This window comes from Hyperolius riggenbachi, chromosome 3 (genome assembly GCF_040937935.1).
Source record: "Hyperolius riggenbachi isolate aHypRig1 chromosome 3, aHypRig1.pri, whole genome shotgun sequence".
NCBI classification, from domain to species: Eukaryota; Metazoa; Chordata; class Amphibia; order Anura; family Hyperoliidae; genus Hyperolius; species Hyperolius riggenbachi.
In genome coordinates this window covers 57,160,252-57,428,849 of record NC_090648.1, presented here as the reverse complement: position 1 = coordinate 57,428,849, position 268,598 = coordinate 57,160,252, and the positions used below count along the sequence as shown (strand labels likewise).

Here is a 268,598-nt window from a genome sequence, read left to right as displayed (position 1 = left end):
TGTAATAACTCCAAACCACAACAGCAGAAAAAAGTTTTGAATGCAGGATTAGCATCTTTATCACTTAATACACTCAGACCAGTTGCTGTTGAAATTTGATTTTTATGGTGACCATACCGCTTTAAAAGGAGACTCGTCTTTTGCTAAGAATTGCTCTGTATTTTTAGTTTGGCTCCATGTATTGAAATAACCCAAAGTGATCGAGTTTGGATCCATATATTGAGGACACATATTGTTTCAGATTAATTGATGATTATTTTCTTTATTTGCATACTATGTTGTAACGGAAAGTGGCAGGCAGGAGATATTTCAAAGTTTAACACCAATCAACTGATCGGTCCAGGTGTGGAAAATAAGTAGAAATACAGATGTTTAATAGCTAAGTTTCCTCAGACCTCATGGATCCACACACTTTTGGCAACATTTTTTGTGAATTGCTTTAAAATCAGGGACCAAAATTAGAGGTTAATAGCAAAGCCCCCATATATGCTAGAATCACCAAATTTGCTAGGTAAGTTAGAGAGAGCAGGAGGAAAAAAGGAACAGTAAAGATCAAAAAGACCTTGTAGTTTTTGAGAAAATAAAATTGAAAGTGGAACTAGAAAAAAAATGTTGTTTTTTTAAAATGTGGTAAAATAGCAGAATTTGTAGCCAGTTAAAAGGGATCAATGAACCTGTTTATGGGATGTGGGACTGGGAGCAAAGTGGACTACCCTGAAGACAGTCACACAAACACGAGCTGAAACATACAAACTACAAGATGCAGATGGTATACTTGAAGCATGATTTTTCTAGAAAAAAAAAACTTTTAGAAAATGGAAACTAATGTGATGTACAGAACAAAAAGATTTGTTGCTACTTTACAGCTCAATGATGATATGCCTGCCTGTCAAAAAGCAGACATAAAACAGTTAAAACATTAGGCTGGAATTGGGACCTGAGAATGAGACGGCGATGCTAAATGACAGCTCAGAGCACTAGCTGTAGTCTGGGCAGACAAAGCAGCAGGGTACCGCATTGCTAGCAGGCGTCATCACTGGATGATATCATGAAATAATTCCATTCATAAAGCTGTCTAGAAGGAGTGGAAATATTAGGCCCAAAGATGGAGGACCTGAGTTGCAGTGTGTGTGTGTGTGTGTGTGTGTGTGTGTGTGTGTGTGTGTGTGTGTGTGTGTGTGTGTTCGTGTGGGGGGGGGGCAGCAAGAACAGTTGCAGTGTGGCTCGGTGCCATCTATCACCAGGGGAACTATTATTGTAATTGTTAAAAATATATGTGTATGTCAATTAGTATAAATATCCAGAAATTTTTGTTAAAAAAAATTAAATTCCAACAGTGTGGTGGAGTGATCAAAGGGCTTCTTGGGCAGTGGGTCTTCTGTCCCTGAAGGAAAGCAGTTGCAGGAAAGCACTTTCAGCCAGAGGCATATCAAGGCTGTATAGCTCCCATGGCAAACACTGAGTCTGCGCCCCCCAAGCACTACCGCATCCCCCATGTCCGTCACCTCCGCATCTTGCATCTCCTGGTACTCGATGCCTCCGGTCTCCCGTGCCCCCTCCTGCCGTTTCTCTTTTCTTGCTATCAGACTTTAGATTAGCGGCAAGAAGAGAGACATGGGCAGTGAGTTGGCATGCAGAATTATTCTGGAATGCAACTGAGCTCCTCAGGCAGAAAAACGAAAGGAATGAAAACAGCCTTGTTATGAATATGTTTTGCACTGTACATACACATGTTTATCTCATCATGTCACGTGTCGCCTCAGGTATCCTTTAACCACTTGAGGACCGCAGTGCTAAACCCCTCTAAAGACTGAGGAAAGAAAAACTGAGAACTCATGTTATCCAAGGGGTTAATTCACACTTAATATGTTGTTCGTGTGCAGAAAAAAAAACTGACATTCTGCATGATGACTCCGCACATTTTGCCACTTTTCTCTATCAATTACATCAGCTGCTGTGAAAAAAACGTGCACGTTTTCCTGCATAGACACACTTGGTGTGCAGCAGGGCCGGGCCGAGGCAGAGGCTGGAGAGGCTCCAGCCTCAGGGCGCAGTGTAGGAGGGGGCGCACAATTTATTCAGTTGTCATTCCCAATTGTGTTTGAAGCAGAAAGAAATAGGAAAAGGGGATACATGGCAGTGACTGCAAGTCAGATAACTAGAGATTAAGGTATTGGGGAGGTTGGGGGCCCTAGGGCGCCTCTTAGGCTAGTAGCAATCAGTGTGTGACGGCTGGGGCGGAGGGATGGAGGGGCGCACTTTGGTGTCTCAGCCTTGGGTGCTGAAGGACCTTGTCCCAGCTCTGGTGTGCAGAAAAAGTATGCAGAACAATGCATGCAGAAAACTGAAAGACAAGTGTGTTCCCTGCCTCACCTGCCAAAGCCCAACTGCCATTTTTCCCCTGCACATGTCCAACTTTTCTCTCCTCTTTCCTGCTCATGGGCTCCCCTGGCAGCACCTGAAGGCTTCTTCACAGCAGCACTTTCCACAAACAGTAAATATCAGCATGCATGCACCCATCATCACTAGCCTCACTGGCAGCATAGATATGCAGCTGTTACAGTAAAAGTGTGGAAAAATGCAGGCATTCTATAGAGAACCGGGTATTCTACACTTTGCCTGAATGACCTCAGGCATTCTATATATATATTAAACAAATGTAGGAGCCTTCAGGATACTGAGGACACCGGGAAGAGAAGAGGAAGGCTCTATAGGACCCTGAGCCTTCCCTCTCCTTAGGTAAGTATCTGTTTTTTGTTTTATTTTACACTTCAGATTCACATTAAGTGAAAAAGAAAAGTCTTCCCAGCCTGAACACAAAAACAGATTCAATATGATCTCATAATCAGATTATTTTTACACAGTAAAAACAAAACATGATTTAGATGTGTGCATTGAGGCCCTGTCCACAGTGCTTAGTTGTGTTGCATAATAATTCAGCATGTCAGTTCCCTGCCCATACACACGGATGTTCACTCGGATTCCACGGAATTGAAATCTCCACATTTCAGATCGATATTCTGCATTTTTGATCATAAATTGGAAAACGAAATTCTGATTTTCCGCAACTCAGTCATTTTAGCCCAATCACAGAACTCAGAAGCATCGGACCAATCAGACAATGCAGAATTTGTCCGCAAAAATTGGATTCCCGCGGTAATTTTAGATTTTTTTTTTTTGCATTCTCTGATGCAAAAAAAAAAAATTACAAACACAATATTCCTCAGAAATCGGAAAAATGGAAAATGATAAATTGGAAAAAAAACTTAAACATGGAAAGTCAGAAATTGGAAAAACAGAAATCAAAAGATGGAACATTTGAAATTTGGGAAAAAAGGAAATCAGAAATTGGCATTGGTGGAAAGTAGCATTTCCTCAGAATCAGAAATGGGCATTGCCCACCATCCCTACCCATACAGTTCCATGGGGCTGGTCACAGTACTGCATTGTGACTGATTGCATTATTCTAACTTGCTGCATGCAGGCTTTGTGTTATAGTCTATGGCCAGCCTCCATTGCAGTTCACACTCATTATAATGCATTATTACGTGTGTGTTATACAAATGGCTTCTGTAAACCTAGCCTAAAAGAACAATTTAGCCTAAAATCAACAACACAACAGACATAAAAGACACACTGACAATTCCTTTCCAGAGAAAAAATCTATTCTAACATTGTAAAGATAAGGAAACTAAATAGAAAGATGACTTACGTTTTCATTATACTCATGGTATATTTGGAAAGTTCCAACATGTTTCACATCAGTGGATACATCACAAATCTATATACAGGAAACAACACTTGGTGTATATGTGGCTTAGGTACACTAGATTGTAAGCTCACAAGCGCATTCTTTGAGTGCATGTACAGTGCGCATTTACAGTGCTACAGAAGATTTTGGCAATAAATACAGTACATTATAAGGTTTTTGTTGCCCCAAGTAGAAAACAATATATGGCCCTCCTCCCCCTGCTAGTCATAGGCCCTTCTCCTTTAATAATAGGCAGCCAAAGGTGCCCCCTCCCCAATAAATATCCCTTCAGTATAGGTAGGTAGTCAAAATTGCACCCCCAACAAAGACAGTAACCTCCAGTATACTTAGACAAGGTGTCTCCCCAGTTTATATAGCCACTCCCAGCAGGCCCGGCCCTAGACTTTTTGCCGCCTGAGGAAAGCTTTAAAGAAATCGCTGCCCCCCCCCCCCCAAGCCGTGGGTGTGGGGGGCCACCCGAGCTGGAGGGGATAGCGGGCAGGAAGGGGGTATTGGGCCTAGCGGCGGGGAGGGGGATCGGACACCCCCTCCCTCGCCTGGGTCCCCCATCCTCCTCTCCCCTCCAGCTTTAAAAAGTTACGTTGCTGCAGCTAGCTATTGTAAGAGGCAACGGGCGGGGATAACTCACCTCTTCCTCGTTCCGCGTGCGCTCCACTGACGTCACTTCCTGCTACGCTAGGCCCAATACCCCCTTCCTGCCTGCTATCCCCTCCAGCTCGGCCGCCTCCCCAGAAGTGCCACCTGAGGCAAAAGTTTCACCCCGCCTCATGGGCGGGCCGGCCCTGACTCCCAGTATAGGTAGCCCAAGGTGTCCTTCCACCAATCCTCCCATATAGGGCATTGGTGTCAGTGGGTAAGTGGGTGTATCTAGCTTCTTGGAATCTCCCTATCACCAACACTCACAGATCTGCAGATCAGCCACAATACAAAGAGATGAGAGCAGCACAAAGTAACCACGTGGCACATTTCAAATGCAGGAGATGAGCAATGACCTCACTTCCCCAACTGCAGTGGTCACTGCGACACTCTTTCCTCTGTTTACATTACCACTGATCTGAGGTCTGTGTATGAATGATGGGGAGGCAGCAGCAGCCATACAAGTAACAGACAGGGAAGCCCCGGCAGCACGGGAGGCCCCTGCTGTGGGTGTGGCCCAAAGCGTCTGCTTGGTTTGCCTAAGCCAAGCAGTGCTCCTGTACCTCACCACCCAGATACCAAACAGGGCATCTTTGGCAGCATGGGAGGCCTCTGCTGTGGCACACATAGCGCTTCATCACCACCCTGCTGCTGCACAAATTCCAGGCTGTGGTAATTACTATTCCTCTGAATCGTAGCAACTCGGAAGGAGAAGTAATTTGGGATGCGGTGATTGCCAGATTTCTGTATCACCCTTGCATAATAACATTATGTCTATGGTGGTGCCCAGGTAAGGTGCAGTGCGGGCACCAAAATGACCTTCTTCACCTGCTTTGTTTGAGCACCTGCTTGATTCTCCTGGGCCAAGCAGCGCCCCTGTACCACCACACCCAGGTATACCAGTGAAAAAACAGAAAACTGGAGCTATCACAATTATTCAATCACAAGAATGTACAGGAAGACTGGCACAAGGGTTTGGGCCGCTCTCCCTTCCTCAGATGCTCAGTCTTCTGTCCCAAAACACTTTTGTACGCTCTGTTGATTGAATATATGGGATAAACCAGTTTGGTGAGCCCTGTTTTGGTGTATTTTTTAATAGACAATGCTTTGGCAATCAGTCTAAAGGCCCACTTCATAGAATTACAATGCAAACAATATTTCCAGCAAAGCAAAATACTAAAGAAATTTCAGGTTTTATTGAATTAAACTTAAAACACATTAACACATCAATCAATGAGCAGATAAAATCACATGCATGCAGACTATTGTAACTCCCCCCACCATTAGTCACAAAGACGAAAATAAATCAACTTTAAAATGACATAATTTTCTTAAATGACACACCTCTGTGCACATATAGAAATCATAGATAATCACATTCAATGAATGCAAAGTAACCGATTGTAAGATACATTTACAGATCATAAACTTAACCTCCTGAATGAGATGCCTGACTCTGTGCAGGGCAAGAAAAATGGGCTGAAAGTGGTATAGCCGACATAGTGCCAGGCATGCCGCCCAGGAGCCCTCCTCTACCCTCATTTGCTCTCCTCTGCCCACCCCCATTTACCCTCCACCTTTCCCCCATGTGTCCTCCTGTGTACTATGAGAAGCAGCAGCATGGCTCACCCAATCAACGGCTCCATTGGCAATCACAGACCTCTCCTTTCCTTCACTGCACCTCTAGTGCCGGCTGCAGCAGATTGCAGCTGGAGCTGTTGATTAGGTGAGCCATGCTGCTGCTCTGCATAGTACACCTTGGGGGGGAGTGGAAGGACAAATGTAGGTAGCAGAGGATAAACAGTGGGGCAGAGGAGGATACATGGGAGACAGAAGGGGACAGAAAAGGTTATGAAAAAACATTGGATCACTTTATGCATAGAAATTCACCAGAAGCTGAATGCCAGGGAGGTTAAAGGACCACTATCGCAAAAAAAGTAAGTACACATACTTATTAGAAGTACAATAGCTGTCGCTAACAGTAGGTAATATAAATCTGACAGACCTGACAAGTTTTGAACTATTTCATCTCCTCATGTGGATTCTCACTATCTCCTTTATTCTTTACAAAAGCATTCACTGGAAAGGAGATACGCAAAGATGCTGACCAGCCTCCCTACCTGAGCACCTGCCATCCAGTCAGTGCTTTTGAAAACATAAGATTCCCCTATGAGGAGATGGATCCTCTATCAGATCTGTTAGATTTTTACAAACTACTGCAAGTAACAGTGGCAGGAAAAAAGATTTCTAAGGGTGTTTTACACTTTGAAAAATGCACATTTTATAAATATGCATACACATGGATTTCATTTTTTTATGATAAAGGTCATTTAACAGTAAATTAAACACTGATTAGATGGATATCCTTATAGAATCACTGTCTATTGTGCAAAAAATGTAAACGTATATTTAGAAATCAGTTAGGTTTTAGTGTACTAGCTGATCAAAGTTCACCTCATCTGCAGTTTTATGTAATAAATCACCATAAACATTTACTTTCTGTGTATACTGTGCATGGTCTCTGAAGCTATATAAGCTTCTGAAATGCATATTTAAAAAAGAAACTTTTATAATTAAAAGTAATATTCCCGTGATATTACATCAAAAATGTTCAATGAAATTAGTTCACATGCTCACAACCACTCGCTCATGTATCTTCTGATGTTTTCTCAGAGATGACTGGTGTGAGAAACTTTTGCCACATTTTGAGCAACTAAATGGCTTTTCTCCTGTGTGAGTTCTCTGATGCTCAGTAAGAGTTCCCTCCCATGTGAAGCATTTGTCACATTCTGTACATTTAAATGGTTTTTCTCCTGTGTGAATTCTCTGATGCTGAGTAAGAACTGCCTCCTGTGTGAAGCATTTGTCACATTCTGTACATTTATATGGTTTCTCTCCTGTGTGAATCCGGAGATGAATGTTGAAGTTTTCTTGAGTTCTGAAGGACTTTTCACATTCAGAGCAAGAAAACGGGTTCTCTCCAGTGTGAATCCTCTGGTGAGCTATGAGGCTTAATTTTCTAGTAAAACATTTCTGGCATTCAGAGCAGGAAAATTGCTTCTCTCCTGTATGAATCTTCTGGTGTCGTATAAGGTCTGACATTTGAGTGAAAGATTTGTCACATTCTGAACACAAATAATTCCTCTCTCCTGTATGAATCCTCAGGTGTGCTGTGAGGCTTGATTTCACAGTAAAGCATTTCTGACATTCAGAACAGGAAAAAGGTTTCTCTCCAGTATGAATCCTCTGATGTTTTTTCAAGTTTGATTTCAAATTAAAACATTTCTCACATTCAGGACAAGAAAATGGCTTCTCCCCAGTGTGACTTCTCTGGTGTCTAATAAGATGTGATGGATGAGTAAAGCTTTTCTCACACTCTGAGCAGTGATGCGTCTTGTCTCCTCTGTGACTCATCATGGGCTGCTGGAGATCCACTTTGTTGTCAGATATTTTCAGAATTGAGCAGGAATTCAGCTTTTTATCGCACCTGCAATGAAATAATTATATGTTATTTTTACACATTTTAGGCAAAGTACGAAACGTCTGTTTTTGTTACGTACTTTGTCTCTCTCCTCTCCTGTTATGTCTGCAGCTCTCTTTCTCTTCCTTACTTTAGTTTTTCAGTAGTGCTCTCTAGTCTGTGCCTCTGCTTTGCTTTGTCAGCCTCACCAATGGCTGGTCTCTTCTTTAGTCTCTGGCTCTATTTTCTCACAAAAATCATGCTTATTTCTTGCTGCAGTAGAGCATTGTATCATGACTCTAAACTTATTTTTTGCTGCATCATGGCTTTTCAGGTCCCTCCCCCTCACTAGCCTTGAGGCAGGAAACACACTTGACTGTTTAAGTGCGCGTTTTCTGCACAGAAAAACTGAGAACTCATGTTATCCAATGGGCTAGTTCACACTTAATATGTTGTTCGCGCGCAGAAAAAAAACTGACATTCTGCATGATGACTCCGCACATTTTGTCAGTTTTCTCTATCAATTACATCAGCTGCTATGAAAAAACGTGTGCGTTTTCCTGCATAGAAACACACTTGGTGTGCAGAAAAAGTATGCAGAAAAAACGTGCACAGAAAACTGAAAGACAAGTGTGTTCCATGCCTCAACTGCCAAAAACCAACTGCCAATTTCCCCTGCACACGTCCAACTTTTCTCTCCTCTTTCCTGCTCATGGGCTCCCCCTGGCAGCACCTGAAGGCTCCTTCACAGCAGCACTTTCCACAAACAGTAAATATTAGCATGCATGCACCCATCATCACTAGCCTCACTGACAGCATAGATATGCAGCTGTTACAGTCAAAGTGCAGAAAAAAGCAGGCATTCTATACAGAACCGGGTATTCTACACTTTGTCTGAACGATTTCAGGCATTCTATAGCATGCCTAGGCAAAGTACGTAATGAAACAGACATTTCGTACATTGCCTAATCACTTCAGGCATTCTATAGAATGTCTGATTTTGTACTTTACCTGTAACATATATATATCTATCTATGTATATATATATATATATATATATATATATATATATATATATATATATATATATATACTGTATATATATTACAAACGGAGGAGCGTGCAGGAGACCAAGGACACTGGGAAGAGAAGAGGAAGGCTCTATAGAACCCAGAGCCTTCCCTCTCCTTAGATAAATATCTGTTTTTTGCTTTATTTTACACTTCAGATTCACATTCAAGGGGAACTGAAGTAAGAGGTATACGGAGGCTGCCATATTTTTTTCCTTTTAATCAATACCAGTTGCCTGGCAGCCCTGCTGGTCTATTTCTCTGCAGTAGTATCTGAATAACACCAGAAACAAGCATGCAGCTAGTCTTGTCAGATCTGACAATAACGTCAGAAACACCTGATCAACTGCATGCTTGTTCAGGGGCTAGGGCTAATAGTATTAATAGCAGAGGATCAGCAGGAGGGCCTGGCAACTGGCATTGCTTAGATGGAAATAAATATGGCAGCCTCCATATCCCTCTCACTTCAGTTGTCCTTTAAGTTATAAAGAAAAGTCTTCACAGCCTGAACACAAGAACAGATACAATATGATCTCATAATAGGATGACTTTTACACAGTAAAAACAAAACATTATCTAGATGTGTGCATTGAGGCCCTGTCCACAGTGCTTAGTTGTGTTGCATAATAATTCAGCATGTCAGTTCCCTACCCATACACACGGATGTTCACTCGGATTCTGCGGGACTGAAATCTCCACATTTCCGATTGGTAATCATAATTTTTGATCAGAAATTGGAAAACGGAATTCCGATTTACCGCAACTAAGTCATTTTAGTCCAATCACAGAACTCAGAAGCATCGGACCAATCAGACAATGCAGAATTTGTCCGCAAAAATTGGATTACCGCAGTAATTTTAGATTTTTGAATTTTTTTGCATTCTCTGATGCAAAAAAATTACAAACACAATACTCCTCAAAAATCGGAAAAATGGAAAATGAAAAATCAGAAAAAAAAGGAAATTGAAAAATGGAAAATCGGAAAAAAATAAATAAAAAGACCGAACTTTTGAAATGTGGAAAAAAGGAAATCAGAAATTGGCATTGGTGGAAAGCAGCATTTCCGCAGAATCAGAAATGGGCATTGCCCACCATCCCTACCCATACAGTTCCATGGGGCTGGTCACAGTACTGCATTGTGACTGATTGCATTATTCTAACTTGCTGCATGCAGGCTTTGTGTTATAGTCTATGGCCAGTCTCCATTGCAGTTCACACTCATTATAATACATGATTACGTGTGTGTTATTCAAATGGCTTCTGTAAACCTAGCCGAAAGGTACAATTTAGTCTAAAATCAACAACACAACAGACATAAAAGACACACTGACAATTCCTTTCCAGAGAAAAAAAATCAATTCTGACATTGTAAAGATAAGGAAACTAAATAGAAAGATGACTAACGTTTTCATTATACTCATGGTATATTTGGAAAGTTCCAGCATATTTCACATCAGTGGATACATCACAAATCAATATACAGGAAACAAAGCTTTGTGTATATGTGGCTTAAGGTGCCCATACACTCGTCAGATTAGCAGCAGATAGATCATCAGATGGATTTCTTATCTATCTGATGTGTTTTTAGAACATTTTTTACTAGGATAGAATTCCAATAGATTTCAGTTTGAAATCTATTGAAATCCGATCTGATGGCATTTTTTTGCCATCAGATTTCCATTAGGGCCAATGAAAAATGATAAGCAATTTCATCAGATCGACCTAGATTTTCCACCCTGCCAGTTCAATGGAAATCCATCAAAATCGATCGAAATCGGGCGTGGATTGGTCGATTGGCCAACCGATTTGCAATCGATCAACCGATCGATCGATTTCGATCGATCGGTCAGCCAGAAAATCGGCTGAGTTTATGGGCCCCTTTAGGTTCATTAGATTGTAAGTGTATTCTTTGAGCACATGTACAGTGCACATATACAGTGCTATAAAATATTTTGGCACTAAATAAATAATAATAAAAAAAACAATAATAAATGCTTATGTATACAGCGGGAGAATGGAGGGGACCTAAAGGATGCTGAGGTTCAGATCTGTCTAATAATATGCACTAATGAGTAAGCTGTCAAGGCAGATAGATCTGCATTTTTTGTTTTCACATAGCCTACTCCTGGAGCAGCACCAGTGGCAAGACACGATATTACCTCTTATTCTCTACATCCTTATATTCTCCTGAGAATACATACTATAAGGGAATCCTGATCAAGTGTAGACATTACATGTTGTCAGGAAGGAATTTTTCCATTGTAAGGTTAATTGGTCCAAGCTTGTACAGGTATTTGCCTTCTCCTGGATCAACTGGGATATTTGTACATAGCAAGGGAATGAGCAGCGCTACTTAAAAACAGACTAGTGCCTACCTGCAAAAGAGTGCAAGCCCCACTTGTGGGGTCGAATACACACCGAGCATACACATGACCTGTCTACCACTGGAGGAGGTGGTGCGTTTAAGGTGCGTTTGTAGTTCCTGGGGGGGGCTCAGCGCATCTCTGATTAGAGGCCATTCGGAGGCGGCCTGGTGTTGCGCTGATCCACCTTTTGCGCAACTGGGATATTTATTTATTATTTATTTATTTATTGTATTTATAAAGTGCCAACATATTATGCAGCGCTGTGCAAGAGATATGTGCAAGTTCAGTGATTTTTTTTCTTGATGGACAGATGTCTTTTTTTTCCAACCAAACTAAGTTTGTATGTGCGTACATGCATATAAAATGTTACAGTTTTTCATAAATGAGGTCTATTGAAACAGCAAGTGCGTGCACAACACGTCACACATCTATGGACCTGTTCTATCTAATATCGATTGTGGGTGTCTGGTGTCCTAGAATCCTCCAGAAGCAAGTGAAAGAAAAAGATATAGAGAGAGAGGTCTGGACCTGCTATGTAGTGTAGTGCACAAGTCAATATGAAACAAAGGTATCATAAAAAGTGGGATACTCACAAAATCAGGCTAGAGCCCTCAAACAAACAAGCACTTTCAGGTAAGTCATAAATGACCACCTAAAGATAAATTCCCCACTGGGGTGATATTTCTTAGGGTAAGGAGAAGGCAACAGAAAAGGATAATAAAAGGTTTAAAAACAGTACAAAAAAGGTATTTATCTACTTATTTGACAAGACTGATGCTAATCATTAAATAAAGAGATACATTTATATACTTGACAGAGATTGGGCTTGATTCACTAAGACAAATAGGATGCCTTATGCTACTTAACGCGCCTTATCAGAGATAACGCTCCTTATCAAAGTTAACACACCTTATCAGGGTAGCATAGCCTGCTAATTGGCAATGACGAGAGCTCCAGTCATCCTGCCCTAAGCCCCTGCGGGTTCATAGCACTCTCTATGCTATTCTGATAAGGCATGTTACCTTTGATAAGGACTGTTATCTCTGGTAAGGTGTGTTAACTCGGATAAGGCATGCTATTTGTCTTAGTGAATCAAGCCCACACTATCTTCACTGTTTCAATGATGTCTTCCTTATTTCTAAAGTCAACAAAAAGTGTATGGAGACAAGTCAGTAGAGAGTAGAAGCATCTGTCCCAGCCTTGCAGACTTGTCTGCAGACAAGTCTACTATTGACATTAGTAATCAGGACAAAACCTTTGAAATGGATCATCTAGCGTGCCATGTGCATGAATAAACTTCTATTTCACTGATTGGTGTCTCTCATTTGAGGTACGTTTATCTCTTTTTATTAAATTGTTTTACATTTTTCAACATTCTTATAGAGCGCCTCCTCCCTACCCTAAAGTACCTAATATCAAACTCATAAATATAACTTATATTTCATTTAAAAACACACATTAAAGAAAGAAAAACACCACAACAAAAAGAGAACAAAATGCAATTAGAACCAGATTGCAGCTGAGGAAATCAGAAAGGACATAGTTACCTTGCAGGACGTAGTATTGGACTCCTTATTCCTGTTGTCTCTTTGTGATCTTCCTACCCGAGTGACTGATGTTTGGCCCATCTTATACTCACATCTCCTCCATTCACTAGTATGAGGTGGATTTTGATTGGATAAAAAGGGTTCATTGTTATCAACAAAGGGTTTATTTACAGTAGTGTTAAAGGACAGTTTCTAGACCTCTTTATATCAACCCAACCCCCCCAGACAGGTGATAACTTCATTAGCATTCCACAAAAGAAACTAAAGGCAAATGAATGGAGCTGATCCAAGCTGGAGATTCTTCACTAGCATAACAATAGATGTAATGACAATGCATAGGTCTGTAGAGGATGGGCAGTTTCTCTGTTCTCCACATGTGGATTAATATGTTTAGTACTAAATTCACTGATTTAGAAAACGACTTTCCCCAAAATATTATCTTACTAAGAATCTTACATGAATATGTGTATCTTAAATGGTATCTTTATTTTTATTCACTTTCTAAAATACATATAAAAAACAGTTATTAGTTCTCATACATTCATCTTAGAAGAGAATTGCTGCTGATGGGACACTGGATGGTAAGAACTAGACTGATGTGGATATAACTACAAATGCAAGTGATAATACAATGCATGTTGTATTGCCTGGAATATCCATGCAGCTTTTTTAAGGTAATTCTTGCATTTGAATCAGTTTTTACTCCATAGTACTATATGAAGTGTCATTATAAAGTAGTTAGATGACTTATCAGGCTATTAAACTGCTCTTTTTTTGTTATAATGAATTAAGATTCAAAATAGTAAATCATACAAGTCTTAAAAAAAACTAGATTTAACCGCTGGAACAAGAAAATGTACAGTTTATTCACAGACTTTTTTGGCACTATAGTATAAAATAACATTGATTGTTAAACTCTGCTGCCAGTCTACATGTAACTGTGTGTGCAGAATGTCTGCTGATTTGGGAATTTATTTATTTTTGTATAAAACAGAGACTTGCAACAACTCACAGTAGCATTTAGCATAAACTGAGATGATTAGGCTGAGAAAAAAACCACACTCTGTGGGAAATACCTGAAATCAATTGCATTTCTATGTTGTAGAACCTCACCTACCAATATTTTGTCTCAGACACTCGTGATCAATGTCCCCCCGTGGACTTTTAATGTAATTTGCATTGTTTGTTTGAGGTAGCTCACGTACCTCAAACAAACAATGCAAATTACATTAAAAGTATTTTTGTATAAAACAGAGACTTGCAACAACTCACGGTAGCATTTAGCATAAACTGAGATAAATAGGCTGAGAAGAAAACCACACTCTGTGGGAAATACCTGAAATCAATTGCATTTCTATGTTGTAGAACCTCACGTTCTACAACATAGAAATGCAATTGATTTCAGGTATTTCCCACAGAGTGTGGTTTTCTTCTCAGCCTAATCATCTCAGTTTATGCTAAATGCTACCGTGAGTTGTTGCAAGTCTCTGTTTTATACAAAAATACTTTTAATGTAATTTGCATTGTTTGTTTGAGGTACGTGAGCTACCTCAAACAAACAATGCAAATTACATTAAAAGTCCACGGGGGGACATTGATCACGAGTGTCTGAGACAAAATATTGGTAGGTTTTTAGAAATCCATGTAGAACGGTCTCAGACATCTTAAGAAATCACTAGATAGTGCAGTTTCCTTCTTAAACTGGGGTAAAATAGGAGGAGTTGGGAAGGTTTCTTAGACAGTGGAGTGTGGGAGAGAGATTGTGTTGCTGAGGTAACCAATACATCTGCTGTATTGCATCAATGCCCAGCACTGGAATGGTTAAGCACAGAACAGCTTCACAAGACACCTGGCAGCAGGAAGGAGGAGCAATTCACAAATCATGTCAAGTTTACATTGCTGCACAAGATGTAGAACTGCTATTAACCACTTCTTAATCTGTGGCAATTTAGGGATGGATTTGCACTGTTCTTAACTGTAGTGCTGTTCTAGAAATTCATGCTAAACTGCCACTGTTAAGTAGGATTTAGTAATCTTATTACCATGCAGAACTGTCCCCCTGCTTATTAGCAAAAATCTATTAACCCTTCGTACTTTCGCATGCTAATGTTCAAACAAATGCATTCACAGATTCACTCATCCATGCACAACTGTCATCCCTACAGCTAAGTTAAAAGCCAGGGTTTTAGTTCACAGAAGAATGCATTCTTATGCTTAGTCACCTATACTGCGCAGAAGTACCTAGGTAAACATAGGTGTCCTAACTCTGGCCCTGTAACATGCATAGTGCAGACATGCAAACACATTCATTGCATCAAACCTATCAATGGATTAGGAGCACACATCCTGACGTCCTTTCCTGGGACAGACAGTGCATCTTACCAATCGCACAAGGGAGCTAACGTTATGTGTCCATGTGCACCATGCACATACACCAGCATAAGCTGTGTGCATGCTGACAAAGACATACAGGGGAAGGAGGGAGAGCACTGAATTAGACCCTAGCCACAGGGGTCAGTAACAAGAAAAAAATACATATATCCAGGCACATCGCCTCTAGTTAGGACATTAAATAAATTATTAAGGAAAGGGAGGTGCTGAAGGGGGTGTGGCTAGTAAACAGAAAAAATCTATTAACCCTTCGCACTCTCGCATGCAAATGTTCAAACAAATGCATTCACAGATTAAATCATCCAGGCACAACTGTCATCCCTACAGCTAAGTTAAAAGCCGGTGTTTTAGTTCACAGAAGAATACATTCTTCTGCGCAGTATAGGTGACTAAGCATAAGAATGCATTCTTCTGTGAACTAAAACCCTGGCTTTTAACTTAGCTGTAGGGATGACAGTTGTGCCTGGATGAGTGAATCTGTGAATGCATTTGTTTGAACATTTGCATGCGAGAGTGCGAAGGGTTAATAGATTTTTGCTGTTTACTAGCCACACCCCCTTCAGCACCTCCCTTTCCTTAATAATTTATTTCATGTCCTAACTAGAGGCGATGTGCCTGGATATATGTATTTTTTTTCCCCTGCTGATTAGAACTGTTTAAGAAGAAAAAACTGTCAGTAATGCTTTGATAAATCTGGCCCCACGTACCAAAAGAATACACATCATGGTGTTTACAGGATCTGTAGTACTGAATGATGCACTCATCTGTGATCTGCATCAATAAAATATACAATAGACACTTAAAGTGAGACTCGTCTTTTGTTAAGAATTGCTCTGTATTTTTAGTTTGGCTCCATGTATTGAAATAACTTTTGTTGAAAAACCCAAAGTGGTCGAGTTTGGATCCATATATTGAGGACACTTATTGTTTCAGCTTAATTGATGATTTTTTTTCTTTATTTGCATACTATGTTGTAACGGAAAGTGGCAGGAAGGAAAAATTTCAAAGTTTGACACCAATTAACTGATCGGTCCAGGTGTGGAGAATAAGTAGAAATACAGATGTTTAATAGCTACGTTTCCTCAGACCTCATGGATCCACAAACCTTTGGCAAATTTATTTTGTGAATTGCTTTAAAGTCAGGGACCAAAATTAGTGGTTAATAGCAAAGCCCCCATACATGCTAGAATCAAAAAATTTGCTAGGTAAGTTCGAGAGAACAGTAGGAAAAAAAAGGAAAAGTAAAAAAAAATAAAAAAAGACGTCTTTAGTATTTGAGAAAATAAAATTGAAAGTGGAAAGTTTTTTTTTTTAATGTTGTTGTTTTTTTTTTTTTAAATGTGGTAAAATAGCAGAATTTGTAGCCAGTTAAAAGGGATCAATGAACCTGTTTATGGGATGTGGGACTGGGAGCAAAGTGGACTACCCAGAAGACAGTCACACAAGCACGAGCTGAAACATACAAACTACAAGATGCAGATGCTATACTCGAAGCGTAATTTTCTAGAAAAAAAAACTTTTAGAAAATGGAAACTAATGTGATGTACAGAACAAAAAGATTTGTTGCTACTTTACAGCTTGATGATGATATGCATGCCTGTCAAATACATAAAATAAACATAAATAGACATAAAACAATGAAAACATTAGGCTGGAATTGGGGCCTGAGAATGATACGGCAATGCTAAATGACAGCTCAGAGCACTAGCTGTAGGCTGGGCAGACAAAGCAGCAGGGTACAGCATTGCTAGCAGGTGACATAACTGGATGATATCATGAAATAATTCCATTCATAAAGCTGTCTAGAAGTAGTAGAAAATATTAGGTCCAAGGATGGAGGACCTGAGTTGGAGTGGGGGGAGGGGGGGGGGACAGCAAGAACAGTTGCAGTGTGGCTTTGTGTCAGCTTTTGCCAGGGGAAATATCCTGACATTTTTGTTAAAAATTAAATTCCAACAGATTACTTGTGTGGTGGAGTGATCAAAGGGCTTCTTGGCCAGTGGGTCTTCTGTCCCTGAAGGAAAGCATTTGCAGGAAAGCACTTTCAGCACTGCCTGGCAAGGTGAATGTTTGAGGGATTCCTAGTGGCCTGTCTTAAGCACATTCTCCTTTCTGTGTGGACTAGCTGGGAGAGTGGCAGAAATGGAGGTAGAGGCAGAAGGGGAGTGGTGAGGACCGTGCCCATTTAAACCCAACCCAACCTTGGTGGAGGTATGAGGTGCTTTAATGTGTGCTGCCTATGATTGTTTACAGAACCATGGTAGATAAACTATTGCTGGGAATACGCAATGAGGATTTTTTTGGGGGGCAGATTTACTTTCCAAACGATTTTTTTCCTATTGATTTTCCGATCGTTTTTCTGATCGATTCCAATGCACTTCTATGAGAAAATCGATCAGAAAAATGATCAACATCAGATCAAACCTGTCAAAAATTGGCTATCCAACCATCTATCTGCTGAAAAAACTCATGGGCCTTGATTCACTAACTGGCACTAAGCCAGTTAGGGAGCCTTAATACTGGGTTAGTGAGTCATACTGTGCCTTATCAGAGTTAACCTCCTGAGCGGTATGGACGAGCCGCTGGGCCGATTTCCACCAAATAAAGAGCAGCACACGCAGCCGGCACTTTGCCAGCCGCGTGTGCTGCCTGATCGCCGCCGCTCTGCGGCGATTCGCCGCGAGCAGCGGCGAAAGAGGGCCCCCCTAGCCGCCTGAGCCCTGCGCAGCCGGAACAAAAAGTTCCGGCCAGCGCTAAGGGCTGGATCGGAGGCGGCTGACGTCAGGACGTCGGCTGACGTCCATGACGTCACTCCGCTCGTCGCCATGGCGACGATCTAAGCAAAACAAGGAAGGCCGCTCATTGCGGCCTTCCTTGTTTATTATGGGCGCCGGAGGCGATCGGAAGAACGCCTCCGGAGCGCCCTCTAGTGGGCTTTCATGCAGCCAACTTTCAGTTGGCTGCATGAAATAGTTTTTTTTTAATTAAAAAAAAACCCTCCCGCAGCCTCCCTGGCGATCTCAATAGAACGCCGAGGAGGTTAAGGGGCCTTATAGGTGCCTTATCAGATTTAAGGGGCCTTATCAGAGTTAAGGGGCCTTATCAGAGTAGCATAGCGAGCACTACAAACTTTTGCCTGCTAATTGGCAATGAAAAGAGCTCCACTCATCCTACCCTAAGCCCCTGCGGGTCCAGTACCAATAAAGGACATTATCCCCACACTTTGATTTGCATGGATGTCATGCGACCATGCCTTATTTTTAACATTGTTTTTAATCATGCACATTTGATACAATAGTTTCTTAACAGTGAAGCAGTGATTCATTTTGATTTTGTCAATTAGGATTTCAGAGTGGGAATTCTGATTCTTGAGGTTGTTTGTGCATGTCAAGTGACAGGCAGCCTATTGGGCCAATCAAAGTGCGGGGATAATGTCCTTTAAAGTGATTGGACCCGCAGGGGCTCAGGGTAGGATGAGTTGAGCTCTTGTCAATGCCATTTAGCAGGCATATGTTTGTAGCGCTCGCTATGCTACTCTGATAAGGCCCCTTAGCTCTGATAAGGGAATGGGATCAATGTGTGTGGTACTGTCCATCGGTCATCAGGGGAGGGATTCTGCGTCATTCACCGGGTACCAAGAGGATATGGCACTGGATCATTTCTGAGGACACTGTCATGCGAATAATGAAAGATAAGTATTTATGGTTAATTAAGATTATTAACCACTTCAGCCTTCAGTCATTTTTCACCTTATGCATCCGAGCAATTTTCACCTCCCATTAATTTGCCAATAACTTTATCACTAATTATCAAAATGAATTGATATATATCTTATTTTTTTCCATCACTAATTAGGCTTTCTTTGGGTGGTACATTTTTCTATGAATTATTTTTTCTAAATGCATTTCAATGGGAATATTAAGAAAAAATGAAAAAAAAAACATTATTTCTCAGATTTCGCCCATTATACCTTTAAAATAATACATATCACCATAATTAAAATCCATGTATTTTATTTGCCCATTTGTCCCGGTTATTACACCGTTTAAAATTTGTCCCTATCCCAATGTATGGCACCAATATTGTTTTTGGAAATAAAGGTGTATTTTTTTTCAGTTTTGCGTCCATCACTATTTACAAGCAAATAATTTAAAAAATAATAGTAATATACCCTCTTCTCATGCATATTAAAAAAAAAGTTCAGACCCTTAGATAACTATTTTTTTTATTGTATTTTGTTTTTATTAAAAAAAAATGATTTGTGTTTTTTGGAGTGTGGAGTGTAAACAGTACATTTTAAATATAATAAATTGTATTTATTTAAAAAAATGTATGTAGATGTAGTTTTACTATTTGTCAATTTTTTTGTAAATTTTTTTTTTTTTAGTCCTGTAAGCGAGCGCGCTCACTTACAGGATGTGAAGGGAGGATGGGAAACTTTTTTTCCTTTAGAAAGATTGCGGATTCTGAAATAAGTCTTTCTAATGGGGACTTAGATCAATTAATGGGAACTGTGTCCTCATTCACTGATCTCCGGGCTAACGGGCGGCCGGAGCGTGCAGTAGCATAGTAGCAGCCTTTTGGAAGTAGCAGCTACGTCCAAAAAGCGAAAATGGTTAAAGGACTTTTTTGTGTTTACTTTTTTATTTAATTTTAAGTCTTTGTGGAACTGAGTGTGGGAAATATTTTGGTGATAAAGGAAATCTTGTCAAACATGATAGAACTCACACTGGTGAGCAACCACCTTCATGTGCTGAGTGTGGGAAATGTTTTGTACAGCACATGTTTTGTATAGCATTTCCCACAGCTCATGGATTGGGCCTCTCACCAGTGTGTGATCTCTCATGTGTGACAAGGTCTGATTTCTGGGCAAAACATTTCCCACACTCAGAACATGAATAGGGCTTTTCACCAGTATAAAACTTCTTATGCATGACAAAGTTTGATTTGCTCCCAAATCATTTCCCACTCTCAGAACATGAATTGGGCTTCTCACTAGTGTGAGATCTTTCATGTATTATAAGGTTTTCTTCCTGACCAAAACATTTCTCACACTCAGCACATGCATAGGGCCTCTCACCAGTGTGTGAGGGATAGTTCATACTCTGAACGCAAATTGCGATTGCAAACATGATTGCTATTTAGCATTGCAATTTTGCTGTAATTTGTGTTGTGATTCCCATTCAACAGAATGTGAATCACATCGCAATCATCCCCCAAAGTGCTGCATGCAGCATGTTTTCGATTCATGCAAATCACAAATACTGCAGTGAGAATGATCCCATAGGATGAACCGGCCCTGACCTCTGATATGCAACAAGAATTGATTTCTGTGCAAACCATTTCCCCCACTCAGCACATGAATGTGGCTTCTCACCAGTGTGACGATAAAGACAAAGGAAATACCTAGAGCCCAATATAGTGTAGTATGCAAAACAAGGGGTTGGAAATGAAAAGTATATAATGTATATACTCGCAAACGTGGGTTACCTCCTAGGTAACCACTGTATAGGCAGGTGAGGAGATTAGACCTGTCCTCACCCAGGATTAAAAGTCGCTCTCTGTAGATAAGGAAATAAGGGGCAACACCCCTCCACCAGGGGTGGATATTGATAATGTAAGAGTGAACAGAGGTGCCAGCAGGATAAAAGGTTCTAAAAGGCTTAAAATCCCCCAGGAGGTGCTGGCAATGGGATAGACTTGTGTGACCCTGTCTGTCGGTCATCAGGGCAGGAATTAATGCATCTCTGTTGTTCATTGGGTATCGAGAGGATATGACACTGGATCATTTCTGTAGATACTGTCATATGAATAATGAAAGGAAAGTTATGGTTAATTAAGATAATTAAAGGACATTTTAATGGTTGCCTTTTTATTTCATTTTAAGTCTTTGTGAAAATGTTCAGAGTGTGGGAAATATTTTTGCGATAAAGCAAACCTTGTCAAACATGAGTGAACTCACACTGGTGAGATTAATGTAAGAGTGAACAGAGGTGCCAGCAGGATAAAAGGTTCTAAAAGGCTTAAAATACCTCAGGATCTTAATGAACCATAGCTTTCCTTTCATTATTCATATGACAGTATCTACAGAAATGATCCAGTGTCATATACTCTCGATACCTGATGAACGACAGAGATACATTCATTCCTGCCCGGATGACCGACAGACAGGGTCACACAAGTCTATCCCATTCCCAGCCCTGGACTTGCTATACTAAATATGGCAAACCCCAGAGCAATGACATTCTGAATTCTGCTGCAAAATGTTGTTTTGCTGACATTAAAAACATTTTTTTGTTTTGAAGTATTCAAAATCGATATTCTCAAAAACTACAAGATCTTTTTGAAAAAAAATATTTTTTTCTTCCTCTTGTTCCCGTAATGGTGGTGATTCAAGCATGTATGGGGGCTTTGGTATAAATCACTAAAATCAGAATAACATGATCCGTTACAACACAGTTCTGTGAACAGCCTTATTTTGGAACACAATTAAGTACTGAATTAGCCCTCGGGCAGCAAAATAAAAAAACGAAAACAGCCTTGTTATGAATATGTTTTGCACTGTACATACACATGTTTATCTTATCATGTCACATGTCGCCTCCAGTACCCTTTAAAGTCTGCATGCTAGGCATGCTGGGAGATATTGCCTGTGGTATAAAATGGTGCTTATTAGGATTATACTAACCTATGCAAGAGAGTCAAAATGGAAACAGACTTCCCTACCCATGCAGTATGTGATTGGATTAATGTGGTAAATGCCAGCAGCAAGCCCTTTATAAACTTACATATCAGTCTAGAGCTCAATTGACTAAATTGGATTGGATAATATATGAAATATGTGCTTGGAATCATCTCATACAGTAATCCCACACCTCAATATTAATGCCATAATCAATGACCTCCAAACTAGAGATGTCCCGAACGGTTCGCTGGCGAACTTCCGGTGGTTCGTGTTCGCCATGTAACGTAAACTTTTCCGGAAGTTCGGTTCGCCCCCATAGTGCACCATTAGGGTCAACTTTGACCCTCTACATCACAGTCAGCAGGCACATTGTAGCAAATTAGGCTACACTCTCTCCTGGAGCCACTCCCCCCCTTATACTGTATAAAGCAGGCTCCGCCGGCCATTACACTCACTTGTGTGCCTGCAATAGTGAGAGAAGGGACAGTTGCTGGCAGACTCTCATAGGGAAAGATTGGTTAGGCTGTTGTAGGCTTGTTAGCTTGCTCCTGGCTGATTCTTATTGCTAAAATAACACCCCACAACAGCTCTTTTGAGAGCTAATCTTGTTCTTGTGATCTATTTTTTTTTCTGTGTGTCCCACTGACACTTGTGTTGCATAGACAGCCTTGCTAATTCATACTGTGTGTGCCACTCTTAGGCCCAGCGAATTCAGTGACTACCTGTGTGTGTGACAGCAGGTGCACATTGTAATACCCATCACTGCATATACCTAGTACCTGTTGTGTTTAGTGAACCCACCTCATCACTGCATATACCTACCTTTTGTGTTGAGTGAACCCACCTGATCCCAGCATATACTTAGCTGTTATGTTCAGTGAACCCACCTCATCACTGCATATACCAACTTAGCTGTTGTGTTCAGTGAACCCACCTCATCACTGCATATACCTAAATTTTGTGTTCAGTAAAACCCACCTCATCACAGCATATACCTAGCTGTTGTGTTCAGTGAACACACCTCATCACAGCATATACATAGCTGTTGTGTTTAGTGAACCCACCTCATCACTGCATATACCTAGCTGTTGTGTTCAGTGAACCCACCTCCTCACTGCATATACGTACCTTTTGTGTTCAGTGAACCCACCTCATCACTGCATATACCTACCTTTTGTGTTCAGTGAACCCACCTCATTACTGCATATACCTAGCTGTTGTGTTCAGTGAACCCACCTCATCACAGCATATACCTAGCTGTTGTGTTCAGTGAACCCACCTCATCACTGAATATACCTACCTTTTGTGTTCAGTGAACCCACCTCATCACTGCATATACCTACCTTTTGTGTTCAGTGAACCCACCTCATTACTGCATATACCTAGCTGTTGTGATCAGTGAACCCACCCAATTACAGCATATACCTAGCTGTCGTGTTCAGTGAACCCACCTCATCACAGCATATACCTAGCTGTTGTGTTCAGTGAACCCACCTCATCACAGCATATACCTAGCTGTTGTGTTCAGTGAACCCACCTCATCACTGCATATACCTAGCTGTTGTGTTCAGTGAACCCACCTCATCACAGCATATACCTAGCTGTTGTGTTCAGTGAACCCACCTCATCACTGCATATACCTAGCTGTTGTGTTCAGTGCCCGCTCACTTACAGGATGTGAAGGATGTCTTTCTTTAGAAAGAGCACGGATTCTGAAAGTAGTCTTTCTAATGTGGACTTAGATCAATGAATAGGAACTGTGTCCCCATTCATTGATCTCTGGGCTAACGGACGGCGGGAGTGCACAGTAGCATAGTAGCAGCCTTTTGGACGTCGCAGCTACATCCAAAAGGTGAAAATGGTTAAAAGACTTTTTTGTGGTTGCCTTTTTATTTAATTTTAAGTCTTTGTGGAAATGAGAGTGGGAAATATTTTGCTGGTAAAGGAAACCTTGTCAAACATGAGAAAACTCACGCTAGTGAGAAACCACCTTCTTGTGCTGAGTGTAGGAAATGTGTAAGCGAGAAAAGAAAAAAACCACAGAGACACCGGGAGCCTCTATAGTGTATTATCCTTGCAATCTGGTCAAGATATACAAATATTACTACTCACAAGTGTAGGTTGCTTGGAGAGGCAACCACTCAAACACACATGTGGAGAAAGCCCGTCCCCACTCGGTCTTTAGGGTGGATGGTCGCAGCTCCTTTGGAAAAAAGTTTTCTTGCCACAGGTTTGTGGCAAAAAATAACAATCACACAGATGTGGGATGTTAGACTCAGATTAAAAACAGCAGAAGGAGGCGCCCTTTTTGTATGGTTTGCACTTAGGCTTCACGTATAATATATAAGGTATGTTGTAGATCGCCTACCTTAGAAATGGACACTCCACTCAGTAGGATAGACGTAACAGTTTAATGGTGATAAGCACTTAGGACAACGCGTTTCGCGGCATAAACCGCTTCATCAGGTCAAATATAGTGCTGTATGTTAATGGTGGATATCCTGGGCGCCAAAAAACTGTTTTTTGGCGCCCAGGATATCCACCATTAACATACAGCACTATTTTTGACCTGATGAAGCGGTTGATGCCGCGAAAAGCGTTGTCCTAAGTGCTTATCACCATTAAACTGTTACGTCTATCCTACTGAGTGGAGTGTCCATTTCTAAGGTAGGCGATCTACAACATACCTTATATATTATACGTGAAGCCTAAGTGCAAACCATACAAAAAGGGCGCCTCCTTCTGCTGCTTTTAATCTGAGTGTAGGAAATGTTTGTACAGCATTTCCCACACTCAGCTCATGGATAGGACCTCTCACCAGTGTGTGATCTCTCATGTGTGACAAGGTCCGATTTCTGTACAAAATATTTCCCACACTCAGAACATGGAGAGGGCTTTTCACCAGTATGGTATTTCTTATGCATGACAAGGTTTGATTTGCTCCCAATACATTTCCCACATTCAGAACATGAATAGGGCTTCACACCAGTGTGAGATCTCTCCTGTATGACAAGGTTTTGTTTATGACCAAAACATTACCCACACTCAGTGCATGAATAGGGCTTCTCACCAGTGTGTGACTTTTCATCTGTGACAAGAACTGCTTTCTGTGCAAATAATTTCCCCCACTCAGCACATGAATAGTGATTCTCACCAGTGTGAGAGGGCTAGTTCACACTCTGAATGCAAATTGAAACAAAGCATTTCCCACACTCAGATCATGGATAGGTCCTGTAAACAGTGTGTGATCGCTCATGTGCGACAAGGTCTGATTTCTGGGTAAAACATTCCCCACACTCAGAACATGAATAGGGCTTTTTACCAGTGTTAGACTTCTTATGCATGACAAGGTTTGATTTGCCCCCAAGACATTTCCCACTCTCAGAACATGATTTGGGCCTCTCACTAGTGTGAAATCTTTCATGTATTATAAGGTTTTGTTTCTGACCAAAACATTTCGAACACTCAACACATGTATAGGGCCTCTCACCAGTGTGTGGGGCTAGTTCACACTGTGAACCCAAATCGCAATTGCAAACATGATTGCTATTTTGCATTGCAATTTTGCTGTAATTTGTGTTGTGATTCCCATTCAACAGAATGTGAATCTCATCGCAATGATCCCCCAGAGCGCTGCATGCAGCATGTTTTCAATTCATGCAAATCACAAATACTGCAGTGAGAATGATCCCATAGGGATACATTAGCAACAAGTGTGAACCGGCCCTGACCTCTGATATGCAACAAGAATTGATTTCTGTACAAAACATTTCCCACACTCACCACATGAATAGTGCTTCTCACCAGTGTGAGACTTCTCACGTCTGATCATTAGTGATTTATGCCCAAGAAATTTCCTACACTCAGAACATGAAAAAGGTGTATTCCCAGTGTGAAAGCCACCAAGTGAAACAAGCTCTGATTTGTGAGCAAACCATTTCCCACACTCAGCACAAAAAAGGGCTTCTCAGTAGTGTGAGATCTCTCATGTGTAACAAGTTGGGATTTCTGTGCAAACCATTTCCCCCACTCAGCACATGAATGTGGTTTCTCACCAGTGTGAGTTCACTCATGTTTGACAAGGTTTCCTTTATCGCCAAAATATTTCCCACACCTTGAACATTTTCACAAAGACTTAATACAAAGTAAAAAGGCAACCATTAAAAAGCCCTTTAATGATCTTAATTAACCATAACTTTCTTTTCATTATTCACTTGACAGTATCCACAGAAACGATCCAGTGTCATATCCTCTCGATACCCGATGAACGACGGAGATGCATTAATTCCTGCCTTGATGACTGACAGACAGGGCCACACACGTCCAGGGTCGGACTGGGCCACAGTAGTACAGTTTTTTCCCTCGGCGGGCCCCCCCTCCAGGTCTCTGGTGCCCCCCCCCCTCCTTGTCTGACAGAGCTCCAATTGCTGCCTGTAGCACAAAAATTCTCTTCTTAGTGCTGTAATCACTCATGCTGAGAGCAGTGGCGTAGCTAAGAAGCTGTAGGCCTCGATGCAAATTTTACAATGGGCCCCCCCAGGCACTCTGTACATAACAATTTATACGACGCACCAAAACCTGCCAATGGCAACTACAATGTCAGAGGTGCAAGAAGGGGATGGAAAATAGCTTGTTATAGAAGTGTGTATAGAAGTGATTATTATGAGCAAAGGACCAATAGAGAGGTAATACTGTAGTTGAGGGAGGGCCCTTTGGGGCCCCTTTGGCCCAAGGGCCCCGATGCGGTCGCAACCTCTGCAGTCACAAGCTCTGCAAAGTAGGACATTACTTTATATTGAAGGAGGGGACTCTATGCAAAGTTTTGCTGGGCAGCAGTGTCTCTGAATTACAATGCTGCTAAGATCATGTACATTTGGCCCTGCCCATAATACATCATTACCACGCCCACCTTCCGGGGCATGGTCACGCCCTTTTTTCACCGCAATCATGGGATGCGTGGGCCCCAGGTTGAAATTTCTTTGGTGGGCCCCAAGGGTCCCAGTCCGACCCTGCACACGTCTATCCAATTCCCAGCCCTGGATTTGCAATACTAAGTATGGCAAGCCCCAGAGCAATGACATTCTGAATTCTGCTGCAAAATGAATGTTGTTTTGCTGACTTTAAAAACATTTTTTTGTTTTGAAGTATTCAAATCAATATTCTCAAAAACTACAAGATCTGGCTTACTGCAGCACTTTATACTATCACTGTCTCTGTAATAAATCAATGTATCTTTCCCCTGTCAAACTTGTCGGCCTGTGTCTGGAAGGCTGCCAAGTTCTTCAGTGTTGTGGTTCTGCTATGAACTCCCCCTTCCCGGCCCCTCTCTGCACACTGCCTGTGTATTATTTAGATTAGAGCAGCTTCTCTCTTCTCTCTTATCTTTTACAAGCTGGATAAATTGTCCTCTGAGCTGGCTGGGCTTTCACATGCTGAGGAATTACAGACAAGGGCAAAGCTGTTTGCAGGAAGAAAAGAGCAGCCTGAAACTTCAGTGCATGAGAACAGGGGAAAAAACACACAAATGATCTTTTGAGATTCAAAAGTAATGCTGTATACAGCCTGCTCGTGTATGGAGGTATTTTTCTATGTGTGGACATACTGTACATCAACCTACTTCCTGTTTTGGTGGCCATTTTGTTTGTTTACAAACAAACTTTTTAAAACTGTTTTTAACCACTTTTAATGCGGCGGGGAGCGGCGAAATTGTGACAGAGGGTAATAGGAGATGTCCCCTAACGCACTGGTATGTTTACTTTTGAGCGATTTTAACAATACAGATTCTCTTTAAATATATGTGCATTAATTTGTCTGTAAACCATATTGGAAGTGGTTGATCACAAATATCCTAAGCGCTGTGTGTTTTTTGTGTATACGTTATGTTCAGTGAGCCTACCTCATCACTGCATATAACTACTTAGCTTTTGTGTTCAGTGAACCCACCTCATCAATGCATATACCTACCTTTTGTGCTGAGTGAACCCACCTCATCATAGCATATACCTAGCTGTTGTGTTAAGTGAACCCACCTCATCACTGCATATACCTAGCTGTTGTGCTAAGTGAACCCACCTCATCACTGCATATACCTACCTTTTGTGTTGAGTGAACCCACCTCATCACTTCATATACCTATCTTTTGTGTTTAGTGAACCCACCTCATCACTGCATATACCTAGCTGTTGTGTTCAGTGAACCCACCTCATCACAGCATATACCTAGCTGTTGTGTTCAGTGAACCCACCTCATCACTGCATATACCTAGCTGTTGTGTTCAGTGAACCCACCTCATCACTGCATATACCTACCTTTTGTGTTGAGTGAATCCACCTCATCACAGCATATACCTAGCTGTTATGTTCAGTGAGCCTACCTCATCACTGCATATACCAACTTAGCTGTTGTGTTCAGTGAACCCACCTCATCACTGCATATACCTACCTTTTGTGTTGAGTGAACCCACCTCATCATAGCATATACCTAGCTGTTGTGTTAAGTGAACCCACCTCATCACTGCATATACCTAGCTGTTGTGTTAAGTGAACCCACCTCATCACTGCATATACCTACCTTTTGTGCTGAGTGAACCCACCTCATCACTGCATATACCTAGCTTTTGTGTTCAGTGAACCCACCTCATCACTGCATATACCTAGTTGTTGTGTTCAGTGAACCCACCTCATCACTGCATATACCAACCTTTTGTGTTGAGTGAACCCACCTCATCACTGCATATACCTAGCTGTTGTGTTCAGTGAACCCACCTCATCACAGCATATACCTAGCTGTTGTGTTCAGTGAACCCACCTCATCACAGCATATACCTAGCTGTTGTGTTCAGTGAACCCACCTCATCACTGCATATACCTAGCTGTTGTGTTCAGTGAACCCACCTCATCACTGCATATACCTACCTTTTGTGTTCAGTGAACCCACCTCATCACTGCATATACCTACCTTTTGTGTTGAGTGAATCCACCTCATCACAGCATATACCTTGCTGTTGTGTTCAGTGAACCCACCTCATCAAAGCATATACCTAGCTGTTGTGTTCAATGAACCCACCTCATCACTGCATATACCTACCTTTTGTGTTCAGTGAACACACCTCATCACTGCATATACCTACCTTTTGTGTTGAGTGAATCCACCTCATCACAGCATATACCTAGCTGTTGTGTTCAGTGAACCCACCTCATCAAAGCATATACCTAGCTGTTGTGTTCAGTGAACCCACCTCATCACAGCATATACCTAGCTGTTGTGTTCAGTGAACCCACCTCATCACTGCATGTACCTAGCTGTTGTGTTCAGTGAACCCACCTCATCACTGCATATACCTACCTGTTGTGTTCAGTGAACCCACCTCATCACTGCATATACCTACCTTTTGTGTTCAGTGAGCCCACCTCATCACTGCATATACCTACCTTTTGTGTTCAGTGAACCCACCTCATCACTGCATATACCTACCTTTTGTGTTGAGTGAACCCACCTCATCACTGCATATACCTACCTTTTGTGTTTAGTGAACCCACCTCATCACTGCATATACCTAGCTGTTGTGTTCAGTGAACCCACCTCATCACTGCATATACCTACCTTTTGTGTTGAGTGAACCCACCTCATCACAGCATATACCTAGCTGTTGTGTTCAGTGAACCCACCTCATCACAGCATATACCTAGCTGTTGTGTCCAGTGAACCCACCTTATCACTGCACATACCTAGCTGTTGTGTTCAGTGAACCCACCTCATCACTGCATATACCTACCTTTTGTGTTCAGTGAACTCACCTCATCACTGCATATACCTACCTTTTGTGTTGAGTGAATCCACCTCATCACAGCATATACCTTGCTGTTGTGTTCAGTGAACCCACCTCATCACTGCATATACCTAGCTGTTGTGTTCAGTGAACCCACCTCATCACTGCATATACCTACCTGTTGTGTTCAGTGAACCCACCTCATCACTGCATATACCTACCTTTTGTGTTCAGTGAGCCCACCTCATCACTGCATATACCTACCTTTTGTGTTGAGTGAACCTACCTCATCACTGCATATACCTACCTTTTGTGTTTAGTGAACCCACCTCATCATAGCATATACCTAGCTGTTGTGTTCAGTGAACCCACCTCATCACAGCATATACGTAGCTGTTGTGTTCAGTGAACCCACCTCATCACAGCATATACCTAGCTGTGGTGTCCAGGGAACCCACCTCATCACTGCATATACCTAGCTGTTGTGTTCAGTGAACCCACCTCATCACTGAATATACCTACCTTTTGTGTTCAGTGAACCCACCTCATCACTGCATATACCTACCTTTTGTGTTGAGTGAATCCACCTCATCACAGCATATACCTTGCTGTTGTGTTCAGTGAACACACCTCATCAAAGCATATACCTAGCTGTTGTGTTCAATGAACCCACCTCATCACTGCATATACCTACCTTTTGTGTTCAGTGAACACACCTCATCACTGCATATACCTACCTTTTGTGTTGAGTGAATCCACCTCATCACAGCATATACGTAGCTGTTGTGTTCAGTGAACCCACCTTATCAAAGCATATACCTAGCTGTTGTGTTCAGTGAACCCACCTCATCACAGCATATACCTAGCTGTTGTGTTCAGTGAACCCACCTCATCACTGCATATACCTAGCTGTTGTGTTCAGTGAACCCACCTCATCACTGCATATACCTACCTGTTGTGTTCAGTGAACCCACCTCATCACTGCATATACCTACCTTTTGTGTTCAGTGAGCCCACCTCATCACTGCATATACCTACCTTTTGTGTTCAGTGAACCCACCTCATCACTGCATATACCTACCTTTTGTGTTGAGTGAACCCACCTCATCACTGCATATACCTACCTTTTGTGTTGAGTGAATCCACCTCATCACAGCATATACCTTGCTGTTGTGTTCAGTGAACCCACCTCATCAAAGCATATACCTAGCTGTTGTGTTCAATGAACCCACCTCATCACTGCATATACCTACCTTTTGTGTTCAGTGAACGCACCTCATCACTGCATATACCTAGCTTTTGTGTTGAGTGAATCCACCTCATCACAGCATATACCTAGCTGTTGTGTTCAGTGAACCCACCTCATCAAAGCATATACCTAGCTGTTGTGTTCAGTGAACCCACCTCATCACAGCATATACCTAGCTGTTGTGTTCAGTGAACCCACCTCATCACTGCATATACCTAGCTGTTGTGTTCAGTGAAACCACCTCATCACTGCATATACCTACCTTTTGTGTTCAGTGAGCCCACCTCATCACTGCATATACCTACCTTTTGTGTTCAGTGAACCCACCTCATCACTGCATATACCTACCTTTTGTGTTGAGTGAATCCACCTCATCACAGCATATACCTTGCTGTTGTGTTCAGTGAACCCACCTCATCAAAGCATATACCTAGCTGTTGTGTTCAATGAACCCACCTCATCACTGCATATACCTACCTTTTGTGTTCAGTGAACACACCTCATCACTGCATATACCTACCTTTTGTGTTGAGTGAATCCACCTCATCACAGCATATACCTAGCTGTTGTGTTCAGTGAACCCACCTCATCAAAGCATATACCTAGCTGTTGTGTTCAGTGAACCCACCTCATCACAGCATATACCTAGCTGTTGTGTTCAGTGAACCCACCTCATCACTGCATATACCTAGCTGTTGTGTTCAGTGAACCCACCTCATCACTGCATATACCTACCTGTTGTGTTCAGTGAACCCACCTCATCACTGCATATACCTACCTTTTGTGTTCAGTGAGCCCACCTCATCACTGCATATACCTACCTTTTGTGTTCATTGAACCCACCTCATCACTGCATATACCTACCTTTTGTGTTGAGTGAACCCACCTCATCACTGCATATACCTACCTTTTGTGTTTAGTGAACCCACCTCATCACTGCATATACCTAGCTGTTGTGTTCAGTGAACCCACCTCATCACTGCATATACCTACCTTTTGTGTTGAGTGAACCCACCTCATCACAGCATATACCTAGCTGTTGTGTTCAGTGAACCCACCTCATCACAGCATATACCTAGCTGTTGTGTTCAGTGAACCCACCTTATCACTGCACATACCTAGCTGTTGTGTTCAGTGAACCCACCTCATCACTGCATATACCTACCTTTTGTGTTCAGTGAACTCACCTCATCACTGCATATACCTACCTTTTGTGTTGAGTGAATCCACCTCATCACAGCATATACCTTGCTGTTGTGTTCAGTGAACCCACCTCATCACTGCATATACCTAGCTGTTGTGTTCAGTGAACCCACCTCATCACTGCATATACCTACCTGTTGTGTTCAGTGAACCCACCTCATCACTGCATATACCTACCTTTTGTGTTCAGTGAGCCCACCTCATCACTGCATATACCTACCTTTTGTGTTGAGTGAACCTACCTCATCACTGCATATACCTACCTTTTGTGTTTAGTGAACCCAACTCATCATAGCATATACCTAGCTGTTGTGTTCAGTGAACCCACCTCATCACAGCATATACCTAGCTGTTGTGTTCAGTGAACCCACCTCATCACAGCATATACCTAGCTGTTGTGTCCAGGGAACCCACCTCATCACTGCATATACCTAGCTGTTGTGTTCAGTGAACCCACCTCATCACTGCATATACCTACCTTTTGTGTTCAGTGAACCCACCTCATCACTGCATATACCTACCTTTTGTGTTGAGTGAATCCACCTCATCACAGCATATACCTTGCTGTTGTGTTCAGTGAACACACCTCATCAAAGCATATACCTAGCTGTTGTGTTCAGTGAACCCACCTCATCACAGCATATACCTAGCTGTTGTGTTCAGTGAACCCACCTCATCACTGCATATACCTAGCTGTTGTGTTCAGTGAACCCACCTCATCACTGCATATACCTACCTGTTGTGTTCAGTGAACCCACCTCATCACTGCATATACCTACCTTTTGTGTTCAGTGAGCCCACCTCATCACTGCATATACCTACCTTTTGTGTTCAGTGAACCCACCTCATCACTGCATATACCTACCTTTTGTGTTGAGTGAACCCACCTCATCACTGCATATACCTACCTTTTGTGTTGAGTGAACCCACCTCATCACTGCATATACCTAGCTGTTGTGTTCAGTGAACCCACCTCATCACAGCATATACCTAGCTGTTGTGTTCAGTAAACCCACCTCATCACAGCATATACCTAGCTGTTGTGTCCAGGGAACCCACCTCATCACTGCATATACCTAGCTGTTGTGTTCAGTGAACCCACCTCATCACTGCATATACCTACCTTTTGTGTTCAGTGAACCCACCTCATCACTGCATATACCTACCTTTTGTGTTGAGTGAATCCACCTCATCACAGCATATACCTTGCTGTTGTGTTCAGTGAACCCACCTCATCAAAGCATATACCTAGCTGTTGTGTTCAATGAACCCACCTCATCACTGCATATACCTACCTTTTGTGTTCAGTGAACGCACCTCATCACTGCATATACCTAGCTTTTGTGTTGAGTGAATCCACCTCATCACAGCATATACCTAGCTGTTGTGTTCAGTGAACCCACCTCATCAAAGCATATACCTAGCTGTTGTGTTCAGTGAACCCACCTCATCACAGCATATACCTAGCTGTTGTGTTCAGTGAACCCACCTCATCACTGCATATACCTAGCTGTTGTGTTCAGTGAAACCACCTCATCACTGCATATACCTACCTTTTGTGTTCAGTGAGCCCACCTCATCACTGCATATACCTACCTTTTGTGTTCAGTGAACCCACCTCATCACTGCATATACCTACCTTTTGTGTTGAGTGAATCCACCTCATCACAGCATATACCTTGCTGTTGTGTTCAGTGAACCCACCTCATCAAAGCATATACCTAGCTGTTGTGTTCAATGAACCCACCTCATCACTGCATATACCTACCTTTTTGTGTTCAGTGAACACACCTCATCACTGCATATACCTACCTTTTGTGTTGAGTGAATCCACCTCATCACAGCATATACCTAGCTGTTGTGTTCAGTGAACCCACCTCATCAAAGCATATACCTAGCTGTTGTGTTCAGTGAACCCACCTCATCACAGCATATACCTAGCTGTTGTGTTCAGTGAACCCACCTCATCACTGCATATACCTAGCTGTTGTGTTCAGTGAACCCACCTCATCACTGCATATACCTACCTGTTGTGTTCAGTGAACCCACCTCATCACTGCATATACCTACCTTTTGTGTTCAGTGAGCCCACCTCATCACTGCATATACCTACCTTTTGTGTTCATTGAACCCACCTCATCACTGCATATACCTACCTTTTGTGTTGAGTGAACCCACCTCATCACTGCATATACCTACCTTTTGTGTTTAGTGAACCCACCTCATCACTGCATATACCTAGCTGTTGTGTTCAGTGAACCCACCTCATCACTGCATATACCTACCTTTTGTGTTGAGTGAACCCACCTCATCACAGCATATACCTAGCTGTTGTGTTCAGTGAACCCACCTCATCACAGCATATACCTAGCTGTTGTGTCCAGTGAACCCACCTTATCACTGCACATACCTAGCTGTTGTGTTCAGTGAACCCACCTCATCACTGCATATACCTACCTTTTGTGTTCAGTGAACTCACCTCATCACTGCATATACCTACCTTTTGTGTTGAGTGAATCCACCTCATCACAGCATATACCTTGCTGTTGTGTTCAGTGAACCCACCTCATCACTGCATATACCTAGCTGTTGTGTTCAGTGAACCCACCTCATCACTGCATATACCTACCTGTTGTGTTCAGTGAACCCACCTCATCACTGCATATACCTACCTTTTGTGTTCATTGAGCCCACCTCATCACTGCATATACCTACCTTTTGTGTTGAGTGAACCTACCTCATCACTGCATATACCTACCTTTTGTGTTTAGTGAACCCAACTCATCATAGCATATACCTAGCTGTTGTGTTCAGTGAACCCACCTCATCACAGCATATACCTAGCTGTTGTGTTCAGTGAACCCACCTCATCACAGCATATACCTAGCTGTTGTGTCCAGGGAACCCACCTCATCACTGCATATACCTAGCTGTTGTGTTCAGTGAACCCACCTCATCACTGCATATACCTACCTTTTGTGTTCAGTGAACCCACCTCATCACTGCATATACCTACCTTTTGTGTTGAGTGAATCCACCTCATCACAGCATATACCTTGCTGTTGTGTTCAGTGAACACACCTCATCAAAGCATATACCTAGCTGTTGTGTTCAATGAACCCACCTCATCACTGCATATACCTACCTTTTGTGTTCAGTGAACACACCTCATCACTGCATATACCTACCTTTTGTGTTGAGTGAATCCACCTCATCACAGCATATACGTAGCTGTTGTGTTCAGTGAACCCACCTCATCAAAGCATATACCTAGCTGTTGTGTTCAGTGAACCCACCTCATCACAGCATATACCTAGCTGTTGTGTTCAGTGAACCCACCTCATCACTGCATATACCTAGCTGTTGTGTTCAGTGAACCCACCTCATCACTGCATATACCTACCTGTTGTGTTCAGTGAACCCACCTCATCACTGCATATACCTACCTTTTGTGTTCAGTGAGCCCACCTCATCACTGCATATACCTACCTTTTGTGTTCAGTGAACCCACCTCATCACTGCATATACCTACCTTTTGTGTTGAGTGAACCCACCTCATCACTGCATATACCTACCTTTTGTGTTGAGTGAACCCACCTCATCACTGCATATACCTAGCTGTTGTGTTCAGTGAACCCACCTCATCACAGCATATACCTAGCTGTTGTGTTCAGTAAACCCACCTCATCACAGCATATACCTAGCTGTTTTGTCCAGGGAACCCACCTCATCACTGCATATACCTAGCTGTTGTGTTCAGTGAACCCACCTCATCACTGCATATACCTACCTTTTGTGTTCAGTGAACCCACCTCATCACTGCATATACCTACCTTTTGTGTTGAGTGAATCCACCTCATCACAGCATATACCTTGCTGTTGTGTTCAGTGAACCCACCTCATCAAAGCATATACCTAGCTGTTGTGTTCAATGAACCCACCTCATCACTGCATATACCTACCTTTTGTGTTCAGTGAACACACCTCATCACTGCATATACCTACCTTTTGTGTTGAGTGAATCCACCTCATCACAGCATATACCTAGCTGTTGTGTTCAGTGAACCCACCTCATCAAAGCATATACCTAGCTGTTGTCTTCAGTGAACCCACCTCATCACAGCATATACCTAGCTGTTGTGTTCAGTGAACCCACCTCATCACTGCATATACCTAGCTGTTGTGTTCAGTGAACCCACCTCATCACTGCATATACCTACCTGTTGTGTTCAGTGAACCCACCTCATCACTGCATATACCTACCTTTTGTGTTCAGTGAGCCCACCTCATCACTGCATATACCTACCTTTTGTGTTCAGTGAACCCACCTCATCACTGCATATACCTACCTTTTGTGTTGAGTGAACCCACCTCATCACTGCATATACCTACCTTTTGTGTTTAGTGAACCCACCTCATCACTGCATATACCTAGCTGTTGTGTTCAGTGAACCCACCTCATCACTGCATATACCTACCTTTTGTGTTGAGTGAACCCACCTCATCACAGCATATACCTAGCTGTTGTGTTCAGTGAACCCACCTCATCACAGCATATACCTAGCTGTTGTGTTCAGTGAACCCACCTCATCACAGCATATACCTAGCTGTTGTGTCCAGTGAACCCACCTTATCACTGCATATACCTAGCTGTTGTGTTCAGTGAACCCACCTCATCACTGCATATACCTACCTTTTGTGTTCAGTGAACTCACCTCATCACTGCATATACCTACCTTTTGTGTTGAGTGAATCCACCTCATCACAGCATATACCTTGCTGTTGTGTTCAGTGAACCCACCTCATCACTGCATATACCTAGCTGTTGTGTTCAGTGAACCCACCTCATCACTGCATATACCTACCTGTTGTGTTCAGTGAACCCACCTCATCACTGCATATAACTACCTTTTGTGTTCAGTGAGCCCACCTCATCATTGCATATACCTACCTTTTGTGTTGAGTGAACCTACCTCATCACTGCATATACCTACGTTTTGTGTTTAGTGAACCCACCTCATCATAGCATATACCTAGCTGTTGTGTTCAGTGAACCCACCTCATCACAGCATATACCTAGCTGTTGTGTTCAGTGAACCCACCTCATCACAGCATATACCTAGCTGTTGTGTCCAGGGAACCCACCTCATCACTGCATATACCTAGCTGTTGTGTTCAGTGAACCCACCTCATCACTGCATATACCTACCTTTTGTGTTGAGTGAATCCACCTCATCACAGCATATACCTTGCTGTTGTGTTCCGTGAACACACCTCATCAAAGCATATACCTAGCTGTTGTGTTCAATGAACCCACCTCATCACTGCATATACCTACCTTTTGTGTTCAGTGAACACACCTCATCACTGCATATACCTACCTTTTGTGTTGAGTGAATCCACCTCATCACAGCATATACCTAGCTGTTGTGTTCAGTGAACCCACCTCATCAAAGCATATACCTAGCTGTTGTGTTCAGTGAACCCACCTCATCACTGCATATACCTAGCTGTTGTGTTCAGTGAACGCACCTCATCACTGCATATACCTACCTGTTGTGTTCAGTGAACCCACCTCATCACTGCATATACCTACCTTTTGTGTTCAGTGAGCCCACCTCATCACTGCATATACCTACCTTTTGTGTTCAGTGAACCCACCTCATCACTGCATATACCTACCTTTTGTGTTGAGTGAACCCACCTCATCACTGCATATACCTACCTTTTGTGTTTAGTGAACCCACCTCATCACTGCATATACCTAGCTGTTGTGTTCAGTGAACCCACCTCATCACTGCATATACCTACCTTTTGTGTTGAGTGAACCCACCTCATCACAGCATATACCTAGCTGTTGTATTCAGTGAACCCACCTCATCACAGCATATACCTAGCTGTTGTGTTCAGTGAACCCACCTCATCACAGCATATACCTAGCTGTTGTGTCCAGTGAACCCACCTTATCACTGCATATACCTAGCTGTTGTGTTCAGTGAACCCACCTCATCACTGCATATACCTACCTTTTGTGTTCAGTGAACTCACCTCATCACTGCATATACCTACCTTTTGTGTTGAGTGAATCCACCTCATCACAGCATATACCTTGCTGTTGTGTTCAGTGAACCCACCTCATCACTGCATATACCTAGCTGTTGTGTTCAGTGAACCCACCTCATCACAGCATATACCTAGCTTTTGTGTTCAGTGAACCCACCTCATCACAGTCAGTGGTGCTCACCACCAGGTCGTGATCACGCTTACGCGTGGATTCATGACCATTTTGACGCATTCCGCCTCGGACACGAAAATCCGTGAATAGATTTTCAACCACGAAAATCTACTTCGGCTTCGCGTGAATGCGGACAGAAATCCGCATTCACGCTCGTGAAACCCGGTGCTGAAGTCGTGGTTTGCGGAAATGCGTGAAACTATGCGGAAGTGACACATTGCAGGCCAATCAGAGTGCCCCAGCCAGGCCCTAACAACCAATCACAGGAGGGGAGCTATGCCCTCCCCTCCTGAATATAAAGCGGCGGCCATGATGGAAAAGCTCTGTCCTTGCTAGACTGTGGTGCTGAGAGGATTATCTCCAGGCCATTGTTGTTTGAGCAAGTGCATTTATTGTGTTAAAAACAAAGCGTTTTTTTTGCTAACACTGCTCTTATACTGTACACAGTTAGCTAGTCAGTGAGTGATTGCTGTAGTTAGTTGTAGTCAGTGTAGCGTAGTGGGAGTGTGGGAGTCTAGTGATTTTTTAACTGTGTGTAGTGCTGTGCAGGCAGGTTCAGTGCTGCAGTGTAGTGGGAGTGGGGATTATCTGTGTGTAGAGTGCAGGCAGGCAGGTTAGTGCAGCTGCAGTGTTCACTTGTATATTCCAGTGACAGTTATACACTTGTACTATTTGCAGGCAGCCAGTCACACCGCCGGCGCCGCCACTCTCTGCCAGCGCTGTTCATTCATTCTGTCAGTGACCTTGTGCCGTGCCCAGTGCCCACTGCTCGCTCGCTCGCTGGCATATGAGCATCTCATTACACAGTGTGACATCCTTGTGTGCCCACTGCATCCTTCAGTGACCTAGTTGTATATCCAGTGCCCACTGCTGTGCCCACTGCATCCTTCAGTGACCTTGTACTGTGGCCACTGCATCCTTCAGTGACCTAGTTGTATATCCAGTGGCCACTGCTGTGCCCACTGCATCCTTCAGTGACCTTGTACTGTGGCCACTGCATCCTTCAGTGACCTAGTTGTATATCCAGTGCCCACTACTGTGCCCACTGCATCCTTCAGTGACCTTGTACTGTGCCCACTGCATCCTTCAGTGACCTTGTACTGTGCCCACTGCATCCTTCAGTGACCTTGTACTGTGCCCACTGCATCCTTCAGTGACCTAGTTGTATATCCAGTGCCCACTGCTGTGCCCACTGCATCCTTCAGTGACCTTGTACTGTGGCCACTGCATCCTTCAGTGACCTAGTTGTATATCCAGTGCCCACTGCTGTGCCCACTGCATCCTTCAGTGACCTTGTACTGTGCCCACTGCATCCTTCAGTGACCTTGTACTGTGCCCACTGCATCCTTCAGTGACCTTGTACTGTGGCCACTGCATCCTTCAGTGACCTAGTTGTATATCCAGTGCCCACTGCTGTGCCCACTGCATCCTTCAGTGACCTTGTACTGTGGCCACTGCATCCTTCAGTGACCTTGTACTGTGCCCACTGCATCCTTCAGTGACCTAGTTGTATATCCAGTGCCCACTGCTGTGCCCACTGCATCCTTCAGTGACCTTGTACTGTGCCCACTGCATCCTTCAGTGACCTTGTACTGTGCCCACTGCATCCTTCAGTGACCTTGTACTGTGGCCACTGCATCCTTCAGTGACCTAGTTGTATATCCAGTGCCCACTGCTGTGCCCACTGCATCCTTCAGTGACCTTGTACTGTGGCCACTGCATCCTTCAGTGACCTAGTTGTATATCCAGTGCCCACTGCTGTGCCCACTGCATCCTTCAGTGACCTTGTACTGTGGCCACTGCATCCTTCAGTGACCTTGTACTGTGCCCACTGCATCCTTCAGTGACCTTGTACTGTGCCCACTGCATCCAGTGATTCATTACTAGCAACATGTCTGGCAGGGTTTCGCGGGGTGAGAGGAAAGGGAGTTCAATTGCCTCAGCCACTTCTGGGACTGCTCCACGTCCAGGGAGAGGACGCTCAGCTGTACGTGGTCGTGATGCAGCAGAAAAGGGGGCAGCAAAGCCTGGGCCGAGTCAGCGGACGCCATTGTCCAAATATTTTAAAGTTTCCGGTCCCCGTGTGGTGGTTGAGCAAATGGAACCTGACGTACTCATGGACATCATGACTTCCTCCCAGACCTCTACTGTGAGCACCACTCCAAGCAGTAGCAGCAGCAGCCAACATCCCACGCTTGTTGTGACATCCACCCCAGCACCCACTGGTCAGCAGCCCTCCCAGGATGACAGCGTTCTGTCCCTCAGTCCGGCATCTGGGAACCTGCTGATGCAAGAAGCTCAGGACTTACTGGGGACTGATGTGGCAGAGATTGAGATCGGGCCACAATCACAAGCGTTGTTGAGTTCTGGTGATGAAGAAGAGGGGTCTGTGTCTGGGGATGTAGGGACAGAAGAGGAGGCGGGGGAGTCAGAGGAAGAGCTGGATTATGATGATGCTGCTGATGATGACGACGTTGTGGACCCTAACTATGTGCAGCCTGCTGAGTCCGTGGAAGAATGGTCAGAGCAGGATGACGAGTCACCTCGGCCTAGGCAAGGATATCGCCATATGTCAGGCAGGGGCAGGGGCATCGGCAGCAGTGGGCGTGGAGGAAGTAGACAGGACACTGCTTCAGCCGGCACCACCACCATACAACCCCCGGCAACTACTACCACACATTGCTCCGCTGCACCCTCTGCTAGTGGGGGCCGCAGTAAATTAAAGTCATCAGTGTGGGATTGCTTTGAGGAATGTACTGATGACAAAAGGTATGCGGTGTGCAGTTTATGCAGCAAAAGATTGAGCCGTGGGAAAAGTCTGAGCAAGATGGGTACCTCATCCCTCCAGGGCCACCTGAGAAGCCGCCACTGCCGTGAGTATGCAGACTTTAAGAGGAAGCAGGCACTGCTGGCAGGGGTTCCTGAGAGCAGAAGGCCCACCAGCGCAGCAGCATCCTCCCTCCCTCAGGGTCGTGAATCCCCCACAGCAGCAGCAGTAGTAACACGCAAGCGCTCTTCCACCTCGGCTGCTCAGGACACAGACATTGAGGCTGGCAGCCAGTGTTCGTCTCTCTCCTCTGTCTCCCCTGCATCCCAGCGTCATCAGACCCTGCTGAGCGACACCTTTCAGGGTCTGACCAAGCCTCTGCCTCCAAGCCACAGGCGGATCCGCAAACTAAATGGCTTGCTGGCCCGGGCCATGGCATCACAGCTGCTTCCCTACTCCCTGGTGCAGGAGGGGAGCGCCATGCGGACGCTGCTCCAATTTGGCATCCCCGAGTGGCAAGTCCCCAGTCGCCACTATTTCAGCAGGAGCGCGATCCCAGCACTCCACAAGTTTGCGGTGGAAAACGTGGCCCGTTCCCTGGACTACTCTGTGGGCAAGCGGGTCCACGTGACCATGGACTCGTGGAGTAGCAGATTTGGAACAGGTTGCTACCTGTCCTTTACGGCCCACTGGGTGACACTGATGGAAGGGAGGGAGGACAAGAGCTAATAGCCCAGCTAGTGGTGCCATCACGCGGGATCAGGGGGGATGCAGAAGGGTCCTGTCACGACACTTCCTCAGCACCCGGAAAGCAAGCCCGCCTCGGCAGCAGCAGCGCCAAGCCTCGGCACTGCCAAGCCCTTTTAACCTTCCTGGCGGTAAGCCCGAGCTGAGCTCGGGGTAAGCCGCCGGAAGGCACCGCTCAGGCCCCGCTGGGCCGATTTGCATAATTTTTTTTTTGCTGCACGCAGCTAGCACTTTGCTAGCTGCGTGCAGTGCCCGATCGCCGCCGCTACCCGCCGATCCGCCGCTATCCATCGCGCCGCAGCCGCCCCCCCCCCAGACCCCGTGCGCTGCCTGGCCAATCAGTGCCAAGCAGCTCTATGGGGTGGATCGGAATCCCCTTTGACGTCACGACGTCGATGACGTCGGTGACGTCATCCCGCCCCGTCGCCATGGCGACGGGGGAAGACCTCCGGGAGATCCCGTTCTTTGAACGGGATCTCCGGATCTCCGATCGCCGGCGGCGATCGGAGGGGCTGGGGGGATGCCGCTGAGCAGCGGCTATCATGTAGCGAGACTTTGTCTCGCTACATGAAAAAAAAAAAAAAAATTTTTTTAAAAAGATTTGCTGCCCCCTGGCGATTTTTTTGCAAACCACCAGTAGGGTTAAAATTGGTGACCCTGGGGAAGGAGAGGCTTACGGCCACCAACGTCCTGGCCGCCCTCAGGAAGCAGGAGCGGAGGTGGCTGACCCCCAGAGGCCTGGAAGTGGGGTATGTGGCAGCCGATAACGGGGCCAACCTGGTGGCAGCAGTGCAGCAGGGAAACCTCCAGCACATCCCCTGCTTGGCCCACGTGCTCAATCTTGTGGTGCAGCGCTTCTTGCGCACCTACCAGGGGATGAGCGAGCTGCTGCAGGATGCCCGGGCGGTGGTACGCTTTTTCCGCCTGTCAGCCACTGCCTCTGCACTCTTGTCCACCTTACAGCAGCAGTATGGAAGGCCACAACACCGGCTGATCATCAACATGCCAGTTCGCTGGAATTCGACTCTGGCCATGTTGGAGCGGCTGTGTCAGCACAGGCTGGCTCTTAGGGCCTACATGCTAGACCCAAGTGTCCCCAGCAACCAGCAAGTCCCCATGATTACTGCAACTCAGTGGACACTGATGCAGCAAGTATGCCTGGTGCTGAGTCCCTTCCTGGAGGCAACCAAGATGGTCAGTGAGGAGCGGGCCTCTGTGTGCCAGTGGGTGCCCTTGGTTTGTCTACTGGAGCAGGCAATGGACAATTTAATTGAGCGTGGGGATGAAGCCCTGAGGCAGTTGGAAGAACAGGAGCAGATGGCAGCACAGTCCAGCTCAGAGGAGGGCTCACAGCAGGTAGTGGAAGAGTTGGAGGTCCCTAACCTGAATGAGGAGGAGGAGGAGGAGCAGAGTGCAGCAGGCGTTGTACGTGGATGGCGGTTTGAGGAGGACAACGACATGGCACAGGAAGAGGACAGGCATGCGTTATGGGACAATGGCGAGGACGAGGAAGATCTTGCTGGCAGGGCCCACTTGTTTCCCATGGCTGTGCACATGTTGCGCTGCCTTCGCAGGGACCCCCGGGTGATCCAGATGCGTTCAAGGGAGGACATCTGGATTACCTTGATGCTTGATCCCCGTCTGAAGGGGAAGCTGGGAGACTTAATGACGCCATCCACCACCGAGCAACGCACAAGGGAGTTGAAGGAGGCCCTTGTGCGCAGACTACTGGAAGCATTCCCCCAGCCTTCCACCCCCACTGTAACTGCTCTGCCAAGCCAGCAAGAGGTGCCTGCCATTGCCACTAGCAGCACAACAACAACCACCAGCAGCAGAAGCAGCAACTGGCGCCCCGGAGACCTGAAGAGCCTAAGCAAGAGCCTGTATGCAGTGCAGCAGCCCAGAACAGAGGTGCCCGCCACAGCATCCACCACCAACCAGCACAAGCAACGACTGACCACCATGGTGTCTGACTATATGGGGTCATCCAGCGGGCTCAATGACACCGACAGCCCCGTGGACCCCTTGGAGTACTGGGTCAAGAGACTGGACATCTGGAGCGAGCTTTCCCAGTACGCCCTGGAACTCCTATCCTGCCCTCCTTCCAGTGTCCTCTCAGAGAGATGCTTTAGTGCGGCCGGTGGCGTGGTCACAGAGAAGCGCTCTCGGCTCTCCCACGCCTCTGTGGACAAACTCACCTTCCTGAAAATCAACCAGGCTTGGGTGGAAGGTGAGTTCCTGGCCCCTATTGTCGGACACAGGGGGACATGAAGTGGCTGCTGCATGTGCTGTTGTTAACTATGCCTGCCTTTAAAAAGACATTTACTACTTGCCTAGTGCCTACCTTGGTTAATTTTTTGGTGTTATGGTACTACTACCAGTAAGTTGCCATGGTCCTCCTTCTGAGCTGCTGAACTGACCGCCCGCTTTGTCCTCCTGACTCAGTCGCTACTACACTCTGCGTTCACACTGCCCGGGTCGCCGGGTGCATTTAATTTTTTGGCCAGCACTATGACGCTGTGCTACTACTACTGTGCTGCTGCTGCTGAACTGACCGCCCGCTTTGTCCTCCTGACTCAGTCGCTACTACACTCTGCGTTCACACTGCCCGGGTCGCCGGGTGCATTTAATTTTTTGGCCAGCACTATGACGCTGTGCTACTACTACTGTGCTGCTGCTGCTGAACTGACCGCCCGCTTTGTCCTCCTGACTCAGTCGCTACTACACTCTGCGTTCACACTGCCCGGGTCGCCGGGTGCATTTAATTTTTTGGCCAGCACTATGACGCTGTGCTACTACTACTGTGCTGCTGCTGCTGAACTGACCGCCCGCTTTGTCCTCCTGACTCAGTCGCTACTACACTCTGCGTTCACACTGCCCGGGTCACCGGGTGCATTTCATTTTTTGGCCAGCACTATGACGCTGTGCTGCTACTACTACCACCAGTATGTTGCCGTGGTCCTTCTGTGCTGCTGAACTGACCGCCCGCATAGTCCTTCTCCTGACTCAGGCTTACCACCACTGCCCTCTGCGTTCACACTGCCCGTGTCCACTGACAACTCTGCTGCGATGTCATTGCTAATTGCTGCAAAAAAAACAAAAATTTTTTTACAAAAACCTCTCTGGAGCCTTTTTGCCGTCAGCCACTCATCCTCCTCCAGCGGTACCTTCGCCGCCAAGTGCCATTGGAACTCGCCTTCACCTCTTTGACTGCTTAACGTGTATATCCCTTTTTAAAACCACTTATTACCAATTAATAGCCCCATTTAAAGTGTTGATTTCACTTTAAAATCCATTTTCTCTAGAAAATTTTTTTTTGGGGAATTTTTTATGTTGAAGTTATGTTGCCCCTTATCACCTCGATAATCCATGCTATTTGGGGGACTGTAGCATGTATGGGGGCTTTGTTATTAACGTTAAAAGAAAATCCGCCTACGGGCGTGAATCCGCGCGTGATTACGCCATTCACGGGAAAAAATCCGCGTGGTTGCGTGGACGCGGACGAAAATCCGCATGCGGCGGGGCCGAATGCGGATATTTTTTTTGCAACCACGCGGATTTCCGAATTCGTGGATGAGGCACATCCGAGCATCACTAATCACAGCATATACCTAGCTGTTGTGTTCAGTGAACCCACCTCATCACTGCATATACCTAGCTGTTGTGTTCAGTGAACCCACCTCATCACTATACCTACCCTTTGTGTTCAGAGAACCCACCTCATCACTGCATATACCTACCTTTTGTGTTGAGTGAATCCACCTCATCACAGCATATACCTTGCTGTTGTGTTCAGTGAACCCACCTCATCACTGCATATACCTAGCTGTTGTGTTCAGTGAACCTCATCACTGCATATACCTACCTGTTGTGTTCAGTGAACCCACCTCATCACTGCATATACCTACCCTTTGTGTTCAGTGAACCCACCTCATCACTGCATATACCTACCTTTTGTGTTGAGTGAATCCACCTCATCACAGCATGTACCTTGCTGTTGTGTTCAGTGAACCCACCTCATCACTGCATATACCTAGCTGTTGTGTTCAGTGAACCCACCTCATCACTGCATATACCTAGCTGTTGTGTTCAGTGCACCCACCTACCTACGTGAGTGCACGCAGTGTGATATACCACTCCGTGCATACCTGTTAAATGTGGAGAACTGTGAGAACAAAAGGAAAAAAACATCTTTCAAAAAGACCTTGTAGTTTTTGAGAATATCGATTTTGAATATTTCAAAGTGACATTCTGCAGCATAACTCAGAATGTCATTGCTCTGGGGCTTGCCATACTTAGTATAGCAAGTCCAGGGCTGGGAATCAGAATCAGAATCAGAATCAGAATCACTTTATTCACCAAGTGCGACAGGCACCCGGAATTATTTGTGAACACAAGGCATATTGGCAAGTGCAAACAGTACAAGTAACATTACACATAGTACAATTTATAAGGAAAACATTTCGACATAGCAAAAGACACATAGAGCGGTTGTCGCTTAGTTATGCAGAGATGAACATGAGTGACAGCCTATGGGCATGCATTCGTCCTCTAGTGCCCCGAGGAGCAGAAGGGGATTAGGAGATGGCATTGGAGAGAGATTCTGAGTTGAGGAGAGTGATCGCTTGAGGGAAGAAAGTGTTCCTACGCCTGGTGGTTTTGGTGTAGATGGACCTATAGCGACGTCCCGAGCGAAGAGGACTGAAGAAGTGATTGCCAGGGTGAGAGGGATCGAGTGTGATTCTATTTGCCCTGGACCTCATTCTGGATGTATGGAGAAGGTCTAAGGGTGGCAGGGGCGACCCAATGATCTTCTCAGCCACATTGATGACTCTCTGGAGTTTGAGCCTATCCTTCGCATTTGCCCCCGAGTACCAGACAATGATGGAGGAGCAAAGGACAGATTCGATGGTCGCCGTATAAAAACTGGTCAGTAGCTCCCTGGGCATGCCAAACTTCCTTAGTTGCCTCAGGAAGAACAGTCTCTGCTGGGCCTTCTTTTGGGTAGTAGAGGTGTTTTCGTCCCATCTCAAGTTCTCCGTGATGGTGGTGCCTAGGAACCGCGCGCTATGTACCCTGGTGACTTCGGTGCCATCAATGATTGGGTTGGGTTGTGGAGCGTTCCTTCTGAAGTTCACTATCAGTTCCACCGTTTTTGCAGTGTTTAGTACAAGTTTGTTGTCTGAGCACCATCTGAGAATCCGTTCGATCTCGCTGTGATATTCCAGTTCCGCTTTATCACCCATGAGTCCTACGATGGTGGTGTCATCTGCAAACTTAATGACCTTGACGGTATCCGTGGAGGAGGTGCAGCTGTTTGTATACAGGGAGAAGAGCATCGGAGACAGTACACATCCTTGCGGGGCGCCTGTGTTTGTGGTTCTTACACTGGAGGAGCAGCCTCCGAGTCTCACTAGCTGTGTCCTGTTCGTAAGGAAGTCCTTGATCCAGGTGCAAAGGGTTGGGTCGACACCAAGCTGTTCCAGGTCGTCGTGCAGAATGTTTGGGCAGATGGTGTTGAACGCGGAACTGAAGTCCAGGAGGAGGATCCTTGCGTAGGTCTTTGGTTTATCCAGGTGTTCAGTGATATGTGCAAGGCAGATGTTAATGGCGTCTTCCACAGACCGGTTTGCCCTGTATGCAAATTGTAGAGGATCCAATAGGGTGGCAGTGTGAAGCTTCAGGTGGGAGAGGACCAGTCTCTCGAAGGTCTTCATGATAATCGGGGTTAGGGCGACAGGTCTAAAGTTGTTTAGGTCCGTGACTCCTGGCTTCTTGGGGACCGGGATGATGTCGGCTTTTTTGAGGCAGGAGGGAACTTTGCCCAGCTCCAGGGATCTGTTGAAGATGGAAGTGAGGACCAGGGATAACTGTCCCGCACATGTTTTTAGACAGGATGGGGATATGCCATCTGGGCCTGAGGCCTTCCTAGTGTTTAGCTTCCGGAGGTGCCGCAGCACATCGGTCTCCTGGACTGTTAGCTGTATTGAGGGAGTATGACCAGCGTGTGGAGGAGAGGAGGGGGGTGGATGCCTGGGTGAGGATGTTTGATCCTCCGGGTGGGTGGGCTGGGCCTCGAACCTGCAATAGAATTTGTTGAGATCCTCAGCTAGTGCAGTGCTCGGAAGTATGTGTTGGGAAGGAGGCTTGAAGTTGGTGGCTGCCCTTAGGCCTTTCCAGACCTCCCGGACATTGTTGGACTGGAGATTGCGACTCAGCTTGTTGGAGTAGTCTCTCTTTGCCACCTTCAACTCTCTTTTCAAGATGTTCCTGGCTTCCCTGAAACTCTCCGGTGTTCCAGATTTGTGGGCTTCCTCTTTTTGCCTCCGGAGCCTGCGTAGCCTTCCGTTGAACCAGGGCTTGTTGTTCGGAAAGACCTTGATGGTTGTCGCTGGGATGCATGTCTCCTCGCAGAATCTAATGTAGGAGGTGACATTCTCTGACCATTCCTCCAGGCAGGGAGCTTCCAGGACTGACCAGTCGGTGCTGTCGAAGCAGGCCTGAAGTTGCCCCTTTGCCTCCTCTGTCCACTTCTTCACAGGCTTGACTAGCGGCTTTGTGGTTTCAAGGTGTCTTCTGTAGGTGGGGATCATGTGGATTAGGTAGTGATCAGAGCTGCCCAAGGCAGCTCGGCTAATGGCCTTGTACGCGTCTTTGAGGACTGTGTAGCAGTGGTCCAGGGTGTTCTGGTTCCTGGTGGGGCAGGTGATGTGTTGTTTGTAGCGGGGAAGCTCTTGACGTAGGTTTGCCCTATTGAAATCCCCCAGAATGATGAAGAGGGAGTCTGGGAGGTATGTCTCCCACCTTGAGATGGCATCACTGAGTGTGCCCAGTGCATTACTGGTGTCAGCATCCGGGGGGATGTAGACGCCCGCCAGGACATAGGAGTTGAATTCCCTGGGAGAGTACTGAGGCCTGCAGTTAATCAGTAAGAGTTCTATGTCTGGCGAGCAGCCTTTCTGCAGGATGGTCGTGTTGGAGCACCAGGTGGAGTTGATGTAAAAACAGACACCTCCGCCTTTCTTTTTCCCCGAGAGTGCCTGGTCGCGATCTGCACGAAAGAGGTCAAAGCCCGGAAGATGAAGGGAGTTATCCGGGATGTTGTCGTTCAGCCAAGTCTCTGTGAAGCAGAGTACCGGGGAGTTGCTACTAAGCGTGGGTTTGCTGCCAAGCAGAAGAAGCAGCTCGTCTAGCTTGTTCGGGAGGGAGCGGACGTTCGCTAGCAGAATGGCTGGGATCAATGTGTGTGGTACTGTCCATCGATCATCAGGGCAGGGATTTTCTTTCATTCATCGGGTATCAAAAGGATATGGCACTGGACAGGGGCGAAACTAGAAATCTTCATGCCCCCCTGCAAAAAAAATCTGGCTCCCCCCCCCCTTCCCTAGGGCCTGCTCAGGGACATTTGGGGGACAGGAGGGGTCACAACATAAGAGGAGAGCGTGGCTGCAGATTGGTGGGGAGGGTGGACATTCCCCCCCCCCTCTCTCACCTCGGGCTCTCCTCTCAGCATTCCTCTCCTGCAATCAATCAATAGTGGCAGTGGGCGGTGGCAGGCTGAACACAGAACCTCCATTGCGCAGGAGGTCTCCGATCTTTAATAGCTTCATGCTACTTCCTGTTTACACAGGAAGTAACATGAAGCACTTACTGATGGGAACCTCTGGTGCTAAGGAGGTATGTGTTCTGCCTGCCACCGCCCACTGCCACTAATGATTGATTGCAGGAGGGGAGCGCTGAGAGGAGAGCCCGAGGTGAGGGAGGGGGGGGGGATGTCCCCTCTCCCCACCGATCTACGGCCACGCTCTCCTCTTATGTTTCAACCCCTCCTGCCCCCCAAAAGTCCCTGAGTGGGCCCTAGGAGGGCCCCAGCGCCCCCGCGGGGGCAGAGATCGCATCCCCTATTGTAACGCCTGTGGCACTGGATCATTTCTGAGGATACTGCCATGCGAATAAAGAAATGTAAGTATTTATGGTTAATTAAGATTATTAACCACTTCAGCTTTCAGTCGTTTTTTAACCTTATGCATCCGAGCAATTTTTACCTCCCATTCATTTGCCAATAATTTTATCACTAATTATCACAATTAATTGATCTATATCTTGCTTTTAACATCACTAATTAGGCTTTCTTTGGGTGGTAAATGTTGACTTGGTGGTGGGAGCCGCACAGGCAGCAGGAGCAGGGCAATGCATCAGCAGCAGCAGGTGTAACGTGTGCCAGGAGCATGCCGGACATGGCATGTGGCACATGTCCGTGGCACGTGTACGTGGCACGTAGTGTTGGTGGTACCTCGACTGTAAAAAAATTGCGAACCAGGCTGCTTAGTAATAGTTAATCAAGAGGAGCCAGGAGGTTGTGGTGGTGGTGGTAAAGGGTGGTAAGGCCCTCCCTCTAGTTACAAGAAGGTCTGCACTCCCAGAACAATCAACTAGCACATATGCAACATTTGAGTTGAAGAGAAATCGAGAGCCCAATATGGTGTAGTATGTCAAAATTGATTGGATAAATGAAACAGTGAGATGGTAATACTCACAAACACGGGTTACCACCTAGGTAACCACTCATTAGGCAGGTGAGGAGATTAGACCTGTCCTCACTCAGGATTAAGAAGTCGCTCTCTGTAGATAGGAAGAAAGGGGGTAGATCACCCCTCCACCTGGGGTGGACTCAAATATATTGGTAGGTGAACAGAGGCGCCAGAAGGATAAACGTACATAAAAATTTTTAAAAATTGCTGGGAGGAAGTGGTGGACTCGCCTCCATTAAAGCAGACACCAAGGACTGTAAATATATAGATATACACGTTTATTGAAAATACCCCGAAGATGCAAAGCGTTTCGCGGGCACAGCCCAATTCTTCAGGCAATAAGCAGGGGATAAACAACAGCAATTCAGTTATAGCAAGCAGAGCACCTCTGAGGTTTGTTTATCCCCTGCTTATTGCCTGAAGAAGTGAGCTGTGCCCGTGAAACGCGTTGCATCTTTGGGATATTTTTTTTAATAAATGTGTATATCTATATATTTACAGTCCTTGGTGTCTGCTTTAACAGAGGCGAGTCCACCACTTCCTCCCAGCAATTTTTTTAAACATTTTATGTACTTTTATCCTTCTGGCGCCTCTGTTCACCTACCAATATATGCAACATTTGGGTTGCAACTATAGCACATATGCAATATTTTGGACTTTAAAAGCCCTACACATACTATAAACATAGAAAACGACTCACACACCAGGCTTTATAATGCTCAAAAATTTGTATTGAAAAATTTGTATTCAAGATAAGAAAGTAGTGCAAAATACATCATACAAATTTATACACAACTGAGACAAAGGTATACAGCAAATGCACAATGGTCACTCAGTGACAGAAACCCACAAGCTGCATCTACATAAAGCTATGATCACAATGAGTTATGCAGCATACAAATGGAGAAGCATAAGATCAGACTGCCAAACTGCATCATCGCAGTGGCATCATGACATCACTTTCTGGTTCCAGCGGGCGCTACTCAGAGCTGCCAGCCAGGAGGGGAAAACGAGCCAAACCCTCAATGGCCGCAGCATCTGTGCATTGCGGCCAGGCTGAGAAGAGCAACATAGTCTATAGAAAAAAGAGCAGCATATATCAGTGGGATCCTCAGGGTAACCCTTCCTCAGTTAGCTCGGGTAAAGGCTCCACTGGCTCATCAGATTTTTTTAGGGCCTCGCCCCAAGGGCAAAGGAAGAAAAGGAAAAAGACGAGGAGAGGGAGGAAATGGGCAGATGGTCACGAGGAGCCAGACACAGGGATGAACCTAATTGTGAATTGATCCTCTCGGACACTAAATGACACAGAGAAAAAGGTATTGAGACGGGGTTGAGGGTTTGTTCCCACCCATCAAGGTAGCCGTCTGGAACTTGACTGTGACCTGAACTTTTTTTAGGACCTTACGAATTAAAGCGTTTTTTAATGGACAAGAATCGGCCTCCCGTCCTACCTCTTCTACTACAAGTCCCTTGCCATCTGAGATCAATGTGCCATGCAAAAAGTAAGTGGCTTCCACCCACTACCTCCCATGCAGTTGAGACTTTTATTAATTTGGTCAAACATGATCTCCATCTTGTCGGCCGGCCGAGCCACCAATCTCACACCAATCTTTCAGCTACAGAGCAACAAGCACTCCGATCATTATGTGCAGATCCTGAAGCCGGCCAACAAGGGTGGAGCTACCGTGATCATGGATAGCTATAGGAGAGAGGTGTTATGTCAACTCCATGATACTGATGTTTATCTTAAACTTACAGGCAATCCAACTTCGACCATGAAGAAGGAGGTTGACACTATGATCACTCGGGCTCTCCAGGTTGGCATCATTACACAACAGATCCACGACTTTTTTTTTTTACTCCATTTCCTCTTATCCCACTGTTTTATGTTCTCCCCAAAATTCACAAATCTATGGTTAACCCCCCAGGTAGACCGATAGTGGCAGGCACTGGTTCTATCTTCCAATCACTTGCTATTTGCTATTTTTCTTGACCAGGTGCTCAAGCCCAGGGTCTCTGGGATGTGGTCTTTTTTGCTTGACACCACTGATTTTCTTTCCAAAATTTCCGGCTTTGGTTCTTTCCATACTCCTGTTCTCCTCTGCACTATGGATGTCACCAGCCTCTACACTTCCATTCCCCATTCTGATGGCATCAAAGTGATCCATGATGTACTTACGAATATGTCGCTATCTCCTGAACTCTCCAGTTTCCTTCTGGAGTTGTTAAACATGGTTCTGACCAGAAACTATTTTTGCTTTGAAGATGTGTTTTATCAGCAACAGCGAGGCACAGCTATGGGGAGCAATGTGGCCCCAGCTATGCTAATTTATTTATTAATTATTTTGAGTCAACTTTTGTCTATTCCCATACTATGTACCTCAGTCAGTCTTTGTGGTGGCTGAGGTACATGGATGACATCTTCTTTATCTGGACAGGCTCTGAAACGAGTATAATTTCCTTCAAAGATGACTTGGACCATTGTTTCATGAGCATTACTTTCAGTCTGGAGTACAGTACCACAGAGGTCCATTTCTTGGACGTCTTGGTCCAGATGAGGGAGGGGAATCTGCATACTGCCCCTTATAGGAAACCAACAGATAGAAACACATACTTGTCTGCCAAAAGCTACCACCCCCAGAGACTAAAGAATGGGCACCCCTATGGCATATTCCTTATGACACTCTTAACAGGGCCTTGTAACAAGCAGCTAGCCATGATAGGTCCTCTTTGTTACAGTTCAATCCCAGGAGAGAACAGTCACGCATCCTCATGGTTTTGGCATATTCTCCGCTTTCTTTACAGGCACAAAGAATAGTGAGACAACACTGGCATGTCTTGGGTAGTGACTCTTCCCTTTCTCACATTTTTCTAAAACAACCGATCTGCGTATTCTGACGGTCGAGGAATCTTTGCGACTCATTGGTTCACGCTAGGAGTAAAAGCTCTCCACCCGTCACACAGGGTAATTGGCTTTCCGATTTACCTAAACCGAGAGGAATGTTCCCATGTGGACATTGTGCCCAATGTAGTTATGTGCACCGGGGTGAGTCGTTTCCTCACCCGCGTATGGGAGCATGGATTTCTTTATATGTTAACTTGTTCTACGAAAAATGTGATATACTGCCTTCTATGCCCTTGCGGTCAGCTCTATGTGGGGCAGTCCACAAGGGAGATACGTTCAAGAATCAGTGAGCACCGCAGCAACATTCGCTCCGGTGACACTGACTTGCCTGTTGCAAGACATTTTATGACAGTAGGTCATAATGTCACTCAGTTGAGATATAGGGTGATAGAGGTGGTGCATCCCCCCTACAGGGGAGGAAACGTAGAATTAAAACTTCTCCAGTGTGAGCTATACTGGATGTACAAGCTCAACAGCATTTCACCAAAGGGGATTAATGAAGATGCTGATTTAACCCCCTTCTCTATTGATTTAGTGTTGTGCTCTCTGCTTTATGTATAAATTGGTGGTTTTAACAGTTTTTCTGACCAAGGGATTTTGGTCCTTTTTCCTTTTTATGCTGCTTCACTAATTCCTGGTGTTTTTTATTCTTTTTTATAGTGATTCAACTGGACACTGCAATGAAAATCCCGCCTCCTGGACCCACTGATATATGCTGCTCTTTTTGCTATAGACTATGTTGCTCTTCTCAGCCTGGCCGACGAGCGCCGCAATGCGCAGATGCTGCGGCCATTGAGGGGTTGGCTCGCTTTCCCCTCCTGGCTGGCAGCTCTGAGCAGCTGGAAGTGACGTCATGACGCCGCGGCGTGAGCCGCGTGATGTCATTCACATCATTAGGGCCGGCCCCAATGTCCAGTGCGGGTGTCACTGATTAGAAAAGTGTATTTAAACAATGTTGGAAGCCAGATTGTACTGCAGCAGCCACAGGAAGCCATTCTTACACCATCCTCTGATGAAGGACTATAGGTCCGAAACGGCGCTGTCAGGGTAATGGACATTCCACCACTATTCATTCAGTGATGAACTCTTTGCATACTTTACTGCATTTATGCAGTTTGGCAGTCTGATCTTATGCTTCTCCATTTGTATGCTGCATAACTCATTGTGATCATAGCTTTATGTAGATGCAGCTTGTGGGTTTCTGTCACTGAGTGGCCATTGTGCATTTGCTGTATACCTTTGTCTCAGTTGTGTATAACTTTGTATGATGTATTTTGCACTACTTTCTTAGATTGAATACAAATTTTTCAATACAATTTTTCAATAGTGGCCGCGCAGCATGCGTAATTAACCCCAGTGACAGGAACACACGCTATGCTGCTGCAGTGCAGCACAGCAAGTGCTAGTAACTTTGCACCCACTATGTGCCAATAACCAGTGCCCTACTCATCCCGCCCTTTGCCCCTTCAGGTCTAGTCACTTTAAAGGACGTAATCCCCGCACTTTGATTGGCCTAATAGGCTGCCTGACACTGAAAGCAGTGGTGCTCACCGCCAGGTCGTGATCACGCTTACGCGTGGATTCACTAACATTTTGACGCATTCCGCCTTGGACACGAAAATCCGTGAATAGATTTTCAACCACGAAAATCTACTTCGGCTTCGCGTGAATGCGAACAGAAATCCGCATTCACGCTCGTGAAACCCGGCGCTGAAGTCGTGGTTTGCGGAAATGCGTCAAACTATGCGGAAGTGACACATTGCAGGCCAATCAGAGTGCCCCAGCCAGGCCCTAACAACCAATCACAGGAGGGGAGCTATGCCCTCCCCTCCTGAATATAAAGCGGCGGCCATGATGGAAAAGCTCTGTCCTTGCTAGACTGTGGTGCTGAGAGGATTATCTCCAGGCCATTGTTGTTTGAGCAAGTGCATTTATTGTGTTAAAAACAAAGCGTTTTTTTTGCTAACACTGCTCTTATACTGTACACAGTTAGCTAGTCAGTGAGTGATTGCTGTAGTTAGTTGTAGTCAGTGTAGTGTAGTGGGAGTGTGGGAGTCTAGTGATTATTTAACTGTGTGTAGTGCAGGCAGGTTCAGTGCTGCAGTGTAGTCAGTGTAGTGGGAGTGGGGATTATCTGTGTGTAGTGCAGGCAGGCAGGTTAGTGCAACTGCAGTGTTCACTTGTATATTCCAGTGACAGTTATACACTTGTACTATTTGCAGGCATAAAGTCACACCGCCGGCACCGCCACTCTCTGCCAGCGCTGTTCATTCATTCTGTCAGTGACCTTGTGCCGTGCCCAGTGCCCACTGCTCGCTCGCTGGCATATGAGCATCTCATTACACAGTGTGACATCCTTGTGTGCCCACTGCATCCTTCAGTGACCTAGTTGTATATCCAGTGCCCACTGCTGTGCCCACTGCATCCTTCAGTGACCTTGTACTGTGCCCACTGCATCCTTCAGTGACCTAGTTGTGTATCCAGTGCCCACTGCTGTGCCCACTGCATCCTTCAGTGACCTTGTGCTGTGCCCACTGCATCCTTCAGTGACCTAGTTGTATATCCAGTGCCCACTGCTGTGCCCAAAGCATCCTTCAGTGACCTTGTACTGTGCCCACTGCATCCTTCAGTGACCTAGTTGTATATCCAGTGCCCACTGCTGTGCCCACTGCATCCTTCAGTGACCTTGTACTGTGCCCACTGCATCCTTCAGTGACCTAGGTGTATATCCAGTGCCCACTGCTGTGCCCACTGCATCCTTCAGTGACCTTGTGCTGTGCCCACTGCATCCTTCAGTGACCTTGTACTGTGCCCACTGCATCCTTCAGTGACCTAGTTGTATATCCAGTGCCCACTGCTGTGCCCACTGCATCCTTCAGTGACCTTGTGCTGTGCCCACTGCATCCTTCAGTGACCTAGTTGTATATCCAGTGCCCACTGCTGTGCCCACTGCATCCTTCAGTGACCTTGTACTGTGCCCACTGCATCCTTCAGTGACCTAGTTGTATATCCAGTGCCCACTGCTGTGCCCACTGCATCCTTCAGTGACTTTGTACTGTGTCCACTGCATCCTTCAGTGACCTAGTTGTATATCCAGTGCCCACTGCTGTGCCCACTGCATCCTTCACTGACCTTGTACTGTGCCCACTGCATCCTTCAGTGACCTTGTACTGTGCCCACTGCATCCTTCAGTGACCTAGTTGTATATCCAGTGCCCACTGCTGTGCCCACTGCATCCTTCAGTGACCTTGTACTGTGCCCACTGCATCCTTCAGTGACCTAGTTGTATATCCAGTGCCCACTGCTGTGCCCACTGCATCCTTCAGTGACCTTGTACTGTGCCCACTGCATCCTTCAGTGACCTAGTTGTATATCCAGTGCCCACTGCTGTGCCCACTGCATCCCTCAGTGACCTTGTACTGTGCCCACTGCATCCTTCAGTGCCGTTGTACTGTGCCTGGTGCATCCTTCAGTGACCTTGTACTGTGCCCACTGCATCCAGTGATTCATTACTAGCAACATGTCTGGCAGGGTTTCGCGGGGTGAGAGGAAAGGGAGTTCAATTGCCTCAGCCACTTCTGGGACCGCTTCACGTCCAGGGAGAGGACGCCCAGCTGTACGTGGTCGTGATGCAGCAGAAAGGGGGCAGCAAAGCCTGGGCCGAGTCAGCGGACGCCATTGTCCAAATATTTTAAAGTTTCTGGTCCCCGTGTGGTGGTTGAGCAAATGGAACCTGACGTACTCATGGACATCATGACTTCCTCCCAGACCTCTACTGTGAGCACCACTCCAAGCAGCAGCAGCAGCCAATGTCCCACGCTTGTTGTGACATCCACCCCAGCACCCACTGGTCAGCAGCCCTCCCAGGATGACAGCGTTCTGTCCCTCAGTCCGGCTTCTGGGAACCTGCTGATGCAAGAAGCTCAGGACTTACTGGGGACTGATGTGGCAGAGATTGAGATCGGGCCACAATCACAAGCGTTATTATTATTATTATTATTATTTAGTATTTATATAGCGCCGACATATTACGCAGCGCTGTACAGTATATACATATCTTGTCACTAACTGTCCCTCAAAGGAGCTCACAATCTAATCCCTACCATTGCCATATGTCTATATTATGTAGTGTAAGTACTGTAGTCTAGGGCCAATTTTTTTAGAGGGAGCCAATTAACTTATCTGTATGTTTTTGGAATGTGGGAGGAAACCGGAGTGCCCGGAGGAAACCCACGCAGACACGGAGAGAACATACAAACTCTTTGCAGATAGTGCCCTGGCTGGGATTCGAACCAGGGACCCAGCGCTGCAAGGCGAGAGAGCTAACCACCACGCCACCGTGCTGCCCCGTTGTTGAGTTCTGGTGATGAAGAAGAGGGGTCTGTGTCTGGGGATGTAGGGACAGAAGAGGAGGCGGTGGAGTCAGAGGAAGAGCTGGATTATGAAGATGCTGATGATGATGACGATGTTGTGGACCCTAACTATGTGCAGCCTGCTGAGTCCGTGGAAGAATGGTCAGAGGCAGAGCAGGATGACGAGTCACCTCGGCCTAGGCAAGGATATCGCCATATGTCAGGCAGGGGCAGGGGCATCAGCAGCAGTGGGCGTGGAGGAAGTAGACAGGACACTGCTTCAGCCGGCACCACCACCATGCAACCCCCGGCAACTACTACCACACATTGTTCCGCTGCACCCTCTGCTAGGGGGGGCCGCAGTAAATTAAAGTCACCAGTGTGGGATTGCTTTGAGGAATATACTGATGACAAAAGGTATGCGGTGTGCAGGTTATGCAGCAAAAGATTGAGCCGTGGGAAAAGTCTGAGCAAGATGGGTACCTCATCCCTCCAGGGCCACCTGAGAAGCCGCCACTGCCGCGAGTATGCGGAGTTTAAGAGGAAGCAGGCACTGCTGGCAGGGGTTCCTGAGAGCAGAAGGCCCACCAGCGCAGCAGCATCATCCCTCCCTCAGGGTCGTGAATCCCCCACAGCAGCAGCAGTAGTAGCACGCAAGCGCTCTTCCACCTCGGCTACTCAGGACACAGACATTGAGGCTGGCAGCCAGTGTTCGTCTCTCTCCTCTGTCTCCCCTGCATCCCAGCGTCGTCAGACCCTGCTGAGCGACACCTTTCAGGGTCTGACCAAGCCTCTGCCTCCAAGCCACAGGCGGATCCGCAAACTAAATGGCTTGCTGGCCCGGGCCATGGCATCACAGCTGCTTCCCTACTCCCTGGTGCAGGAGGGGAGCGCCATGCGGACGCTGCTCCAATTTGGCATCCCCGAGTGGCAAGTCCCCAGTCGCCACTATTTCAGCAGGAGCGCGATCCCAGCACTCCACAAGTTTGCGGTGGAAAACGTGGCCCGTTCCCTGGACTACTCTGTGGGCAAGCGGGTCCACGTGATCATGGACTCGTGGAGTAGCAGATTTGGGACAGGTCGCTACCTGTCCTTTACGGCCCACTGGGTGACACTGATGGAAGGGAGGGAGGACAAGAGCGCATCAGCCCAGCTAGTGGTGCCACCACGCGGGATCAGGGGGGATGCAGAAGGGTCCTGTCACGACACTCCCTCTGCACCCGGAAAGCAAGCCCGCCTCGGCAGCAGCAGCGCCAAGCCTCGGCACTGCCAAGCCCTTTTAAAATTGGTGACCCTGGGGAAGGAGAGGCTTACGGCCACCAACGTCCTGGCCGCCCTCAGGAAGCAGGAGCGGAGGTGGCTGACCCCCAGAGGCCTGGAAATGGGGTATGTGGCAGCCGATAACGGGGCCAACCTGGTGGCAGCAGTGCAGCAGGGAAACCTCCAGCACATCCCCTGCTTGGCCCACGTGCTCAATCTTGTGGTGCAGCGCTTCTTGCGCACCTACCAGGGGATGAGCGAGCTGCTGCAGGATGCCCGGGCGGTGGTACGCTTTTTCCGCCTGTCAGCCACTGCCTCTGCACTCTTGTCCACCTTACAGCAGCAGTATGGAAGGCCACAACACCGGATGATCATCGACATGCCAGTTCGCTGGAATTCGACTCTGGCCATGTTGGAGCGGCTGTGTCAGCACAGGCTGGCTCTTAGGGCCTACATGCTAGACCCAAGTGTCCCCAGCAACCAGCAAGTCCCCATGATTACTGCCACTCAGTGGACACTGATGCAGCAAGTATGCCTGGTGCTGAGTCCCTTCCTGGAGGCAACCAAGATGGTCAGTGAGGAGCGGGCCTCTGTGTCCCAGTGGGTGCCCTTGGTTTGTCTACTGGAGCAGGCAATGGACAATTTAATTGAGCGTGGGGATGAAGCCCTGAGGCAGTTGGAAGAACAGGAGCAGATGGCAGCACAGTCCAGCTCAGAGGAGGGCTCACAGCAGGTAGTGGAAGAGTTGGAGGTCCCTAACCTGAATGAGGAGGAGGAGAAGAGTGCAGCAGGCGTTGTACGTGGATGGCGGTTTGAGGAGGACAACGACATGGCACAGGAAGAGGACAGGCATGCGTTATGGGACAATGGCGAGGACGAGGAAGATCTTGCTGGCAGGGCCCACTTGTTTCCCATGGCTGTGCACATGTTGCGCTGCCTTCGCAGGGACCCCCGGGTGATCCAGATGCGTTCAAGGGAGGACATCTGGATTACCTTGATGCTTGATCCCCGTCTGAAGGGGAAGCTGGGAGACTTAATGATGCCATCCACCACCGAGCAACGCACAAGGGAGTTGAAGGAGGCCCTTGTGCGCAGACTACTGGAAGCATTCCCCCAGCCTTCCACCCCCACTGTAACTGCTCTGCCAAGCCAGCAAGAGGTGCCTGCCATTGCCAATAGCAGCACAACAACAACCACCAGCAGCAGCAGCAGCAACTGGCACCCCGGAGACCTGAAGAGCCTAAGCAAGAGCCTGTATGCAGTGCAGCAGCCCAGAACAGAGGTGCCCGCCACAGCATCCACCACCAACCAGCACAAGCAACGACTGACCACCATGGTGTCTGACTATATGGGGTCATCCAGCGGGCTCAATGACACCGACAGCCCCGTGGACCCCTTGGAGTACTGGGTCAAGAGACTGGACATCTGGAGCGAGCTTTCCCAGTACGCCCTGGAACTCCTATCCTGCCCTCCTTCCAGTGTCCTCTCAGAGAGATGCTTTAGTGCGGCCGGTGGCGTGGTCACAGAGAAGCGCTCTCGGCTCTCCCACGCCTCTGTGGACAAACTCACCTTCCTGAAAATCAACCAGGCTTGGGTGGAAGGTGAGTTCCTGGCCCCTATTGTCGGACACAGGGGGACATGAAGTGGCTGCTGCATGTGCTGTTGTTAACTATGCCTGCCTTTATAAAGACAGTTACTACCTGCCTAGTGCCTACCTTGGTTAATTTTTTGGTGTCATGGTACTACTACCAGTAAGTTGCCATGGTCCTCCTTCTGAGCTGCTGAACTGACCGCCTGCTTTGTCCTCCTGACTCAGTCTCTACTACACTCTGCGTTCACACTGCCCGGGTCACTGGGTGCATTTAATTTTTTGGCCAGCACTATGATGCTGTGCTACTACTACTACCACCAGTATGTTGCCATGGTCCTTCTGTGCTGCTGCTGCTGAACTGAACGCCCGCTTTGTCCTCCTCCTGACTCAGTCGCTACCACGGTACCACCAAGGTACTCTGTCTGCGTTATCACTGCCCGGGTCACCGGGTGCATTTAATTTTTTGGCCAGCACTATGACGCTGTGCTGCTACTGCTACTACTACCACCAGTATGTTGGCATGGTCCTTCTGTGCTGCTGCTGCTGAACTGACCGCCCGCATTGTCCTCCTCCTCCTGACTCAGTCGCTTCCCGCTGCTGCACTCTGCGTTCACACTGCCCGGGTCACCGGGTGCATTTAATTTTTTGGCCAGCACTATGACGCTGTGCTGCTACTACTACCACCAGTATGTTGCCATGGTCCTTCTGTGCTGCTGCTGAACTGACCGCCCGCATTGTCCTCCTCCTCCTGACTCAGTCGCTTCCACCAATGTACTCTGTCTGCGTTCACACTGCCCGGGTCACCGGGTGCATTTAATTTTTTGGCCAGCACTATGACGCTGTGCTGCTACTACTACTACCAGTATGTTGCCGTGGTCCTTCTGTGCTGCTGAACTGACCGCCCGCATAGTCCTTCTCCTGACTCAGTCGCTACCACCACTGCACTCTGCGTTCACACTGCCCGTGTCCACTGACAACTCTGCTGCGGTGTCATTGCTAATTGCTGCAAAAAAAAACAAAAAAACAAAAATTACAATAACCTCTCTGGGGCCTTTTTGGCGTCAGCCACTCATCCTCCTCCAGCGGTACCTTCGCCGCCAAGTGCCATTGGAACTCGCCTTCACCTCTTTGACTGCTTAACGTGTATATCCCTTTTTAAAACCACTTATTACCAATTAATAACCCCATTTAAAGTGTTGATTTCACTTTAAAATCCATTTTCTCTAGAAAAAAAAAATTGGGGGGAATTTTTTATGTTGAAGTTATGTTGCCCCTTATCACCTCGATAATCCATGCAATTTGGGGGATTGTAGCATGTATGGGGGCTTTGTTATTAACGTTAAAAGAAAATCCGCCTCCGGGCGGGAATCCACGCGTGATTACGCCATTCACGGCAGAAAATCCGCGTGGTTGCGTGGACGCGGACGAAAATCCGCATGCGGCGGGGCCGAATGCGGATTTTTTTTTGCAACCACGCGGATTGCCGAATTCGTGGATGAGGCACATCCGAGCATCCCTGATGAAATACAAGGAACCAAGGGGGATATAATTACAAACATCATGCTGGGAGGTGTGAGGATATGATTAATTAGTTGTGGGTATGCTTAAAGGCATACCCACAGGCACTGCTCGGAGTCCCTTTAACCAGATTAGACTAAGTAAGTGCTGGTTCTTGATGTTCTAGGAGTCAAAATGTAGAACTGGGAGCATAGTCAATATTTCATGAGCATGTATGATGAGTATGATAACACTATGGTGTTAACTGTTATGGTCATATTTGTATGGTCATAATTATCATCATCATTAATGTCCACTATATGCCAATAACGGCGCCCTACTCATCCCGCCCTTTGCCCTTTCGGGTTCAGTCACTTTAAAGGGTGTGATCCCCACACTTTGATTGGCCCAGTAGGCTGCCTGACACAGAAGGACACAATAATTGGGGGGAAACATCGACAAGACGCTCCTGGAACATGGACGCACCAGGTTTAGTATATTGTTTTTTCCTGGTTTTTGCCCTACACGTGTCTTAAATTCCAGAGCATCTTATACACCAAGAAATACGGTAAGTATTAAGTGCTTTTTGGTTACCTAAACGACTTGTGTTTTAACCACTTCAGCGTTCAGTGTTGTTTCACCTTATGCATCCGAGCAACTTTCACCTCCCATTCATTCAACAATAACTTTATCACTACTTATCACAATGAATTGACCTATATCTTGTTTTTTCCGCCAACAATTAGGCTTTCTTTGGGAAGTACATTTTGCTAAAAATTATTTTTTTCTCAATGCATTTTAACGGGAATATTAAGAAAAAAATGGAAACAAAATAATTATTTCTCAGTTTTTAGTCATTGTAGTTTTAAAATAATGCATGCTACCATAATTAAAACCCACATATTTTTTTTACCCATTTGTCCTGGTTTTTACACCATTTAAATTATGTCCCTCTCACAATGTGTGGCGCCAATATTTTATTTGGAAATAAAGGTGCATTTTTTCAATTTGCATCCGTCACTATATACAAGCTTATAATTTAAAAAAAAATAATAGTAATATACTCTCTTGACATGCATATTAAAAAGTTCAGACCCTTGGGTAACTATTTATGTTTTTTTTATTGTATTTATTTATTTATTTTTTTATTAAAACTTTTTTTTTTTTTTTGGAGTGAGGAGGTACACAGATAATTTTAAATGTAATTGATTGTGTATATATTTAAAAAAAAATGTATGTAGATGTAGTTTTACTATTTGGCCACAAGATGGCCTCAGTATTTTTTTTTTAGTTTTTCATCCTGTAAGCGAGAGCTCTTGCTCACAGGAAGTAAATATTTTTTTAATATTTTTTTGAATGTACTATTTTGATGTAAATGGGTTTTCTCCCAGTGTCAACACCCTAGCTGTGAATGTAAACATGCAATGTAATCTTCTTAAAGGACCACTCTCACGAAACACTTTGTTTTTAAAGGGGCACTATGTCGAAAAATTGTAAAATGTAAAATATGTGCAAACATATACAAATAAGAAGTACATTTTTTTCCAGCGTAAAATAAGCCATAAATTACTTTTCTCCTATGTTGCTGTCACTTACAGTAGGTAATAGAAATCTAACAGAAGTTTTGGACTAGTCCATCTCTTCATGGGGGATTCTCAGCAAGGCTTTTATTCTTTATAAGGTATTCCCTAAAAAGGATTTAAACAATGATCCTGGCCAGCTTCCCCTCTCGCTACACAGTTTTTTGGCAGTTGGACGGAGCAACTGCCATTCACTAAGTGCTTTTGAAAATAAATAAATCCCTGAGAATCCCCTATAAACAGATGGACTAGTCCAAAACCTTTCACTTCTGTCAGATTTCTACTACCTACTGTAAGTGACAGCAACATAGGAGAAAAGTAATTTATGGCTCATTTTACTCTGGAAAAACCATACTTCTTATTTGTATATGTTTGCACATATTTTACATTTTACAATTATTTGCTGTAGTGCCCCTTTAAGTACCCCCACAGTAGTTACTGCATACATGCAGAAGAATCACTGTGTATTTCCTTTTAATTGTTAGTGGATTTTTTAACATCCATTTGAGCCCTGTATGCTGGCTCAGTGCAGACGCTGACGCTGAGCTGACGGACTCTGGGAGCTATCTAAATAAACAAACAGTCTTTTTTTTCCCTCACCATCCATCATATAAATCATTGGGACCACTCATGCTGTTTCTCCCGGGGCTCACACACACATCAAAAGACTCTCGCACTTCCCCCCCTTCCTTTGCAATCACCAAGGCAGCTTTCTGCTGCTGGAGCCTCCCGGAAGTCCAATCGCCACAGTTACGGACTATTTGTTTATTTAGAGAGCTCCCAAAGTCCGTCAGCGATCTCTGCACTAAGCCTTGTATCCCAGCATACAGGGCTCACATGGATGGTAAAAATCCCCACCAACAATTAAAAAGAAATACACAGTGATTCTTCCTTTAACATCACTTGACCCACAGGATGTGTATTATGTTACTATAATATGCAGCTGTGGTACAGTAGATGCTACTGCAAAATCAATTGGATAAAATTGTCCCTTATACCTTTGCTAGGAATTATATATTGCATTATACTATATATATATATATATATATATATATATATATATATATATATATATATATATATATATATATATATATATATATATATATATATATATATATATATACTTTTTCTGTATGCATAAATATGTATGTACAGTTACCACCACAGGGTAGCTGCTATGGATTTTGTGGCCCCACATGGCACATTTGTGGCCCTTCTCCCCGGTGCCAGTCGGAGGTCCCTTCTCCTGTAATAATAGGTAGCCAGTGGTGCCCCCTCCCCAATAGGTAGCCCTTTAGTATAGGTGAGCAGTCAAAGTTGCACCCCCAGCATAGAAGTCACCCCCTGCAAGTAGTTTGTATGTTCTCCCCAGGTCTGCATAGATTTCCTCCAAGCACTCAGGTTTCCTCACACATACAGATACATTTATTGGCTTCCCCCTAAATTGGCCCTAGACTATGATACATGCACTACACGATACATACATAAACATATGACTATGGTAGGCACTAGATTGTGAGCTCCTCTGAGGGACAGTTAGTGACAAGACAATACACTCTGTACAGTGCTGCATAATATGTCAGAACTATATAAATACTTAAATAAATAATTAATTAGTAGCCAAAGCTGACCTTCCACCCATCCCCACCCAACCTCCCTTTCCCCAACACTCAGAGACCTGCAGATCAGCCGTGACCCAAAGTGATGCAGCACACAGTAACCATATGACACACATAAAATGCAGGAAATGAGCAATAACCTCACTTCCTCTGTTCACATTACTGCTGATCTGAGGTCTGTGTATTAATGATGGGGAGGCAGCAGCAGCCCTACAAGTAACAGACAGAGCAGTAATGGCAGCACGGAAGGCCCCTGCTGTGGCATACATGGCACTTTTCCGCCCAAACTTTTGGGCACATGGTGAGCAGAATGACATCTCCCAGTGGCGTTAATTACTATTCCCCCTCCGAGTCATAGCAACTCAGAGGGAGTAGTAATTTGGGGTCTAGCGATCATCGGATAACCGAAATACCCTTGCGCGGACATGGATATAACAATGTTATGTCCATGGCAGTGCCCAGGTCAGGCTGCAGAGCGGGACAGTGCGAGCACCAAAATCACCTTCTTTACCTGCTGTGGGTAGTGATGCTCAAATACCCCTTTTTAAAATTCGAGTTTGGTCGAATTCGAATAGTAAATTATTCGAGGTCAGTCGAATATTCGAGTCGAATAATTTTTACTATTCGATTCGACCTCGGACTTCGAGCTCACTATTCGAGTCGGTATTCGAGCAACTATTCGAGCTGACTATTCGAATTGGCCTTAAATAGCCTTCCAACACTTGTTTTGAGGGTGAATGATGCAAGAAACCTCTTTTTTTCCAAGTAACAACAGCAAGTGATTATGTGGGGATGTTCCTTTAAAAAAAAATGTGGAAAGAGAAGTTGTGTCCTTAATTTTGTTCAGTAGTGTTACTGTATATACTTGTTCTTCTTCTTCTTTATCTTTCTTCTTCTTCTTCTCGATCTTCTTCTTCTATATCTTCTTCTTCTTCTTCTTCTATATCTTCTTCTTCTTCTTCTATATTGTCTTCTTCTTCTTCTTCTTCTTCTTCATCTTCTTCTTCATCTTCTTCTTCTTCTTCTTCTTCTTCTTCTTCTTCTTCTTCTTCTTCTTCTTCTTCATCTTCTTCTTCTTCTTCTTCTTCTTCTTCTTCTTCATCTTCTTCATCTTCTTCATCTTCTTCTTCTTCTTCTTCTTCTTCTTCTTCTTCTTCTTCATCATCATCATCATCTTCTTCATCTTCTTCTTCTTCTTCTTCATCTTCTTCATCTTCTTCATCATCTTCTTCATCTTCTTCTTCTTCTTCTTCATCTTCTTCTTCTTCATCTTCTTCATCTTCTTCTTCTTTTTCATCTTCTTCTTCATCATCTTCTTCATCTTCTTCTTCATCTTCTTCTTCTTCTTCATCTTCATCTTCTCCTTCCTTTTCAATATCGTCTTCTTCTTCTTCACGTATTTCTCTTTTCAATTTTTTTTTTAAAGAAATGCAGCTATTTTTGAGCGTAACAAATAGCTGGTGGGCGCACGCATGTTGGAAGCGCCATTGTATGTGCTCCCTGGCAGTGGAAACACAAAGACAGCAGGAGGTAAATTCAGCAGCAGGAGGAGGAGGATGAGTGTGTGGCAGCAGGCAGTCAATGAGGCAGGCAGCTCGCCGTGACATAATAGCCCTGGTACCTAGCGGTGATACCAGGGCTGTAAATAAACACAACAGGAGGTCCCAGACAGCGGTCGTGCAGCCCACATTGTGTCCAATACACAACTGGGACAACACAGTTTTCAACCCGGGCACCTCAGAAAAATTAAACCTTTTTTTTTTTTTTAATGGTTTGTTTGGTTTTTGGTTTTGCAACCAATATAGCTATTGTTTGACGTAATAGCTGGTGGCAGAGTGGCAGCAGAAGGTAAATCATCTGTGTACCCTGGCAGTGGGAAACACAGACAGACAGCAGCAGCAGCAGCAGGAGGAGGTATGGAGGAGCAGTGTGAGTGTGGCAGCAGGTAGGCAGCGTGACATAATAGCCCTGGTACCTAGCGGTGATACCAGGGCTGTAAATAAACACAACAGGAGGTCCCAGAGAGCGGTCGTGCAGCCCACATTGTGTCCAATACACAACTGGGACAACACAGTTTTCAACCCGGGCACCTCAGAAAAATTAAACCTTTTTTTTTTTTTAATGGTTTGTTTGGTTTTTGGTTTTGCAACCAATATAGCTATTGTTTGACGTAATAGCTGGTGGCAGAGTGGCAGCAGAAGGTAAATCATCTGTGTACCCTGGCAGTGGGAAACACAGACAGACAGCAGCAGCAGGAGGAGGAATGGAGGAGTAGGCGAGCAGCTACTGTTTGACGTAATAGCTGGTGGCAGAGTGGCAGCAGAAGGTAAATCATCTGTGTACCCTGGCAGTGGGAAACACAGACAGACAGAAGCAGCAGCAGCAGGAGGAGGTATGGAGGAGCAGTGTGAGTGTGGCAGCAGGTAGGCAGCGTGACATAATAGCCCTGGTACCTAGCGGTGATACCAGGGCTGTAAATAAACACAACAGGAGGTCCCAGACAGCGGTCGTGCAGCCCACATTGTGTCCAATACACAACTGGGACAACACAGTTTTCAACCCGGGCACCTCAGAAAAATTAAACCTTTTTTTTTTTTTTAATGGTTTGTTTGGTTTTTGATTTTGCAACCAATATAGCTATTGTTTGACGTAATAGCTGGTGGCAGAGTGGCATCAGAAGGTAAATCATCTGTGTACCCTGGCAGTGGGAAACACAGACAGACAGCAGCAGCAGGAGGAGGAATGGAGGAGTAGGCGAGCAGCTACTGTTTGACGTAATAGCTGGTGGCAGAGTGGCAGCAGAAGGTAAATCATCTGTGTACCCTGGCAGTGGGAAACACAGACAGACAGCAGCAGCAGCAGCAGGAGGAGGTATGGAGGAGCAGTGTGAGTGTGGCAGCAGGTAGGCAGCGTGACATAATAGCCCTGGTACCTAGCGGTGATACCAGGGCTGTAAATAAACACAACAGGAGGTCCCAGACAGCGGTCGTGCAGCCCACATTGTGTCCAATACACAACTGGGACAACACAGTTTTCAACCCGGGCACCTCAGAAAAATTAAACCTTTTTTTTTTTTAATGGTTTGTTTGGTTTTTGGTTTTGCAACCAATATAGCTATTGTTTGACGTAATAGCTGGTGGCAGAGTGGCAGCAGAAGAAGGTAATTCTGTGTACGCTGGCAGTGGGAAACACAGACAGACAGCAGAAGGGCAGTACACAGCAGCCCACTGTAGGTGTAAAATGTGTGGCTGCAGGCGACGTAATAGTCAAAGTGAACCAGGCTGGCTTAGTGAGCAGGAGCCAGGAGGTGGTAAAGGGTGGTAAGGCACATTAACGATGGTTCCGGCAGCCAGTTCATGTCCCCCTCTCGCCGACAACAGGGGCCAGGAACTCGCCTTCCACCCACGCCTGGTTCATCTTGAGAAACGTCAGTCTGTCCACAGACTTGTGAGACAGACGTGAGCGTTTCTCGGTGACCACGCCACCAGCTGCACTGAAGCAGCGCTCGGACAGCACGCTGGAAGGGGGGCAGGACAGCACTTCCAGGGCGTACTGCGCCAGCTCGCTCCAGATCTCCATGCGCTTGACCCAATACTCCATGGGATCAACAGGGGCATCGCTGTCAAGCCCGCTGTACGACCCCATGTAGTCAGCCACCATGCGGGTCAGGCGCTGGCTGTGACCGGAGGAGGATGCTGCTGCATGCATCTCCTCTCTAGTCACTGCTGCCGGAGCCTCTACAGTCCTGTAGAGCTCGTGGCTGAGAGACAGCAGGTCTGTGGGGCGCTTGCTGCTGCTGGATGCAGGCACCTGCTGCTGCCTCTGTGCTGGCTGCTGGACAGTGGGGGTGGAAGGCTGGGGGAAGGCTTCCTCCAAGCGCTCAACAAGGGCCTGCTGCAAGCTCCTTATTTGTTGCGCTGGGTCTCCTCCTGCAGGCGGCAGGAACTGGCTCAACTTCCCCTTGAGGCGTGGGTCCAACATCATGCTGATCCAGATGTCCTCCCTCTGCTTCATCTGGATCACCCTGGGGTCCCTGCGCAGGCACCTCAGCATGTGCGCTGCCATTGGGAAGAGGCGGGCCACGTCTGCTGGCACATCGACGTCAGTGCTGTCCTCATCCTCCTCCTCTGCCGCCTCATCCTCTCTCCACCCCCGCACCAACTCAGCTGCGCTGTGCTGATCCCCCTCATCAGCAGCCAGGTCAGGGACCTCCACCAAGTCCTCCTCCTCCTCCCCCTCAGAGGTGGACTGCGCAGCTGGTTGCCGCTCCTGCTGGTCCAAGGCTGCCGCTCCCTGTTCCAGCAAAGCATCGAGGGCCCTGTTCAGCAGAGAAACCAGGGGCACCCACTCGCAGACCATAGCATGGTCCCTGCTCACCATGTTTGTGGCCTGCAGGAAGGGAGCCAGCACTAAGCACACCTACTGCATGTGCCTCCAGTCATCATCGGGGACGATGGACGGGAAGTTGCTGGTCTTGTCCCTTCTCAGAGCTGCGGAAACAGTGGCCAGGGCAAGGTACTGTTTGACAGCGCGCCTCTGTTCAACCAGACGCTCCAACATCGCCAGGGTGGAGTTCCAGCGAGTCGGAACGTCAAGGATCAGCCGATGGCGTGGCAGATCCAGCTCCTTTTGCACGTCTTCCAGGCTCGCACAGGCTGCAGCCGAGCGCCGGAAGTGACGCACAACATTCCTTGCCGTTTCCAGCAGTTCGCCCATCCCCTGGTAGGTGCGCAGGAACTTCTGCACCACCAGGTTCAGCACGTGGGCAAGACAGGGGATGTGGGTCAGGTTTCCCCTGTCTATTGCGGCAACCAGATTGGCCCCATTGTCGGCCACCACCTCTCCGACTCTGAGGCCTCTGGGGGTCAGCCAAATCCTCTCCTGCTCCTGGAGTTTGGCCAACACATGGGTTGCCGTCAGCTTGGTCTTCCCAAGGCTGACCAAGTGCAGCAGCGCTTGGCAGTGGCGGGCCTTCACGCTGCTGCTGAGGCGGGGGGTTTGGCCAGGTGTGCCGGAGGATGGCAGAGGATCGGAGGAACCTGCTGCAGTTCCCCTGACCCTGCGGGGTGGCACCACCCACTGTGTTGCTGCTGCTGCTGTGCCCGCTGCTGCTCTCCCATCCTCACCCCCTTCCACCAAGCTGACCCAGTGGACAGTGAAGGACAGGTAGCGGCCTGTCCCGAAGCGGCTGCTCCAGGAGTCCATGGTGACGTGGACCCTTTCACCAACCGCGTGCTCCAGCCCTCGCTCCACATTGGCCATCACAAAGCGGTGCAGTGCAGGAATGGCCTTGCGGGAGAAAAAGTGTCTGCTGTGGAGCTGCCAGTCTGGGGCTGCGCAAGCAAGCAGCGCACGAATGTCGCTCCCCTCCTGCACGAGCGTGTACGGCAGGAGTTGGGAGCACATGGCCCGTGCCAGCAAGCCGTTCAGCTGCCGCACGCGACGGCTGCTGGGAGGCAGAGCCCTAACCACCCCCTGGAAGGACTCGCTCAAAAGGCTCTGGCGTGGCCTTTTGCTGACACGGGAATCAGCAGACACAGCAGAGGAGGCCACTGAGGACTGGCTGCCAGAACAGGCCTCAGTGTCGGCGGCAGGAGTTGCAGAGGGGGGAGGAGCAGTGCGTTTCCGCACTCCTGCTGGTGCTGCTGGAGGAGCAGGAGGGCGGGTGGCTGCTGTTGCTGCTGCTGCTGCTGAAGGCTGTGCCGTGATGGGTGTGGTGCCACTGCCAGCAGCAGATGCCTTCAGCCTCTGGAACTCCTCATGCTGGTGGAAATGTTTAGCCGCAAGGTGGTTGATGAGCGAGCTGGTGCTGAACTTTAAGGGGTCTGCACCTCTGCTCAACTTCCGCTGACAGTGGTTGCAAGTGGCGTACTTGCTGTACACAGTGGGCATGGTGAAAAACCGCCAGATTGGTGACAGAAACTTCCCCCTACGGCATGGAAGCGCTGCTGCCTGTCTCCCTGTGGTGGTTGGGGGGGGGGGCTTGGGTGCGGCTGGGGGTGGTACTGGCTGATGCTGCTGCTGCTGCTGCTGAGCCTGAGACACCAGCAGGCTGTGGGACGCTGCCAATGCTTGCAATGATGCGCCTCCTTGCAAGGCCCACAAGCGCATCCTCCTCCTCAGAGCTGCTGAGGACGACATCCCCTGGAGGTGGTGGCACCCAGTCTCTGTCTGTCACCGGGTCATCATCATCCTCCCCCTCCTGAAACATGTCCTGCTGGGATGAGGACCCCCCAAACTCCTCTCCTGATGCATGGATGGGCTGCTTGACTGTCGCCACAGTCTTGCTGTCCAATCCCTCATCCCCCAAAGTGCCCATCAGCATCTCCTCCTCAAGATCGCCAACAACAGCAGACAATTTACTCATGATGCCTGGGGTCAAAAGACTGCTGAATGACAGGTCGGCGAGTGACGGTGAACTGGCCTCCTCCCCAGACCCTGCTGGGCGGCTGCTGCGAACAGGGGTGGTGGTGGTGGTGAGGGTGGAGGCCTCGGATGCAGAGCTGATGGCGGGCTGCTCATCCTCCGTCATGAGTTGCACCACAGTGTCTGCATCCTTTTCCTCAATGGGACGTTTCCGACCCGGCTGGAGGAAAATGGGAGCAGGTGCTACACGCTGCTGCTGCTGTGTCTCTGCAGCGTGAGTTGCAGATGCTCCTGCTGGGCGGCGCCCAAGGCGTCCACGGCCAGTGGCTATGGGAGGAATGTTAGCCACTGGCGCTGCTGTTGCTGCTGCGGAACTGTGCATGGTGGCGCGCCCGCGGCCGCGGCTTGCCACAATGCTGCTCCCTCTCCTCCTGATTCCCTTGCTGCCCTTCCCCTTGCCCAAACCGCGCTGGCTGCCACTTCCAGACATCTTAAATGTTTTGGGCGTATAGACAAAAGTTTTGTAAAAGGGCGGGTGAAAAGTGGGGTACTTTAATGGAGTGGGTTGGTTGGTGAGGTGACTGAGTGAGTGTCCCCTAGTACAGTAAGTAAGTAGTAACAGTCAGGAAGTACAACTAGCAGTTACAATAATCAGTAGTAATCACAAGTAAATTTAGTGTGTGTACACTCAGACAGTGAGTGCACGCACGCAGGAGCTAGTAGCCTATGAACACAGTGACTGAGTGTCCTAGACTCCTAGTACAGTAAGAGTAAGTAGTAACAGTAAGTAGAACTAACTAATTACAATAATCAATCAGCGATCAGAAGGAAATGGAGTGTGGGTGTGTGTACACTCAGACAGTGAGTGCACGCACGCAGGAGCTAGTAGCCTATGAACACAGTGACTGAGTGTCCTAGACTCCTAGTACAGTAAGAGTAAGTAGTAACAGTAAGTAGAACTAACTAATTACAATAATCAATCAGCGATCAGAAGGAAATGGAGTGTGGGTGGTGTGTGTACACTCAGACAGTGAGTGACCGCACGCAGGAGCTAGTAGCCTATGGACAGTGACTGAGTGTCCTAGACTCCTAGTACAGTAAGAGTAAGTAGTAACAGTAAGTAGAACTAACTAATTACGATAATCAATCAGCGATCAGAAGGAAATGGAGTGTGGGTGTGTGTACACTCAGACAGTGAGTGCACGCACGCAGGAGCTAGTAGCCTATGGACAGTGACTGAGTGTCCTAGACTCCTAGTACAGTAAGAGTAAGTAGTAACAGTAAGTAGAACTAACTAATTACGATAATCAATCAGCGATCAGAAGGAAATAGAGTGTGTGTTGTGTGTGTACACTCAGACAGTGAGTGCAGTGCGCACACGCAGGAGCTAGTAGCCTATATGAACAGTGACAGTGAGTGTCCCTACGGGTACAGTAAGAGTAAGTAGTAAGTAAGTACAACTAACTAACAATAATCTATCAGTAATCAGAAGGAAATAGAGTGTGTGTACACACAGACAGTGAGTGAGTGCACACACGCAGGAGCTAGCTAGTAGCCTATAAACAGTGACAGTCAGTGAGTGTCCTACTCCTAGTACAGTATAACTACAATACTATTAGTAAAGGACAGCAGAAATACTGGTATAGATGAGAGAAATAAACAGAGGACAGCTGCCCACAGAGGCAAGGCCCCCCTGAGGCCTAAACCTGTAAGCTTGCAGCAGCTGCCTGTCTCTAATGTAACACACAAGCTACTAACTAAAATACAATGTCTATCTAACTAACAACAATATAGGTGTATATGGCAGGTGTAGGTGAGCAAAAACGCTAGGTAAATGATCACAATAGAGCACTTGCTAAGCCAAAGCACAAAGGAGCAACTCTCTCTCTGTACAAGTCTCAGGCAAGCATGGAGAAACGGAACATGGCGGCCGCTATTTATAGGGTAGGGGCTGGCCAGGGTCCCCCTCTGTGATTGGCTGCCGTCAGAGGGCCTGGGAGCCCTCTGATTGGCTCTAAGGACATCAATCTGGGCTATGACGCTATTCGAGCTCGGTACCGAGCTCGAATAGCGCCGGGTTGCTCGAATAGCTCGAATAGTGAATGGGCTATTCGAGTGTACTCGGATAGCCCATTCGAATAGCTCCAGCTATTCGGAGCTCGAATACCGAGCTCGAATAGCTGAAAAAGAGCTCGAATATTCGAGCTACTCGAATATTCGAGCTCTGCTGAGCACCACTGGCTGTGGGTGCGCACCTGCTTGATTCGTCTCGGCCAAGCAGCACTCCTGTATCACCACACCCAGATACACCAGTGAAAAAACAGAAAACTGGGGCTAGCACAATTATTTAATGAAAAGAAAGTACAGGAAGCCTGGCACAAGGTTTTGAGCCACTCTCTCTCCCTCAGATGTTCAGTCTTCTGTCCCAAAACTTTTTTGTATGCTCTGTTGATTAAATAAATGGGATAAACCATATTGGTGAGCCCTGTTTTGGTGTATTTATATAATCGACAATGCTTTGGCAATAAACTACCTCTAAAAGAAAACATCCATGGCAAACCAAAATATATGTAATAATGTATATCACTTCATGAAGTATAAACAAATATCTACGACTTCACACAACACACTGTGGACACAGTTACAAGAACTTCTATCCAGACACTGGGACATCTTAAGCAGGGGCGTAACTAGGAACCTCCAGCATCTATTATCAGTGTCTGTGCAGGCGGCAGGCAGCGGCAGATACACATACCTTCCTGCATTCAACCGTGGATGTTCCTCTCTCTAGTGTCTGAAGCAACTCCCTGTTTATACAGGATGTCGCATCAGACACTAGAGAGAGGAATATCCACGGTGGAATGCAGGAAGGTATGTGTATCTGCCGCTGCCTGCACAGACACTGATTAATGCTGGAGGGGAGCACAGAGGGGAGAGCCCGAGGTGAGGGAGGGGGGGACCATCCCCCCTCCCTGCCGATGTGTGGCCATGGCTTTCCCCTCATGCTGCGACCCCTCCAGCCCCCCAAAATGGCCCTGAGCCCCCCCTCACCTGCAGCCCCTATTGTTACGCCCCTGATCTTAAGGAATAATGGCAATCTTAGACCCTTCCTTACTGAATACCCTAGCCTAACAGCCAAAAGGCCCCGACATTGAAGAACATGCTTTGCACACTTTCTGTAAATCCAATACACTTCATTTCACTTCTCAAATATCACGGTGTGTGTCTCCTATATGATATATTTAACATTTTTTATTGTAACAACCAATGATTTATGCGGCAAAATCATAACGATTAACAAGGTTGCCCAAACTCTTACAATATATACAGTATATATATATATATATATATATATATATGTATCCTATACAATAAAATCCCTGTGTCGCTGCGTCCAGCTGTCCCTGTGTCCCTGTTTTCTGCTACTGCGCATGTGCACAGTAATGGACAGCTGGATGGGACCAGGCGTGTGAGCGAGGTGGGCGGGCGAGTGAGGTGGGCGAGGCGGGTGGGTGTGGGCGGCGGTTTGCGTGCGGCACTCGCACGCATGCACCCTGGCAGCGGCAGAAAAAAGACCTAGAGCCCATTTTTAAATGGGCTTGGGTCTACTAGTATATTTTATTCTTCATTTTTTTACCATGAATTTTGTTACATTAATTTCTGGTGCTACTTTATCTAACATGGGCCTTTATTGTTCCCTTATTCTTAGATATATATATTTTCTAATGTTTTATATATTTATATATATTTATGTTATGAGGAAATGGACACATGATTACATTACCTGTATATAATTCCATGATTGACTTTTGAATTTCTGGGTTTTAGTATATGGTTATTATGTGGTGCAATATGTTATTTAAACCCTAGATGTCATCTTCATTTACTGTGTTTTTTCTGTTTTCAAAACATTTTTCTTAGTGGAAGACATGTTAAACAAACCGTGTTAATGGCGTTGAGTATACAACCGCATTTTGAAAATTATTTTGAAGTACTCTCAGTGTTTAGTCAACAAGTACCCTTGTATGGGGTCTTAATAATGCTTAAAAGGAAAAAGACAGTACAAAATTCCAAACAACTGAAAGTAAAACTACACAGAACAATAACTGTAAAAGTAGCAATACCGATAGGAATTATCTTCAAAGAAGAAAAGGAAACAGTAAGTAATAATGAGGCAATACATAACACAGAGCATCCTAGTCTATCACTGTATTGCCGTGACACTATGTTATTATGTGGTCGTTTCAGCAATTATTGTTTTTATTTTTCTCTATATGTGCCATTTTCTGCATATTTATTAAATTTGATATATTTTTTCATTGTATTTATATAATTTTTGTATCACATTCATATTATTCATATTATTTAACAATGAACACCCTGGGATTGGGCCGGCCTGACAACAAGGCTTGGACTTGCATATATGTAAGATCCTGTGTGTGCATCATTATGTGCGGCAGGGTCTCACAAAGGGTGTGGTCACGCCTTAGTTGCGATTAGCTATCTCCGATGAAGGACGGTGTTACATCCGTGTGAGCTCAGACACGGTTGTCCAGTCTTGGTGTGCGGTTTTGTCCCCATCCCGGAGTGAGTCGATTTTGGTTGACCATCTGTCACTAGTTATTTATGCAGTTTATCTGCCCTGCACAGCAGCCACGTTGCAGCACTATTTGGTCTGCTGTGCAGGCACTTGTGTTATTATACATTGCTATATGGGGTGACCTTACACCCTACGGGTGTCTACTATCTGAGATATAGTGTTTACATTATTTGTTACCTCGGCTGTATTCCCACCTGGTGTGTCTTGTGGTTTTAATTTGGTTTTAGGAGATATATCCCTTAATAAAGATATTTATTTATACTTCATGGTGTGATATATATTTATATTTTGGTTTGCCATGGATGTCTTTTGTTTGAGGTAGTTCAGTGACTATGTACATGGTAATGGACTCTTTTGCATACCTGTTGCTCTATTGTTTGGCTACAATGCTTTGGAAATTAGTATTAAGACCCATTTCTTAGAACAACGATGCAAACAATATTTCCTGATACCTCCATGTCGTCATACTTAATGGGTTAGCTCCGCCCCCCCTGACCCCTATAGGACCCGATACAAGATTATAAATAAGGTCATGACCCTCTGACCCCCATTCTCTTTTTTGTCCTCAGACACTATAGGATCCAACTAGTGACGGCCTTATGGGTATTATGTCTGTATTTATATATATTTATCTTTCCTATATTTCTTTATTATCTCTCTATTACACTTAATGGCTCGTTGAACACCTTACCCGGGTACAGGTTTTTCTGAAACATCTTTTCCTGTACCCATAGTGCTTCTTAGGCTACTAAATGTGCCACATAAGGACACTATAGCCGCTTAGGCTTACAAGGTTAAATACCTCAGAGGTTCGCTGTGGTCCCGTTGGGAGATACTTTTCTTTCCTTTTTCTCTTAAAGGGATACTGTAGGGGGGTCAGGGGAAAATGAGTTGAACTTACCCGGGGCTTCTAACGGTCCCCCGCAGACATCCTGTGTTGGCGCAGCCACTCACCGATGCTCCGGCCCCGCCTCCGGTTCAATTCTGGAATTTCAGACTTTAAAGTCAGAAAACCACTGCGCCTGCGTTGCCGTGTCCTCGATCCCGCTGATGTCATCAAGAGCGCACAGCGCAGGCCCAGTATGGTCTGTGTCTGCGCAGTACACTCCTGGTGACATCAGCGGAAGCGAGGACACGGGCGTGCAGGCGCAGTGGTTTTCTGACTTTAAAGTCAGAAATTCCAGAAGTGAACCGGAGGCGGGGCCGGAGCATCGGTGAGTGGCTGTGCCAACACAGGATGTCTGCGGGGGACCATTAGAAGCCCCGGGTAAGTTCAGCTCATTTTCCCCCGACCCCCCTACAGTATCCCTTTAATTCCTTCCTCCCATATATCGGGCTGTCGGCATGCGGCGAATCTGCTCTGGGGTCCAGAGATGCTGGCGGACGGGCATCCGGCATAGGGACGTTCGGCATGGAGCTGACTTCCGCTCTGACGCAGGTGGCGTCCGGAAGTGCGATCTGCGCATGCGTGACCTCTTCAGCCTTCCTCCGTGGTCGCGGCGGCCATCTTTGATGGGGCAGATGTGCCCTTTTATGGAGGGGGTGGAGCAAAGAGGCAGAGGAGCACGATTTAAGGCGGGCAGGGAACAGTTCTGCGTTCCCTGTCTCGCTGGAAGGACGCACCAGGACTACCCAGTACCCTGGAGGCTTACACTCATGGCGACAAGCATGGAGAGTGTTATAGTGATTGGGGAAGGTAGGCTTGGACTGGTGCGATATATGTGCCTGCATTACTCCCAAAACATGTATGCATGCTTATGTATATGATAAATGGAGGAACTATACTAAACTCTTGTGTCTATGTTCACATTCCCACAGCGAACCAGGAAGCCAAGCGGGCGGATACAAGCGGGCCGTCTGGGTAAGGTTTTTTTTAAGGGGGCATATAAAAAAAAAAGTAAGTAGGCTTAAGACTAAACAATATAAATTATTGTATTATGTCTTACAGCTCACAACAGCAGCGTGACTCAAGACAGAGCAAGTCAAGGTCCAGGTCAAAGACCAGGAAACATAAATCTAAGAAAAAACATTATAAATCTCCAGCAAGATCTAGATCTAGATCAAGGAGAAGGCATTCATCCAAATCCAGCAGGCGAAGCAGGTCAAGAGATCGACACAGATCCAGATCAAGATCGCCTAGGCGCAAACAAATGCCGGAGAATGGTCAGTGCTGGGCATGTCCCAGTCAGGCAATGCCGGGCAAGACGGTGTGCGAGTCATGCTTTTCGCAGCTCACGAAAGGACAAGGAGAAAGATCCGAGGAAATCGAGGATGTAATCAGAAGAGTGGTGAGGGAGGAAGTGCTTGCTAACGCTCCCAGTACATCACAACAGCAAGAGCATGACTCAGACGCACCGGCAGCAGAGGAAATTGATGACATTCCAGGATTGTTTGATTTCAAGCTAACAGCACCCTTTATAACGGTAATAAAGGAGGCCTTGGATTGGTCCGATCCAGTGGAAGATCAAGGACAGAACAAGGAATATTATGCACATCTTAATAGGAAGTCTCCCACATTTCCTTTAATGAACGAAATAAAAAACATATTGTTGGATGAATGGAAGAAAGTGGAAAACAAGGCTTCAATTCAAAATAGATTTTCGAAACTATATCCTTTGAGGGATGAGGAGATACCTTTTCTTCAAAATCCACCAGCAGTGGATGCATCCTTATCCAGGCTAGTAAAGCACGTCACGTTGCCAACCGACAATGCTGTGATTTTTAAAGATGTATTGGAAAGAAAGATAGATAATGAGCTCAGGAAAATGTATCTTTCTGCAGGGGCGAGGGGTAAACCAGCCATAGCCCTTACATCAGTCGCAAAGGCCCTAAGAGTATGGACCTCAAATATCGAGCAAGCAATACTCAATGGGGCGGATAAAGCAGAAGTTATTTCAGCTCTGGAAGATATAAAAGTGACAGCAGATTTCGTAGGCGAGGCCTCAATGGACATTCTGAGAACATCAGCAAGAACTATGTCAAGTTCGGTCACTGCAAAAAGAGCTATGTGGTTAAGACCTTGGAAAGAAGACATCAGCTCTAAGCAGAACTGGATTAAAATTCCCTTTGACGGTACCAATCTGTTTGGACCAGACATGGACAAGGCCATTTCAAGAGTCACAGGGGGAAGATCAGGACTCATCCCCCAGGATAGACCTCAAAGAAGGAACTTTACAAACTATAGACCATCACAATCAAGCAGATACAGAGACGCAAAATCATATCGTCCAGGAAAACAATTCAGAAAGAACTGGAAGAGTTCGCAAGCTTCTTTGGCGAGATCACTAAAGTCCAATACACAATCGACAGGACAACAAAAGCAGTCCTTTTGAAGCTACGTCCACCAAAACGACCACTGTGGGAGCCAGACTTCAAGTCTTCAAGGACGTTTGGGTGGAGAAGATAGAAGAACCATGGGTAACAACCACAATAATAAAGGGCCACAAGTGGCAATTCAAAAAAACAACCGAAAGAAAGGTTCTTAAGGACAAGATTATCAAGCAATTCGGAAAAGAGGAAAGCCTTAAGGGAATATGTACAATCATTAATCACACAGCAAGCAGTAACATTTGTTCCATCGGTAGAGAGAGGCCAAGGAATATACTCGCAACTTTTCCTAGTACAGAAGAAAACAGGAGATTACAGACCGGTGATAGACTTGAAATTCCTGAACAAAGCAATCAGAATACCGAGGTTCAAGATGGAGTCCTTGCAATCCATAATTCTGGCCATATTACCAAACGACTGGCTACTTTCAATAGACCTTCAGGATGCATACTTGCACATACGAATACATCCAAAATTTCAAAGATTTCTCAGGTTCTGCATAGACGACAAACATCTCCAGTTCTGTTCACTGCCCTTCGGGCTTTCTACGGCACCACGTACCTTCACGAAAGTTCTGGTATCAGCAATTGCAAAACTTCGGATACAAGGAATATGAATACACCATTACCTGGACGACATACTGATCTTGGCAGAATCGGAGGAAAAATTGATACTACACAGAGACCAAGTCATCAGTTTCCTAACAGATCTAGGCTGGATAATAAACTGGAAGAAGAGCCAGTTGGAGCCCTCAAGAACTCTGATTTACCTGGGGGCTCATTTCAATACCATCAAGAATACAGTATCATTGCCACAGGAAAAGGTCCTGTATGTTACAAAGATCATGAAGATGCTATTGACTTGTCAGAGAATTCAGTCCAGACAGTGTTTACAAGTCCTGGGAACAATGTCATCGGTAATTCCTATGGTGAAATGGAGCAGGTGGCACATGAGAACATTACAGATGGAATTTCTCAATCAATGGAATCACTGGTCCATGAAGCAGACAATTAAACTATCGATTCAGACCAGACTTTCAATCAGATGGTGGACAATCCAGCAAAACCTACAACAGGGACATTCATTGATGCCATATTTATGGATCACGCTTACTTCAGATGCCAGCCAGATGGGATGGGGAGCACATTGCCAACAATCTTGGGCCCAGGGAGTATGGCATCCATCCCAGAGGAGGCTTGTATCGAATATACTAGAGTTGAGAGCGGCATACAAAGCTACTCAGGCCTTTGCCTCTCTAATCAGGGGGTCGGCAGTTTGTATACAGATGGACAACAGAGCAGCGGTGGCCTATGTCCAGAAGCAGGGAGGTACGAGAAGTGTGGCATTGATGAACGAATTACTCCCACTGATGTCTTGGGCAGGGAAGAATCTGACAGCCATCAGAGCCTCATATATCCCAGGGGAACAGAACATCCAAGCGTATTTGCTCTCCAGAACAAAGATACAGAACAACGAATGGATGTTAAATCGAACAGTCTTCAAACATTTGGTGAGCCGGTGGGGCCTTCCCCAGATAGACCTATTCGCCTCCAACATGAACAACCAGGTACCGAAGTTCTTCTCCAGACACCCGACAAAGGGTTCGGCAGGAGTGGATGCTCTTCTGACACCATGGCAAGCTTCACTAATTTATGCTTTTCCACCAGTGCCACTCCTGTTAAGGTTTCTAAGGAGACTACAGATGGAGGAATTGGAGGCAATAGTAATTGCACCGTTTTGGCCCAAGAGGCCTTGGTTTCCCCTTCTGATGAAGATGTCAATCTCTCCTCCAATCAGATTACCTCTGTTGGAAGACCTGCTATCACAGAAGAGCATAATGCATCAGAACCCACAGATCCTCTCACTAACGGCATGGAGGTTGAAAGGAACATCTTAAAGAATGCTGGATTTTCCGATCCAGTGGTGGAAACCTTATTAAGGGCTAGAAAAATATCTACAAATAAGACGTATCACAGGACGTGGAAAAAGTTTATTGAATTCTCAACACTTAGAGAACTTGATTTCCTAAATCCCTCTATACCTCAAGTTTTAGACTTTATCCAAACAGGAGTGGATTTGGGCTTAAGTGTGAGTACCCTTAGGGTTCAGATCTCGGCAATTTCAGCATTAACAGGAAGACAGTTTGCTTCTGAGAGACTGGTACAGCAATTTTTTCAGGCACTACTAAAAATTAGACCTCCAGTGAAGAAAACCTTGCCTAGCTGGGATCTGCCATTAGTCTTGGAGTATCTTTCCTCATCACCATTTGAGCCTATAGAATCTGCATCAATATGGAATGTCACTTTAAAGGCTATCTTCTTGGTAGCCATCTCATCAGGCAGAAGGGTTTCAGAAATACAAGCGTTAGGTTGTGCAGAACCCTACATCACCTTTTTCCCGGACAGAGTGGTGTTGAGACCAATCGCCGGATTCTTACCGAAGGTGGTGTCAGTTAAACACCTGAACCAGGAGTGGACGTTGCCATGCTTTACAGATAACACAGAGTCAAAGACGGTACATCCGTTAGACATTGCAAGAATTCTAAGACATTACCTAGCAATAACAGACTCATTCAGGAATTCTGAAAATCTGTTTATTTGCCCATCAGGTCCCAGGAAGGGTAGGGGAGTCTCATCAAGGACGATAGCAACATGGATTGTTAGGTTAATCAAAGCTGCTTATAATGCCAGAGGGATGCAGCAACCTTCTTCAACTTCAGCACATTCTACAAGGAGTATGTCCGCATCATGGGCAGCATCTGCTGGAGTGTCGCTGGCATCAATATGCAAGGCAGCAAACTGGTCCACTCCAAACACATTTATTAGACATTATAGAATTGATCCTGCAGTATTAACTTCTGTAAAATTTGGGAAAAGTGTACTTATGGCTAAACATAAATAGTTTTTTTTGCATTGAATTCCCACCCGTCTTGTCTTTTTTTATGCTAGTTATATCCCATTAAGTATGACGACATGGAGGTATCAGGAAAGCCAGAAAATTTGTACTTACCTCTGTAATTTTCCTTTCCTGATACAACTCCATGTCGTCATACGACCCACCCTCTTGTTGCTAGTGTCTGAGTACTAGTGACGAGAATGGGGGTCAGAGGGTCATGACCTTATTTATAATCTTGTATCGGGTCCTATAGGGGTCAGGGGGGGCGGAGCTAACCCATTAAGTATGACGACATGGAGTTGTATCAGGAAAGGAAAATTACAGAGGTAAGTACAAATTTTCTGGCTTTCTAGCACATAAAAAATACTAAAAAGATATTACAGGTTTTATTGAATTAAACTTAAAACACATAAACACATCAATCAATGAGCAGATAAAATCACATACATATAAATGATTTTAACTGTCCCCCCCACCATTAGTCAAGAAGGGATGAAAATATATTGAATTTAAAATGACATTTTCTAAAACTGATTGTCCACACACCTCCACGCAAATATAGAAATACATGGATAATCACGTTCAAGTAATGTAAAACACAGATATATTTACAGATCTTTTATATAAAGATCATTTTCTTAAAGGACCACTATTGCAAAAAGTGGTTAGATTTAAAGTAAATGTTTACACATTCTTATAAGAAATACAATAGCTGTTGCTAACAGTAGGTAATAAAAATCTAACAGATCTGAAAGTTTTTTGATTATTTCATCTCCTCATGTGGAATTCTCAGTATTTCCTTTATTCTTTACAAAAGCAGTCCCTGGAAAGGAGATAAACAAGGATGTTGGTCAGCCTCCCTACATGTTTGTGCACTTTATTAGTAGCTGGACTGAGCACCTGCCATTCAGTTAGTACTTTTGAAAATAAAGAAAAACATAAAAATCCCCTATGAGGAAATGGATAAGTCCAACACCTGTCAAATCTGTTAGATTTTTACAAACTACTGCAAGTAAAAGTGACAGAAAATAAAGGTTTCAATGGCGTTTTACACTTTGACAAATGCACATTATACATACACATGGATTTCAAAGTTTACACTTTTTTTTTCCATAATAATGGACTGTAAATAAAACACTGATTAGATGGATATCCTTATGTTATTATCGTCTATTGTGCAAAACAATGTAGTCAGTTAGGATTTAGAAGTTCACTTCATCTGCAGTTTTGTACTTTCTGTGTATCCATGTTTTCTGAAGCTATCTATATAAGCTTCAAAGATGCACATGTTAATGAAACTTTTATAATGAAAAATCATAATCCTGTGATGCTGCAACAAAAATGTTCATTTAAATTAGTTTACAGGCTGACATCCACTCGCTCATGTATCTTCTGATGTTTTCTCAGAGATGACTGTTGTGAGAAGCTCTTGTCACATTCTGAGCAGCTAAATGGTTTTTCTCCTGTGTGAGTTCTCTGATGCTGAGTAAGATGTCCCTCCCGTGTGAAGCTCTTGTCACATTCTGAGCAGCTAAATGGCTTTTCTCCTGTGTGAGTTCTCTGATGCTGAGTAAGATGTCCCTCCCGTGTGAAGCTCTTGTCACATTCTGTACATTTAAATGGTTTTTCTCCTGTGTGAGTTCTCTGATGCCAAATAAGACTTGACCTTTGTGTGAAGCTCTTGTCACATTCTGTACATTTAAATGGCTTTTCTCCTGTGTGAGTTCTCTGATGGTGAGTAAGACTTGACCTTTGTGTGAAGCATTTGTCACATTCTGTACATCTATATGGCTTCTCTCCTGTGTGAATCCGGAGATGAATGTTGAATATTTTTTGAGTGATGAAGGACTTCTCACATTCAGAGCAAGAAAATGGCTTCTCTCCAGTGTGATTCCTCTGGTGAGCTATGAGGGTTGATTCACTGGTAAAACATTTCCGGCATTCAGAGCAGGAAAAAGGTTTCTCTCCAGTATGAATCCTCTGATGAGCTTCCAGGCTTGATTTCACAGTAAAACATTTCTCACATTCAGGACAAGAAAATGGCTTCTCCCCGGTGTGACTCCTCTGGTGTCTAATAAGATTTGATTGACAAGTGAAGCTTTTCCCACACTCTGAGCAGTGATGCATAGTGTCTCCTCTGTGACTCATCATGTGCTGCTGGAGATCCACTCTGTTGACAGATACTTTTTAGGTGTAGAGCAGGAATTCAGCTTTTCATCACACCTGCAATTAAATAATTATATGTTATCTTTACTATATTATGAGAAGTTCTGACAGTATAGTAAGATATCCTATATAATAAACCCCCTGCGTCTCTGCGTCCTCCTGTGTCTGTGCTTCCAGAACTGACAGTTTGCTGTTTGTAAACCTCATTGCATTGTGGAAAATAATAGCTTTTTCCAACTGCCAAGCAAACAATATCTCACTGTATGCATACTGTATACTGCGGTGGGGCACGGGCAAGTGGGATGCGTTCGGGGGGGGGGGGTTAGCAGCCGTGGCCTAGCACTGCCTGTTCAGTAAGCCAGCACCTATTCAGTAGGAGACCTTAGGCAAGTCTCCCTAACACTGCTACTGCCTATAGAGCGCGTCCTAGTGGCTGCAGCTCTGGCACTTTGAGTCCGCCAGGAGAAAAGCGCGATATAAATGTTATTTGTCTTGTCTTGTCTTTTAATGGGCAGGTCTTTTTACTAGTATATATATATATATATATATATATATATATATATTCTACAAAAGTATACTTTACAGAATAATCGTTTCAGGCATTTGAAATTAGCATGGGACAGCTTATAATGCTGTTTGTTTTTCATTAGATCGTCATTAACGAGAGTTAAACAGAAAAATTGTCATCTCAGAAAAATGCAATTTGAAGAATTTGCTCCAAATAAATAAACATATTGCCCATGACGACATTATATTCAGAAATAACTCATTTTAACATTTGTTAGAAATCACAGCTGCTGCATGAGACATCCCACAATTGCCTCATCACTTAAGGAACCACTATGATGAAAAAAGGAGGCAGTTAAAATCTGACAAAACCGACAGGTTTTGGGATAGTCCATCTCCTCATGGGGGATTCTAAGGGTGTTCTTTGTTTTCAACGGCATTTCCTGAACAGCAGTATAACTGTCAAAATTGTTAGATACCAGCCAGCCTCTCTACTCACATGCACACTATTTTGTCATGTAGACTTGGCAACTGCTGTTCAGGAAATGCACTTGAAACAAAAGTAAATCCTGAGAATCCCCCATGAGGAAATAGACTGGCCCAAAACCTGTTGGGTCTGTCAGGTTTTAACTGCCTACTTTTTTCGTGATAGTGTACATTTGAAGGGGAACTCCACTGAAAATAAAATAAGTGCTTAATTTTTTACAATAATTATGCAAAAATGGTTTAGTCAGTGTTTGCCCATTGTAAAATCTTTCCTCTCCCTGATTTACATTCTGACATTTATCATATGGTGACATTTTTACTGCTGGCAGGTGATTTCAGTGGAAGGAGATGCGGTTTGCGTTTGTTGGCAGTTGGAAACAGCTGTTATTTCCCACAATGCAACAAGGCTCCACACAGAGAGGGGTTTCAACACAATGGGCTTGATTAACAAAAGCGTGCTAACTGTTTGTGCGCATAAAGTTTAGTGCGCATAAAGTTTTGCGCGTGTAATGTTTTATGGACACTACTTCAAAATCAGCTGCTTCACGTGCTAAGTAGAGTGATAAGCATACTTTGCATGTGAAGCAGCTGCTTTTGCATGCGAAGTAGTGTGCGTAAAACTTTACTCGCGCAAACTTTTATGTGTGCTAAAATAGCACGCGAACAGTAACAGCTTTGCCGTGCAAACTACTTAGCACCCTAGTTTGCACATGCAAAGCTTTTAGGCGTGCTAACTGTGTTAGCACCCTTTATTGAATCAAGCCCAATGTCAGCCATACAGAGCCCCCTGATGATCCGTTTGAGAAAAGATAAAGATTTCTCATGGGAAAGGGGGCATCAGCCAATGATTGGGACGAATTTCAATCCTTGGTAGTGGTGCTCGGATAAATCTTTTTGATATCTTGATTGTTCTGGATCTGGATAGCAAAAAATCTGGATAAATCCAGATATCTGGATTCGAACCGTTTGGATATCTGAGTCTATCCAGAAATCCGAACCCATTATCTGCATTGAATCCGGGTATCTGGATTGAAAACCGGAAGTGGCCTTTAAATTGCTTCCAAAACGTCTTTTATCGTAAATGATGCATGAAGCATCATGTTTTTTTTAAAGAAAAATAGCAATTGTTTATGTGGGGAGGTATAATACAAGACAAAAAAAATGGCTGTAAATTAACATCAGGAGGTTCCAGAAAGCGGTCATTGGGCTCGATTCACAAAGCGGTTCTAACCCAGTTAGCACGCCTAAAAGACTTTACGCATGATAACCATTGCACTACACTGGTGAAAAGCCAGTTTAGGCGTGATAAGTTTAGACGTGATAAGTTTAGGCGTGATAAGTTTAGATTGCGCGCAAAGTCCAGCACGCAAAGCATTGCCATTAAACTCTATGTGAAGTGCACCAGACTTTGCTAGCACAAAACTTTTGATCATCTGTGCACTGCGGTGCTAACCCAGTTGGTGCTATAGTTATCACGCCTAAACTTATCATGCCTAAACTTATCACGCCTAAACTTATCACACCTAAACTGAGTTTAGGCGTGATAAAGGGCTCTTCACCAGTGTGCTAACTGTTAGCACCGCTTTGTGAATCAAGCCCATTCAGCCCACATTGTGTCCAATGCACAACTGGGGCATCACAGTTTACAGCCCAGACATCTCAAAAAAAATTATACAATATTTTTTCCAACAAAATACAGCTATTGTAGTGGCGTAATAGCTGGTGGCAGACTGGCAGCAGAATATTTGTTCTGTGTGGACCCTGGCGGTGGGTAGAGATCTCTGTTGTAGAGCTGGTGGTGGCCTGCTTATCCACCATCAGCTCCATCACAGGCTCTGCGTCTTTCTCCTCCAATGTGCGCCGACGACCCTGCTGGAAAATGGCTGCTACACGCTGCTGCACCTCTGCAGTGTGACTCCCCCTAACAGCTGGGCACCCAGTGCGTCCACGGCCAGTGGCTAGCGGTGGAATGGACACTGATGCAGCAAAACTGCCTACGGTGGCGGCAATGCTGCTCCACTTGCCCTTGTTTTTCATGCTGCCCCTCCTATGGCTGCCAGTGCCAGCAGACATAGTACAACTTTATATGTGTCCAAATGAAGTGGGGAACTTATACTTTATTCAAATCAGTAGTAATAGTAGATAGTAGCAGTAGTAGAACTTCAACTAACGGAGTGACAGCAGAGTAGCACACACTGACACACTAACTGTCTGTCTATCTGTCACACTGTAACAGCACTGCAATTAAAGTAAGCTAACTCTCACCTTAGAGAACTTTTCTAATGCCTCCTATTACAAAATTAATCAAGCCAAATCCTTTTTACTAGGATCTCATGTTCCTAAACACATCGCTCAATCCATTAAAGATTGCTATCCGTTCCCCTGGGTCTCAGATTCAATTGCATACCTAGGAATTAAATTAACCAGAACATCAGCAGACCTATACAAAGCAAATTATATACCCCTATTACACAAAATTAAATCAGAACTACAAGACCTATCCTCCCATCATTTATCCTGGGCTGGAAGAATAGCTGCATTTAAAATGCAAACACTGCCTAAAATAACCTACATTTTAGGAGAGTTAATATCCCAATACATCATTCTTTCTTCACAGAAATGAATAAAATAATCGCACAATTTATCTGGCAAGGTAAAAGACACAGAACAGCTGCCAAAACCCTAATAATCAAGGTGTGTTTGTAGTTTCTGGGGGGGCTCAGCGCACCTCTGATTGGAGGCCATTCGGAGGCGGCCTGGTGTTGCGCTGATCCACCTTTTGCGCAATTTTCAATTTTCGAATTTACTTGATTAGCCGCACCCAGGCTATGCATATACATAGGTTAGGATTTAGTTAGTGTTAGGCCCCTCCCATGGAGGATCCACTTCTTCGCAGAGGGAGGGATGAGTACTTAATAGGTTGCATGCAAGCTGTTACAGGAAACTAACATCCTCCTCCAGTGGTAGACAGGTCATGTGTATGCTCGGTGTGTATTATATCCCACAAGTGGGGCTTGCACTCTTTTTGCAGGTAAGCACTTGTCTGTTTTTAAGTAGCACTGTTCATTTCCTTGCTATAAACCCTAATAATACCTAAAAGAAGTGGTGGGATTGGAGTACCTTGTATTTTATCTTTATACCATGCGTTTAACCTTGAAATAGCTAAATATTGGTGGCACACACCCAGAGAAGTCCCACTATGGGTATCAATAGAACGCTCTATTGTTAAATTAGACCTAAGTGATTTCCTACTGGCAAAATTAACACAAGGCCCTGGCAAGAAATCTCCCTTCCCGACCTTAAATGCCACAGTCAACTCTTGGCACTATATTTTTAAACAAAAAGTCCCAGAAGGAACGCATATTCCAAATATTCCATTATCAGTAGCCTCCTTCCTAATAGGATCTCTAAGCCTAAATCAATGGAAACATCCGTCACTCTCCAACTTTGACAACCTCCTCATTGAAGAAAGATTTAAATCTTTTACTCAACTCCAATCTGAATTCCACATTTCAGCCTCTGAATTTTTAACATACAACCAACTAAAACATCTATGGGCTTCTATACAGAATTCTCTCCCCAACATCCCTAAAACTATATTTTAACATCCACTCTTCTCAAAAAAGGCATCTCCCTATGCTACTTGGAAATCCTTAGGTCTTCTGATTACCAACTTAAGAAATATTTACGCTATTGGTCTCATGAATTATCAATTGACATCTCTCTTGAACAACTACAGCATGCCTCTTCCCACATATCTAAATACTCCAGATGTACCACCCACTCGGAAACATTTCAAAAACTTTTACTGCACTGGTATGTCACCCCTCTACGACTAGCAAAATATAAGGAGGACCAATCCCCTGAATGTTGGAGAATATGTGGATCCTTAGGATCACTCCCCCACATTTTTTGGTATTGCAAACACATAAGAAACCTTTGAAGAGAAATCTCTCTATATATTACTTCTCATATCTGGTCCTCATTTACCCTAACCCCCACAGCATTACATATAGGTTTAGACACAATACCTACTCCATACCGTCTAGAAATCTCCCAAATTTTATGTGCTATGCACCATATGATTGTGATTAATTGGAGAACTCCCACTCCACCCTCCCTGGAACAAACTCTTGCTCTAGCAATATCAATATGGAAAAGACCATACATCCACTAATTACTTAATTACATGCTAGTGATATGAGTATATAATACCTCTTGCACAGATTACCATCTCCCTCCATCACTCTTCATCATTAATACAATTGGAAAAAAAATCTTTACCCTCCACTCGCATAGTACTGTGAGTATACCCACCTAAATGCATCCTCATATTCCTCTGCTAAGCAGCTTTCTTTTATAAAGATGTTCTACCTTTCACATGTTGACCATTATAATGTTGAAGTTTTTGTTCTATACCACTGTTTATATACAGTGATAACAACTACAAAAATAATAATAATTAGCCAATTGTAAACATTATTTCAGGTTATTTGTGTTTATATATTTCAATTCTGCTTTGGCACAAATGTATTACTGTTAAAGCTTTTGTCAATAAAAAAATGAATGTTTAAAAAAAAAAGTAAGCTAACTCAATACAAATTAACTATTAACTGGTAGTAGTAGACTAGTTGTAGTAGTGCTAGTAGAACTTCAACTGATGGAGTGACAGGAGCACACACTCAGTGGCGGACATACGGCCGTGCAGGCCGTGCCGCCGCACGAGGGCCCCTGAAGTTCCGCTGCTTCAGGGGCCCATTAAGTATTGCAGGGTTTTTTTTTTAATTTTACCTTTTATTTTAACCTGGGGGGCCCCGACTCCTGTCCTCCCCCCTCACATCGGCCCCCCCCCTCCCCCTCATGCGATGCGGCGGGAGAGCAGAAAATCCAGGAAGTCTCCGCCGGGGCTGCAGCAGACACTAGAGGCTGCTGCCGCTTGGTCTCCCGTGTCTCCAACTTTGTACACTGCTCGCTACTTCCTGGTTTAGTAGCGAGCAGTGTACAAAGTTGGAGACACGGGAGACCAAGCGGCAGCAGCCTCTAGTGTCTGCTGCAGCCCCGGCGGAGACTTCCTGGATTTTCTGCTCTCCCGCCCGCCGCCGCCGTCGCCGCGCATACCGGGAGGGGGGCCCCGAGGTGAGTGAGGGAGGATAGGAGTCGGGCCCCCCACCCGGATAGCTACACACCCATCCACTTGGCTAACTACCCACCCGGATACCCGCACACTCACCCGGCTACCTACCCACCCGGATACCCACACACCCACCCGGCTACCTAACCACCCACCCAGCTACCTACCCGGCTACCTAACCACCCTGCCGGCTACCTACCCACCCGGCTACCTACCCACCCGGATACCCACACACCCACCCGGCTACCTACCCGGCTACCTAACCACCCACCCGGCTACCTACCCACCCGGCTACCTACCTGGCTACCTAACCACCCTGCCGGCTACCTACCCACCCACCCACCCACCCACCCGGCTACCTACCCGGCTACCTAACCACCCTGCCGGCTACCTACCCACCCACCCGGCTACCTACCCACCCGGCTACCTACCCACCCACCCGGCTACCTACCCACCCGGCTACCTACCCACCCGGCTACCTACCCACCTGGCTACCCACCCACCCGGCTACCCAACCACTCACCCGGCTACCTAACCACCCACCCGGCTACCTACCCGGCTACCTAACCACCCACCCGGCTACCTACACACCCACCCGGCTACCTACCCACCCACCAGGCTACCTACCTACCTACCCACCCGGCTACCTACCAACCCACCAGGCTACCTACCTAAAGACCCACCAGGCTACCTACCCACCCACCCAGCTACCTAACCACCCACCTACCCACCCACCAGGCTACCTACCCACCAGGCTACCCACCCACCCGGCTACCCAGCCACCCACCAGGCTACTTACCCACCCGGCTAAGGGCTGCCTACCTACCTACCCACCAGGCTACCTATCCACCCAACCACCCATGGGAGCTGCGTGCTGGATGGAGGCTGGGACAGGAGGTCTGCTGCTGCAGGTGAGTAAATGGTTTTTTTTATTATTTATTTTAGCAGGTGTATGTTCTGGGCAGGTCTGCCACATGATTGCGTGTATGTTCTGGGCAGGTCTGCCACATGATTGCATGTATGTTCTGGGCAGGTCTGCCACATGATTGCATGTGTTTTCTGGGCAAATCTGCCGACATGATTGCACGTATTTTCTGGGCAAATCTGCCGACATGATTGCACGTATTTTCTGGGCATATCTGCCGACATGATTGCACGTATTTTCTGGGCATATCTGCCGACATGATTGCACGTATTTTCTGGGCATATCTGCCGACATGATTGCGCGTATTTTCTGGGCATATCTGCCGACATGATTGCGCGTATTTTCTGGGCATATCTGCCGACATGATTGCGCGTATTTTCTGGGCATATCTGCCGACATGATTGCGCGTATTTTCTGGGCATATCTGCCAACATGATTGCGCGTATTTTCTGGGCATATCTGCCGACATGATTGCGCGTATTTTCTGGGCATATCTGCTCACATTATGTGTATTTTCATGAGAAAACCTGCACAATTATGTGAATTTTCTGGGGAAAGGGTCACCAAAACCTGGGCCCACTGTCTTTGCGTTGCACTTTTTCAAGGGAACCTGAGGTGAGAATAATATTGAGGCTGCCATATTTCTCTCCTTTTAAGCAATACCAGTTGCCTGGTTGCCGTTCTGGTCCTCTGCCTCTTATTCTTTCAACCATAGACCCTGAACAAGCATGCAGCAGGTCAGGGGTTTCTGACAATATTGTCAGAACTGAGAAGATTAAGCTGCATGCTTGTTGCTGGTGTAATTCAGTTTATTACTGCAGCCAAATAGATCAGCAGGGCCGCCAGGCAACTAGTATTGTTTAAAAGGAAATAAATATGGCAGCATCCATATCGCTCTCACCCCGGGATCACTTTAAATTACAGTTAGCTCCGCCCTTATCCGGTCATTGCCACGCCCATTTTTTGCCGCGGCGCTACGCGCCGCAGGTTCTATCCACACCCATTTTTTGCTACGGCGTGCATCGCGTGTCGTAGGTTATAGCCACGCCCACATGGGGGCCCACAATTGATATTTTGCACAGGGGCCCGCTGCTGCCTGTGTCCGCCACTGCACACACTAACTGTCTATCTTTCACACACTGACTGACTAACAGCAGCACTGCAGTGACTATCTGTAGTAAATGAAGCTAACACAGTAGTAGTACTCTCTCTAACAACTAACTATACACAATATAAGACTAGTAGTAATACAGTAATCTAATCCCTAATAACCAACAAGCTATACTGTAGCTAAGGCTGGCAGCAGGCCTTGCCTGTGCACACAGCAGGCCGTAACCTATCCTAGCAGCTGCAGCACTGAGTCTGACTGTCACACTGACTAAAATCAAAATACAAGCTAGCTAACTAAAAAAACAATAAAATACTGGTGTAGTACAGGTGTTTAGGAGCAAAAACTCTAGGTTTAACTCAGTAATACAGCATTTGCTTAGCCAACAACACTGGAGATGTCTCTCAGTGAGCAGTCACAAGCAAGGACGAGATTCTCATCATGGCGCCCGCCTTATATACAGAAGGGGCTGGCCAGGGTTCCCCTCTGTGATTGGTTGCTAGGGCTTCGGCTGGGAGCCCTCTGATTGGCTCAATAACGTCATGAACGTCATCTCCATGGTTACGCTATCCGGATCCGGGTACCCAAACTAGGTATCTGGACTGATTTCCAGATACCTAATACGTATCTGGGTTCACTCGGATAGTTCATTCCAGATTTATCCAGCTATCTGGAATCTGTATCCGAGTTCGGATACCAGAAAACAGTTTGGATATCTGGATGAGCATCACTGATCCTTGGACATAGTTTCTTTTAAGTTAAAGAGAAACATCTTCACAGCCAGAATACAAGAACAGATACAATATCTCCTAATAAGATTACCTTTACACAGTAAAAACGAAAAACTACTTAGATGTGTGCATAAAGAAACAATTTTGCCTTAAGTCAACAACACAACCGATATAAAAGACACATTTATAATTCCTTTCCAGAGAAAAAAAACACAATTCTAACATTGTAAAGATAAAGAAACAAAATACAAAGATTATGACTAAAACTTTCATTATTGTAATAGTATATTTGGAAAGTTACCACATAGCATCAGTGGATGCATCACAAATCTATATACAGGAAAAAATGATACATGTGGCTTGGGTACACTAGTAGAAAAAATGTGACATTTAAAATAAGTATACATGTATATCAGTTACAATTGTATAACCCTTTTGTGTCTTGGAATGTTATTCATTTAATAGCTTGCACTCTGCTATACATTTTATTCTTCATGTTACATCTGCTATTGTAATCACCAGTTCTGTACTTTATACCAGTGTCCATATTTGATGTATATCATTGTCTGTATCATTATGTATCCCTTGTTTGTTTTCCTACTTTGTACAGCGCCACAGAATATGTTGGCGCTTGAAAAATAAATACTCTTATGAAGTTGTTGCTTACTGTAGGGAGTATTATCTGACAGCTGCGAACCTTTTACCAACAGGCATAGGCTTGTTCAAGTCCTCAAGGGGGATTCTCAAGATTTCCTTCATTTTTAAAAGCACTCCCTGCTGTAAACCACAGTGTACATGTGTGACTATGGTGTGCCAAGCAATTAAATTGGGCAGCTCATCTCTGCTTGTTTGCATAGCATGCATATTGGCATAGGAGTGCAAAATCAGTGCTGGGTTGTTATATCGCCAAACTCCAGATTGAGTGCAATGCAGGTATAGCCAATACTGTTATTGATAAAATATAGCTGAGTACTGTTATTGGCTGCCATGTAGGATTACTGGTTGAAAAGCTTGGCTAAAATATTAGTACTAGGCTCACTTATTGCAGGGTTAATGTTAGGGGATAGGGCTGAATGTTACATTGAGGCTTAGTTATAGGAAGGTTAGTGTTTTGAGAGAGGTTAGTAAAAGGTTAGATATGATAGTGTTAAGAGGTATAGGTTAATTTAATATTGGGATGTGTTAGAGGTGATTAAGTGATTTCAATAGTGGCACACAAATTACTGACACTTAGATAATATTACAGTATCATGACTGATATTCAAAATAATGGCAATCAAGGCACCCAAATAAACACACACTTCTTTTAAATATAAGCATAATGCACTCTCCTCAAAACTTTTAGATTGTTATACCTCTCTTTTATAATGTTACATCACCTTATCATGATAGCGCTACATCTGATCATTTACGTGAACATTTGTTCATCTGTAGTAACTTATTTTTTACACTTTATATGATTTCATATACACTCTTTATGGACACTTTTATTTGCAATTAACTTTATAAATAATAAACAAAGTTGACACAAACAGCACCTTTCAGCAAGAAGTTACATCTCTTGATCACAAGCAAAAAATATTTTCTGTATAGCCCAGGCCTAACACTGGCAGCGTCAGTGTTTCCCCTCTAACAGGTTTACTTTTGTACAATATAAAATCAGACATGTGTCATCCAGTTATGAGTCACACATGCAAAAGCCATTTCTGTATAATATCTAACTTATTAACATGATTGATAATTTAAATAAAGAAAAATAACAATACAATCAATATTACAGATCAGGAAATCAGTATGTTTATAGTTACCTGGTAGAAAGTAGTATTGGGTCCCCTTATTCCTGTGATCTCTCTGTGAGCCTTCTGTCTGACTGAGGTCTGACCCATTTTATATTCACTTCTCCTCCATTTACTAACATAAAGTGGTTTGGGATTGGTTAAAAATGTCTTATTGTTAACAACAAAAGGTCTATTTACAGACCTATGAAAGGACAGTTTCAAGACCTCTTTACTGAAACTCACACCCACCCAGCAAGGTGTTAATTTCATTAACATTCCACAGTATAAACAAAAGGCATATTGAAGGAATGATCAAAGCTGGAGATCACTAACATAACAAAAGATGAATACAATGAATAGGTCAGTAGAGGATGGACAGTTTCAGTGCTCTCCCCATGCAGAAAAAAATGTTCAGTACCAGATGAAAGATACTTATCGCTCAATCTTTCAGATCTGATCTGCAGATTACTGTCCATTAAACAAGGTGTGTACGAGAAAGGAAGTAAATGTAATCTTATGCTTGGTAAACACGATACAATTTTTTGTTAGATTTACCTGCCAGAACAATTTTTTTCCAACACTTCTATGGAAATCAATCGGAAAATGGATCGAAATTAAGATCGGACATGTTGGAAAAAAATCAATCTGGCAGGTAAATCTAACCGAAAATTGTGTAATGTGTACCTAGCATCAGAATAGTAAAGAGAAAGCTTTAGAATGATCAGTTTTTCAAACTTTCATACCTATGTGTTAGATTAATTTTGCAAAGGTTTTTATTTGAACGGTGTACCCAGCTGAAGAATAGACTGTGTAGGTATGGCTCTCCTGCTACATGGAGGTGGTAAAATTGGCCTTTGATCTTTCATTTTCCAAAGACTTTTATCTCATGTGTGTACCCAGCTTTTTGCATCTTGAAAAGGAAGATAGTTTTGCAAATGGTTATTCATATTCATCTATTTTTTGCAGTATCTTGTACTGCTTTATAATCATTACCGTAGTGCTAAAGCATCCCACATATCCCTCTTGATGAGTATAGTTTGCACAGAAGACTTTTGGCTTTCTCTGGAGATGACAAGGGCAATTCAACTATTTTTGGTTTATCTCTGTGTATTGCATAGATTAATGTGAAACATTCTAAGTTTGTTGAGGAAAAACTGTTTTCAGGTTATCTCCATATAGTAAAGGCAGGCATTGTTTCAGCTTAATTGCTTTGTTTTTATGTGTTGAAAAAACATTTGCTAATTGCTCTTGTGGCAAGAAGGGAATTTCTGGAGGGTCTGATCATAACAGCTCCTTAAATAGAGTACAGAGTGTATTGCAGCTGAGGCTCCACTGAAGAATATTTTCAGCTTATGGTCAGTTTTAGAAATTCTAAAAAAATGTTAAAATAAAATTTCAAAATGATTTGTGCAGGAGTGAGCTGTGTTTATTGCAAATATCTATTTATTTATTTATATGTTTTTTTTTAGCAAAAGTGGAATTTCCATTTAACTACATGTGCCGTAACACTAGGTATTCATTTTTAGTTGTTATCACAGAACATCCAAAATAATATGAAATATTAACCCATTCGCGTTCCGTCGTTTTCACTTGAGTAATGTTCACCTCCCATTGATTAGCCTATAACTTTATCACTACTTATCACAATGAACTGATCTATATCTTGTTTTTTCCGCCACCAATTAGGCTTTCTTTGGGGGGTACATTTTGCTAAGAGCCACTTTACTGTAAATGCATTTTAACAGGAATAATAAGAAAAAAACAGAAAAAATCATTATTTCTCAGTTTTCAGCCATTATAGTTTTAAAATAATACATGCCTCCATAATTAAAACTCACGTATTGAGCCACAGGACAAAAAAGCGCAGTATCAGAAAGCTTGGGTTAGAGACTTAGGAATAGAAATAACGGATGAAGAATGGAAAGTAATATGGGAAAGTACAGCTAAATGTTCCAATAGCCCATCTTTAACCAAAACTTCCTTAAAATTGCTGTTTCGCACTTATTTAACCCCCTCCAGAATCTTTAAATACAATAAATTTATAGCTAACGCCTGCTTCAGAGGATGTTCAGATCTGGGAAACCTCAAACACATTTGGTGGTCATGCCCTAAGGTACAGGATTTATGGATAAAAATTTTCCAACTTACAACAACATTATGGAATAAATCCTCTACACCTATTCCATTATATGCCTTATTGAATGTTAGACTTTCTAGCCTTTCATACTGGGAGAATGCTCTCTTCATCAGAATTTTAGCTGCAACCAGAATGTGCATAGCACAAGCATGGCTTTCTGATCAATTGTCCTGGGACAAGGTTATTCAAAAAATCAATTATACATGCTTAAACGAATTTCTTATGTTTATGACTAAGGGGGACACTGGCCATTTTTACCATATATGGGATCCGTGGTTATTATCCATATATGGTAAACACCTGAATCCCACACTGTCTTCACATAGCAGATAGATAGACCAACCCAAAGATACTACCAGAAGAGCTAGATATGCACAACCGGATATACCCAATGACTTACACAATATATACGTTCAGAATAACGTAAATATGTTTATTATTAGAACTAAAAGGAAAGCCACCTCCTCCTTCCCATCTTGGGGGAGCCACTTTTATTTACTTTCATTTTACTTTTATTTACCTTTATAAGAATACTCCTACAAGAGAGAGTATCATAAGCTGTCCGCTTGTCTGACTAAGTGATTTCTTGTTCTTATTTCGCTTATATTTGACAGCTTGTAACTGTTTACGGTTATATTGTTATATTCAGAGAATTGTTGTTTTACCCTCATTCATTTATATTATTGTATTGTCAATATTGGTATATATGAATGATTTAATAAAGTCTTTGGAAAGTAAAAAAAACCTCACGTATTGTATTTGCCCATATGTCCCGGTTATTACACCGTTAAAATTATGTCTCTATCACAATGTATGGCAACAATATTTTATTTGGAAATAAAGGTGCATTTTTTCCGTTTTGCATCTATCACTATTTACAAGTTTAAAATAAAAAAAATATATATAAATATTTCATCTTTACATTGATATTTAAAAAGTTTAGACCCTTAGGTAAATATTTACATGTTTTTTTTTTTATTGTAATGTTGTTGTTTTTTTTATTAAACATTTTATTTGGGTATTTTTGTGAGGGTGGGATGTAAACAATAGTGTTATAATGTAAATGTGTCTTAAGTTTTTGTTTTTTTACTTTTAGTTGTAGTTTTACTTTTTGGCCACAAGATGGCGGCCATGAGTTTGTTTACATGACGTCACTCTAAGCGTAACACACGCTTAGAGTGACGCATGGGGGAGGCGACAGCCAGAAAAGGCGCAGCTTCCGAGAGAAGCTGACGCTTTTTCAGCGGGGGAGAGGAATCAGTGATCGGGCACCATAGCCCGATTCACTGATTGCCTGGCTAACGAACCGCGGGCCGGGAGCGCGCGAGCACGCGCGCGATCGGCCGCGGGAGCGTGCGGTAGCGCGCATGGTTCCTGGACGTAGTTTCTACGTCCAGGAACCAAAATAGGTTAAACACTTATACTAACCTTTTTAATATTTTTAAGTTCCCTTGGCCCATCATACCAATTTTTGCCTATGTAGGTATGGGGTCAAAAAGACCCCTAAAGGTGTCTACAATTATTAATTCTCATTCATTCAAGTTCATCTTAGAAAAAGATTCATTGATCACTTGATCATTAGAACCAGATTGACTTGGACACAGCTACAAGATCATGTGCCTTAACACTAGGTATTCATTTTCAGTAGTTATCACAGAATATCCAAAACAAAAAACTCATACTAACCTTCCTAGTATGTTTAAAGAGACTCTGAAGCGAGAATAAATCTCGCTTCAGACCTCATAGTTAGCAGGGGCATGTGTGCACCTGCTAAAACACCGCTATCCCGCGGCTAAACGGGGGTCCGTTCACCCCCAAATCCCCCCTAGCAAAATCCACGACCAACTTGGTCGTGGATTTTGCTCCTCCTAGAGGCAGAGCTAACGGCCGCAGCCCTGCCTCCAGTCGCATCTATCAGACGCGCATCGCCGCCTCTCCCCTGCCCCTCTCAGAGAAGGAAGACTGAGAGGGGCTGGAGAGAGGCGGAGATACGCGTATGATGGACGCGCGTGGGGCAGGGCTGCGGTGGTTAGCCCTGCCCCAATGCGGAAGCACTCCCCCGCTGCACGGAGGGGATTTGGGGGTGAAGGGACCCCCGTTAAGCCGCGGGATAGTGGCGTTTTAGCAGGGGCAAACATGCCCCTGCTATCTATGAGGTCTGAAGCGAGATTTATTCTCGCTTCAGACTCTCTTTAAAGGGAACCTAAACTGAGAGGGATATGGATGTTTCCGTTTAAACAATACCAGTTGCTTGGCAGTCCTCCTGATCTCTTTAACTGCAGTAGTGGTTGAATCACACACTTGAAACAAGCATGCAGCTAATCCAGTCTGACTTCAGTCAGAGCACCTGATCTGCATGCTTGTTGAGGGGCTGTGGCTAAAAGTATTAGAGACACAGGATCAGCAGGAGAGTCAGGCAACTGGTATTATTTTAAAAGGAAAAATCCATATGCTTCTTAGTTTAGGTTCCCTTTAAGTTCCCCTAATCCTACCAAAACTACAGGGCTGGATTTAACATAAGGCACTGTGGGCCTGTGCCTACAAGTGCCTGATGATGGAAAGGATACCTCCCTTACCCTCCCTTACCTCCAGAGTTCTTACCTCCTTCCTTCCCTATGCAGAGTCCTGATGAGAGTGTAAATGAGAGTTTTACTCACCCAGCTTTCTACATTCCACTGATGATGAAATCTCAAGTCCATGCAGGGGTACCTCTAGCTCTTCATAAATATGGGTAGAAGGAAAAAGCACTATTAAGCGTGTATGTAAAAAAAACAAAACACTGTGTGTTCACTTTCTTAGTGCATAGAAAAATGTTAAAGTGCATACTCTGACCAACATCTAATAAAATATCTGACAAATATGTCAAATTATTGAAAACAATATGGCCAGCCCACACTAATAGACCTTTCATACACCACCTACTGCTATCTGCCTGGGTAAGTCCGCTGAACTACACCTACTAGCTGTGAGCAACAGTTCAGAGAGAAGATGTCCTAGGTTGCAATTCTCAGATAATCATTAGAATCTTACTGATAACATCTAGCACAGTTCAAGATGAAGGAGGATAAGATGCTAAATGCCTTAGACTGATGCTTTCATTCCTCAAGCAATTGCCACTGCAGTGAACCCAGCAATATCCACACTAGAGTTGGGCCGAACCTCCGATTTTAGGTTCGCGAACCGGGTTCGCGAACTTTCGCGGAAGGTTCGGTTCGCGTTAAAGTTCGCGAACCGCAATAGACTTCAATGGGGATGCGAACTTTGAAAAAAAAATTAAAAATTATGCTGGCCACAAAAGTGATGTAAAAGATGTTTCAAGGGGTCTAACACCTGGAGGGGGGCATGGCGGAGTGGGATACACGCCAAAAGTCCCCGGGAAAAATCTAGATTTGACGCAAAGCAGCGTTTTAAGGGCAGAAATCATATTGAATGCTAAATGACAGGCCTAAAGTGCTTTAAAACATCTTGCATGTGTATACATCAATCAGGTAGTGTAATTAAGGTACTGCTTCACACTGACACACCAAACTGTTCACTGAACAGAACAGGTATGCAGTGGCAGGTTCACTGAACAGAACAGGTATGCAGTGGCGGGTTCACTGAACAGAACAGGTATGCAGTGGCGGGTTCACTGAACAGAACAGGTATACAGTGGCGGGTTCACTGAACAGAACAGGTATGCAGTGGCGGGTTCACTGAACAGAACAGGTATACAGTGGCGGGTTCACTGAACAGAACAGGTATACAGTGGCGGGTTCACTGAACAGAACAGGTATGCAGTGGCGGGTTCACTGAACAGTACAGGTATGCAGTGGCGGGTTCACTGAACAGAACATGTATACAGTGGCGGGTTCACTGAACAGAACAGGTATACAGTGGCGGGTTCACTGAACAGAACAGGTATGCAGTGGCGGGTTCACTGAACAGAACAGGTATACAGTGGCGGGTTCACTGAACAGAACAGGTATACAGTGGCGGGTTCACTGAACAGAACAGGTATGCAGTGGCGGGTTCACTGAACAGAACAGGTATGCAGTGGCGGGTTCACTGAACAGAACAGGTATACAGTGGCGGGTTCACTGAACAGAACAGGTATACAGTGGCGGGTTCACTGAACAGAACAGGTATGCAGTGGCGGGTTCACTGAACAGTACAGGTATGCAGTGGCGGGTTCACTGAACAGAACAGGTATACAGTGGCGGGTTCACTGAACAGAACAGGTATACAGTGGCGGGTTCACTGAACAGAACAGGTATGCAGTGGCGGGTTCACTGAACAGAACAGGTATACAGTGGCGGGTTCACTGAACAGAACAGGTATACAGTGGCGGGTTCACTGAACAGAACAGGTATGCAGTGGCGGGTTCACTGAACAGAACAGGTATGCAGTGGCGGGTTCACTGAACAGAACAGGTATACAGTGGCGGGTTCACTGAACAGAACAGGTATACAGTGGCGGGTTCACTGAACAGAACAGGTATGCAGTGGCGGGTTCACTGAACAGTACAGGTATGCAGTGGTGGGTTCACAGAACAGGTATGCAGTGGTGGGTTCACAGAACAGGTATGCAGTGGTGGGTTCACAGAACAGGTATGCAGTGGTGGGTTCACAGAACAGGTATGCAGTGGTGGGTTCACTGAACAGGTATGCAGTGGTGGGTTCACAGTACAGGTATGCAGTGGTGGGTTCACAGAACAGGTATGCAGTGGTGGGTTCACAGAACAGGTATGCAGTGGTGGGTTCACAGTACAGGTATGCAGTGGTGGGTTAACAGTACAGGTATGCAGTGGTGGGTTCAGAGAACAGGTATGCAGTGGTGGGTTCACAGAACAGGTATGCAGTGGTGGGTTCACAGAACAGGTATGCAGTGGTGGGTTCACAGTACAGGTATGCAGTGGTGGGTTCACAGAACAGGTATGCAATGGTGGGTTCACAGAACAGGTATGCAGTGGTGGGTTCACAGAACAGGTATGCAGTGGTGGGTTCACAGAACAGGTATGCAGCCAGGGACAAGCTAAGCCTAACTAATCTTTCCCTATGAGAGAGTGTGCAGCAGCTCGCCCTACTCTAACTAATGCAGGCACACGAGTGACCGTAATGGTCTCCGCTGCCTGCCTTTTAGTAGGGGGGGAGTGGCTCCAGGGGCTAGTGTAGCCTAATTGGCTACACTGGGCCTGCTGACTGTGATGTAGAGGGTCAAAGTTGACCCTCCATGGTGCATTATAGGGCGAACCGAACTTCCGCAAACGTTCGCCTGCGGGACGCGAACGCGAACCATGGAAGTTCGCATGGAACCGTTCGCAGGCGAACCGTTCGGCCCAACTCTAATCCACACTTAACAGAGTGTCCAATTCACAACTCAATCGCAGTTGTTAGATCAGTGAGACCTCTTGAGCTTAGGATATGCCAGCATAAAGCGTGTGTGAGAGAAAGCGAAGCATCGTATAGAAACACTGGAGTATGCGACTCAGAGACTAACGAAGCTGACTTTGTATAGCAGAAGTCTCTCACCCATCCGCTGGACAGTCACTTCCTGTCTTGTCTTCAGATACTGTTAAGTTCAACATCCAGGGCTTTAGCTCAGAGCCGCACTCTGTTTGAGGGCTGGGTGGATGACACACAGTGGACTTCTGTATGCAGTTACACGCTAGTGCACGCTGTTGTGGGTGGCATGGACGGCGTTGTGACGTGGTACCCCGAAGGAAACGGCAAGGGGCACCTCTAGTTACCTAATACTTGGGGGCACCTCTAGCTACTTTACACTAAAGGTACTTCTGGCTACTTAATACTTAGGGGCACCTGTTGTTATCTATGACAGGCAAGGGAAGTAAGAGGGAAGTGACAGCTGGGCCAGCCAGCACACTTGCGCTGCAGTTGGGCGAGGGTTTGTAGGTTCATGGAGGGGGAAATCTAAGGTGCCAGGACATCTGTGTCTATAGGCTCCTGTGAGGTAAATCCAGGCCTGCAAAACTATGTAGGTATGGGGTCAAAAAGACCCCTAAAGGTGTCTTGTGAGATCTGACACAAAACTTGCACTCTGCTCTAAAAGATAAGCAACAGCATGATAACCTTTAAAACAAATCTGTTTTACAGCTGATACAAATCCTGCAACAAATCTGCAGTGTGCCTACTTCCTGCTTTCATAAAAGGAGACATAGGGTTAACATCCTGCGTTTACAAATTAGCTGCAAATTAGCTTGTCACGGCAGCCAGCTGACACCGCTGAGAGATCAAATTACAGTTGATTAGTCACAGATGAGTGATAATTAGTCAGGCTAAACTCTCTAAATACATGCAGGGCGCATTTCTCCATGTTTTCCTTCTGTCCTGTGAAACAGTTCATGTCCACTTTAAAATGACATTGTATGGATAGAGATATGGAAGCGGCCATATTTCTTTTTAAACAATACTTGTGTGGTTGTATTTTTGGTTTTCTGCCGTTAATGATTACTGACACAGGAGATCAGGTGTTCTGACTAAAAGTTGAGCAAACTAATCATATGCTGAATGTCTGAAGCCAGAAAGAGCAGCAGAATAGACACGGACATTCCTTAAAGGAGAAAATGGCAGCTTTAATTTGAGGTGTATCTTTTACATACCTGAAAATTCTACAGAAAGAAAAAAACAACAAACTCGCACACAACCATTTACATAATCTAAAAGAAATCAGAACAGGCCACCATGTTCAGTCCAGATGTCCACAAGGCTTTAGTCATTGGTCCTCTGACTACTCTGCAGGTAGAAAGCCCATACATACCACACTACAATGCACTGTGCATTCTGGAACCTGTCTACCATGGCTGGCATGAGGCTCCTGGTGATTTGCACGTCAGTATCACTCCAGCGCTGCGTAATATGTTGGTGCTTTATAAATACAATAAATAAAAATAAATAAATACATATGTGACTGGACCAGATAAGTTAGCCATCACTCCCCAAAGGTATCAGTTAGCCGTAGAGGCCCATGGCCATGTCATCTAACCACAAGGATATTACTTTTCTCTAAGTCTCTGAGAATCTTATGTTTTCCTATTTTGGTGCTTCCAAGACATCACTGACTGATTGCTCACTTACTAATAGCCCCCCCCCCAACAGGCAATAATGTACTGAGATAATCGATACACTTACAGTGCACAGAATCATGTCACCAGGGCCGGCCTTTGACCTGAGCGACCGGTGCGATCGCTCAGGGCGCCGGCTTCCAGGGGACGCTCCTCTCCCCTGGCTGCGTGTTTTAATATCGATGCTGCCGCTGCGGCCCCGGCTGGGTACTCCCGCTCCGCCCCCTGGTGCCGCTGCTGGGGGTGATGTGCGTGCGCCGTGATGGAGGGGGGAGCCGCGGGGAGGGCAGCCCGACCTCTCCCTCCCTTCCTCTCCGGGCCATCCTCTGTGCTCCCCCCTCCGATGCAGACTGCAGCAGAAAGAACTCACCTCCCTGGTTCTGATCGCCGGCGCCTCTCACTTGCCGCTGGTATCTTCTACATTAGTTACTGATGCACACTAAACTTCCTGCTTAACAGGAAGTTTAGTGTGTATCGGTAAACTATGTAGAAGAGAGTAGACCAGCGGCAAGTGAGAGGCGCCGGCGATCGGAACCAGATGTCCACAAGGCTTTAGTCATTGGTCCTCTGACTGCTCTGCAGGTAGAAAGCCCATACATAGCACACTACAATGCACTGTGCATTCTGGAACCTGTCTACCATGGCTGGCATGAGGCTCCTGGTGATTTGCACGTCAGTATCACTCCAGTGCTGCGTAATATGTTGGTGCTTTATAAATACAATAAATAAATAAATAAATATGTGACTGGACCAGATAAGTTAGCCATCACTCCCCAAAGGAATCAGTTAGCCGTAGAGGCCCATGGCCATGTCATCTAACCACAAGGATATTACTTTTCTCTAAGTCTCTGAGAATCTTATGTTTTCCTATTTTGGTGCTTCCAAGGCATCACTGACTGATTGCTCACTTACTAATAGACCCCCAACAGGCAACAATGTACTGAGATAATCAATACAGTTACAGTGCACAGAATCATGTCACTAGCTGCCCATCAGAAGAGCACCCAATTTAATCCCTCCCATTGTCACATTTTACTCTCCCTACCATCATGTTTTGGGATGTGAGAGAAAAACTGTGTTCTGAGAGATAACCAACACAAACATGTGAAGAACATACAGACAATGTATCTAGGCTGGGAAAGGGCTGCAAGGCAAGAACACTAATCACTACACCTCTGTGCTGTGTGCTGCTAAGTGTCTCTCCTAACCGGTGAGCAGTATGCTGCGAACATCTGCTGTTCGCATTTGCGGTGAACAGCGAACATTTAGCGTGTTCGATTCACCCCTATACATTATCATTGACCTAAATTTTGACCCCTTACCTCACAGTGATCAGACACATGGCAGTCAATCAGCTAGCACCCCCTCCTGGACCCCCAAAAAGCAGTTGCGGTGGCCATATTGGATCAGTTCTCTGCTGGCTGGCTACTTGCTGCAGATAGGTAGGGAAAGCATTAGCTAGGCCTGTGTTCTTGTTCCTCACTTGCTGTGAAAGCATCCCAAACAGCCCTGGTGAGGGCTAGTACATCGGTCTCCTGTGTTTTTTGTGCGTGTGACACTTCACAGCCCACTGACACCCAGAGCTGTGTGCACACTACTGCAGTGCTGTTGCCTCATTAAGTTGCAGGCACAGAATCAATCCACTGCATTATTATTTCACTGTATTCTGATAGTAATATTGCATTTCTCTGTCTGTGACACTCCACAGCCCACTGACACCCAGAGCTGTACATAATGTGATTTCTGCCCTTCAGGGATTAAAAACCGACTTTGCGTCAGCTCCGTAATTTTTGGTGGGACTTTTGGCATGGATCCCCCTCCGGCATGCCCCTATTCAGGTGTTAGACCCCTTGAAAAATATTTTTCATCACTTTTGTGGCCAGAAACAGTCTTTGTAGGTTTTAAAATTTGCCTGCCCATTAAAGTCTATGGCAGTTCGCTAGATTTGCCTGTTCATGAACATTTGCGGAAGTTGGCGTTTGCCATTCGCGAACGGAAAATTCTATGTTCGCGATATCTCTACCTGTTCGTAGTTTTATTATTATAATAAATAGACACATATCATTATATTGAGCATTATTATGTTGACTTCATATCAACACTTTATTATCATTATGCAATCATTCTACATAGTGATAAGAGAGTGGAAAGGTAATTATTCATATAAAAAGGAACATATGCATATAGAAGCATAGAAGATAGCTCTCTTGCATTACAGTGCTGAGGTTCCCGGCTCAAACCTGGGGTGGGGCAGTATCTGCATAGGGTTTGTATGTTCTCCATTTGTAGTATGGATTTTTGAACACACTTCCCTCTCACATCCCCAAGAAGGTATAGATAAGTGAACTGTTCCCTCCCCAAGTGAATTGGACATTGAGACATTAGACAGTGGCTATTATAATGATTAGCTTTTGAGGTCCTCTAAGGGGCACTTAGTCCCATGACTATAAACTGTCTAAAAAAACTGCTGAACATGTTAGCACAGCGTAATTACAATGCTTGGTGTGATTTTCCTTCATAAAACAGAAGGAAACTTGCAGTAATTCAGCTATAAGTGAACATTTGTGGTTACCCACAATGCACCACTGCTGCATAAGCAAATTATCTCTTTATGTCCCAGAAGGTTCCTTCTGTTTTAAGAAGGCAAACTACACTTAGCATTGCTTCTTAGTAGTAGTGCTTTTCAGTCTCTTTTAAGCCCCATCTACACGATACAATTCTGCATGTGATTTGATCGGATCAAATTTGATTAATCGATTAAATCCAACATGTCCGATAGGGATTTGATTTGATTCAATCAGTATGGTGGTCGAATATCAATGCAAAACAATGTCAAATCGATCACACTACCAATCAAATCGAATCCTGATCGGTCGGATTTAATCAATCAATCGAATTCGATCTGATCGAAATGTAGAATTGTATTGTGTAGATGGGGCTTTAGACCTCTATACTTTCCTAGTGGTTCGGGTGACCCCGAGCTGCTCGGTTGCTCATAAAATCAATGTAAACATTATTTTTATAAAATAATTTGGAACCCAAATTCAGAACTTAAGGTATTTGCTAGAAAAGGAATATTTATACAACATAAACAAATAGTATGTGACTCAGCCCAGGGGGTACTGACCAAACACTGGCTTTCATAAGAATTCACTTCAAGAGAGAGCTTCACATCATCACATACAAATGCCTGGTTTATTTACATTCACTAAGGATCCATTCAGACACTACAGTCCCCCAGTATGTGATGAATGTCTATTTTACATACACGCTTCCCCTGAGCTTATTTGGAGAAACAACACCTGCAAGTAAACTGATAAAGAAACTCATAAAGGTCCGTACACACGCCGGACTGCTGGCAACGACTGGTCCGTCGTCACCCCCGCTGGGTGGGCGTTCCAGCGACAGTCCGGCGTGTGTACAGTCTGTCTGCAGACTGATACGGCTGTTTCTGAGCGATCCTCCCAGTGGATCGCTCAGAAACAGCCGTATCAGTCTGCCCACAGACTGTACATATGCCGGAATGTCGCTGGAACGCCCACCCAGCAGGAGGTGATGACGGACCCGTCGTTGCCTGCAGTCCGGCGTGTGTACGGACCTTAAGAGCTACAAACTCCTCCTCTTTTCCCCACTGGAAAGCTGTGTCTAATGCCATCATTGATGAGTGAAAATACCAATATTCTTTTTCGCATTAATTTTTGCAAACATTGGGTTAAATTTGTTTTTTTTTTTAGCAAAAAATGCAATCAAAAATAAATTTTGGGGTTTTTTTTTTGCATTTTTTGCAAATTTTTGGGGAAAAATTATTGATTTTTTCATGGTAAAAAATGTGCATTTAAAAAGATCATTTTCTGAACTCTCAGGCTTTTTTGTACGGTTATCTAACTATTTTTTTGTGTTTTTGTGATAAACACAAAAACACAAAAATACTAGATACTTTGGCAAACATTTTCTGGAAATTGAAGATAGAACACTCTGCATTTAATTTATGTATAGCTCATGCAAAGTAACAGGCAGATTTACATTTCTGGAACAGCTAAGCCTTAAGCTACGTACACACATACGACAACGATCGTTCGTGCCGAACAACGAACGATTGTTTAATGAGGATTCATAAAATGGTTGTGAAAAGGTTGATGAAAAGGTGAAAACGATATGATCATTAGCGAACGAATGATATGGAAGTGACGGGGCAATCTACATATTCCAAATGATGTATTCGTTAAGGAAAACGGAAGAAACGTCAATGTTAATGGCCAATAGAAAAAAGGAAGTTGTGTCATCAAACCAACGATCTTTTAAGTAGATTTAAGAAAGTGACGTCAAAGGTATCTTATAAAAGGCTTTCATTCATAATAGCTTCCCAGGTGGACTAGAGAGGGCCAAACATAATGACAAGCATAAAAACCACTTGATGGACACATTTAATGGTTCTGAGGGCCACATTTGGGCGACGGGTCAGACTTTCACATGTATGTGCTATGCACTATAGTTACATCAGTATGCCAATATCAATATACATTACTATTAAATCATTATAAATAATAAATATACATGATTTTAAAAAAAAATTAAAAATAGTGCTGCGCTGCCCCCTGGCGGTTTCTAGTAGACCGCCAGGGAGGTTAATATAGGTGTGCCTTTCCTTCCATTGCACTCCCAAAATGTAACTATACAATTATGCCGCAGCTAAAATATCTATTTCCAGAAAATGGAAGGTTAAAACAACATTGACTATTTCAGAAGTGATCCAAATAATGAATACAAGCTGTGAACACGAAAAAACAATTTTCTCTCTCACAAGGAACAGCCAATACTTTTCTTATAGGAGGGGAACGATGGTTATGATATGTTTAAAATGAGTCTTAAAGCTTAGCCAGATTAGAAAAACTGATAAGTGCTGTTTCTTGATCTTCCTGGAGTCAAAATGAAGAACTGGGTGCATAGTCAATATATCATGAGCATGTATGACGAGTCTGATAACGCTATGGAGGTTACTGTTATAGTTATATTTGTATTTTTTTATTTTACTCATTATAGACACAAATTGTCTGTTATGATAACCTGCACTAACTACAGCTATACAAAAATGTAATGAACTGTTTATTTTTCAAAAGGCATGGAACCAAATTGTAACGCCTTTACATGACCAATGTGTTGTAACTCATGTTTTGTTAGTATGCCAATAAAATATTTTTCACACATATGTACCGTATTTTTCAGCATATAAGACACACTTTTTCTCCCCCAAAATGGTGACAAAAAGTCCCTGCTTCTTATATGCCAAATTCAGGGAAACACCATCCTATGGAACGCCTGCCGATAGGGACCGCCGACCCGCCGCAACATCATGGACTCCCTGTAATGCCCCCCGTGTGTCTCTATCTCTCCGTGTCTCCACTCCCCGTATATAATTAGCAGTGTCAGGAGCGTGTCTCACCTAATCCATGGCTCCCTCTGTGATCGCAGACCTGCACAGCTCCCCTAGTGTTGGCTTCTGCTGATCGCTTTATCAGAAGAAGCCATCGTTAGTGGAGCTGTGAAGGAGAAAAGAAGTCTGTGATCACTGACCGAGGTAATTATATACAGGGGAGCAGAGACACGGGGAAGAGCGGAGATGGGGGGAGGGAGAGTGGAGACACAAGGAGAGTTGGAGACAAATGGGACACACTGGGAACAGAAGGGGTCACTCTGGTACAGAAAGGGACACACTGGGGACAGAATGGGACACATAGGGACAGAAGAAGACACATGAGGACACGTGAGGACACATAGGGGACACTGGAAGACACAATAATTTAGGGAGAACGTCTACAAGATGCACCTGGAACATGGACACATCATATAGTAGCAAACAATATATGGCCCTCCTCCCCCTGCTAGTCAGAGGCCCTTCTCCTTTAATAATAGGCAGCCAAAGGTGCCCCCTCCCCTTCAGTATAGGTAGGTAGTCAAAATTGAACCCCCAGCAAAGACAGTAGCCTCCAGTATACTTAGACAAGGTGTCTCTCAAGTTTATATAGCCACTCCCAGCATAGGTTGTCAGGAATATACTGGGGTGCTTATGATGTAAGGATAATATTTTCATTTGCCTGTCTGACTGCTGTGTACTTCAGATGCGTAGGTATGGGTCATCATCTGGCTTTGGGGGAAGCTGTACTTGTCTGTGTGACAGTGTGGAATACAATTACCCTCAGTTCCTCTGAGAGCAGGGAGCTAATTAGAAGCCCTATTGTCCCATTATACCAATCAGGACATAGTCAGGGAACTTCAAAGACCTACATTTGCATCTAAAGAGGACTTCAGTGAATAATGCTTGGGTAATAAGACAATGGCAGAAGTAAAGTGTGTTGAAGTCCTTGACACTTGAAACATTTACACTTCTGTTGAGGAAGTGAAGAACTGTAGGCTAAGTCAGGAAGAGTAGCTGCACCAAAAGTTGGCATGTGTGTTAAACACTATTTCTACCTGTGGAAATTGAATTATTGGTGGAGGTGCAACCTCCTTATCTTTGATCAGCTAGGAAGTACTGTCAACAATGGGGTTGTCACCTGTAACTTGGACTAGGGAAATCTTTTCATGTATGTGGGCTATTGTACATTTTTCGCAGGTGGATGTTAGATCTCTGGAGATCCAATTATGACGGAGGATGTAATTAAATCTAGCTTCCCCCCGTCCACACAGGCTTACAGCCTCGAGGCGAATATTTCATTATAAAAACCAGGGGACATCTACCTCAAATCAGTTCTCTTCTGACGGTAGTGGCAGCCGGTCTCCTGGCCCAAGCTAGTGAACTCCTGGTCTAACCAGAATTGTGTCCGTCCACCAAAGTTCATGCCTAATTGTACGCTTGAGCAACACTACCGTATGAAATTGTAATTGCATTGTGTGTGGGGGCGTTTGTCATACGTTGGCCTAAGCGCGCAGCTGACCCAACGTACGAACAACGCCAGTGCGAGTAGCGACAGCAGAGTGGCTAACAGTATCGTTCGGAACGACTGTTAGTGGGTCTTTGCTTCACGACAGTGTAAGATTGCAACTGTGTGTGTGTGTGGGTGCGTGGCGTTCCCGTATTTGGCCTAAGCGCAAAGCTGACCCAAATCCGAAAACGCGGAGTGCGCGCTGAGGACTCGACAGCAGAGTGGAAGTGTCTAGCGAACCGCTAGTGGTGGCAGTGAGAGGTGTTCTGAGGGGTTCCAGCCTTGTTTTAGCTTGACTAAGGCTGCTTCCCCTCTCAGTCTGGTCAAACCCGCAGTCGGGAACCGTATACGCAGGCGTGCCGCGGGCCGGTTCCTGACATAGGTAGCCCAAGGTGTCTTTCCACCAACCCCCCAATATAGGGCATTGGTGTCAGTGGGTAAGTGGGTGTATCTAGCTTCCTGAAATCTGCCTATCGCCAACACTTGAAGACCTGCAGATCAGCAAAAAGTAACCATGTGGCACACTTCAAATGCAGGAAATGAGCAATGACCTCACTTCCACAACTGCAGTGGTCACTGTGACAGTCTTTCCTGTTTACATTACCACTGATCTGAGGTCTGTGTATGAATGAAGGGGCAGCAGCCATACAAGTAACAGACAGGGAAGCCCTGGCAGGAGGCAACACGGGAGGCCCCTGCTGTGGGTGTGGCCAAGCAATGCTCCTGTACCTCACCACCCAGATACCACACAGGGCAGCCCTGGCAGCATAGGAGGCCTCTGCTGTGGCATACATGGCGTTTCCCCATCACCAAGTCTTCTCAGAGCACCCTGCTACTGCACAAATTCCAGGCCGTGGTCATTACTATTCCTCTTCTGAGTCGTAGCAACTCGGAGGGAGAAGTAATTTGAGATGCAGTGATTCCCAGATCCCTGTATTACCCTTGCATAATAACATTATGTCTATGGTGGTGCCCAGGTTAGGTGCTGCGCGGGGCAGTGCGGGCACCAAAATGACCTTCTTCACCTGCTGTGGGTGAGCACCTGCTTGATTCTCCTGGGCCAAGCAGTGCCCTTGTACCATCACACCCAGATATACCAGTGAAAAAACAGAAAACTGGAGCTATCACAATTATTCAATCACAAGAATGTACAGGAAGACTGGCACAAGGGTTTGGGCCGCTCTCCCTTCCTCAGATGCTCAGTCTTCTGTCTCAAAACATTTTTGTATGCTCTGTTGATTGAATATATGGGATAAACCAGTTTGGTGAGCCCTGTTTTGGTATTTTTTAATTGCTTTGGCAATCAGTCTAAAGGCCCACTTCATAGAATAACAATGCAAACAATATTTCCAGCAAAGCAAAATACTAAAGAAATTTAAGGTTTTATTGAATTAAACTTGAAACACATTAACACATCAATCAATAAGCAGATAAAGACGAAAAGAAATCAACTTTAAATTGACATCATTTTCTTAAACAACACACCTCTGTGCACATATAGAAATCATAGATAATCACATTCAATGAATGCAAAGTAATCGATTGTAAGATACATTTACAGATCATAAACGTAACCTCCTGGGCGAGATGCCTGACTCTGTGCAGGGCAAGAAAAATGGGCTGAAAGTGGAATACCCGATGCAGTGCCAGACATACAGCCCAGGAGCCCTCCTCTACCCTCGTTTGTCCTCCTCTGCCCACCCGTATTTACCCTCCACCTTCCCCCCGTGTGTCCTCCTATGTACTATGAGAAGCAGCAACATGGCGCACCTAATCAATGGCTACATTGGCAATCACAGACCTCTCCTTTCCTTCACTGCACCTCTAGTGCCGGCTGCAGCAGATTGCAGGTGAAGCTGTTGATTAGGTGAGCCATGCTGCTGCTTTGCATAGTACACCTTGAAGGGGGGGGAGTGGAAGGATAAATGGGGGTTGCAGGAGGATACATGGGAGACAGAAGGGGACACACTGGAGACAGAAGGGGACAGAAGGGATTATGAAAATAAATTGGATCACTTTATACACAGAAGTGCACCAGAAACTGAATTCCAGGGAGGTTAAAGGACCACTATCGCAGCGAAAAAAAAAAAAAAACTTATTAGAAGTACAATAGCTATCGCTAACAGTAGGTATAAATCTGACACGTTTTGAACTATTTTATCTCCTCATGTGGAATTCTCATTATATCTTTTATTCTTTACAAAAGCATTCACTGGAAAGGAGATACGCATAGATGCTGACCAGCCTCCCTTCCTGAGCACCTGCCATCCAGTCAGTGCTTTTGAAAAACATAAGATACCATTATGAGGAGATGGATCCTCTATCAGATCTGTTAGATTCTTACAAACTACTGCAAGTTACAGTGGCAGGAAAAAAGATTTCTAAACGTATTTTACACTTTGAAAAAAATATGCATACACATGGATTTCATTTTTTTTTTTTTTTTTTGATGATAAAGGTCCTTCAACAGTAAATAAAACACTGATTAGATGGATATCCTTATAGAATTACTGTCTATTGCACAAAAATGTAAAAGTATATTAGGAAATCAGTTAGGTTTTAGCAGTGGCGTAGCTACAAACCTCTGGGCCCCGATGCGGAATCTGGATGTGGGCCCCCCCCCCCCCCCACGGCAACAACAGCCCCCCTCCCCCGGCAACACCCGACGCACACACATATCCAAATCCCTATAGCCAGCTATAGGTCCCCCCAGTATAGGTAGCCAGGCATAGGTAAGCCAGTATAGTTGCCCCCGGTATAGGTTAGCCAGGTAGGGTCCTCCAGCATAAGTAGCCAGTATAGTTGCCCCCAGTATAGGTTAGATAGGCAGGCGCTGCCGGTATAGGTTAGATAGATAGGTGCCCCCAGTACAGGTTAGCTAGGTGGGTGCCTCTAATATAGGTAGCCAGAATAGTTGTCCCCAGCATAGGTTAGATAGGTAGGTGCCCCCAGTATAGGTTAGTTAGGTAGGTGCCTCCAATATAGGTAGCCAGTATAGTTGCCACCTGTATAGGCTAGCTAGGTGCCCCGAATACAGGTTAGACAAGTAAGTGCCCCCAGGTTAGATAGGTAGGTGCCCCCCAGTATAGGTTAGATTAGGTAGCTGCCCCCCAGTATAGGTTAGATGAGGTAGGTTCCCCCCAGTATAGGTTAGGTAGCTGCCCCCCTGGATAGATTAGGTAGCTTTCCCCCAGGATAGGTTAGATTAGGTAGCTGCCCCCAGGATAGGTTAGAGTAGGTAGCTGCCCCCCAGGATAGGTTAGAGTAGGTAGCTGCCCCTCAGGATAGATTAGGTAGCTGCCCCCCAGGATAGGTTAGATTAGGTAGCTGCCCCCCAGGATAGGTTAGATTAGGTAGCTGCCCCCCCCCAGATAGGTTAGGTAGGTAGCTGCCCCCCCAGAATAGGTTAGGTAGGTAGCTGCCCCCCAGGATAGATTAGGTAGCTGCCCCCCAGGATAGGTTAGATTAGGTAGCTGCCCCCCCAGGATAGGTAGGTAACTGCCCCCCAGGAGTAGGTAGGTAGGTCCCCCCCCCATAATGAAGGGGGGAGCCGCAGCTGCGGGGAGAGCAGCCCGACCTCTCCCTCCCTTCCTCTCCCCGGGCCCCCCCTTCAAATGCAGAGTGCGCGGCGCACGGAAGCGCTGTAGGCAGAACTCCCCTCCGTCCCTGCGCCACTGGTCTCCTCCCGCTCTGTATAGATGTTGTTACACACTGCTTCCTGTTTAGCCGGAAGCAGTGTGTAACAACATCTATACAGCGAGAGGAGATCAGCGGCGCTTGGAACGCAGGGACGGAGGTGAGTTTCAGCCTACAGCGCTTCCGTGCGCGTCACTCTGCATCTGAAGGGGGGGGGGCCCGGGGAGAGGAAGGGAGGGAGAGGTCAGGCTCCCCCCCTCCCAATAGCGCGCACGGCGCACGGGCCGCACTCAGTCCTGGCCGCACTACAAAAAGACATGGGCCCCCCCGGGCCCCTCCCCCGCCTCTTCAGGAGCCGGGCCCAGTCGCGCATGCGACCGCTGCGACCTCTATTGCTACGCCCCTGGGTTTTAGTGTACTAGCTGATCAAAGTTCACCTCATCTGCAGTTTTTTGTAATAAATCACCAAAAAACATTTACTTTCTGTGTATACTGTACATGGTCTCTGAAGCTATATAAGCTTCTGAAATGCATATTTAAAAGAAACTTTTAATTAAAATTAGTTTACAGGCTCACATCCACTCGCTCATGTATCTTCTGATGACTTCTCAGAGATGACTGGCGTGAGAAGCTCTTGTCACATTCTGAGCAACTAAATGACTTTTCTCCTGTGTGAGTTCTCTGATGCCGAGTAAGATGTACCTTCTGTGTGAAGCATTTGTCACATTCTGTACATTTATATGGTTTTTCTCCTGTGTGAATCCGGATATGAATGTTGAAGATTTTTTGAGTGCTGAAGGACTTCTTACATTCAGAGCAAGAAAACGGCTTCTCTCCGGTGTGAATCCTCTGGTGAGCTATGAGGGTTGATTCACTGGTAAAACATTTCTGGCATTCAGAGCAGGAAAATTGCTTCTCTCCTGTATGGATCTTCTGGTGTTGTATTAGGTCTGACATTTGAGTGAAAGATTTGTCACATTCTGAGCACAAATAATTCCTCTCTCCAGTATGAATCCTCTGGTGTGCTATGAGGTGTACTTTAACAGTAAAACATTTCTCACATTCGGGACAAGAAAATGGCTTCTCTCCTGTATGAATCCTCTGGTGTGCTGTGAGGCTTGATTTCACAGTAAAGCATTTCTGACATTCAGAGCAGGAAAAAGGTCTCTCTCCAGTATGAATCCTCTGATGTTTTTTCAAGTTTGATTTCAAATTAAAACATTTCTCACATTCAGGACAAGAAAATGGCTTCTCCCCGGTGTGTCTCCTCTGGTGTCTAATAAGCTCTGATGGACGAGTGAAGCTTTTCTCACACTCTGAGCAGTGTTGCGGCTTGTCTCCTCTGTGGCTCATCATGGGCTTCTGGAGATCCAGTTTGTTGTCAGATATTTTCAGAGTAGAGCAGGAATTCAGCTTTTTATCGCACCTGCCAGTGCTGGGCCGAAATTACGCATTAGCGTAATTACGCATCGTAATTCACTACAAATGCACCGTAAGCGTTACGTGAAAGGTTACGGTATTACGCGTAATTAATTACGCGTAGACCGTAGGGTTACGTTTTACGCGTAACAAATTACGTGTAAGACAGTAAACTCCCATTGAAATTACACAGTCTGCCGTAATCGCGTAATATTACGCTCCCGTATAATATAAAAAAGCCGCCGACTTTAAGGGTTAATAGCAAAGCCCCCTTAAGTGCTAAGAGCCTCAAATTTGGAGAATATATTAAGGAGATCAGAAGGAATAAGAGGAAAACATTTTTTTTCAAAAAGACCTTATAGTTTTTGAGAAAATCGATGTTAAAATTTCAAAGGAAAAATATATACATTTAAAAACCCGCCGAATTTAACGGTTAATAGCAAAGCCTGCTTAAAATTTAGGAACACCAAATTCACAGGGTATATTAAGGGGATCAGTGGGAATAAGAGGAAAAAAATTTTTTTCAAAAAGACCATATAGTTTTTGAGAAAATCGATTTTTAAGTTTCAAGGGCGAAAATGTCTTTTAAATGCGGAAAATGTCAGTTTTTTTTGCACAGGTAACAATAGTGTTTTATTTTCATAGATTCCCCCAAGTGGGAAGAGTTTTACTTACTTCGTTCTGAGTGTGGGAAATATAAAAAAAAACGACGTGGGGTCCCCCCTTTCCAGACCTCTTTAACCCCTTGTCCCCCATGCAGACTGGGATAGCCAGAATGCGGAGCACCGGCCGCGTGGGGCTCCGCACTCTGACTATACCAGCCCGCATGGTCCATGGATTGGGGGGTCTCAGAAGGGGAGGGGCATCCAAGCTTTCCCCTCCCCCTCCGAGCCCTTGTCCAATCCAAGGACAAGGGGCTCTTCTCCACCTCCGATGGGCAGTGGAGGTGGAGGCCGCGATTTCCTGGGGAGGGGTTCATGGTGGCATCTGGGAGTCCCCTTTAAAAAGGGGTCCCCCAGATGCCCACCCCCCTCCCAGGAGAAATGAGTATAGAGGTACTTGTAGTACCCCTTACCCATTTCCTTTAAGAGTTAAAAGTAAATAAACACACAAACACACAGAAAAAGTATTTTAATTGAACAAAAAACATAACCACGAAAAAAGTCCTTTAATATTCTTAATTAACCATTAATACTTACCTGTCCCTTTAAAAGCCAGTTCCCACGCAATATCCTCGGAAATATACTAATCCGTTACAATGTAACAAAGTTATTACAATGTAACAACTTTGTTACATTGTAACTACGCCGCACCCGACGTCACTCACCGCCGCCGCCGCCTCCGCGTCTGTGCTGCAGGACCCGACAGAGCTCTGAGCTATAGCTCAGAGCTCTCTAAGCATCTTTGTATCTGATTTGAAGGAACCCCATTGGTCTGCTAAGGACCAATGGGGCTCCTTGGAGCCCAAATACAAAGATGCTTTCGAGAGCTCTGAGCTAATATAGCTCAGAGCTCTGTCGGGTGAAGGGACGCTAAGTCCCCGCCGGCTCCGCTGCCCTCCCCGCCTCTCCCACATGTCACCTGACAGGTGTGGGCGGAGTGGACGGCGGGAGCCGGCGGGGACTAGCGTGTATGCGGCGGCCGGCGGGTGAGCGGCGAGTGACGTCGGGTGCGGTGGTGTTACAAAGTAACAAAGTTGTTACATTGTAATAACTTTGTTACATTGTAACTGATTAGTATATTTCCGAGGATATTGCGTGGGAACTGGCTTTTAAAGGGACAGGTAAGTATTAATGGTTAATTAAGAATATTAAAGGACTTTTTTCGTGGTTATGTTTTTTGTTCAATTAAAATACTTTTTCTATGTGTTTGTGTGTTTATTTACTTTTAACTCTTAAAGGAAATGGGTAAGGGGTACTACAAGTACCTCTATACTCATTTCTCCTGGGAGGGGGGTGGGCATCTGGGGGACCCCTTTTTAAAGGGGACTCCCAGATGCCACCATGAACCCCTCCCCAGGAAATCGCGGCCTCCACCTCCACCGCCCATCGGAGGTGGAGAAGAGCCCCTTGTCCTTGGATTGGACAAGGGCTCGGAGGGGGAGGGGAAAGCTTGGCTGCCCCTCCCCTTCCGAGACCCCCCAATCCATGGACCATGCGGGCTGGTATAGTCAGGGTGCGGAGCCCCACGCGGCCGGTGCTCCGCATTCTGGCTATCCCAGTCTGCATGGGGGACAAGGGGTTAAAGAGGTCTGGGAGGGGGGACCCCACGTCGTTTTTTTTTTATATTTCCCACACTCAGAACGAAGTAAGTAAAACTCTTCCCACTTGGGGGAATCTATGAAAATAAAACACTATTGTTACCTGTGCAAAAAAAACTGACATTTTCCGCATTTAAAAGACATTTTCGCCCTTGAAACTTAAAAATCGATTTTCTCAAAAACTATAAGGTCTTTTTGAAAAAAAATGTTTCCTCTTATTCCCACTGATCCCCTTAATATACCCTGTGAATTTGGTGTTCATAAATTTTAAGCAGGCTTTGCTATTAACCGTTAAAGTCGGCGGGTTTTTAAATGTATATATTTTCCTTTGAAACTTTAACATCGATTTTCTCAAAAACTATAAGGTCTTTTTGAAAAAAAATTTTTTCCTCTTATTCCCACTGATCCCCTTAATATACCCTGTGAATTTGATGTTCCTAAATTTTAAGCAGGCTTTGCTATTAACCGTTAAAGTCGGCGGGTTTTTAAATGTATATATTTTTCCTTTGAAACTTTAACATCGATTTTCTCAAAAACTATAAGGTCTTTTTGAAAAAAAATTTTTTCCTCTTATTCCTTCTGATCTCCTTAATATATTCTCCAAATTTGAGGCTCTTAGCACTTAAGGGGGCTTTGCTATTAACCCTTAAAGTCGGCGGCTACCTAACATTGATCCATGCGTCAACTTTTCCGCTTGGCAGCATGACCTTACGCATTAATTGCTAGTAGGATTTTACGCGTAAACCTATAACGTAATAACCTGAATTACGGTATACTTACGCGTAATTGCGTAAGTGCTATGCGTAATTATAGACATGTACCGAAATTGACTGTCTGTGCCGTAAGCGTAATTTCGTAATGCGTAATAGCGTAAAATTACGCGTAATGATCCGTAAGCGTAGCTTTCTCCATTACGACCAGCACTGGCACCTGCAATTAAATAATTACATGTTATTTTTACACTATTATGAGAAGTTCTGACAGTATAATAAGATATATATATATATATATATATATATATATATATATATACATATATATATATATATATATATATATATATATATATATATATATATACACACATATGATACATTCTATAGAATGCCTGACCATTTTAGGTAAAGTACGAAACGTCTGTTTTTGTTACGTACTTTGTCTCTCTCCTCTCCCGTTATGTCTGCAGCTCTCTTTCTCTTCCTTACTTTAGTTTTTCAGTAGTGCTCTCTTGTCTGTGCCTCTGCTTTGCTTTGTCAGCCTCACCAATGGCTGGTCTCTTCTTTAGTCTTTGACAAAAATCATGCTTATTTCTTGCTGCAGTAGAGCATTGTATCATGACTCTAAACTTATTTTTTGCTGCATCATGGCTTTTAAGGCCCCTCCCCCTCACTAGCCTTGAGGCAGGGAACACACTTGACTGTTTTCGTGCGCATTTTCTGCACAGAAAAACTGAGAACTCATGTTAATCAATGGGCTAGTTCACACTTAATATGTTGTTTGCGCGCAGAAAAAAACCTGACATTCTGCATGATGACTCCGCACATTTTGTCAGTTTTCTCTATCAATTACATCAGCTGCTATGAAAAAAACGTGCACGTTTTCCTGCATAGAAACACACTTGGTGTTCAGAAAAACTTGCACAGAAAACTGAAAGACAAGTGTGTTCCCTGCCTCAACTACCAAAACCCAACTGCCATTTTTCTCTTGCACACGTCCAACTTTTCTCTCCTCTTTCCTGCAAATGGGCTACCCCTGGCAGCACCTGAAGGCTCCTTCACAGCAGCACTTTTCACAAACAGTAAATATTAGCATGCATGCACCCATCATCACTAGCCTTACTGACAGCATAGATATGCAGCTGTTACAGTCAAAGTGCGGAAAAAAGCAGGCATTCTATAGAGAACCGGGTATTCTACACTTTGCCTGAATGATTTCAGGCATTCTATAGAATGCCTAGGCAAAGTACGTAATGAAACAGACATTTTGTACATTGCCTAATCGCTTTGGGCATTCTATAGAATGCCTGATCTCGTACTTTGCCTGTAACATAAATATATATATATCCACTTTGTTGACAGATACTTTTTAGGTGTAGAGCAGGAATTCAGCTTTTGTATCACACCTGCAATTAAATAATTATGTTAACTTTACTATATTATGAGACGTTCTGACAGTATAGTAAGATAGAAATCACAGCTATTGCATGAGACATTACACAATTGCCTCATCACTTAAGGATCTACTATCACGAAAAAAGGAGGCAGTTAAAATCGGACAAAACCGACAGGTTTTGGGATAGTCCATCTCCTCATGGGGGATTCTAAGGGTGTTCTTTGTTTTCAACGGCATTTCCTGAACAGCAGTTTAACTGTCAAAATTGTTAGATACCAGCCAGCCTCTCTACTCACATGCACACTATTTTGTCATGTAGACTTTGCAACTTCTGTTCAGGAAATGCTGTTGAAACAAAGTAAATCCTGAGAATCCCCCATGGGGAGATGGACTGACCCAAAACCTGCCGGGTCTGTCAGATTTTAACTGCCTACTTTTTTCGTGATAGTGTACCTTTAAAGGGGAACTCCAGTGAAAATAAAATAAGTGCTTAATTTTTACAATAATTATGGATAAATGGTTTATTCAGTGTTTGCCCATTGTAAAATCTTTCCTCTCCCTGATTTACATTCTGACATTTATCATATGGTGACATTTTTTACTGCTGGCAGGTGATTTCAGTGGAAGGAGATGCTGCTTGCATTTTTGGCAGTTGGAAACGGCTGTTATTTCCCACAATGCAACAAGGCACCCACAAAGAGGGGTTTCAACACAATGGGCTTGATTCACAAAAGCATGCTAACTGTTAGCACGCCAGTGAAAAGCTGCTTATCACGTGCAAAATGCCTCTTCTCTTTTGCACGCGTAATGTTTTATGGGCACTACTTCACGTGCAAAATCAGCTGCTTCACGTGCTAAGTAGCGTGATAAGCATACTTTACACATGAAGCAGCTGATTTTGCATGCAAAGTAGTGCACGTAAAACTTTATGCGCACAAACTTTTATGTGCGCTAAAATAGCACGCGAACAGTAACAGCTTTCCCGTGCAAACTACGTAGCACCCTAGTTTGCACGTGCAAAGCTTTTAGGCGTGCTAACTGTGTTAGCACCCTTTAGTAAATCAAGCCCAATGTCAGCCATACAGAGTCCCCTGATGATCCGTTTGAGAAAAGATAAAGATTTCTCATGGGAAAGGGGGCATCAGCCACTGATTGGGATGAATTTCAATCCTTGGACATGGTTTATTTTAAGTTAAAGAGAAACATCTTCACAGTCAGAATACAAGAACAGATACAATATCTACTAATAAGATAACCATTACACAGTGAAAATGAAAAACTACTTAGATGTGTGCATAAAGGAACAATTTTGCCTTAAAGAGACACTGAAGCGAAAAAAAATTATGATATTATGATTTGTATGTGTAGTACAGCTAAGAAATAAAACATTAAGATCAGATACATCAGTCTAATTGTTTCCAGTACAGGAAGATTTAAGAAACTCCAGTTGTTATCTCTATGCAAAAAAGCTATTAAGCTCTACGACTTTCAAAGTCGTGGAGAGGGCTGTTTTCTGACTTTTATTATCTCAACTGTTAGTTAATTTTTTTACTTTTCCTCTGCAAGAGAAGAGGTCATTAGTTCACAGACTGCTCTGAAAGAATCATTTTGAATGCTGAGTGTTGTGTAATCTGCACATATTAGAGAATGATGCAATGTTAGAAAAAACACTATATACCTGAAAATAAAAACGAGAATATTTTCTTTGCTGCTAATCTTCTAGTAATTATTCATAGTACACAACCAATTCATTATATCATATATTTTTTTCGCTTCAGTGTCTCTTTAAGTCAACAACACAACAGATATAAAAGACACATTTATAATTCCTTTCCAGAGGAAAAAAAAAACAATTCTAACATTGTAAAGATAAAGAAACAAAATACAAAGATTATGACTAAAACTTTCATTATTGTAATAGTATATTTGGAAAGTTACCACATAGCATCAGTGGATGCATCACAAATTTATATACAGGAGAAAAAATGATACATGTGGCTTGGGTACACTAGTAGAAAAAGGTGACATTTAACCTCCCTGGCGTTCTATTTCCCCAGGATTTCCGTTCAAGAAGTGGTTCAATTAATTTCCAATAATTTTCAAACTTTTTTTTTTTTTTGCAATTATTATTTTTTTTTTAATATTGAATTCAATACCGGTTATTGCATTGAATTCAACAACAAAAAAAAGTGTTTACTGCAAGATGTTGATGACGCTGTGTGACCCTGGTGTCATCAACGCCGATCGCCGGGGGACATGTCATCGCTGAGGGAGAAGCAAAATCCGCACAGGGACATGGAAGAAGGCACTGGGGAAGCTATCAGAGGTACGCGACGAGGGATCAGCACGCCAATGGTGAGTATAATACCCAGATGTGTAGCCAGGTGTGTAGGGAGCTACATGTAGCCAGATGTCAGGGTAGCCAGGTGTGTAGGCAGATGTATAGGTAGCCAGGTGTGTAGCCAGGTATAGGGTGCCAGGTATAGGGTGCCAGGTTTAGTGTAGCCAGTTATGGGGTGCCAGGTGTAGTGTAGCCAGTAATGGGGTGCCAAGCTACCCCCCCCAACACCTTCCCTTAAGCTGTGTGCGGCCGGTGGGGACCCCCCTTCTGGGCAGGGAGGGGGGACCCGTCCTTAGTGGGCTGTGGGGTGTCCCCATTCTATGCTGGCTGGTAGTGGCCGGTGGGAACCCCCCTTCTGGTCGGGGGGGGGGGGTGTCCCCGTCCTTTGCAGGCTGTGGGTGGCCGGGCGGGGGGGTGTCCCCTTCCTTTGCAGGCTGTGGGGGGCCTGTGGGGACCCCCCTTCTGGGCGGGGGGGTGTCCCTGTCCTTTGCGGGCTGTGGGTGGCCTTTCCCAACCCCCTCCCATCCCCCATGCAAGCCCCTCCCCCTTCCCCCTGAACCCCTTCCCTCGGTGTGAGTCCTGTTCTACTCACCCAGGTTGTCTCCAGTGTGCGGCGGTGGCAGAATCCGTTCTTCCTCCATCCCCGAAGTCTCATGCTCTGTGTAATTACCGCTACGAGACTTGGTGACGTCGTAGCGGTATCGTCACAGGCCAGGACTTCAGCGTTAGAGAAAGAAGGGTTTCTGCTGGCGCCGCTGGAGACAGCCTGGGTGAGTAGAACAGGATTCACACTGAGGGAAGGAATTCAGGGGGAAGGGGAGGGGCTTGCATGGGGGTTGGGAGGGGGGAGTTAAAGGCCACCCACAGCCTGCAAAAGGACGGGGACACCCCCCTGCCCATAAGGAGGGTCCCCACCGGCCACCCACAGCCTGCAAAGGACGGGGACATCCCCCCCGCACAGAAGGGGGGTCCCCGCCGGCCACTACCAGCCAGCATAAAACGGGGACACCCCTCCCCCCCTTGCTGCACAGAGGGGATCCCCGCCAGCCACTACCAGCCCGCATAGAGCAGACACCCGTCCGCACACAAAGGGGGAATCCTTGCATGCAGCACATTCTCTGCCCCGCCAGCTGCACAGGGATTCCCCAGGGTGGCTGGATGCTTGTTCTGTATGCTGGGGGTAGCACAGATCGCTATCCACAGCATACAGTCAGACATTTAGCCATCCTGTTATCACAGAACATCCAAAATAATATGAAATATTAAACACTCAAACTGACCTTTCTAATATATATATATATATATATATATATATATATATATATATATATATATATATATATATATAAACATATATAATATTAAAGTTCCCTTGACCTACCAAAATGTTGGGGTCCTAAATGTGTCTACAATTATTCATTCTCATTCATTCACGCTGATTTTAGAAAAAGATTCCTGCTCTTGGCACACTTGATCATTAGAATCAGATTGACTTGGACACAGCTACAAGGTCATGTGCCGTAACACTAGGTATTGATTTTCAGTTGTTATCACAGAATATCCAAAACAATATAAAATATTAAGCAACAAAAACACTCATACTACAAAACACCCAGCTCTCTACAAAACACCCAGCTCTCTACATTCTACTGATGAAATCTCCCTCCATGCAGGGGCTCCTCTAGCTACCTAATGCTTGGGGGCACCCAGGGGCGTAGGAATAGGCCCTGCAGCCCCTGCGCCCGCGGGGGGGCCCGGCCCCCCCCTGGGGCCCGCTTGGGGCCGTTTTGTGGGTGCTGGAGGGGTGGCAGCATGAGGGGAAAGCCTTGCCCACAGTCGGCGGGGAGAGGGGTAGTTCCCCCCTCTCCCTCACCTCGGGGCTCTCCCCTCTGTGCTCCCCTCCAGCTCTTTAGTGTGTGGGGCTGTGGGCAGCGGGCAGCGAGCGGCGGGCAGATACATACCTGCTTCCGTGCGTTCCATCGACGACTTCTCCCTCTAGCGGCTGACGTCACTTCCGGAAGTGACGTCAGCCGCTAGAGGGAGAAGTCTCCGATGGAACGCACGGAAGCAGGTATGTATCTGCCCGCCGCTCGCTGCCCGCTGCCCACAGCCCCACACACTAAAGAGCTGGAGGGGAGCACAGAGGGGAGAGCCCCGAGGTGAGGGAGAGGGGGGAACTACCCCTCTCCCCGCCGACTGTGGGCAAGGCTTTCCCCTCATGCTGCCACCCCTCCAGCACCCACAAAACGGCCGCGAGCGGGCCCCGGGGGGGGGGGCCCGCTCAGAAAATCAGTAGGGGGGCCCGGTGGGGCCTACCGTATTTTTCGGACCATAAGACGCTCCGGACCATAAGACGCACCTAGGTTTAGAGGACAAAAACCAGGAAAAAAAATACTAAACCTGTGGCATCCATGGTACAGGGGCATCTTGTGGATATTCTCCCCTCCCCAATTTATGTGTCCCCTTTGTACCTGTAGTGTCTCTTTTTTGACCTCCACTGTCCCTGTGTGGTCCTCTGTCCCCCTGTGTCCTCATCCATGCCCCTTATGTCCTCCAAAGTGCCCCCCTGGTCCTCCAAAGTGCCCTCCGGGTCCTCCAAAGTGCCCCCCGAGTTCTCCAAAGTGCCCCCCTGGGTGATCCAAAGTGCCCCCTGGGTCCTCCAAAGTTCCCCCTGGGTCCTGCAAAGTTCCCCCTGGGTCCTCCAATGTGCCCCCTGGGTCCTCCAACGTGCCCCCTGGGTCCTCCAATGTGCCCCCTGGGTCCTCCAAAGTTCCCCCTGGGTCCTGCAAAGTTCCCCCTGGGTCCTCCAATGTGCCCCCTGGGTCCTCCAACGTGCCCCCTGGGTCCTCCAATGTGCCCCCTGGGTCCTCCAAAGTTCCCCCCTGGGTCCTCCAAAGTTCCCCCCGGGTCCTCCAACGTGCCCCCTGGGTCCTCCAAAGTTCCCCCTGGATCCTCCAAATTGCCCCCCGGGTCCTCCAAAGTGCCCCCCGGGTCCTCCAAAGTGCCCCCCTGGGTGCTCCAAAGTGCCCCTCTGGGTCCTCCAAAGTGCCCCCCTCCTCTAAAATGCCCCGTGTTCTTGTGCACCCTGTACTTTTCTGTCCCCTGTGACAATCTGTCTGCCTAAAGTCTGTGTGTGGCCTGCAGTATGTTAATGCACAGTGTGTGTCCCCCGAGGCTGCCGCGACCCTCCGTACATTGTTTCCGCCCGCCCTCCGTCCTCCTCTGCCCCTCCTCTGCCTCCCTTCCCTGGCTCTCTAATGTGGGGATATGCGGGGAGTGTGAAGGCTGCTGCGGCTTACCGAGTGATTATCGCGCTGAGCATCGGTAAATCCGCCGCGTTAACAGCCGCTGGGTGGTCCGTGCACGTTGCCGTAGCCTCTCTGCCTTCACTTCCGCTTACATCACCAATGCGGAAGTGAAGGCAGAGAGGCTACGGCAACGTGCACGGACCACCCAGCGGCTGTTAACGCGGCGGATTTACCGATGCTCAGCGCGATAATCACTCGGTAAGCCGCAGCAGCCTTCACACTCCCCGCATATCCCCACATTAGAGAGCCAGGGAAGGGAGGCAGAGGAGGGGCAGAGGAGGACGGAGGGCGGGCGGAAACAATGTACGGCGGGTCACGGCAGCCTCGGGGGACACACACTGTGCATTAACATACTGCAGGCCACACTCAGACTTTAGCAGACGGGGCAGCCGCGGTCACTTGATTTTAAAGGTGGGGGGACAACTGGTGCCAACTGGTGCCGGGCAAAAATTGCAGCATTTGGACCATAAGACGCAGTCACTTTTTCCCCCCATGTTTGGGGGAGAAAAAGTGCGTCTTATGGTCCGAAAAATACGGTAGTTACGCCCCTGGGGGCACCTCTAGCTACTTTACACTGATGTTACTTCTGGTTACTTAATACTTAGGGGCATCGGTTGTTATCTATGACAGGCAAGGGAAGTAAGAGGGAAGTGACAGCTGGGCCAGCCAGCACACTTGCGCTGCAGTTGGGCGAGGGTTTGTAGGTTCATAGAGGGGGAAATCTAAGGTGCCAGGAGATCTGTGCCTATAGGCTCCTGTGAGGTAAATCTGGGCCTGCAAAACTATGTAGGTATGGGGTCAAAAAGACCCCTAAAATGTCTGCAGCAGATCCATTAGCGCGCCTGAACTCAAAACTTGCTCTCTGCTCTAGAAGATAAGCAACAGCATAATAACCTTTAATAAGACATGTCTGTGTTACAGCTTATACAAATCCTGCAACAAATCTGCAGTGTGCCTACTTCCTGCTTTCATGAAAGGAGACATAGGGTTAACATCCTGCGTTTACAAATTAGCTGCAAATTAGCTTGTCACGGCAGCCAGCTGACACCACTGAGAGATCAAATTACAGTTGATTAGTCACAGATGAAGCTAAACTCTCTAAATACATGCAGGGCGCATTTCTCCATGTTTTCCTTCTGTCCTGTGAAAGAGTTAATGTCCACTATAAAATGACATTGTATGGATAGAGATATGGAAGCAGCCATATTTCTTTTTAAACAATACTTGTGTGGTTGTATTTTTGGTTTTCTGCCATTAATGATTAATGCCACAGGAGATCAGGTGTTCTGACTAAAAGTTGAACGAACTAAGCATATGCTGAATGTCTGAAGCCAGAAAGAGCAGCAGAATAGACACAGACATTCCTTAAAGGAATTTGAGGTGTATCTTTGACATACTTGAAAATTCTATAGAAAGAAAAAAACAACAAACTCACACACAACCATTCACATAATCTAAAAGAAATCAGAACAGGCCACCATGTTCAGTCCAGATGTCCACAAGGCTTTAGTCATTGGTCCTCTGACTACTCTGCAGGTAGAAAGCCCATACATAGCACACTACAATGCACTGTGCATTCTGGAACCTGTCTACCATTGCCATATGTCTATATTATGTAGTGTAAGTACTGTAGTCTAGGGCCAATTTTTTAGGGGGAGCCAATTAACTTATCCATATGTTTTTGGAATGTAGGAGGAATCCGGAGTGCCCGGAGGAAACCCACGCAGACACGGAGAGAACATACAAACTCTTTGCAGATAGTGCCCTGGCTGGGATTCGAACCAGGGACCCAGCGCTGCAAGGCGAGAGCGCTAACCACTACGCCACCGTGCTGCCCATTGTCACATTTTACTCTTCCTACCATCATGTTTTGGGATGTGAGAGAAAAACTGTGTTCCCAGAGATAGCCAACACAAACATGTGGAGAACATACAGACAATGTATCTAGGCTGGAAAAGTGCTGCAAGGCAAGAACAATAATCACTACACCTCTGTGATGATAAGTGCCTCTCCTAACCGGTGAGCAATATGCTGCGAACTTCCGCTGTTTGTATTTGCGCCGAACAGCGAACATTTATCGTTTTTGATTCCCCCCCCCCCCCCATACATTATTATTGACCTAAATTTTGACCCCTTACCTCACAGTTATCAGACACATGGCAGCCAATCAGCTAGCACCCCCTCCTGGACCCCCAAAAAGCAGTTGCGGTGGCCATATTGGATCAGTTCTCTGCTGGCTGGCTACTTGCTGCAGATAGGTAGGGAAAGCATTAGCTAGGCCTGTGTTCTTGTTCCTCACTTGTTGTGAAAGCATCCAAAACAGCCCTGTTGAGGGCTAGCACATTGGTCTCCTGTGTTTTTTGTGTGTGTGACACTTCACAGCCCAATGAAACCCAGAGCTATGTGCGCACTACTGCTGTGCTGTTGCCTCATTAAGTAGCAGGCACAGAATCACTCCAATGCATTATTATTTCACTGTATTATGATAGTAATATTGTATTTCTCTGTCTGTGACACTCCACAGCCCACTAACACCCAGAGCTGTACATAATGTGATTTCTGCCCTTTAGGGATTAAAAACCGACTTTGCGTCAGCTCCGTAATTTTTGGTGGGACTTTTGGCATGGATCCCCCTCCGGCATGCCCCTATTCAGGTGTTAGACCCCTTGAAAAAACGTTTTCATCACTTTTGTGGCCAGAAACAGTCTTTGTAGGTTTTAAAATTTGCCTGCCCATTAAAGTCTATGGCAGTTCGTTAGATTTGCCTGTTCATGAACATTTACGGAAGTTGGCGTTTACCATTTGCGAACGGAAAATTCTATGTTCGCAACATCTCTACCTGTTCGTAGTTTTATTATTATAATAAATAGACACATATCATTATATTGAGCATTATTATGTTGACTTCACATCAACACTTTATTATTATTATGCAATCATTCTACATAGTGATAAGAGAGTGAAAAGGTAATTATTCATATAAAAAGGAACAATTGCATATAGAAGCATAGTAGATAGCTCTCTTGCATTACAGTGCTGAGGTTCCAGGCTCAAACCTGCGGTGGGGCAGTATCTGCATAGGGTTTGTAGGTTCTTCATTTGTAGTATGGATTTTTGAACACACTTCCCTCTCACATCCCAAGAAGGTATAGATAAGTGAACTGTTCCCTCCCCAAGTGAATTGGACATTGAGATATTAGACAGTGGCTATTACAATGATTAGCTTTTGAGGTCCTCTAAGGGGCACTTAGTCCCATGACTATAAACTGTCTAAAAAACTGCTGAACATGTTAGCACAGCGTAATTACAATGCTTGGTGTGATTTTCCTTCTTAAAACAGAAGGAAACTTGCAATAATTCAGCTATCAGTGAACATTTGTGGTTACCCACAATGCACCACTGCTGCATAAGCAAATTATCTCTTTATGCCCCTGAAGTTTACTTCTGTTTTAAGAAGGCAAACTATACTTAGCATTGCTTTTTAGTAGTAGTGCTTTTCAGTCTCTTTTAAGCCCCATGTACACTATACAATTCTGCATGTGATTTGATCGGATCAAATTTGATTAATCGATTAAATCCAACATGTCCGATCGGGATTTGATTTGATTCAATCAGTATGGTGGTCGAATATCAATGCAAAATAATGTCAAATCGATCACACTACCAATCAAATCGAATCCAGATCGGTCGGATTTAATCAATCAATCGAATTCGATCTGATCGAAATGTAGAATTGTATTGTGTAGATGGGGCTTTAGACCTCTATACTTTCCTAGTGGTTCGGGTGACCCCGAGCTGCTCGGTTGCTCATAAAGTCAATGTAAACATTATTTTTATAAAATAATTTGGAACCCAAATTCAGAACTTAAGGTATTTGCTAGAAAAGGAATATTTATACAACATAAACAAATAGTATGTGACTCAGCCCAGGGGGTACTGACCAAACACTGGCTTTCATAAGAATTCACTCCAAGAGAGAGCTCTACATCATCACATACAAATGCCTGGTTTATTTACATTCACTAAGGATCCATTCAGACACTACAGTTCCCCAGTATGTGATGAATGTCTATTTTACATACACGCTTCCCCTGAGCTTGTTTGGAGAAAGAACACCTGCAAGTAAACTGAATAAAGAAACTCATAAAGGTCCGTACACACGCCGGACTGCTGGCAACGACTGGTCCGTCGTCACCCCCCGCTGGGTGGGCGTTCCAGCGACAGTCCGGCGTGTGTACAGTCTGTCTGCAGACTGATACGGCTGTTTCTGAGCGATCCTCCCAGTGGATCGCTCAGAAACAGCCGTATCAGTCCGCCCACAGACTGTACACACGCCGGACTGTCGCTGGAACGTCCACCCAGCAGGAGGTGACGACGGACCCGTCGTTGCCTGCAGTCCGGCGTGTGTACGGACCTTAAGAGCTACAAACTCCTCCTCCTTTCCCCACTGGAAAGCTGTGTCTAATGCCATCATTGATGAGTGAAAATACCAATATTCTTTTTCGCATTAATTTTTGCAAACATTGGGTTCAATTTGGGTTTTTTTTAGCAAAAATGCAATCAAAAATAAATTTTGGAGTTTTTTTTGCATTTTTTGCAAATTTTTGAGGAAAAAACATATTGATTTTTTCATGGTAAAAAATGTGCATTTAAAAAGATCATTTTCTGAACTCTCAGGCTTTTTTGTACGGTTATCTAACTATTTTTTTGTGTTTTTGTGATAAACACAAAAACACAAAAATACTAGATACTTTGGCAAACATTTTCTGGAAATTGAAAATAGAACACTCTGCATTTAATTTATGTATAGCTCATGCAAAGTAACAGGTAGATTTACATTTCTGGAACAGCTAAGCCTTAAGCTACGTACACACATACGACAACGATCGTTCGTGCCGAACAACGAACGATTGTTTAATGAGGATTCATAAAATGGTTGTGAAAAGGTTGATGAAAAGGTGAAAACGATATGATCATTAGCGAACGAATGATACGGAAGTGACGTGACAATCTACATATTCCAAATGTTGTATTCGTTAAGGAAAGCGGAAGAAACATCAATGTTAATGGCCAATAGAAAAAAGGAAGTTGCGTCATCAAACCAACGATCTTTCAAGTAGATTTAAGAAAGTGACGTCAAAGGTATCTTATAAAAGGCTTTCATTCATAATAGCTTCCCAGGTGGACTAGAGAGGGCCAAACATAATGGCAAGCATAAAAACCACTTGATGGACACATTTAATGGTTCTGAGGGCCACATTTGGGCAACGGGTCAGACTTTCACATGTATGTGCTATACACTATAGTTACATCAGTATGCCAATATCAATATACATTACTATTAAATCATTATAAATAATAAATATACATGATTTAAAAAAAAAAATTAAAAATAGTGCTGCGCTGCCCCCTGGCGGTTTCTAATAGACCGCCAGGGAGGTTAATATAGGTGTGCCTTTCCTTCCATTGCACTCCCAAAATGTAACTATACAATTATGCCGCAGCTAAAATATCTATTTCCAGAAAATGGAAGGTTAAAACAACATTGACTATTTCAGAAGTGATCCAAATAATGAATACAAGCTGTGAACACGAAAAAACAATTTTCTCTCTCACAAGGAACAGCCAATACTTTTCTTATAGGAGGGGAACGATGGTTATGATATGTTTAAAATGAGTCTTAAAGCTTAGCCAGATTAGAAAAACGGATAAGTGCTGTTTCTTGATCTTCCTGGAGTCAAAATGAAGAACTGGGTGCATAGTCAATATATCATGAGCATGTATGATGAGTCTGATAACGCTATGGAGGTTACTGTTATAGTTATATTTGTAATTTTTTATTTTACTCATTATAGACACAAATTGTCTGTTATGATAACCTGCACTAACTACAGCTATACAAAAATGTAATGAACTGTTTATTTTTCAAAAGGCATGGAACCAAATTGTAACGCCTTTACATGACCAATGTGTTGTAACTCATGTTTTGTTAGTATGCCAATAAAATATTTTTCACACACATGTACCGTATTTTTCAGCATATAAGACACACTTTTTCTCCCCCAAAATGGTGACAAAAAGTCCCTGCTTCTTATATGCCAAATTCAGGGAAACACCATCCTATGGAATGCCTGCCGATATGGACCGCCGACCCGCCGCAACATCATGGACTCCCTGTAATGCCCCCCGTGTGTCTCTATCTCTCCGTGTCTCCACTCCCCGTATATGTTACGGCCAGAACCCGAAGTTTGGCCAGAACTAGAAGTGGCCGGCCACTTCGGGTTCTGGCCGGCCAATGCGCGAACTGGCCGCTGCGCTGCGGCCAATGTGAGAAATGAAACAATTCCTGTAAGGTTAATGTGATGTTGTGGCCGCAGCGCAGCGGGCAAAATGTATCACACATCTTTACTTTATTCAATGGCATTAAGCCGCCCGGCTTTTTCCTCTGCCTCTCTCTCCTCCTCCCCCCGCCTCTCTCTCCTCCCCCCCCCCGCCTCTCTCTCTCCTTCTCTTATGGGCACAGCCGGGCGGGGACACGCGTGTCCCTCCGGAGTCGTTCGTCGCGGCAGGGGAATCCTGCCGTTCTTGCAGAGCGGGTGCTGGCAGAAGCAATGTCTGCAGCCTCCCCGCTCTGCTCTCCTGCCGCGAGGAACGACTCTCCTGGACACGCGTGTCCCCGCCCGGCTGCCCATAAGAGAAGGGGAGAGAGAGGCGGGGGGGGGGAGGAGAGAGAGGCAGAGGAAAAAGCCGGGCGGCTTAATGCCATTGAATAAAGTAAAGATGTGTGATACATTTTGCCCGCTGCGCTGCGGCCACAACATCACATTAACCTTACAGGAATTGTTTCATTTCTCACATTGGCCGCAGCGCAGCGGCCAGTTCGCGCATTGGCCGGCCAGAACCCGAAGTGGCCGGCCACTTCTAGTTCTGGCCAAACTTCTGGTTCTGGCCGTAACATATATAATTAGCAGTGTCAGGAGCGTGTCTCACCTAATCCATGGCTCCCTCTGTGATCGCAGACCTTCCCAGCTCCCCTAGTGTTGGCTTCTGCTGATCGCTTTATCAGAAGAAGCCATCGTTAGTGGAGCTGTGAAGGAGAAAAAAAGCCTGTGATCACTGACAGAGGTAATTATATACAGGGGAGCAGAGACACGGGGAAGAGCGGAGATGGGGGGAGGGAGAGTGAAGACACAAGGAGAGTTGGAGACAAATGGGACACACTGGGAACAGAAGGGGTCACTCTGGTACAGAAAGGGACACACTGGGGACAGAATGGGACACATAGGGACAAAAGAAGACACATGAGGACACGGGAGGACACATAGGGGACACAGGAAGACACAATAATTTAGGGAGAACGTCTACAAGATGCACCTGGAACATGGACACATCATATAGTAGCAAACAATATATGGCCCTCCTCCCCCTGCTAGTCAGAGGCCCTTCTCCTTTAATAATAGGCAGCCAAAGGTGCCCCCTCCCCTTCAGTATAGGTAGGTAGTCAAAATTGAACCCCCAGCAAAGACAGTAGCCTCCAGTATACTTAGACAAGGTGTCTCTCAAGTTTATATAGCCACTCCCAGTATAGGTAGCCCAAGGTGTCTTTCCACCAACCCCCCCATATAGGGCATTGGTGTCAGTGGGTAAGTGGGTGTATCTAGCTTCCTGAAATCTGCCTATCGCCAACACTTGAAGACCTGCAGATCAGCACAAAGTAACCATGTGGCACACTTCAAATGCAGGAAATGAGCAATGACCTCACTTCCACAACTGCAGTGGTCACTGTGACAGTCTTTCCTGTTTACATTACCACTGATCTGAGGTCTGTGTATGAGTGAAGGGGAGGCAGCAGCAGCCATACAAGTAACAGACAGGGAAGCCCTGGCAGGAGGCAACACGGGAGGTCCCTGCTGTGGGTGTGGCCAAGCAATGCTCCTGTACCTCACCACCCAGATACCAAACAGGGCAGCCCTGGCAGCATAGGAGGCCTCTGCTGTGGCATACATGGCGTTTCCCCATCACCAAGTCTTCTCAGAGCACACTGCTACTGCACAAATTCCAGGTCGTGGTCATTACTATTCCTCCTCTGAGTCGTAGCAACTCGGAGGGAGAAGTAATTTGAGATGCAGTGATTCCCAGATCCCTGTATTACCCTTGCATAATAACATTATGCCTATGGTGGTGCCCAGGTTAGGTGCTGCGCGGGGCAGTGCGGGCACCAAAATGACCTTCTTCACCTGCTGTGGGTGAGCACCTGCTTGATTCTCCTGGGCCAAGCGGTGCCCTTGTACCACCACACCCAGATATACCAGTGAAAAAACAAAAAACTGGAGCTATCACAATTATTCAATCAAAAGAATGTACAGGACGACTGGCACAAGGGATTGGGCCGCTTTCCCTTCCTCAGATGCTCAGTCTTCTGTCTCAAAACATTTTTGTACGCTCTGTTGATTGAATATATGGGATAAACCAGTTTGGTGAGCCCTGTGTTGGTATTTTTTAATTGCTTTGGCAATCAGTCTAAAGGCCCACTTCATAGAATAACGATGCAAACAATATTTCCAGCAAAGCAAAATACTAAAGAAATTTAAGGTTTTATTGAATTAAACTTGAAACACATTAACACATCAATCAATAAGCAGATAAAGACAAAACGAAATCAACTTTAAATTGACATCATTTTCTTGAACAACACACCTCTGTGCACATATAGAAATCATAGATAATCACGTTCAATGAATGCAAAGTAACCGATTGTAAGATACATTTACAGATCATAAACTTAACCTCCTGGGCGAGATGCTTGACTCTGTGCAGGGCAAGAAAAATGGGCTGAAAGTGGTATACCCGATGCAGTGCCAGACATACAGCCCAGGAGCCCTCCTCTACCCTCGTTTGTCCTCCTCTGCCCACCCGCATTTACCCTCCACCTTCCCCCCGTGTGTCCTCCTATGTACTATGAGAAGCAGCAACATGGCTCACCTAATCAACGGCTACATTGGCAATCACAGACCACTCCTTTCCTTCACTGCACCTCTAGTGCCGGCTGCAGCAGATTGCAGGTGAAGCTGTTGATTAGGTGAGTCAAGTTGCTGCTTTGCATAGTACACCTTGGGGGGGGAGTGGAAGGATAAATGGGGGGTAGCAGAGGATACATGGGAGACAGAAGGGGACACACTGGAGACAGAAGGGGACAGAAGGGATTATGAAAATAAATTGGATCACTTTATGCACAGAAATGCACCAGAAACTGAATGCCAGGGAGGTTAAAGGACCACTATCGCAGCGAAAAAAAAAACTTATTAGAAGTACAATAGCTATCGCTAACAGTAGGTATAAATCTGACAAGTTTTGAACTATTTTATCTCCTCATGTGGAATTCTCATTATCTTTTTTATTCTTTACAAAAGCATTCACTGGAAAGGAGATACGCATAGATGCTGACCAGCCTCCCTACCTGAGCACCTGCCATCCAGTTAGTGCTTTTGAAAAACATAAGATTCCCTTATGAGGAGATGGATCCTCTATCAGATCTGTTAGATTTTTACAAACTACTGCAAGATACAGTGGCAGGAAAAAAGATTTCTAAAGGTATTTTACACTTTGAAAAAAATATGCATACACATGGATTTCTTTTTTTTTTTTTTTTTTTGATGATAAAGGTCCTTTAACAGTAAATAAAACACTGATTAGATGGATATCCTTATAGAATTACTGTCTATTGTGCAAAAATGTAAAAGTATATTAGGAAATCAGTTAGGTTTTAGTGTAGTAGCTGATCAAAGTTCACCTCCTCTGCAGTTTTTTGTAATAAATCACCAAAAAACATTTACTTTCTGTGTATACTGTACATGGTCTCTGAAGCTATATAAGCTTCTGAAATGCATATTTAAAAGAAACTTTTAATTAAAATTAGTTTACAGGCTGACATCCACTCGCTCATGTATCTTCTGATGACTTCTCAGAGATGACTGGCGTGAGAAACTTTTGCCACATTCTGAGCAACTAAATGGCTTTTCTCCTGTGTGAGTTCTCTGATGCCGAGTAAGATGTGCCTTCTGTGTGAAGCATTTGTCACATTCTGTACATTTATATGGTTTTTCTCCTGTGTGAATCCGGATATGAATGTTGAAGATTTTTTGAGTGCTGAAGGACTTCTCACATTCAGAGCAAGAAAACGGCTTCTCTCCGGTGTGAATCCTCTGGTGAGCTATGAGGGTTGATTCACTGGTAAAACATTTCTGGCATTCAGAGCAGGAAAATTGCTTCTCTCCTGTATGGATCTTCTGGTGTTGTATAAGGTCTGACATGTGAGTGAAAGATTTGTCACATTCTGAGCACAAATAATTCCTCTCTCCAGTATGAATCCTCTGGTGTGCTATGAGGTGTGCTTTAACAGTAAAACATTTCTCACATTCGGGACAAGAAAATGGATTCTCTCCTGTATGAATCTTCTGGTGTTGTATAAGGTTTGACATTTGAGTGAAAGATCTGTCACATTCTGAACACAAATAATTCCTCTCTCCTGTATGAGTCCTCTGGTGTACTATGAGGCTTGATTTCACAGTAAAGCATTTCTGACATTCAGAGCAGGAAAAAGGTTTCTCTCCAGTATGAATCCTCTGATGTTTTTTCAAGTTTGATTTCAAATTAAAACATTTTTCACATTCAGGACAAGAAAATGGCTTCTCCCCGGTGTGACTCCTCTGGTGTCTAATAAGCAGTGATGGACGAGTGAAGCTTTTCTCACACTCTGAGCAGTGATGCATTGTGTCTCCTCTGTGGCTCATCATGGGCTGCTGGAGATCCAGTTTGTTGTCAGATATTTTCAGAGTAGAGCAGGAATTCAGCTTTTTATTGCACCTGCAATTAAATAATTACATGTTATCTTTACACTATTATGAGAAGTTCTGACAGTATAGTAAGATATATATATATATATATATATATATATATATATATATATATATATATATATATATATATATATATATATATATATATGATATATTCTATAGAATGCCTGACCATTTTAGGCAAAGTACGAAACGCCTGTTTTTGTTACGTACTTTGTCACTCTCCTCTCCTGTTATGTCTGCAGCTCTCTTTCTCTTCCTTACTTTAGTTTTTCAGTGGTGCTCTCTTGTCTGTGCCTCTGCTTTGCTTTGTCAGCCTCACCAATGGCTGGTCTCTTCTTTAGTCTTTGACAAAAATCATGCTTATTTCTTGCTGCAGTAGAGCATTGTATCATGACTCTAAACTTATTTTTTGCTGCATCATGGCTTTTAAGGCCCCTCCCCCTCACTAGCCTTGAGGCAGGGAACACACTTGACTGTTTTCGTGCGCATTTTCTGCACAGAAAAACTGAGAACTCATGTTAATCAATGGGCTAGTTCACACTTAATATGTTGTTCGCGCGCAGAAAAAAACCTGACATTCTGCATGATGACTCCGCACATTTTGTCAGTTTTCTCTATCAATTACATCAGCTGCTATGAAAAAAACGTGCACGTTTTCCTGCATAGAAACACACTTGGTGTTCAGAAAAACTTGCACAGAAAACTGAAAGACAAGTGTGTTCCCTGCCTCAACTACCAAAACCCAACTGCCATTTTTCTCCTGCACATGTTCAACTTTTCTCTCCTCTTTCCAGCTCATGGGCTCCCCCTGGCAGCACCTGAAGGCTCCTTCACAGCAGCACTTTCCACAAACAGTAAATATCAGCATGCATGCACCCATCATCACTAGCCTCACTGACAGCATAGATATGCAGCTGTTACAGTCAAAGTGCGGAAAAAAGCAGGCATTCTATAGAGAACCGGGTATTCTACAGTTTGCCTGAATGATTTCAGGCATTCTATAGAATGCCTAGGCAAAGTACGTAATGAAACAGACATTTTGTACATTGCCTAATCCCTTTGGGCATTCTATAGAATGCCTGATCTCGTACTTTGCCTGTAACATAAATATATATATATCCACTTTGTTGACAGATACTTTTAGGTGTAGAGCAGGAATTCAGCTTTTGTATCACACCTGCAATTAAATAATTATGTTAACTTTACTATATTATGAGACGTTCTGACAGTATAGTAAGATATCCTATATAATAAACCCCCTGCGTCTCTGCGTCCTCCTGTGTCTGTGATTCCAGAACTGACGGTTTGCTGTTTGTAAACCTCATTGTATTGTGGAAAATAATAGCCTTTTCCAACTGCCAAGCAAACAATATCTCACTGTATGCATACTGTATACTTTGGACAGCGGTTGGGCACGAGCAAGCGGGATGCATTCCGGCGGGGGAGGGGGGGGGGGGGTTGGTTAGCAGCCGTGGCCTAGCACCTGTTTTTTAATGGGCACTTATTTTTACTAGTGTATATATATATATATATATATATATATATATATATATTCTACAAAAGTATACTTCATAGAATAATCATGTCAGGCATTTGAAATTAGCATGGGACAGCTTATAATGCTGTTTGTTTTTCATTAGATTGTCATTAACGAGAGTTGAACAGAAAAATTGTCATCTCAGAAAAATGCAATTTGAAGGATTTGCTCCAAATAAATATTGTTCATGACGACATTATATTCAGAAATAACTCATTTTAACGTTCCTTAGAAATCACAGCTATTGCATGAGACATTCCACAATTGCCTCATCACTTAAGGATCTACTATCATGAAAAAAGGAGGCAGTTAAAATCTGACAAAACCCACAGGTTTTGGGATAGTCCATCTCCTCATGGGGGATTCTAAGGGTGTTCTTTGTTTTCAACGGCATTTCCTGAACAGCAGTTTAACTGTCAAAATTGTTAGATACCAGCCAGCCTCTCTACTCACATGCACACTATTTTGTCATGTAGACTTTGCAACTGCTGTTCCGGAAATGCTGTTGAAACAAAGTAAATCCTGAGAATCCCCCATGGGGAGATGGACTGGCCCAAAACCTGTCGGGTCTGTCAGATTTTAACTGCCTACTTTTTTCGTGATAGTGTACCTTTAAAGGGGAACTCCAGTGAAAATAAAATAAGTGCTTAATTTTTACAATAATTATGGATAAATGGTTTATTCAGTGTTTGCCCATTGTAAAATCTTTCCTCTCCCTGATTTACATTCTGACATTTATCATATGGTGACATTTTTTACTGCTGGCAGGTGATTTCAGTGGAAGGAGATGCTGCTTGCATTTTTGGCAGTTGGAAACGGCTGTTATTTCCCACAATGCAACAAGGCACCCACAGAGAGGGGTTTCAACACAATGGGCTTGATTCACAAAAGCATGCTAACTGTTAGCACGCCAGTGAAAAGCTGCTTATCACGTGCAAAATGCCTCTTCTCTTTTGCACGCGTAATGTTTTATGGGCACTACTTCACGTCCAAAATCAGCTGCTTCACGTGCTAAGTAGCGTGATAAGCATACTTTACACATGAAGCAGCTGATTTTGCATGCAAAGTAGTGCACGTAAAACTTTATGCGCACAAACTTTTATGTGCGCTAAAATAGCACGCGAACAGTAACAGCTTTCCTGTGCAAACTACGTAGCACCCTAGTTTGCACGTGCAAAGCTTTTAGGCGTGCTAACTGTGTTAGCACCCTTTAGTAAATCAAGCCCAATGTCAGCCATACAGAGCCCCCTGATGATCCATTTGAGAAAAGATAAAGATTTCTCATGGGAAAGGGGGCATCAGCCATTGATTGGGATGAATTTCAATCCTTGGACACGGTTTATTTTAAGTTAAAGAGAAACATGTTCACAGTCAGAATAAAAGAACAGATACAATATCTACTGATAAGATAACCATTACACAGTGAAAATGAAAAACTACTTAGATGTGTGCATAAAGGAACAATTTTGCCTTAAGTCAACAACACAACAGATATAAAAGACACATTTATAATTCCTTTCCAGAGGAAAAAAAAACAATTCTAACATTGTAAAGATAAAGAAACAAAATACAAAGATTATGACTAAAACTTTCATTATTGTAATAGTATATTTGGAAAGTTACCACATAGCATCAGTGGATGCATCACAAATTTATATACAGGAGAAAAAATGATACATGTGGCTTGGGTACACTAGTAGAAAAAAGGTGACATTTAACCTCCCTGGCGTTCTATTTCCCCAGGATTTCCGTTCAAGAAGTGGTTCAATTAATTTCCAATAATTGTCAAACTTTTTTTTTTTTTTTTTTGCAATTATTTTTTTTTTTTAATATTGAATTCAATACCGGTTATTGCATGGAATTCAACAACAAAAAAAAGTGTTTACTGCAAGATGTTGATGACGCTGTGTGACCCTGGTGTCATCAACGCCGATCGCCGGGGGACATGTCATCGCTGAGGGAGAAGCAAAATCCGCACAGGGACATGGAAGAAGGCACTGGGGAAGCTATCAGAGGTACGCGACGAGGGATCAGCACGCCAATGGTGAGTATAATACCCAGATGTGTAGCCAGGTGTGTAGGGAGCTACATGTAGCCAGATGTCAGGGTAGCCAGGTGTGTAGGCAGATGTATAGGTAGCCAGGTGTGTAGCCAGGTATAGGGTGCCAGGTATAGGGTGCCAGGTTTAGTGTAGCCAGTTATGGGGTGCCAGGTGTAGTGTAGCCAGTAATGGGGTGCCAAGCTACCCCCCCAACACCTTCCCTTAAGCTGTGTGCGGCCGGTGGGGACCCCCCTTCTGGGCAGGGAGGGGGACCCGTCCTTAGTGGGCTGTGGGGTGTCCCCATTCTATGCTGGCTGGTAGTGGCCGGTGGGGACCCCCCTTCTGGTCGGGGGGGGGGGGGGTGTCCCCGTCCTTTGCAGACTGTGGCTGGCCGGGCGGGGGGGGGTGTCCCCTTCCTTTGCAGGCTGTGGGGGGCCTGTGGGGACCCCCCTTCTGGGCGGGGGGGTGTCCCTGTCCTTTGCGGGCTGTGGGTGGCCTTTCCCTCCCCCCTCCCATCCCCCATGTAAGCCCCTCCCCCTTCCCCCTAAACCCCTTCCCTCGGTGTGAGTCCTGTTCTACTCACCCAGGTTGTCTCCAGTGGCGGCGGTGGCAGAATCCGTTCTTCCTCCATCCCCGAAGTCTCATGCTCTGTGTAATTACCGCTACGAGACTTGGTGACGTCACCGAGCCTCGTAGCGGTAATGTCACAGGCCAGGACTTCAGCGTTAGAGAAAGAAAGGTTTCTGCTGGCACCGCTGGAGACAGCCTGGGTGAGTAGAACAGGATTCACACTGAGGGAAGGAATTCAGGGGGAAGGGGGGGGGGCGTGCATGGGGGTTGGGAGGGGGGAGTTAAAGGCCACCCACAGCCTGCAAAAGGACGGGGACACCCCCCTGCCCAGAAGGAGGGTCCCCACCGGCCACCCACAGCCTGCAAAGGACGGGGACATCCCCCCCGCACAGAAGGGGGGTCCCCGCCGGCCACTACCAGCCAGCATAAAACGGGGACACCCCCCCCCCCCCCTTGCTGCACAGAGGGGATCCCCGCCAGCCACTACCAGCCCGCATAGAGCAGACACCCGTCCGCACACAAAGGGGGAATCCTTGCATGCAGCACATTCTCTGCCCCGCCAGCTGCACAGGGATTCCCCAGGGTGGCTGGATGCTTGTTCTGTATGCTGGGGGTAGCACAGATCGCTATCCACAGCATACAGTCAGACATTTAGCCATCCTGGGGAATCCCTCTGATGAGGGAAAATTGCAGCAGGCGGTGCAGAGAAACAGGAAATCTCCCTGGCGGGATTGACGAGCTCAGCTAGTCCAAAACACTTTCAGCAAGTTTTTGCTGGACGAGCTGAGCTCGTCCAGAACGCTAGGGAGGTTAAAATAAGTATACACGAATATCAGTTACAATTGTATAACCCTTTTGCGTCTTGGAATGTTATTCATTTAATAGCTTGCACTCTGCTATACATTTTATTCTTCATGTTACATCTGCTATTGTAATCATGTTACATCTGCCATTGTAATCACCAGTTATGTACTTTATACCAGTGTCCATATTTGACGTATATCATTGTCTGTATCATTATGTATCCCTTGTTTGTTTTCCTACTCTGTACAGTGCCACAGAATATGTTGGCACTTGAAAAATAAATATTCCTATGAAGTTGTTGCTTACTGTAGGGATTATTATCTGACAGCTGTGAGCCTTTTACCAACAGGCTATAGGCTTGTTCAAGTCCTCAAGGGGGATTCTCAAGATTTCCTTCATTTTTAAAAGCACTCCCTGCTATAAACCTCAGTGTACATGTGTGACTATAGTGTGCCAAGCAATTAAATTGGGCAGCTTATCTCTGCCTGTTTGCATAGCATGCATATTGGCATAGGAGTGTAAAATCAGTGCTGGGTTGTTATATCGCCAAACTCCAGATTGAGTGCAGTGCAGGTATAGCTAATACTGTTATTGATAAAATATAGCTGAGTACTGATATTGGCTGCCATGTAGGATTACTGGTTGAAAAGCTTGGCTAAGAGATTAGTACTAGGCTCACTTATAGCAGGGTTAATGTAAGGGGATGGGGCTGAATGTTACATTGAGGCTTAGTTATAGGAAGGTTAGTGTTTTATGAGAGGTTAGTAAAAGGTTAGATTTAATAGTGTTAAGAGGTACGGGATGACAATAGTGGCACACAAATTACTGACACTTAGATAATATTACAGTATCATGACTGATATTCAGAACAATGGCACTCAAATAAACACACACTTCTTTTAAATATATGCATAATGCACTCTCCTCAAAACTTTTAGATTGTTATACCTCTCTTTTATAATGTTACATCACCTTAGCATGATAGCGCTACATCTGATAATTTACGTGAACATTATGTCATCTGTATTAACTTATTTTTTACCCTTGTGATTTCATATACACTCTTTATGGACAATTTTATTTGCAATTAACTTTATAAATAATAAACAAAGTTGACACAAAAAAACACCTTACAGCAGGAAGTTAAATCTCTTGATCACAAGCAAAAAATATTTTCTGTGTAGCCCAGGCCCAACACTGGCAGCATCAGTGTTTCCCCTCTAACAGGTTTACTTTTGTACAATATAAAATCAGACATGTGTCATCCAGTTATGAGTCACACATGCAAAAGCCATTTCTGTATAATATCTAACTTATTAACATGATTTAAAGAAAGCAAAATAACAATACAATCAATATTACAGATCAGGAAAGCAGTATGTTTATAGTTACCTGGTAGAAAGTAGTATTGGGTCCCCTTATTCCTGTGATCTCTCTGTGAGCCTTCTGCCTGACTGAGGTCTGACCCATTTTATATTCACTTCTCCTCCATTTACTAAAATGAAGTGGTTTTGGATTGGTTGAAAATGTCGTATTGTTAACAATAAAATGTCTATTTACAGACCTATGAAAGGACAGTTTCAAGACCTCTTTACTGAAACTCCCACCCACCCAGCAAGGTGTTAATTTCATTAATATTCCACAGTATAAACAAAAGGCAAATTGAAGGAATGATCTAAGCTGGAGATCACTAACATAACAATAGATGAATACAATGAATAGGTCAGTAGAGGATGGACAGTTTCAGTGCTCTCCCCATGCAGAAAAAAATGTTCAGTACCAGCTGAAAGATACTTATCTCTCAATCTTTCAGATCTGATCTGCAGATTACTGTGCATTAAACAAGGTGTGTACAAGAAAGGAAGTAAATGTAATCTTATGCTTGGTAAACACTGGTTAGAGAGAAAGAGAGCCCATATATACAGCACCACTCATAATTAATTCAAAAAGTATAACAATTTTATTTCAAATACTTCATATAGTATGACATAATGGGGAGTTCAACAATCTTAATCATTAAGATTGTTGAACTCCCCATTATGTCATACTATATGAAGTATTTGAAATAAAATTGTTATACTTTTTGAATTAATTATGAGTGGTGCTGTATATATGGGCTCTCTTTCTCTCTAACCATTGCTCTCTTAGTTGGGCCCTTAGCACACTCTTACCTTTGCCAGTGTATGCGGACATATTGCTTTGATGCTTGGTAAACACGATACAATTTTCTGTTAGATTTACCTGCCAGATCGATTTTTTTTCAATACTTCTATGGAAATCAATCGGAAAATGGATTGAAATTAAGATCGGACGTGTTGGAAAAAAATCAATCTGGCAGGTAAATCTAACAGAAAATTGTGTAATGTGTACTTAGCATCTGATTAGTAAAGATAAATCTTTAGAATGATCGGTCTTCCAAACGTTCAAACCTATGTGCTAGATTAATTTCTCAGATTGTTATCTGAACGGTGTACCCAGCTGAAGAATAGACTGTGTAGGTATGGCTCTCCTGCTACATGGAGGTGGTAAAATTGGCCTTTGATCTTTTATTTTCCAAAGACTTTTATCTCATGTGTGTACCCAGCTTTTTGCATCTTGAAAAGGCAGATAGTTTTGCTATTGGTTATTCAGACTCATCAATATTCTGCAGTATCTTTTACTGCTTTATAATCATTACTGTAGTGCTAAAGCATCCCACATATCCCTCTTAATGAGTATAGTTTGCACAGAAAACTTTTGGCTTTCTTTTGGCTTTCTCTGGAAATGACAAGGGCAATTCAACTTTTGTTGAGGAAAACTGAATATTTTTGGATGGTCTCTGTGTATTACATAGATTAATGTGACACATTCTAAGTTTGTTGAGGAAAAACTGTGTTCAGGTTATCTCCATATAGTAAAGGCAGGTATTGTTTCAGCTTAATATATTTTGTTTTTAGGTGTTGAACAAACATTTGCTAATTGCTTTTGTGGCAAGAAGGAATTTTCTGGAGGGTCTCATCATAACAGCTCCTTAAATAGAGTACAGAGCGTATTGCAGCTGAGGCTCCACTAAAGAATATTTTCAGCTTATGGTCACTGATGGTTCTAAAAAATGTGTTAAAATAAAATTGCAAAATGATTTGTGCAGGAGTGATCTGTATTTATTGCAAATATTTATTTATTTATATGTTTGTTTTTAACAAAAGCGGAATTTCCATTTAATTACATGTGCCTTAACACTAGGCATTCATTGTTAGTTGTTATCACAGAACATCCAAAATAATATGAAATATTAAACACTCAAACTGACCTTTCTAATATATATATATATATATATATATATATATATATATATATATATATATATATATATATATATATATATATATATATATATATATAAACATATATAATATTAAAGTTCCCTTGTCCTACCAAAATGTTGGGGTCCTAAATGTGTCTACAATTATTCATTCTCATTCATTCACGCTGATTTTAGAAAAAGATTCCTGCTCTTGGCACACTTGATCATTAGAATCAGATTGACTTGGACACAGCTACAAGGTCATGTGCCGTAACACTAGGTATTGATTTTCAGTTGTTATCACAGAATATCCAAAACAATATAAAATATTAAGCAACAAAAACACTCATACTACAAAACACCCAGCTCTCTACAAAACACCCAGCTCTCTACATTCTAATGATGAAATCTCCCTCCATGCAGGGGCCTCCATGCAGGGGCTCCTCTAGCTACCTAATGCTTGGGGGCACCTCTAGCTACTTTACACTGATGGTACTTCTGGTTACTTAATACTGAGGGGCACCTGTTGTTATCTATGACAGGCAAGGGAAGTAAGAGGGAAGTGACAGCTGGGCCAGCCAGCACACTTGCGCTGCAGTTGGGCGAGGGTTTGTAGGTTCATAGAGGGGGAAATGTAAGGTGCCAGGAGATCTGTGCCTATAGGCTCCTGTGAGGTAAATCTGGGCCTGCAAAACTATGTAGGTATGGGGTCAAAAAGACCCCTAAAGGTGCCTTGTGAGATCTGACACAAAAATGTCTGCAGCAGATCCATTAGCGCGCCTGAACTCAAAACTTGCTCTCTGCTCTAGAAGATAAGCAACAGCATAATAACCTTTAATAAGACATGTCTGTGTTACAGCTTATACAAATCCTGCAACAAATCTGCAGTGTGCCTACTTCCTGCTTTCATGAAAGGAGACATAGGGTTAACACCCTGCGTTTACAAATTAGCTGCAAATTAGCTTGTCACGGCAGCCAGCTGACACCACTGAGAGATCAAATTACAGTTGATTAGTCACAGATGAAGCTAAACTCTCTAAATACATGCAGGGCGCATTTCTCCATGTTTTCCTTCTGTCCTGTGAAAGAGTTAATGTCCACTATAAAATGACATTGTATGGATAGAGATATGGAAGCAGCCATATTTCTTTTTAAACAATACTTGTGTGGTTGTATTTTTGGTTTTCTGCCATTAATGATTGCTGCCACAGGAGATCAGGTGTTCTGACTAAAAGTTGAACGAACTAAGCATATGCTGAATGTCTGAAGCCAGAAAGAGCAGCAGAATAGACACAGACATTCCTTAACCACTTGCCGACCGCCTACTTCATATTGGCGGCGGCAAAGTGGCAGCCCCAGGACCACGTAACGCAGATTGACGTCAGGTCCTGGGGCACTCTCTGGCCGGGGATCGCGCGCTGGGATGCGCGCGCATCCACCGGCAATAGGCTCCGCCCACCCGCGACGTCAACCCGCCGGCCAATCGGAAGCGCCGGCGGGTTGTTAACCCCGCGATCGCCGCTACAAAGTGTATAATACACTTTGTAATGTATACAAAGTGTATTATACAGGCTGCCTCCTGCCCTGGTGGTCCCAGTGTCCGAGGGACCACCAGGGCAGGCTGCAGCCACCCTAGTCTGCACCCAAACACACTGATCTGCCCCCCCCTGCCCCCTGATCGCCCACAGTACCCCTCAGACCCCCCCCTGCCCACCCCCCAGACCACCATTTGCACACAATCACCCCCCTAATCACCCATCAATCACTCCCTGTCACTATCTGTCAACGCTATTTTTTTTTTTAGTCCCTAAACTGCCCCCTGCTCCCTCCTGATCACCCCCCCACCCCTCAGATTCTCCCCAGACCCCCCCAGACCCTCCCCCCCCCCTGCGTACTGTATGCATCTATCCCCCCTGATTAACTGTCAATCACCTGTCAATCACCTGTCAATCACCTGTCAATCACCCGTCAATCACCCGTCAATCACCCGTCAATCACCCGTCAATCACCCGTCAATCACCCCCTGTTACTGCCACCCATCAATCAGCCCCTAACCTGCCCCTTGCGGGCAATCTGATCACCCACCCACACCAATAGATCGCCCGCAGATCCGACATCAGATCACCTCCCAAATCCATCGTTTACATCTATTCTCTCCTCTAAACACCCACTAATTACCCATCAATCACCCATCAATCACCCCCTATCACCACCTGTCACTGTTACCCATCAGATTAGACCCTTGCGGGCACCCAATCGCCCGCCCACACACTCAGATTGCCCTCAACCCCCCCCCCCTTATCGATTCGCCAGTGCATTATTTACATCCGTTCTTCCCTGTAATAACCCACTGATCACCTGTCAATCACCCCCTGTCACTGCCACCCATCAATCACCCCCTGTCACTGCCACCCATCAATCAGCCCCTAACCTGCCCCTTGCGGGCAATCTGATCACCCACCCACACCAATAGATCGCCCGCAGATCCGACATCAGATCACCTCCCAAATCCATCGTTTACATCTATTCTCTCCTCTAAACACCCACTAATTACCCATCAATCACCCCCTATCACCACCTGTCACTGTTACCCATCAGATTAGACCCTTGCGGGCACCCAATCGCCCGCCCACACACTCAGATTGCCCTCAACCCCCCCCCTTATCGATTCGCCAGTGCATTATTTACATCCGTTCTTCCCTGTAATAACCCACTGATCACCTGTCAATCACCCCCTGTCACTGCCACCCATCAATCACCCCCTGTCACTGCCACCCATCAATCAGCCCCTAACCTGCCCCTTGCGGGCAATCTGATCACCCACCCACACCAATAGATCGCCCGCAGATCCGACATCAGATCACCTCCCAAATCCATCGTTTACATCTATTCTCTCCTCTAAACACCCACTAATTACCCATCAATCACCCCCTATCACCACCTGTCACTGTTACCCATCAGATTAGACCCTAATCTGCCCCTTGCGGGCACCCAATCACCCGCCCACACCTCAGAACGCCCTCAGACCCCAGCCCTGATCACCTCGCTAGTGCATTGCTTGCATCTATTTCCCCCCTCTAATCACACCTTGAGACACCCATAAATCACCTCCTGTCACCCCCTAGCACACCTACCCATCAGATCAGGCCCTAATTTGCCCCGTGTGGGCTCCTGATCACTCGGCCAAACCCTCAGATCCCCCTCAGACCCCCTTCCGATCACCTCCCCAGTGCATTGATTGTATCTATTTTCCCCTCTAACCGCCCCCTGAGACACCCATCAATCACCTCCTGTCACCCCACTAGCACTCCTATCCATCAGATCAGGCCCAATACATCCTGTCATCTAAGAGGCCACCCTGCTTATGACCGTTTCCACAAAATTTGCCCTCTCATAGACCACCTGTCATCAAAATTTGCAGATGCTTATACCCCTGAACAGTCATTTTGAGAAATTTGGTTTCCACACTACTCACAGTTTTGGGCCCGTAAAATGCCAGGGCAGTATAGGAACCCCACAAGTGACCACATTTTAGAAAGAAGACACCCCAAGGTATTCTGTTAGGTGTATGATGAGTTCATAGAAGATTTTATTTTTTGTCAAAAGTTAGCGGAAATTGGATTTTTATTGTTTTTTTCACAAAGTGTCATTTTTCACTAACTTGTGACAAAAAATAAAATCTTCTATGAACTCACCATACCCCTAACGGAATACCTTGGGGTGTCGTCTTTCTAAAATGGGGTCACTTGTGGGGTTCCTATACTGCCCTGGCATTTTAGGGGCCCTAAACCGTGGGGAGTAGTCTAGAAAACAAATGCCTCAAAATGACCTGTGAATAGGACGTTAGGCCCCTTAGCGCACCTAGGCTGCAAAAAAGTGTCACACATGTAGTATCGCCATACTCAGGAGAAGTAGTATAATGTGTTTTGTGGTGTATTTTTACACATACCCATGCTGGGTGGGAGAAATCTCTCTGTAAATGGACAATTGTGTGTAAAAAAAATCAAAAATGTGTCATTTACAGAGATATTTCTCCCACCCAGCATGGTTATATGTAAAAATACACCACAAAACACATTATACTACTTCTTCTGAGTACGGCGATACCACATGTGTGACACTTTTTTGCAGCCTAACTGTGCTAAGGGGCCCAAAGTCCAGTGAGTACCTTTAGGATTTCACAGGTCATTTTGAGACATTTGGGTTTAAGACGACTACTCACGATTTAGGGCCCCTAAAATGCCAGGGCAGTATTGGAACCCCACAAATGACCCCATTCTAGAAAGAAGACACCCCAAGGTATTCCGTTAGGAGTATGGTGAGTTCATAGAAGATTTTATTTTTTTGACACAAGTTAGCGGAAATTGATATGTATTGTTTTTTTTTTTCACAAAGTGTCATTTTCCGCTAACTTGTGACAAAAAAAAAATCTTCTATGAACTCACCATACCCCTAACGGAATACCTTGGGGTGTCTTCATTCTAAAATGGGGTCACTTGTGGGGTTCCTATACTGCCCTGGCATTTTAGGGACCCTAAACCGTGAGGAGTAGTCTAGAATCCAAATGCCTCAAAATGACCTGTGAATAGGACGTTAGGCCCCTTAGCGCACCTAGGTTGCAAAAAAGTGTCACACATGTGGTATCGCCGTACTCAGAAGAAGTAGTATAATGTGTTTTGAGGTGTATTTTTATACATACCCATGCTGGGTGGGAGAAATCTCTCTGTAAATGGACAATTGTGTGTAAAAAAAATCAAATAATTGTCATTTACAGAGATATTTCTCCCACCTAGCATCTGTATGTGTAAAAATACACCCCAAAACACATTATACTACTTCTCCTGAGTACGGCGGTACCACATGTGTGGCACTTTCTTGCACCCTAAGTGCGCTAAGGGGCCCAAAGTCCAATGAGTACCTTTAGGATTTCACAGGTCATTTTGCGACATTTGGTTTCAAGACTACTCCTCACGGTTTAGGGCCCCTAAAATGCCAGGGCAGTATAGGAACCCCACAAATGACCCCATTTTAGAAAGAAGACACCCCAAGGTATTCCGTTAGGAGTATGGTGAGTTCATAGAAGATTTTATTTTTGTCACAAGTTAGCAGAAAATGACACTTTGTGAAAAAAAACAATTAAAATCAATTTCCGCTAACTTGTGACAAAAAAAAAAAATCTTCTATGAACTCACCATCCTCCTAATGGAATACCTTGGGGTGTCTTCTTTCTAAAATGGGGTAATTTGTGGGATTCCTATACTGTCCTGGCATTTTAGGGGCCCTAAACCGTGAGGAGCAGTCTTGAAACGAAATTTCTCAAAATGACCTGTGAAATCCTAAAGGTACTCATTGGACTTTGGGCCCCTTAGCGCAGTTAGGGTGCAAAAAAGTGCCACACATGTGGTATCGCCGTACTCAGGAGAAGTAGTATAATGTGTTTTGGGGTGTATTTTTCCACATACCCATGCTGAGTGGGAGAAATATCTCTATAAATTGACAATTGTGTGTTAAAAAAAGAAAACAATTGTCATTTACGGAGATATTTCTCCCACCCAGCATGGGTATGTGTAAAAATACACCCCAAAACACATTATACTACTTCTCCTGAGTACGGCAATACCACATGTGTGGCACTTTTTTGCAGCCTAACTGCGCTAAGGGGCCCAAAGTCCAATGAGCATCTTTAGGCTTTACAGGGGTGCTTACAATTAGGCACCCCCCAAAATGCCAGGACAGTGAACACACCCCACAAATGACCCCATTTTGGAAAGTAGACACTTCAAGGTATTCAGAGAGTAGCATAGTGAGTCCGTGGCAGATTTCATTTTTTTTTGTCGCAAGTTAGAAGAAATGGAAACTTTTTTTTTTTTTTGTTACAAAGTGTCATTTTCCGCTAACTTGTGACAAAAAATAAAATCTTCTATGAACTCACCATGCCTCTCACTGAATACTTTGGGATGTTTTCTTTCCAAAATGGGGTCATTTGGGGGGGATTTGTACTATCCTGGAATTTTAGCCCCTCATGAAACCTGACAGGTGCGCAGAAAAGTCAGAGATGCTTGAAAATGGGAAAATTCACTTTTGGCCCCATAGTTTGTAAACGCTATAACTTTTACCCAATCCAATAAATATACACTGAATGGGTTTTTTTTTTATCAAAGACATGTAGCAGAATAACTTTCGCGCTCAAATGTATAGGAAATTTTACTTTATTTGAAAAATGTCAGCACAGAAAGTTAAAAAAGTCATTTTTTTGACAAAATTCATGTCTTTTTTGATGAATATAATAAAAACTAAAACTCGCAGCAGCAATCAAATAGCACCGAAAGAAAGCTGTATTAGTGACAAGAAAAGGAGGTAGAATTCATTTAGGTGGTAGGTTGTATGACTGAGCAATAAACCGTGAAAGCTGCAGTGGTCCGAATGGAAAAAAAGGCTCTGGTCCTTAAGGGGTTTTATGACTGCAGTCCTTAAGTGGTTAAAGGAGTAAATGGCAGCTTTAATTTGAGGTGTATCTTTTACATACTTGAAAATTCTATAGAAAGAAAAAAACAACAAACTCACACACAACCATTCACATAATCTAAAAGAAATCAGAACAGGCCACCATGTTCAGTCCAGATGTCCACAAGGTTTTAGTCATTGGTCCTCTGACTACTCTGCAGGTAGAAAGCCCATACATAGCACACTACAATGCACTGTGCATTCTGGAACCTGTCTACCATTGCCATATGTCTATATTATGTAGTGTAAGTACTGTAGTCTAGGGCCAATTTTTTAGGGGGAGCCAATTAACTTATCCATATGTTTTTGGAATGTAGGAGGAAACCGGAGTGCCCGGAGGAAACCCACGCAGACACGGAGAGAACATACAAACTCTTTGCAGATAGTGCCCTGGCTGGGATTCAAACCAGGGACCCAGCGCTGCAAGGCAAGAGCGCTAACCACTACGCCACCGTGCTGCCCATTGTCACATTTTACTCTTCCTACCATCATGTTTTGGGATGTGAGAGAAAAACTGTGTTCCCAGAGATAGCCAACACAAACATGTGGAGAACATACAGACAATGTATCTAGGCTGGAAAAGTGCTGCAAGGCAAGAACAATAATCACTACACCTCTGTGATGATAAGTGCCTCTCCTAACCGGTGAGCAATATGCTGCGAACATCCGCTGTTTGTATTTGCGCCAAACAGCGAACATTTAGCGTTTTTGATTCCCCCCCCCCCCTATACATTATTATTGACCTAAATTTTGACCCCTTACCTCACAGTTATCAGACACATGGCAGCCAATCAGCTAGCACCCCCTCCTGGACCCCCAAAAAGCAGTTGCGGTGGCCATATTGGATCAGTTCTCTGCTGGCTGGCTACTTGCTGCAGATAGGTAGGGAAAGCATTAGCTAGGCCTGTGTTCTTGTTCCTCACTTGTTGTGAAAGCATCCAAAACAGCTGTGTTTTTTTGTGTGTGTGACACTTCACAGCCCAATGAAACCCAGAGCTATGTGTGCACTACTGCTGTGCTGTTGCCTCATTAAGTAGCAGGCACAGAATCACTCCAATGCATTATTATTTCACTGTATTCTGATAGTAATATTGCATTTCTCTGTCTGTGACACTCCACAGCCCACTAACACCCAGAGCTGTACATAATGTGATTTCTGCCCTTTAGGGATTAAAAACCGACTTTGCGTCAGCTCCGTAATTTTTGGTGGGACTTTTGGCATGGATCCCCCTCCGGCATGCCCCTATTCAGGTGTTAGACCCCTTGAAAAAACGTTTTCCTCACTTTTGTGGCCAGAAACAGTCTTTGTAGGTTTTAAAATTTGCCTGCCCATTAAAGTCTATGGCAGTTCGCTAGATTTGCCTGTTCATGAACATTTGCGGAAGTTGGCGTTTACCATTCGCAAACGGAAAATTCTATGTTCGCAACATCTCTACCTGTTTGTAGTTTTATTATTATAATAAATAGACACATATCATTATATTGAGCATTATTATGTTGACTTCACATCAACACTTTATTATTATTATGCAATCATTCTACATAGTGATAAGAGAGTGAAAAGGTAATTATTCATATAAAAAGGAACATATGCATATAGAAGCATAGTAGATAGCTCTCTTGTATTACAGTGCTGAGGTTCCAGGCTCAAACCTGCGGTGGGGCAGTATCTGCATAGGGTTTGTAGGTTCTCCATTTGTAGTATGGATTTTTGAACACACTTCCCTCTCACATCCCAAGAAGGTATAGATAAGTGAACTGTTCCCTCCCCAAGTGAATTGGACATTGAGATATTAGACAGTGGCTATTACAATGATTAGCTTTTGAGTTCCTCTAAAGGTCCGTACACACGCCGGACTTTAGGCAACGACGGGTCCGTCGTTGCCTCCCGCTGGGTGGGCGTGCCAGCGACAGTCCGGCGTGTGTACGCTCTGTCGTCAAACTGATACGGCTGTTTCTGAGCGATCCGCCCGGCGGATCGCTCAGGAACAGCCGTATCAGTCTGACGACAGAGCGTACACACGCCGGACTGTCGCTGGCACGCCCACCCAGCGGGAGGCAACGACGGACCCGTCGTTGCCTAAAGTCCGGCGTGTGTACGGACCTTAAGGGGCACTTAGTCCCATGACTATAAACTGTCTAAAAAACTGCTGAACATGTTAGCACAGTGTAATTACAATGCTTGGTGTGATTTTCCTTCTTAAAACAGAAGGAAACTTGCAATAATTCAGCTATCAGTGAACATTTGTGGTTACCCACAATGCACCACTGCTGCATAAGCAAATTATCTCTTTATGCCCCTGAAGTTTACTTCTGTTTTAAGAAGGCAAACTATACTTAGCATTGCTTTTTAGTAGTAGTGCTTTTCAGTCTCTTTTAAGCCCCATCTACACTATACAATTCTGCATGTGATTTGATCGGATCAAATTTGATTAATCGATTTAATCCAACATGTCCGATCAGGATTTGATTTGATTCAATCAGTATGGTGGTCGAATATCAATGCAAAACAATGTCAAATCGATCACACTACCAATCAAATCGAATCCAGATCGGTTGAATTTAATCAATCAATCGAATTCGATCTGATCGAAATGTAGAATTGTATTGTGTAGATGGGGCTTTAGACCTCTATACTTTCCTAGTGGTTCGGGTGACCCCGAGCTGATCAGTTGCTCATAAAATCAATGTAAACATTATTTTTATAAAATAATTTGGAACCCAAATTCAGAACTTAAGGTATTTGCTAGAAAAGGAATATTTATACAACATAAACAAATAGTATGTGACTCAGCCCAGGGGGTACTGACCAAACACTGGCTTTCATAAGAATTCACTCCAAGAGAGAGCTCTACATCATCACATACAAATGCCTGGTTTATTTACATTCACTAAGGATCCATTCAGACACTACAGTTCCCCAGTATGTGATGAATGTCTATTTTACATACACGCTTCCCCTGAGCTTGTTTGGAGAAACAACACCTGCAAGTACACTGAATAAAGAAACTCATAAAGGTCCGTACACACGCCGGACTGCTGGCAACGACTGGTCCGTCGTCACCCCCCGCTGGGTGGGCGTTCCAGCGACAGTCCGGCGTGTGTACAGTCTGTCTGCAGACTGATACGGCTGTTTCTGAGCGATCCTCCCAGTGGATCGCTCAGAAACAGCCGTATCAGTCCGCCCACAGACTGTACACACGCCGGACTGTCACTGGAACGTCCACCCAGCAGGAGGTGACGACGGACCCGTCGTTGCCTGCAGTCCGGCGTGTGTACGGACCTTAAGAGCTACAAACTCCTACTCCTTTCCCCACTGGAAAGCTGTGTCTAATGCCATCATTGATGAGTGAAAATACCAATATTCTTTTTCGCATTAATTTTTGCAAACATTGGGTTAAATTTGGTTTTTTTTTAGCAAAAATGCAATCAAAAATAAATTTTGGAGTTTTTTTTGCATTTTTTGCAAATTTTTGGGGAAAAAAAATATTGATTTTTTCATGGTAAAAAATGTGCATTTAAAAAGATCATTTTCTGAACTCTCAGGCTTTTTTGTACGGTTATCTAACTATTTTTTTGTGTTTTTGTGATAAACACAAAAACACAAAAATACTAGATACTTTGGCAAACATTTTTCTGGAAATTGAAAATAGAACACTCTGCATTTAATTTATGTATAGCTCATGCAAAGTAACAGGTAGATTTACATTTCTGGAACAGCTAAGCCTTAAGCTACGTACACACATACGACAACGATCGTTCGTGCCGAACAACGAACGATTGTTTAATGAGGATTCATAAAATGGTTGTGAAAAGGTTGATGAAAAGGTGAAAACGATATGATCATTAGCGAACGAATGATACGGAAGTGACGTGACAATCTACATATTCCAAATGATGTATTCGTTAAGGAAAGCGGAAGAAACATCAATGTTAATGGCCAATAGAAAAAAGGAAGTTGCGTCATCAAACCAACGATCTTTCAAGTAGATTTAAGAAAGTGACGTCAAAGGTATCTTATAAAAGGCTTTCATTCATAATAGCTTCCCAGGTGGACTAGAGAGGGCCAAACATAATGGCAAGCATAAAAGCCACTTGATGGACACATTTAATGGTTCTGAGGGCCACATTTGGGCAACGGGTCAGACTTTCACATGTATGTGCTATACACTATAGTTACATCAGTATGCCAATATCAATATACATTACTATTAAATCATTATAAATAATAAATATACATGATTTAAAAAAAAATTTAAAAATAGTGCTGCGCTGCCCCCTGGCGGTTTCTAATAGACCGCCAGGGAGGTTAATATAGGTGTGCCTTTCCTTCCATTGCACTCCCAAAATGTAACTATACAATTATGCCGCAGCTAAAATATCTATTTCCAGAAAATGGAAGGTTAAAACAACATTGACTATTTCAGAAGTGATCCAAATAATGAATACAAGCTGTGAACACGAAAAAACAATTTTCTCTCTCACAAGGAACAGCCAATACTTTTCTTATAGGAGGGGAACGATGGTTATGATATGTTTAAAATGAGTCTTAAAGCTTAGCCAGATTAGAAAAACGGATAAGTGCTGTTTCTTGATCTTCCTGGAGTCAAAATGAAGAACTGGGTGCATAGTCAATATATCATGAGCATGTATGATGATTCTGATAACGCTATGGAGGTTACTGTTATAGTTATATTTGTATTTTTTTATTTTACTCATTATAGACACAAATTGTCTGTTATGATAACCTGCACTAACTACAGCTATACAAAAATGTAATGAACTGTTTTATTTTTCAAAAGGCATGGAACCAAATTGTAACGCCTTTACATGACCAATGTGTTGTAACTCATGTTTTGTTAGTATGCCAATAAAATATTTTTCACACACATGTACCGTATTTTTCAGCATATAAGACACACTTTTTCTCCCCCAAAATGGTGACAAAAAGTCCCTGCTTCTTATATGCCAAATTCAGGGAAACACCATCCTATGGAACGCCTGCTGATAGGGACCGCCGACCCGCCGCAACATCATGGACTCCCTGTAATGCCCCCCGTGTGTCTCTATCTCTCCGTGTCTCCACTCCCCGTATATAATTAGCAGTGTCAGGAGCGTGTCTCACCTAATCCATGGCTCCCTCTGTGATCGCAGACCTGCACAGCTCCCCTAGTGTTGGCTTCTGCTGATCGCTTTATCAGAAGAAGCCATCATTAGTGGAGCTGTGAAGGAGAAAAAAAGCCTGTGATCACTGACAGAGGTAATTATATACAGGGGAGCAGAGACACGGGGAAGAGCGGAGATGGGGGGAGGGAGAGTGAAGACACAAGGAGAGTTGGAGACAAATGGGACACACTGGGAACAGAAGGGGTCACTCTGGTACAGAAAGGGACACACTGGGGACAGAATGGGACACATAGGGACAGAAGAAGACACATGAGGACACGTGAGGACACATAGGGGACACTGGAAGACACAATAATTTAGGGAGAACGTCTACAAGATGCACCTGGAACATGGACACATCATATAGTAGCAAACAATATATGGCCCTCCTCCCCCTGCTAGTCAGAGGCCCTTCTCCTTTAATAATAGGCAGCCAAAGGTGCCCCCTCCCCTTCAGTATAGGTAGGTAGTCAAAATTGAACCCCCAGCAAAGACAGTAGCCTCCAGTATACTTAGACAAGGTGTCTCTCAAGTTTATATAGCCACTCTCAGTATAGGTAGCCCAAGGTGTCTTTCCACCAACCCCCCCATATAGGGCATTGGTGTCAGTGGGTAAGTGGGTGTATCTAGCTTCCTGAAATCTGCCTATCGCCAACACTTGAAGACCTGCAGATCAGCACAAAGTAACCATGTGGCACACTTCAAATGCAGGAAATGAGCAATGACCTCACTTCCACAACTGCAGTGGTCACTGTGACAGTCTTTCCTGTTTACATTACCACTGATCTGAGGTCTGTGTATGAGTGAAGGGGAGGCAGCAGCAGCCATACAAGTAACAGACAGGGAAGCCCTGGAAGGAGGCAACACGGGAGGCCCCTGCTGTGGGTGTGGCCAAGCAATGCTCCTGTACCTCACCACCCAGATACCAAACAGGGCAGCCCTGGCAGCATAGGAGGCCTCTGCTGTGGCATACATGGCGTTTCCCCATCACCAAGTCTTCTCAGAGCACACTGCTACTGCACAAATTCCAGGTCGTGGTCATTACTATTCCTCCTCTGAGTCGTAGCAACTCGGAGGGAGAAGTAATTTGAGATGCAGTGATTCCCAGATCCCTGTATTACCCTTGCATAATAACATTATGCCTATGGTGGTGCCCAGGTTAGGTGCTGCGCGGGGCAGTGCGGGCACCAAAATGACCTTCTTCACCTGCTGTGGGTGAGCACCTGCTTGATTCTCCTGGGCCAAGCGGTGCCCTTGTACCACCGCACCCAGATATACCATTGAAAAAACAGAAAACTGGAGCTATCACAATTATTCAATCAAAAGAATGTACAGGAAGACTGCCAGAAGGGTTTGGGCCACTCTCCCTTCCTCAGATGCTCAGTCTTCTGTCTCAAAACATTTTTGTACGCTCTGTTGATTGAATATATGGGATAAACCAGTTTGGTGAGCCCTGTGTTAGTATTTTTTAATTGCTTTGGCAATCAGTCTAAAGGCCCACTTCATAGAATAACGATGCAAACAATATTTCCAGCAAAGCAAAATACTAAAGAAATTTAAGGTTTTATTGAAATAAACTTGAAACACATTAACACATCAATCAATAAGCAGATAAAGACGAAACGAAATCAACTTTAAATTGACATCATTTTCTTGAACAACACACCTCTGTGCACATATAGAAATCATAGATAATCATGTTCAATGAATGCAAAGTAACCGATTGTAAGATACATTTACAGATCATAAACTTAACCTCCTGGGCGAGATGCTTGACTCTGTGCAGGGCAAGAAAAATGGGCTGAAAGTGGTATACCCGATGCAGTGCCAGGCATACCGTCCAGGAGCCCTCTTCTGCCCTCGTTTGTCCTCCTCTGCCCACCCGCATTTACCCTCCACCTTCCCCCCGTGTGTCCTCCTATGTACTATGAGAAGCAGCAACATGGCTCACCTAATCAACGGCTACATTGGTAATCACAGACCTCTCCTTTCCTTCACTGCACCTCTAGTGCCGGCTGCAGCAGATTGCAGGTGAAGCTGTTGATTAGGTGAGTCAAGTTGCTGCTTTGCATAGTACACCTTGGGGGGGGGAGTGGAAGGATAAATGGGGGGTAGCAGAGGATACATGGGAGACAGAAGGGAACACACTGGAGACAGAAGGGGACAGAAGGGATTATGAAAATAAATTGGATCACTTTATGCACAGAAATGCACCAGAAACTGAATTCCAGGGAGGTTAAAGGACCACTATCGCAGCGAAAAAAAAAAAAAAACTTATTAGAAGTACAATAGCTATCGCTAACAGTAGGTATAAATCTGACAAGTTTTGAACTATTTTATCTCATGTGGAATTCTCATTATCTCATTTATTCTTTACAAAAGCATTCACTGGAAAGGAGATACGCATAGATGCTGACCAGCCTCCCTACCTGAGCACCTGCCATCCAGTTAGTGCTTTTGAAAAACATAAGATACCATTATGAGGAGATGGATCCTCTATCAGATCTGTTAGATTTTTACAAACTACTGCAAGTTACAGTGGCAGGAAAAAAGATTTCTAAAGGTATTTTACACTTTGAAAAAAATATGCATACACATGGATTTCATTTTTTTTTTTGATGATAAAGGTCCTTTAACAGTAAATAAAACACTGATTAGATGGATATCCTTATAGAATTACTGTCTATTGCACAAAAATGTAAAAGTATATTAGGAAATCAGTTAGGTTTTAGTGTAGTAGCTGATCAAAGTTCACCTCCTCTGCAGTTTTTTGTAATAAATCACCAAAAAACATTTACTTTCTGTGTATACTGTACATGGTCTCTGAAGCTATATAAGCTTCTGAAATGCATATTTAAAAGAAACTTTTAATTAAAATTAGTTTACAGGCTGACATCCACTCGCTCATGTATCTTCTGATGACTTCTCAGAGATGACTGGCGTGAGAAACTTTTGCCACATTCTGAGTAGTGTTGGGCGAACAGTGTTCGCCACTGTTCGGGTTCTGCAGAACATCACCCTGTTCGGGTGATGTTTGAGTTCGGCCGAACACCTGACGGTGCTCGGCCAAACCGTTCGGCCATATGGCCGAACTAAGAGCGCATGGCCGAACGTTCCCCGAACGTTCGGCTAGCGCTGTGATTGGCCGAACGGGTCACGTGGTTCGGACCCGAACGCGCTCTGATTGGCCGAACGGTCACGTGGTTCGGGTAAATAAATACCCGAACCACGTCATATCTCCGCCATTTGTCTGTGGGTTTAGCTTTGGGTAGGCAGGCAGGGTAGTTCGCGCTCCAGCCACGCTAGCCAGGGTCCCCCCTGTCATTGTGTCACTGCTGGGAACAGTAGTACACCGCTTGCTCAGCCACACTATATAGCATTCTGTTTACTGCCACTCTGTGTACCTCGCTCAGCCACACTATATAGCATTCTGTTTACTGCCACTCTGTGTCTGCTGGGAATAGTAGTACACCGCTTGCTCAGCCACACTATATAGCATTCTGTTTACTGCCACTCTGTGTACCTCGCTCAGCCACACTATATAGCATTCTGTTTACTGCCACTCTGTGTCTGCTGGGAATAGTGGTACACCGCTCGCTCAGCCACACTATATAGCATTCTGTTCACTGTTCTGTGTCTGCTTGGAATAGTGGTACACCGCTCGCTCAGTCACACTATATAGCATTCTGTTTACTGTTCTGTGTCTGCTGGGAATAGTGGTACACCGCTCGCTCAGCCACACTATATAGCATTCTGTTTACTGTTCTGTGTCTGCTGGGAATAGTGGTACACCGCTCGCTCAGCCACACTATATAGCATTCTGTTCACTGTTCTGTGTCTGCTGGGAATAGTGGTACACCGCTCGCTCAGCCACACTATATAGCATTCTGTTCACTGTTCTGTGTCTGCTGGGAATAGTGGTACACCGCTCGCTCAGCCACACTATATAGCATTCTGTTCACTGTTCTGTGTCTGCTGGGAATAGTGGTACACCGCTCGCTCATCCACACTATATAGCATTCTGTTCACTGTTCTGTGTCTGCTGGGAATAGTGGTACACCGCTCGCTCAGCCACACTATATAGCATTCTGTTCACTGTTCTGTGTCTGCTGGGAATAGTGGTACACCGCTCGCTCAGCCACACTATATAGCATTCTGTTCACTGTTCTGTGTCTGCTGGGAATAGTGGTACACCGCTCGCTCAGCCACACTATATAGCATTCTGTTTACTGTTCTGTGTCTGCTGGGAATAGTGGTACACCGCTCGCTCAGCCACACTATATAGCATTCTGTTTACTGTTCTGTGTCTGCTGGGAATAGTGGTACACCGCTCGCTCAGCCACACTATATAGCATTCTGTTTACTGTTCTGTGTCTGCTGGGAACAGTAGTACACCGCTCGCTCAGCCAGAGTATATAGCATTGTGTTTACTGCCACTCTGTGTACACCGCTCAGCCAGACTATATACCATTGTTTACTGACACTCTGTGTACACCGCTCAGCCAGACTATATACCATTGTTTACTGACACTCTGTGTACACCGCTCAGCCAGACTATATACCATTGTTTACTGCCACTCTGATTCTGCTGGGAACAGTAGTACACCGCTCGCTCAGCCAGACTATATAGCATTGTGTTTACTGCCACTCTGTGTACACCGCTCAGCCAGACTATATACCATTGTTTACTGACACTCTGTGTACACCGCTCAGCCAGACTATATACCATTGTTTACTGAAACTCTGTGTACACCGCTCAGCCAGACTATATAGCATTGTGTTTACTTCCACTCTTTGTCTGCTGGGCCTGGGAACAGTAGTACACCGCTCACCCGCCTCTGTATAGCATTGTGCTCTGTGTCGCTGCTGGGAATAGTGGTACTGTATAGCATTTCTGTGCTGCCACTGTACTGCTGCCAGTCAGCGTGTACTGTAAGGATAAGTGAAATGAGGAAGAAATCCGGTGAAAGAGGAAGGGGCAAGGGAAGAGGTGTTTCCCCTGACGGTTCACGTACAGGCCACAGGGGAGCACCCACTCATGCAAGGCCTGGGTTGTTGTGTCTCACAAAGCGTGGCCTTCTCCTCCTGCGCCTCCTCCTGTTCCATCACGTCTGCTGCTGCTGGGTTAGCGTTGCCGGTCCTTGTTTATGGAACCTCTTATCTTTATTACATTTATGACTGCATGGCGGTACAAAGCATGCTATCCGCACGCTTCTTGCCCTCATGCAAGGCCGGGGTTGTTGTGTCTCACAAAGCGTGGCCTTCTCCTCCTGCGCCTCCTCCTGTTCCATCACGTGTGCTGCTGCTGGGTTAGCGTTACCGGTCCCTTTTCCTGGAACCTCTTATATGTATTACATTTATGACTGCATGCCGACAAAAAGCATGTTACCTGTGCAAAGAAAACAGACATTTCCCGCATTTAAAAGACAGTTTTCCCTTTGAAACTTTAAAATCGATTTTCTCAAAAACTATAAGCTCTTTTTGCTAATTTTTTTTTCCTCTTGTACCCACTCCCAAGGTGCACATACCCTGTAAATTTGGGGTATGTAGCATGTAAGGAGGCTTTACAAACCACAAAAGTTCGAGTCCCCATTGACTTCCATTATGTTCGGAGTTCGGGTCGAACACCCGAACATCGCGGCCATGTTCGGCCTGTTCGGCCCGAACCCGAACATCTAGATGTTCGCCCAACACTAATTCTGAGCAACTAAATGGCTTTTCTCCTGTGTGAGTTCTCTGATGCCGAGTAAGTTGTACCTTCTGTGTGAAGCATTTGTCACATTCTGTACATTTATATGGTTTTTCTCCTGTGTGAATCCGGATATGAATGTTGAAGATTTTTTGAGTTCTGAAAGACTTCTCACATTCAGAGCAAGAAAACGGCTTCTCTCCGGTGTGAATCCTCTGGTGAGCTATGAGGGTTGATTCACTGGTAAAACATTTCTGGCATTCAGAGCAGGAAAATTGCTTCTCTCCTGTATGGATCTTCTGGTGTTGTATAAGGTCTGACATGTGAGTGAAAGATTTGTCACATTCTGAGCACAAATAATTCCTCTCTCCAGTATGAATCCTCTGGTGTGCTATGAGGTGTGCTTTAACAGTAAAACATTTCTCACATTCGGGACAAGAAAATGGATTCTCTCCTGTATGAATCTTCTGGTGTTGTATAAGGTTTGACATTTGAGTGAAAGATCTGTCACATTCTGAACACAAATAATTCCTCTCTCCTGTATGAGTCCTCTGGTGTACTATGAGGCTTGATTTCACAGTAAAGCATTTCTGACATTCAGAGCAGGAAAAAGGTTTCTCTCCAGTATGAATCCTCTGATGTTTTTTCAAGTTTGATTTCAAATTAAAACATTTTTCACATTCAGGACAAGAAAATGGCTTCTCCCCGGTGTGACTCCTCTGGTGTCTAATAAGCAGTGATGGACGAGTGAAGCTTTTCTCACACTCTGAGCAGTGATGCATTGTGTCTCCTCTGTGGCTCATCATGGGCTGCTGGAGATCCAGTTTGTTGTCAGATATTTTCAGAGTAGAGCAGGAATTCAGCTTTTTATTGCACCTGCAATTAAATAATTACATGTTATCTTTACACTATTATGAGAAGTTCTGACAGTATAGTAAGATATATATATATATATATATATATATATATATATATATATATATATATATATATATATATATATATATATATATATATATATATATATATATGATATATTCTATAGAATGCCTGACCATTTTAGGCAAAGTACGAAACGTCTGTTTTTGTTACATACTTTGTCACTCTCCTCTCCTGTTATGTCTGCAGCTCTCTTTCTCTTCCTTACTTTAGTTTTTCAGTGGTGCTCTCTTGTCTGTGCCTCTGCTTTGCTTTGTCAGCCTCACCAATGGCTGGTCTCTTCTTTAGTCTTTGACAAAAATCATGCTTATTTCTTGCTGCAGTAGAGCATTGTATCATGACTCTAAACTTATTTTTTGCTGCATCATGGCTCTCCAGGCTCCTCCCCCTCACTAGCCTTGAGGCAGGAAACACACTTGACTGTTTTTGTGCGCATTTTCTTCACAGAAAAACTTAGAACTCATGTTAATCAATGGGCTAGTTCACACTTAATATGTTGTTTGCACGCAGAAAAAAACCTGACATTCTGCATGATGACTCCGCACATTTTGTCAGTTTTCTCTATCAATTACATCAGCTGCTATGAAAAAAACGTGCATGTTTTCCTGCATAGAAACACACTTGGTGTTCAGAAAAACTTGCACAGAAAACTGAAAGACAAGTGTGTTCCCTGCCTCAACTACCAAAACCCAACTGCCATTTTTCTCCTGCACATGTTCAACTTTTCTCTCCTCTTTCCTGCAAATGGGCTACCCCTGGCAGCACCTGAAGGCTCCTTCACAGCAGCACTTTTCACAAATAGTAAATATCAGCATGCATGCACCCATCATCACTAGCCTCACTGACAGCATAGATATGCAGCTGTTACAGTCAAAGTGCGGAAAAAAGCAGGCATTCTATAGAGAACCAGGTATTCTACACTTTGCCTGAATGATTTCAGGCATTCTATAGAATGCCTAGGCAAAGTACGTAATGAAACAGACATTTTGTACATTGCCTAATCCCTTTGGGCATTCTATAGAATGCCTGATCTCGTACTTTGCCTGTAACATAAATATATATATATCCACTTTGTTGACAGATACTTTTTAGGTGTAGAGCAGGAATTCAGCTTTTGTATCACACCTGCAATTAAATTATTATGTTAACTTTACTATATTATGAGACGTTCTGACAGTATAGTAAGATATCCTATATAATAAAGCCCCTGCGTCTCTGCGTCCTCCTGTGTCTGTGATTCCAGAACTGACGGTTTGCTGTTTGTAAACCTCATTGTATTGTGGAAAATAATAGCCTTTTCCAACTGCCAAGCAAACAATATCTCACTGTATGCATACTGTATACTTTGGACAGCGGTTGGGCACGAGCAAGCGGGATGCATTCCGGCGGGGGAGGGGGGGGGGGGGTTGGTTAGCAGCCGTGGCCTAGCACCTGTTTTTTAATGGGCACTTATTTTTACTAGTGTATATATATATATATATATATATATATATATATATATATATATTCTACAAAAGTATACTTCATCGAATAATCATGTCAGGCATTTGAAATTAGCATGGGACAGCTTATAATGCTGTTTGTTTTTCATTAGATTGTCATTAACGAGAGTTGAACAGAAAAATTGTCATCTCAGAAAAATGCAATTTGAAGGATTTGCTCCAAATAAATAAACATATTGCTCATGATGACATTATATTCAGAAATAACTCATTTTAACGTTCCTTAGAAATCACAGCTATTGCATGAGACATTCCACAATTGCCTCATCACTTAAGGATCTACTATCACGCAAAAAGGGGGCAGTTAAAATCTGAAAAAACCGACAGGTTTTGGGATAGTCCATCTCCTCATGGGGGATTCTAAGGGTGTTCTTTGTTTTCAACGGCATTTCCTGAACAGCAGTTTAACTGTCAAAATTGTTAGATACCAGCCAGCCTCTCTACTCACATGCACACTATTTTGTCATGTAGACTTTTCAACTGCTGTTCAGGAAATGCTGTTGAAACAAAGTAAATCCTGAGAATCCCCCATGGGGAGATGGACTGGCCCAAAACCTGTCGGGTCTGTCAGATTTTAACTGCCTACTTTTTTTCGTGATAGTGTACCTTTAAAGGGGAACTCCAGTGAAAATAAAATAAGTGCTTAATTTTTACAATAATTATGGATAAATGGTTTATTCAGTGTTTGCCCATTGGGCTTGATTCACAAAAGCATGCTAACTGTTAGCACGCCAGTGAAAAGCTGCTTATCACGTGCAAAATGACTCTTCTCTTTTGCACGCGTAATGTTTTACGGGCACTACTTCACGTGCAAAATCAGCTGCTTCACGTGCTAAGTAGCGTGATAAGCATACTTTACACGTGAAGCAGCTGATTTTGCATGCAAAGTAGTGCACGTAAAACTTTATGCGCACAAACTTTTATGTGCGCTAAGATAGCACGCGAACAGTAACAGCTTTCCCGTGCAAACTACGTAGCACCCTAGTTTGCACGTGCAAAGCTTTTAGGCGTGCTAACTGTGTTAGCACCCTTTAGTGAATCAAGCCCAATGTCAGCCATACAGAGCCCCCTGATGATCCGTTTGAGAAAAGATAAAGATTTCTCATGGGAAAGGGGGCATCAGCCACTGATTGGGATGAATTTCAATCCTTGGACATGGTTTATTTTAAGTTAAAGAGAAACATCTTCACAGTCAGAATACAAGAACAGATACAATATCTCCTAATAAGATAACCATTGCACAGTGGAAATGAAAAACTACTTAGATGTGTGCCTAAAGAAACAATTTTGCCTTAAGTCAACAACACAACAGATATAAAAGACACATTTATAATTCCTTTCCAGAGGAAAAAAAAACAATTCTAACATTGTAAAGATAAAGAAACAAAATACAAAGATTATGACTAAAACTTTCATTATTGTAATAGTATATTTGGAAAGTTACCACATAGCATCAGTGGATGCATCACAAATTTATATACAGGAAAAAAAATGATACATGTGGCTTGGGTACACTAGTAGAAAAAAGGTGACATTTAACCTCCCTGGCGTTCTATTTCCCCAGGATTTCCATTCAAGTAGTGGTTCAATTAATTTCCAATAATTTTCAACCTTTTTTTTTTTTTTTTTTTTGCAATTATTTTTTTTTTAATATTGAATTCAATACCGGTTATTGCATTGAATTCAACAACAAAAAAAAGTGTTTACTGCAAGATGTTGATGACGCTGTGTGACCCTGGTGTCATCAATGCCGATCGCCGGGGGACATGTCATCGCTGAGGGAGAAGCAAAATCCGCACAGGAACATGGAAGAAGGCACTGGGGAAGCTATCAGAGGTACGCGACGAGGGATCAGCACGCCAATGGTGAGTATAATACCCAGATGTGTAGCCAGGTGTGTAGGGAGCTACATGTAGCCAGATGTCAGGGTAGCCAGGTGTGTAGGCAGATGTATAGGTAGCCAGGTGTGTAGCCAGGTATAGGGTGCCAGGTATAGGGTGCCAGGTTTAGTGTAGCCAGTTATGGGGTGCCAGGTGTAGTGTAGCCAGTAATGGGGTGCCAAGCTACCCCCCCCCTTCCAACACCTTCCCTTAAGCTGTGTGCGGCCGGTGGGGACCCCCCTTCTGGGCAGGGAGAGGGGGACCCGTCCTTAGCGGGCTGTGGGGTGTCCCCATTCTATGCTGGCTGGTAGTGACCGGTGGGGACCCCCCTTCTGGTTGGAGAAGGGGTTTCCCCGTCCTTTGCAGGCTGTGGGTGGCTGGGCGGGGGGGTGTCCCCGTCCTTTGCAGGCTGTGGGGGGCCTGTAGGGACCCCCTTCTGGGCGGGGGGGGTGTCCCCGTCCTTTGCGGGCTGTGGGTGGCCTTTCCCTTCCCCCTCCCATCCCCCATGCAAGCCCCTCCCCTTCCCCCTGAACCCCTTCCCTCGGTGTGAGTCCTGTTCTACTCACCCAGGTTGTCTCCAGCGGCGGCGGTGGCAGAATCCCTTCTTCCTCCATCCCCGAAGTCTCATGCTCTGTGTAATTACCGCTACGAGACTTGGTGATGTCACCGAGCCTCGTAGCGGTAACGTCACAGGCCAGGACTTCGGCGTTAAAGAAAGAAGAGTTTCTGCTGGCGCTGCTGGAGACAGCCTGGGTGAGTAGAACAGGATTCACACCGAGGGAAGGAATTCAGGAGGAAGGGGGGGGGGCTTGCATGGGGGTTGGGAGGGGGGAGGGAAAGGCCACCCACAGCCTGCAAAAGGACGGGGACACCCCCCCTGCCCAGAAGGAGGGTCCCCACCGGCCACCCACAGCCTGCAAAGGACGGGGACGACACCCCCCCCCCCCCCGCACAGAAGGGGGGTCCCCGCCGGCCACTACCAGCCAGCATAAAACGGGGACACCCCTCCCCCCCTTGCTGCACAGAGGGGATCCCCGCCGGCCACTACCAGCCCGCATAGAGCAGACACCCGTCCGCACACAAAGGGGGAATCCTTGCACGCAGCACATTCTCTGCCCCGCCAGCTGCACAGGGATTCCCCAGGGTGGCTGGATGCTTGTTCTGTATGCTGGGGCCTGGGGGTAGCACAGATCGCTATCCACAGCATACAGTCAGACATCCAGCCATCCTGGGGAATCCCTCTGATGAGGGAAAATTGCAGCGGGCGGTGCAGAGAAACAGGAAATCTCCCTGGCGGGATTGACAAGCTCAGCTCGTCCAAAACACTTTCAGCAAGTTTTTGCTGGACGAGCTGAGCTCGTCCAGAACGCTAGGGAGGTTAAAATAAGTATACACGAATATCAGTTACAATTGTATAACCCTTTAGCGTCTTGGAATGTTATTCATTTAATAGTGTGCACTCTGCTATACATTGTATTCTTCATGTTACATCTGCTATTGTAATCATGTTACATCTGCTATTGTAATCACCAGTTCGGTACTTTATAGTTATACCAGTGTCCATATTTGATGTATATCATTGTCTGTATCATTATGTATCCCTTGTTTGTTTTCCTACTCTGTACAGTGCCACAGAATATGTTGGCACTTGAAAAATAAATACTCCTATGAAGTTGTTGCTTACTGTAGGGATTATTATGTGACAGCTGTGAGCCTTTTACCAACAGGCTATAGGCTTGTTCAAGTCCTCAAGGGGGATTCTCAAGATTTCCTTCATTTATAAAAGCACTCCCTGCTATAAACCTCAGTGTACATGTGTGACTATAGTGTGCCAAGCAATTAAATTGGGTAGCTTATCTCTGCCTGTTTGCATAGCATGCATAATTGCATAGGAGTGTAAAATCAGAGCTGGGTTGTTATATCGCCAAACTCCAGATTGAGTGCAGTGCAGGTATAGCTAATACTGTTATTGATAAAATATAGCTGAGTACTGTTATTTGCTGCCATGTAGGATTACTGGTTAAAAAAACTTGGCTAAAAGATTAGTACTAGGCTCACTTATAGCAGGGTTAATGTTAGGGAATGGGGCTGAATGTTACATTGAGGCTTAGTTATAGGAAGGTTAGTGTTTTATGAGAGGTTAGTAAAAGGTTAGATTTGATAGTGTTAAGAGGTACGGGTTAATTTAATATTGGGATGTGTTAGAGGTGATTAAGTGATGACAATAGTGGCACACAAATTACTGACACTTAGATAATATTACAGTATCATGACTGATATTCAGAACAATGGCACTCAAATAAACACACACTTCTTTTAAATATATGCATAATGCACTCTCCTCAAAACTTTTAGATTGTTATACCTCTCTTTTATAATGTTACATCACCTTAGCATGATAGCGCTACATCTGATAATTTACGTGAACATTATGTCATCTGTATTAACATATTTTTTACACTTGTGATTTCATATACACTCTTTATGGACAATTTTATTTGCAATTAACTTTATAAATAATAAACAAAGTTGACACAAAAAACACCTTTCAGCAAGAAGTTAAATCTCTTGATCACAAGCAAAAAAATATTTTCTGTATAGCCCAGGCCTAACACTGGCAGCATCAGTGTTTCCCCTCTAACAGGTTTACTTTTGTACAATATAAAATCAGACATGTGTCTAGAGTTGAGCTGAAATTTTCGTAATTTCGCATTACTATAATTACGCATGCGAAATTTGTGATTACGATGCGAAATTAGCGTAGCGAAATTGCCATTAAAATCGTAATTGAAAATACCGTAAGCGTAATTTTCAATGCGAAATTTCGCGTTTCGTTCATGCCGTAATTTCGCATTAAACGCTACCGTAATTTCGCGTTAAACCGTAACGCTCCGTATAATATAAAAAAGCCGCCGACTTTAAGGGGTAATAGCAAAGCCCCCTTAAATGCTAAGAGCCTCAAATTTGGAGAATATATTAAGGAGATCAGGAGGAATAAGAGGAAAAAATTTTTTTTCAAAAAGACCTTATAGTTTTTGAGAAAATCGATGTTAAAATTTCAAAGTAAAAATGTATACATTTAAAAACCCGCCGACTTTAACGGTTAATAGCAAAGCCTGCTTAAAGTTTAGGAACACCAAATTCCTAGGGTATATTAAGGGGATCAGTGGGAATAAGAGGAAAATTTTTTTTTTCAAAAACACCTTATAGTTTTTGAGAAAATCGATTTTTAAGTTTCAAGGGCAAAAATGTCTTTTAAATGCGGAAAATGTCAGTTTTTTTTGCACAGGTAACAATAGTGTATTATTTTCATAGATTCCCCCAAGTGGGAAGAGTTTTACTTACTTCGTTCTGAGTGTGGGAAATATAAAAAAAAAACGACGTGGGGTCCCCCCTCCCAGACCTCTTTAACCCCTTGTCCCCCATGCAGGCTGGGATAGCCAGAATGCGGAGCACCGGCCGCGTGGGGCTCCGCACCCTGACTATACCAGCCCGCATGGTCCATGGATTGGGGGGTCTCGGAAGGGGAGGGGCAGCCAAGCTTTCCCCTCCCCCTCCGAGCCCTTGTCCAATCCAAGGACAAGGGGCTCTTCTCCACCTCCGATGGGCGGTGGAGGTGGAGGCCGCGATTTCCTGGGTGGGGGGTTCATGGTGGAATCTGGGAGCCCCCTTTAAAAAGGGGTCCCCCAGATGCCCACCCCCCTCCCAGGAGAAATGAGTATAGAGGTACTTGTAGTACCCCTTACCCATTTCCTTTAAGAGTTAAAAGTAAATAAACACACAAACACATAGAAAAAGTATTTTAATTGAACAAAAAACATAACCACGAAAAAAGTCCTTTAATATTCTTAATTAACCATTAATACTTACCTGTCCCTTTAAATAAATGATCCCACGCAATATCCTCGGAAATGTTCTATCAGTTACAATGTAACAAAGTTATTACAATATAACAACTTTGTTACATTGTAACTACGCCGCACCCGACGTCACTCACCGCCGCCGCCGCCGCCGCGTCTGCGCTGCAGGACCCGACAGAGCTCTGAGCTATAGCTCAGAGCTCTCAAAAGCATCTTTGTATTTGGGCTCCAAGGAGCCCCATTGGTCCTTAGCAGACCAATGGGGTTCCTTCTGATTTGAAGGAACCCCATTGGTCTGCTAAGGACCAATGGGGCTCCTTGGAGCCCAAATACAAAGATGCTTCTCAGAGCTCTGAGCTATATAGCTCAGAGCTCTGTCGGGTCCGTGCAGGACGCTAAGTCCCCGCCGGCTCCGCTGTCCTCCCCGCCTCTCCCACATGTCACCCACATGTCACCCACATGTGGGTGACATGTGGGTGACAGATGTGGGCGGGGTGGACAGCGGGAGCTGCGGGGACTTAGCGTCCTGCACGGACGCGTATGCGGCGGCTGAGCGGCGAGTGGCGTCGGGTGCGGCGTAGTTACAATGTAACAAAGTTGTTACATAATAACTTTGTTACATTGTAACTGATAGAACATTTCCGAGGATATTGCGTGGGATCATTTATTTAAAGGGACAGGTAAGTATTAATGGTTAATTAAGAATATTAAAGGACTTTTTTCGTGGTTATGTTTTTTGTTCAATTAACCATTTACCGCCATCCTAACGTATTAAAACGTCATGCTTACCGCTATTAACAGCAACATGACGTTTTAATACGTCGCGCATTCCCGCCGCTGCTACCGCCGTGTGTCCGCCGCTACCGCCGCCATTACCGTCGGGATCCCGTGCTGGGCGATTGGGGAAGAGGACTGAACAGTCCTCTACCCAATCGCAGTGCCTGGAGTGAATGGACGTGACCGCGAACAGCGGCTACGTCCATTCACATAAACAGGAAATGTAACAGTTTAATAAAGTGTGTAAAAAAAAAAAAAAAAAAAAGTGAACACGTCCTATGAGTGTTCACCAGCGCCATCTTGTGGCCAAAAAGTATATTACACTTACAAAATACATACATTTTCAAGTATATACACATCATTAATAAAATTAAACTTCCAACCCTCCCCCCCAAAAAAAACACTTGTAAAAAAAAAAATCAGCTTAAAAAAAATAAATAAATAGTTGCCTTAGGGACTCAGCTTTTTTTATTCTATATTTTATGGGGGAAAATTAATTTTAATTTATTACATAGGGGCTTGTAATTATGGCCAGAACAAACAGAAAAATAACCACTTATATTTCAAAATAATATACTGTCGCCATACATTGTGGTAGGGACATAATCTAAACGGTTTAATTATCGGGACCACTGGGCAAATAAAACGTGTTTGTTTTATCCACAGGAGAATGTTTAATTTTAAAACTATAAAGGCTGAACACTGAGAAATAATGATTTTTTTTCTTTTTTTTTCTGTTTTTCTCATTAAAATGCATTTAGAATAAAAAAATTCTTAGCAAAATGTACTATCCACAGAAAGCCTAATTGGTGGCGAAAAAAACGAGGTATAGATCATTTTCTTGTGATAAGTAGTAATAAAGTTATTAGGGAATAAAAGGGAGGAGCGCTGACAACTGAAAATTGCTCTGGTCCGTTAGGATAAAAACCCTTGGGGGTGAACTGGTTAAAATACTTTTTCTATGTGTTTGTGTGTTTATTTACTTTTAACTCTTAAAGGAAATGGGTAAGGGGTACTACAAGTACCTCTATACTCATTTCTCCTGGGAGGGGGGTGGGCATCTGGGGGACCCCTTTTTAAAGGGGACTCCCAGATTCCACCATGAACCCCCCACCCAGGAAATCGCGGCCTCCACCTCCACCGCCCATCGGAGGTGGAGAAGAGCCCCTTGTCCTTGGATTGGACAAGGGCTCGGAGGGGGAGGGGAAAGCTTGGCTGCCCCTCCCCTTCCGAGACCCCCCAATCCATGGACCATGCGGGCTGGTATAGTCAGGGTGCGGAGCCCCACGCGGCCGGTGCTCCGCATTCTGGCTATCCCAGCCTGCATGGGGGACAAGGGGTTAAAGAGGTCTGGGAGGGGGGACCCCACGTCGTTTTTTTTTTATATTTCCCACACTCAGAACGAAGTAAGTAAAACTCTTCCCACTTGGGGGAATCTATGAAAATAATACACTATTGTTACCTGTGCAAAAAAAACTGACATTTTCCGCATTTAAAAGACATTTTTGCCCTTGAAACTTAAAAATCGATTTTCTCAAAAACTATAAGGTGTTTTTGAAAAAAAAAAATTTCCTCTTATTCCCACTGATCCCCTTAATATACCCTAGGAATTTGGTGTTCCTAAACTTTAAGCAGGCTTTGCTATTAACCGTTAAAGTCGGTGGGTTTTTAAATGTATACATTTTTACTTTGAAACTTTAACATCGATTTTCTCAAAAACTATAAGGTCTTTTTGAAAAAAAAAATTTTCCTCTTATTCCTCCTGATCTCCTTAATATATTCTCCAAATTTGAGGCTCTTAGCATTTAAGGGGGCTTTGCTATTAACCCTTAAAGTCGGCGGCTTTTTTATATTATACGGAGCGTTACGGTTTAACGCGAAATTACGGTAGCGTTTAATGCGAAATTACGGCATGATACGACTGTAATGCGAAAATTACGCGAAATTTACGCTTACGCGAAATTTCGCGAAATCCTTCTTCATTACGATTATGTACTTACGGCCATAATCGTAATTACACTAATTACGCGAAATTTCGCAAAATCGTAATTAGGTCATTACGCTCATCTCTACATGTGTCATCCAGTTATGAGTCACACATGCAAAAGCCATTTCTGTATAATATCTAACTTATTAACATGATTTAAAGAAAGCAAAATAACAATACAATCAATATTACAGATCAGGAAATCAGTAGGTTTATAGTTACCTGGTAGAAAGTAGTATTGGGTCCCCTTATTCCTGTGATCTCTCTGTGAGCCTTCTGCCTGACTGAGGTCTGACCCATTTTATATTCACTTCTCCTCCATTTACTAAAATGAAGTGGTTTTGGATTGGTTGAAAATGTCGTATTGTTAACAACAAAATGTCTATTTACAGACCTATGAAAGGACAGTTTCAAGACCTCTTTACTGAAACTCCCACCCACCCAGCAAGGTGTTAATTTCATTAACATTCCACAGTATAAACAAAAGGCAAATTGAAGGAATGATCTAAGCTGGAGATCACTAACATAACAATAGATGAATACAATGAATAGGTCAGTAGAGGATGGACAGTTTCAGTGCTCTCCCCATGCAGAAAAAAATGTTCAGTACCAGATGAAAGATACTTATCTCTCAATCTTTCAGATCTGATCTGCAGATTACTGTGCATTAAACAAGGTGTGTACAAGAAAGGAAGTAAATAAAATGTAATCTTATGCTTGGTAAACACGATACAATTTTCTGTTAGATTTACCTGCCAGATCGATTTTTTTTCAATACTTCTATGGAAATCAATCGGAAAATGGATTGCAATTAAGATCGGACGTGTTGGAAAAAAATCAATCTGGCAGGTAAATCTAACAGAAAATTGTGTAATGTGTACCTAGCATCAGATTAGTAAAGAGAAATCTTTAGAATGATCAGTCTTTCAAACGTTCAAACCTATGTGTTAGATTAATTTCTCAGATTGTTATCTGAACGGTGTACCCAGCTGAAGAATAGACTGTGTAGGTATGGCTCTCCTGCTACATGGAGGTGGTAAAATTGGCCTTTGATCTTTTATTTTTCAAATACTTTTATCTCGTGTGTACCCAGCTTTTTGCATCTTGAAAAGGCAGATAGTTTTGCTATTGGTTATTCAGACTCATCAATATTCTGCAGTATCTTTTACTGCTTTATAATCATTACTGTAGTGCTAAAGCATCCCACATATCCCTCTTGATGAGTATAGTTTGCACAGAAGACTTTTGGCTTTCTTTTGGCTTTCTCTGGAAATGACAAGGGCAATTCAACTTTTGTTGAGGAAAACTGAACATTTTTGGATGGTCTCTGTGTATTACATAGATTAATGTGACACATTCTAAGTTTGTTGAGGAAAAACTGTGTTCAGGTTATCTCCATATAGTAAAGGCAGGCATTGTTTCAGCTTAATATATTTTGTTTTTAGGTGTTGAACAAACATTTGCTAATTGCTTTTGTGGCAAGAAGGAATTTTCTGGAGGGTCTCATCATAACAGCTCCTTAAATAGAGTACAGAGCGTATTGCAGCTGAGGCTCCACTAAAGAATATTTTCAGCTTATGGTCACTGATGGTTCTAAAAAATGTGTTAAAATAAAATTGCAAAATGATTTGTGCAGGAGTGATCTGTGTTTATTGCAAATATTTAGTTATTTATATGTTTGTTTTTAACAAAAGTGGAATTTCCATTTAATTACATGTGCCGTAACACTAGGCATTCATTGTTAGTTGTTATCACAGAACATCCAAAATAATATGAAATATTAAACACTCAAACTGACCTTTCTAATATATATATATATATATATATATATATATATATATATATATATATATATATATATATATATATATATATAAAGATTCCTGCTCTTGGCACACTTGATCATTATAATCAGATTGACTTGGACACAGCTACAAGGTCATGTGCCGTAACACTAGGTATTGATTTTCAGTTGTTATCACAGAATATCCAAAACAATATAAAATATTAAGCAACAAAAACACTCATACTACAAAACACCCAGCTCTCTACAAAACACCCAGCTCTCTACATTCTACTGATGAAATCTCCCTCCATGCAGGGGCTCCTCTAGCTACCTAATGCTTGGGGGCACCTCTAGCTACTTTACACTGATGGTACTTCTGGTTACTTAATACTTAGGGGCACCTGTTGTTATCTATGACAGGCAAGGGAAGTAAGAGAGAAGTGATATCTGGGCCAGCCAGCACACTTGCGCTGCAGTTGGGCGAGGGTTTGTAGGTTCATAGAGGGGGAAATGTAAGGTGCCAGGAGATCTGTGCCTATAGGCTTCTGTGAGGTAAATCCGGGCCTGCAAAACTATGTAGGTATGGGATCAAAAAGACCCCTAAAGGTGTCTTGTGAGATCTGACACAAAAATGTCTGCAGCACATACATTAGCGCGCCTGAACTCAAAACTTGCTCTCTGCTCTAGAAGATAAGCAACAGCACAATAACCTTTAATAAGACATGTCTGTGTTACAGCTGATACAAATCCTGCAACAAATCTGCAGTGTGCCTACTTCCTGCTTTCATGAAAGGAGACATAGGGTTAACATCCTGCGTTTACAAATTAGCTGCAAATTAGCTTGTCACGGCAGCCAGCTGACACCGCTGAGAGATCAAATTACAGTTGATCAGTCACAGATGAAGCTAAACTCTCTACATACATGCAGGGCGCATTTCTCCATGTTTTCCTTCTGTCCTGTGAAAGAGTTCATGTCCACTTTAAAATGACATTGTATGGATAGAGATATGGAAGCAGCCATATTTCTTTTTAAACAATACTTGTGTGGTTGTATTTTTGGTTTTCTGCCATTAATGATTTATGCCACAACAGATCAGGTGTTCTGACTAAAAGTTGAACGAACTAAGCATATGCTGAATGTCTGAAGCCAGAAAGAGCAGCAGAATAGACACAGACATTCCTTAAAGGAGTAAATGGCAGCTTTAATTTGAGGTGTATCTTTTACATACTTGAAAATTCTATAGAAAGAAATAAACAGCAAACTCACACACAACCATTCACATAATCTAAAAGAAATCAGAACAGGCCACCATGTTCAGTCCAGATGTCCACAAGGCTTTAGTCATTGGTCCTCTGACTGCTCTGCAGGTAGAAAGCCCATACATAGCACACTACAATGCACTGTGCATTCTGGAACCTGTCTACCATGGCTGGCATGAGGCTCCTGGTGATTTGCACGTCAGTATCACTCCAGTGCTGCGTAATATGTTGGTGCTTTATAAATACAATAAATAAATAAATAAATAAATATGTGACTGGACCAGATAAGTTAGCCATCACTCCCCAAAGGAATCAGTTAGCCGTAGAGGCCCATGGCCATGTCATCTAACCACAAGGATATTACTTTTCTCTAAGTCTCTGAGAATCTTATGTTTTCCTATTTTGGTGCTTCCAAGACATCACTGACTGATTGCTCACTTACTAGTAGACCCCCAACAGGCAACAATGTACTGAGATAATCAATACAGTTACAGTGCACAGAATCATGTCACTAGCTGCCCATCAGAAGAGCACCCAATGTAATCCCTCCCATTGTCACATTTTACTCTTCCTACCATCATGTTTTGGGATGTGAGAGAAAAACTGTGGTCCCAGAGATGACCAACACAAACATGTGGAGAACATACAGACAATGTATCTAGGCTGGAAAAGTGCTGCAAGGCAAGAACAATAATCACTACACCTCTGTGCTGATAAGTGCCTCTCCTAACCGGTGAGCAATATGCTGCGAACATCCGCTGTTTGCATTTGCGCCGAACAGCGAACATTTAGTGTTTTTAATTCCCCCCCCCCCCCTATACATTATTATTGACCTAAATTTTGACCCCTTACCTCACAGTTATCAGACACATGGCAGCCAATCAGCTAGCACCCCCTCCTGGACCCCCAAAAAGCAGTTGCGGTGGCCATATTGGATCAGTTCTCTGCTGGCTGGCTACTTGGGCTGGCTACTTGCTGCAGATAGGTAGGGAAAGTATTAGCTAGGCCTGTGTTCTTGTTCCTCACTTGTTGTGAAAGCATCCAAAACAGCCCTGTTGAGGCTAGCGCACATCGGTCTCCAGTGTTTTTTGTGTGTGTGACACTTCACAGCCCACTGACACCCAGAGCTATGTGCGCACAACTGCTGTGCTGTTGCCTCATTAAGTAGCAGGCACAGAATCACTCCAATGCATTATTATTTCACTGTATTCTGATAGTAATATTGCATTTCTCTGTCTGTGACACTCCACAGCCCACTGAAACCCAGAGCTGTACATAATGTGATTTCTGCCCTTTAGGGATTAAAAACCGACTTTGCGTCAGCTCCGTAATTTTTGGTGGGACTTTTGGCATGGATCCCCCTCCGGCATGCCCCTATTCAGGTGTTAGACCCCTTGAAAAAACTTTTTCATCACTTTTGTGGCCAGAAACAGTCTTTGTAGGTTTTAAAATTTGCCTGCCCATTAAAGTCTATGGCAGTTCGCTAGATTTGCCTGTTCATGAACATTTGCGGAAGTTGGCGTTTACCATTCGCGAACGGAAAATTCTATGTTCGCAACATCTCTACCTGTTCGTAGTTTTCTTATTATAATAAATAGACACATATCATTATATTGAGCATTATTATGTTGACTTCACATCAACACTTTATTATTATTATGCAATCATTGTACATAGTGATAAGAGAGTGGAAAGGTAATTATTCATATAAAAAGGAACATATGCATATAGAAGCATAGCAGATAGCTCTCTTGCATTACAGTGCTGAGGTTCCAGGCTCAAATCTGGGGTGGGGCAGTATTTGCATAGGGTTTGTATGTTCTCCATTTGTAGTATGGATTTTTGAACACACTTCCCTCTCACATCCCCAAGAAGGTATAGATAAGTGAACTGTTCCCTCCCCAAGTGAATTGGACATTGAGCTATTAGGCAGTGGCTATTATAATGATTAGCTTTTGAGGTCCTCTAAGGGGCACTTAGTCCCATGACTATAAACTGTCTAAAAAACTGCTGAACATGTAAGCACAGCGTAATTACAATGCTTGGTGTGATTTGACTTCTTAAAACAGAAGGAAACTTGCAATAATTCAGCTATAAGTGAATATTTGTGGTTACCCACAATGCACCACTGCTGCATAAGAAAATTATCTCTTTATGCCCCTGAAGTTTCCTTCTGTTTTAAGAAGGCAAACTACACTTAGCATTGCTTTTTAGTAGTAGTGCTTTTCAGTCTCTTTTAAGCCCCATCTACATTATACAATTCTGCATGTGATTTGATCGGATCAGATTTGATTAATCGATTAAATCCAACATGTCCGATCGGGATTTGATTTGATCCAATCAGTATGGTGGTCGAATATCAATGCAAAACAATGTCAAATCGATCACACTACCAATCAAATCGAATCCTGATTGGTCGGATTTAATCAATCAATCGAATTCAATCTGATCGAAATGTAGAATTGTATTGTGTAGATGGGGCTTTAGACCTCTATACTTTCCTAGTGGTTTGGGTGACCCCGAGCTGCTCGGTTGCTCATAAAATCAATGTAAACATTATTTTTATAAAATAATTTGGAACCCAAATTCAGAACTTAAGGTATTTGCTAGAAAAGGAATATTTATACAACATAAACAAATAGTATGTGACTCAGCTCAGGGGGTACTGACCAAACACTGGCTTTCATAAGAATTCACTCCAAGAGAGAGCTCTACATCATCACATACAAATGCCTTGTTTATTTACATTCACTAAGGATCCATTCAGACACTACAGTTCCCCAGTATGTGATGAATGTCTATTTTACATACACGCTTCCCCTGAACTTGTTTGGAGAAACAACACCTGCAAGTAAACTGTGGATCGCTCAGTGGATCGCTCAGAAACAGCCGTATCAGTCCGCTGACAGACTGTACACACGCCGGACTGTCGCTGGAACGCCCACCCAGCAGGAGGTGACGACGGACCCGTCGTTGCCTGCAGTCCGGCGTGTGTATGGACCTTAAGAGCTACAAACTCCTCCTCCTTTCTCCACTGGAAAGCTGTGTCTAATGCCATCATTGATGAGTGAAAATACCAATATTCTTTTTCGCATTAATTTTTGCAAACATTGGGTTAAATTGTTTTTTTTTAGTAAAAATGCAATCAAAAATAAATTTTGGGGGTTTTTTTTGTATTTTTTGCAAATTTTTGAGGAAAAAAAATATGGATTTTTTTCATGGTAAAAAATGTGCATTTAAAAAGATCATTTTCTGAACTCTCAGGCTTTTTTGTACGGTTATCTAACTATTTTTTTGTGTTTTTGTGATAAACACAAAAACACAAAAATACTAGATACTTTGGCAAACATTTTCTGGAAATTGAAAATAGAACACTCTGCATTTAATTTATGTATAGCTCATGCAAAGTAACAGGTAGATTTACATTTCAGGAACAGCTAAGCCTTAAAGAGACACTGAAGCGGAAAAAAAATGATGATATTATGATTTGTATGTGTAGTACAGCTAAGAAAAAAAACATTAAGATCAGATACATCAGTCTAATTGTTTCCAGTACAGTAAGAGTTGAGAAACTTCAGTTGTTATCTCTATATTAGATAACTATATTGAATTCAATACCGGTTATTGCATGGAATTCAACAACAAAAAAAGTGTTTACTGCAAGATGTTGATGACGCTGTGTGACCCTGGTGTCATCAACGCCGATCGCCGGGGGACATGTCATCGCTGAGGGAGAAGCAAAATCCGCACAGGGACATGGAAGAAGGCACTGGGGAAGCTATCAGAGGTACGCGACGAGGGATCAGCACGCCAATGGTGAGTATAATACCCAGATGTGTAGCCAGGTGTGTAGGGAGCTACATGTAGCCAGATGTCAGGGTAGCCAGGTGTGTAGGCAGATGTATAGGTAGCCAGGTGTGTAGCCAGGTATAGGGTGCCAGGTATAGGGTGCCAGGTTTAGTGTAGCCAGTTATGGGGTGCCAGGTGTAGTGTAGCCAGTAATGGGGTGCCAAGCTACCACCCCCCCCTTCCAACACCTTCCCTTAAGCTGTGTGCGGCCGGTGGGGACCCCCCTTCTGGGCAGGGAGAGGGGGACCCGTCCTTAGCGGGCTGTGGGGTGTCCCCATTCTATGCTGGCTGGTAGTGACCGGTGGGGACCCCCCTTCTGGTTGGAGAAGGGGTTTCCCCATCCTTTGCAGGCTGTGGGTGGCTGGGCGGGGGGGTGTCCCCATCCTTTGCAGGCTGTGGGGGGCCTGTAGGGACCCCCTTCTGGGCGGGGGGGGGTGTCCCCGTCCTTTGCGGGCTGTGGGTGGCCTTTCCCTTCCCCCTCCCATCCCCCATGCAAGCCCCTCCCCTTCCCCCTGAACCCCTTCCCTCGGTGTGAGTCCTGTTCTACTCACCCAGGTTGTCTCCAGCGGCGGCGGTGGCAGAATCCCTTCTTCCTCCATCCCCGAAGTCTCATGCTCTGTGTAATTACCGCTACGAGACTTGGTGATGTCACCGAGCCTCGTAGCGGTAACGTCACAGGCCAGGACTTCGGCGTTAAAGAAAGAAGGGTTTCTGCTGGCGCTGCTGGAGACAGCCTGGGTGAGTAGAACAGGATTCACACCGAGGGAAGGAATTCAGGAGGAAGGGGGGGGGGGGCTTGCATGGGGGTTGGGAGGGGGGAGGGAAAGGCCACCCACAGCCTGCAAAAGGACGGGGACACCCCCCCTGCCCAGAAGGAGGGTCCCCACCGGCCACCCACAGCCTGCAAAGGACGGGGACGACACCCCCCCCCCCCCCCCCCCGCACAGAAGGGGGGTCCCCGCCGGCCACTACCAGCCAGCATAAAACGGGGACACCCCTCCCCCCCTTGCTGCACAGAGGGGATCCCCGCCGGCCACTACCAGCCCGCATAGAGCAGACACCCGTCCGCACACAAAGGGGGAATCCTTGCACGCAGCACATTCTCTGCCCCGCCAGCTGCACAGGGATTCCCCAGGGTGGCTGGATGCTTGTTCTGTATGCTGGGGGTAGCACAGATCGCTATCCACAGCATACAGTCAGACATCCAGCCATCCTGGGGAATCCCTCTGATGAGGGAAAATTGCAGCGGGCGGTGCAGAGAAACAGGAAATCTCCCTGGCGGGATTGACAAGCTCAGCTCGTCCAAAACACTTTCAGCAAGTTTTTGCTGGACGAGCTGAGCTCGTCCAGAACGCTAGGGAGGTTAAAATAAGTATACACGAATATCAGTTACAATTGTATAACCCTTTAGCGTCTTGGAATGTTATTCATTTAATAGTGTGCACTCTGCTATACATTGTATTCTTCATGTTACATCTGCTATTGTAATCATGTTACATCTGCTATTGTAATCACCAGTTCGGTACTTTATAGTTATACCAGTGTCCATATTTGACGTATATCATTGTCTGTATCATTATGTATCCCTTGTTTGTTTTCCTACTCTGTACAGTGCCACAGAATATGTTGGCACTTGAAAAATAAATACTCCTATGAAGTTGTTGCTTACTGTAGGGATTATTATGTGACAGCTGTGAGCCTTTTATCAACAGGCTATAGGCTTGTTCAAGTCCTCAAGGGGGATTCTCAAGATTTCCTTCATTTATAAAAGCACTCCCTGCTATAAACCTCAGTGTACATGTGTGACTATAGTGTGCCAAGCAATTAAATTGGGTAGCTTATCTCTGCCTGTTTGCATAGCATGCATAATTGCATAGGAGTGTAAAATCAGAGCTGGGTTGTTATATCGCCAAACTCCAGATTGAGTGCAGTGCAGGTATAGCTAATACTGTTATTGATAAAATATAGCTGAGTACTGTTATTTGCTGCCATGTAGGATTACTGGTTAAAAAAACTTGGCTAAAAGATTAGTACTAGGCTCACTTATAGCAGGGTTAATGTTAGGGAATGGGGCTGAATGTTACATTGAGGCTTAGTTATAGGAAGGTTAGTGTTTTATGAGAGGTTAGTAAAAGGTTAGATTTGATAGTGTTAAGAGGTACGGGTTAATTTAATATTGGGATGTGTTAGAGGTGATTAAGTGATGACAATAGTGGCACACAAATTACTGACACTTAGATAATATTACAGTATCATGACTGATATTCAGAACAATGGCACTCAAATAAACACACACTTCTTTTAAATATATGCATAATGCACTCTCCTCAAAACTTTTAGATTGTTATACCTCTCTTTTATAATGTTACATCACCTTAGCATGATAGCGCTACATCTGATAATTTACGTGAACATTATGTCATCTGTATTAACATATTTTTTACACTTGTGATTTCATATACACTCTTTATGGACAATTTTATTTGCAATTAACTTTATAAATAATAAACAAAGTTGACACAAAAAACACCTTTCAGCAAGAAGTTAAATCTCTTGATCACAAGCAAAAAAATATTTTCTGTATAGCCCAGGCCTAACACTGGCAGCATCAGTGTTTCCCCTCTAACAGGTTTACTTTTGTACAATATAAAATCAGACATGTGTCATCCAGTTATGAGTCACACATGCAAAAGCCATTTCTGTATAATATCTAACTTATTAACATGATTTAAAGAAAGCAAAATAACAATACAATCAATATTACAGATCAGGAAATCAGTAGGTTTATAGTTACCTGGTAGAAAGTAGTATTGGGTCCCCTTATTCCTGTGATCTCTCTGTGAGCCTTCTGCCTGACTGAGGTCTGACCCATTTTATATTCACTTCTCCTCCATTTACTAAAATGAAGTGGTTTTGGATTGGTTGAAAATGTCGTATTGTTAACAACAAAATGTCTATTTACAGACCTATGAAAGGACAGTTTCAAGACCTCTTTACTGAAACTCCCACCCACCCAGCAAGGTGTTAATTTCATTAACATTCCACAGTATAAACAAAAGGCAAATTGAAGGAATGATCTAAGCTGGAGATCACTAACATAACAATAGATGAATACAATGAATAGGTCAGTAGAGGATGGACAGTTTCAGTGCTCTCCCCATGCAGAAAAAAATGTTCAGTACCAGATGAAAGATACTTATCTCTCAATCTTTCAGATCTGATCTGCAGATTACTGTGCATTAAACAAGGTGTGTACAAGAAAGGAAGTAAATAAAATGTAATCTTATGCTTGGTAAACACGATACAATTTTCTGTTAGATTTACCTGCCAGATCGATTTTTTTTCAATACTTCTATGGAAATCAATCGGAAAATGGATTGAAATTAAGATCGGACGTGTTGGAAAAAAATCAATCTGGCAGGTAAATCTAACAGAAAATTGTGTAATGTGTACCTAGCATCAGATTAGTAAAGAGAAATCTTTAGAATGATCAGTCTTTCAAACGTTCAAACCTATGTGTTAGATTAATTTCTCAGATTGTTATCTGAACGGTGTACCCAGCTGAAGAATAGACTGTGTAGGTATGGCTCTCCTGCTACATGGAGGTGGTAAAATTGGCCTTTGATCTTTTATTTTTCAAATACTTTTATCTCGTGTGTACCCAGCTTTTTGCATCTTGAAAAGGCAGATCGTTTTGCTATTGGTTATTCAGACTCATCAATATTCTGCAGTATCTTTTACTGCTTTATAATCATTACTGTAGTGCTAAAGCATCCCACATATCCCTCTTGGTGAGTATAGTTTGCACAGAAGACTTTTGGCTTTCTTTTGGCTTTCTCTGGAAATGACAAGGGCAATTCAACTTTTGTTGAGGAAAACTGAACATTTTTGGATGGTCTCTGTGTATTACATAGATTAATGTGACACATTCTAAGTTTGTTGAGGAAAAACTGTGTTCAGGTTATCTCCATATAGTAAAGGCAGGCATTGTTTCAGCTTAATATATTTTGTTTTTAGGTGTTGAACAAACATTTGCTAATTGCTTTTGTGGCAAGAAGGAATTTTCTGGAGGGTCTCATCATAACAGCTCCTTAAATAGAGTACAGAGCGTATTGCAGCTGAGGCTCCACTAAAGAATATTTTCAGCTTATGGTCACTGATGGTTCTAAAAAATGTGTTAAAATAAAATTGCAAAATGATTTGTGCAGGAGTGATCTGTGTTTATTGCAAATATTTAGTTATTTATATGTTTGTTTTTAACAAAAGTGGAATTTCCATTTAATTACATGTGCCGTAACACTAGGCATTCATTGTTAGTTGTTATCACAGAACATCCAAAATAATATGAAATATTAAACACTCAAACTGACCTTTCTAATATATATATATATATATATATATATATATATATATATATATATATATATATATATATATATATATATATATATATATATATATATATATATATATATATATATATAAAGATTCCTGCTCTTGGCACACTTGATCATTATAATCAGATTGACTTGGACACAGCTACAAGGTCATGTGCCGTAACACTAGGTATTGATTTTCAGTTGTTATCACAGAATATCCAAAACAATATAAAATATTAAGCAACAAAAACACTCATACTACAAAACACCCAGCTCTCTACAAAACACCCAGCTCTCTACATTCTACTGATGAAATCTCCCTCCATGCAGGGGCTCCTCTAGCTACCTAATGCTTGGGGGCACCTCTAGCTACTTTACACTGATGGTACTTCTGGTTACTTAATACTTAGGGGCACCTGTTGTTATCTATGACAGGCAAGGGAAGTAAGAGAGAAGTGATATCTGGGCCAGCCAGCACACTTGCGCTGCAGTTGGGCGAGGGTTTGTAGGTTCATAGAGGGGGAAATGTAAGGTGCCAGGAGATCTGTGCCTATAGGCTTCTGTGAGGTAAATCCGGGCCTGCAAAACTATGTAGGTATGGGATCAAAAAGACCCCTAAAGGTGTCTTGTGAGATCTGACACAAAAATGTCTGCAGCACATACATTAGCGCGCCTGAACTCAAAACTTGCTCTCTGCTCTAGAAGATAAGCAACAGCACAATAACCTTTAATAAGACATGTCTGTGTTACAGCTGATACAAATCCTGCAACAAATCTGCAGTGTGCCTACTTCCTGCTTTCATGAAAGGAGACATAGGGTTAACATCCTGCGTTTACAAATTAGCTGCAAATTAGCTTGTCACGGCAGCCAGCTGACACCGCTGAGAGATCAAATTACAGTTGATCAGTCACAGATGAAGCTAAACTCTCTACATACATGCAGGGCGCATTTCTCCATGTTTTCCTTCTGTCCTGTGAAAGAGTTCATGTCCACTTTAAAATGACATTGTATGGATAGAGATATGGAAGCAGCCATATTTCTTTTTAAACAATACTTGTGTGGTTGTATTTTTGGTTTTCTGCCATTAATGATTTATGCCACAACAGATCAGGTGTTCTGACTAAAAGTTGAACGAACTAAGCATATGCTGAATGTCTGAAGCCAGAAAGAGCAGCAGAATAGACACAGACATTCCTTAAAGGAGTAAATGGCAGCTTTAATTTGAGGTGTATCTTTTACATACTTGAAAATTCTATAGAAAGAAATAAACAGCAAACTCACACACAACCATTCACATAATCTAAAAGAAATCAGAACAGGCCACCATGTTCAGTCCAGATGTCCACAAGGCTTTAGTCATTGGTCCTCTGACTGCTCTGCAGGTAGAAAGCCCATACATAGCACACTACAATGCACTGTGCATTCTGGAACCTGTCTACCATGGCTGGCATGAGGCTCCTGGTGATTTGCACGTCAGTATCACTCCAGTGCTGCGTAATATGTTGGTGCTTTATAAATACAATAAATAAATAAATAAATAAATATGTGACTGGACCAGATAAGTTAGCCATCACTCCCCAAAGGAATCAGTTAGCCGTAGAGGCCCATGGCCATGTCATCTAACCACAAGGATATTACTTTTCTCTAAGTCTCTGAGAATCTTATGTTTTCCTATTTTGGTGCTTCCAAGACATCACTGACTGATTGCTCACTTACTAATAGACCCCCAACAGGCAACAATGTACTGAGATAATCAATACAGTTACAGTGCACAGAATCATGTCACTAGCTGCCCATCAGAAGAGCACCCAATGTAATCCCTCCCATTGTCACATTTTACTCTTCCTACCATCATGTTTTGGGATGTGAGAGAAAAACTGTGGTCCCAGAGATGACCAACACAAACATGTGGAGAACATACAGACAATGTATCTAGGCTGGAAAAGTGCTGCAAGGCAAGAACAATAATCACTACACCTCTGTGCTGATAAGTGCCTCTCCTAACCGGTGAGCAATATGCTGCGAACATCCGCTGTTTGCATTTGCGCCGAACAGCGAACATTTAGCGTTTTTAATCCCCCCCCCCCCCTATACATTATTATTGACCTAAATTTTGACCCCTTACCTCACAGTTATCAGACACATGGCAGCCAATCAGCTAGCACCCCCTCCTGGACCCCCAAAAAGCAGTTGCGGTGGCCATATTGGATCAGTTCTCTGCTGGCTGGCTACTTGGGCTGGCTACTTGCTGCAGATAGGTAGGGAAAGTATTAGCTAGGCCTGTGTTCTTGTTCCTCACTTGTTGTGAAAGCATCCAAAACAGCCCTGTTGAGGCTAGCGCACATCGGTCTCCAGTGTTTTTTGTGTGTGTGACACTTCACAGCCCACTGACACCCAGAGCTATGTGCGCACTACTGCTGTGCTGTTGCCTCATTAAGTAGCAGGCACAGAATCACTCCAATGCATTATTATTTCACTGTATTCTGATAGTAATATTGCATTTCTCTGTCTGTGACACTCCACAGCCCACTGAAACCCAGAGCTGTACATAATGTGATTTCTGCCCTTTAGGGATTAAAAACCGACTTTGCGTCAGCTCCGTAATTTTTGGTGGGACTTTTGGCATGGATCCCCCTCCGGCATGCCCCTATTCAGGTGTTAGACCCCTTGAAAAAACTTTTTCATCACTTTTGTGGCCAGAAACAGTCTTTGTAGGTTTTAAAATTTGCCTGCCCATTAAAGTCTATGGCAGTTCGCTAGATTTGCCTGTTCATGAACATTTGCGGAAGTTGGCGTTTACCATTCGCGAACGGAAAATTCTATGTTCGCAACATCTCTACCTGTTCGTAGTTTTCTTATTATAATAAATAGACACATATCATTATATTGAGCATTATTATGTTGACTTCACATCAACACTTTATTATTATTATGCAATCATTGTACATAGTGATAAGAGAGTGGAAAGGTAATTATTCATATAAAAAGGAACATATGCATATAGAAGCATAGCAGATAGCTCTCTTGCATTACAGTGCTGAGGTTCCAGGCTCAAATCTGGGGTGGGGCAGTATCTGCATAGGGTTTGTATGTTCTCCATTTGTAGTATGGATTTTTGAACACACTTCCCTCTCACATCCCCAAGAAGGTATAGATAAGTGAACTGTTCCCTCCCCAAGTGAATTGGACATTGAGCTATTAGGCAGTGGCTATTATAATGATTAGCTTTTGAGGTCCTCTAAGGGGCACTTAGTCCCATGACTATAAACTGTCTAAAAAACTGCTGAACATGTTAGCACAGCGTAATTACAATGCTTGGTGTGATTTGACTTCTTAAAACAGAAGGAAACTTGCAATAATTCAGCTATAAGTGAATATTTGTGGTTACCCACAATGCACCACTGCTGCATAAGAAAATTATCTCTTTATGCCCCTGAAGTTTCCTTCTGTTTTAAGAAGGCAAACTACACTTAGCATTGCTTTTTAGTAGTAGTGCTTTTCAGTCTCTTTTAAGCCCCATCTACATTATACAATTCTGCATGTGATTTGATCGGATCAAATTTGATTAATCGATTAAATCCAACATGTCCGATCGGGATTTGATTTGATCCAATCAGTATGGTGGTCGAATATCAATGCAAAACAATGTCAAATCGATCACACTACCAATCAAATCGAATCCTGATTGGTCGGATTTAATCAATCAATCGAATTCAATCTGATCGAAATGTAGAATTGTATTGTGTAGATGGGGCTTTAGACCTCTATACTTTCCTAGTGGTTTGGGTGACCCCGAGCTGCTCGGTTGCTCATAAAATCAATGTAAACATTATTTTTATAAAATAATTTGGAACCCAAATTCAGAACTTAAGGTATTTGCTTGAAAAGGAATATTTATACAACATAAACAAATAGTATGTGACTCAGCTCAGGGGGTACTGACCAAACACTGGCTTTCATAAGAATTCACTCCAAGAGAGAGCTCTACATCATCACATACAAATGCCTTGTTTATTTACATTCACTAAGGATCCATTCAGACACTACAGTTCCCCAGTATGTGATGAATGTCTATTTTACATACACGCTTCCCCTGAACTTGTTTGGAGAAACAACACCTGCAAGTAAACTGTGGATCGCTCAGTGGATCGCTCAGAAACAGCCGTATCAGTCCGCTGACAGACTGTACACACGCCGGACTGTCGCTGGAACGCCCACCCAGCAGGAGGTGACGACGGACCCGTCGTTGCCTGCAGTCCGGCGTGTGTATGGACCTTAAGAGCTACAAACTCCTCCTCCTTTCTCCACTGGAAAGCTGTGTCTAATGCCATCATTGATGAGTGAAAATACCAATATTCTTTTTCGCATTAATTTTTGCAAACATTGGGTTAAATTGTTTTTTTTTAGTAAAAATGCAATCAAAAATAAATTTTGGGGTTTTTTTTGGTATTTTTTGCAAATTTTTGAGGAAAAAAAATATGGATTTTTTTCATGGTAAAAAATGTGCATTTAAAAAGATCATTTTCTGAACTCTCAGGCTTTTTTGTACGGTTATCTAACTATTTTTTTGTGTTTTTGTGATAAACACAAAAACACAAAAATACTAGATACTTTGGCAAACATTTTCTGGAAATTGAAAATAGAACACTCTGCATTTAATTTATGTATAGCTCATGCAAAGTAACAGGTAGATTTACATTTCAGGAACAGCTAAGCCTTAAAGAGACACTGAAGCGAAAAAAAAATGATGATATTATGATTTGTATGTGTAGTACAGCTAAGAAAAAAAACATTAAGATCAGATACATCAGTCTAATTGTTTCCAGTACAGTAAGAGTTGAGAAACTTCAGTTGTTATCTCTATATTAGATAACTATATTGAATTCAATACCGGTTATTGCATGGAATTCAACAACAAAAAAAAAGTGTTTACTGCAAGATGTTGATGACGCTGTGTGACCCTGGTGTCATCAACGCCGATCGCCGGGGGACATGTCATCGCTGAGGGAGAAGCAAAATCCGCACAGGGACATGGAAGAAGGCACTGGGGAAGCTATCAGAGGTACGCGACGAGGGATCAGCACGCCAATGGTGAGTATAATACCCAGATGTGTAGCCAGGTGTGTAGGGAGCTACATGTAGCCAGATGTCAGGGTAGCCAGGTGTGTAGGCAGATGTATAGGTAGCCAGGTGTGTAGCCAGGTATAGGGTGCCAGGTATAGGGTGCCAGGTTTAGTGTAGCCAGTTATGGGGTGCCAGGTGTAGTGTAGCCAGTAATGGGGTGCCAAGCTACCCCCCCCCTTCCAACACCTTCCCTTAAGCTGTGTGCGGCCGGTGGGGACCCCCCTTCTGGGCAGGGAGAGGGGGACCCGTCCTTAGCGGGCTGTGGGGTGTCCCCATTCTATGCTGGCTGGTAGTGACCGGTGGGACCCCCCTTCTGGTTGGAGAAGGGGTTTCCCCATCCTTTGCAGGCTGTGGGTGGCTGGGCGGGGGGGTGTCCCCGTCCTTTGCAGGCTGTGGGGGGCCTGTAGGGACCCCCTTCTGGGCGGGGGGGGTGTCCCCGTCCTTTGCGGGCTGTGGGTGGCCTTTCCCTTCCCCCTCCCATCCCCCATGCAAGCCCCTCCCCTTCCCCCTGAACCCCTTCCCTCGGTGTGAGTCCTGTTCTACTCACCCAGGTTGTCTCCAGCGGCGGCGGTGGCAGAATCCCTTCTTCCTCCATCCCCGAAGTCTCATGCTCTGTGTAATTACCGCTACGAGACTTGGTGATGTCACCGAGCCTCGTAGCGGTAACGTCACAGGCCAGGACTTCGGCGTTAAAGAAAGAAGGGTTTCTGCTGGCGCTGCTGGAGACAGCCTGGGTGAGTAGAACAGGATTCACACCGAGGGAAGGAATTCAGGAGGAAGGGGGGGGGGGGCTTGCATGGGGGTTGGGAGGGGGGAGGGAAAGGCCACCCACAGCCTGCAAAAGGACGGGGACACCCCCCCTGCCCAGAAGGAGGGTCCCCACCGGCCACCCACAGCCTGCAAAGGACGGGGACGACACCCCCCCCCCCCCCCGCACAGAAGGGGGGTCCCCGCCGGCCACTACCAGCCAGCATAAAACGGGGACACCCCTCCCCCCCTTGCTGCACAGAGGGGATCCCCGCCGGCCACTACCAGCCCGCATAGAGCAGACACCCGTCCGCACACAAAGGGGGAATCCTTGCACGCAGCACATTCTCTGCCCCGCCAGCTGCACAGGGATTCCCCAGGGTGGCTGGATGCTTGTTCTGTATGCTGGGGGTAGCACAGATCGCTATCCACAGCATACAGTCAGACATCCAGCCATCCTGGGGAATCCCTCTGATGAGGGAAAATTGCAGCGGGCGGTGCAGAGAAACAGGAAATCTCCCTGGCGGGATTGACAAGCTCAGCTCGTCCAAAACACTTTCAGCAAGTTTTTGCTGGACGAGCTGAGCTCGTCCAGAACACAAGGGAGGTTAAAATAAGTATACACGAATATCAGTTACAATTGTATAACCCTTTAGCGTCTTGGAATGTTATTCATTTAATAGTGTGCACTCTGCTATACATTGTATTCTTCATGTTACATCTGCTATTGTAATCATGTTACATCTGCTATTGTAATCACCAGTTCGGTACTTTATAGTTATACCAGTGTCCATATTTGACGTATATCATTGTCTGTATCATTATGTATCCCTTGTTTGTTTTCCTACTCTGTACAGTGCCACAGAATATGTTGGCACTTGAAAAATAAATACTCCTATGAAGTTGTTGCTTACTGTAGGGATTATTATGTGACAGCTGTGAGCCTTTTACCAACAGGCTATAGGCTTGTTCAAGTCCTCAAGGGGGATTCTCAAGATTTCCTTCATTTATAATAGCACTCCCTGCTATAAACCTCAGTGTACATGTGTGACTATAGTGTGCCAAGCAATTAAATTGGGTAGCTTATCTCTGCCTGTTTGCATAGCATGCATAATTGCATAGGAGTGTAAAATCAGAGCTGGGTTGTTATATCGCCAAACTCCAGATTGAGTGCAGTGCAGGTATAGCTAATACTGTTATTGATAAAATATAGCTGAGTACTGTTATTTGCTGCCATGTAGGATTACTGGTTAAAAAAACTTGGCTAAAAGATTAGTACTAGGCTCACTTATAGCAGGGTTAATGTTAGGGAATGGGGCTGAATGTTACATTGAGGCTTAGTTATAGGAAGGTTAGTGTTTTATGAGAGGTTAGTAAAAGGTTAGATTTGATAGTGTTAAGAGGTACGGGTTAATTTAATATTGGGATGTGTTAGAGGTGATTAAGTGATGACAATAGTGGCACACAAATTACTGACACTTAGATAATATTACAGTATCATGACTGATATTCAGAACAATGGCACTCAAATAAACACACACTTCTTTTAAATATATGCATAATGCACTCTCCTCAAAACTTTTAGATTGTTATACCTCTCTTTTATAATGTTACATCACCTTAGCATGATAGCGCTACATCTGATAATTTACGTGAACATTATGTCATCTGTATTAACATATTTTTTACACTTGTGATTTCATATACACTCTTTATGGACAATTTTATTTGCAATTAACTTTATAAATAATAAACAAAGTTGACACAAAAAACACCTTTCAGCAAGAAGTTAAATCTCTTGATCACAAGCAAAAAAATATTTTCTGTATAGCCCAGGCCTAACACTGGCAGCATCAGTGTTTCCCCTCTAACAGGTTTACTTTTGTACAATATAAAATCAGACATGTGTCATCCAGTTATGAGTCACACATGCAAAAGCCATTTCTGTATAATATCTAACTTATTAACATGATTTAAAGAAAGCAAAATAACAATACAATCAATATTACAGATCAGGAAATCAGTAGGTTTATAGTTACCTGGTAGAAAGTAGTATTGGGTCCCCTTATTCCTGTGATCTCTCTGTGAGCCTTCTGCCTGACTGAGGTCTGACCCATTTTATATTCACTTCTCCTCCATTTACTAAAATGAAGTGGTTTTGGATTGGTTGAAAATGTCGTATTGTTAACAACAAAATGTCTATTTACAGACCTATGAAAGGACAGTTTCAAGACCTCTTTACTGAAACTCCCACCCACCCAGCAAGGTGTTAATTTCATTAACATTCCACAGTATAAACAAAAGGCAAATTGAAGGAATGATCTAAGCTGAAGATCACTAACATAACAATAGATGAATACAATGAATAGGTCAGTAGAGGATGGACAGTTTCAGTGCTCTCCCCATGCAGAAAAAAATGTTCAGTACCAGATGAAAGATACTTATCTCTCAATCTTTCAGATCTGATCTGCAGATTACTGTGCATTAAACAAGGTGTGTACAAGAAAGGAAGTAAATAAAATGTAATCTTATGCTTGGTAAACACGATACAATTTTCTGTTAGATTTACCTGCCAGATCGATTTTTTTTCAATACTTCTATGGAAATCAATCGGAAAATGGATTGAAATTAAGATCGGACGTGTTGGAAAAAAATCAATCTGGCAGGTAAATCTAACAGAAAATTGTGTAATGTGTACCTAGCATCAGATTAGTAAAGAGAAATCTTTAGAATGATCAGTCTTTCAAACGTTCAAACCTATGTGTTAGATTAATTTCTCAGATTGTTATCTGAACGGTGTACCCAGCTGAAGAATAGACTGTGTAGGTATGGCTCTCCTGCTACATGGAGGTGGTAAAATTGGCCTTTGATCTTTTATTTTTCAAATACTTTTATCTCGTGTGTACCCAGCTTTTTGCATCTTGAAAAGGCAGATAGTTTTGCTATTGGTTATTCAGACTCATCAATATTCTGCAGTATCTTTTACTGCTTTATAATCATTACTGTAGTGCTAAAGCATCCCACATATCCCTCTTGATGAGTATAGTTTGCACAGAAGACTTTTGGCTTTCTTTTGGCTTTCTCTGGAAATGACAAGGGCAATTCAACTTTTGTTGAGGAAAACTGAACATTTTTGGATGGTCTCTGTGTATTACATAGATTAATGTGACACATTCTAAGTTTGTTGAGGAAAAACTGTGTTCAGGTTATCTCCATATAGTAAAGGCAGGCATTGTTTCAGCTTAATATATTTTGTTTTTAGGTGTTGAACAAACATTTGCTAATTGCTTTTGTGGCAAGAAGGAATTTTCTGGAGGGTCTCATCATAACAGCTCCTTAAATAGAGTACAGAGCGTATTGCAGCTGAGGCTCCACTAAAGAATATTTTCAGCTTATGGTCACTGATGGTTCTAAAAAATGTGTTAAAATAAAATTGCAAAATGATTTGTGCAGGAGTGATCTGTGTTTATTGCAAATATTTAGTTATTTATATGTTTGTTTTTAACAAAAGTGGAATTTCCATTTAATTACATGTGCCGTAACACTAGGCATTCATTGTTAGTTGTTATCACAGAACATCCAAAATAATATGAAATATTAAACACTCAAACTGACCTTTCTAATATATATATATATATATATATATATATATATATATATATATATATATATATATATATATAAAGATTCCTGCTCTTGGCACACTTGATCATTATAATCAGATTGACTTGGACACAGCTACAAGGTCATGTGCCGTAACACTAGGTATTGATTTTCAGTTGTTATCACAGAATATCCAAAACAATATAAAATATTAAGCAACAAAAACACTCATACTACAAAACACCCAGCTCTCTACAAAACACCCAGCTCTCTACATTCTACTGATGAAATCTCCCTCCATGCAGGGGCTCCTCTAGCTACCTAATGCTTGGGGCACCTCTAGCTACTTTACACTGATGGTACTTCTGGTTACTTAATACTTAGGGGCACCTGTTGTTATCTATGACAGGCAAGGGAAGTAAGAGAGAAGTGATATCTGGGCCAGCCAGCACACTTGCGCTGCAGTTGGGCGAGGGTTTGTAGGTTCATAGAGGGGGAAATGTAAGGTGCCAGGAGATCTGTGCCTATAGGCTTCTGTGAGGTAAATCCGGGCCTGCAAAACTATGTAGGTATGGGATCAAAAAGACCCCTAAAGGTGTCTTGTGAGATCTGACACAAAAATGTCTGCAGCACATACATTAGCGCGCCTGAACTCAAAACTTGCTCTCTGCTCTAGAAGATAAGCAACAGCACAATAACCTTTAATAAGACATGTCTGTGTTACAGCTGATACAAATCCTGCAACAAATCTGCAGTGTGCCTACTTCCTGCTTTCATGATAGGAGACATAGGGTTAACATCCTGCGTTTACAAATTAGCTGCAAATTAGCTTGTCACGGCAGCCAGCTGACACCGCTGAGAGATCAAATTACAGTTGATCAGTCACAGATGAAGCTAAACTCTCTACATACATGCAGGGCGCATTTCTCCATGTTTTCCTTCTGTCCTGTGAAAGAGTTCATGTCCACTTTAAAATGACATTGTATGGATAGAGATATGGAAGCAGCCATATTTCTTTTTAAACAATACTTGTGTGGTTGTATTTTTGGTTTTCTGCCATTAATGATTTATGCCACAACAGATCAGGTGTTCTGAATAAAAGTTGAACGAACTAAGCATATGCTGAATGTCTGAAGCCAGAAAGAGCAGCAGAATAGACACAGACATTCCTTAAAGGAGTAAATGGCAGCTTTAATTTGAGGTGTATCTTTTACATACTTGAAAATTCTATAGAAAGAAATAAACAGCAAACTCACACACAACCATTCACATAATCTAAAAGAAATCAGAACAGGCCACCATGTTCAGTCCAGATGTCCACAAGGCTTTAGTCATTGGTCCTCTGACTGCTCTGCAGGTAGAAAGCCCATACATAGCACACTACAATGCACTGTGCATTCTGGAACCTGTCTACCATGGCTGGCATGAGGCTCCTGGTGATTTGCACGTCAGTATCACTCCAGTGCTGCGTAATATGTTGGTGCTTTATAAATACAATAAATAAATAAATAAATAAATATGTGACTGGACCAGATAAGTTAGCCATCACTCCCCAAAGGAATCAGTTAGCCGTAGAGGCCCATGGCCATGTCATCTAACCACAAGGATATTACTTTTCTCTAAGTCTCTGAGAATCTTATGTTTTCCTATTTTGGTGCTTCCAAGACATCACTGACTGATTGCTCACTTACTAATAGACCCCCAACAGGCAACAATGTACTGAGATAATCAATACAGTTACAGTGCACAGAATCATGTCACTAGCTGCCCATCAGAAGAGCACCCAATGTAATCCCTCCCATTGTCACATTTTACTCTTCCTACCATCATGTTTTGGGATGTGAGAGAAAAACTGTGGTCCCAGAGATGACCAACACAAACATGTGGAGAACATACAGACAATGTATCTAGGCTGGAAAAGTGCTGCAAGGCAAGAACAATAATCACTACACCTCTGTGCTGATAAGTGCCTCTCCTAACCGGTGAGCAATACGCTGCGAACATCCGCTGTTTGCATTTGCGCCGAACAGCGAACATTTAGCGTTTTTAATTCCCCCCCCCCCCTATACATTATTATTGACCTAAATTTTGACCCCTTACCTCACAGTTATCAGACACATGGCAGCCAATCAGCTAGCACCCCCTCCTGGACCCCCAAAAAGCAGTTGCGGTGGCCATATTGGATCAGTTCTCTGCTGGCTGGCTACTTGGGCTGGCTACTTGCTGCAGATAGGTAGGGAAAGTATTAGCTAGGCCTGTGTTCTTGTTCCTCACTTGTTGTGAAAGCATCCAAAACAGCCCTGTTGAGGCTAGCGCACATCGGTCTCCAGTGTTTTTTGTGTGTGTGACACTTCACAGCCCACTGACACCCAGAGCTATGTGCGCACTACTGCTGTGCTGTTGCCTCATTAAGTAGCAGGCACAGAATCAATCCAATGCATTATTATTTCACTGTATTCTGATAGTAATATTGCATTTCTCTGTCTGTGACACTCCACAGCCCACTGAAACCCAGAGCTGTACATAATGTGATTTCTGCCCTTTAGGGATTAAAAACCGACTTTGCGTCAGCTCCGTAATTTTTGGTGGGACTTTTGGCATGGATCCCCCTCCGGCATGCCCCTATTCAGGTGTTAGACCCCTTGAAAAAACGTTTTCATCACTTTTGTGGCCAGAAACAGTCTTTGTAGGTTTTAAAATTTGCCTGCCCATTAAAGTCTATGGCAGTTCGCTAGATTTGCCTGTTCATGAACATTTGCGGAAGTTGGCGTTTACCATTCGCGAACGGAAAATTCTATGTTCGCAACATCTCTACCTGTTCGTAGTTTTCTTATTATAATAAATAGACACATATCATTATATTGAGCATTATTATGTTGACTTCACATCAACACTTTATTATTATTATTATGCAATCATTGTACATAGTGATAAGAGAGTGGAAAGGTAATTATTCATATAAAAAGGAACATATACATATAGAAGCATAGCAGATAGCTCTCTTGCATTACAGTGCTGAGGTTCCAGGCTCAAATCTGGGGTGGGGCAGTATCTGCATAGGGTTTGTATGTTCTCCATTTGTAGTATGGATTTTTGAACACACTTCCCTCTCACATCCCCAAGAAGGTATAGATAAGTGAACTGTTCCCTCCCCAAGTGAATTGGACATTGAGCTATTAGGCAGTGGCTATTATAATGATTAGCTTTTGAGGTCCTCTAAGGGGCACTTAGTCCCATGACTATAAACTGTCTAAAAAACTGCTGAACATGTAAGCACAGCGTAATTACAATGCTTGGTGTGATTTGACTTCTTAAAACAGAAGGAAACTTGCAATAATTCAGCTATAAGTGAATATTTGTGGTTACCCACAATGCACCACTGCTGCATAAGAAAATTATCTCTTTATGCCCCTGAAGTTTCCTTCTGTTTTAAGAAGGCAAACTACACTTAGCATTGCTTTTTAGTAGTAGTGCTTTTCAGTCTCTTTTAAGCCCCATCTACATTATACAATTCTGCATGTGATTTGATCGGATCAAATTTGATTAATCGATTAAATCCAACATGTCCGATCGGGATTTGATTTGATCCAATCAGTATGGTGGTCGAATATCAATGCAAAACAATGTCAAATCGATCACACTACCAATCAAATCGAATCCTGATTGGTCGGATTTAATCAATCAATCGAATTCAATCTGATCGAAATGTAGAATTGTATTGTGTAGATGGGGCTTTAGACCTCTATACTTTCCTAGTGGTTTGGGTGACCCCGAGCTGCTCGGTTGCTCATAAAATCAATGTAAACATTATTTTTATAAAATAATTTGGAACCCAAATTCAGAACTTAAGGTATTTGCTAGAAAAGGAATATTTATACAACATAAACAAATAGTATGTGACTCAGCTCAGGGGGTACTGACCAAACACTGGCTTTCATAAGAATTCACTCCAAGAGAGAGCTCTACATCATCACATACAAATGCCTTGTTTATTTACATTCACTAAGGATCCATTCAGACACTACAGTTCCCCAGTATGTGATGAATGTCTATTTTACATACACGCTTCCCCTGAACTTGTTTGGAGAAACAACACCTGCAAGTAAACTGTGGATCGCTCAGTGGATCGCTCAGAAACAGCCGTATCAGTCCGCTGACAGACTGTACACACGCCGGACTGTCGCTGGAACGCCCACCCAGCAGGAGGTGACGACGGACCCGTCGTTGCCTGCAGTCCGGCGTGTGTATGGACCTTAAGAGCTACAAACTCCTCCTCCTTTCTCCACTGGAAAGCTGTGTCTAATGCCATCATTGATGAGTGAAAATACCAATATTCTTTTTCGCATTAATTTTTGCAAACATTGGGTTAAATTGTTTTTTTTTAGTAAAAATGCAATCAAAAATAAATTTTGGGGGGTTTTTTTGTATTTTTTGCAAATTTTTGAGGAAAAAAAATATGGATTTTTTTCATGGTAAAAAATGTGCATTTAAAAAGATCATTTTCTGAACTCTCAGGCTTTTTTGTACGGTTATCTAACTATTTTTTTGTGTTTTTGTGATAAACACAAAAACACAAAAATACTAGATACTTTGGCAAACATTTTCTGGAAATTGAAAATAGAACACTCTGCATTTAATTTATGTATAGCTCATGCAAAGTAACAGGTAGATTTACATTTCAGGAACAGCTAAGCCTTAAAGAGACACTGAAGCGGAAAAAAAATGATGATATTATGATTTGTATGTGTAGTACAGCTAAGAAAAAAAACATTAAGATCAGATACATCAGTCTAATTGTTTCCAGTACAGTAAAGGTCCGTACACACGCCGGACTTTAGGCAACAACGGGTCCGTCGTTGCCTCCCGCTGGGTGGGCGTGCCAGCGACAGTCCGGCGTGTGTACGCTCTGTCGTCAGACTGATACGACTGTTTCTGAGCGATCCGCCCGGCAGATCGCTCAGAAACAGCCGTATCAGTCTGACGACAGAGCGTACACACGCCGGACTGTCGCTGGCACGCCCACCCAGCGGGAGGCAACGACGGACCCGTCGTTGCCTAAAGTCCGGCGTGTGTACGGACCTTAAGAGTTGAGAAACTTCAGTTGTTATCTCTATGCAAAAAAGCTATTAAGCTCTCCGACTAACTTGGTCGTGGAGAGGGCTGTTATCTGATTTTTATTATCTCAACTGTAATTTAACAGTTTACTTTTCCTCTGTTAGAGGAGAGTTAATTACTTCACAGACTGCTCTGAAAGACCCTTTTTGAATGCTGAGTGTTGTGTAATCTGTACATATTATAGAGTGATGCAATGTTAGAAAAAACACTATATACCTGAAAATAAAAATATGAGAATATTTTCTTTGCTGCTAATCTTCTAGTAATTATTCATAGTACACAACCAATTCATTATATCATATATTTTTTTTCGCTTCAGTGTCTCTTTAAGCTACGTACACACATACGACAACGATCGTTCGTGCCGAACAACGAACGATTGTTTAATGAGGATTCATAAAATGGTTGTGAAAAGGTTGATGAAAAGGTGAAAACGATACGATCATTAGCGAACGAATGATACGGAAGTGACGTGGCAATCTACATATTCCAAATGATGTATTCGTTAAGGAAAGCGGAAGAAACATCAATGTTAATGGCCAATAGAAAAAAGGAAGTTGCGTCATCAAACCAACGATCTTTCAAGTAGATTTAAGAAAGTGACGTCAAAGGTATCTTATAAAAGGCTTTCATTCATAATAGCTTCCCAGGTGGACTAGAGAGGGCCAAACATAATGGCAAGCATAAAAGCCACTTGATGGACACATTTAATGGTTCTGAGGGCCACATTTGGGCGACGGGTCAGACTTTCACATGTATGTGCTATATACTATAGTTACATCAGTATGCCAATATCAATATACATTACTATTAAATCATTATAAATAATAAATATACATGATTTTAAAAAAAATAAATTAAATAGTGCTGCGCTGCCCCCTGGCGGTTTCTAATAGACCGCCAGGGAGGTTAATATAGGTGTGCCTTTCCTTCCATTGCACTCCCAAAATGTAACTATACAATTATGCCGCAGCTAAAATATCTATTTCCAGAAAATGGAAGGTTAAAACAACATTGACTATTTCAGAAGTGATCCAAATAATGAATACAAGCTGTGAACATGAAAAAACAATTTTCTCTCTCACAAGGAACAGCCAATACTTTTCTTATAGGAGGGGAACAATGGTTATGATATGTTTAAAATGAGTCTTAAAGAGACTCTGTAACAAATTGTTTATCTTTATTTCTTCTATGCTATAAGTTCCTATGCCTTTTCTAATGTGGTCTGGCTTACTGCAGCTTTTCCTAATTGCACAGTAGCTGTGTTATCTCTGTTATATGATCTAATCTTCTCTCTATAGTCGGCACAGTCAGGCTGAGGCAGTCAGACTGGAATGTGCAGGGCTGCTTGTGATTAGCTAGAAGCTGTACACACCCCCTGCAGGCTCTGTGTGACTAACACACTCTGCTTAGCTGAGCCTATTAGAAGCTGGTTAGTTTGTTTGTAAACACTGCCTAAAACTGGCAATTACAAGCCAGGTTTGCAGCAGAGAATGGCAGAAACAGCACAGAGGGGACCAGGAGCACATAATGAATAGAATGGTATGCTTTTTATTGTAAGAATTTCAGAGTACAGATTCTCTTTAAAGCTTAGCCAGATTAGAAAAACTGATAAGTGATGTTTCTTGATGTTCTAGGAGTCAAAATGAAGAACTGGGTGCATAGTCAATATATCATGAGCATGTATGACGAGTCTGATAACACTATGGAGGTTACTATTATAGTTATATTTGTATTGTTTTATTTTACTCATTATAGACACAAATTGTCTGTTATGATAACCTACACTAACTACAGCTATACAAAAATGTAATGAACTGTTTATTTTTCAAAAGGCATGGAACCAAATTGTAACGCCTTTACATGACCAATGTGTTGCGATTCATGTTTTGTTAGTATGCCAATAAAATATTTTTCACACACATGTACCGTATTTTTTAGCATATAAGACACTTTTTCTCCCCCAAAATGGTGACAAAAAGTCCCTGCTTCTTATATGCCAAATTCAGGGAAACACCATCCTATGGAACGCCTGCTGATAGGGACCGCCGACCCGCCGCAACATCATGGACTCCCTGTAATGCCCCCCCGTGTGTCTCTATCTCTCCGTGTCTCCACTCCCCGTATATAATTAGCAGTGTCAGGAGCGTGTCTCACCTAATCCATGGCTCCCTCTGTGATCGCAGACCTGCACAGCTCCCCTAGTGTTGGCTTCTGCTGATCGCTTTATCAGAAGAAGCCATCGTTAGTGGAGCTGTGAAGGAGAAAAGAAGTCTGTGATCACCGACAGAGGTAATTATATACAGGGGAGCAGAGACACGGGGAAGAGCGGAGATGGGGGGAGGAAGAGTGGAGACACAAGGAGAGTTGGAGACAAATGGGACACACTGGGAACAGAAGAGGTCACTCTGGTACAGAAAGGGACACACTGGGGACAGAATGGGACACATAGGGACAGAAGAAGACACATGGGGACACGGGAGGACACATAGGGGACACAGGAAGACACAATAATTTAGGGAGAACGTCTACAAGATGCACCTGGAACATGGACACATCATATAGTAGCAAACAATATATGGCCCTCCTCCCCCTGCTAGTCAGAGGCCCTTCTCCTTTAATAATAGGCAGCCAAAGGTGCCCCCTCCCCTTCAGTATAGGTAGGTAGTCAAAATTGAACCCCCAGCAAAGACAGTAGCCTCCAGTATACTTAGACAAGGTGTCTCTCAAGTTTATATAGCCACTCCCAGTATAGGTTGCCCAAGGTGTCTTTCCACCAACCCCCCCATATAGGGCATTGGTGTCAGTGGGTAAGTGGGTGTATCTAGCTTCCTGAAATCTGCCTATCGCCAACACTTGAAGACCTGCAGATCAGCACAAAGTAACCATGTGGCACACTTCAAATGCAGGAAATGAGCAATGACCTCACTTCCACAACTGCAGTGGTCACTGTGACAGTCTTTCCTGTTTACATTACCACTGATCTGAGGTCTGTGTATGAATGAAGGGGAGGCAGCAGCAGCCATACAAGTAACAGACAGGGAAGCCCTGGCAGGAGGCAGTACGGGAGGCCCCTGCTGTGGGTGTGGCCAAGCAATGCTCCTGTACCTCACCACCCAGATACCAAACAGGGCAGCCCTGGCAGCATAGGAGGCCTCTGCTGTGGCATACATGGCGTTTCCCCATCACCAAGTCTTCTCAGAGCACCCTGCTACTGCACAAATTCCAGGCCGTGGTCATTACTATTCCTCCTCTGAGTCGTAGCAACTCGGAGGGAGAAGTAATTTGAGATGCAGTGATTCCCAGATCCCTGTATTACCCTTGCATAATAACATTATGTCTATGGTGGTGCCCAGGTTAGGTGCTGCGCGGGGCAGTGCGGGCACCAAAATGACCTTCTTCACCTGCTGTGGGTGAGCACCTGCTTGATTCTCCTGGGCCAAGCGGTGCCCTTGTACCACCACACCCAGATATACCAGTGAAAAAACAGAAAACTGGAGCTATCACAATTATTAAATCAAAAGAATGTACAGGAAGACTGCCAGAAGGGTTTGGGCCGCTCTCCCTTCCTCAGATGCTCAGTCTTCTGTCTCAAAACATTTTTGTACGCTCTGTTGATTGAATATATGGGATAAACCAGTTTGGTGAGCCCTGTTTTGGTATTTTTTAATTGCTTTGGCAATCAGTGTAAAGGCCCACTTCATAGAATAACAATGCAAACAATATTTTCAGCAAAGCAAAATACTAAAGAAATTTCAGGTTTTATTGAATTAAACTTGAAACACATTAACACATCAATCAATAAGCAGATAAAGATGAAAAGAAATCAACTTTAAATTGACATCATTTTCTTAAACAACACACCTCTGTGCACATATAGAAATCATAGATAATCACGTTCAATGAATGCAAAGTAACCGATTGTAAGATACATTTACAGATCATAAACTTAACCTCCTGGGCGAGATGCTTGACTCTGTGCAGGGCAAGAAAAATGGGCTGAAAGTGGTATACCCAATGCAGTGCCAGGCATACAGCCCAGGAGCCCTCCTCTACCCTCGTTTGTCCTCCTCTGCCCACCCGCATTTACCCTCCACCTTCCCCCCGTGTGTCCTCCTATGTACTATGAGAAGCAGCAACATGGCTCACCTAATCAACGGCTACATTGGCAATCACAGACCTCTCCTTTCCTTCACTGCACCTCTAGTGCCGGCTGCAGCAGATTGCAGGTGAAGCTGTTGATTAGGTGAGTCAAGTTGCTGCTTTGCATAGTACACCTTGGGGGGGGGGGAGTGGAAGGATAAATGGGGGTTGCAGGAGGATACATGGGAGACAGAAGGGGACACACTGGAGACAGAAGGGGACAGAAGGGATTATGAAAATAAATTGGATCACTTTATGCACAGAAATGCACCAGAAACTGAATGCCAGGGAGGTTAAAGGACCACTATCGCAGCGAAAAAAAAAAAAAACTTATTAGAAGTACAATAGCTATCGCTAACAGTAGGTATAAATCTGACAAGTTTTGAACTATTTTATCTCCTCATGTGGAATTCTCATTATCTCTTTTATTCTTTACAAAAGCATTCACTGGAAAGGAGATACGCATAGATGCTGACCAGCCTACCTACCTGAGCACCTGCCATCCAGTTATGAGGAGATGGATCCTCTATCATATCTGTTAGATTTTTACAAACTACTGCAAGTTACAGTGGCAGGAAAAAAGATTTCTAAACGTATTTTACACTTTGAAAAAAATATGCATACACATGGATTTCATTTTTTTTTTTATGATAAAGGTCCTTTAACAGTAAATAAAACACTGATTAGATGGATATCCTTATAGAATTACTGTCTATTGCACAAAAATTTAAAAGTATATTAGGAAATCAGTTAGGTTTTAGTGTAGTAGCTGATCAAAGTTCACCTCCTCTGCAGTTTTTTGTAATAAATCACCAAAAAACATTTACTTTCTGTGTATACTGTACATGGTCTCTGAAGCTATATAAGCTTCTGAAATGCATATTTAAAAGAAACTTTTAATTAAAATTAGTTTACAGGCTCACATCCACTCACTCATGTATCTTCTGATGACTTCTCAGAGATGACTGGCGTGAGAAACTTTTGCCACATTCTGAGCAACTAAATGGCTTTTCTCCTGTGTGAGTTCTCTGATGCCGAGTAAGTTGTACCTTCTGTGTGAAGCATTTGTCACATTCTGTACATTTATATGGTTTTTCTCCTGTGTGAATCCGGATATGAATGTTGAAGATTTTTTGAGTGCTGAAGGACTTCTCACATTCAGAGCAAGAAAACGGCTTCTCTCCAGTGTGAATCCTCTGGTGAGCTATGAGGGTTGATTCACTGGTAAAACATTTCTGGCATTCAGAGCAGGAAAATTGCTTCTTTCCTGTATGGATCTTCTGGTGTTGTATAAGGTCTGACATGTGAGTGAAAGATTTGTCACATTCTGAGCACAAATAATTCCTCTCTCCAGTATGAATCCTCTGGTGTGCTATGAGGTGTGCTTTAACAGTAAAACATTTCTCACATTCGGGACAAGAAAATGGCTTCTCTCCTGTATGAATCTTCTGGTGTTGTATAAGGTTTGACATTTGAGTGAAAGATTTGTCACATTCTGAACACAAATAATTCCTCTCTCCTGTATGAATCCTCTGGTGTACTATGAGGCTTGATTTCACAGCAAAGCTTTTCTGACATTCAGAGCAGGAAAAAGGTTTCTCTCCAGTATGAATCCTCTGATGTTTTTTTAAGTTTGATTTCAAATTAAAACATTTCTCACATTCAGGACAAGAAAATGGCTTCTCCCCGGTGTGTCTCCTCTGGTGTCTAATAAGCTCTGATGGACGAGTGAAGCTTTTCTCACACTCTGAGCAGCGATGCGGCTTGTCTCCTCTGTGACTCATCATGGGCTGCTGGAGATCCAGTTTGTTGTCAGATATTTTCAGAGTAGAGCAGGAATTCAGCTTTTTATCGCACCTGCAATTAAATAATTACATGTTATTTTTACACTATTATGAGAAGTTCTGACAGTATAATAAGATATATATATATATATATATATATATATATATACATATATATATATATATATATATATATATATATATATATATATATATATATATATATATATACACATATGATACATTCTATAGAATGCCTGACCATTTTAGGTAAAGTACGAAACGTCTGTTTTTGTTACGTACTTTGTCTCTCTCCTCTCCCGTTATGTCTGCAGCTCTCTTTCTCTTCCTTACTTTAGTTTTTCAGTAGTGCTCTCTTGTCTGTGCCTCTGCTTTGCTTTGTCAGCCTCACCAATGGCTGGTCTCTTCTTTAGTCTTTGACAAAAATCATGCTTATTTCTTGCTGCAGTAGAGCATTGTATCATGACTCTAAACTTATTTTTTGCTGCATCATGGCTTTTAAGGCCCCTCCCCCTCACTAGCCTTGAAGCAGGGAACACACTTGACTGTTTTCGTGCGCATTTTCTGCACAGAAAAACTGAGAACTCATGTTAATCAATGGGCTAGTTCACACTTAATATGTTGTTTGCGCGCAGAAAAAAACCTGACATTCTGCATGATGACTCCGCACATTTTGTCAGTTTTCTCTATCAATTACATCAGCTGCTATGAAAAAAACGTGCACGTTTTCCTGCATAGAAACACACTTGGTGTTCAGAAAAACTTGCACAGAAAACTGAAAGACAAGTGTGTTCCCTGCCTCAACTACCAAAACCCAACTGCCATTTTTCTCCTGCACATGTTCAACTTTTCTCTCCTCTTTCCTGCTCATGGGCTCCCCCTGGCAGCACCTGAAGGCTCCTTCACAGCAGCACTTTCCACAAACAGTAAATATCAGCATGCATGCACCCATCATCACTAGCCTCACTGACAGCATAGATATGCAGCTGTTACAGTCAAAGTGCGGAAAAAAGCAGGCATTCTATAGAGAACCGGGTATTCTACACTTTGCCTGAATGATTTCAGGCATTCTATAGAATGCCTAGGCAAAGTACGTAATGAAACAGACATTTTGTACATTGCCTAATCGCTTCGGGCATTCTATAGATTGCCTGATCTCGTACTTTGCCTGTAACATAAATATATATATCCACTTTGTTGACAGATACTTTTAGGTGTAGAGCAGGAATTCAGCTTTTGTATCACACCTGCAATTAAATAATTATGTTAACTTTACTATATTATGAGAAGTTCTGACAGTATAGTAAGATATCCTATATAATAAAGCCCCTGCGTCTCTGCGTCCTCCTGTGTCTGTGATTCCAGAACTGACGGTTTGCTGTTTGTAAACCTCATTGTATTGTGGAAAATAATAGCCTTTTCCAACTGCCAAGCAAACAATATCTCACTGTATGCATACTGTATACTGCGGTGGGGCACGAGCAAGCGGGATGCATTCCGGCGGGGGAGGGGTTGGTTAGCAGCCGTGGCCTAGCACCTGTTTTTTAATGGGCACTTATTTTTACTAGTGTATATATATATATATTCTACAAAAGTATACTTCATCGAATAATCATGTCAGGCATTTGAAATTAGCATGGGACAGCTTATAATGCTGTTTGTTTTTCATTAGATTGTCATTAACGAGAGTTGAACAGAAAAATTGTCATCTCAGAAAAATGCAATTTGAAGGATTTGCTCCAAATAAATAAACATATTGCTCATGATGACATTATATTCAGAAATAACTCATTTTAACGTTCCTTAGAAATCACAGCTATTGCATGAGACATTCCACAATTGCCTCATCACTTAAGGATCTACTATCACGCAAAAAGGGGGCAGTTAAAATCTGAAAAAACCGACAGGTTTTGGGATAGTCCATCTCCTCATGGGGGATTCTAAGGGTGTTCTTTGTTTTCAACGGCATTTCCTGAACAGCAGTTTAACTGTCAAAATTGTTAGATACCAGCCAGCCTCTCTACTCACATGCACACTATTTTGTCATGTAGACTTTTCAACTGCTGTTCAGGAAATGCTGTTGAAACAAAGTAAATCCTGAGAATCCCCCATGGGGAGATGGACTGGCCCAAAACCTGTCGGGTCTGTCAGATTTTAACTGCCTACTTTTTTTCGTGATAGTGTACCTTTAAAGGGGAACTCCAGTGAAAATAAAATAAGTGCTTAATTTTTACAATAATTATGGATAAATGGTTTATTCAGTGTTTGCCCATTGGGCTTGATTCACAAAAGCATGCTAACTGTTAGCACGCCAGTGAAAAGCTGCTTATCACGTGCAAAATGACTCTTCTCTTTTGCACGCGTAATGTTTTACGGGCACTACTTCACGTGCAAAATCAGCTGCTTCACGTGCTAAGTAGCGTGATAAGCATACTTTACACGTGAAGCAGCTGATTTTGCATGCAAAGTAGTGCACGTAAAACTTTATGCGCACAAACTTTTATGTGCGCTAAGATAGCACGCGAACAGTAACAGCTTTCCCGTGCAAACTACGTAGCACCCTAGTTTGCACGTGCAAAGCTTTTAGGCGTGCTAACTGTGTTAGCACCCTTTAGTGAATCAAGCCCAATGTCAGCCATACAGAGCCCCCTGATGATCCGTTTGAGAAAAGATAAAGATTTCTCATGGGAAAGGGGGCATCAGCCACTGATTGGGATGAATTTCAATCCTTGGACATGGTTTATTTTAAGTTAAAGAGAAACATCTTCACAGTCAGAATACAAGAACAGATACAATATCTCCTAATAAGATAACCATTGCACAGTGGAAATGAAAAACTACTTAGATGTGTGCCTAAAGAAACAATTTTGCCTTAAGTCAACAACACAACAGATATAAAAGACACATTTATAATTCCTTTCCAGAGGAAAAAAAAACAATTCTAACATTGTAAAGATAAAGAAACAAAATACAAAGATTATGACTAAAACTTTCATTATTGTAATAGTATATTTGGAAAGTTACCACATAGCATCAGTGGATGCATCACAAATTTATATACAGGAAAAAAAATGATACATGTGGCTTGGGTACACTAGTAGAAAAAAGGTGACATTTAACCTCCCTGGCGTTCTATTTCCCCAGGATTTCCATTCAAGAAGTGGTTCAATTAATTTCCAATAATTTTCAACCTTTTTTTTTTTTTTTTTTTTTGCAATTATTTTTTTTTTAATATTGAATTCAATACCGGTTATTGCATTGAATTCAACAACAAAAAAAAGTGTTTACTGCAAGATGTTGATGACGCTGTGTGACCCTGGTGTCATCAATGCCGATCGCCGGGGGACATGTCATCGCTGAGGGAGAAGCAAAATCCGCACAGGAACATGGAAGAAGGCACTGGGGAAGCTATCAGAGGTACGCGACGAGGGATCAGCACGCCAATGGTGAGTATAATACCCAGATGTGTAGCCAGGTGTGTAGGGAGCTACATGTAGCCAGATGTCAGGGTAGCCAGGTGTGTAGGCAGATGTATAGGTAGCCAGGTGTGTAGCCAGGTATAGGGTGCCAGGTATAGGGTGCCAGGTTTAGTGTAGCCAGTTATGGGGTGCCAGGTGTAGTGTAGCCAGTAATGGGGTGCCAAGCTACCCCCCCCCTTCCAACACCTTCCCTTAAGCTGTGTGCGGCCGGTGGGGACCCCCCTTCTGGGCAGGGAGAGGGGGACCCGTCCTTAGCGGGCTGTGGGGTGTCCCCATTCTATGCTGGCTGGTAGTGACCGGTGGGGACCCCCCTTCTGGTTGGAGAAGGGGTTTCCCCGTCCTTTGCAGGCTGTGGGTGGCTGGGCGGGGGGGTGTCCCCGTCCTTTGCAGGCTGTGGGGGGCCTGTAGGGACCCCCTTCTGGGCGGGGGGGGTGTCCCCGTCCTTTGCGGGCTGTGGGTGGCCTTTCCCTTCCCCCTCCCATCCCCCATGCAAGCCCCTCCCCTTCCCCCTGAACCCCTTCCCTCGGTGTGAGTCCTGTTCTACTCACCCAGGTTGTCTCCAGCGGCGGCGGTGGCAGAATCCCTTCTTCCTCCATCCCCGAAGTCTCATGCTCTGTGTAATTACCGCTACGAGACTTGGTGATGTCACCGAGCCTCGTAGCGGTAACGTCACAGGCCAGGACTTCGGCGTTAAAGAAAGAAGGGTTTCTGCTGGCGCTGCTGGAGACAGCCTGGGTGAGTAGAACAGGATTCACACCGAGGGAAGGAATTCAGGAGGAAGGGGGGGGGGCTTGCATGGGGGTTGGGAGGGGGGAGGGAAAGGCCACCCACAGCCTGCAAAAGGACGGGGACACCCCCCCTGCCCAGAAGGAGGGTCCCCACCGGCCACCCACAGCCTGCAAAGGACGGGGACGACACCCCCCCCCCCCCGCACAGAAGGGGGGTCCCCGCCGGCCACTACCAGCCAGCATAAAACGGGGACACCCCTCCCCCCCTTGCTGCACAGAGGGGATCCCCGCCGGCCACTACCAGCCCGCATAGAGCAGACACCCGTCCGCACACAAAGGGGGAATCCTTGCACGCAGCACATTCTCTGCCCCGCCAGCTGCACAGGGATTCCCCAGGGTGGCTGGATGCTTGTTCTGTATGCTGGGGCCTGGGGGTAGCACAGATCGCTATCCACAGCATACAGTCAGACATCCAGCCATCCTGGGGAATCCCTCTGATGAGGGAAAATTGCAGCGGGCGGTGCAGAGAAACAGGAAATCTCCCTGGCGGGATTGACAAGCTCAGCTCGTCCAAAACACTTTCAGCAAGTTTTTGCTGGACGAGCTGAGCTCGTCCAGAACGCTAGGGAGGTTAAAATAAGTATACACGAATATCAGTTACAATTGTATAACCCTTTAGCGTCTTGGAATGTTATTCATTTAATAGTGTGCACTCTGCTATACATTGTATTCTTCATGTTACATCTGCTATTGTAATCATGTTACATCTGCTATTGTAATCACCAGTTCGGTACTTTATAGTTATACCAGTGTCCATATTTGACGTATATCATTGTCTGTATCATTATGTATCCCTTGTTTGTTTTCCTACTCTGTACAGTGCCACAGAATATGTTGGCACTTGAAAAATAAATACTCCTATGAAGTTGTTGCTTACTGTAGGGATTATTATGTGACAGCTGTGAGCCTTTTACCAACAGGCTATAGGCTTGTTCAAGTCCTCAAGGGGGATTCTCAAGATTTCCTTCATTTATAAAAGCACTCCCTGCTATAAACCTCAGTGTACATGTGTGACTATAGTGTGCCAAGCAATTAAATTGGGTAGCTTATCTCTGCCTGTTTGCATAGCATGCATAATTGCATAGGAGTGTAAAATCAGAGCTGGGTTGTTATATCGCCAAACTCCAGATTGAGTGCAGTGCAGGTATAGCTAATACTGTTATTGATAAAATATAGCTGAGTACTGTTATTTGCTGCCATGTAGGATTACTGGTTAAAAAAACTTGGCTAAAAGATTAGTACTAGGCTCACTTATAGCAGGGTTAATGTTAGGGAATGGGGCTGAATGTTACATTGAGGCTTAGTTATAGGAAGGTTAGTGTTTTATGAGAGGTTAGTAAAAGGTTAGATTTGATAGTGTTAAGAGGTACGGGTTAATTTAATATTGGGATGTGTTAGAGGTGATTAAGTGATGACAATAGTGGCACACAAATTACTGACACTTAGATAATATTACAGTATCATGACTGATATTCAGAACAATGGCACTCAAATAAACACACACTTCTTTTAAATATATGCATAATGCACTCTCCTCAAAACTTTTAGATTGTTATACCTCTCTTTTATAATGTTACATCACCTTAGCATGATAGCGCTACATCTGATAATTTACGTGAACATTATGTCATCTGTATTAACATATTTTTTACACTTGTGATTTCATATACACTCTTTATGGACAATTTTATTTGCAATTAACTTTATAAATAATAAACAAAGTTGACACAAAAAACACCTTTCAGCAAGAAGTTAAATCTCTTGATCACAAGCAAAAAAATATTTTCTGTATAGCCCAGGCCTAACACTGGCAGCATCAGTGTTTCCCCTCTAACAGGTTTACTTTTGTACAATATAAAATCAGACATGTGTCTAGAGTTGAGCTGAAATTTTCGTAATTTCGCATTACTATAATTACGCATGCGAAATTTGCGATTACGATGCGAAATTAGCGTAGCGAAATTGCCATTAAAATCGTAATTGAAAATACCGTAAGCGTAATTTTCAATGCGAAATTTCGCGTTTCGTTCATGCCGTAATTTCGCATTAAACGCTACCGTAATTTCGCGTTAAACCGTAACGCTCCGTATAATATAAAAAAGCCGCCGACTTTAAGGGGTAATAGCAAAGCCCCCTTAAATGCTAAGAGCCTCAAATTTGGAGAATATATTAAGGAGATCAGGAGGAATAAGAGGAAAAATTTTTTTTTCAAAAAGACCTTATAGTTTTTGAGAAAATCGATGTTAAAATTTCAAAGTAAAAATGTATACATTTAAAAACCCGCCGACTTTAACGGTTAATAGCAAAGCCTGCTTAAAGTTTAGGAACACCAAATTCCTAGGGTATATTAAGGGGATCAGTGGGAATAAGAGGAAACATTTTTTTTTCAAAAACACCTTATAGTTTTTGAGAAAATCGATTTTTAAGTTTCAAGGGCAAAAATGTCTTTTAAATGCGGAAAATGTCAGTTTTTTTTGCACAGGTAACAATAGTGTATTATTTTCATAGATTCCCCCAAGTGGGAAGAGTTTTACTTACTTCGTTCTGAGTGTGGGAAATATAAAAAAAAAACGACGTGGGGTCCCCCCTCCCAGACCTCTTTAACCCCTTGTCCCCCATGCAGGCTGGGATAGCCAGAATGCGGAGCACCGGCCGCGCGGGGCTCCGCACCCTGACTATACCAGCCCGCATGGTCCATGGATTGGGGGGTCTCGGAAGGGGAGGGGCAGCCAAGCTTTCCCCTCCCCCTCCGAGCCCTTGTCCAATCCAAGGACAAGGGGCTCTTCTCCACCTCCGATGGGCGGTGGAGGTGGAGGCCGCGATTTCCTGGGTGGGGGGTTCATGGTGGAATCTGGGAGCCCCCTTTAAAAAGGGGTCCCCCAGATGCCCACCCCCCTCCCAGGAGAAATGAGTATAGAGGTACTTGTAGTACCCCTTACCCATTTCCTTTAAGAGTTAAAAGTAAATAAACACACAAACACATAGAAAAAGTATTTTAATTGAACAAAAAACATAACCACGAAAAAAGTCCTTTAATATTCTTAATTAACCATTAATACTTACCTGTCCCTTTAAATAAATGATCCCACGCAATATCCTCGGAAATGTTCTATCAGTTACAATGTAACAAAGTTATTACAATATAACAACTTTGTTACATTGTAACTACGCCGCACCCGACGTCACTCACCGCCACCGCCGCCGCCGCGTCTGCGCTGCAGGACCCGACAGAGCTCTGAGCTATAGCTCAGAGCTCTCAAAAGCATCTTTGTATTTGGGCTCCAAGGAGCCCCATTGGTCCTTAGCAGACCAATGGGGTTCCTTCTGATTTGAAGGAACCCCATTGGTCTGCTAAGGACCAATGGGGCTCCTTGGAGCCCAAATACAAAGATGCTTCTCAGAGCTCTGAGCTATATAGCTCAGAGCTCTGTCGGGTCCGTGCAGGACGCTAAGTCCCCGCCGGCTCCGCTGTCCTCCCCGCCTCTCCCACATGTCACCCACATGTCACCCACATGTGGGTGACATGTGGGTGACAGATGTGGGCGGGGTGGACAGCGGGAGCTGCGGGGACTTAGCGTCCTGCACGGACGCGTATGCGGCGGCTGAGCGGCGAGTGGCGTCGGGTGCGGCGTAGTTACAATGTAACAAAGTTGTTACATAATAACTTTGTTACATTGTAACTGATAGAACATTTCCGAGGATATTGCGTGGGATCATTTATTTAAAGGGACAGGTAAGTATTAATGGTTAATTAAGAATATTAAAGGACTTTTTTCGTGGTTATGTTTTTTGTTCAATTAACCATTTACCGCCATCCTAACGTATTAAAACGTCATGCTTACCGCTATTAACAGCAACATGACGTTTTAATACGTCGCGCATTCCCGCCGCTGCTACCGCCGTGTGTCCGCCGCTACCGCCGCCATTACCGTCGGGATCCCGTGCTGGGCGATTGGGGAAGAGGACTGAACAGTCCTCTACCCAATCGCAGTGCCTGGAGTGAATGGACGTGACCGCGAACAGCGGCTACGTCCATTCACATAAACAGGAAATGTAACAGTTTAATAAAGTGTGTAAAAAAAAAAAAAAAAAAAAAAGTGAACACGTCCTATGAGTGTTCACCAGCGCCATCTTGTGGCCAAAAAGTATATTACACTTACAAAATACATACATTTTCAAGTATATACACATCATTAATAAAATTAAACTTCCAAACCTCCCCCCCAAAAAAAACACTTGTAAAAAAAAAAATCAGCTTAAAAAAAATAAATAAATAGTTGCCTTAGGGACTCAGCTTTTTTTATTCTATATTTTATGGGGGAAAATTAATTTTAATTTATTACATAGGGGCTTGTAATTATGGCCAGAACAAACAGAAAAATAACCACTTATATTTCAAAATAATATACTGTCGCCATACATTGTGGTAGGGACATAATCTAAACGGTTTAATTATCGGGACCACTGGGCAAATAAAACGTGTTTGTTTTATCCACAGGAGAATGTTTAATTTTAAAACTATAAAGGCTGAACACTGAGAAATAATGATTTTTTTTCTTTTTTTTTCTGTTTTTCTCATTAAAATGCATTTAGAATAAAAAAATTCTTAGCAAAATGTACTATCCACAGAAAGCCTAATTAGTGGCGAAAAAAACGAGGTATAGATCATTTTCTTGTGATAAGTAGTAATAAAGTTATTAGGGAATAAAAGGGAGGAGCGCTGACAACTGAAAATTGCTCTGGTCCGTTAGGATAAAAACCCTTGGGGGTGAACTGGTTAAAATACTTTTTCTATGTGTTTGTGTGTTTATTTACTTTTAACTCTTAAAGGAAATGGGTAAGGGGTACTACAAGTACCTCTATACTCATTTCTCCTGGGAGGGGGGTGGGCATCTGGGGGACCCCTTTTTAAAGGGGACTCCCAGATTCCACCATGAACCCCCCACCCAGGAAATCGCGGCCTCCACCTCCACCGCCCATCGGAGGTGGAGAAGAGCCCCTTGTCCTTGGATTGGACAAGGGCTCGGAGGGGGAGGGGAAAGCTTGGCTGCCCCTCCCCTTCCGAGACCCCCCAATCCATGGACCATGCGGGCTGGTATAGTCAGGGTGCGGAGCCCCACGCGGCCGGTGCTCCGCATTCTGGCTATCCCAGCCTGCATGGGGGACAAGGGGTTAAAGAGGTCTGGGAGGGGGGACCCCACGTCGTTTTTTTTTTATATTTCCCACACTCAGAACGAAGTAAGTAAAACTCTTCCCACTTGGGGGAATCTATGAAAATAATACACTATTGTTACCTGTGCAAAAAAAACTGACATTTTCCGCATTTAAAAGACATTTTTGCCCTTGAAACTTAAAAATCGATTTTCTCAAAAACTATAAGGTGTTTTTGAAAAAAAAATTTTTCCTCTTATTCCCACTGATCCCCTTAATATACCCTAGGAATTTGGTGTTCCTAAACTTTAAGCAGGCTTTGCTATTAACCGTTAAAGTCGGTGGGTTTTTAAATGTATACATTTTTACTTTGAAACTTTAACATCGATTTTCTCAAAAACTATAAGGTCTTTTTGAAAAAAAAATTTTTCCTCTTATTCCTCCTGATCTCCTTAATATATTCTCCAAATTTGAGGCTCTTAGCATTTAAGGGGGCTTTGCTATTAACCCTTAAAGTCGGCGGCTTTTTTATATTATACGGAGCGTTACGGTTTAACGCGAAATTACGGTAGCGTTTAATGCGAAATTACGGCATGATACGACTGTAATGCGAAAATTACGCGAAATTTACGCTTACGCGAAATTTCGCGAAATCCTTCTTCATTACGATTATGTACTTACGGCCATAATCGTAATTACACTAATTACGCGAAATTTCGCAAAATCGTAATTAGGTCATTACGCTCATCTCTACATGTGTCATCCAGTTATGAGTCACACATGCAAAAGCCATTTCTGTATAATATCTAACTTATTAACATGATTTAAAGAAAGCAAAATAACAATACAATCAATATTACAGATCAGGAAATCAGTAGGTTTATAGTTACCTGGTAGAAAGTAGTATTGGGTCCCCTTATTCCTGTGATCTCTCTGTGAGCCTTCTGCCTGACTGAGGTCTGACCCATTTTATATTCACTTCTCCTCCATTTACTAAAATGAAGTGGTTTTGGATTGGTTGAAAATGTCGTATTGTTAACAACAAAATGTCTATTTACAGACCTATGAAAGGACAGTTTCAAGACCTCTTTACTGAAACTCCCACCCACCCAGCAAGGTGTTAATTTCATTAACATTCCACAGTATAAACAAAAGGCAAATTGAAGGAATGATCTAAGCTGGAGATCACTAACATAACAATAGATGAATACAATGAATAGGTCAGTAGAGGATGGACAGTTTCAGTGCTCTCCCCATGCAGAAAAAAATGTTCAGTACCAGATGAAAGATACTTATCTCTCAATCTTTCAGATCTGATCTGCAGATTACTGTGCATTAAACAAGGTGTGTACAAGAAAGGAAGTAAATAAAATGTAATCTTATGCTTGGTAAACACGATACAATTTTCTGTTAGATTTACCTGCCAGATCGATTTTTTTTCAATACTTCTATGGAAATCAATCGGAAAATGGATTGCAATTAAGATCGGACGTGTTGGAAAAAAATCAATCTGGCAGGTAAATCTAACAGAAAATTGTGTAATGTGTACCTAGCATCAGATTAGTAAAGAGAAATCTTTAGAATGATCAGTCTTTCAAACGTTCAAACCTATGTGTTAGATTAATTTCTCAGATTGTTATCTGAACGGTGTACCCAGCTGAAGAATAGACTGTGTAGGTATGGCTCTCCTGCTACATGGAGGTGGTAAAATTGGCCTTTGATCTTTTATTTTTCAAATACTTTTATCTCGTGTGTACCCAGCTTTTTGCATCTTGAAAAGGCAGATAGTTTTGCTATTGGTTATTCAGACTCATCAATATTCTGCAGTATCTTTTACTGCTTTATAATCATTACTGTAGTGCTAAAGCATCCCACATATCCCTCTTGATGAGTATAGTTTGCACAGAAGACTTTTGGCTTTCTTTTGGCTTTCTCTGGAAATGACAAGGGCAATTCAACTTTTGTTGAGGAAAACTGAACATTTTTGGATGGTCTCTGTGTATTACATAGATTAATGTGACACATTCTAAGTTTGTTGAGGAAAAACTGTGTTCAGGTTATCTCCATATAGTAAAGGCAGGCATTGTTTCAGCTTAATATATTTTGTTTTTAGGTGTTGAACAAACATTTGCTAATTGCTTTTGTGGCAAGAAGGAATTTTCTGGAGGGTCTCATCATAACAGCTCCTTAAATAGAGTACAGAGCGTATTGCAGCTGAGGCTCCACTAAAGAATATTTTCAGCTTATGGTCACTGATGGTTCTAAAAAATGTGTTAAAATAAAATTGCAAAATGATTTGTGCAGGAGTGATCTGTGTTTATTGCAAATATTTAGTTATTTATATGTTTGTTTTTAACAAAAGTGGAATTTCCATTTAATTACATGTGCCGTAACACTAGGCATTCATTGTTAGTTGTTATCACAGAACATCCAAAATAATATGAAATATTAAACACTCAAACTGACCTTTCTAATATATATATATATATATATATATATATATATATATATATATATATATATATATATATATATATATATATATATATATATATATATATATATATAAAGATTCCTGCTCTTGGCACACTTGATCATTATAATCAGATTGACTTGGACACAGCTACAAGGTCATGTGCCGTAACACTAGGTATTGATTTTCAGTTGTTATCACAGAATATCCAAAACAATATAAAATATTAAGCAACAAAAACACTCATACTACAAAACACCCAGCTCTCTACAAAACACCCAGCTCTCTACATTCTACTGATGAAATCTCCCTCCATGCAGGGGCTCCTCTAGCTACCTAATGCTTGGGGGCACCTCTAGCTACTTTACACTGATGGTACTTCTGGTTACTTAATACTTAGGGGCACCTGTTGTTATCTATGACAGGCAAGGGAAGTAAGAGAGAAGTGATATCTGGGCCAGCCAGCACACTTGCGCTGCAGTTGGGCGAGGGTTTGTAGGTTCATAGAGGGGGAAATGTAAGGTGCCAGGAGATCTGTGCCTATAGGCTTCTGTGAGGTAAATCCGGGCCTGCAAAACTATGTAGGTATGGGATCAAAAAGACCCCTAAAGGTGTCTTGTGAGATCTGACACAAAAATGTCTGCAGCACATACATTAGCGCGCCTGAACTCAAAACTTGCTCTCTGCTCTAGAAGATAAGCAACAGCACAATAACCTTTAATAAGACATGTCTGTGTTACAGCTGATACAAATCCTGCAACAAATCTGCAGTGTGCCTACTTCCTGCTTTCATGAAAGGAGACATAGGGTTAACATCCTGCGTTTACAAATTAGCTGCAAATTAGCTTGTCACGGCAGCCAGCTGACACCGCTGAGAGATCAAATTACAGTTGATCAGTCACAGATGAAGCTAAACTCTCTACATACATGCAGGGCGCATTTCTCCATGTTTTCCTTCTGTCCTGTGAAAGAGTTCATGTCCACTTTAAAATGACATTGTATGGATAGAGATATGGAAGCAGCCATATTTCTTTTTAAACAATACTTGTGTGGTTGTATTTTTGGTTTTCTGCCATTAATGATTTATGCCACAACAGATCAGGTGTTCTGACTAAAAGTTGAACGAACTAAGCATATGCTGAATGTCTGAAGCCAGAAAGAGCAGCAGAATAGACACAGACATTCCTTAAAGGAGTAAATGGCAGCTTTAATTTGAGGTGTATCTTTTACATACTTGAAAATTCTATAGAAAGAAATAAACAGCAAACTCACACACAACCATTCACATAATCTAAAAGAAATCAGAACAGGCCACCATGTTCAGTCCAGATGTCCACAAGGCTTTAGTCATTGGTCCTCTGACTGCTCTGCAGGTAGAAAGCCCATACATAGCACACTACAATGCACTGTGCATTCTGGAACCTGTCTACCATGGCTGGCATGAGGCTCCTGGTGATTTGCACGTCAGTATCACTCCAGTGCTGCGTAATATGTTGGTGCTTTATAAATACAATAAATAAATAAATAAATAAATATGTGACTGGACCAGATAAGTTAGCCATCACTCCCCAAAGGAATCAGTTAGCCGTAGAGGCCCATGGCCATGTCATCTAACCACAAGGATATTACTTTTCTCTAAGTCTCTGAGAATCTTATGTTTTCCTATTTTGGTGCTTCCAAGACATCACTGACTGATTGCTCACTTACTAGTAGACCCCCAACAGGCAACAATGTACTGAGATAATCAATACAGTTACAGTGCACAGAATCATGTCACTAGCTGCCCATCAGAAGAGCACCCAATGTAATCCCTCCCATTGTCACATTTTACTCTTCCTACCATCATGTTTTGGGATGTGAGAGAAAAACTGTGGTCCCAGAGATGACCAACACAAACATGTGGAGAACATACAGACAATGTATCTAGGCTGGAAAAGTGCTGCAAGGCAAGAACAATAATCACTACACCTCTGTGCTGATAAGTGCCTCTCCTAACCGGTGAGCAATATGCTGCGAACATCCGCTGTTTGCATTTGCGCCGAACAGCGAACATTTAGTGTTTTTAATTCCCCCCCCCCCCCCCTATACATTATTATTGACCTAAATTTTGACCCCTTACCTCACAGTTATCAGACACATGGCAGCCAATCAGCTAGCACCCCCTCCTGGACCCCCAAAAAGCAGTTGCGGTGGCCATATTGGATCAGTTCTCTGCTGGCTGGCTACTTGGGCTGGCTACTTGCTGCAGATAGGTAGGGAAAGTATTAGCTAGGCCTGTGTTCTTGTTCCTCACTTGTTGTGAAAGCATCCAAAACAGCCCTGTTGAGGCTAGCGCACATCGGTCTCCAGTGTTTTTTGTGTGTGTGACACTTCACAGCCCACTGACACCCAGAGCTATGTGCGCACAACTGCTGTGCTGTTGCCTCATTAAGTAGCAGGCACAGAATCACTCCAATGCATTATTATTTCACTGTATTCTGATAGTAATATTGCATTTCTCTGTCTGTGACACTCCACAGCCCACTGAAACCCAGAGCTGTACATAATGTGATTTCTGCCCTTTAGGGATTAAAAACCGACTTTGCGTCAGCTCCGTAATTTTTGGTGGGACTTTTGGCATGGATCCCCCTCCGGCATGCCCCTATTCAGGTGTTAGACCCCTTGAAAAAACTTTTTCATCACTTTTGTGGCCAGAAACAGTCTTTGTAGGTTTTAAAATTTGCCTGCCCATTAAAGTCTATGGCAGTTCGCTAGATTTGCCTGTTCATGAACATTTGCGGAAGTTGGCGTTTACCATTCGCGAACGGAAAATTCTATGTTCGCAACATCTCTACCTGTTCGTAGTTTTCTTATTATAATAAATAGACACATATCATTATATTGAGCATTATTATGTTGACTTCACATCAACACTTTATTATTATTATGCAATCATTGTACATAGTGATAAGAGAGTGGAAAGGTAATTATTCATATAAAAAGGAACATATGCATATAGAAGCATAGCAGATAGCTCTCTTGCATTACAGTGCTGAGGTTCCAGGCTCAAATCTGGGGTGGGGCAGTATTTGCATAGGGTTTGTATGTTCTCCATTTGTAGTATGGATTTTTGAACACACTTCCCTCTCACATCCCCAAGAAGGTATAGATAAGTGAACTGTTCCCTCCCCAAGTGAATTGGACATTGAGCTATTAGGCAGTGGCTATTATAATGATTAGCTTTTGAGGTCCTCTAAGGGGCACTTAGTCCCATGACTATAAACTGTCTAAAAAACTGCTGAACATGTAAGCACAGCGTAATTACAATGCTTGGTGTGATTTGACTTCTTAAAACAGAAGGAAACTTGCAATAATTCAGCTATAAGTGAATATTTGTGGTTACCCACAATGCACCACTGCTGCATAAGAAAATTATCTCTTTATGCCCCTGAAGTTTCCTTCTGTTTTAAGAAGGCAAACTACACTTAGCATTGCTTTTTAGTAGTAGTGCTTTTCAGTCTCTTTTAAGCCCCATCTACATTATACAATTCTGCATGTGATTTGATCGGATCAGATTTGATTAATCGATTAAATCCAACATGTCCGATCGGGATTTGATTTGATCCAATCAGTATGGTGGTCGAATATCAATGCAAAACAATGTCAAATCGATCACACTACCAATCAAATCGAATCCTGATTGGTCGGATTTAATCAATCAATCGAATTCAATCTGATCGAAATGTAGAATTGTATTGTGTAGATGGGGCTTTAGACCTCTATACTTTCCTAGTGGTTTGGGTGACCCCGAGCTGCTCGGTTGCTCATAAAATCAATGTAAACATTATTTTTATAAAATAATTTGGAACCCAAATTCAGAACTTAAGGTATTTGCTAGAAAAGGAATATTTATACAACATAAACAAATAGTATGTGACTCAGCTCAGGGGGTACTGACCAAACACTGGCTTTCATAAGAATTCACTCCAAGAGAGAGCTCTACATCATCACATACAAATGCCTTGTTTATTTACATTCACTAAGGATCCATTCAGACACTACAGTTCCCCAGTATGTGATGAATGTCTATTTTACATACACGCTTCCCCTGAACTTGTTTGGAGAAACAACACCTGCAAGTAAACTGTGGATCGCTCAGTGGATCGCTCAGAAACAGCCGTATCAGTCCGCTGACAGACTGTACACACGCCGGACTGTCGCTGGAACGCCCACCCAGCAGGAGGTGACGACGGACCCGTCGTTGCCTGCAGTCCGGCGTGTGTATGGACCTTAAGAGCTACAAACTCCTCCTCCTTTCTCCACTGGAAAGCTGTGTCTAATGCCATCATTGATGAGTGAAAATACCAATATTCTTTTTCGCATTAATTTTTGCAAACATTGGGTTAAATGGTTTTTTTTTTAGTAAAAATGCAATCAAAAATAAATTTTGGGGTTTTTTTTGTATTTTTTGCAAATTTTTGAGGAAAAAAAATATGGATTTTTTTCATGGTAAAAAATGTGCATTTAAAAAGATCATTTTCTGAACTCTCAGGCTTTTTTGTACGGTTATCTAACTATTTTTTTGTGTTTTTGTGATAAACACAAAAACACAAAAATACTAGATACTTTGGCAAACATTTTCTGGAAATTGAAAATAGAACACTCTGCATTTAATTTATGTATAGCTCATGCAAAGTAACAGGTAGATTTACATTTCAGGAACAGCTAAGCCTTAAAGAGACACTGAAGCGGAAAAAAAATGATGATATTATGATTTGTATGTGTAGTACAGCTAAGAAAAAAAACATTAAGATCAGATACATCAGTCTAATTGTTTCCAGTACAGTAAGAGTTGAGAAACTTCAGTTGTTATCTCTATATTAGATAACTATATTGAATTCAATACCGGTTATTGCATGGAATTCAACAACAAAAAAAGTGTTTACTGCAAGATGTTGATGACGCTGTGTGACCCTGGTGTCATCAACGCCGATCGCCGGGGGACATGTCATCGCTGAGGGAGAAGCAAAATCCGCACAGGGACATGGAAGAAGGCACTGGGGAAGCTATCAGAGGTACGCGACGAGGGATCAGCACGCCAATGGTGAGTATAATACCCAGATGTGTAGCCAGGTGTGTAGGGAGCTACATGTAGCCAGATGTCAGGGTAGCCAGGTGTGTAGGCAGATGTATAGGTAGCCAGGTGTGTAGCCAGGTATAGGGTGCCAGGTATAGGGTGCCAGGTTTAGTGTAGCCAGTTATGGGGTGCCAGGTGTAGTGTAGCCAGTAATGGGGTGCCAAGCTACCACCCCCCCCTTCCAACACCTTCCCTTAAGCTGTGTGCGGCCGGTGGGGACCCCCCTTCTGGGCAGGGAGAGGGGGACCCGTCCTTAGCGGGCTGTGGGGTGTCCCCATTCTATGCTGGCTGGTAGTGACCGGTGGGGACCCCCCTTCTGGTTGGAGAAGGGGTTTCCCCATCCTTTGCAGGCTGTGGGTGGCTGGGCGGGGGGGTGTCCCCATCCTTTGCAGGCTGTGGGGGGCCTGTAGGGACCCCCTTCTGGGCGGGGGGGGGTGTCCCCGTCCTTTGCGGGCTGTGGGTGGCCTTTCCCTTCCCCCTCCCATCCCCCATGCAAGCCCCTCCCCTTCCCCCTGAACCCCTTCCCTCGGTGTGAGTCCTGTTCTACTCACCCAGGTTGTCTCCAGCGGCGGCGGTGGCAGAATCCCTTCTTCCTCCATCCCCGAAGTCTCATGCTCTGTGTAATTACCGCTACGAGACTTGGTGATGTCACCGAGCCTCGTAGCGGTAACGTCACAGGCCAGGACTTCGGCGTTAAAGAAAGAAGGGTTTCTGCTGGCGCTGCTGGAGACAGCCTGGGTGAGTAGAACAGGATTCACACCGAGGGAAGGAATTCAGGAGGAAGGGGGGGGGGGGCTTGCATGGGGGTTGGGAGGGGGGAGGGAAAGGCCACCCACAGCCTGCAAAAGGACGGGGACACCCCCCCTGCCCAGAAGGAGGGTCCCCACCGGCCACCCACAGCCTGCAAAGGACGGGGACGACACCCCCCCCCCCCCCCGCACAGAAGGGGGGTCCCCGCCGGCCACTACCAGCCAGCATAAAACGGGGACACCCCTCCCCCCCTTGCTGCACAGAGGGGATCCCCGCCGGCCACTACCAGCCCGCATAGAGCAGACACCCGTCCGCACACAAAGGGGGAATCCTTGCACGCAGCACATTCTCTGCCCCGCCAGCTGCACAGGGATTCCCCAGGGTGGCTGGATACTTGTTCTGTATGCTGGGGGTAGCACAGATCGCTATCCACAGCATACAGTCAGACATCCAGCCATCCTGGGGAATCCCTCTGATGAGGGAAAATTGCAGCGGGCGGTGCAGAGAAACAGGAAATCTCCCTGGCGGGATTGACAAGCTCAGCTCGTCCAAAACACTTTCAGCAAGTTTTTGCTGGACGAGCTGAGCTCGTCCAGAACGCTAGGGAGGTTAAAATAAGTATACACGAATATCAGTTACAATTGTATAACCCTTTAGCGTCTTGGAATGTTATTCATTTAATAGTGTGCACTCTGCTATAGATTGTATTCTTCATGTTACATCTGCTATTGTAATCATGTTACATCTGCTATTGTAATCACCAGTTCGGTACTTTATAGTTATACCAGTGTCCATATTTGACGTATATCATTGTCTGTATCATTATGTATCCCTTGTTTGTTTTCCTACTCTGTACAGTGCCACAGAATATGTTGGCACTTGAAAAATAAATACTCCTATGAAGTTGTTGCTTACTGTAGGGATTATTATGTGACAGCTGTGAGCCTTTTATCAACAGGCTATAGGCTTGTTCAAGTCCTCAAGGGGGATTCTCAAGATTTCCTTCATTTATAAAAGCACTCCCTGCTATAAACCTCAGTGTACATGTGTGACTATAGTGTGCCAAGCAATTAAATTGGGTAGCTTATCTCTGCCTGTTTGCATAGCATGCATAATTGCATAGGAGTGTAAAATCAGAGCTGGGTTGTTATATCGCCAAACTCCAGATTGAGTGCAGTGCAGGTATAGCTAATACTGTTATTGATAAAATATAGCTGAGTACTGTTATTTGCTGCCATGTAGGATTACTGGTTAAAAAAACTTGGCTAAAAGATTAGTACTAGGCTCACTTATAGCAGGGTTAATGTTAGGGAATGGGGCTGAATGTTACATTGAGGCTTAGTTATAGGAAGGTTAGTGTTTTATGAGAGGTTAGTAAAAGGTTAGATTTGATAGTGTTAAGAGGTACGGGTTAATTTAATATTGGGATGTGTTAGAGGTGATTAAGTGATGACAATAGTGGCACACAAATTACTGACACTTAGATAATATTACAGTATCATGACTGATATTCAGAACAATGGCACTCAAATAAACACACACTTCTTTTAAATATATGCATAATGCACTCTCCTCAAAACTTTTAGATTGTTATACCTCTCTTTTATAATGTTACATCACCTTAGCATGATAGCGCTACATCTGATAATTTACGTGAACATTATGTCATCTGTATTAACATATTTTTTACACTTGTGATTTCATATACACTCTTTATGGACAATTTTATTTGCAATTAACTTTATAAATAATAAACAAAGTTGACACAAAAAACACCTTTCAGCAAGAAGTTAAATCTCTTGATCACAAGCAAAAAAATATTTTCTGTATAGCCCAGGCCTAACACTGGCAGCATCAGTGTTTCCCCTCTAACAGGTTTACTTTTGTACAATATAAAATCAGACATGTGTCATCCAGTTATGAGTCACACATGCAAAAGCCATTTCTGTATAATATCTAACTTATTAACATGATTTAAAGAAAGCAAAATAACAATACAATCAATATTACAGATCAGGAAATCAGTAGGTTTATAGTTACCTGGTAGAAAGTAGTATTGGGTCCCCTTATTCCTGTGATCTCTCTGTGAGCCTTCTGCCTGACTGAGGTCTGACCCATTTTATATTCACTTCTCCTCCATTTACTAAAATGAAGTGGTTTTGGATTGGTTGAAAATGTCGTATTGTTAACAACAAAATGTCTATTTACAGACCTATGAAAGGACAGTTTCAAGACCTCTTTACTGAAACTCCCACCCACCCAGCAAGGTGTTAATTTCATTAACATTCCACAGTATAAACAAAAGGCAAATTGAAGGAATGATCTAAGCTGGAGATCACTAACATAACAATAGATGAATACAATGAATAGGTCAGTAGAGGATGGACAGTTTCAGTGCTCTCCCCATGCAGAAAAAAATGTTCAGTACCAGATGAAAGATACTTATCTCTCAATCTTTCAGATCTGATCTGCAGATTACTGTGCATTAAACAAGGTGTGTACAAGAAAGGAAGTAAATAAAATGTAATCTTATGCTTGGTAAACACGATACAATTTTCTGTTAGATTTACCTGCCAGATCGATTTTTTTTCAATACTTCTATGGAAATCAATCGGAAAATGGATTGAAATTAAGATCGGACGTGTTGGAAAAAAATCAATCTGGCAGGTAAATCTAACAGAAAATTGTGTAATGTGTACCTAGCATCAGATTAGTAAAGAGAAATCTTTAGAATGATCAGTCTTTCAAACGTTCAAACCTATGTGTTAGATTAATTTCTCAGATTGTTATCTGAACGGTGTACCCAGCTGAAGAATAGACTGTGTAGGTATGGCTCTCCTGCTACATGGAGGTGGTAAAATTGGCCTTTGATCTTTTATTTTTCAAATACTTTTATCTCGTGTGTACCCAGCTTTTTGCATCTTGAAAAGGCAGATCGTTTTGCTATTGGTTATTCAGACTCATCAATATTCTGCAGTATCTTTTACTGCTTTATAATCATTACTGTAGTGCTAAAGCATCCCACATATCCCTCTTGGTGAGTATAGTTTGCACAGAAGACTTTTGGCTTTCTTTTGGCTTTCTCTGGAAATGACAAGGGCAATTCAACTTTTGTTGAGGAAAACTGAACATTTTTGGATGGTCTCTGTGTATTACATAGATTAATGTGACACATTCTAAGTTTGTTGAGGAAAAACTGTGTTCAGGTTATCTCCATATAGTAAAGGCAGGCATTGTTTCAGCTTAATATATTTTGTTTTTAGGTGTTGAACAAACATTTGCTAATTGCTTTTGTGGCAAGAAGGAATTTTCTGGAGGGTCTCATCATAACAGCTCCTTAAATAGAGTACAGAGCGTATTGCAGCTGAGGCTCCACTAAAGAATATTTTCAGCTTATGGTCACTGATGGTTCTAAAAAATGTGTTAAAATAAAATTGCAAAATGATTTGTGCAGGAGTGATCTGTGTTTATTGCAAATATTTAGTTATTTATATGTTTGTTTTTAACAAAAGTGGAATTTCCATTTAATTACATGTGCCGTAACACTAGGCATTCATTGTTAGTTGTTATCACAGAACATCCAAAATAATATGAAATATTAAACACTCAAACTGACCTTTCTAATATATATATATATATATATATATATATATATATATATATATATATATATATATATAAAGATTCCTGCTCTTGGCACACTTGATCATTATAATCAGATTGACTTGGACACAGCTACAAGGTCATGTGCCGTAACACTAGGTATTGATTTTCAGTTGTTATCACAGAATATCCAAAACAATATAAAATATTAAGCAACAAAAACACTCATACTACAAAACACCCAGCTCTCTACAAAACACCCAGCTCTCTACATTCTACTGATGAAATCTCCCTCCATGCAGGGGCTCCTCTAGCTACCTAATGCTTGGGGGCACCTCTAGCTACTTTACACTGATGGTACTTCTGGTTACTTAATACTTAGGGGCACCTGTTGTTATCTATGACAGGCAAGGGAAGTAAGAGAGAAGTGATATCTGGGCCAGCCAGCACACTTGCGCTGCAGTTGGGCGAGGGTTTGTAGGTTCATAGAGGGGGAAATGTAAGGTGCCAGGAGATCTGTGCCTATAGGCTTCTGTGAGGTAAATCCGGGCCTGCAAAACTATGTAGGTATGGGATCAAAAAGACCCCTAAAGGTGTCTTGTGAGATCTGACACAAAAATGTCTGCAGCACATACATTAGCGCGCCTGAACTCAAAACTTGCTCTCTGCTCTAGAAGATAAGCAACAGCACAATAACCTTTAATAAGACATGTCTGTGTTACAGCTGATACAAATCCTGCAACAAATCTGCAGTGTGCCTACTTCCTGCTTTCATGAAAGGAGACATAGGGTTAACATCCTGCGTTTACAAATTAGCTGCAAATTAGCTTGTCACGGCAGCCAGCTGACACCGCTGAGAGATCAAATTACAGTTGATCAGTCACAGATGAAGCTAAACTCTCTACATACATGCAGGGCGCATTTCTCCATGTTTTCCTTCTGTCCTGTGAAAGAGTTCATGTCCACTTTAAAATGACATTGTATGGATAGAGATATGGAAGCAGCCATATTTCTTTTTAAACAATACTTGTGTGGTTGTATTTTTGGTTTTCTGCCATTAATGATTTATGCCACAACAGATCAGGTGTTCTGACTAAAAGTTGAACGAACTAAGCATATGCTGAATGTCTGAAGCCAGAAAGAGCAGCAGAATAGACACAGACATTCCTTAAAGGAGTAAATGGCAGCTTTAATTTGAGGTGTATCTTTTACATACTTGAAAATTCTATAGAAAGAAATAAACAGCAAACTCACACACAACCATTCACATAATCTAAAAGAAATCAGAACAGGCCACCATGTTCAGTCCAGATGTCCACAAGGCTTTAGTCATTGGTCCTCTGACTGCTCTGCAGGTAGAAAGCCCATACATAGCACACTACAATGCACTGTGCATTCTGGAACCTGTCTACCATGGCTGGCATGAGGCTCCTGGTGATTTGCACGTCAGTATCACTCCAGTGCTGCGTAATATGTTGGTGCTTTATAAATACAATAAATAAATAAATAAATAAATATGTGACTGGACCAGATAAGTTAGCCATCACTCCCCAAAGGAATCAGTTAGCCGTAGAGGCCCATGGCCATGTCATCTAACCACAAGGATATTACTTTTCTCTAAGTCTCTGAGAATCTTATGTTTTCCTATTTTGGTGCTTCCAAGACATCACTGACTGATTGCTCACTTACTAATAGACCCCCAACAGGCAACAATGTACTGAGATAATCAATACAGTTACAGTGCACAGAATCATGTCACTAGCTGCCCATCAGAAGAGCACCCAATGTAATCCCTCCCATTGTCACATTTTACTCTTCCTACCATCATGTTTTGGGATGTGAGAGAAAAACTGTGGTCCCAGAGATGACCAACACAAACATGTGGAGAACATACAGACAATGTATCTAGGCTGGAAAAGTGCTGCAAGGCAAGAACAATAATCACTACACCTCTGTGCTGATAAGTGCCTCTCCTAACCGGTGAGCAATATGCTGCGAACATCCGCTGTTTGCATTTGCGCCGAACAGCGAACATTTAGCGTTTTTAATCCCCCCCCCCCCCCTATACATTATTATTGACCTAAATTTTGACCCCTTACCTCACAGTTATCAGACACATGGCAGCCAATCAGCTAGCACCCCCTCCTGGACCCCCAAAAAGCAGTTGCGGTGGCCATATTGGATCAGTTCTCTGCTGGCTGGCTACTTGGGCTGGCTACTTGCTGCAGATAGGTAGGGAAAGTATTAGCTAGGCCTGTGTTCTTGTTCCTCACTTGTTGTGAAAGCATCCAAAACAGCCCTGTTGAGGCTAGCGCACATCGGTCTCCAGTGTTTTTTGTGTGTGTGACACTTCACAGCCCACTGACACCCAGAGCTATGTGCGCACTACTGCTGTGCTGTTGCCTCATTAAGTAGCAGGCACAGAATCAATCCAATGCATTATTATTTCACTGTATTCTGATAGTAATATTGCATTTCTCTGTCTGTGACACTCCACAGCCCACTGAAACCCAGAGCTGTACATAATGTGATTTCTGCCCTTTAGGGATTAAAAACCGACTTTGCGTCAGCTCCGTAATTTTTGGTGGGACTTTTGGCATGGATCCCCCTCCGGCATGCCCCTATTCAGGTGTTAGACCCCTTGAAAAAACTTTTTCATCACTTTTGTGGCCAGAAACAGTCTTTGTAGGTTTTAAAATTTGCCTGCCCATTAAAGTCTATGGCAGTTCGCTAGATTTGCCTGTTCATGAACATTTGCGGAAGTTGGCGTTTACCATTCGCGAACGGAAAATTCTATGTTCGCAACATCTCTACCTGTTCGTAGTTTTCTTATTATAATAAATAGACACATATCATTATATTGAGCATTATTATGTTGACTTCACATCAACACTTTATTATTATTATGCAATCATTGTACATAGTGATAAGAGAGTGGAAAGGTAATTATTCATATAAAAAGGAACATATGCATATAGAAGCATAGCAGATAGCTCTCTTGCATTACAGTGCTGAGGTTCCAGGCTCAAATCTGGGGTGGGGCAGTATCTGCATAGGGTTTGTATGTTCTCCATTTGTAGTATGGATTTTTGAACACACTTCCCTCTCACATCCCCAAGAAGGTATAGATAAGTGAACTGTTCCCTCCCCAAGTGAATTGGACATTGAGCTATTAGGCAGTGGCTATTATAATGATTAGCTTTTGAGGTCCTCTAAGGGGCACTTAGTCCCATGACTATAAACTGTCTAAAAAACTGCTGAACATGTAAGCACAGCGTAATTACAATGCTTGGTGTGATTTGACTTCTTAAAACAGAAGGAAACTTGCAATAATTCAGCTATAAGTGAATATTTGTGGTTACCCACAATGCACCACTGCTGCATAAGAAAATTATCTCTTTATGCCCCTGAAGTTTCCTTCTGTTTTAAGAAGGCAAACTACACTTAGCATTGCTTTTTAGTAGTAGTGCTTTTCAGTCTCTTTTAAGCCCCATCTACATTATACAATTCTGCATGTGATTTGATCGGATCAAATTTGATTAATCGATTAAATCCAACATGTCCGATCGGGATTTGATTTGATCCAATCAGTATGGTGGTCGAATATCAATGCAAAACAATGTCAAATCGATCACACTACCAATCAAATCGAATCCTGATTGGTCGGATTTAATCAATCAATCGAATTCAATCTGATCGAAATGTAGAATTGTATTGTGTAGATGGGGCTTTAGACCTCTATACTTTCCTAGTGGTTTGGGTGACCCCGAGCTGCTCGGTTGCTCATAAAATCAATGTAAACATTATTTTTATAAAATAATTTGGAACCCAAATTCAGAACTTAAGGTATTTGCTTGAAAAGGAATATTTATACAACATAAACAAATAGTATGTGACTCAGCTCAGGGGGTACTGACCAAACACTGGCTTTCATAAGAATTCACTCCAAGAGAGAGCTCTACATCATCACATACAAATGCCTTGTTTATTTACATTCACTAAGGATCCATTCAGACACTACAGTTCCCCAGTATGTGATGAATGTCTATTTTACATACACGCTTCCCCTGAACTTGTTTGGAGAAACAACACCTGCAAGTAAACTGTGGATCGCTCAGTGGATCGCTCAGAAACAGCCGTATCAGTCCGCTGACAGACTGTACACACGCCGGACTGTCGCTGGAACGCCCACCCAGCAGGAGGTGACGACGGACCCGTCGTTGCCTGCAGTCCGGCGTGTGTATGGACCTTAAGAGCTACAAACTCCTCCTCCTTTCTCCACTGGAAAGCTGTGTCTAATGCCATCATTGATGAGTGAAAATACCAATATTCTTTTTCGCATTAATTTTTGCAAACATTGGGTTAAATTGTTTTTTTTTAGTAAAAATGCAATCAAAAATAAATTTTGGGGGGTTTTTTTGTATTTTTTGCAAATTTTTGAGGAAAAAAAATATGGATTTTTTTCATGGTAAAAAATGTGCATTTAAAAAGATCATTTTCTGAACTCTCAGGCTTTTTTGTACGGTTATCTAACTATTTTTTTGTGTTTTTGTGATAAACACAAAAACACAAAAATACTAGATACTTTGGCAAACATTTTCTGGAAATTGAAAATAGAACACTCTGCATTTAATTTATGTATAGCTCATGCAAAGTAACAGGTAGATTTACATTTCAGGAACAGCTAAGCCTTAAAGAGACACTGAAGCGGAAAAAAAATGATGATATTATGATTTGTATGTGTAGTACAGCTAAGAAAAAAAACATTAAGATCAGATACATCAGTCTAATTGTTTCCAGTACAGTAAAGGTCCGTACACACGCCGGACTTTAGGCAACAACGGGTCCGTCGTTGCCTCCCGCTGGGTGGGCGTGCCAGCGACAGTCCGGCGTGTGTACGCTCTGTCGTCAGACTGATACGACTGTTTCTGAGCGATCCGCCCGGCAGATCGCTCAGAAACAGCCGTATCAGTCTGACGACAGAGCGTACACACGCCGGACTGTCGCTGGCACGCCCACCCAGCGGGAGGCAACGACGGACCCGTCGTTGCCTAAAGTCCGGCGTGTGTACGGACCTTAAGAGTTGAGAAACTTCAGTTGTTATCTCTATGCAAAAAAGCTATTAAGCTCTCCGACTAACTTGGTCGTGGAGAGGGCTGTTATCTGATTTTTATTATCTCAACTGTAATTTAACAGTTTACTTTTCCTCTGTTAGAGGAGAGTTAATTACTTCACAGACTGCTCTGAAAGACCCTTTTTGAATGCTGAGTGTTGTGTAATCTGTACATATTATAGAGTGATGCAATGTTAGAAAAAACACTATATACCTGAAAATAAAAATATGAGAATATTTTCTTTGCTGCTAATCTTCTAGTAATTATTCATAGTACACAACCAATTCATTATATCATATATTTTTTTTCGCTTCAGTGTCTCTTTAAGCTACGTACACACATACGACAACGATCGTTCGTGCCGAACAACGAACGATTGTTTAATGAGGATTCATAAAATGGTTGTGAAAAGGTTGATGAAAAGGTGAAAACGATACGATCATTAGCGAACGAATGATACGGAAGTGACGTGGCAATCTACATATTCCAAATGATGTATTCGTTAAGGAAAGCGGAAGAAACATCAATGTTAATGGCCAATAGAAAAAAGGAAGTTGCGTCATCAAACCAACGATCTTTCAAGTAGATTTAAGAAAGTGACGTCAAAGGTATCTTATAAAAGGCTTTCATTCATAATAGCTTCCCAGGTGGACTAGAGAGGGCCAAACATAATGGCAAGCATAAAAGCCACTTGATGGACACATTTAATGGTTCTGAGGGCCACATTTGGGCGACGGGTCAGACTTTCACATGTATGTGCTATATACTATAGTTACATCAGTATGCCAATATCAATATACATTACTATTAAATCATTATAAATAATAAATATACATGATTTTAAAAAAAATAAATTAAATAGTGCTGCGCTGCCCCCTGGCGGTTTCTAATAGACCGCCAGGGAGGTTAATATAGGTGTGCCTTTCCTTCCATTGCACTCCCAAAATGTAACTATACAATTATGCCGCAGCTAAAATATCTATTTCCAGAAAATGGAAGGTTAAAACAACATTGACTATTTCAGAAGTGATCCAAATAATGAATACAAGCTGTGAACATGAAAAAACAATTTTCTCTCTCACAAGGAACAGCCAATACTTTTCTTATAGGAGGGGAACAATGGTTATGATATGTTTAAAATGAGTCTTAAAGCTTAGCCAGATTAGAAAAACTGATAAGTGATGTTTCTTGATGTTCTAGGAGTCAAAATGAAGAACTGGGTGCATAGTCAATATATCATGAGCATGTATGACGAGTCTGATAACACTATGGAGGTTACTATTATAGTTATATTTGTATTGTTTTATTTTACTCATTATAGACACAAATTGTCTGTTATGATAACCTACACTAACTACAGCTATACAAAAATGTAATGAACTGTTTATTTTTCAAAAGGCATGGAACCAAATTGTAACGCCTTTACATGACCAATGTGTTGCGATTCATGTTTTGTTAGTATGCCAATAAAATATTTTTCACACACATGTACCGTATTTTTTAGCATATAAGACACTTTTTCTCCCCCAAAATGGTGACAAAAAGTCCCTGCTTCTTATATGCCAAATTCAGGGAAACACCATCCTATGGAACGCCTGCTGATAGGGACCGCCGACCCGCCGCAACATCATGGACTCCCTGTAATGCCCCCCGTGTGTCTCTATCTCTCCGTGTCTCCACTCCCCGTATATAATTAGCAGTGTCAGGAGCGTGTCTCACCTAATCCATGGCTCCCTCTGTGATCGCAGACCTGCACAGCTCCCCTAGTGTTGGCTTCTGCTGATCGCTTTATCAGAAGAAGCCATCGTTAGTGGAGCTGTGAAGGAGAAAAGAAGTCTGTGATCACCGACAGAGGTAATTATATACAGGGGAGCAGAGACACGGGGAAGAGCGGAGATGGGGGGAGGAAGAGTGGAGACACAAGGAGAGTTGGAGACAAATGGGACACACTGGGAACAGAAGAGGTCACTCTGGTACAGAAAGGGACACACTGGGGACAGAATGGGACACATAGGGACAGAAGAAGACACATGGGGACACGGGAGGACACATAGGGGACACAGGAAGACACAATAATTTAGGGAGAACGTCTACAAGATGCACCTGGAACATGGACACATCATATAGTAGCAAACAATATATGGCCCTCCTCCCCCTGCTAGTCAGAGGCCCTTCTCCTTTAATAATAGGCAGCCAAAGGTGCCCCCTCCCCTTCAGTATAGGTAGGTAGTCAAAATTGAACCCCCAGCAAAGACAGTAGCCTCCAGTATACTTAGACAAGGTGTCTCTCAAGTTTATATAGCCACTCCCAGTATAGGTTGCCCAAGGTGTCTTTCCACCAACCCCCCCATATAGGGCATTGGTGTCAGTGGGTAAGTGGGTGTATCTAGCTTCCTGAAATCTGCCTATCGCCAACACTTGAAGACCTGCAGATCAGCACAAAGTAACCATGTGGCACACTTCAAATGCAGGAAATGAGCAATGACCTCACTTCCACAACTGCAGTGGTCACTGTGACAGTCTTTCCTGTTTACATTACCACTGATCTGAGGTCTGTGTATGAATGAAGGGGAGGCAGCAGCAGCCATACAAGTAACAGACAGGGAAGCCCTGGCAGGAGGCAGTACGGGAGGCCCCTGCTGTGGGTGTGGCCAAGCAATGCTCCTGTACCTCACCACCCAGATACCAAACAGGGCAGCCCTGGCAGCATAGGAGGCCTCTGCTGTGGCATACATGGCGTTTCCCCATCACCAAGTCTTCTCAGAGCACCCTGCTACTGCACAAATTCCAGGCCGTGGTCATTACTATTCCTCCTCTGAGTCGTAGCAACTCGGAGGGAGAAGTAATTTGAGATGCAGTGATTCCCAGATCCCTGTATTACCCTTGCATAATAACATTATGTCTATGGTGGTGCCCAGGTTAGGTGCTGCGCGGGGCAGTGCGGGCACCAAAATGACCTTCTTCACCTGCTGTGGGTGAGCACCTGCTTGATTCTCCTGGGCCAAGCGGTGCCCTTGTACCACCACACCCAGATATACCAGTGAAAAAACAGAAAACTGGAGCTATCACAATTATTAAATCAAAAGAATGTACAGGAAGACTGCCAGAAGGGTTTGGGCCGCTCTCCCTTCCTCAGATGCTCAGTGTTCTGTCTCAAAACATTTTTGTACGCTCTGTTGATTGAATATATGGGATAAACCAGTTTGGTGAGCCCTGTTTTGGTATTTTTTAATTGCTTTGGCAATCAGTGTAAAGGCCCACTTCATAGAATAACAATGCAAACAATATTTTCAGCAAAGCAAAATACTAAAGAAATTTCAGGTTTTATTGAATTAAACTTGAAACACATTAACACATCAATCAATAAGCAGATAAAGATGAAAAGAAATCAACTTTAAATTGACATCATTTTCTTAAACAACACACCTCTGTGCACATATAGAAATCATAGATAATCACGTTCAATGAATGCAAAGTAACCGATTGTAAGATACATTTACAGATCATAAACTTAACCTCCTGGGCGAGATGCTTGACTCTGTGCAGGGCAAGAAAAATGGGCTGAAAGTGGTATACCCAATGCAGTGCCAGGCATACAGCCCAGGAGCCCTCCTCTACCCTCGTTTGTCCTCCTCTGCCCACCCGCATTTACCCTCCACCTTCCCCCCGTGTGTCCTCCTATGTACTATGAGAAGCAGCAACATGGCTCACCTAATCAACGGCTACATTGGCAATCACAGACCTCTCCTTTCCTTCACTGCACCTCTAGTGCCGGCTGCAGCAGATTGCAGGTGAAGCTGTTGATTAGGTGAGTCAAGTTGCTGCTTTGCATAGTACACCTTGGGGGGGGGGGGGAGTGGAAGGATAAATGGGGGTTGCAGGAGGATACATGGGAGACAGAAGGGGACACACTGGAGACAGAAGGGGACAGAAGGGATTATGAAAATAAATTGGATCACTTTATGCACAGAAATGCACCAGAAACTGAATGCCAGGGAGGTTAAAGGACCACTATCGCAGCGGAAAAAAAAAAAAAAACTTATTAGAAGTACAATAGCTATCGCTAACAGTAGGTATAAATCTGACAAGTTTTGAACTATTTTATCTCCTCATGTGGAATTCTCATTATCTCTTTTATTCTTTACAAAAGCATTCACTGGAAAGGAGATACGCATAGATGCTGACCAGCCTCCCTTCCTGAGCACCTGCCATCCAGTCAGTGCTTTTGAAAAACATAAGATTCCCTTATGAGGAGATGGATCCTCTATCATATCTGTTAGATTTTTACAAACTACTGCAAGTTACAGTGGCAGGAAAAAAGATTTCTAAACGTATTTTACACTTTGAAAAAAATATGCATACACATGGATTTCATTTTTTTTTTGATGATAAAGGTCCTTTAACAGTAAATAAAACACTGATTAGATGGATATCCTTATAGAATTACTGTCTATTGCACAAAAATTTAAAAGTATATTAGGAAATCAGTTAGGTTTTAGTGTAGTAGCTGATCAAAGTTCACCTCCTCTGCAGTTTTTTGTAATAAATCACCAAAAAACATTTACTTTATGTGTATACTGTACATGGTCTCTGAAGCTATATAAGCTTCTGAAATGCATATTTAAAAGAAACTTTTAATTAAAATTAGTTTACAGGCTCACATCCACTCACTCATGTATCTTCTGATGACTTCTCAGAGATGACTGGCGTGAGAAACTTTTGCCACATTCTGAGCAACTAAATGGCTTTTCTCCTGTGTGAGTTCTCTGATGCCGAGTAAGTTGTACCTTCTGTGTGAAGCATTTGTCACATTCTGTACATTTATATGGTTTTTCTCCTGTGTGAATCCGGATATGAATGTTGAAGATTTTTTGAGTGCTGAAGGACTTCTCACATTCAGAGCAAGAAAACGGCTTCTCTCCAGTGTGAATCCTCTGGTGAGCTATGAGGGTTGATTCACTGGTAAAACATTTCTGGCATTCAGAGCAGGAAAATTGCTTCTTTCCTGTATGGATCTTCTGGTGTTGTATAAGGTCTGACATTTGAGTGAAAGATTTGTCACATTCTGAGCACAAATAATTCCTCTCTCCAGTATGAATCCTCTGGTGTGCTATGAGGTGTGCTTTAACAGTAAAACATTTCTCACATTCGGGACAAGAAAATGGCTTCTCTCCTGTATGAATCTTCTGGTGTTGTATAAGGTTTGACATTTGAGTGAAAGATTTGTCACATTCTGAACACAAATAACTCCTCTCTCCTGTATGAGTCCTCTGGTGTACTATGAGGCTTGATTTCACAGCAAAGCTTTTCTGACATTCAGAGCAGGAAAAAGGTTTCTCTCCAGTATGAATCCTCTGATGTTTTTTTAAGTTTGATTTCAAATTAAAACATTTCTCACATTCAGGACAAGAAAATGGCTTCTCCCCGGTGTGTCTCCTCTGGTGTCTAATAAGCTCTGATGGACGAGTGAAGCTTTTCTCACACTCTGAGCAGCGATGCGGCTTGTCTCCTCTGTGACTCATCATGGGCTGCTGGAGATCCAGTTTGTTGTCAGATATTTTCAGAGTAGAGCAGGAATTCAGCTTTTTATCGCACCTGCAATTAAATAATTACATGTTATTTTTACACTATTATGAGAAGTTCTGACAGTATAATAAGATATATATATATATATATATATATATACATATATATATATATATATATATATATATATATATATATATATATATATATATATATATATATATATATATATATATATATATATACACACATATGATACATTCTATAGAATGCCTGACCATTTTAGGTAAAGTACGAAACGTCTGTTTTTGTTACGTACTTTGTCTCTCTCCTCTCCCGTTATGTCTGCAGCTCTCTTTCTCTTCCTTACTTTAGTTTTTCAGTAGTGCTCTCTTGTCTGTGCCTCTGCTTTGCTTTGTCAGCCTCACCAATGGCTGGTCTCTTCTTTAGTCTTTGACAAAAATCATGCTTATTTCTTGCTGCAGTAGAGCATTGTATCATGACTCTAAACTTATTTTTTGCTGCATCATGGCTTTTAAGGCCCCTCCCCCTCACTAGCCTTGAAGCAGGGAACACACTTGACTGTTTTCGTGCGCATTTTCTGCACAGAAAAACTGAGAACTCATGTTAATCAATGGGCTAGTTCACACTTAATATGTTGTTTGCGCGCAGAAAAAAACCTGACATTCTGCATGATGACTATGCACATTTTGTCAGTTTTCTCTATCAATTACATCAGCTGCTATGAAAAAAACGTGCACGTTTTCCTGCATAGAAACACACTTGGTGTTCAGAAAAACTTGCACAGAAAACTGAAAGACAAGTGTGTTCCCTGCCTCAACTACCAAAACCCAACTGCCATTTTTCTCCTGCACATGTTCAACTTTTCTCTCCTCTTTCCTGCTCATGGGCTCCCCCTGGCAGCACCTGAAGGCTCCTTCACAGCAGCACTTTCCACAAATAGTAAATATCAGCATGCATGCACCCATCATCACTAGCCTCACTGACAGCATAGATATGCAGCTGTTACAGTCAAAGTGCGGAAAAAAGCAGGCATTCTATAGAGAACCGGGTATTCTACACTTTGCCTGAATGATTTCAGGCATTCTATAGAATGCCTAGGCAAAGTACGTAATGAAACAGACATTTTGTACATTGCCTAATCGCTTTGGGCATTCTATAGAATGCCTGATCTCGTACTTTGCCTGTAACATAAATATATATATATATATATCCACTTTGTTGACAGATACTTTTAGGTGTAGAGCAGGAATTCAGCTTTTGTATCACACCTGCAATTAAATAATTATGTTAACTTTACTATATTATGAGACGTTCTGACAGTATAGTAAGATATCCTATATAATAAAGCCCCTGCGTCTCTGCGTCCTCCTGTGTCTGTGATTCCAGAACTGACGGTTTGCTGTTTGTAAACCTCATTGTATTGTGGAAAATAATAGCCTTTTTCAACTGCCAAGCAAACAATATCTCACTGTATGCATACTGTATACTTTGGACAGCGGTTGGGCACGAGCAAGCGGGATGCATTCCGGCGGGGGAGGTTGGTTAGCAGCCGTGGCCTAGCACCTGTTTTTTAATGGGCACTTATTTTTACTAGTGTATATATATATATATATATATATATATATATATATATTCTACAAAAGTATGCTTCATAGAATAATCATGTCAGGCATTTGAAATTAGCATGGGACAGCTTATAATGCTGTTTGTTTTTCATTAGATTGTCATTAACGAGAGTTGAACAGAAAAATTGTCATCTCAGAAAAATGCAATTTGAAGGATTTGCTCCAAATAAATATTGCCCATGATGACATTATATTCAGAAATAACTCATTTTAACGTTCCTTAGAAATCACAGCTATTGCATGAGACATTCCACAATTGCCTCATCACTTAAGGATCTACTATCATGAAAAAAGGAGGCAGTTAAAATCTGACAAAACCCACAGGTTTTGGGATAGTCCATCTCCTCATGGGGGATTCTAAGGGTGTTCTTTGTTTTCAACGGCATTTCCTGAACAGCAGTTTAACTGTCAAAATTGTTAGATACCAGCCAGCCTCTCTACTCACATGCACACTATTTTGTCATGTAGACTTTGCAACTGCTGTTCAGGAAATGCTGTTGAAACAAAGTAAATCCTGAGAATCCCCCATGGGGAGATGGACTGGCCCAAAACCTGTCGGGTCTATCAGATTTTAACTGCCTACTTTTTTCGTGATAGTGTACCTTTAAAGGGGAACTCCAGTGAAAATAAAATAAGTGCTTAATTTTTACAATAATTATGGATAAATGGTTTATTCAGTGTTTGCCCATTGTAAAATCTTTCCTCTCCCTGATTTACATTCTGACATTTATCATATGGTGACATTTTTTACTGCTGGCAGGTGATTTCAGTGGAAGGAGATGCTGCTTGCATTTTTGGCAGTTGGAAACGGCTGTTATTTCCCACAATGCAACAAGGCACCCACAGAGAGGGGTTTCAACACAATGGGCTTGATTCACAAAAGCATGCTAACTGTTAGCACGCCAGTGAAAAGCTGCTTATCACGTGCAAAATGACTCTTCTCTTTTGCACGCGTAATGTTTTATGGGCACTACTTCACGTGCAAAATCAGCTGCTTCACGTGCTAAGTAGCGTGATAAGCATACTTTACACATGAAGCAGCTGATTTTGCATGCAAAGTAGTGCACGTAAAACTTTATGCGCACAAACTTTTATGTGCGCTAAAATAGCACGCGAACAGTAACAGCTTTCCCGTGCAAACTACGTAGCACCCTAGTTTGCACGTGCAAAGCTTTTAGGCGTGCTAACTGTGTTAGCACCCTTTAGTAAATCATGCCCAATGTCAGCCATACAGAGCCCCCTGATGATCCGTTTGAGAAAAGATAAAGATTTCTCATGGGAAAGGGGGCATCAGCCACTGATTGGGATGAATTTCAATCCTTGGACATGGTTTATTTTAAGTTAAAGAGAAACATCTTCACAGTCAGAATACAAGAACAGATACAATATCTACTAATAAGATAACCATTACACAGTGAAAATGAAAAACTACTTAGATGTGTGCATAAAGGAACAATTTTGCCTTAAGTCAACAACACAACAGATATAAAAGACACATTTATAATTCCTTTCCAGAGGAAAAAAAAACAATTCTAACATTGTAAAGATAAAGAAACAAAATACAAAGATTATGACTAAAACTTTCATTATTGTAATAGTATATTTGGAAAGTTACCACATAGCATCAGTGGATGCATCACAAATTTATATACAGGAGAAAAAATGATACATGTGGCTTGGGAACACTAGTAGAAAAAAGGTGACATTTAACCTCCCTGGCGTTCTATTTCCCCAGGATTTCCGTTCAAGAAGTGGTTCAATTAATTTCCAATAATTTTCAAACTTTTTTTTTTTTTTTTTGCAATTATTTTTTTTTTTTTAATATTGAATTCAATACCGGTTATTGCATTGAATTCAACAACAAAAAAAAAGTGTTTACTGCAAGATGTTGATGACGCTGTGTGACCCTGGTGTCATCAACGCCGATCGCCGGGGGACATGTCATCGCTGAGGGAGAAGCAAAATCCGCACAGGGACATGGAAGAAGGCACTGGGGAAGCTATCAGAGGTACGCGACGTGGTGAGTATAATACCCAGATGTGTAGCCAGGTGTGTAGGGAGCTACATGTAGCCAGATGTCAGGGTAGCCAGGTGTGTAGGCAGATGTATAGGTAGCCAGGTGTGTAGCCAGGTATAGGGTGCCAGGTATAGGGTGCCAGGTTTAGTGTAGCCAGTTATGGGGTGCCAGGTGTAGTGTAGCCAGTAATGGGGTGCCAAGCTACCACCCCCCCCTTCCAACACCTTCCCTTAAGCTGTGTGCGGCCGGTGGGGACCCCCCTTCTGGGCAGGGAGAGGGGGACCCGTCCTTAGCGGGCTGTGGGGTGTCCCCATTCTATGCTGGCTGGTAGTGACCGGTGGGGACCCCCCTTCTGGTTGGAGAAGGGGTTTCCCCATCCTTTGCAGGCTGTGGGTGGCTGGGCGGGGGGGTGTCCCCATCCTTTGCAGGCTGTGGGGGGCCTGTAGGGACCCCCTTCTGGGCGGGGGGGGGTGTCCCCGTCCTTTGCGGGCTGTGGGTGGCCTTTCCCTTCCCCCTCCCATCCCCCATGCAAGCCCCTCCCCTTCCCCCTGAACCCCTTCCCTCGGTGTGAGTCCTGTTCTACTCACCCAGGTTGTCTCCAGCGGCGGCGGTGGCAGAATCCCTTCTTCCTCCATCCCCGAAGTCTCATGCTCTGTGTAATTACCGCTACGAGACTTGGTGATGTCACCGAGCCTCGTAGCGGTAACGTCACAGGCCAGGACTTCGGCGTTAAAGAAAGAAGGGTTTCTGCTGGCGCTGCTGGAGACAGCCTGGGTGAGTAGAACAGGATTCACACCGAGGGAAGGAATTCAGGAGGAAGGGGGGGGGGGGGGGCTTGCATGGGGGTTGGGAGGGGGGAGGGAAAGGCCACCCACAGCCTGCAAAAGGACGGGGACACCCCCCCTGCCCAGAAGGAGGGTCCCCACCGGCCACCCACAGCCTGCAAAGGACGGGGACGACACCCCCCCCCCCCCCCGCACAGAAGGGGGGTCCCCGCCGGCCACTACCAGCCAGCATAAAACGGGGACACCCCTCCCCCCCTTGCTGCACAGAGGGGATCCCCGCCGGCCACTACCAGCCCGCATAGAGCAGACACCCGTCCGCACACAAAGGGGGAATCCTTGCACGCAGCACATTCTCTGCCCCTGAAGAAGCTTATTTAGCGAAACAGCTGTCAGGCACTTCCCCTGACCCCCACTGTGTACCCCGTTGTCTGCATCACCGTGGATTAAAGGTACCTTTTATGCTTCAACAGTGCCTCTATCTTCTCTTCTCATCATGTAGCCAGTAATGGGGTGCCAAGCTACCCCCCCCAACACCTTCCCTTAAGCTGTGTGCGGCCGGTGGGGACCCCCTTTTGGGCAGGGAGGGGGGACCCATCCTTAGTGGGTTGTGGGGTGTCCCCATTCTATGCTGGCTGGTAGTGGCCGGTGGGGACCCCCCTTCTGGTCGGGGGGGGGGGGGGGTGTCCCCGTCCTTTGCAGGCTGTGGGTGGCCGGGCGGGGGGGGGGGTGTCCCCTTCCTTTGCAGGCTGTGGGGGGCCTGTGGGGACCCCCCTTCTGGGCGGGGGGGTGTCCCTGTCCTTTGTGGGCTGTGGGTGGCCTTTCCCTCCCCCCTCCCATCCCCCATGCAAGCCCCTCCCCCTTCCCCCTGAACCCCTTCCCTCGGTGTGAGTCCTGTTCTACTCACCCAGGTTGTCTCCAGTGGCGGCGGTGGCAGAATCCGTTCTTCCTCCATCCCCGAAGTCTCATGCTCTGTGTAATTACCGCTACGAGACTTGGTGACGTCACCGAGCCTCGTAGCGGTAACGTCACAGGCCAGGACTTCAGCGTTAGAGAAAGAAGGGTTTCTGCTGGCGCCGCTGGAGACAGCCTGGGTGAGTAGAACAGGATTCACACTGAGGGAAGGAATTCAGGGGGAAGGGGGGGGGCTTGCATGGGGGTTGGGAGGGGGGAGTTAAAGGCCACCCACAGCCTGCAAAAGGACGGGGACACCCCCCTGCCCAGAAGGAGGGTCCCCACCGGCCACCCACAGCCTGCAAAGGACGGGGACATCCCCCCCCCCCGCACAGAAGGGGGGTCCCCGCCGGCCACTACCAGCCAGCATAAAACGGGGACACCCCTCCCCCCCTTGCTGCACAGAGGGGATCCCCGCCAGCCACTACCAGCCCGCATAGAGCAGACACCCGTCCGCACACAAAGGGGGAATCCTTGCATGCAGCACATTCTCTGCCCTGCCAGCTGCACAGGGATTCCCCAGGGTGGCTGGATGCTTGTTCTGTATGCTGGGGGTAGCACAGATCGCTATCCACAGCATACAGTCAGACATTTAGCCATCCTGGGGAATCCCTCTAATGAGGGAAAATTGCAGCAGACGGTGCAGAGAAACAGGAAATCTCCCTGGCGGGATTGACGAGCTCAGCTCGTCCAAAACACTTTCAGCAAGTTTTTGCTGGACGAGCTGAGCTCGTCCAGAATGCTAGGGAGGTTAAAATAAGTATACACGAATATCAGTTACAATTGTATAACCCTTTTGCGTCTTGGAATGTTATTCATTTAATAGCTTGCACTCTGCTATACATTTTATTCTTCATGTTACATCTGCTATTGTAATCATGTTACATCTGCTATTGTAATGACCAGTTCTGTACTTTATACCAGTGTCCATATTTGACATATATCATTGTCTGTATCATTATGTATCCCTTGTTTGTTTTCCTACTCTGTACAGTGCCACAGAATATGTTGGCACTTGAAAAATAAATATTCCTATGAAGTTGTTGCTTACTGTAGGGATTATTATCTGACAGCTGTGAGCCTTTTACCAACAGGCTATAGGCTTGTTCAAGTCCTCAAGGGGGATTCTCAAGATTTCCTTCATTTTTAAAAGCACTCCCTGCTATAAACCTCAGTGTACATGTGTGACTATAGTGTGCCAAGCAATTAAATTGGGCAGCTTATCTCTGCCTGTTTGCATAGCATGCATATTGGCATAGGAGTGTAAAATCAGTGCTGGGTTGTTATATCGCCAAACTCCAGATTGAGTGCAGTGCAGGTATAGCTAATACTGTTATTGATAAAATATAGCTGAGTACTGTTATTGGCTGCCATGTAGGATTACTGGTTGAAAAGCTTGGCTAAAAGATTAGTACTAGGCTCACTTATAGCAGGGTTAATGTAAGGGGATGGGGCTGAATGTTACATTGAGGCTTAGTTATAGGAAGGTTAGTGTTTTATGAGAGGTTAGTAAAAGGTTAAATTTAATAGTGTTAAGAGGTACGGGATGACAATAGTGGCACACAAATTACTGACACTTAGATAATATTACAGTATCATGACTGATATTCAGAACAATGGCACTCAAATAAACACACACTTCTTTTAAATATATGCATAATGCACTCTCCTCAAAACTTTTAGATTGTTATACCTCTCTTTTATAATGTTACATCACCTTAGCATGATAGCGCTACATCTGATAATTTACGTGAACATTATGTCATCTGTATTAACTTATTTTTTACCCTTGTGATTTCATATACACTCTTTATGGACAATTTTATTTGCAATTAACTTTATAAATAATAAACAAAGTTGACACAAAAAAACACCTTTCAGCAGGAAGTTAAATCTCTTGATCACAAGCAAAAAAATATTTTCTGTATAGCCCAGACCTAACACTGGCGGCAGCATCAGTGTTTCCCCTCTAACAGGTTTACTTTTGTACAATATAAAATCAGACATGTGTCATCCAGTTATGAGTCACACATGCAAAAGCCATTTCTGTATAATATCTAACTTATTAACATGATTTAAAGAAAGCAAAATAACAATACAATCAATATTACAGATCAGGAAAGCAGTATGTTTATAGTTACCTGGTAGAAAGTAGTATTGGGTCCCCTTATTCCTGTGATCTCTCTGTGAGCCTTCTGCCTGACTGAGGTCTGACCCATTTTATATTCACTTCTCCTCCATTTACTAAAATGAAGTGGTTTTGGATTGGTTGAAAATGTCGTATTGTTAACAATAAAATGTCTATTTACAGACCTATGACAGGACAGTTTCAAGACCTCTTTACTGAAACTCCCACCCACCCAGCAAGGTGTTAATTTCATTAATATTCCACAGTATAAACAAAAGGCAAATTGAAGGAATGATCTAAGCTGGAGATCACTAACATAACAATAGATGAATACAATGAATAGGTCAGTAGAGGATGGACAGTTTCAGTGCTCTCCCCATGCAGAAAAAAATGTTCAGTACCAGATGAAAGATACTTATCTCTCAATCTTTCAGATCTGATCTGCAGATTACTGTGCATTAAACAAGGTGTGTACAAGAAAGGAAGTAAATGTAATCTTATGCTTGGTAAACACAATACAATTTTCTGTTAGATTTACCTGCCAGATCGATTTTTTTTCAATACTTCTATGGAAATCAATCGGAAAATGGATTGAAATTAAGATCGGACGTGTTGGAAACAAATCAATCTGGCAGGTAAATCTAACAGAAAATTGTGTAATGTGTACCTAGCATCAGATTAGTAAAGAGAAATCTTTAGAATGATCGGTCTTCCAAACGTTCAAACCTATGTGTTAGATTAATTTCTCAGATTGTTATCTGAACGGTGTATCCAGCTGAAGAATAGACTGTGTAGGTATGGCTCTCCTGCTACATGGAGGTGGTAAAATTGGCCTTTAATCTTTTATTTTCCAAAGACTTTTATCTCATGTGTGTACCCAGCTTTTTGCATCTTGAAAAGGCAGATAGTTTTGCTATTGGTTATTCAGACTCATCAATATTCTGCAGTATCTTTTACTGCTTTATAATCATTACTGTAGTGCTAAAGCATCCCACATATCCCTCTTAATGAGTATAGTTTGCACAGAAAACTTTTGGCTTTCTTTTGGCTTTCTCTGGAAATGACAAGGGCAATTCAACTTTTGTTGAGGAAAACTGAATATTTTTGGATTGTCTCTGTGTATTACATAGATTAATGTGACACATTCTAAGTTTGTTGAGGAAAAACTGTGTTCAGGTTATCTCCATATAGTAAAGGCAGGTATTGTTTCAGCTTAATATATTTTGTTTTTAGGTGTTGAACAAACATTTGCTAATTGCTTTTGTGGCAAGAAGGAATTTCTGGAGGGTCTCATCATAACAGCTCCTTAAATAGAGTGCAGAGTGTATTGCAGCTGAGGCTCCACTAAAGAATATTTTCAGCTTATGGTCACTGATGGTTCTAAAAAATGTGTTAAAATAAAATTGCAAAATGATTTGTGCAGGAGTGATCTGTGTTTATTGCAAATATTTATTTATTTATATGTTTGTTTTTAACAAAAGTGGAATCTCCATTTAATTACATGTGCCTTAACACTAGGCATTCATTGTTAGTTGTTATCACAGAACATCCAAAATAATATGAAATATTAAACACTCAAACTGACCTTTCTAATATATATATATATATATATATATATATATATATATATATATATATATATATATATATATATATAAACATATATAATATTAAAGTTCCCTTGTCCTACCAAAATGTTGGGGTCCTAAATGTGTCTGCAATTATTCATTCTCATTCATTCACGCTGATTTTAGAAAAAGATTCCTGCTCTTGGCACACTTGATCATTAGAATCAGATTGACTTGGACACAGCTACAAGGTCATGTGCCGTAACACTAGGTATTGATTTTCAGTTGTTATCACAGAATATCCAAAACAATATAAAATATTAAGCAACAAAAACACTCATACTACAAAACACCCAGCTCTCTACAAAACACCCAGCTCTCTACATTCTACTGATGAAATCTCCCTCCATGCAGGGGCTCCTCTAGCTACCTAATGCTTGGGGCACCTCTAGCTACTTTACACTGATGTTACTTCTGGTTACTTAATACTTAGGGGCACCTGTTGTTATCTATGACAGGCAAGGGAAGTAAGAGGAAAGTGACAGCTGGGCCAGCCAGCACACTTGCGCTGCAGTTGGGCCAGGGTTTGTAGGTTCATGGAGGGGGAAATCTAAGGTGCCAGGACACCTGTGCCTATAGGCTCTTGTGAGGTAAATCCGGGCCTGCAAAACTATGTAGGTATGGGGTCAAAAAGACCCCTAAAGGTGCCTTGTGAGATCTGACACAAAAATGTCTGCAGCAGATCCATTAGCGCGCCTGAACTCAAAACTTGCTCTCTGCTCTAGAAGATAAGCAACAGCATAATAACCTTTAATAAGACATGTCTGTGTTAAAGCTGATACAAATCCTGCAAAAAATCTGCAGTGTGCCTACTTCCTGCTTTCATGAAAGGAGACATAGGGTTAACATCCTGCGTTTACAAATAAGCTGCAAATTAGCTTGTCACGGCAGCCAGCTGACACCACTGAGAGATCAAATTACAGTTGATTAGTCACAGATGAAGCTAAACTCTCTAAATACATGCAGGGCGCATTTCTCCATGTTTTCCTTCTGTTCTGTGAAAGAGTTAATGTCCACTATAAAATGACATTGTATGGATAGAGATATGGAAGCAGCCATATTTCTTTTTAAACAATACTTGTGTGGTTGTATTTTTGGTTTTCTGCCGGTAATGATTGCTGCCACAGGAGATCAGGTGTTCTGACTAAAAGTTGAACGAACTGAGCATATGCTGAATGTCTGAAGCCAGAAAGAGCAGCAGAATAGACACGGACATTCCTTAAAGGAATTTGAGGTGTATCTTTTACATACTTGAAAATTCTATAGAAAGAAAAAAACAACAAACTCACACACAGCCATTCACATAATCTAAAAGAAATCAGAACAGGCCACCATGTTCAGTCCAGATGTCCACAAGGCTTTAGTCATTGGTCCTCTGACTACTCTGCAGGTAGAAAGCCCATACATAGCACACTACAATGCACTGTGCATTCTGGAACCTGTCTACCATTGCCATATGTCTATATTATGTAGTGTAAGTAGTGTAGTCTAGGGCCAATTTTTTAGGGGGAGCCAATTAACTTATCCGTATGTTTTTGGAATGTAGGAGGAAACCGGAGTACCTGGAGGAAACCCACGCAGACACGGAGAGAACATACAAACTCTTTGCAGATAGTGCCCTGGCTGGGATTCGAACCAGGGACCCAGCGCTGCAAGGCGAGAGCGCTAACCACAACGCCACCGTGCTGCCCATTGTCACATTTTACTCTTCTTACCATCATGTTTTGGGATGTGAGAGAAAAACTGTATTCCCAGAGATAGCCAACACAAACATGTGGAGAACATACAGACAATGTATCTAGGCTGGAAAAGTGCTGCAAGGCAAGAACAATAATCACTACACCTCTGTGATGATAAGTGCCTCTCCTAACCGGTGAGCAATATGCTGCGAACATCCGCTGTTTGTATTTGCGCCGAACAGCAAACATTTAGCGTTTTTGATTCCCCCCCCCCCCCCCTATACATTATTGTTGACCTAAATTTTGACCCCTTACCTCACAGTTATCAGACACATGGCAGCCAATCAGCTAGCACCCCCTCCTGGACCCCCAAAAAGCAGTTGCGGTGGCCATATTGGATCAGTTCTCTGCTGGCTGGCTACTTGCTGCAGATAGGTAGGGAAAGCATTAGCTAGGCCTGTGTTCTTGTTCCTCACTTGTTGTGAAAGCATCCAAAACAGCCCTGTTGAGGGCTAGCACATTGGTCTCCTGTGTTTTTTGTGTGTGTGACACTTCACAGCCCAATGAAACCCAGAGCTATGTGCGCACTACTGCTGTGCTGTTGCCTCATTAAGTAGCAGGCACAGAATCACTCCAATGCATTATTATTTCACTGTATTATGATAGTAATATTGCATTTCTCTGTCTGTGACACTCCACAGCTCACTAACACCCAGAGCTGTACATAATGTGATTTCTGCCCTTTAGGGATTAAAAACCGACTTTGCGTCAGCTCCGTAATTTTTGGTGGGACTTTTGGCATGGATCCCCCTCCGGCATGCCCCTATTCAGGTGTTAGACCCCTTGAAAAAACTTTTTCATCACTTTTGTGGCCAGAAACAGTCTTTGTAGGTTTTAAAATTTGCCTGCCCATTAAAGTCTATGGCAGTTCGCTAGATTTGCCTGTTCATGAACATTTGCGGAAGTTGGCGTTTACCATTCGCGAACAGGAAAATTCTATGTTCGCAACATCTCTACCTGTTCCTAGTTTTATTATTATAATAAATAGATACATATCATTATATTGAGCATTATTATGTTGACTTCATATAAACACTTTATTATTATTATGCAATCATTCTACATAGTGATAAGAGAGTGGAAAGGTAATTATTCATATAAAAAGGAATATATACATATAGAAGCATAGTAGATAGCTCTCTTGCATTACAGTGCTGAGGTTCCAGGCTCAAACCTGGGGTGGGGCAGTATCTGCATAGAGTTTGTATGTTCTCCATTTGTAGTATGGATTTTTGAACACACTTCCCTCTCACATCTAGTGTTGGGCGAACATCTAGATGTTCGGGTTCGGGCCGAACAGGCCGAACATGGCCGCGATGTTCGGGTGTTCGACCCGAACTTCGAACATAATGGAAGTCAATGGGGACCCGAACTTTCGTGCTTTGTAAAGCTTCCATACATGCTACATACCCCAAATTAGCAGGGTATGTGCACCTTGGGAGTGGGTACAAGAGGAAAAAAAAAATTTGAAAAAGAGCTTATAGTTTTTGAGAAAATTGATTGTAAAGTTTCAAAGGAAAAACTGTCTTTTAAATGTGGAAAATGTCATGTTTCTTTGGACAGGTAACATGCTTTTTGTCGCCATGCAGTCATAAATGTAATACAGAGAAGAGGTTCCAGGAAAAGGGACCGGTAACGGTAACCCAGCAGCAGCAGCACACGTGATGGAACAGGAGCAGGCGCAGGAGGAGAAGGCCATGCTTTTTGAGACACAACAACCCAGGCCTTGCATGAGGACAAGAAGCGTGCGGATAGCATGCTTTTTACCGCCATGCAGTCATAAATGTAATAAAGATAAGAGGTTCAATAAACAGGGACCGGGCGTCAACGCTAACCCAGCAGCAGCAGATGTGATGGAACAGGAGGAGGCGCAGGAGGAGAAGGCCACGCTTTCAGGTGCAACTCAGGCCTTGCATGAGGACAAAAAAATGTGTGCGCAAAGCAATGCAATGAGTAGTTTTCAGGACACAATGGGCTATTCGGAGGAGCTATTCCCACCCCCACAATCTTCTACCTGTGAAAGGTCAATGGAACAGCCACAAATGTTGTGCCCGGATTCACAACCTTTTTCTGTGGAAAATGCACCTCGCACTGAAATGCAAGGCGAGGCCGAGGATGAACATGACGTCAACAACTCAACATGACGCAAAATGGGGGCGGAACAGAAAGCTGCTTTCAATGTTTTGAAGGCCTTAATTGCCTCCGGTGGCCAGTTAGATGCATCATTCATCACACCCAAATCCCAGAGCAATGTGTGCAGGAATTTGAATCTCAGGAGGTGTACCGAGATCATCTGGACAAGTGACCAAGTGACAAAGTGACCAGTGACAAAGTGACAAAGTGACAAAATGACAAAGTGACAAAATGACAAAGTGACAAAGTGACAAAGTGACCAGTGACAAAGTGACAACTGAGAGGTTGTTCTGGGGAGCTCCACTGCACTCAGTCGCATATGAGGAGAGGTCTCGTCGGGACTGCTGATCCTCCTCAGCTTGCTCAAAGCCTTGAGGGTTCCTGAAGATCCTCTGCTTGGAGTTCGCCGGGGTTCAGCTTGGTGTCGGGGTCGGCGGCGTCCTCCTCACTCCAACGTGGCAGATCTTCTGTTGAAGGAAAAAAAAAAAAACATTGTTAAAAGTCCAGTACCGCTTCTGAAGGACTCACCAAGAGATGCAGGAGCGCTTCAATCTAGCGCACCATCGCTCGCTGGGTGATGTCCCTGCCTACGCGCTGGAATTCTACGCTGCACATGCTAGCACGCTTTTGCGCAGTGCCGAGGCGCATTCCAGCAGCTAGTAGCTACCAAGCTTCTGTGGATCTGATTGGGCCACCATGTTGGATCTCTGCCAAGTCCTCCAAAATTTTGAGCAATCCACGTTGCGTGACTGAGCAGTGACAACTCTACAGTCAGCATTACAATACCACTGCTGTGTTTACTGAAGAAATCAATGTTGAAGATGGAAACCGCTGGCATGATGCAAGTGGGGGATTCTGAAGATGAAAACGATCAGCGTGATGATACCAACATCAGGCAACCTGCCTCAGGAAACTCTGGTCCCAGCTATGACAAAGAACAGGACGAGGAACAGCTGGAGTTGGAGCAGGAATTGGATGCCCCCACTGCCGAGGGACAGAGCGGTGCACGTTGGACTTCCACAATTTAGCGGGAAAGGACAGCAGAAGAGGAAGAAAGTGATGCTGGTGACGAATATGGTGCATCACAACAATCACAACGCTTACAAGAACATGAAGATAGAGGAGTCTGGCAGGACTCTCTGGCACACATGGCTCAATTCATGCTAGACTGCATTGAACGCGGCCCGCGCATTATTCACTATTCATTATTATTCATTATTCTGGAATCTGGACAACACCAATTACTGGGTTTATACCCAGTTTATACAAACACAATGTTAAAAAACTGATTGAAGAAAGTGTCAGACAGGTCAAAAATGGAACAATTCCAGCAGGCCCTTGAGGATGGAGACTTTAGAGAGGAGATTGACATCCTCCTCCTTCTCTAGCCAGTTGTACGCCGACAGACTGACTTCAGCAAACCCAGGAGGACCAGGAGGGCAGCAAAGAACACAAGCTGCTGCTAGTGCCCAAAAGGGAATGGTATTGGCAGTGTCCTTGGAGTGGGAACATTTTCTGACACCCATGCAGCAGCCCACAGAACAGCAATCGGGCAGTTCCACGTCCTCCAACACCAATCGCCTAGAGAAGATGGTCAAGGTCCAGGACTACATGTCAGATGGCGTAGCTGTGTTGAACAATCCATCTGCAGACAGACGGTGAGTGTGACAGGCAGCACAGAAGGACCATGGCAACTCACTCATAGTACCACAGTTTGATAGTGCTGCCCAAAAAATTATATGGATCCGTGGACCCGGGCACTGCAGGCAGTACTGGGAAGTGGGAACGCAGATTTTAGTACCTAAACACACGATACAACATGTTTTCCGGGGTCGGACTCTGAGGCACATACAGATGGTCCCGATCATCATCCTCATCATACAACTCTTCTCCTGAGTCTGACCCACCCACCACCTCTGCCACCCCAACATCCCCAGACACAGACCCCTCATCGTCCTCAACATTAACTTGGGATGCTGGCCTGAGCCCGACCTCCTCCTCCACATCAGGCCCCATCATCTCCTCAATGGCAGCCCTCATTAATCGTTCTGGCGACGGACCGATGGACACAACATTCTCCTCCGGAGAGGGCTGCTGCTGACCACTGGCTGCTGTAGTGGATGTTATAGCTTGCGTGGGGCGTTGGCTGTTGCTGTTGTTGGGAGTGCTGCTCACAGTGGAGGTCTCTGAGGAACTCATGGTGAGCTCATATAGTGGTTGGCGGTGAGTGGAGTATTACTGATCCCAGCAATATACACACTGACTGGCAGAGTACGCAATGCTATATAGTCTGGCTGAGCGGTGTACACAGAGTGGCAGTACACACAATGCTATATAGTCTGGCTGAGCCGTGTACACAGAGTGGCAGTACACACAATGCTATATAGTCTGGCTGAGCGGTGTACACAGAGTGGCAGTACACACAATGCTATATAGTCTGGCTGAGCCGTGTACACAGAGTGGCAGTAAACACAATGCTATATATAGCGTGGCTGAGCGAGGTACACAGTGGCAGTACACACAATGCTATATAGTCAGGCTAAGCCGTGTACACAGAGTGTCAGAAAACACAATGCTATATATAGCGTGGCTGAGCGAGGTGCACAGTGGCAGTACACACAATGCTATATAGCCAGGCTAAGCCGTGTACACAGAGTGTCAGAAAACACAATGCTATATATAGCGTGGCTGAGCGAGGTGCACAGTGGCAGTACACACAATGCTATATATAGCGTGGCTGAGCGAGGTGCACAGTGGCCGTACACACAATGCTATATATAGCGTGGCTGAGCGAGGTGCACAGTGGCAGTACACACAATGCTATATTAGTCAGGCTAAGCCGTGTACACAGAGTGTCAGAAAACACAATGCTATATATATAGCGTGGCTGAGCGAGGTGCACAGTGGCAGTACACACAATGCTATATATAGCGTGGCTGAGCGAGGTGCACAGTGGCAGTACACACAATGCTATATATAGCGTGGCTGAGCGAGGTGCACAGTGGCAGTACACACAATGCTATATATAGCGTGGCTGAGCGAGGTGCACAGTGGCAGTACACACAATGCTATATTAGTCAGGCTAAGCCGTGTACACAGAGTGTCAGAAAACACAATGCTATATATATAGCGTGGCTGAGCGAGGTGCACAGTGGCAGTACACACAATGCTATATATAGCGTGGCTGAGCGAGGTGCACAGTGGCAGTACACACAATGCTATATATAGCGTGGCTGAGCGAGGTGCACAGTGGCAGTACACACAATGCTATATTAGTCAGGCTAAGCCGTGTACACAGAGTGTCAGAAAACACAATGCTATATATATAGCGTGGCTGAGCGAGGTACACAGTGGCAGTAAACAATGCTATATATAGTGTGGCTGAGCGAGCGGTGTACTACTGTTCCCAGCAGCGACACACAATGACTGGGGGGGACCCTGGCTAGCGTGGCTGGAGAGCGAACTACCCTGCCTGCCTACCCAAAGCTAAACCCACAGACAAATGGCGGAGATATGACGTGGTTCGGGTATTTATTTACCCGAACCACGTGACCGTTCGGCCAATCAGAGCGCGTTCGGGCCCGAACCACGTGACCCGTTCGGCCAATCACAGCGCTAGCCGAACGTTCGGGGAACGTTCGGCCATGCGCTCTTAGTTCGGCCATGTGGCCGAACGGTTTGGCCGAGCACCGTCAGGTGTTCGGCCGAACTCGAACATCACCCGAACAGGGTGATGTTCTGCAGAACCCGAACAGTGGCGAACACTGTTCGCCCAACACTACTCACATCCCCAAGAAGGTATAGATAAGTGAATTGTTCCCTCCCCAAGTGAATTGGACATTGAGATATTAGACAGTGGCTATTATAATGATTAGCTTTTGAGTTCCTCTAAGGGGCACTTAGTCCCATGACTATAAACTGTCTAAAAAACTGCTGAACATGTTAGCACAGCGTAATTACAATGCTTGGTGTGATTTGCCTTCTTACAACAGAAGGAAACTTGCAATCATTCAGCTATAAGTGAACATTTGTGGTTACCCACAATGCACCACTGCTGCACATGCAAATTATCTCTTTATGCCCCAGAAGTTTCCTTCTGTTTTAAGAAGGCAAACTATACTTAGCATTGCTTTTTAGTAGTAGTGCTTTTCAGTCTCTTTTAAGCCCCATCTACACAATACAATTCTGCATGTGATTTGATCGGATCAAATTTGATTAATCGATTAAATCCAACATGTCCGATAGGGATTTGATTCAATCAGTATGGTGGTCGAATATCAATGCAAAACAATGTCAAATCGATCACACTACCAATCAAATCGAATCCTGATCGGTCGGATTTAATCAATCAATCGAATTCAATCTGATCGAAATGTAGAATTGTATTGTGTAGATGGGGCTTTAGACCTCTATACTTTCCTAGTGGTTCGGGTGACCCCGAGCTGCTCGGTTGCTCATAAAATCAATGTAAACATAATTTTTATAAAATAATTTGGAACCCAAATTCAGAACTTAAGGTATTTGCTAAAAAAGGAATATTTATACAAAATAAACAAATAGTATGTGACTCAGCCCAGGGGCAGAGGCGTACCTAGGGAAGATGGCGCCCATGGTGAGCACTGAAATTGCGCCCCCCGAAACCCACAATCCCAAAGCCCCCACTCTAACCACCCACACGTCCCCCCACCCTCTCCAACTTTTTTTTTATTATTATGTGTGAATTATGGGGAACCTAAATTGAAAAAAAAAGTTTCACTTACCTGGGGCTTTTACTAGCCCCCTGCAGCCTTGTGCCTGCGCCGTCACAGATTGAGTCTCCGGGCCCCCGCTGCTACTAAGTTTCTTTCTTACCGACTTAGCCATGTGGCTGGCCACTGTGAAAATCACGTACTGCGCATGTGCAGGATGCTCCCGGTGATGGGAACGTGATCAAGGACGTGTGCGGCCAGGGCTGCACAGGCTGCTCTTGCCATGAACTGGCCAGTCGGCAAGAACAAAACTAAGTGGCGACAGGGGACTGGAGGATCGGTCTGTGAGCGGGCACAGGGAGGCTACAGGGGGCTAGAAAAAGCCCCAGGTAAATGAAACTTTGTTTTTGTTTGTTTCAATTTAGGTTCCTTTTAATTCACACATTTTAATTTCAAAAAATTCACCATGGCTGGTAGAAGCCCCAGGTAAGTAAAACTGATTTTTTCACATAGGCTTAAGTATCCCTTTAACAATCAAGCCTAGAAAAAGAAGTGGAAGTGGCATTAGGAGAGCTGACCTCAGGTCACAGCTGGCCAGAGATCTGCATATCAGAAGGTTCCCTTCCTGGAGCCCCTACACCCTTTCACTGCAGAAAGTTGATAAACTTACTTGTCACTCACGCTGGCATGTTCTGATCACTGCCTGGTTTCTGTCTGCTAGCTAAATAGTCTGCACAAGTCATCTGGGTGAAGATTGTAGGGGAGATTAGGACACTGCACCAGTCCAGTTGTTCGGAGTGATGTTACTGAGTGAGCAGTGAGCCTAATGCTCAACTGTAATAAAATACTGTCTGTCGCTCAGTGACAATTCACAAGCAGAGCAAAGTGCAAACTCTCCTCTCCGGACAAATCACCTCTCCTGCTGTTTCTCCTGCCATCTGGATGTGGAAGAACAAGAACGAGGAGGATAATAAGACATACCATGCTGGACACACTCACCCGCATGCTGCTGTTGTCATGTACGGAGATGTGTGGGGCGGGCTCATCCAGCTGCCTCACTCCTGTTCTCTGGCGAGAGAGTGCCACTGACAAGGAAGGGTTTTACTGATTGGAGGTAAGACCGGAGGAGGCCTAATACTTCTGTTTCAGCCGCCTGGGAACCTATACTGCGTGCATGCACATTAAACAATTGCAGGATTGAACAACTTGTAGGACGGATTGCCCATCCTAATATTGAAAGTTGGCAACCCTGCAGCATAGGGTTACCCATGTTTGCAGGGAAGGCAAGGCAGGGACTTCTGGAATCTGGAGAGCTGTCACCGCGGCAACTACAGCTTCACACATTCCTCCTCCAATCTTCTTGCACCCCCGTCAGGCACTGCGGCACATAACACATGGCTCCAAGCAGCCAATCAGGAGGGGGGTACGAGTGGTGCTGACATTGCCAGGCCAACGGGAGAAGCTGGCAGGATGCCAGTCCTCTCCTCATGCAGTACGGGCTGGGCGCCGAGCAGCGTAGTGGTAGCGGTAATAGCACTAGTGGCCAGGGACAGCCAGACGGTGCTCAGACGTGGAGGGATGTATTTGCTCACAGATGCGCCCCTCCCAGGCAAGACAAAAGGGGCGCCTATAGCAGATGCCATATGTACACCCCTTTAAATACACCTCTGCTCAGGGGGTACTGACCAAACACTGGCTTTCATAAGAATTCACTTCAAGAGAGAGCTTTACATCATCACATACAAATGCCTGGTTTATTTACATTCACTAAGGATCCATTCAGACACTACAGTTCCCCAGTATGTGATGAATGTCTATTTTACATACACGCTTCCCCTGAGCTTGTTTGGAGAAACAACACCTGCAAGTAAACTGATAAAGAAACTCATAAAGGTCCGTACACACGCCGGACTGCTGGCAACGACTGGTCCGTCGTCACCCCCCGCTGGATGGGCGTTCCAGCGACAGTCCGGCGTGTGTACAGTCTGTCTGCAGACTGATACGGCTGTTTCTGAGCGATCCTCCCAGTGGATCGCTCAGAAACAGCCGTATCAGTCCGCCCACAGACTGTACACACGCCGGACTGTCGCTGGAACGCCCACCCAGCAGGAGGTGACGACGGACCCGTCGTTGCCTGCAGTCCGGCGTGTGTACGGACCTTAAAGGCCCATACACACGTCGGATTTTAGCGAACGACCCGTCGTTTGAACGTTCCGTCGTTTGGACGTTTCCGCGTCAAATCCGACGTGTGTACAGACTATCGTTCGGGTGATAAGACTGGTTACCAGCGATCCGCCCGGCGGATCGTTGGTAACCAGTCTTATCACCCGAACGATAGTCTGTACACACGTCGGATTTGACGCGGAAACGTCCAAACGACGGAACGTTCAAACGACGGGTCGTTCGCTAAAATCCGACGTGTGTATGGGCCTTAAGAGCTACAAACTCCTCCTCTTTTCCCCACTGGAAAGCTGTGTCTAATGCCATCATTGATGAGTGAAAATATCAATATTCTTTTTCGCATTAATTTTTGCAAACATTGGGTTAAATTTGTTTGTTTTTTAGCAAAAATGCATTCAAAAATAAATTTTGGGGAGGTTTTTTTGCATTTTTTGCAAATTTTTGGGGAAAAAAAATATTGATTTTTTCATGGTAAAAAATGTGCATTTAAAAAGATCATTTTCTGAACTCTCAGGCTTTTTTGTACGGTTATCTAACTATTTTTTTGTGTTTTTGTGATAAACACAAAAACACAAAAATACTAGATACTTTGGCAAACATTTTCTGGAAATTGAAAATAGAACACTCTGCATTTAATTTATGTATAGCTCATGCAAAGTAACAGGTAGATTTACATTTCTGGAACAGCTAAGCCTTAAGCTACGTACACACATACGACAATGATCGTTCGTGCCGAACAACGAACGATTGTTTAATGAGGATTCATAAAATGGCTGTGAAAAGGTTGATGAAAAGGTGAAAACAATACGATAATTAGCGAACTAATGATATGGAAGTGACGTGGCAATCTACATATTCCAAATGATGTATTCGTTAAGGAAAATGGAAGAAACGTCAAAGTTAATGGCCAATAGAAAAAACGAAGTTGCGTCATCAAACCAACGATCTTTCAAGTAGATTTAAGAAAGTGACGTCAAAGGTATCTTATAAAAGGCTTTCATTCATAATAGCTTCCCAGGTGGACTAGAGAGGGCCAAACATAATGGCAAGCATAAAAACCACTTGATGGACACATTTAATGGTTCTGAGGGCCACATTTGGGCGATGGGTCAGACTTTCACATGTATGTGCTATACACTATAGTTACATCAGTATGCCAATATCAATATACATTACTAATAAATCATTATAAATAATAAATATACATGATTTAAAAAAAAAATGTAAAATAGTGCTGCGCTGCCCCCTGGCGGTTTCTAATAGACCGCCAGAGAGGTTAATATAGGTGTGCCTTTCCTTCCATTGCACTCCCAAAATGTAACTATACAATTATGCCGCAGCTAAAATATCTATTTCCAGAAAATGGAAGGTTAAAACAACATTGACTATTTCAGAAGTGATCCAAATAATGAATACAAGCTGTGAACACGAAAAAACAATTTTCTCTCTCACAAGGAACAGCCAATACTTTTCTTATAGGAGGGGAACGGTGGTTATGATCAGGGCCGGGCCGAGGCATAGGCTGGAGAGGCTCCAGCCTCAGGGCGCAGTGTAGGAGGGGGCGCAGAATTCATTCAGCTGTCATTCCTAATTGTGTTTGAAGCAGAGAGAAACAAGAAAAAGGGATACATGGCAGTGACTGCAAGCCAGATAACTAGATAAGGTGTTGGGGAGGTTGTAGGCCCTGTGGCGCCTCTTAGTCTAATAGCAATCAGTGTGTGACGGCTGGGGTGGGGGGGATGGGGGGCGCACTTTGGTGTCTCAGCCTTGGGTGCTGGAGGACCTTGTCCCGGCTCTGGTTATGATATGTTTAAAATGAGTCTTAAAGCTTAGCCAGATTAGAAAAACTGATAAGTGCTGTTTCTTGATGTTCTAGGAGTCAAAATGAAGAACTGGGTGCATAGTCAATATATCATGAGCATGTATGATGAGTCTGATAACGCTGTGGAGGTTACTGTTATAGTTATATTTGTATTTTTTTATTTTACTCATTATAGACACAAATTGTCTGTTATGATAACCTACACTAACTACAGCTATACAAAAATGTAATGAACTGTTTATTTTTCAAAAGGCATGGAACCAAATTGTAACGCCTTTACATGACCAATGTGTTGCGATTCATGTTTTGTTAGTATGCCAATAAAATATTTTTCACACACATGTACCGTATTTTTCAGCATATAAGACACACTTTTTCTCCCCCTGCTTCTTATATGCCAAATTCAGGGAAACACCATCCTATGGAACGCCTGCCGATAGGGACCACCGACCCGCCGCAACATCATGGACTCCCTGTAATGCCCCCCCCCCCCCCCCCCCCCCCCGTGTGTCTCTATCTCTCCGTGTCTCCACTCCCCGTATATAATTAGCAGTGTCAGGAGCGTGTCTCACCTAATCCATGGCTCCCTCTGTGATCGCAGACCTGCACAGCTCCCCCAGTGTTGGCTTCTGCTGATCGCTTTATCAGAAGAAGCCATCGTTAGTGGAGCTGTGAAGGAGAAAAGAAGTCTGTGATCACCGACAGAGGTAATTATATACAGGGGAGCAGAGACACGGGGAAGAGCGGAGATGGGGGGAGGGAGAGTGGAGACACAAGGAGAGTTGGAGACAAATGGGACACACTGGGAACAGAAGGGGTCACTCTGGTACAGAAAGGGACACACTGGGGACAGAATGGGACACATAGGGACAGAAGAAGACACATGGGGACACGGGAGGACACATAGGGGACACAGGAAGACACAATAATTTAGGGAGAACGTCTACAAGATGCACCTGGAACATGGACACATCATATAGTAGCAAACAATATATGGCCCTCCTCCCCCTGCTAGTCAGAGGCCCTTCTCCTTTAATAATAGGCAGTCAAAGGTGCCCCCTCCCCTTCAGTATAGGTAGGTAGTCAAAATTGAACCCCCAGCAAAGACAGTAGCCTCCAGTATATTTAAACAAGGTGTCTCTGAAGTTTATATAGCCACTCCCAGTATAGGTAGCCCAAGGTGTCTTTCCAGCAACCCCCCCCCCCCATATAGGGCATTGGTGTCACTGGGTAAGTGGGTGTATCTAGCTTCCTGAAATCTGTCTATCGCCAACACTTGAAGACCTGCAGATCAGCACAAAGTAACCATGTAGCATACTTCAAATGCAGGAAATGAGCAATGACCTCACTTCCACAACTGCAGTGGTCACTGTGACACTCTTTCCTGTTTACATTACCACTGATCTGAGGTCTGTGTATGAATGAAGGGGAGGCAGCAGCAGCCATTAAAGTAACAGACAGGGAAGCCCTGGCAGGAGGCAGCACGGGAGGCCCCTGCTGTGGGTGTGGCCAAGCAATGCTCCTGTACCTCACCACCCAGATACCAAACAGGGCAGCCCTGGCAGCATAGGAGGCCTCTGCTGTGGCATACATGGCGTTTCACCATCACCAAGTCTTCTCAGAGCACACTGCTACTGCACAAATTCCAGGCCGTGGTCATTACTATTCCTCCTCTAAGTCGTAGCAACTCGGAGGGAGAAGTAATTTGGGATGTGGTGATTCCCAGATCCCTGTATTACCCTTGCATAATAACATTATGTCTATGGTGGTGCCCAGGTTAGGTGCAGCGCGGGGCAGTGCGGGCACCAAAATGACCTTCTTCACCTGCTGTGGGTGAGCACCTGCTTGATTCTCCTGGGCCAAGCGGTGCCCTTATACCACCACACCCAGATATACCAGTGAAAAAACAAAAAACTGGAGCTATCACAATTATTCAATCACAAGAATGTACAGGAAGACTGGCACAAGGGTTTGGGCCGCTCTCCCTTCCTCAGATGCTCAGTCTTCTGTCTCAAAACATTTTTGTATGCTCTGTTGATTGAATATTTGGGATAAACCAGTTTGGTGAGCCCTGTTTTGGTATTTTTTAATTGCTTTGGCAATCAGTCTAAAGGCCCACTTCATAGAATAACAATGCAAACAATATTTTCAGCAAAGCAAAATACTAAAGAAATTTCAGGTTTTATTGAATTAAACTTGAAACACATTAACACATCAATCAATAAGCAGATAAAGACGAAAAGAAATCAACTTTAAATTGACATCATTTTCTTAAACGACACACCTCTGTGCACTTATAGAAATCATAGATAATCACGTTCAATGAATGCAAAGTAACCGATTGTAAGATACATTTACAGATCATAAACTTAACCTCCTGGGCAAGATGCCTGACTCTGTGCAGGGCAAGAAAAATGGGCTGAAAGTGGTATACCCGGTGCAGTGCCAGGCATACCACCCAGGAGCCCTCCTCTGCCCTGGTTTGTCCTCCTCTGCCCACCCCCATTTACCCTCCACCTTCCCCCCGTGTGTCCTCCTGTGTACTATGAGAAGCAGCAACATGGCTCACCTAATCAACGGCTCCATTGGCAATCACAGACCTCTCCTTTCCTTCACTGCACCTCTAGTGCCGGCTTCAGCAGATTGCAGGTGAAGCTTTTGATTAGGTGAGTCAAGCTGCTGCTCTGCATAGTACACCTTGGGGGGGAGTTGAAGGATAAACAGGGGGGCAGAGGAGGATACATGGGAGACAGAAGGGGACACACTGGAGACAGAAGGGGACACACTGGAGACAGAAGGGGACAGAAGGGGTTATGAAAATAAATTGGATCACTTTATGCACAGAAATGCACCAGAAACTGAATGCCAGGGAGGTTAAAGGACCACTATCGCAGCAAAAAAAAAAAAACTTATTAGAAGTACAATAGCTATCGCTAACAGTAGGTAATATAAATCTGACAAGTTTTGAACTATTTCGCCTCCTCATGTGGGATTCTCACTATCTCTTTTATTCTTTACAAAAGCATTTGCTGGAAAGGAGATACGCATAGATGCTGACCAGCCTCCCTACCTGAGCACCTGCCATCCAGTTAGTGCTTTTTTAAAAACATAAGATTCCCTTATGAGGAGATGGATCCTCTATCAGATCTGTTAGATCTTTACAAACTACTGCAAGTTACAGTGGCAGGAAAAAAGATTTCTAAACGTATTTTACACTTTGAAAAAAATATGCATACACATGGATTTCATTTTTTTTTTTTTTTTAATGATAAAGGTCCTTTAAGAGTAAATAAAACAGTGATTAGATGGATATCCTTATAGAATTACTGTCTATTGCGCAAAAATGTAAAAGTATATTAGGAAATCAGTTAGGTTTTAGTGTACTAGCTCAGAAGTTCTCAAACTGGTGCCGCGGCACCCTGGTGCGCCCGTGAACTCATCCCAGGGGTGCCGCAGCTGCCCTCCCAGTACTGTTCTAATCTTCTGCAGTACTTCAAAGTCTTGCTCTGCATTGTGCTATCACAGATGCAGGCTGGCTGTGTCTGCTTGCAGAGCTAGCGAGAGAGGATCCCTACCCCGCCCCCTGTACTTTGTTTGACAGCACAGTGGGAGGCAAGGGGGAGAGGATTAATCGACATTGCCTGGCTATCCGAGTAGCCCCGCCTCCCCACGGAGAACAGCTAGTGATGCGAGGCGGGAGTGTACGAATTGGAATAGAGAGAGGATCTTCACCAGGCCAGGGACTGCAGAGACAAAGCATGTGCAACGTAGAATATGTGTGACAAGTGAGATAATGCCTTCTCCTTACTGTCAGCCCACGCTGTCTGCCCTCCCCCCCACGTCCTCAGTACAACACAATTTCTGCCTGCTGCTCTGCTCCTAGCACCCTCGCACTCTGCTCCACTCTGCTCCTAGCACCCTCACACTCTGCTCCACTCTGCTCCTAGCACCCTCACAATCTGCTCCTAGCAACCCTCACCCTGTTTCTAGCACCCTCACACTCTGCTCCACTCTGCTCCTAGCACCCTCACACTCTGCTCCACTCTGCTCCTAGCACCCTCACACTCTGCTCCACGCACCCTCACAATCTGCTCCTAGCACCCCTCACCCTGTTCCTAGCACCCTCACACTCTGCTCCTAGCACCCTCACACTCTGCTCCACTCTGCTCCTAGCACCCTCACACTCTGCTCCACTCTGCTCCTAGCACCCTCACACTCTGCTCCACTCTGCTCCTAGCAACCCTCACCCTGTTTCTAGCACCCTCACACTCTGCTCCACTCTGCTCCTAGCACCCTCACACTCTGCTCCACTCTGCTCCTAGCACCCTCACAATCTGCTCCTAGCAACCCTCACCCTGCTCCTAGCACCCTCACACTCTGCTCCACTCTGCTCCTAGCACCCTCACACTCTGCTCCACTCTGCTCCTAGCACCCTCACACTCTGCTCCACGCACCCTCACAATCTGCTCCTAGCACCCCTCACCCTGCTCCTAGCACCCTCACACTCTGCTCCTAGCACCCTCACACTCTGCTCCACTCTGCTCCTAGCACCCTCACAATCTGCTCCTAGCACCCCTCACTCTGCTCCTAGCACCCTCACACTCTGCTCCTAGCACCCTCGCACTCTGCACCACTCTGCTCCTAGCACCCTCACACTCTGCTCCACTCTGCTCCTAGCACCCTCACACTCTGCTCCACACACCCTCACAATCTGCTCCTAGCACCCCTCACCCTGCTCCTAGCACCCTCACACTCTGCTCCTAGCAACCCTCACCCTGCTCCTAGCACCCTCACACTCTGCTCCACTCTGCTCCTAGCACCCTCACACTCTGCTCCACTCTGCTCCTAGCACCCTCACACTCTGCTCCACGCACCCTCACAATCTGCTCCTAGCACCCCTCACCCTGCTCCTAGCACCCTCACACTCTGCTCCTAGCACCCTCACACTCTGCTCCACTCTGCTCCTAGCACCCTCACACTCTGCTCCTAGCACCCCTCACCCTGCTCCTAGCACCCTCACACTCTGCTCCTAGCACCCTCACACTCTGCTCCACTCTGCTCCTAGCACCCTCACAATCTGCTCCTAGCATCCCTCACTCTGCTCCTAGCACCCTCACACTCTGCTCCTAGCACCCTCACACTCTGCTCCACTCTGCTCCTAGCACCCTCACACTCTGCTCCACTCTGCTCCTAGCACCCTCACACTCTGCTCCACGCACCCTCACAATCTGCTCCTAGCACCCCTCACCCTGCTCCTAGCACCCTCACAATCTGCTCCTAGCACCCTTACACTCTGCTCCTAGCACCCCTCACCCTGCTCCTAGCACCCTCACACTCTGCTCCTAGCACCCTCACACTCTGCTCCACTCTGCTCCTAGCACCCTCACAATCTGCTCCTAGCATCCCTCACTCTGCTCCTAGCACCCTCACACTCTGCTCCTAGCACCCTCACACTCTGCTCCACTCTGCTCCTAGCACCCTCACACTCTGCTCCACTCTGCTCCTAGCACCCTCACACTCTGCTCCTAGCACCCTCACACTCTGCTCCTAGCACCCCTCACTCTGCTCCTAGCACCCTCACACTCTGCTCCTAGCACCCTCGCACTCTGCACCACTCTGCTCCTAGCACCCTCACACTCTGCTCCACTCTGCTCCTAGCACCCTCACACTCTGCTCCACACACCCTCACAATCTGCTCCTAGCACCCCTCACCCTGCTCCTAGCACCCTCACACTCTGCTCCTAGCAACCCTCACCCTGCTCCTAGCACCCTCACACTCTGCTCCACTCTGCTCCTAGCACCCTCACACTCTGCTCCACTCTGCTCCTAGCACCCTCACACTCTGCTCCACGCACCCTCACAATCTGCTCCTAGCACCCCTCACCCTGCTCCTAGCACCCTCACACTCTGCTCCTAGCACCCTCACACTCTGCTCCACTCTGCTCCTAGCACCCTCACACTCTGCTCCTAGCACCCCTCACCCTGCTCCTAGCACCCTCACACTCTGCTCCTAGCACCCTCACACTCTGCTCCACTCTGCTCCTAGCACCCTCACAATCTGCTCCTAGCATCCCTCACTCTGCTCCTAGCACCCTCACACTCTGCTCCTAGCACCCTCACACTCTGCTCCACTCTGCTCCTAGCACCCTCACACTCTGCTCCACTCTGCTCCTAGCACCCTCACACTCTGCTCCTAGCACCCTCACACTCTGCTCCTAGCACCCCTCACTCTGCTCCTAGCACCCTCACACTCTGCTCCTAACACCCTCACACTCTGCTCCTAGCACCCTCACACTCTGCTACTAGCACCCTCACACTCTGCTCCTAGCACCCCTCACTCTGCTCCTAGCACCCCTCACCCTGCTCCTAGCACCCCTCACACTCTGCTCCTAGCACCCCTCACATTGCTCCTAGCACCCTCACACTCTGCTCCACTCTGCTCCTAGCACCCTCACCCTGCTCTTTTCTCTCCAGCACCCTCAGTGCATTTCTTAGAGGGGAACTCCTAAGTATGTTTGAGGAACTATACCTCATTATTTTTGGTATTTGAAAGGGGAAGTGCTGCATAATTTTATCTATGAATTTAGGGGATAGTCTGCCTTATTATGCTTGGGGATTTAAGGCAGGACTCTCCCCTCTAAATCATCAAACATGATTACTCAGAGACCCTTCCACAAATCCCTAAGCATAATAAGGCAGAGTCCTCCTTTAACTTGCAAACATAAATCAGTCTGGAGGGTATGTTGCTTTCCTAAAGAAAGGCAGGGGTGTTAAAAGGAGGTAATTGTCTGCCTAAAAGGGGTTGTTGCCCATCTAAATGGGGCTACTGCCTACCTAAAGAGGTATGTTGCCTAACTAAAGGGGAACACTGACCACCTAGTAGGGACAAAGGGGGACACTAAAGGGGACCACTAGAGGTGTAATATGGATAAAGCCTATCTAAAGGGGGACATTTCCTAACTTAAGCTTTTCATTACCTACCTTAAGGGGGGACACTGCCTGCCTAACTGGGATGCTATGTAACTAGAGGGGGAATATTTCATATGGTGTTTGTAATACATATACAGTAGTTTGGCAATATTTAATGCAAAATATGGCAACCATAATTATTTTTGCTAAGGGGTGCCTTGAAAAAATTTTAGAGTCATCAAGGGTGCCTTGACCCGGAAAAGTTTGAGAACCACTGTACTAGCTGATCAAAGTTCACCTCATCTGCAGTTTTTTGTAATAAATCACCAAAAAACATTTACTTTCTGTGTATACTATACATGGTCTCTGACGCTATATAAGCTTCTGAAATGCATATTTAAAAGAAACTTTTAATTAAAGTTAGTTTACAGGCTCACATCCACTCGCTCATGTATCTTCTGATGTCTCCTCAGAGATGACTGGTGTGAGAAGCTCTTGTCACATTCTGAGCAACTAAATGGCTTTTCTCCTGTGTGAGTTCTCTGATGCTGAGTAAGATGTGCCTTCTGTGTGAAGCATTTGTCACATTCTGTACATTTATATGGTTTTTCTCCTGTGTGAATCCGGATATGAAAGTTGAAGACTTTTTGAGTTCTGAAGGACTTCTCACATTCAGAGCAAGAAAACGGCTTCTCTCCAGTGTGAATCCTCTGGTGAGCTATGAGGGTTGATTCACTGGTAAAACATTTCTGGCATTCAGAGCAGGAAAATTGCTTCTCTCCTGTATGAATCTTCTGGTGTTGTATAAGGTCTGACATTTGAGTAAAAGATCTGTCACATTCTGAGCACAAATAATTCCTCTCTCCAGTATGAATCCTCTGGTGTGCTATGAGGTGTGATTTCACAGTAAAGCATTTCTGACATTCAGAGCAGGAAAAAGGTTTCTCTCCAGTATGAATCTTCTGATGAGCTTTCAAGTTTGATTTCACAGTAAAACATTTCTCACATTCAGGACAAGAAAACGGCTTCTCTCCTGTATGAATCTTCTGGTGTTGTATAAGGTTTGACATTTGAGTGAAAGATTTGTCACATTCTGAACACAAATAATTCCTCTCTCCAGTATGAATCCCCTGGTGTGCTATGAGGTGTAATTTCACAGTAAAGCATTTCTGACATTCAGAGCAGGAAAAAGGTTTCTCTCCAGTATGAATCCTCTGATGTTTTTTCAAGTTTGATTTCAAATTAAAACATTTCTCACATTCAGGACAAGAAAATGGCTTCTCCCCAGTGTGACTCCTCTGGTGTCTAATAAGCTCTGATGGACGAGTGAAGCTTTTCTCACACTCTGAGCAGCGATGCGGCTTGTCTCCTCTGTGGCTCATCATGGGCTGCTGGAGATCCACTTTATTGTCAGATATTTTTAGAGTAGAGCAGGAATTCAGCTTTTTATCGCACCTGCAATTAAATAATTACATGTTATTTTTACACTATTATGAGAAGTTCTGACAGTATAGTAAGATATATATATATGATACATTCTATAGAATGCCTGACCATTTTAGGCAAAGTACGAAACGTCTGTTTTTGTTACGTACTTTGTCTCTCTCCTCTCCTGTTATGTCTGCAGCTCCCTTTCTCTTCCTTACTTTAGTTTTTCAGTAGTGCTCTCTTGTCTGTGCCTCTGCTTTGCTTTGTCAGTCTCACCAATGGCTGGTCTCTTCTTTAGTCTCTGCCTCTATTTTCTCACAAAAATCATGCTTATTTCTTGCTGCAGTAGAGCATTGTATCATGACTCTAAACTTATTTTTTGCTGCATCATGGCTTTTAAGGCCCCTTCCCCTCACTAGCCTTGAGGCAGGAAACACACTTGACTGTTTTCGTGCGCATTTTCTGCACAGAAAAACTGAGAACTCATGTTAATCAATGGGCTAGTTCACACTTAATATGTTGTTCGCGTGCAGAAAAAAACCTGACATTCTGCATGATGACTCCGCACATTTTGTCAGTTTTCTCTATCAATTACATCAGCTGCTATGAAAACAACATGCACGTTTTCCTGCATAGAAACACACTTGGTGTTCAGAAAAACTTGCACAGAAAACTGAAAGACAAGTGTGTTCCCTGCCTCAACTACCAAAACCCAACTGCCATTTTTCCCCTGCACATGTCCAACTTTTCTCTCCTCTTTCCTGCTCATGGGCTCCCCCTGGCAGCACCTGAAGGCTCCTTCACAGCAGCACTTTCCACAAACAGTAAATATTAGCATGCATGCACCCATCATCACTAGCCTTACTGGCAGCATAGATATGCA

At 43.9% G+C, this 268,598-nt stretch overlaps 2 protein-coding genes across 2 annotated transcripts in view; both read right to left on the bottom strand.

Annotated features, from left to right (window-relative positions):
• The window catches only part of LOC137562115 (zinc finger protein 850-like), a 161,977-nt gene extending 141,801 nt beyond the window's left edge, over window positions 1-20,176 (bottom strand). The window contains exons 1-3 of the mRNA XM_068273449.1: window positions 20,071-20,176; window positions 8,078-8,141; window positions 7,056-7,895 (exon numbers count right to left, since the gene is read on the bottom strand). Of these exons, the coding sequence (XP_068129550.1) occupies window positions 7,056-7,895; window positions 8,078-8,141; window positions 20,071-20,176 (1,010 nt within the window). The remainder of the gene's footprint in view (window positions 1-7,055; window positions 7,896-8,077; window positions 8,142-20,070) is intronic.
• Window positions 20,177-83,781: 63,605 nt separating this feature from the next.
• On the bottom strand, window positions 83,782-268,077 carry LOC137562114 (zinc finger protein 850-like). Its single transcript, XM_068273448.1, has 10 exons — window positions 267,992-268,077; window positions 266,725-267,742; window positions 251,758-251,786; window positions 240,024-240,056; window positions 236,803-237,648; window positions 204,802-205,625; window positions 162,955-163,624; window positions 136,423-137,160; window positions 115,594-116,217; window positions 83,782-84,559 (listed from the first exon to the last, which is right to left on the bottom strand). Exons 1-10 carry the CDS (start codon window positions 268,075-268,077, stop codon window positions 83,782-83,784), a joined length of 5,646 nt encoding a protein of 1,881 aa, XP_068129549.1.
• Window positions 268,078-268,598: the final 521 nt, after the last annotated feature.

Bases quoted from the DNA above. Each gene is read 5' to 3' on its own strand.
- LOC137562114 (XM_068273448.1), bottom strand. From the start codon at position 268,077: ATGATACAATGCTCTACTGCAGCAAGAAATAAGCATGATTTTTGTGAG. The intron at 251,787-266,724 runs GTGAGCCTGTAA...TGTTCTTGTAAG, and splicing joins AGATACATGAGCGAGTGGAT to CGTTGTGATTGTTGTGATGC. The intron at 84,560-115,593 runs GCGAGTGGATGT...GATGAGTCACAG, and splicing joins AGTCATCAGAAGATACATGA to AGGAGACACTATGCATCACT.